General features: G+C 35.9%; 1 protein-coding gene across 1 annotated transcript; it reads left to right on the top strand.

The window, feature by feature from the left end:
- Positions 1–274,282: 274,282 nt before the first annotated feature.
- On the top strand, positions 274,283–274,510 carry LOC308258575 (cytochrome c oxidase subunit 6C-like; the record flags this gene model as incomplete). Its single annotated transcript, XM_080689252.1, has 1 exon — positions 274,283–274,510. One exon carries the CDS (start codon positions 274,283–274,285, stop codon positions 274,508–274,510), a length of 228 nt encoding a protein of 75 aa, XP_080545378.1.
- Between the last annotated feature and the right edge of the window lie 13,848 nt (positions 274,511–288,358).

Genomic DNA, 288,358 nt, shown 5'->3' with positions numbered 1-288,358 from the left:
TCCACCCTTCACCCGGTATGTCTTCAAGTTCATATGAAGTTGAATGCATTACTATTTTATGCTTTAATTTTCAGTCGTTTTCTAAGCAGTGACCACCTTCTTTCCTGGACTTGTGCTGTGCCCAATGCCTGGCTTAACAAGAGGGACTTACATGTTTGTGGAATCAAATTCAGAAATTTTTTTAACTCATAGTCTTGGTACAGCTTCCTCCCATCCTTCGTTTGGTGACCAATGTGATTATTATTGTCATGTTATTGTTTCCTTGGTTCTTATTTTCTTTTTTAGTTTTTGAGTGCAGGATTTTCATCTCTGATTCTCAATATCTTAGTATCTAGTACTTAGCAAAAGTCCTCAAAATGGTTTTGCTAAATAAAAGAGTCCTTCTTTGAGTGAATCCATCATTTTTTTTTTTTTTTCGGCAATGAAAACTAAAGGACTGTGCACTCTACTATACTTCTAGCATCTCTTTTGACCTGCACATTCATGCCGATGCTAAGGTGAGTAATGCTAAGGTATAGGTCAAAAGACTATATTCATGCGCACACACATACACACACACAACTTACTCTCAGAAAGCACTTCTGCTTTATATTGAGCATAAGTGTAAATATGAGCTCATCTCTTGATTTTCTTTATTTTATCTCTTCCACTTTACATACCATGTATACTTTGAGACTAATGGGAATGAAAATATACATGGGATCCTCGTAAAAGCTATTATAATTTGAGGGAGTATTAGGTCTTGTTCTCATAAACAAATAGAGGGCTTTAAAGTACTTCTTAAAAATGGATTGTTAGTAGTTGGGAAATTTCCTCTGTACTTTGGGGGAGTGGAAGAGGACTCTACAAAAACAAGAAAACTAGATATCCTAAATGACTTCCTGTAACAGAACATGAAACTTCAGTTAAGGTTCTTAAGAGAAAAGAATGATCAACTTTAATGATGCATCAAAATTAGTTCATTAATTGAAACAAACATACTATATTTATGTAAAATATTAGTAATATGGAAAGGTCAGTGCAGCATGTGGAAACTCTTGGTATTATCTTCTTAATTATTCTATAAATCTAAAATTTTCCTAAATTTGTTTAAAAGACTAAGGAATGGAAAAAGATAGCATGTAAACATTCATTTTAAAAAAAGCAAGAATGGCTATATTATATCACCTAAAGTATAAATTCAATTTGGGGGGACTTGATAACATTTATTAATAAAGCTCAAAAGACCAAAAACATCAAAAGAAGTCTTAAATGATATAAACACAAAAAGGTGTGCTATAGGACTTGGTTTGTCTATGGACATGACTCAATATCTGATTTCTGGTATTAGCTCAGTAACACACTCCCAATAAGTTTTGGGTTTTCTTGACTACAGGTCATTCCCTGGGTTTCACAGAATGACTTATAGCCTAGGAGATGGAGCTAGAGACTCACATTTAGGATCGTTGCCCACTTCTCTTCATAGATCAGGAACTGAAGTCTAAGAACAGCTTCGAAATGGGAAGAGATCAGAAAGAATTATGTTCTTCCTGCCCTTTCAGTTTAAGCATTTGGTAAAGCTGCCTGAAAACCTGGCTTCAAATACTAGGCATAATGCTGTGGGTTATGTTTCATTTATTCTCACTGAAATATGAAGGGCTTATTCCACTGTGAAAAAGTCAGAGATGCCAGCTCTCTCATATTCGTTCTTCTTGTTGTGCTGCTTTCCTAAAGGTATTTTTCTTAGTTTGCAAGATGCTGAGCAAAAGATAGAAGAAAATATCTCTCTTTCTTTAAAGAATTCATGTTCATAATAGAGATACAGAGATACAGAGAGAGAGAGAGAGAGAGAGAGAGAGAGAGAGAGAGAGAGAGAGAGAGAGAGAGAAAGAGAGAGAGAAAGAGAGAGGGAATGAATGGTGGGAGGGAAAGAAAGAGGAGAATGTTCTTTGCTGAATTCTCATGGAGAAAAAAAAGTGCCTTGTTTTTGAAGTTTTTGGCATTATATATTTTATTTCTTCTGAGTGGAGATGTAAAAACAGATTGTTCTGAAATCTCTGTACCATAAAAAGTGAAAGTATATCTACTAACACCGTACATAAAAGAAATCAGGATGATAACAATGACAGTAATTATTGATTGCTATTTATTGAGTGCCTTTGTAGTGCCTCTAACAACAAGTATATATATAAAAGAACAAGACAGAAATAGTTATCTTTAATTTAAGTAGAATAAAACTGAATCTTGGCATGATTGAATGACTGGCCAAAGGCTACACATATATGAGTTACTGTACTTCATTTACCCAGCATTTTAGAGAGAGAATATCAGAATTGAAAAGGCTGAATTGCTTGCCAATAATATTGGGAAATATGTTGTCAAGTTTACTGTATAATTTGAGAAAAATTGGGGAGGAGTCTAAAATTGTTGAAATATTCATAATTGCTTCTCTAAGTTTAAAATTGGCCCACTGGCTGTACAAGTCAGTATAGTTCTACCTCGTCATGAAGTATTCAAACGATGTTGACTGTGGCTCCTCAGCTTGAGAACAAGTACCCCATCCAGGTATGGTGATGCAAAAGCTCCAAGATACCAATTTGACCCTACAACTTTACTTTTATATAATAATAGATAAGAAATTAGAATCAGAAGTTGTCATCTCCACAGTCCAGATGTGCCAGGCTAGTGGAGCAGGTTGCTGAAAGGCCAAAGAAAGAATGCAGAGACAGCATTTAAGACATATGGTCAAAGTCTATAGGAGATCAGTGACTGCTCCGAGAAGAGTTCAGTGGTAAGAGGCTGACAGATGGCACCTCCATCCCTCATGGTGCTTTGCCAAGCAGCACCTTCTCTTCCTCACAGTATTTTGTCCACTGATGGCCTGATGAAAAATTGACACATGTCCTTTTCCACAGTGTTCTCAGTTCCATCCCCATCTCCTCTCAGAGGGAGATTTGATGTTAGGCTGTAGAAGCAGTGACATCATCAGCACTAGCTTGCCTAGTTTGCTTATATGACCAGCATCCCAAGGGGCAACTGTCGTGGCACACCTGCAGTAAAGTAGCTCTCTGTCTACAGATAGCACCAACTTGCCTTAGCTCCCAGTGCACATCAGAGAAGACTGTGTCCTTCAAGGTAATATGTATCTGGACTTTCCCACCCAGCCTTGCTCTCATTGTTGCCGTGACTTGGTGAGGTTTTGGAATAGAAAGGGAGCATTCAGAGGCATGGTGTTTTACTGTCCACCTTTTCTTTGGAAATAATACAGGCATTAAATGAAAGATGCTAAAAGTGAACAGGTTCAAAAGTATAGAATAGTTTAAAAGCACTGGAATGTGTTCTATGTGACTTCATACATACAACAACACTATTGTGTACTTGGGATCAAGAGGAAATTGAAATTAAATAGCTAAGCAACAGCCAGGCATGGTGGTGCATGCCTATAATCCCAGTGCTTGGGAGGCTGAGACAGGAGGATCGCACAGGTTCGAAGCCAGCCTCAGCTACTTAGTGAGGTTCTCAGCAACTTAGTAAGACCCTGTTTCCAAAATAGGTCTGAGAGTATATAGCCTAGAGGTAGAAAAGCCTCTGGGTTCTACCTCTAGTACCACCCCCCCCCCAAAAAAAAAATAGCTAAGCAACAAGACCATAGACAATTAACCTGGGACTAGATTTTATAATACCTTCTGATGTCTATTGTGTTGTTCAGATGACATGATGACTGTGAGTCATTCAAACAAATTGATCTAATGTTTCAGTTGTCTGTTATTCCTAAACATAGAACAATAGTAATCATTTATCTTCTCATTTGACTGTAACTTGGAAGGGCTGCAGGGTGTCTCCTCTTTGTTTAATAGGATATCAGCTGGCTCAGCTCAATTGGGCTGGAGAATCCTTTTATAAGGTGGTTCGCTCATACATCTGGTAATTTGGTTCTGGATATTGGCTGGAAACTCAACTGGGACTGTCAGCCAGGAACTTCAGATCTCCTCATCATGGGACAGCCTAGGAGGCTCAGGACATTTGGACTTTTTACAGAGAATCTGGCTTCCTCTAGAACACAAAGGCAGAAGCTGCCAGGTCTGAAGTCTGAAGCATAAAAGTGGCAACAGTGTCAAGTTCGCCGCATTCTATTGGTTAAATTCAGTCACGGGCCAATTCAGACACAAGGGAGGAAAGTATACAAGTAGATAAAAGAGGGTGTGGGTCATCGAAAACCATTGACACAACACACTAGTACATTACATTAATCTTAGAACATATAGATTAAGAAGTACATAGGCATATATTTTTAAATATTTCTAACAAGTCACATATATACAAAAATAAATTGTACCTAGTGATAGTATTAAACCTCCAGTAAGCCTGAACAAAGAACCAAAAGGATCCACTGTACTTTGAATTGGGCTCAAAAATAATACACTTACCTTTTTTTTTAAAATTCTTTTAGCAATGGAGAACAAATTGGGTAATGTGAGTTCCCCTAGATAATTTTCAGTGAAGCTATGACGGATTGCCTGTTGCTTAGCTTTGGATCTTCTTTGAAGAGTGTCCAATATCTTCATGCATTCTCTACTGGACAGAGATCCAAAAGAAGAGCCTTTCATTTGCATGGCTCTATTATCTTGGAGAAATTCACCATATTTCATAAAGGACACATTTTTTAAAAACTATTAGCTTATTAAGTTGCTAAAATGTCTTAAAATGCTATGAGATTTATGTGTTCTGTATTTAGCTCTATTCAGCAAGAGGAATCTAAAATCTGTTAAGAATGAGAAACCAACAGTTGTCATCAATTTTATGCATGGAGGAGATATAAAATATCTGGGAGAAGTTATTTTTCAGTGAAATATATAGACTGACTGGGGAAGAACATGATCAGGAATTTGAGCAATTACTTGCAAACTAAATAAATTAAAAAAAAACAGCATTTTCTCCCCTGAATAAGACTAGCCTCCTTCATGGGATATTTATCAAATGTTATATCTCCCTTGATAATATCCCCTTATGCTTGCCTAGTCTTCCTTAAATCATAAATAAAAATCTCTGTGGTGTTTCAAAGCATAGCAAATCAAATATAACAGGACTTCAAAAGCAAGAATTTTCCCATTTATTCTTCTACCAGTCTCATGAACAGGAAAGGGAATTTTACGTCAGTTAATACTAAACAGTGATACTCTACCATGAATGCTTTTTTCTTCAGCAGCCAGGCTAAAAGGCAAGAGAAGTAAATCGCTATAAGGGAGGCTTTCTTCCTAAGAACAAGAAAAGTATGACACCTTCATCTCAAATAATCTATAGACCAGAAAATGTGAAGATTCTGGAAGCAGTTAAATGGGAACCAAGAAGAAACTAATTTGAAAGAAAAATGGTCTTTCATAGCATGTGACTGGAGTACTCAAGTTCACACAAGTTTTATCCTTGGGTGCCTTGAATTTTTATCCCATTTTTTCTCTTTTATCACTTAACAACATAAGAGATGCGTCGTTTAAATCCACAAGCTAAGAAGAAAATGAAATTCTGTTGAGTCATTACTTGTGATGAGACATACATCCTACAGGTTATATTTAAATTCTGGAAGCTTTAAATCCCACTGACACCTACCTGCAATTTCCATGCATCTTGCTTGTCCTCATTTACTGTGCCAGGTACCCTACACAGCAGGAGAAGTCAAGATTACTGTGTGCACTTTATGGCAATACAAAGATGATGGAAGTAAAGTCAGATTCCCTGCCAGCATTGGCTGTGCAAGATCCAGCCTGTTCTTGTTTTGAAGTTCTGCATAGGATGGGTCTTTGGTTACAACTTTATACAGTTAATAGGGAAAAGTCATGCTCACCTAAAACATCTGATAGGGTCTGTTCAGTAAGACTTTACACCATTTACAATTACGTTTCTAAATTTAACCTTGTATATGTGTGAAAAGTGTTTTCCTTACTGTCTTTTCTGATCACTGATAGCACTGTAGTGAATCCCTGCTGTTTCGAATCTTAGGATCCCAGAACTTCCTCTGTCCCAGTAAAAAATGCTGCAGGATTTTAACATGCCCGTTAGTTACTTCTTAATCTATTAGTTAACCCCCCATCAATGGGGACTCTATGTCAGTATTCCTAAGATAATAGATGAGACATAAGAGCACTCAGTTTAAAATATAGAATTTAATGATTAAAATAATTATATATTAGGAGTTAGCTTGATTTTTTTTTCAGTATTGGGGATTGCTTCATCAGGGGCATTCTACCTCCAAACTACATCCCCAGCCATATATATATATTTTTATTGGCACACTATAGTTTCACATCATAATGCGGGTCATATTGACAACGGCATACATTCACACAGTGTTTGGCTCCCCCCCTTCCACTTTCCCCCTCCACAAAAATGAGTGTCCATGTTGACCATGCTACATTCACACTTATACACATATTTGAATGTAGCTCCTCCGTTAATCAACCTCAGCCTTCTTCCTCTCCTACCATTCCTTTCTACCTTTGCTGAGGTTTTCCTCCATTATCTGGCGTCCCTCTGCTATCCCTAATACTCCTAGTTCATATTTTTATTCTTTATTTTATTTTATTTTGCAATACCAAGGATGGAACCCAGGGACATTCTACCTCTGAGTGACACCCCAGCACTCTTGTTTTATTCTATTTTCGAAACAGGATCTCACTCATTTGCAAAGGGCCTCACTTAGTAGCTGAGGCTCTCCGCAAACCGCCATCCTCTGGTGTCAGCCTCCAGAATGCTGGGATTACAAGTGTGCCCCACCAAAACCAGCTTATTCTTTATTTTTGAGACAAGGTCTCACTAAGTTGCAGAGGGCCTCACTAAGCAGCAGAGGCTGGCCAAAAACCTGTGATTCTCCTGTCTTAGCCTCCCAAGTACTGGGATTATAAGCATGCACCACCACGCCTAGCTAGGAATTACCTTGACTTTTTAATAACAAATATTTACATCTTCAACCCAAACCATAAATATTTTTATAGTGAAAAGATACAACTCTAATTGGGTAGGGGTTAAATCAGTGATGTGTACATGTATGTACACACAAGTTTTTTACACCAATATAATGTATGAATATAATGCACCAATAAAAAATTTAAAAAATAAAAAAAATAAAAGATACAACTCATACCTTTGTGTGTGTGTGTGTTTGCACATGTGTGTGTTTGAGTGTCTTTGTATGTGTTATGTGTTCCATGTCTTTAATTAGAGAATAAATGGATCTACTTTATATGTGCCTGGCTTTGTACAGAGTGAAAACCTATTGCCAGATGCCTGATAGAATGTGATGAAGCCATTTTGAAGGCCTTGTCTTTTACTATCTCCATACGCAGAATAGTAAAAGAGACTTATAGAATCAGATTCTATGATTTTGACCCACACAGTGGGGAAATTAAAGCAAAACTTGCTAAGAATGATAGAGATTGCAATATTTTACATTTACTAGATATGGGAAAGATACAAGTTATTTTTTATAAAAAAAGTGTTGTAACCTAGATGCTTTATTTTGAATGATTACAGAAAAGATTAAAATTTGAAATATTGCACTGAATAAGCTAGGAATTAGAAATATTTTTACCAACTCACTACCAAATCAACCGAATTGTGAAATGGTTTAGTAAAAATGTACACCTTACACAGGTACTGATTGTAATACAGGGTTTTGTTTAAACCAGTCAAGCATAGATAGAAGTATATTAAGTAGAAAAAAATGAGGCTTAGGTGATTTTGTATTTCTGGAACAAGATTGTAGCTTCTACACAGTATGTGCAGCAGTCAACACAAAAAGGGATAAATGGTATTAAACACAATAGTGGTTATGATTAAATAAAGGCCAAGTTTTGGAGAGGATGTTATTAGAATCATACTGGACTAAGGAACAAAGTGAAATTCAGCATAGTGTAGCTTAAACAGATGCCCATTATGGCAGTCCTTTTATTTATTTTCAAAGCTGCTAAAGTTTCTTCCTTATTGTTTAGTTCAATTAAAAATATTTGGTCCCAGGCTTTGGCATCAAAATAAATTAATTAATAAACCAGAAGAGACTCAGTCCCATTACTGAGACTGGTTACCTCTTATTCATGTGTTTGGTTTTTTATTGTTTGTTTTTTAGTAATGGAAGCAGTGATGGTTGAAATTAACTGTACTTGAAAGTAAATGCAAGAAGTTCTTGTCAGGTTTTTTTAAGCCAAAGTTTCTATTGCTATACAAATGTTAGCACATTATCATTGCTTGTATTATGAGATTTTAATATACTTTACAATGAGTATGCAAATACTTTATTACTATATATACATAGGAGGTTAGTTCCGATTCCAGGTTCTTAAAAGGCCAAGACTGTGTCCACTTTTCTGCTGTGCCTATACACAAAACAGTTCATTTTGCTGGACTCATTTCTCATAGGGGCACATCGTTTACCTGATGGCAAGGTCTGCAAGGCCTGCATGACAGGCCAAGAGATCCCTTAATGATTTCACTCAGAAATTATTTGCTAAATACATACTAATTGGTATAGCTACAATGTTAGGCCATCTAGGAAGAAAAATGAGGTCGGAGCATTGCCCTCCAGTAGAGCAGACAGACCCAGGCTTCATTTTGGTGACTATTGATTGGAAAGATTAGTCTATATGGAGGAATTGGAGAGTTAAAGGATGGTCATCCAGCTGGGTATGGTGGCACATACCTGCAATCCCAGTACACGGGAGGCTGAAACAGGAAGGTGACAGGTTCAAGACCGGTTTCTATAACTTAGCAAGACTCTTAGCAACCTAGTAGGACCATGTTTCAAAAAAAAAAAATCAACCAGGAAACAGATAACTATGGATGGATATGGAGGTTACCTTAGAGGCAAATTGTCCCTGATTTTGATCCCTAGTACCAAAAAGCGAAGGAGAAGAAGGAGAAGAAGAAAGAAAGAGGAAAGAAAGAAGGAGGAGGAGGAGGAGGAGGAGGAGGAGGAGGAGGAGGAGGAGGAGGAGCACTCAACTGTTGACTTTTAAATACTTCATTTATTTATTTATACTGGGAATTGAACCCAGAGACATTCTAACTCTAAGCAACACCCCAGTTATTTTCTTTCTTTCCTTCCTTCCTTCTTTCTTTCTTTCCTTCTTTCTTTCTTTTTTTTTTGAAACAGAATCTTACTAGGTTGCTGAGAATCTTGCTAAGCTGCTGAGGCTGGTCTTGAACTTAAGATACTCTTGTCTTAGCTTTTCTAGTGCTAGAGTTTTAGATCTGTAACACCATGCCCGGCTAATACTTTTTTTTCCCCCAGTACAGGGGATTGAACTCAGGGGCAGTCTACCTCTGAACTATGCCCACAGCCATATTTTATATTATATTTTGAAATAGGGTCTTCTCACTAGTTGCAGCGGGCCTCACCAAGTTGCTGAGGCTCCATTCTTGAGTAAAGTCTTCAAGCCGTGGGTCCTAGATAAATTGTAAATATTTGAAAGATTTCTGACATTTTTAAATAAATCTTACACTTCTTCCTCTAGATTTCAAAAAACTATATGAAGTATACCAAATTTGCACTGCCAGAATTTGTGAAGATGTGTTGGGAATTTTACAACAGAGAGTTGTGGGAGCAAGTAACACTGGCTATTAACTGGAGATGGGCTGTTGTTACAAGAGTTATACTAATGCCTTCATAGTGTGGAGGCTGCAACATTGGCGACCATCATTTCACTTAAGGGTTTATTTACCTTCAGTTTTGATCACCTTATCTTTCTTACTTTGATGATATAGACACAAGGTCTTTTTAAAATTGGATAAAATATGTTGGTCATAACCTATTACCTCAGTACCCAGTGCTGCCTCCTGAGCTTTACTGGAGGTTGGTATGAGCCAATGGAAATTTGTTGTAATAACAAAACCAGAAATAAATTATTGGGCTTAAATTGTTTCTGTGCACTTTATGGTTACGGGATTTCATTTTCTTGTGTCTCCACTTACAGGTTCTTCAAGCCGTTGTTAAATTTAATTTTGTATAATGCCCATGATTCCACCATTAAATAACCTTCTTTCCCAGAGCAAAACTGCTGGTTTAGAATTGGTGATCCAATTATACCATTGGCATTAGGACTCTTCTCGTTTCTATTCTAACCTGCAGTATGAGACTTTTGTCCCTTCTTTGCTTCTTCTTTTCAGAAGTTTTTAACTCCCTCTTACCCTCTCCATTATTTCTGTTACTTTAACTCTAGTTAAGGATGTTGGTTATGGTTTAAATTTATATTTGGCTGGATTTCTGTCCTCCCTCCCTCCCTCCCTTCCTTTCTCTTCCCCTCCCTACCTCCCCTCTCCCTTTTCCTCCCTCCTTCATTCTCTCTTCTAATGTCTTCTTTCCCCCATCTCCATCCTTCTGTATATTTATTAAGCATCCCTCTATGCAAAATATTAAAAAAACAAATTGGGATTTTAACTTAAAATAGACATCAGTACTTTCAAATACAATTACTTAAGAAATATAACACTGTAGTAAATTATAAACTTGGTAATTAAATTTGGTGTTAAAAGTCTCGTTTCCCCCTATTTTATCTGTAGCTTTCACATATGAGAGAAAATATACAACCCTGGACATTCAGAGACTGGCTGGTTTCACACATTATAATATTCTCTAGTTCCATCCATTTTTCTGCAAATGCTATAATTTTGTCATTTAGGTCGGTTCCATAATTTGGCTGTTGTGAATTGTGCTGCTACAAACAGTAGAATAGTCAAAGGGTCTGGGAGAAGGAAAGGGTAAAGGGAAAAAAAGGCTTGAGGAAGGAAAAAGACCATTTAATATTATTTCCACATTTGAAATGATCACTAAAATCCTCATTGGTATACATAGAGAGTAAGAGGGCAAGGAAAGACAGTATGTGCATACTTAAATGTATCACTTTAATTTTCACTATATATATAATATATATATTTTACCAATAAAATTTTAAAAAGATAAAGAAAATATGCTTGGTTAATATGATATATAGAAATATGGCCAGCCTTCTTTGCAGGTGAAATGAAGGAAGTATTAAGGTAGTAGGGAAGATGGGCAGAGAAAGTTGTGCCTGATCTTTGGTGGTTACCAGATATTTCTTTTAATAAATAAATCAGGGCAGATTTTACCTACCTTAACCTTACAGCCTACCCCCTCTACCCTATTTGTAAATACCTCCTGTCTTCCTTATATGTTCACTAAAAGGATTGGATTCAATTCCTTTCTTTAGAACTTGACATTTCCATATGCAGTTCTTTATTTTCATTGGACTGCATTTAGTATCCTTTCACCAGTATTTTGCTGCCAGAGGCCAGAGGCAACTATGCTTCATTTCTGACTAATTTCTAATCACAAGAGAAATCACTATCCAAAAAAAAATCCCCAAAGTAGGTCAATCTAAGAGAAGGGGTCCAAATCAGAGTTCTTTCCTGGACCCAAAAGTTGGAAAAGAAAGGAAGCAGACCTTTACTGTTACATTGTTTAAAATATGCTTGCCCAGCTTTTGTCTTGGTTAGCTCCTACACAACCTCAGTCTAGGGATATCTACCTTCCTTCACTTTTTGGAACACCCTCCATCATAATAAGAAACGCATGGTATTATAACTTCTTGGGTACTTTTCTGATTTCTCTGCTGGGCTGGGATCAGGGATCTTATGTTTCAGCTCTGACATAACAGCATCTCAAAGTATGAACCATGTTGTGGATGCTGAAGGACTTTTTAAACTCTTTGGTGTCTAGGTATTCAGCCAGGCCGGAGGAACTGTCCATAAGTTGCTCTCACTGGGGGCTGCTTCAGTACTGGTGAGGCATGTGCTTCTTGTGCCCTTTGTACTATAACCTTTCAGTTATTGGCATTGTCGATGTTTTTCTCAGTATTTTCCTAATGGGCTTTATCTTAGGTTTCAAGTTTTGTGATTACAGTTTTATATTTTATGGCTAAAGTTTTGTTGTGCATTTTAGAATGGAAGATAGCATTAATATAGCACTTTATAAAGTAGATGCCACACTTTAAAATGCTAAATATTTTGATATACATCCCCATAAATGCTAAAATATAACTGAGACTGGAAGTAGTATAGACTGGAGTGAAGAGTATATACCCAGGTCTTTGGACTTGAGTTTTAAATAATGGGAATAAGCCGGGCGTGGTGGCGCACACTTGTAATCCCCGCGCTTGGGAGGCAGAGACAGGAGGATCGTACAGGTTTGAAGCCAGCCTCGCGCGCTGGCTTAGGAGACCCTGTTTCCAAATAAAAAAATGTAAAAATAGGTCTGGGAGTGTAGCCCGGATGTAGAGGGCTTCCAGGAACCCCAGTAACACCACACACACACACAAAAAAGAAATAATGGGAATAAAAGGTGATCCCTTTACTGGATGTATTATGTTACAGCTTTCATGGGATATGGATTTAGACAAGTTTGAAAACTAAAAAAATGACCCAGTGTTAACTATGAGTAAATTGGTGCTGTCTGATGATCATTTCTGACTCCTTGAAGATGCATAACTATAATGGAAACAATGCCTCCTCCCTGAATGGTTGAGAAGTGTGGTAGATAAACATTGCTGACTGACCCTGCACTGGTTCCTGAAGAAACTAACATATTAGATATTGAAAATCGGGTCTTCTCTCAAAATGCCCAGGAGATCCTGTGGGGCCCTTGAGCAGTTTGAATTCTAAATTGTAATTTTGAAAACAGTTCTCCTGAACCTATCTACTCGTTCCCTCCCACACTTCCTATATTCCCTGATAGTGTTTTGCTGTAATCATAAGTATCATCCATTTATGAAACCTCTTTCCCTTTCCTCCCCAATTCTCCTTTTAAGAAAATGTCCAAACTCCACCTGCCTTGTGAATTCATTTTTTAACAATTCTATCCCCACACTGAATTAGCTCCTTCCTAGTGGCACTTGAAGATATCTATATTTAAACTTATCATCCTATTTATAATTATTACCTACCTTCCTCTCTTAGGTTAAATTATATCTTACTCACCACCACCACTTTGTTGTTTTTGCTAATATCCAGCACTGAGTACCTGTTTCTTAGTTGGCATAAAATAATATTTACTGAGTTTACTGATCATATAAAAGCTTTCTCTCTGGTCTGGAAACTCAAATCTGGAGTAGAATGATTTGAATGGCAGGAACAATCACTAATATTAATAACTTGCTAATCAAAGAACTGAGTTGCTAAGAGATTGTGGAAGCCTCCAATGACCACATTGTTGGAAATAACAAAATTGGGATTCAAAATAAAATGGCACAATTCTAGAGATATTGCAGTATTATACAGATATTTTTTTTTTATCATATTGGTTACTTTGAGTTACATCATCAGCAAAGGTGTGGAAATTCGCCCAAGAGAGCCCTTTGGCTGCCACGTTGCTTCCCAGTTAGGTTTCTTGGGGGATGACTCTCAATGCATCTCCCAGTGTGCCAGCCTGTAAACATTAATGATGATAAGGAGGACTTTTTAGGCTTTTGTTTATATTTATGAAAAACATATTTCAAGTAAAGCAAATAATGCTAAGTAGCTTGGATCTCTTATTTCTTTTTTTTTTTTTTTTGTCTTGCAGGCTGCAGTAGTGAAATAAAATCAGGTTGAATCTCTAAGCATTTAGTGTTTTTTGCTAATTGACATAGACTAGACTTTAAATAGAGGCATGGTGGATTATTTTTCTCCAGCAGGAATCTAGTACAACTATTGCTCTCTACATGTTAATGAAGTTTAGCTAGGTGTTGAGAGCTCTTGGTGCACTCTTGGCCACTTTGTGTAAGATTGCTCACTCTTTATGAAAAAAGTATGAGTAAAACTAAGATTCTGCTTCCCAATTCTAGTTGGTAATATTACTGCAAATACTGACAATAGGTTGAATATCTCTTATCTTCAATGCTTTGGACCAGAAGTATTTTAGATTTTGAATTTTGGAATATTTGAATATATATAATGAGACATTTGGGGAATGGAACCCAAGTCTAAACATGAAATTAATTTTTGCTTTATATACATCTTATACACATAGCCTGAGGGAGTTTTATACATTTTTATGTGCCAGAATTGGGAGTGTGACCTGTCCTATGAGGTGAGGTCTAGTGGAGCTTTCCAGTTGTATCAGGTTGGTGCTCAGAAAGTTAGATTTTGGAGTGTTGATGATTTCAGATTTTTTGATTCAGCATGTTCAAGTTGTATTAATTTTATCATGGAAATCATACAGAAAACTAAGGAAATAGTGGCTCTTTAATAAGGAAGAGCAGCAAAATAACTTGAAAATATGTTTTCAAAATACCAACACAGTCATATTCCATTTCCTCAAATTCAGACACCTGAAATATTGCTGTGTTGAATTTTTCTCCAAAAGCTTTTCAAGTAATTATGATGTAATATATAGGATTGTAAATGGGAGTGAGAGTCTCAAACCATGTTACTAGCCATACACAGCCATCCTCTAACATTAACTATTTTTTGACATACAAATTTACCTCTGTCAACATGAAAATCTTGTATTCTAGTTATGTAAGTAGGGTCTGATTTTGACCTTGGCAGCTAACAGATGGCCTGCTTTAAAACCTGACATTTCCTTCTTCCCCTATTAACACATAATGGGATCTTATTAGTTTACTGACCAAAAGGAATGAAGACCTGAGAAAAAAGAGCCAACTCAAGAATGACTTAACATGAATTGTGTCTCTTATAAAAAGATACCAGATGACTGGGAAGAGCTAATGCTTAAAAGGGACAAAATTCTTTTCTTTGAGGAGAATCCAGGGCTTGTTCCTGAATACTTAAGTTTACTGATTTCTTTGATATTCTAGAAAATTAATAAATTTATTTTTCCTTTCTCCCAAAGACTTGTCCCAATTACTCAACTTGGCAAATTGGGCAGGTATAGGAATTCAGTTACAGTCAGAGATTTGGGACACATGACATAGGGGCTGAAATCCAATTGTGAAGTATATTTCCAATTCTGAAATCAGACAAGATAAGATCTTGACCAATCTTTATTCCAGTACTGTTTTAAATCAGTTTTAAAAAAACAACGCATCTGATTAGGATTGCAAATTAGTGAAACTACTTTAGAAAACTGTATGGAGGATCCTCAGAAGAATGGGAATGAACTTACCATGTGATCCAGCAATACCACTTCTGGGTATCTACCCAAAAGAATGGAAAACAAACTATCAAACTAATGCATGCATATCTGTGCTCATAGCTGCACAATTCACCATTGCCAAACTATGGAACCAGCCAAGATGCCCATAAAGAGATGAATGGATTACAAAAGTGTGCGATATGTACACAATGGAATTCTTTTTAGCCATAAAGAAAAACAAAATTACATCATTTACAGGGAAATGAATGGATCTGGAGAACATTATGCTAAGTGAGATTAGTCAGTCACAAAAATAAGAAATTAGATGCTCTCTCTAATATGCAGAATCTAGGGAGAAAATGGGTCATAGGCGGCACTCTGGACAAAGAAGGAGATACTATAGATGAGCAAATAAGGCTACCTAACTGAGGGGATGGGAGAGGAAGAGGGAAATCATCTAATGCACATGATGTACATTAACAAACATATCAATGTCAATCACTAAGCTAAACATGAGAAGGAGGGAAAGGGGAAAAAATGGGGTAGGAATTAGGTAAGGGCTGATTGGATGATGGGTGCATGTATGCCTCCACCATCTTGTACCCCATTAAGATGTATGACTATAGTACACCAACAAAAATTTTTAAGAAAGCTATCTATAACTATAAAAGAGATTTTTAAGTATCTATAACTATAAAAGAGATGAAGAGGAGTTGGATTCAATGAAGTGGAGACTACACAATGCTTCTTAGCTCCTCTGGTCCTTGAGCAGTCCCCTTTGGTTGTCTGAGGGCTCCAAAGGGTATCAAGTTAGTCATTGTCAGGTAGTCTGACCATCTCATTTCACAGATGAGGAAACTAAGGAACAATGAAGTGAATCCACTGGCCTCAAAAATTATTGTAAGAGAAACAAGAGTCCTCACTGCACCTAAAATATACTTGACATTATTGTATTTATTTATTTTTGCCAAGAAAGAATACTAAAATACAGAATGGGTAACCATTGCCCTCATTACATTTTGGTCAACAATATGCTGCTCTTAAACTTAGAATCATGATTGCTAAAATAAATGGAAAATATGTATAAAATTAAATTAGTTTTATTATCCCATTAAAGGAACCATTTGATTTTGTCAGTTGGGAAAAACCTAATAAAATCAGATGTTATGTTAATTAAGTAGAGTAATATAATGAAGCTTCAATTTTGTAAAATTGGATCTGGATAAGGCCCTGTGGAGAAGCAGAATGCTATCTCATCATGTAAAATCTCATAGGGGTTTCTTATACACATTTAATAGTAAAATATTGAAATTACTTGAGTTTCATACCCTTTATCCCCAAAAGTCTAAAGAGCATTACAAAAGGAAAGGATGGCAACAAAAATCAAGCCACTTGATTCAATGTTATCTCCGTACTTTAGTAACTTGACTTACCTTTCGAGCTTCCAAAGAGGAAGTTGAGTTTGGTTGTCACACATCCACAATCCCACTCACTTGAGAGTCAGAAAGACTGAAAGTTGGAAGCCAGCTTGGGCAATTTAAACAGATCCTGCTTCAGAATAAAAAAATAAATAAATAGATAAATAAATAAAGCCAGGTATTATGCAGCTCAGTGATAGAATGACCCTGTGTTCAGTTCTCAGTACCACATGCTCCTGGGTGTTCAATCCCCTGTAAAACACACACACACACACACACACACACACACACACACGCACACACACCATTTCAAAAAGGCTTGTCTTACTTAAAATACTTCAATTTAAGATGTTGCTAAACTTGCACATTTCATTTTAAATACACCTGCTAGCTAATTTAAGTCATGGGATGTGTTAATTGACATTCACTTAATTTAGTTTTTACAACTCTGAACCATGTAATACTGTGGATATATTTTGTTTGGAAAAGAGATAAATAGTTAATGTAAATCATTGCTGCCAACTCTCCCCCCAAAAAGATTAAAATGACTCATTTTCTGCAGCTGACAGAATGCAGAATATTGCATTGCAAAATCTGACTCTCTTTATTTCATACTAGCATTGAAGGATATCTGAAAAGAACATATGCAACCTAATGGGATGCCATTACATCACCAGTGGCATTTCCTAAAGAGCAAACCTTGAATAAAAATATAAAACAAATATTGAATATTTTTAAATAGCAGGTGGCATTGGGCAAAGAGGTAGATTTCCTGTCAGCAGCAACAAATATCATTTTAAAAGGAGCATTCTAGAAGGAGGAGACCTTGGGAGGCATTACAACAATAAATCCTGTGCTTATTGAAAAATGTAAAATAATGACACAAACAGATATTACAAAATAAAGGGAGCATACACCTGTGCTCTGCAATCTGCTGAGGAGAGTACAATAGGCTTTACTTGGTTAGGATCTAAGATTGCCTTTAAATCTACTCATGGCTTCTGTGCAGTATGAGGAAAGAATCTGGCCTTAAATCATCAAACAAGTTAAAAATAGCAAAATGTTTTGTTAAGACAAACCATCTGTTCTAAAGCATCAGAAGAAGAGAGACTGAGGAACTCTCCCAGGATAGCTCCTGGGGTTCAGAAGTAGAAAGATGGTCACACTGGAGTCAGGTTTGGTGGCACACACCTGTAATCCAGTACTTGGGAGGCCAAAAGAGGAGGATCACAGGTTATAGGCTGGCACAAGATAACTTATCAAGACCCAGTTTTAAAAAAGAATAAATAGGCCTGGGGGCATCTTCAACCCCAATACCACTACATTAACTATTATATGGGAGAAAGAAAGGAAGGAGGGAGGGAGGAAGTACTTTACATTGGAATGATGCTCTTAAATTTTATCATTTATTCAAACCTTGTTGGTCTTGAGGGAATACCTGAGAATTAGAAAGCAAAAACACCTGAGACCAATGCTCCATTCAGTTAACCAGGATTCTGGGATCAATAACAAGGAGAAAATGAAGTCAAACTGACCATATAGCTATAGTTCTCAATACAGGCTGCATAATAGAAACACCTGGAGAGCTCTGAAAAAAACCTTTTTCATGCCTGGCCCCCTCCTCAGATCAATTAAATCAGAGTCCCTAAGGGATGGCACATAGGCACTGGAAGGATTTGTTAAAACCTCAGCAGGTGATTTACTGTGCTGCCAGCCTTGAGAACTTCTGATCTGTAATAAGAATATGAAAGCAAGCTTCCTCTAGACACAAGAAGAGCCATGTTTTTAATAAAGTCATATACTGATATTTGACCAATTTGACTTCTATAAATGTAACTGAAGGATATGGAGAAGGTCCTGATCCCTGAGGGAAAACCCATCCGTTTCTTTTGTGGACAGAATAATTTCCTGGTGTGTATGTTATCTCTTTCTTTGCTTTTTACATTTTGGAAGAGACATTTCCAAGAATATATCAGGTTTTTGGCTGGTGGGAAGAAGTCACAATCTGGTGAGAGAGAGAGAGAGAGAGAGAGAGAGAGAGAGAAAGAGAAAGAGAGAGGGAGAGAGAGCGCCAATATATTATATAAGAAGAACATCTTGTCATGGAATGAATTCTGAGATTCTGGTGTGCCCATGAATATTTTTTTTTATTATTTCCCCCATAGTCAGAAGTGTAGATATAAGATTTTGCCCATATTCAGTTTCATAGTTATTCTCTTTGAAAGTCAGAGAAGAAATTCAAATGCATAGAAATCAGTATGTTCATTCAGCAGAAAGCAGGAAAAAAAATTGTCAATGAACCAACGAGGCGACTGTCATTGGTTTGGTGCCATTTTATTATGTCAGTGTCAGTCTGAGGAGCTGGAGTGCCAGTAGAAAACCACTGGCCTAAAAAGAGTGTCTGCATGCTGTGAAATAAGTTGAATTTCCCAGCTTGCTGAGGTTACTACCTCCAGAGAAGTCAGCCACATACTTGAAGGCTCCATAGAGGGCAATACAAGTACCAGAAAGATCCAATTCTTGAGCGGAGCTCAGAAGGGGAGATTCTAGGTGAACTTGAATTTCATGGGGGTTTTAGGAAAATTATTTATTCAACAAAGGACGGACCTTAGTCTTAGACCAGGGGTGTGAGAAGCAAAGTCCCCTTTTTCTTATAGGAAAATGCTGGTGAGTTACCAAGAGAACAACTTAATGAAGGGGGTTTCTGAAAATAGCCCCATTTTGAGAGAGGGATTAGCTGTATTGAGAAAGGCAGAAGCCTGAACTATACACTGGTCCATGGTGAAGGAAAGAGAAGATACTAGCTAGATAGGATTTTGGCTACACATCAGTGATAACCGCCAATTCCCAGTGGCAGGAGAGACTGATGCTGTTCAAATGCTTCATCTTTCAGCTAGATTTTATCCCAGAGGTTGGGGCTCTGCTGATGTGCAGATGGGGGCTAAAATGTTCTGGGGGTCAAGAAAGATACAGGAGAAATTAACCAAGAGCTGATGGAGGAGTTCCCAGTCTGCATTACACTGATCTTGCCACCTCCAGAAACTGCCAATGGTGCTCTACCACACTGCTTCAAAGAAAATGAGCTCATCCTTTTGTGCCAAAAGAATTTGCTTTTGTCTCGCCTATTCTGCCCATTGCTAATGAAGATGGAATATCTGGCATGTTGGCGGAAAACACTTTTTTTTTTAAAAGATGTCAATCTCTAACCCAGGCTATGCACAAAGTTTCTTTTATCTCCATATTTTCCGAGAAATTCTGATAGCTCCTTCTCTTCCATTACTTATTCTTCTACCCAGATACTAGGAAAAGTGAAGCAATCTTATTTTTTGTTATTTATTGTTGTACTGGGCCTTGAACCTAGGGGTATTCTGCCTCTGAGCTATACCATCCAGCACTATTTTACTTTGAAAAAGGCAATTGCTAAGCTGCCGAGGGGCTCACTCAGTACCCGAGGCTGGCCTTGAACCTGCAATCCTCCTTTCTCAAGTACTGGGAATACAGGTTTGCATAAACACACTCAGCAAAACTTCTTATTTTAGATCTTGCCTAAACATTATTCATGGTCCTTATAATGATTTATTTAGTGTATCTTCTGCTCGGGTATAAGTCAAGCTTCCAATTTCCATGAAGAAAAAGTCTGTGTCTGCAGGAAATGAAACATTCAATAAACATTTGAATCAACTAATCAGTCAACTCACCTATATATTTTAATCCAATACATTAATTTATACTTATTCATGACTTAATAATAACAACAAAGAACATTCCAATTTTTTAATTTATTTTTTTAACTTTTAAAATTAATGTATTGGTGCATTGTAGTCATACATCTTAATGAGATAAAAGACTTGTGGAAACACACATGCACACATCATCCAGTTAGCCCATATCCAATCCCCAAATCTTAACCATCATCCTCATTTTAAATTATTCCAGAGTAGGAAAAATGAACAGGTCTATATTAAGTCCAACCTCTAGTATGAAACCTGCTTTGAGATAAAATTTCTCACCTCCTTCACACTGAATTATTGAAGGAAACGGAATGTAGATAATAGTGAAGGGTTCTAGTATGTTGGCTTCCTAAAAATGGAGATTATAATCTTGGTCCTATCATCTATTGTCCTTGTCATGACTAGATACTTTTCTCATGTTATAGGATGTCTGTCACTCAGAACACAGCAGCCCTATGCTGAGATGGACAACAATATATTATGTGGCAGTTTTGATTACACTTCCATAGTTACTGTATCATGATAACTCCTTAACTGTGTGAGCTCCCTGGGGCTTATATTTTATTCCTTTATTATAGTTGATTTGTTATTCAGAAGCTTTTACATAACCATTTCCCTGCCTTGATAAAACTTAGAATTACTTAATAATATTGGAATGTAGGCCTAATAAATCCGTGATGAGGAATGCTTGTATGAATCATGAGAATAACTGATGAAGGCATAATGAATGCTCTCACACCCACTACTGGTTGCTTTAATGATAGCTCTCATTAGGTAGGTGTAATTTTGCTAAAGCTCAATCTAGATTAACCTAAAATAACAGGTTTTTTATGGCAAATGTGAGCCGTTAGAGTTTCCTGGGTTTAGAGGAGCAATACTATATAAGCATCCTCCTTTCACCTACCATCACAAAATCTTGTTGTTGCTCTTTGTCTATGAGAACTGTATCGCTGTTTTCCTTCCAGTGTGTTGGCTTTTTTCCCTCAGGATGTAAATGGATTGTAAGTGCAGTAAGGAGAGCAGGTTGCCTACTTTGACTCATCTTTCTACCTCCAGCACCCAAAGCAGAGCCTTGGACAGCGAGAGCACTCATTCACTGTCTCTTGAATCCTTAAATGATGTAGGCTTAACCACAGCCTACTTTGAACCGGAATAAGGTGAATCTGACTGGCAAATATACACATCTAGAAAGTGACTAAACTCTGAATCTACCTTGCCACGTTACTGGGCTTCCCCACCAGGCCTCTGGAGAAGTCTGCAGTCTCCCTCAGTTCCATGTGTCTTGTTCTCCAGTGACATTTGCATTGTCTAAGGAGGTAGAGCATTATTTTTATTATATAAATAAAATGTGAATGTGAATGTATTTCTCTCCTCTTTCTCTTGGGTCCTATGAGTACCTCAAATCACAAGTACCCCTTTCTTTCTATACTACAAACTCTTCCTTAAGTAACTTCTATAAGCTTTTAACAATTACCTAACTTGGGAAGTTTACTTTGAAGGACAAAACGTTGAGAATATGAAAGAATCTGAAAACAGTTCAACCAAAAAAAAAAAAAAATCCCAAAATAAGTTATTTTTTTCACTTTAGGGATGAAGACTATTAGCTTATTCATAAATCATTTATAAACCTTGTTTATTTGGGAAAATGAGTGTCACACATTATATCTTAACTTGTTTCAAGTAATTTAAAAATATTCATTATTCACTATTATGTTAGTTGTGTCTCCTGCTTCAGTGTTATCCATGGTAGGAAGGGTCTAAATCTCATCTTGTGATGTGCTGAACCATATCATGACTCTTTTAAAATTTAATTATTTTAATTTCAAGTAAGTATAGTTGAGCTTACTTGTTTAATAAATATTTTAAGTAGCTATTTGTCTCAGACATCTTCAGTTTTTCCCAAACAAAATAGCACAAAAGAATATTAAAAGCTTGAGACAGTAGTGGAGCCAGCCATGATGGTATACACGAGTAATCCAAGTACTTGGGAGGGTGAGACAGGAAGATTTCAGGTTCCAGGCCAACCTCAGCAACTTGGTGAGATTCTGTTTCAAAATAAAACTAAAACTTAGAAAAAGAGAGGATGTGTAGCTTTGAGATTGAATGACTCAGAACCAAAAAAGAAAGAAATATAATAAAACCCGTATTTTAATTCATTATTTAATAATAATGTATTGGCTTGATTATGATTTAATTCACATGAATCAGTCATGCCAAGAACAAAAATTATATTTTTTGTGTGTGATACTGGAAATTTAATCACCAGGGATATTCTGTTTCTGAGCTTCACCCTCAGCTCTTTTTTATTGCCTGTTTTTGGAACTCCCTAGTTTGCTATGAGTCTCACTATGTTGCTGAGGCCTCAGAAGAGTGGGAATGAACCTACCGTATGATAGAACAATACCACTTCTAGGTATCTACCCAAAATAATGAACCAAATACCAAACTAATGCGTGTGTATCTATCTTCATAGCCACACAATGCACAATTGCAAAACTATGGAATCATCCAAGATGTCCATCAACAGATGAATGGATTACAAAACTATGGGATATGTACACAGTGGAGTTTTACTCAGCCATAATGAACAAAATTACATCATTTACAGGGGATTGGATGGAACTGGAGAACATCATGTAAGTGAAATTGGTTAGTCATAAAAAGTAAGAAATCAGATACTCTCCCTAATATGTAGAAGCTAGGGAGAAAAAAGGGTCACAGGAGGAAAGGTAGACGAGGAAAAAACATAGATAAGCAAATGAGGAGACCTAACTTAGGGAAGAGAGAAATTCCCTAATGTACATGATTCACAAATATATCAAAGTCAACCACTAAACCAAACGTGAAAAGGAGAGAATAGGGAGAGAATGGAGTGGGAATTGTAAAAGGGCTAAATGAGTGATGTATGCATGTATATCTCTACCATCTTGTACTCGATTAAGATGTATGACTACAGTGCACCAATACAAAAATAAAATTTAACAATGCTGGGAAAATAAGATATAGGGTGTAGCCATGTGTGGTGTTGCATGTGTGCCTGTAATGAGAGAAAGAGAGAGAGAGAGAGAGAGAGAGAGAGAGAGAGAGAGAGAGAGAGAGAGAGAGAGAGAAAGAGAGAGAGAGAGAGAAAAGAAGAAGAAGAAGAAGAAGAAGAAGAAGAAGAAGAAGAAGAAGAAGAAGAGGAGGAGGAGGAGGAGGAGGAGGAGGAGGAGGAGGAGGAGGAGGAGGAGGGGGAGGAGGAGGAGGAAGAGAAGGAGGAGGAGGAGGAGAAGGAAAGGGAAAGGGAGGGCAATGAGAGAGAGAGAGGAGAGAAAGAAAAGAAGAAGAAGAAGAAGAAGAAGAAGAGGAGGAGGAGGAGGAGGAGGAGGAGGAGGAGGAGGAGGAGGAAAGGGAAAGGGAGGGCAATGAGAGAGAGAAAGAGGAGAGAAAGAAAAGAAGAAGAAGAAGAAGAAGAAGAAGAAGAAGAAGAAGAGGAGGAGGAGGAGGAGGAGGAGGAGGAGGAGGAGGAGGAGGAGGAAAGGGAAGGCAATGAGGAGAGAGAGAGAGAGAGAGAGAGAGAGAGAGAGAGAGAGAGAGAGAGAGAGAACGAGAGGGCAAGAGGAGAGACCTCTCAGTGAAAATGTTGTGATTTCAATGACACTCAGCTCTAGTATGTAACCTTTTGGAGGTCATCTCAACATAATCGTTCAACTTAATGTGGTAGTTTTTCAACTGAAATAGTATTCATGTCACCCACACTCATTACATAGGGCAGGAGGCAAAGGCAATAAAGACTCTCAATGAAGTTGTATAAAACACAAATATGGCATTCGGAAAAAAAAAACTTAAAGGTAACTGTTATGTCTGCTAATTTGAATATTCATAGTTTTAGGTCAAACATATGTATTCCATTTTCTATATGTAGAAGAATTTTGGCAGTTCTTCTAAATTATATCTGCCATTACAAAAGCCAGATTACCCCCAAAGTAATCATTGAATTTAGCTCAGAAATTAAAAAGCTCTGTCCAAAATTTTCATTGTGCAAAGTGTACTCTGCTATATTATAAATAATATAAATAACTGTAGCAATACATTTTTATACATCATTCCAATTGTATACACATTATTCTGATGATCCAGCTTTGATGTAGACCCAGTAAAACTAAGGTCTTTTTTATTGATATTGGGTATCCTTTAAAGTGCTTCTTTTGCTAGAAGCAATTTGATGTGAGGATATTTTTATACAATTTTTTAAAAACATTTTCAGCATTTCATTACTAAGTAATAGGCAAAATAGACACTTTCTTTCCATTTCTTATTCACACTGCACTCAATCTTCCCTACTTTCTTCCATTAAAACTGGGAAGGTATTTTATGGGTACAGTAAGGGCCTAGTGGAAAAGATGAAAACCCCAAGAGTTTTAAAACCTAATGGAGTTCTACCATTTGGATTTGAAGTTTCCTAGGACCCACCAATTCATTTATTATTTCCACTTTCCTCCTTCTGAATGAGAATGTCTGAAACTGTTATCCTGTGCTGCTTCACCATTGTATTTTGGGGGCAGTTCATTTAGTCTCTCTCTCTCTCTCTCTTTTTTTTTTTTTTGGTGGTACTGGGGTTCCTGGAAGCCCTTCTACCTCCAGGCTACACTCCCAGACCTATTTTATATTTTTTATTTTTGGAAACATGGTCTCTTAAGCCAGCGGGGCTGGCTTCGAACCAGCGTGATCCTCCTGTCTCTGCCTCCCAAGCGCAGAGATTACAAGCGTGCGCCACCATGCCCGGCTTGGTCTCTATTTTTACAGGTTGACAGATGGAGGGAAATTTTGCCTGAGGATGGCTCATACCCAGAGTCTCATCAATGCATATGATTTAGATGACATCTAGAACTTTTGAGCAGACACTATTGAGATGATATTTTAAATTTGAATTGATGCTGTTACGGATAGAGTCTTTTTTTTTAACTCCAATGGTTTATATATCTGCCTTTAGAATAGTACTACACTGTTTCAATTATTGTAGCTTTATATGGTTTGAAATCCTAAAATATATATCTTCTAGCTTTGTTCTTTTTCAAGATCATTTTGGGTATCTAGAGTCCATATTCCATATTAGGATAGATTTTTTTCTGAAAAATAAATATATAAATATATGATAGTTTCACCTAAAAAAATATAAAAAATATTCTCTGGTAAGAAAGAAAGCAAAAAGAAATATTGAAATGTTATCTTTAAGTCATCAAAAGCTTGGTATCAGACAAATGAAACTGTTATGTGAGATTATCATTTTTAATTTGGGATAAATTGCTATAATACTAGATGTCAACCACTAAGCCAAGCATGGGAAGGAGGGATGGGGAGAGAATGGGGTGGGGATCGGGTGGGGGCTGACTGGGCGATGTGTGCATGTATGTCTACAAAAGTTTGTATCCCACTATGATGTATGAATACAGTGCACCAATAAAAAAATAAATTAAAAAATAAATAAATACTTCTGCCAGGAAAAAAATAAAAAATAAAAATAAAAAAATAAAATATATCAGATGAGGTGTCTTCTGCCTGTGGGATGAATTCAAATCTTTGGAGGTCAGCCTGAAGCTGAGTAATGGCTCCTTAGAGATGGCCATGTCCTGGTCCCTAAAACTTGCAAAGTTTACTGTTAAAAGAACTTTTCAAAGTGATCGAGTTGGATATTATTCTTGGATTGTCTGGGCAGATCTGATACAATCATAGTAGTCCCTAAAAAGGAACAGGAAAAGTCAGACTTAGAGGAGAAAACAATGATGTGGGCAGAGTTTAGAGTAATATGTTTTGAAGATGCAGAAAGGAGCCACAGCCAAGGAATACAGTACACTTAGAGCTGGAAAAGGCAAGAAAAGCAATTCCTTTCTAGAACCTCCAAAAGGAACCCAGCCCTCTTGACACCTAAGCTTCAGCCCAGTAAAATTGATTTCAGTCTTCTGACCCCCAAAAGTCTAAGGAAACTGTGTTTTTTTTAAAGCTACTAGGTCACAATAATTTGTTACAACAGCAATGGGAAACTAATACAAGAGGTCCATGTGAAATGCTAATTTATAATGGTGGATTCTGGTAGAACATTGATGTTCATTTGGGTATCAACTCCTACATATTGGAAAAAAGCAAACAAATGAAACCTAAACCTCTTTGTAGTGGTAGTTAGAGATGAAGTAAAGGTCAGGAACATCTATGTACACAATGCTGGCTAAAAGCTAAGAGGTATTTTACAGTTGTACTAGGGTGTTTTAACTACATGTTGTTTAAAAAACTTTGTCAGAAAGCATGAGTGCACCCTTGTCCCTCCAGAGAATTTCAAGTTGGACCCGCAGAGACTCTTTTGAAGGTTAAATGAAGTTCAAGGGCTTCAATTCTTAGTCCCCCTGCTGATACAAAAGATACACTAATTAATGGCTTTTATGAAGACTTAGCTTTACTGGAAATAAAACCAAATAATTTCTCTGAAGAGCTTATAACTAATTGCTACTTAGCATAATTTGATTTGAAATTTTTTATGGAAAACAGCTGAATGAAAACAGAGTTGGCTATCATGAATCCAAACATTTCATCATCTTAAGATCAGTCATGCTATAAAAGTGATAGGCTGTTCATAATTTTGATCTTCAATGCATTTTCTGTTTTGCTGAATGCTATGTGTGGGAATGTTTATTAAATACATCAATCCTTTGGAGGAAAAGACATTAAGTAGACTAAAATTCTTATGACCTGGAACTCTTAGAAAAGCAATATTTTTCAAGATTAAAACATCTTCTAGATAGAAGTCTTTAGGTAAAAAAAAATCTCTGCAAATATATTTGAATATTTTAATTTTAAAATTTTTGTGGAAATGCTTACAACCTGTAACTCTTATTTATTATAAACAATACATGGAATAAAATTTAATCTACTTGCAGTGATAACATATCGGCAGTAATAAACAGAAGTATATATTACCCAGAGCCTGTGGTGAAATGTAAGACCTTTGAGTACATGAAGCATAAGATATACTCAAGAACCACAGTTATGGCTCTCATTCTTAAAAAAAAAATAGTGAAAAAAGCATTGTACCACATATACTGTATTAAAAAATGAAAAAAAAAACAAATTGTTTTGCTACTGCCAAGTGAAGAAGTTTCTTCAGAAGGTCCTCCAAAAAATGGTCTTCTCCAATATAGTGAACACATTTCTCTACAGCCTCCTTATAGCTATTACTATAATCATTTTACAAGACTTTTCAAATAAAAAGCACTCAGTGAATAAACAACCTTAATTAGAGTCTGCCGAGTTTTAAAATTCAAGTCTTCCCAAACATTTTGAAACTATAACTCTGTATATTCGTTTTTCCTCTTATTTATGTATACTTTTACTGGTGTATTGTAGTCTCACATCACAATACAGTACAGAGTGATTGGGACTTACATGCACATAGGTGATATGGGCTGTTAGAGTAAGATTTTGATTTTACCCCAATTTTAGATGATGCTTCTGTCGTTCATCTTTTATTTAGATTTTGATGCTTCCTTCAATCCTCTATTCCTTCCTTCTTTTTCTTCTTTCTTCTTTTCCTTCTTACTGTTTTCTCTTCTCTTCTCTCTCTCCCTCCCTCCCTCCCTCCCTCCCTCTTTTCCTTCCTTCATGCCTTTGTCCTTCTTCATTGTTTCTTTTTCTTACTCCTGTCTCTCCTCCCATCTCTCTCTTCTTTTTAGTTTTTTTTAATCTAAGTGCTGAGCTCATTTTTTCAGTAGTGAATATGATGAAAGTATTTCTAAATAATTACCCAGTCATCTGAAAGCCAAGAGAGAAACCTTCTCCCTCCTAACTCAGAAGGCACTGCATTGCAGTCATTAATATAGTTTAAAATCTCTTAAAATCTATTATTCTTATTGTCTACCTCATTGTACTGACCAGCCCTGATAACACCTGCACATTTGGACAGTTAAGAAAGAAACTGAAAGACAATCAAGTGGTAATGATCATTTTCTATCTAATGTGTCATATTGCACATGAAACAAGTGAGTTAGTAAGAAATTGGTTGGTTTTTTATATTATATTATCTAAAAAATGAAAGGTTGTTTCCCCCATATACTTTTATGTTCTCAGGTTCTAATTTTCTTGTCCTACTAGTAGATGGCATCAACTTTTATTGAATTAAATAATGTCTTCATCAGTTGATGATAAGAGATCAATGAGCAGAATACCCTCTCCTCTATTTCCTGGACTGTGTAATCCTAAAGGCACCTGCAAACTAAGAAATAAATAAATGGGCTGGGGATGCAGGTCTATGGACAAGCACTTGACAGAGTGTGCAAAGCTCTGGGTTTGATTCTCAACACAGGAAGGAAGGAAGGAAGGAAGGAAGGAAGGAAGGAAGGCAGGCAGGCAGGCAGGCAGGCAGGTAGGCAGGCAGGCAGGCAGGCAGGCAAGCAGGCAGGCAGGCAGGCAGGCAGGCAGGCAGGCAAGCAGGCCCAAACAGATCTTTTATTCAACCAAATATTAATCCTAAATTTATTTGTACAAAAGTAATGTGGCATTTCTTATACCTAGAATATTGTAGAGAGTGAATCTTTGTTACCCATAGTAACTAATGACAAGGAATAGTGTGTGTGTGTGTGTGTGTGTGTGTGTGTGTGTGTGTGTGTGTAGTGCTAAGGATGGAATTCAGAAACATTTAACTTTGAGATATACCTCTGGCCCTTAATTGTTTTATTTTATATTTTGAAACAGTGTCTTCTAGGTTTCTGCGCGTCTCATAAGTTGCTGAGGCTGGTCTTGAACCTGTACTGCTCCCATCTAAGCGTCCCACATACTAAGATAATAGCACTGTACCACCGTGCCCATCTACAAAGAACATTTTTATGTAGTTCCTCATTTTAAATCCTCTTCACTGGCTTATAATTTATTGCACATATCTTTTATTCTAAAATTTAAATAATATTTATGTTTCCATCTTTGAGGATATAATCAAGGTCACTGCATCAGTTAGTAGTTATGCAATTGAATGAGTCAGGATCCAAAGAAAGACCAAAATCCTGGCTTCTCACACTCTTGCATTAGTTTTGGTAATCAAAATTACATTAGGTAATAAGAGAAAACATTTGATTTTCTTTTGCCTCTACAATCTCTTCTTCCTTCCTCCTCCAGCTCTTTGTAGAAGTGCTATGCTTGAACCTCTGGCTCTTTCAGTCTCTATCACCAATCTCTATTATTCTAACTTTTAAAGAATGATAATAGCTCACAGGTAAGATTTATTTTGTGTTTGAAGCATGCCATTTATAAATCTTGCATTCATCGCTCTCATTTATATTTGGAAGAATGGTAAAATAAATATTAAAGAAATTGTTGGTACTTTCTGATGTAATAAAAGATAAACTTTAATAAACATTTTAAGCTGTTAACCATCCATGGGATGAATACACACCAAGGCTATTCATGGGAGAATATCATTTGTTCAAAGTACCATTTACTCAAATTCTCATTTATTTTATCCCTCCCTCCCTTCATTTGTCAAACATGCCTTAGGTGCCTATTTTACACGAGGTGTTACACCAATAGTTGTAGCTACAAAGCAAGGAAAACAGTTCTCATCCACTATTATCTGCCAGTGTCCACCAGAGTGCCTTGCATTTCCACCCTGGACCTTCATCTGCAGGGACCTGTCTTCTGACACCAGCACCTCTAATGCCCAGGTGATTTCTGTCAGCACAGACCTTTATATCCCAAGACCTTACCGCAAACAGCCAACAGTGTCCACATCTCTCAGCAGTTTGAGCAGCTCTAGATATGGCAAGTAGCCATGACCAAGCCTGGCAGAAACATTTTTATAGCCATAATAGGGAAGGCTGCTCATTTAACTGAGATACCTTGGATTGCAATGTTGCAGGTGGCTTTATTAGGTGTGTGACAGTAAGCCATCAGCCACAGCCCTCTAAAATTCTAGAAATGCAGGGCTACAAGTAATCGATCTGGAATCTCCCATTCCTCTACCAGAATCATTTTGTGTCAAATTTTCCTTAGAACCCATTCAATGGGTTTGCTTCTTTGAGCTCAAAATAGTTGTTCATTTGCAGGATGATTAGAAATGAATAGTATAAAGCAAAATTTAAATTTAAAATTTTTTGTAAAGCATCAAAGCATCCACTATAAATCTAACAATATCTTTGCTGCTAGATGATGCAATTGTAAATAGGATCAAAGTTTACATTCACCATTTTTATCTCTTCTTCATTTTTCTTTTAATTATATAAAATTATGATGCAGTTGCCAGACATGGTGGCACATGCTTGTAATCCCAGCATTTGGGAGACTGAGACAGGAGGATCGCACTTCACAGACACCCTCAGCTACTTAGTGAGGACCTTTGCAACTCAGTGAGACCCTATTTCAAAATAGAAAAAAAAATAAGGCTGTGGGTATAGCTTAGAGGTAGAATGCCCCTGGGTTCCATCCCTCGTACCACAAAAAATATATTATGTAATTCTTTCAATTTTAACACATATTGTGTTGTTTCCATTTTTTCTGAGATAATTTTCATTACTATTACTTTAGCTGGTTCTTAGAAAAAAGTATTTTCTTGACTTTCCAAATTAATAAATTTTTAGCTATGTTATTATGAGGAACCCCCTTTTATCTTAGTTAGATCCCTCCCATGGTACCTTATCTGTGATCACAGTATTTTTGTTTGTTTCTTTGTGGACGAGCTGCACAGTATGAGACTTTTAGCTGTACTTTTGTGTTAAAGACATTAATTTTTGCCCTCATTTTTCTAGAGTATATCCTCAAGTTACTTTTTCAGAAGCCACAATTGGACATTAAGAAAGTTAAAATTATGACAGTTGCAAGCCAAAACTTGTCTTTATTGTACTGATATACATTATAAATAACTACCTTGGACATAAAATTCTAAATTCAAAATTATCTTCTTTTAAAATATGAACATGCCACTCCAATATTATTTATTTTTGCTCATCAGAAGTCTGATTTCATATTCTGTAAAATTGTCTTTGGACTTAAAATTTTGTGTGTATATGTGGACACACTTTTTCTTGTCTATTCTGCTTGAAACTAGGTGAGCCATTTCAATTTAAGGACTTCTTTTCTTCAGTGATGTGTAATTTTTTTTGGTCACATGTTTGATAATATCTTTATTTCCTCTGCCCTCCTTTTCTAAAAAGTTTTAGTGAGATCTCTGATTTCCTGAAGGAACTCTATTTCTTTTTATATTTCTTTCACATTTTCTATCTCCTTTTACATTTTGACAGAAATTCTTCCATTACCTTTTATCCACCAGCACATCTCTATCCACTTGCAATATACTCTACTTGCAGAATCCTTTAGGCTTTTACACTTGGGAGGGTTATGGGTTCCTCTATTCTTACTAGGCCCTTGGAGGTATACTATCTTCCATAATTTTGTTGCAAACTTACTCTTTGAAAAGTTCCTTCTGTTCTGGTTTCTTCACTGTTATAGATTTTTATGTTTCTTTATATGTTACATCTTCACTATCAGTTCAGTGGACTTCAGAAAAGGCTACAGGGGAAACCTGTGTTACAATTTGGCCATACTGAACTGGATAGGATGTGTGTGTGTGTGTGTGTGTGTGTGTGTGTGTGTGTGTGTGTGTGTGTGTTACTGGGTATTGAACCCAGGGACATTCTACTTCCAAGATCTACAATGCCATCCCTATTTTATTTTCTTTTATTTTGAAACAGAGTCTCACTAAGTTGTGGAGGGCTTCACTAAACAGTTGAGGCTGGCAGCAAACCTATGATCCACCTGTCTCAGCCTCTCAAGTACTGGGATTACGAGCTCGCATCAACATGCCTAGCTTAGGATGTGCACTTTTAATAACTTAATTGGGTAAGAAGCTTACTTTAAAATCTGGCTTTGTGTAGGAAATCTATCCCAAAGGAATGCCATCACAGATAGAAAACAAACTAAACTTACATAGATATGAAATAACTGGAAAGTTCTCCTGCTTAATCCCATAGCTAGAACTTCTAGCTGACTCTTTTTGCTTCAGTTGTCTATTTTTTTTAGTTCTTTTTTCTTGCATAGATATGTAATTAGCTTAATTGAGTGTGCAGGTCTCATAGGATATAGTTAGAAATAATTGCTTATTTTGTCTGCCATTGCTTCCTTAAATCTGTTTGATAAGACACCGCACACCCCTGTTACTGAAAAAACCTAGACCAAACTAAGAATTACTTAAAGTTACCAAAGGATTTCAATTATATAATTAAAATGGCTTGGTCCAATCTAATATTATAAATTCAAATTTTTATTTAAAATTAGTCTTCCAGCTTCCTTTGTTGCTCTTTTCTTGGCAGGAAAACCTCAGTTTTCAGCTCAAATGAATTAATAGAGAACAAGGAAGAGATCGTCTTGCATTCTCTGAGTTTAGCAAATATTTAAAACTAGCTCTCTCCATGGAAACTCTGTTGCATTTTGTGAAGTCTCTCATTGGATCCTTGAGATAGGCTTCTCCTCTGCCAGATTTCTCCTAAGCTCTCCACAGTATAATAAACCATAATAAAGACATTACCCCTGGATTCTTCTTGCCCTGGGAGGCTGCCTTCTTTAGCCTGATCCCCAACTGCAAGGAATATATCAGGAGTTGTCTGAGTGATACCTTAGGATATTGTGTGACTCTCATTTTGAGTTTGAAGACAGCATCCCCTTGATCCTTTCTCCTTGGAGCATACATTCCCAGCCCAGTTCTCTTCTAAGAAATCTCCTGGGATTTCAGTAGTCATGGTGATCTATCTCAGAATTCGTCAGCCTCAGATCTGGCTCTGCATACCTGAGCCCACACTGGGAAGGATGAATCTTATTTTAACTGCACAGGTTAATACTTCTTTGGCCACAGTATCAAGGGCAAGTTTGAATTACTTTTGAGAAACTCTGAACTAAGCAAGTTTGCTTAGGCTTGAGTTCCATAGCTGGAATACAATCTCTTTAAAATCAAGGAATTAACTGGAAATTAAATGTCAATAAAACACTGAGACAAATATCACTAATTTGGAGGTAAAAAGTTCTGAGTAAAAGCTACAGATGGATTGGCTTTTAAGAAACTCAGACAGCTTAAACTTGAGAAAGAATTTGTTAGGGGGTTAAATAATAAAAATGTTATATAAATACTTTTATTGGGTAGCCTAATGAAAGGAGCTTTTACTATACTCACCAAACAATTTTATTATTAAAATTATAAGATAATTTCAATATCTAGAAACAAAATCATAGAGGGACCATGCTTTATTTTGACTTTGATGAATAAAAGCAAGTAATCAACTTAAAAAACTAGGTCTGTGTACTATGCTTTTTATTTTCATCTATTAATTTATTTGTTATTTAAAAAGCTCTGATTTTCAATTAAAGCCAGTTATATTTATTAAAAAATTTTATACTAAAATTTGTACATTGTAATTATACATCATATTGAGATTCAAAGTCATATAAGCAAACATCATACAGGTTTCTGTGTGTTTCTTTTCAAGTCCCACCCTGCTACCCACCCCTCCCTGTATAATAGTGCATTTGGACACAGCATGATTTGCACCTTTTCTTTCATCACTTCTTCCTTTTCCCCTCTCTACCTTCCTGCCTTCATCCCCTTCCATTATTCTTCCATGTTCACTTCCCTCAATTATCTGAAGTCCCTTTTGTTTCCTATTCCAAAGATCCAGTTGTACAAATATGTTTTTGGTTAACTCACTTGAGGCCAGATAATTATGCAGTTAATATTATGATGTGGCTAACATGGTCAGATGTACGGATGAGGAATGAGGAATGAGAGCTAGCTCTAATCTGTACTGACATCGTGGATGGATTAGTGTGCACAGTTACAGACACAATCACATTTTCATAAAAGAGAGAACCCTGAATGGAAATGGAAAGAACCTGAAATGAGGAGTAGATGACTACGATCTTGGAAAGAAAAGGGAAGTCCATGATCTCTCTCTCTCTCTCTCTCTCTCTCTCTCTCTCTCTCTCAACTCAAGGGTGCACTAGCTCTGAGCTATACCCCCAGTCCCATTTTATATTTTTAATTTGAGTCAGGGTATTTTAAGTTGCCTAGGCTTGCCTCAAATTTATGATACCCCCTGTCTCAGCTGGATTACAGGCATGTATCACCATATCCAGCTCTGATTATATATATAACATAATCTATTATATATAATCTATAATATATATACATAATCAGAGCTGATTATGCATATAATCTGAAGACTTGGTGAAAAAGTATTAGTGCTTTTTGTTTGTTTTCCTGTGTATTTGCTTTTTGTGTGATCCCAAGCGGCAGGGCCAGGTGGCTATAAATAAAAATGTTTCAGGGCAATATAAGGAAGAAATTTGTCACAGAGTTGACAAAATAAAATGGACAACTCCAGGATTAGAAAATGTTCAAGTATTAAGCCTGCAAAATTTTCAGTTAATTAACAGGCTGTTTTGTTTGGTTTCTTTAGTGTTCAATATAATTTGTTTGCCTGGTGCTTTGGGACTGATATGTTCAGTATGTTAATTATTGTGGGATTGTGACGATGTGTCACCTTCTGTATAAATATGTTTGCTATAATGCGAGTCCTCTTTTCATTGTGAAAATTGATGTGAGATGACACAGTCATTCTTCACTCAATCTGGTTTGCTCAAAGACATCTCCATTAACAAAGTGCCTTACCTTCACAGAGCTTTCCAAAGCTTTGGTGATTCGTACTGTGCTGAAATGAAGCCCATCCTGGCATGAAAATGAGTGAGTGCCTCCTGGCACTGCACGCTTGTATTCCTTGGAGTTTATGCTAATTAGGATGTTTCTTTAATTGCTGTCCTTTTATTCCTGCTTGGTTGTGGCAGCTAAAAAGCAGCTTTCAAACCAGGTGTGTTATGCACATAGGCAATTGATAAACTCCTTTTTGTTGTTGTGAGTAGAAGAAAAATATTCTAAATGCCAATAAGTCAGTGATTTAATAGTCATGTTCCTGTTATTTCAGCTGATGGTACATTTGTTCTGTTCTTTGGACTAGGGGGGCGGTGGCTCTTTCTGGTCAGTGCCAGTCAAGACTGTGTCATCTTAGCCATGATAAGTAAGCATGGATTACTCTAGTAGACTTCATACAAAAGCTCTTTAGACTTTGTTAGATTTACAAATGCACTTATTCAAATATTAAATAAGAGCATTATTTAAATAAGAACCTTCTTTCAATATTAAATAAGGTATGATGGCATAGGCCTATAATACCAATACTTGGGAGACTGAAACAGGAGGATCACATGTTCCAGGACAGCCTCAGCAACATAGCTAGACTCTTAGCAATCTAGAGAGACCCTATTTCCAAACAAAGGTTCGATGCCTTTTGGGTTCAATCCCTAGTACCCACACACACACATTAAGTAAGAATAAATTTGCTGCCAATCACATCAGAAACAATATTTTATTCTACATCAATATTATTACTATTATTTAGAAGGATTGTGTTTTAATAATGCATTTTAATAATCCTAAATAAATCCAACTTATTGTGTTAGGAATACCCAATGGATATTGTACTTCAGAGAATTGCTGTTAATTATTACAATGCAGTAAATATTTTCAAAATGCTATTTTTATTATTGCAATATTTTTTATTATGATGAGCCCAGTTTCCTGGGATGTTATTATTGGGAGGGTCAAGAGTTGAGGTAGTTTAATTCTTATAAGAAAATCATAGGCAAGTTTCTGTTAAAGGTAGGATGAGATGAGATCAAGACATACAGAATCTAGACATCTTAATTCCATTACCAAAGGATTTTATTTATACATTTGGAGCTATGGAAATATTTAATCACTATAACACTTGTACCTTTCCTTTTTTGTGAAATGTAAAATATTACATATATTGTGCATTTATATTTAATCCCATTTATCTTAAAGCTTATTTTGCTTTCAGCTATGATTTAAATTGAACTTCCCCAACAGAGTATCATGAAATAAACAAATCTGTTACCCAGAGCAGCAAAAAAAAGGCATAAACAATTATAGATTGTAAATACTCAAAGAGTGGAATTTTATTTAACAAAAATAGTTGAATAAATGAAGTATGTCAACATAGATGTATAGATAAGTAGAAGGAAAGGAAAGGACCAGTAAGAAACATAAGGGAATAAAGAAGCTACTGTATAAGGGTGGATGGTATTGGGAGAAAATGTTTTTTTTTTTTTCATTAAATTTTAGCATAATTAAAATAAGTAAAAGCAATTATTCCAATAGGTGTCTGGTATAATCCCTTGACTTCAAACACAATGGTTAAAAAGTATTCAATAAAGAAAAACATTAAAACTGGAAAAATAGGTCTTAGCAGAAACCTGAATAAAAAACAAACAAACGATTGTAACCTGGCATGGTGGCACACACCTGTATTGCCAATAGTTGGGAGGCTGAAACAGGAGGAATAAAGGTTTTAGGCCAGACCTAGCAACTTAGCAAGGTCCTCAGCAACTTAGGGAGACCCTATTTCAAAATCAAAAGTAAAATGGGCAGAGGGTATAATACCTCAGGGTACACCCTGGGTTCAATTCCCAGTACCAAAGCAATAAGCAAAACCTTATGTATCACAGCTAAGGAGACTGATGCCGAGGTTCTGCTTTGCTTCAGTGTTGACAGCTATAACATGCAGAGGATCACCTGATTTCCTGAATCAGTCTGATTCAAAGAACAACACCACTGGGCTGAGGATAAAGCTCTGTGGTAGAATACATTCCCAGTACACCTGAAGCCCTGGGTTCAAACCCAACACTGCACCCCCCCCAAAAAAAATAGAAATACTGATTTTTATAGGATCATTTATAGATTTAAACTATTTTTTGATGTTATATAAAATTGGTGATAATCATACATCATTATTTGCTTCAATCTTGTAGGTAATACCTGAAGCTATGACCTAATCTTTACAAATGATAGATAGACTTAGCAAGGCCTGTGTGTTCTGAATCATCTAGGATTCTCTGAATCTTTGACTCCTTTCCTTTGGGTACAGGGAGAGCAGCTCTTGAAACAGGGTTAATGACCTGCTTCTGGTACAAGTAAGAGGGGAAGAGGAGGATGGCCTTTCTGCATCTACTGTTTTCTCAAACCCTGATGCCACATGTGGGGGTATTTTATGCTGAGCCTCATCAATTTCTTTTTCCTAACCAAAAAAAAAAAAAAAAAAAAAAAACTGTTCAGTAGTTGGATGAAAGTATTGTTGATTTAATATTGATATATGTGTACTTTAGATTAAGATGTGAAATATATTTCTTATTTTGGCTGATGATCAGAAACATTGAAAGCCACAAGTCCAATCTACAGGGCCTTTTTGAATGTTTGCCATATTTTTTTAAGCCTTAAGTTTTTTTTTTTTTTTTTTTTTTTTTTGTCCCAGCACATTACCAAGACTTTTTATGTAGGCATTTACTGTGACACACATCTAGGAGGAAGTTGTTCTCAGAATGATTGAAGAGCATTCAGGCATAAAACTTATAGTAGAAATGTCTCACCAACCAACCAATCTGCTATATTTCTTTTACCAAGTTCTAGACACTCCAAGCATAAAGAAAAGTTATTCTAATCGTTATAAATGATTTTAAGGTACAAAGAAAAGCAAAAATTATTAAAGTTGTTTTACTTCATCTGTTTTGTTAAGGAAAACAATATTGGTACCAATGATTTGGTACAGTCAGAAAGTATAGCCAACCTCCTTACGTCTAATCAGTAATGGTTAATGGAAACAAAAGGTAATTTTTCAGGAGGTGATTTTAATAAAGAATGGCTGATGGAAATTTATTGTTGATTTTTAAGAATCCTACTTATATTTATTTCTCATTTTGCAGTATCATTTAAATATCATTTAAAAATCTTGTGTTGGGTCTGCAGAAATTGGGAATACTAATTAAAAATTGGAAAACTAAGTTCTTATTGATAGTACATTTGCTACTTTATGGTGCTTATCATATAAATCCAATATGTATTTTGATTGGTCAGATTTTCCATTCTATATGTTTTAAAAATACTTTCATTAGGCCAAATGTGGTGATGCACATCTGTAAACACAGTATTTGGGAGTTAGAGACAGGAAGGTTACAGGTTCAAGGCCAGTGCATGGTAACTTAGCAAGACTCTTGTTTCAAAATAATAAATAAAATATAGGCCTGGGGGTATAGCTCTAAGTGAGAACACTCCTGAGTTCAATCCCAATATCACCCATCACATACTCACACACCACACATGCACGCGTGTGTGCACACACACACACACACACGCACACATGCATTCATTAGGGCTGAGAATATTGTTTAGTGATAGTATACTTGGGTAAAATGTGTGAGACTCTGGGTTAAATCCCTACTACTACCAAAAACTTTAAAAGTGAAAAAGAGAAAGATAGGAGGGAGGAAGGGAATGAAGAAAGATAGAAAGGAGCCTTCATGAACCTGAATAGATTTAAAGTTGGCTCTAAATAGGTAATTTTCATAATATTCCATGATGCATATCAAGTATAAAACTGGGAAAAATTAATGAAATAAAAAGATTCAAATATTTAAAGAATCGCTTTATTTTTCCTATAAATAAAACAAATAGGGAAGCCAGTTCTTTCTTGCCCAAAGCTGGGTCAATGAGTTCTAACCATGTCTGTGAAAACTCTAAGCACTAGTTTCCTCTACTTCTTAAGAGAGCACAACTAATGGGACAAATGTTAAATTTTGAATCAAAAAGACTTGAGTATGTATCTTGACTTGCAATGACTGACCTTGTAATTCTGGCCAAGTCACATAGCCACTTTGAGATACAAAAATTTCATTTTTGCTAATTAGCTCTAATTTATAAGGCACAAGTAACCAATTAGGTTATAATGTTCACTTTATGGCAGTCATTTTTGTTCACTGTGTGTTACATTACTCCTAATGTATCCTATCATTAACCATTTGCCCCCTTCCTGGTTGAGAGCTTTTTATAAGATTCACAAAATTTAAAGATAATAAATTCTAAATGTCAGTACAAAAAAAAAATGAAAATGGGATTTCTCCACAAAAACCATTTAAATATGAGATTTTTTTCCTGGTGCAAGAAATTGGACCCAAGGCTTTGTGCATGCTAAGAATGTGAACTGTGGAATCTTAAAAATATAAGTTATGTTAAATATTCATTGCACTAGAATTGAATGCAGATTCAATCTGCTGCATACTGTAAACACTATTGGAAACCATCAATCAACAACTCTTTTTAATATCCCCAGTAAGTTGGAAGTTATGGATTCATTTAAAATGCTTCCATTTTTCACTGGGACTTCAAAGGTATTGTATTATCAATCTTGGTAGCCATAGGAATGGTGAATATTAGGTATATTTCTTTACAGTACACAAATAGCCTAAACTTCTATTTTAATCATTGACCAAAATTTAATTGTTTACCAACATTTTTTCAAAGTTAATATACATTAATGCTTGTTAAGTGAGAAGGAACCTCATTTGCTGTTTATTAGATGTCGTACTTGCATTATCTCATTGGATGTTGTAGTAACTCATTGAGCTTGAGCTAAATATATACTAGCCTTCCTTTGACCCATAAGAAACTTTGTCTTAGAGTGGTTATGTAATTTGTCCAGATTTATATGGCCAATCAATTGCCAAGTCAAGATCTGTGATCTCTTAAGAAGTAGTTAAAGGAAACTAGTGTTATTTAGTAAGTTTTCATGGAAATTTGTAGGTCTAATCGATCTGCCATTTAGAAATGACTTCAGAAATAATGGTTAGTCTATGAAGTGAATAATTTCATAATTTTACTTAACCCATTAGGACCAATGAATTGCAAACTCACATTCAGGACCATTGAAAATATTAATTTCTCAAATAAATACTATGTACTCTAACAAAATGAATTTTGATTAGTGGTGACTTGAGTACTTTAATGAGTATTGTGCAGATCATTATCCAGTAATTGCCCCATATGAATTTTATAGCACAATCAGTTCAATGTATGAAAATAGTAGCTTTTAACATTCAATACTCTTTATTGTGTTCCAAAACTTGCATTGTATTCTGAATCTTAAATTTTTCTGAGCTCTTGAAAATGACAGACTTTGATCATAGTGTCAATATTCACTTAGCATTCGCCTGTGACTTATTTCCATCTTAGACCTCCATCTTGTGGACACTTTGTGTTCCATTGGTTGAAAGCAATTTTAGGAATCACTTATATTTATTGTTTTAATCAAGCCACTAATTCACAAAATTTCACGCAGTTCACATTCCCCGTGCTTTTCCAACACTTCTGGAAAGTTCAGATTTCTGAAATTTTGTGAATTAATATTCTGACTTCTGGTTTATTTTACTTTCTCCTCTTAGATGTGGATATAAAAGCAGTGACTTGACTAGGAAAAAGTGTGATGCAAAGCTTACTGTTGTCCCTCTTGCTAGGTGGAAGCAGATGCAGGCGTGTGAGGCATGAGGGTGGGGGAGGTATGGTGAAAACAAAAACCTGTATTTGCTCATGATATTTGAAGCATCATGTCAGGAGAGAAGGCAACTGTCCCTGTGCCATAGAAAACCCAATTCTCGGCTGTCTTAATTGTTATTGCAGAGCTTCCATAGACCTCAACAATCCCAAAGCAGTCATAAAATTGAGTTTGTACTCAGCAGTAGGACCCCCAACCTTCTCTCATAAATAAGACGGTAAATTTATCAAAAGATGTAGCTAAAGTCACCTTTCTATTTCTTCCTTTTCTTCTTCTTCTCTCTTTTCTACCTGAGCAGAGAGATAAAAGGGGCTTGCTATGGAACTCTACCAGAGAATGCAGTGTGTTTGCCTTGCTAAGTGCACACAGTGGCCCAGGCACCATCCATCCCTGGGGTACTGAGTTATAGCCATTAGTGCCCTGCTGCCGAAATGAGACTATTCTCTGTGTTAAATGATTTTCCTACTGCCAGAGAAAAATCATTAGAAAAATGATTCTGCACTCTCTGGTTTAGGGATACTACATGGAAATAAAAACAGCTTGACCACAGATGAGAAAGATATGACCAGATGAAAAGAAGATCCTTAGTCTTATCAAATGAAATAATAAATAAGCCTCAGAATTTAACATGAGAGGTACTGCTCTGTTTTCAAATATGTCACCAAAAAGGCAAATGCAAAGTAATTTAAAGAATAGAGCACCTTACCATCAATAAGTGGGGTGTTCTTGTTTAATTGTTGCTCATAAAATATAATGCCTTTTAAACTTTAGTTTTTCTTTCCTATGGATGTTTGCCCTTAAACATACTATGGATACACAGGTATTTATTAGATGTCTTCTGTTTGCCTAGCACCATTCTTGGCAATTTTTCATATTTTCTGTGAAAAATATAGAAGCCAGGAATGGTGGCACACACTTGTAATCCCAGCATTTGGGAGGCTGAGACAGGAGGATCGTGGTTTGCAGCCAGCCTCAGCTACTTAGTGAGGCCTTTTGCAACTCAGTGAGATCCTGCTTCAAAATAAAGAATAAAAAATAGGACTGGGGGTATTGTTTGGAGGTAGAATGCCCCTGGGTTTCATCCCCAGTCCTGTCAAAAATAAAGAAAAAATGTAGGAAATATATGAGACATGCCCCGTGTTCATAAACAGTATGCATATAAAAGGCAACTAAAAAGGTATAAATTGCCAAATTGAGTAATAGAAACAAGTGCACACCTAGGAATTTAGAAAATACAAAAGACTGATACGAGGGAAAGAAAATGGAATGGTTTTCAAAAAGAAGTTGGGACAGAATCTCTTTATTCCTATCATCATTCATACTCAAAGAAGGAGAATTTTAAATCATACCCAAATTGATGTGTTTTGATGCATTAAGATGTATCCGATAGCCTCTTCCACTCAAAAACTGCATAAAGAAAATTGTGCTTTCTATTTTCAGTAGGTGTACACTTTGTTTACTACCTGTACTAAGAATCTGTCCCCTGTGCCTGATTGAATCAAAAACCAGTGGTTCTGATAATAATGTTATTTCCCAGGAGATTTCGAAAATACTACATCACGTGAAGTTATCAGACTGCACTAAAGCCACTGCTATAGTCACAGTAGCTGGTGTTAAAGAAAAGATTTTTTTTTTCCTTTTGAATTTGTTCTGAGTATTTAAAATGCAATTAAATATCAACCTGATGGGATACCTCTTAGGATTCTCAGCAAACTGGTATCTGGCTTCCTTCCATCACTTAAAGCATGGCTTCTAAGTGAAGCTCTAGAATGAACTGAAGCTTTTTGCAACCATATAAAATGGTATACATATTGCAGACTTAAAAATGTTTCAAAAATTTACAGGAGACTACTGTGCATTGACATGAGTATTTCATCTGTGCCTTCAATACATTTTTGGGGGGGTGGTACTGGGGTTCCTGGAAGCCCTTCTACCTCCGGGATACACTCCCACAGGCTACACTCCCAGACCTATTTTTTTAGCTTTTTATGTGGAAACGGGGTCTCTTAAGCCAGCAAGGCTGGCTCCGAACCAGCTCGATCCTCCTGTCTCTACCTCCCAAGCGCGGGGATTACAAGCATGCACCACCACGCCCGGCACTTTCAATAATTTCAAATGGCAGTATTAATAGCCAACAAAATTCCCAAGTGTGCCCATAATATACCCAATCCCAATAACACTTAACATGAGCTGAGTTTGTATCTCAGTAGTAGAGTGTTTGCCTAGCATGCATGAGGCCATAGCTTTGATTCCCTTGTACTGTAACAACAGCTACCAAACTACTCAATGGCATTTCACTTAAACTGGTGAAAAATGGATAGCAGCTGGATGGTTTGGCAAATTAATTAATGGTAACCACAGAAAAATAACAAGAAGCAGGAGTACTGTGAATTTGTTGTAGGAACTAAACATGATGTGGGAGCTTCTAGTGAGCCTCAAAATAGTTCAACAGTCATCAGAGATAGTGTGATTTTGTTTGTGTAAAGTCATTGTGTGTTTCAAGAAGCAAGAATGGATTTATGAACCAGAAAAACTGACTTTACATTCAGTCTACCCAAGAATAGACTAGCAAGCATTGCCTGACATAAACATGCCCTTTGCATCTCTGAAGTGTTTTGAAATATGTCTACATTACTCCATGTCCAACATGTAATACATATCTTCTGTGATGATTGACCTTGGAAAGTATACAAATTATTTCATCCTCTCCATTCTATCAACTACACATAGACTAGACTCAGTCTCCAAGAACATATCATCAGTGCCCTAAATGTTCTTTCAAGATTAGATGATGCATCACTTTACTATGGTAGTCTGCTTTCAATTATTTTGAGTAGATAACCAGAGGTGCTATTGCTGAGTTATATGGTAGGCTCACTCTCATTCTTTGAAGGACCCTCTACACTGTTTTCCAAAGAGGTTGTACTAATTTGCAATCCCACCGACAATGTAGCAGAATTCCTACTTTTCCACATCCTTACCAGCATTTATTATTGTTTGTGTTTTTAATATTTTTTATTCTAATTGGAGATTGGTGAAATTTCAGGGGAATTTAGATTTGCATCTTTATGATTGCCAATGATGTTGAGAGTTCTTTATATATTTATTGGCCATTTGTATTTCTTCTTTTGTGCAGTATCTATTGAGTTCACTTTCCCATTTTTAGATTGGGTTCAGTCACAAAAAGTGAAAGATCAGAGATGTTTTTCCTCATATAAGGGAGCTAGGAAAAAATTGGGACACAGAAAGGAATTCAGAAAAAGGAGGAAAAACCTTAGTGGAGTGAAGGAGGTCCTACTCGGGGAGATGAGATGCTTGAAAAGGGTAACACCTCAATAAACATGAGGGACATAGACCAGCATGAGAAGGTGGTGAAGGAGAGGAAGTAGGGTGGGAATTAGGACAGGGCTCACCAAGCTCTGTATACATGTATGCCTCTATCACTCTGATCTTCATCAAGATACATGATTATCATGCATCAAGAAAAATTGATTTTTATTTTTCAAATTATGTTAAGTTACATTTTCTAAACTTAATTTATTGTGGAGAGTAGGATAAGGATGTAGACATAGTTGTAACATCAAGGAGAAGGAGATATCACTTGGCACTGGAGTATTATCAAAAGTAAGTGGCTAAAGCAGGTGTGGAAGCTCATGCCTATAATTCTTGGGCTGGGGAGGCCAAGACAGGAGAATTTCAGATTCACATATAGCTTGGATCTGTTTCAAAATAAAATTTACAATATAGGGCTGTTATAACTTAGAGAGAGATAGAATGTCCCTGTATTCAATCCCAGTATCACCCCCCCCAAACACACACACACACACACACACACACACACACACACACACACACACAGCTCAAGCTGGGTATGGTGAGCTACACTAATAATATCAGTACTTAGGAGTCTGAGGCTGGAGGGTTGCAGGTTTGAGGCCAACCCCAGCAACTTAGTGAGGCCCTTGGCAACTTAATGAGACATGGTTTCAAAACAAAAAATAAAATAGGACCGTAGTTAGATTCTTGGTCTCCCCAGCCCAAAAATTATAGGCATGAGCTTCCACACCTGTTTTAGCCACTTACTTTTGATAATACTCCAGTGCCAAGTGATATCTCCTTCTCCTTGATGTTACAACTATGTCCACATCTTTATTCCACTCTATACTCTACAGAGGTGGAATACCCCTAGGTTCAATCCCAAGTAAAAAAAAGAAAGAAAGAAAGAAAAAGACTAAAAGAAAAAGGGAAGGAGGAAAGGAGGGAAGGAGGAAGAAAGGAAGGAGGGAGGGAGGAAGGAGAAAGAAAAAAGAAAGTATAAGTGGCTTTAAGCTGAGCATTGTGGCAAACACCTGTAATCCCAGTACATGGGAAGCTGAAATGAGAGGATCAGAGGTTCAAGGCCAGCTTCAGCAACTTAGCAAGACCCTCAGCAACTTAGTGAAACTCTCATTATAAAGAGGACTGAGTGTAGCTCAGAGGTAGAATGCATCCGGGTTCAATCTCCACTGCCAAAATAATAAAAATAACAAGTGGACCTGAAAAAAAGAAGTGGTAGATACCAATTTTGTCAGATATATATATATATATATATTTGGTGGTACTGGGGATGGAACCCTTCTACCTCCAGGCTACACTCCCAGACCTATTTTATATTTTTATTTTGAAACAGGGTCTCTTAAACCAGTGAGGCTGGCTTCGAACCTGTCTCCGCCTCCCAAGGGCAGGGATTATAAGTGTGTGCCACCACACTCGGCGTCAGCTATATGTATTTAAGTGCTGCTATTTGCTGAATAAACACCATGAATTAGTCATTAGTCAATATTTACTGAATAGTTTAGCATAATATGCTCCCAGTAAAACATCATCCTGGGTATTGTGAAAAGGAAAAGAATTTGAGATCAAGAGCCTAAAAATGTTGGTGCCCCACTATCTGATATGGTAGAAATGACCACTTAGAGCTATTCAAATTTTATTAACTTCCTAATTTAAATGAACTAATTAGAAATTATGATTTTTTTTGCCAAATCACAAATACTCGATAGCTAAGGTTGAATGTGTGTGTGTGTGTGTTTGTGTGTGTGTGTGTGTGTGTGTGTGTGTGTGTGTGTGGTATGCCTGTGGGTGTGTGGGTGGTATTAGGGATTGAACTAGGGGAGGTTACTTCTAAGTTACACCTCAGCCCTATTTTATTTTTAAACAAGGTCTCACTAAGTTACTGTAGTCTTGCCTTGAACCTGAGTTCTTCTGTCAAGTCTGCGCCTCACAAACACTGAGATAACAAGCATGTACCACAGTGCACCTGGCTCCAGTGTTCAATAGTGACTATCATTTTGGACAGGGAACTCAAAGTCCTATTGGCCAAGTGGTTGAGCCCAGGGAAAAATGGTTTTTATATACATGAAGAAAGAGAAAACATAAAACAGTCAAGCAAATAAAAGCAGTTCATATGATAACAGAAAATATTAGTAATCTTTTAGACTCTCTTGAGTTTAATTTAATTATTCTTTCTTTATATGTAGAGTTTGTCTTCAAAGATTTCATGGAGAAACACTTGAACACTGGGATTTTAAAAGTAAGGAAAATTTCTGCAAATATAAATAAGTTTACTTTTTAAGTATTCCCACATATAAACATACATTCCAGTACTCTTCTCCCATCTCAGAATTTCAATTAAGTTCATAGAGCTTATACAAGGGGTCATATGTATCCCCACCAAAAAGGAAATTCCAGAATTTCCCATGAAGTTCTTCTAAATGTGTAGCCAAAAGATTTTTTTTATGAGTGTTGGCTGATCAACCTCTACCATGAATTGAATTTTATCACCCAAAATTCAGATATTAATTCCTTAGCACCCAGAGTAATGGTATTTGAGATGGGACCTTTGGGAGATAATTAGTTCTAAAGGATAGTATCCTGAGGGTGAAATTATGGTCCTTATAAGAAGAGGCTTAAGGGAATACTTAGTCTTTCTTTTAGCTGTGTGAGGATATAGCAAGAAGACAGCCATCTGCAGGCCAGAAAGAGAGCCCTCACTGGGGAATTGAATCTGTTTGATTTTTCTCCTTTATTTAAAAATGTTTTTAATTTTAATATTTATCAATTTTTATTGGTGCACTATAATTGTAGATCATGATGATATTCACAGTAATATATTCTTATATGAAGACAGAGACAGTTGTTCTGCTTCCCTCCTAATACCTATCACCTCCTTCCCCCTCTTCCTCCCCTCACCTGACAGGCTCATACTGATCATTCAGAACTATCTATTGGATCTTTGATATTGGACTTTCCAGCTTCCAGAATTGTGAGAAATAAATGTCTGTCCTTTAAGCCACAGTCTATTATATGCTGTAACAGCAGCTTGAACTGAGTAAAACAAGTTTTCACTTTACAAGTTGATGAAGCATAGTGGGAGAGATGGGATTTCTTCAGAAAAAAAAAAAAGCAGATTATAATTCTGCGGAGTTTCCTATCACTCAGTGTGGAATTTATCTCTTCACTGTTTGCCAATGAGAGGCAATTGCAGAAGCATGCTTGACTTGAGTCTTCTGAGGAAATGGTTACGAATAACTGACTCATGCCTATAAAAGTGTCAGCTGGACAGGGTAACCTGACAGCTGAGCCAAAACTGCTGCTCTGGAAATTTCCTCCACTTTTAGAGATTAGAAAGGCAAAGGTACCTTTCCCCCATGAACCTCACATGGATTCTACAGAAGACAGCCCGGCTGAGGTCAGCCCGAAGTGGATGCTAGCCAGGAATCATTGTCTGGGTCACTTCTGAGGATAAGGCGATCTTACTGAGGAAGTCATGTAGAGTGAAATACAGGAAAGCAGAGCTGAGGAGCAATATAGACACATCAGGAAAAAAGAATCACCATGTCAAAGAACTGAGGGTGGGAGATCCCCAGGAATCTACTCCAAGCGACCTTGGACGAGGAAAAGCTAGCAATAGGTCATCTGAATCCACAGGGCACCAATATCGGGTTATACCTCTATCAGTCAAGTGAAGTCTATCTGCTTTTTACTTCTTTGTCTACTCACTCCAATCTGAGGGATGGAGAGGCACATTGTCTAAGGTAGAGAAAAAGACTAGAGAAATTAGGAGTTGGCAGGAGAAGAGATTATTATACATTCTGTCCATATAGGTTACTGCGCTTGGGTCAGGCCTCAAAGGGGGAAGGGAGAAAATTTCAATTGGACTTGTCATTCCATTAAACCACACTGATCTTTGAAATACCAGAAAGTTATTTTAGAAGGCAGAGGGTAGGAAGAAAGATGTTGTAGAGATCATGTGAAGGGGTATTGTGAAAAAGAATCTGTTTTCTTTCTACCAGGACTAGGCTATCTATCATCTATCTATCTATCTATCTATCTATCTATCTATCATATATATATATATATATATATATATATATATAGCATTTTCCCCAATAAAAATAAAAATAAATGATAGGTTTTCAAGTGCATGCTAAGGATTTCCATTCAAGTACCAAATCCATTTGTTTTCAGATGCATGACCATTAGTGTTTGCAGCAGGTAGTACACATCCAGAGGGTTGTTGAATAACCCAGGAGCCAGGGTCAGGAGCCATAAGATTTGACTACTGAATGTGTTCCTGTCACTGATTACTAGACACCAAACTTGATTCTTAGTACTTTTGTTTCAACATTTGAAGTCTGACAATTAGATTTTCTAAAATATAACCCCTCCCCTCTCCAATAAAGCAGGAAGATTGCTCTTATTTATCTTTCTGTTCCTATAGCCAGGAATAGTACAGTTCTTAGCGCATAGAAGATAATAAATATCAAATAGATGCCTTTGCTACCTGGCTCCCAGGAATCCTGTGCAGATAAGATGAGGTGGTAGACATGACAACATGTTCTAAGGATGACATCAAAGCTAGAGCATGCACAAAGTATCATTACACAGGGTGAAACTGATTTCAAATAAATGTCCAGATGTCTTTTCCAGGCAGATTTGACACCTCTAATCATTCACCTACAATTTGTTAAACGCCTGACATATTGTTTGTTTGAGGTGCTCATTCCAGTCTGTCTCAGTCACTCCACATGCCATAAGAGGGTCCTAAAAGAAACCAAAGAGATGATGAAAAAGAAATTTGGTGACACAAATAAGTCTCCTTAAGAATAAGCTGGAAGAGACTGCAGGATAAGTGTCATGCTACAAAATGAGGGGAGGTGCCAGAAAACCTGGCTTTTGTAGGAATCTATAAAAAATGGTGACAATAATGTGATTCTAGATCATTGAACTGGCAACTAGCATAATATACAGGGATACGCAGATGCTGGGGCTTCATTGATCATTGAAATGCCACCTGCTAAAATGCCAGAAGGAAGACATAATTAAAATTATATAATCCAAGGAAGATCTTTTTATTCGCCCAACTTGAAACTTTCAGAAGTGTTCTTTGCAGTAATTCGTGCATGCATGCTCATGTATGCCGTGTATGCCGTGTGTGTGTGTGTGTGTAGTGGTTTCCAAAAGGATGAAGAAAAACTAGTATGTGAGCCATATTTAGATTGAGACAAGTCCGTAAGTCTTAGAGTTCTTTCTACTCCTCTCATTTTTTATAACTGACAAGGAGGATATATGCATTTGTAACAGCCATTACTTTTTATAGCCAAAGGGGTTGTTTTGAGGGATTGTGGAGTTATAGCAATAAGAGACGACTTACATATACTACACCTGATTTCTAGCAGCAGACAGACAATGAAATTTAAAAGTATCCTGTTTAAATTCTGTGCCTTGGGCTGAGCATAGGGAGGAGAAAGAGAATGCTTTCTCCATCATTTTGAAGTCAACATTGCATTTTAACCAAATGCACACACATATGCCTACACTTCTTTCCCCAGCTGCTCCTTCTGGTTAATCTGTTTACTTCTATAAGCTACATCTCGCCAGTGGTTTTATCAGCCTCTCCTGCTACTATAAATCTACCCTATTACCTAATATGTAGCAATAAATAGTTGGTATTTGTGACTGAGAACAGTGCTGGCAGCCTCTGTGGGTGATGGGCACTTGGCAAAGCCTGCAGTCTTGCTTCACCACAGCAGACAGAAGCCTGCTGTTTGTGTCCTGCATTGAGTGCAAATCCAAAAATGGGAGCTTCATGCATTCCTTTGGCAGTTGCCCATTTACTGCCTTAGATTTGAAGAGCACAGCTTCTTCTTCGGTTGCTATTTTGCAGGTGACTCATGCTTTTCTCATATTTTTCATTGACAAGTAGCACAAAATAATCAAAATTTCTGTACCGTGGAATATGAAACATTAAATTCCATCAACAGAGGAAATCAAATCTATTTAAAAACATATCTCAAATAATATGAGTTTAATGCATTAAGACTATTTTGATAATACAGTTGACTTTAAAAAAAACTCGCTTTTTCATCTATTTCCCGATGATGTATAATTCTCCAATTGCCTGTTGTGCAGACCACTGTCAATCGTGAGTTACTGGGATTAACTTCTCTGGCACACTGGTATGGGAAAAGGAGAATTGTTATGCTCCACAGTCTTTTGAGGTTCAGTACCAGATTTTCTCAGGTTCTTTTGTATTTCCTTTTATTCTGCACTTATGTAAATAAAGGTGTATTTGTTTCTGAGTACTGGTGCTTTATAAATTATTTACATGTACTAATTTTATCATTATGAGCACAGAATAGGCATGTACAACAACAGAGACCCTCAGAAAATAGTAGATAGTATTGTAGTCCTTGTACTCATTATTGTGTTCACTGTGCCTTGGACATAGACAGTCACAATAATTACTGAATGGATGAGTGGGTGGATGGATGAATGGATGGATGGATGGATGGATGGATGAGAGAATAAGAGTAGTTGTCTAAGTAACCTAATAAATTTATAAAGGTAAATAGCAACAAACATTTCAGGGATTCTCATGCACTTCTGGTGAGTATAAAAACGCTCTAAATCTAAAGTGATACATCATTATCTAGTTAAGCTGAAGATACGCACACTCTGTGACTTTGCATTTGACTCCTAGAGTCCTGGAGAAATGCATGCTTATATTCTGTAGAATACTTGAGCACATTTTTTTGAGTTCACTATGCTCATGTTGGATTCAACCTAAATGTTTTCCTATAGTGGAATAGGTGAACACATTTGGATGTTATAGATTAGCATTCTATATAGCAACTGAAATTAAAGAACAACTTTGTCTCTACTTTCTAAACATTATCTTCAGAAAAGGACACAAAATATTATTCCATTCATATAAAGCTCAAAACTAAGCAAAAACACCCTATATTAATTAGGCAAATTACACAAAGGCAACATGATTACTATAACAAGGAAATTAGTCAAAGTCTAAATGGTTTTATCCATGGGAAAGAAAAACATTGAGACTGGGGAGGATACATGCATGGGACACGGAGAAGACCTGGATGTTACTGATGTTCTCACTTCAACCAGATTGGTTTTATAGTAGTAACCACTCTAATTTTTTTGATCAAACTTTCTCTGAAGGTTTTATATACTCTTCTATAAATAAAGCATATACCACATAATAAAAAGGTAAAACAAGTAGAACATTCAATCTAATCATATTTAATAGAATTCATATATAGCAGTTATAAAGTATATTTGTGATGAACTGCTTCAGCAAGGAATTGTGCAAAAAAGTAGCAGCTTGCTACTTTTTTCTGTGGATAATTTTGATTATACTTATCAAGAGTTCATGATCAAACCAGGCATGGTGGCACACGCTTGGAATCCCAGCATTTGGGAGGCTGAGACTGGAGAATTGTGGTTTGCAGACAGCCTCAGCGCTACTTAGGGAGGCCCTCTGCAGCTTAGTGAGACCCTGTTTCAAAATAAAGAATAAAAAATAGGGCAGGGGGTGTAGCTCGGAGGTTGAATGCCCCTGGGTTCCATCCTCAGACCCGCAAAATTAAAAAAAAAGAAAATTAATTTAGATGATTTTAATCATTATTATTCGATTTTCTGCATGCTATCACTGACTGCAAAATAAAAGAAAGAAAAAAACAACAACAACACAACAAAAGAAAACAAAAATCGAGTGAAGGAAAATGATGCCCAAAGATAATGTTTCAGAATTCAGAGTACAGAAATGAAAACACACAATTAAAAGAGTAACAACTATTTAGGTTAATAAAGTACTTTGCATTAAATTATTGGCTCTTTCTCACAACTCCATTAAAATATATTTTCCAGGAAAGAGAAATTTGATAGTGTTGATTTTAAGTCTGCCTTCAGAGTACTCAATAAATATCATATAAAGATTATATTTCAACCCTTCACCATAATATTATTTCAACCCCAAATTCCACATCTTCGATTCAGATCTATTTATTTGTATGTTTTCTTCTCTCTCTTTCCAAACTAAGATTTGCACGTGTGTGTGTGTGTGTGTGTGTGTGTGTGTGTGTGTGTGTGTGAGTTTGGATTCTGCTGGCTTTAAAACAAACTTGAATCCAGGCGTGGTGGCCTAAGCTTGTAATCCCAGCATTCAGGAGGCTGTGACCAAAGGATCGCGGTTTGTGAACAGCCTCAGCTCCTTAGTGAGGCACTCCGCAACTTAGACCCTTTTTCAAGATAAAAAATAAAAATAGGGCAAGGGATGTAGCTTGGAGGGAAAACGCTCCTGGTTTCCATCTCCAGACCCACAAAACAACCAAAAAACAAAACAAAACAAAAACAAACTTGAAGCAGCTTATAGATGCATGTAGAGATATGAATCTCAGACCACAAAGTCAGGACTGCAAAATGTCACTTTTCAAAAATGTTCTTCTGTGACTCAACTCTGTTTCTGACCCAGGAGCCTCAGAACCTGGTAAAATGAACTCCAGTCCTTCCGGCACTCTTCCTCTTCCAGCTCCTGTTTCTTTCAAAGTGCCATGCTCATTGTTTGTAGGTCATCATCTTGAAATATGGCTGTAAAAATGCTCCATTAACCCTGGCTGCCTGACCATCAGCTCTCTAGCACTTCAGAGCTAACCTGGGGATTCCGGGGTTTCTGTTAGGCCAGTGTGGTCCAGCCTGCCTACATCCCGCACAGAGCCTCTCTGAGTTGCCACTGCCTCTCTTTGGTGTGGCCAGAGGTCGGCACATCTCTGTTTTTCTAGGTCTCATCAGCCATTCTTCTATTTCTTTCATCCTTCCTTTACCATGTTTCTCAATAACTTACCCACTAATATTCTTATTCCCTTTTATCTTTTTCCCACAAAACTTTTTTTTAGTCTTTTAAATCTATAGGCATCTGAAAACAAAATTAATTTTTTTTTTTTTTTTGCAGTACTGGGAATGGAACCCAGGGGCATTCTAACTCTGAGCTACACCCCCTGCCCTATTTTTTTTATTTTTTTATTCTTTATTTTGAAACAGGGTCTCACTAAGTTGCAGATGGCCTCACTAAGTAGCTGAGGCTGTCCGGAAACCACAATTCTTAGGTCTCAGCCTCCCAAATGTTGGGATTAAAAGCGTGCACGACCACACCCGGCAGAAAACTAAATTAAGAAATATTTACGAGCTATTTATTTTCCCTGATTTGTCCCGTGCCTCCCCAGAGGCCATGAAGTGTAGTCTCTTACCTATTAGGAGAAAAGGGGAAACAGAAAAGATTGGGAGGAGAAAAGGTGAGTGTTTGCCATTAAATATAATCTGACAACACATATATACATGTAATACTCTAGGGTATAGAAAAGAAAATGAATAAATGATCGACATCATGGTATAAGTACAGGCAAAGAATATGATAAAAGAAGTAAAGTTGGTGCTTTTAATGAGATCTCACAGAACCATTAGAATTGGACAGAAACAGGGCTTTGAATAAGAGCAAAACACAGCTAGGAATGCTCATGAGATAAAAGTGTATATCACTCATTGGAATGCCTGCATCATGCCGGAACTTTACGGTCATTCTTCAGTCAATGAAGACAGGACCCTAGACAACATTCCCTATGTGTATCGCATATGCACAGAGGTGTATGTTGTTGTTGCGATAATTCTACTTATTTTCATTTTCTAGCTGCTCCTCTGATACTTCACACACAACACAAGCTGAGAATGTAACTGAAATGACAGTGGAGGAAAAGGAAATTTTATAAGAGGTCAGAATAACTTGCTACAAGAACACAACTCAAGAACACAGATGGAAACAAAAACTTGAGTACTTTATACTGTTCAAAAGATAAAAATAAAGGATCTAGAGAAGTATAACTTGAGAGTGGAGAAACTTTTCTCCTTGAGTCTCAGTGGAAGAGAAAGTTTTTCAAGTAACAAAGAAAAAAAAAAACTCTACTAAAAAATATAAACAAAGCCAGGCATGATGGGACACACTTGAGATCCCAGCTTTTAGGAGGCTGAGACAGGAGGATGTCAGGTTTGCAGACAGCCTCAGCTACTTAGTGAGTCCCTGTGCAACTCACTGAGACCCTGTTTCAAAATAAAGAATAAAAAGTAGGACTGAGTGTGTAGCTTGAAGATAGATTATTCTTGGCTTCCATCCCAAGTAACTATATATAATGCCTTATGAATTTATGATGAAAGAAAGTACAATATTGTGATTAAGTGAACACAAGCTTTGAGGATGAAGAGATTGGGTTTGGATTTCAGCTGTGCCCTCTCTGTGACCTCAGATAAGTTCCTTCAATGAAGGGCCTCAGATTCTTCCTATTGAAAATAAAAGCACCAAGCCCAACATGGTGACGCATGCTTATAATTTAATACTTAGGAGGCTGAGGGAGGAGGATCATGAGTTTGAGACCAGCTTCAGCAATTTAGCAAGACCCTGTTTAAAAACAGAAAATAGCCGGGTGTGGTGGTGCACGCTTGTAATCCCCTTGCTTGAGAGGCGGAGACAGGAGGATCATGCAGGTTCAAAGCCAGCCACGCTGGATTAAAAGACCCTGTTTCCAAATAAAAATATAAAATAGTTCTGGGAGTGTAGACCAGAGGTAGAAGGGCTTCCAGGAACCCCAGTACCAACAACAATAACAAAAAAAACCAGAAAATAAAATATGAGAAAAATGTAAATAAGCAACACCAAAGGAGGGTGGTAATTTTTTTCTTTCTTCCTTTTTTCCTTTCCTTTCTTCCTTTCCCTTCCTTCCTTCCATTTTCACAGTGTTGGGAATGGAACCCAAGAGGCTTTCTACCTCTAAGCTACACCCCAGGCCTATCTTGAAACAGGGTCTCACTAAGTTGTGGATGGCCTCACTTAAATAGCTGAGGCTGGCCACAAACCTCCTACAATCCTCCTATTTTAGCCTCCCAAGTACTGGGATTACAAGGATGTGCCACTACACCTGGCTGATTTCAACTTTAAATAGAGTATCTGGTTCTCCCAGCACCATTTGTTGAAAAGGCTGTCTTTTCTCCAGTGTATGAATTTGTTCCCTTTGTCAAAGATCAATTGACATCAATTGACTATTAGTGTGACTATTATTATTTCTGTATTTTCTATTCTGTTCCACTGCCCTATGTACCTGTTATTGGGACAATACCATGGTATTTTGCCCCTTTTATTTATATTTTGTAATTTTTTATTTCTTAATTTTTTATGTGGATCATATAGAGAATGGCATACATTCAGAATCTGCTTGATGCTCTCTCTCCCCTGCAATTTCCCCTCCCCTCCTCCCAACAATGAGTGTCCAAGTAAACCATTACTGTCGTTCTGCAGTACAATTTGAAGTCAGGAATTGTTTTGCTTCCTGCATGGTTCTTATTGTTGAGAATTGCTTTGGCTATTCTGGGGGAGGGCACCAAGTACTGTGTATAAGCAATGTACTATGTATATGCCATGTATATGTGGCATGTACTGTGTGTATGCCATTGTCAACATGATCCACATTTTGATGTAAGACTATAGTGCACCAATAAAAAAAATAGAATAAAATAAAAATAGAGTAGCTGGGGAGAGGTTCTCCTGAGGAAGTAAGAGAGCCGGCATAAGAATATTTAGATGGAGGCATTCCCAACAAAGGGAGAAGGAAGTGCTCATGAATGCTTGAAGAACAGCATGGAGACAAGATTAGCTGAAGCAAGAAATTGAGGAGAGAGACAGAGGAGGCCAGGGAGCTAACTAGGGCTGGGCTCTGTAGGACACTATAAACCACTATAGCCTTCTGAATGAGATAGGAGCCAGTGGGGAATTTCAGCAGAGTGATATGATCTGACTTATATGTTAATGGGTTCATCTTATTTCTCTGTTAAGAGCTGGCCCTGAAGGAGAGGGAAAGAGAGATAGAGGGGGAAAAAATCAACAGTCTTTGGATGTATCCAAATAAGTATGGTAGTAGGTTGCCATTGTGGTAGCAGTAGAAGTAGTAAAAATATTCAGAATCAGACTCTAGATTTTTTTTTAAAGTTAGATACAATAAGCTGTGATGCAGCATTACATGTGGATATCAGGAAAGAAGAAGGCAGAGATGGCCCCAAAGCTTCAGTCTGAGCAACTGGAAGAATAGAGTTGATACCAACTGGATGAGGTCAGAGAAGTACTAGGGTAAGATAATGAGAGGAGCCAGTTTAGACATGGGGAATATCTGTTTCAGTATTATCATTATTCCTTGTTTCCTCAGAGCAAAGGGATGGCACACTCCTGAAGTGTAATTTAAAGAATAAAGTATAAAGACAGACATGGTGGTACACATCTGTAAGCCCAGTACTTAGGAGGCCAAGACAAGCGGATTGCAGGTTCAAAGCCAACCTCATCTACTAGGTGAGATCTTGTTTCAAGACAAAAATATAAAATAGAGCTGAGAGTGTGGCTAAGAGGTAGAATGTCCCTGACGTTCATAATTTCTAGTGGAAGGAAGACAGAAAAGAAGAAAGGAAGGAAGGAAGGAAGGAAGGAAGGAAGGAAGGAAGGAAGGAAAGAAGGAAGGAAGGAAGGAAGGAAGGAAGGAAGGAAGGAAGATATATGACTTATTAATAGTCTATTTAAAAATACATTACTAATGTCTCCAATACTACCTTCTGGAGGGATGCTGGGAAGGTCCAGGGGCAAATGTAATATGCTCATGTACAACTGTGGCCCTGAATAAAAATGAAAGGGACCAGAGGGACCCTGAGTAATTTCTTTCATAAAGGAGGTATAAATTAGCTTGGGAATCTATGAAAGCAAGGATAAAATTTAGAAGATTAGGAGACATGAATGTACTGTTTACCCTTCAGGCAGCCTTTCTATTATTTCTTGCAGCTGCAATTTTGATGATATTTGGGTAATGGAGATTTGTTTGGCATGAAATTGTTGTCTTTCATGCTACTGCCTGGGGAAAATCCATGCGCACTGATACTCAATTGAGTGGACAGTACAATTAATTATCTCCAATAATTTTTAAAGAGTCTCTGTTGAATAGATAATCACCTCACCTTTACGTAGAGGAAAGTGAGGGAATAAATGGTCAAGAGTAAATATTTTTCTCAGGGAACAACTCTTAGCAAATGGGAAAATTAAGGCCCTGCAATTGTTCTCCATGGAGGATTGCTCTAATAACATTAGCCTGACAAAATTTCAAAACAATTTTACCAATCACCCGTCATAGAAAAATTTTAGTAATGGGCCCATGAGAGTTTTAATTTTAAAGTAACATAACTTCTTGATGAATTCTTCAGGACTAATTAAATGCAAAAATTGCATCTCTGAATAACTAAGTGGGTTAACCTTCTATAAGATGTTGTGATTACATGACAATTTAGTGTTGAAAGATGCCTCCTCCAAGTAGATTATTTTGCTTTTCAAATATTAGTCATCAAGTCATTTTTATAATAATTGGACATCTCATCCAGTTGTCTATTGAGACCTCTTTGTAATAGTAAATGTAGATTATTTACAGCCTTATATTTACTGTGGTAGAAGTACATGGGCAAAGCATACTTCTCTTTCAAACCACTTAAAATTATCATCTGGAATTTGGTAAATATTCCTGAAAAAGAAGATGACCTGAAAATTTTAGGGGGTTCAACCCCTTTCATTCTAAAAAAAAAGAACTACTTAAAATGCTTTCTATAGAAATCAATGTAGATAAGGCATTAATAAAAGAAGGATAAGTATCTTGAAAAATATAAACCTTCCTGGTCTAGGGGGAGCGAACTCTGAGACCGAGGACAGGAACCCTAGACAGGACACTACTGAGTCACAAATTGGAAGATTCTTTACTCTGTAGGGCACTTGAGCTAGAAACTCACATGAGCAAAAGGAGCAGAAAACCTGTAGTAATGCTGACTGCAGTGAGTTGGCTCAATACTCTAGTGACTTACAAAATGATACTGAATGGGGGCAACAGTAGCTGTTAATCTGAAATGGTGGCATTCTGGTAGTGAGTGGGAGGTTTATTCGAAATTAGTGAGATTGATCTAAAGAAATAAAGTTAATGATGCACCTGGAAGAAGGCGGAGTCTCACCAAGTCTAGCCACTGATCCAGGGGTGTCTCCAGAGTCAGAGAGGAAAGCATGCAGAGATGAAATTGACCTGTTGGGATCATTCATTGCCATAGCAACTCTATTCCCCCTAAATGTCATGCAAAACGTTAGAAAAAACCCCTCTGGTTTGGGCCTTAAAATAATTTCTCTAATACCATGGAAGTTGTGGAAAAATATTAAGCATAGACATGCTTGCCACCCACCTTTGAAATAAAAAAAAAAGCAGAACGGAACCTATGAAAAAGATTTTACAATAAAACAGATCATTAATATATTTAAGAGGTAGATAGAAACACTTTTTAAAATACATTTTTAGAGAAGTTTTAGGTTCAATGAACAATTCAGCAAAAGAATTACAGAGTTCCTATATATTCTTGTTCCCAACATACATATCCTTCCCCATTATTAACATCTACACACAACAGAGTGGTACATAAATTACAGTTGATCAACCTACCACTGTCTATCATTAACACCCAAAGTCCATAGTTTATATCAGGGTTGACTCTTGGCACAGTAAGTTCAACGTGTGGAAAAATTTCGAATGTCACATATTCATCATTATAGTATCATACAGAGCACTATCACTTCCCTAAATATCCTCTCTGCTCCTCTTATTTATCCCTCCTTCCCACAACTTCTGCCAACCCCCGGTGGCTTTAGCGTCTCCATAGTTTTGCCTTTGCCAGAATGTCATAAAGTTAGAGTCACACACTGAGTCTTTCAGTGTCTCCTTTCAGTTATAATTTGTATTTAAGTTTCCTGCATGTTTTTTCATGGCTTGTCAGCTCATTATTTTTTGTGCTGAATAATATTTCATTGTCCTAATACACTATAGTTATTCATCTATCAACTTAAGAACATCTTGGTTGCTTTAACATTTTGGCAATTTGGAACAAAGCTCTTTAAAACATCTGAAAAATATATTTTTTAAAATTAATGTGTATATATTCTATTTGTACATATAAATATAAATATATGTACACATACATATGGCAATAAATTTTACCTCTGCTTTGTCCTTTTAACAAAGAAGGAAACAGACTAAACAGGAAAAGATAAAATAAGAGATTATTAAAATGAAAGGCAAACAAAAGTTTTAAAAGAGATCAATAATAAAAACAATAAATTATGTAAATTCTGAAGTTATGAAAGAATCTTAAGTTTTTGAAAAATAATTAAAAACAGAAACTAACATAAAATTGAATGTTAGTCTCTGAATGCAGATAATAATAAACATTTAACTGAGCAGAAAAAAAGATGTGATACAGAGAACAACATAGAATTCCTGAATAAATCAGAACAAATTAAAATGATATTAAAACATGTAATAGAAGAAAACATTTCAAAGCTAAAGATGTAATTGGACATATAACAAAATGTATAGCATTAATTTTATAAAACCAAGGCATGGACATAGTGAAGATATTGAAATTTAAGCAAAAGGGATCCAGCAAGCCTTCTAGCTAGAAATAGTGAATAAATAACACTTTTCTGGCCAAGGATACTTTATTTTTAGCTCCTTCTCTTCCACAGTTATAAAAAATAAGTAAATAGCATTTCTTCAATTTTATTTAATTATGACAATGTTTAAATCTGCACAAAACTAGAGAGACTTATGGATAAACTGAAGTATACTGATTCCTAGTTTCAACATTTATTAACTTATTGCTGCCTTGTGACCTCTATTTCCATCCGCTCTCCCAAACCCAGCCTTGTAAGATATTCTAAGACATTGCATGACTACATTTGTGAACACTTCAATATACATCTTTAAAATGTATAAAAAAACTGTATCTTTAACATACCTAAAATAAATACCTCTGCTAAATAAATAATTTAATAGCCAACAAGAGCTTAAGTATTTGCTAGATTATGAGCTTACTTTTGGTTTATTCAAATCAGAACACCAAAAATATTTAAAAATTGTGTAGATGACATGTCTCTAAAACATAATCTATGAATTTTTCCTCCCGTTATATTTTCTGTACAGTGTATTTGTTAAAAAGATAGTTATTCCTACATGATTTGAGAGAACATACTATTTTTTAATTTCAATGATTAATCAACTACTCATTTTTTCCATGAAATTAGAAAATGTATTACCCATATAACTCTCTTCTGTAAAGCAAAAATGTGATAAAATGTATTAAAATAAACTACACTTGTTTATGTGAAGTGTCTATTTACTAAGTATATATTTTAAAAGGAAACTTTAAGAACTAAAATCAAAATTTCTTGAGCTTTTGAGAATTGAACCCAAGGCTTGGACATACTAAGTAACTACTGTGTCACTGCACTTCAATCCCAGCTTGAAAGTAGACTTAAAGATATAAAGATATAGATATTGAGAAATATTCTCTTTTATATTTTTCACAATAATATATTTAGGTATGTTATTAAATATATCTAATTATGCATTGTTTATGATCAAATTCTGGATTTAATATTTTCAAAAATACTACATCTTTATCTTAGTTTATTTTCAATAGTAAAGCTTTCAACAAAGGTTTGAATTTTTTGCTCAATTGGGTACTAAATGGTTTCTTGTAAAATGTCATCCTGATATGAATATTTTCATGTGAACTCCAGCTTTTTTTTTTCATTTAAACTTTAGGATTGGTATATTCTCAGTGTGAGACCAAGGAATGAATGAGTCCTTGAATGCATTCCTTATTCAGTCCATTCAGAGTATTTTATAAAATCTGAACCCTCAATGTCCACAAGTGCTGCTCCATGAGTAATGGATTTCCAATATTCATGGAAATTGTTCTCCAGAATGAATTATAAGGCATTTTGCAAGAGGATCACCTCTCCTTTCAGAGAGAATTCACATAGGAGAGAAGGCCTATGTCTGTAATGAGTGTAGCCATTTTTTTAGTAATCATCTTTCAAACAGAAGTGAATCCACATTGGAAAGAAAGCATATGAGTGTCATCTATGTAGGAAGGCCTTTAGAAAACATGGGTAAACGTTCTGAATATGGAAGACCCTTCAACCCCAATGGTAACCTTTGTTCAGGCTAGAGAACTCAGATGGAGTAGTCTCTGTAGAAGTCACAATCACCCATCGTTTGTCGTTTAAAGTACAAGAGCAAAATTATATTGGGTTTAAACCATATGAACATCACTCATGTGGAAAAGACTATAATGTATATTCTGTCCTTAGACAAGATTAGAGACTCTACACGGAAAAGAACCCCATAAAGGTAATGACTATGAAAGACCATTCATCGAAAATGTGTACCTATATTGATATTAGCTAATTTACATGGTTGGGGGAATTATTTAAATAAAATAGATGTGTGAAAGATGTCAGGCAGAGAATAAGGGAATGTGAATATTATAGACACCTAAAGTAGAAAAGAGGGCAGGAAAGGCTTACCAATAGATAGATACTTTAAAAATATAGTGTATATCCTATGCCCTCTTCAAGGAACCTCAAAATCTTTGGTCTAATTTCCAAGTCTTTGACCCCTCTTGAATTGACGCTTGTACAGATTGAGAAAGTACAATTTATTTCCATTTTCTGTATATGGTTAACCAGTTTTGCCAACACCATTTGTTGAACAGGCTATCTTTTTTTCAGTGTATATTTTGGGCCACTTTTTCAAAAATCAATTAGCTGTAAGTGTGCAGATTTTTGAGTCTTCTATTCTGCTCCATTGGTCTATGTAACTGTTTTTTGCCATACCATGCTGTTTTTATTACTGTGGCTTTGTGATATACTTTAAAGTCAGGTATTGTGATTGCTCCTCCATGGTTTTTCTTCTATCTGGTGTGGTGACGCACGCTTGTAATGCCAGTACTTGGGAGGCTGAGACAAGAGGATCACAGGTTTGTGGCAAGCCTCAGCTACTCTCTGAAACTTATTGAGACCTTGTTTCAAAATAAGGAATAAAAAATAGGCTAAGAGATAGAATGTCTCTGGGTTCAATCCCCAGTACCACAAAAATAAATAAATAAATAAACAAATAAATAAATAAATAAATATCCAGAGTTTGCTGGGCATGGTGGCACTTGGCTGGTTGAGACAGGAGGATTGCAGTTTTGAGGACAGCCTCAGCAACTTAGAACCTATTTAAAAAATGAAAAGAGCTGATGATATAGCTCAAAAGAAGAATGCCCTTAGGGTTGATCCCCAGTAACCCGACCACCCAAAAAAGCAGAAATTATAACAACACCTAGACTCAGAAAAAAGTCTTTGTTTTTAGACATGTATCTGAAAAATTTAAACTTCTTGGTTTTGCAGTCATGCCAAATTCTCTGTATCTGGGAAAATAATAGGACCGGCCACATGGGTCCTAGTTTGATAAGGGCTGTCAAGTAGTAAGCTCAAAGTTATACAGAAAACATTAAAATTTTTTTAGTGGGTTAAATTTTTATGCAGTCTAACATTGTTAATTTTGAGGGGTTTTTTAAAAATTGAGACTGAAGATTGTTGCCTATATCCATTTTCCTTTTTAAAATTAATGGAGTTTAATGAAATTCCTAGTAAGTGATTCATTTTATAAATATCTCATAATTGCTTCGGAAAGGAAATATAGTCTGTTTGATGGGTGTGAATTGTTCTTTCTGTCTTTCTTTCTGTCTCCATTTCTAAAACACACACATACACACACACACACACACACACACACACACACACACACAGAAACACACACTAGACCAAGTAACTCACCATTCTCTCCCATCTTGAGTACTTCAACTGATTTCAAGCAATCTCCATTCCTACCATATGACCACTTGTAATCTACAAAGTCAAAATAATGCTTTAGAAAGTTAATGTCATATCACTTTTCTGTGCAAATCCTTCATCTCATAATAAAATCTGTTATGCTCACCAAGGCCTAGTAGGACTTAACCCATCTGGCCCTTGACCACCCTTCTGACTTCGACTTCTCTCTCCCTTTCCCTGATGGCTACATGCAAACTGCCTGACCTCACTGATCTACCTTCAACTTGCCAAAAGAGACTCAAACAGGTCTCCAGAAATTACCTCTCCTTCTCTGCCACAGTCCTCCTAGATATGGGTCTGACTTACTCCCTCTGTACTCTCAGGTCTTTACTAATTCTTTTCTTTGTTAGGGATGGCTCCTTGACCAACCAATCAAAAATAACTCAAACACTATATATAAATTAATTCATTATTAAATAGCATACACTAGCTGCCTCCGTCCATTGAATGAAATTACACCCTCGTTCCTAGAACAATGCATTTACTCCTTGGGTATATAGTTGGGAGATGACCCACTCTCATGTCTCACTTGGCCTACAGGTGGCCTCAATACGAGTGCAGTGTAGCTGTCAGTAGGTACGGCAGCAGGCTGGCCCTGAAGTGCCCCAGCTCAGGAACAGTGCTGGCGCTCACTCAAGCTGGGCACCTGGCTACTGTGAGATTTAGCACTATTATTCCTGAAGTTGGCCCCAGGTTTATTCTCATGCTGGATTTATTTATTTATTTTTATTTATTATTTATTTTTGATGGTACTGGAGGTGGAACCCAGAGGGTTACTACCTCAGGGTATACTACCAGACCTATTTCATATTTTATCTGGTAACAGGGTCTAACTTGCTGAGAGCCTCACTAAGTAGCTGAGGCTGGCTTGGAACCTGTGCAATCTTCCTGTCTCAGCCTCCCAAGCGTGGGGATTACAAGAGTGCATCACCATGCCTGCCTCATGCTCATTTTGGGATATAAAATCTCAATCATTCACATTATATGGAGATATATGCATAGCTGAGATGAGCATTTTCTCAGAATGAAACTGGAGGGGAGTGGTAATTTTATGTAGTTTTTTTGGCATTTTGGAAGAACCCTCTATACCCTCATTTTTCTTATGTTTCTTCCTTTTGTGGAGTATTTGTCTGATTAGTAGTAAATAATAATTGCACATATTGATGGGTTTGATTATCATATTTGTACATATAAATATAAATAGATCATGTTTTTTTTTCATGTGTTGGGATTCAAACCCAGGGCCTCACACATGGTAGGCAAGTTCTCTACCACTGAACTACACCCCTAGCCCCATATATCAGGCTTGATCATTATCTTATGCTTGATCATATCTACCTTCTCTGTTACCTTTCTTTGCCCTCCCCTCTCCTCCCATTCCCCCTTCTTAGTAGTCTCTCTTCTACTTACAGGACATCTTTTTTTAAAATTTCCACATATGGGAGAAATATGCAATTTCTTTCTGTGTCTGATTTATTTTATTGCAGCACTGAGCCCCAGTTCTATCCATTTTAGTGGAAATTACATGATTTTATTCTTTGTTATGACTGAATAATAGTCTATTGTGATATATACCATTTTTTTGTTGTTTTCATTGATGTTCATTTGGTGACAAGTGCCTAGGTGGAATCTGTTACTTGGCTATCATGAATAGTGCTACAGTAGGAATGGGCTTGCAAGTGTCTGGTGTGTGTGTGTGTGTGTGTGTGTGTGTGTGTGTGTGTGTGTGTGTGCGTGTGTGTGTGTTCACGCGTGTGTGTGCTAACTTCATCACTTCTTTTGGGTATATACTCAGGAGTGGAAGAACTGCATCATATGGTAGTTCTATTTTTATTTATTTTTTGAGATCTTCCATACTGTTTTTAATAGCAGCTGTACCAATGTACATTCCTGCCAACAATGTAATTGAGTTCCTTTCTCCCCACATCCTCTCCATTTGGGATGAACATTACATACCCATTTTTGTGGAACATATACCAAAGGTGCTTAATATGTTTTCATTAAAGTCCGACCTTCCTTCCTTCCTTCCTTCCTTCCTTCCTTCCTTCCTTCCTTCCTTCCTTCCTTTGTACTGGAAGGAACTTAGGGGCATTCTACCTTCAAGCTACACCCCCAGCCCTATTTTTAATTCTTTATTTTGAAACAAAGTCTCACTAAGTTGCAGAGGGCCTCACTAAGTAGCTGAGGCTGACTGTGAACCTGTAATACTCCTGTCTCAGCCACCCAAATTAAATTTCTTTTATTTAGAGTCCTTCTGGAACTGGAAGCTATAGTTCTAAACTGCGGAACTTCCACTAGGTGGAGCACTTTCTTTGCCACGGGGCTTTGGAGATCCTGCAGGTAGGCTGGTAGAGTAAGTGAGCATTGATTTATGCCTACTGATCTTGTGTAGGATAAGCTTGGGCCTAAAGAATATATGCACCTGTTTATCCACTGTGCATATATCCTCTGTGTTTTGGCTACCCTATCTCAAGGACAAAGGTCTATTCCCATTTATCCAATTCTCTTTGAATTGTCCTCAAATGAAGCCTCTTGTGTGGACAGAACATTCTCCTAGAAAGAGCAGGCTCAAGGTTTCTGTTTGGGCCTGATAATTTCTGCAAATCTGATAGAGGCAGAAGTCACTGGATAAATTAGTTTGACATTTGTCTCTATTCACAAATCCAAATCATACTGTAATATTCTAAAAATCAAGGAGATGTTCATGAAGTAAGGCCAAGTGTACCTTCTGACCTTGAATTAAAAAGACCAACCTTTATTTGTGAACTCACTATCTAAATTACCTAAGAGACAACTCATATTTTTTCCAGTGCTTTACATTCGTAGGCCATACTTAAACCCTCAGATGCTCAGCCACCCCTTGTCTTCAGGAGTGTCGCCTGCTCCCATTGAATTCCAGGTTGCCTTGACTTTGATAGAAAACAGTTCTCATAACGAGAATTGGTGGTATTCACATCTCCACCACTAATTGTGACCTATAATGGACACTGAAAAATTAAAGTCCATTGATGTGGACGTTGGTCCCCAAATCAATTCATTGTCTACCGGAATGTTGAAATGGGACTTTAGTCTTAATTTTTTTAAATTTATTAGTGCATTATATTCATACATCATATTGGAGTAAAAAACTTGTGTATACAGACATGTACACATCACTGATTTAACCCCTACCCAATTTCCACCTCATTCCCTCCCTGTCATTTCCTCCCTTTCTCGGCTTAGTGGTTGACTTCGATATGTTTAAGTACATTGTGTGTTTTAGAGATTTTCCTCTTCCCCCCTCCTTTCTTCTCCTTTAGGTTGTCTTGTTTGCTCCTCCATAGGATTTCTTTTTTCATCTAGAGTTCCTCCTATGACCCATTTCTCTCTAACTCTCACATATTAGGGAAAGCATCTGCTTTCTTATTTTTTGTAACTGTCTAATCTCATTTAGCATAATGTCCTCCAGTTCCATCCATTTCCTTGAAAATGATGTAATTGAGTGTTTTTTTAATGGCTGAGTAAAATTCCATTGTGTACATATCCCACAGTTTTGTAATCCATTCATCTGTCGATGGACATCTTGGCTGGTTCCATAGTTTGACTATGGTGAATTGTGCAGCTATGAATATAGATACACATGCATTAGTTTTGTAGTTTGGTTTCTTTTCTTTTGGGTAGATACCCAGAAGTGGTACTGCTGGATCAAATGGTAGATTTGTTCCCATTCTTCTGAGGATTTTCATACTGTTTTCCAAAGTGGTTGCACTAATTTGCAATCCCACCAACAATGTCTTAGAGTTCCCACTTCTCCACATCCTCACCAGCATCTGTTGTTGTTTGTGTTTTGAATGATTGCCATTCTATTTGGAGTTAGGTGAAATCTCAGGGTAGTTTTGATTTGCATCTCTCTGATTGCCAGTGATGTTGAGCATGTTTTCATGCATTTATTGGCCATTTGAATTTCTTCTTTTGTGAAGTGTCTATTTAGTTCACTTGCCCATTTTGTTGTTGGATGCTTTGTTTTCTTAGTAATGGGACTTTAGTCTTAATTTTTAATGAGGCCAAAAGGAATAGAAAACAATAGAAGACAGCTTCTCTTGTGTTCCAAAGGAGCAGTAAGCATTACCTACACTTGCCTTGCAAAATAAAATTGTAACTTCTACCTTACTGGCCACAGGTAAAGGAAGATAGAAAGGACAAAAGGGAATTAGAAGTAGGAGAAACAACTTCCTTGTAAATATTGGTAGACTATCACATGCCCACATAGGCAAAGAGAAAATGAGGGCTTTTTGTGCTCTCACCTCAAGCATGTTGAGAAAAGTTCCCTGGAGAGACCCAGAAAACATGACGTTCTCCCAGGAAGTGGAGCGGCACACTTCTGATTGGTGCCTGGCGTGCCTGGGAGAGGCAAAGCATCTGTAACTGAAGTTGCTTGCAGCAGCCCAGAAGAAGGCTGTGACCAGAGAATAACTGCTGTCTCAAAGGTTGTCAGAATCACATATATTTGTGGTTATAAGCAGAGAAAAAACTACGTGAGGTTGTCACACTGGAATTCTGGAATTTTACCCAAGGGCAGAACCTGGATATTTGATGGAATTTGAGAAAGGGAATTTTTGGATGGGTATAGTTTGTTGACAACTAAAATCCTAAACTGTTGATAGTAGTCGCTATAAATTAGAAAGTGCAGCAAAGAATTTTGGTGAGAGATCATCAGCAAAAAATGTTCTTCCTAGAACTCACAAAACACAATGAGGCTGGCATGCTGAGTGAGCACTGACATACCAAGTCAAAAGAGTCCTCATGCCAGCTCAGGACTCTATCAGTTTAGGAAGCTTTCTCTGTTCTTTACTTCTCTCTACCGTTTTTACAATTTCTAAATGCATTGGCAGATTACTCGATGCATTCTGCTACCAATAAAATAATTGAGCCTTTATGTATAGCTGGCAGGGCATGGTGGCATATGCCAGTAATCCCAGTAAGTGGTTAGGCTGAGACAGTAGGATCACAGCTTGAAGGTTCAAAGACAGTTTCAACAATGTAGAGAGACCCTCAAGAACCTATTGAGAATCTGTTTCAAAACAAAACAAAAAATAAACAAAAAAAGGTCTTGGGATATAGTTCATAGATAGAATGCCCCTGAGTTCAATCAGTGGCAACACACACACACACACACACACACACACACACACACACGCGTGCGCACACAAATTTCCTATCCCTCTCTAGTGAATAAAAGACATTTAACAAAATTGTATTCATTTTTCTTCTCTATTTTCTTTTCATATTTTGTAGTAGTTGTTTATAATTTTAGTCCCAATATGTTATATGTCATTTTCCCATTATTCCTCTTTCAAGAATCCTCATGTAATAAAAGCAGCATAATTCATAGCTACACTATAAACAAGTGTTTTGAGTAAAATAGGTATTTTCCTGAGCTCTTGAATACTTTTCTTTTATCTCTTATCTTGCTATATATTGGATTTTTGTTTTTGTCTGTTATTTTGACACATATGAGAAAGTTTTAAAGGCTGATAAATCATAACATTATGAAAGTTTTGATACATGAGAAAATGAATTTGAATTCAAAATACTGACTTACCTAGTACAAGAATTGAAGGTTGAATGAGTGCCATGTCCTTTTGCCTTATAGTTACTGTATTGTGCTTTACCTAAAATTTAATGTTTCAGATTAAAAGTGATGCAAGAGTAATTTTTGATCAGATGGAAATAACATTTTCTATTTATGTGTGGTTTTATAATTTTTCTTTAGTCTCTTTTTGATACTGGGGACTGAATCCGCAGACATTCTGCTACTGATCCACACTGCTGGCCCTATTTTATTTGTTTTGAAACAGGGTTTCACTAAGTTGCTGAGGGTCTTTGCTGAGTTGCAGAGGTTGTCCTCTAACCATTGATCTCCTGTCTCAGCCTCCCAAGTAATGGGATTACAGGTTACCGCCATTACACCTAGCTTTATTTAGGCTTTAAATTAATTTATGCAAGTGTTTTCCTGCATGTGTCCCCTCCTTCTCCTCTTCCTTCACCTCTTCTTTCTCCTTTTCCTCTTCCTCCTCTACTTCTTCCTCTTTTTGTGGTGCCAGGGATGGAACCCAGGGGCATCCTATCTCTAAGCTACACCCCCAGCCCTATTTTATTCTGTATTTTGAGACAAGGTCTCAGTAAGTTGCTGAGGGCCTTGCTAAGTTGCTGAGGCTGGCCATGAAGCTGTGATCTTTCTGTCTCATCCTCCCAACTACTAGGATTACAAGCATGTACCACCATGACTGGATTTGCAGGACTTTTTTTGTTTGTTTCCATGTTGCTTTTTACTTATTCTTTCATTATTTATTCCTCCTATCTGTTCCATTTTCTCCTTCTGGAATAATCATTTGCTAGTGATTAGCTCCCATAAACTCATCTTTCATATCTCATAGCTTCCTTTTTATATGTTTCTTTTCCCTTTCTCTATATATTCTATTTTGAGACAATTTATTCTTTTGACTTTCCAGATCCATAATTTGATCTTGTTGCTTTTAAAAACATTTTTCTCTCAAGCTTTGACATTTATTCTAAAATTCCTCTTGTTGATTCTTCAAAATTATGAAGATGTTTAATTTTTGAGACTTCTAATTAAACTGGATTGTTGATTAACATGGTGGAGTCTTTGTTGATCTGTTCTTATTGCTAGATTGGATATATTTCTTTCTAATGACCTTCAAGGGCCGTGAATTGAGGTTCTGATTATAACTTTGTTGGACTGGGCATATGTTTGGCAGAGTGAATTTTAGTATTATATACACAAGTAGTAGAATGGCAAGTTTCATGAAGAGATCCAGAAGTTGCCTGGCATCATGACTCCACTGCTGGCTTTGGTCCCAGTACCCACAGGACGAATCTCTGATGGAAAATTGCTTTCTTTGTAGAGCTGTTCTTTCATCATTTGTTGGAGCAAACTCTGGAGCCATCAATTTTCAGAGCAGGGGAATTAAACAGGTGTTTGCAGTCTTTTTATTATTGGAAAGCCACTGGTTGCTTTGCCCTTCAGTCTTTTCCTTATTCTTGCTTCCTCAGGTCTTGTGTTTACTGCAAAGACTTTCTGTGAAAACTCACTTTTTGGCCTTTCTACCTTTACACAATGGCAAATTCTGAAATTTTGCATATTTTCTATGAATCACATAGTATACATGTGTTAACTTCCATAAACATTTAAAATTGATTTCACAGCAGAAACCTTGTTAATCATTATTCTATTATATTTTTTATTCTTACATTCATTTATTTTTTAACACCCCAGTGAAGTTTGAGAAAAATAATATATTCCATTGCCCTGTGATTTTAGTGACCTGGATTATTGCATTTAGGTATATGATAATTTAAAAAGAGAATGCACCTTTCTAATGTAGTGTGTTACAATATTCAAAAAAAAAAAAAAACAAACTTGGAGCCCTTGGAATTCGGACAGATAATTATCTGAACTGTTTGAATTATAATTAATGCAGAGTATTTAGCCAATTTTGGCTTCTACTTCTCATACTTTTTTAACTTTGACAAAAGATATATATTGAAAATCTGCCAAGATAATGCATCCAGAGGCAGAGATGCCCAGGAAGAATATCAGCTCCCTTTGCCTCTGCTTCCCAAATTCAGATCACAGCTCTGAGCCTTCCCAAACAAGGGATATTGACAAGGTGTGTGAGGGAGAAAAGTCATTCTTCTTTAGATACCGTTTTCTAAAAATGGCAGTTGACCCCACCTCATGTCTGCATTTTGTAATTCATTAAATTGAGCAAATATTAAAGATATTATTAGAGGCGAGAACTGTACTGGAAAAAGAGCATGTCATGGCATTCTAAATGCAATTATTGTTACCCGGAAGTGGTGTTTGGGGAATCGTATTGGCGAGGTTTGCACTGAAATTGTCCTCCAGTGAGAGCGCTTTCTTTCTTAGGCACCTCATGCCAGGAGCCTGGGCTCTTATTGATGATCAGCTGTTTTCAACCATTTTCCTAAAGTGATGGAGGGGTTTTTCCTTCTCTGGCTGTACAAGAGCATGAGCATTTAGGGACTTGCTATTTTCCAAAAAAGAAAGAGAAATGAATATGCACTTGGCAGTTTCAGAGCACTTTTTCCTTTTCCTGTGAGAGCCTTCCAGCCATGTAACCTTCAGAATGTAAACAAAAATGAGTGAATGATTTAGCAGTGATATTGTTTTCATTTGTGATGTGAATTAAAAAGTGAAGGTTATTTAGAGAATCCTTTCATTGGAATTCATCTTTCCTGGGTCCCTCATACATTATTCCAATCTCTGTAGTGGAATGACCAATTCTGTATAAATACTATGTGGTTCGTTTTCTTTTGAATGGAGCTTATGGCAGCTGCACAATAACCATAACCTGATGGTAGTTTTTTGTTTTTTTTTTTTTTTCGATACTGGAAATAGAACCCAGGGGCACTATATCTCTGAGCTATACCCCCAGGCCTATTTTTTATTTTTTATTTTGAAACAGGGTCTCACTGAGTAGCAAAAGGCCTCACCAAGTAGCTGAGGCTGGCTGCGAACTGTGATCCTACTGTTTAAGCCTCCCAAGTGCTGGGATTATAAGCATGTGCCACCACACTTGGCTGATGGTAGATTTTAATACATTTTTAAAATATTTTAATTTTTTCTATTCCTTCTTTTACTAACTACTTTTATTGCCACACGAGTATCTTCACAGCTCAATACCACCAAAGACTCATTAAAGAGAGAATTACCACTTCGCTGATGTTTTTGAACAAGATAATTAATTTGAAAAGATTTCATATTTTGTAAGCAATTCACAATCATTGTTATCTGTGTATCTCAGGAGTATTAATAATATTTGTTGATGATAAAAGAGAAAGATGTGGCAGAGTGGTCCCAATAGGAAGCAGCCTGGCCGCATTCTCAGGGTCTCATTGTTTTGAGTCTAGATGAAGTCTAGATATATATATATTTGTAACATCACTCAGATATGTAGGCACAAGAACTATACTCTGAGACATATAAAGTACAGTGCTTCTCAAACTTTAATGGGCAAATGAATGAAAAACTTTTTAAAATATAGCGCCTATTTAATAAAATACAGATTTTTGAGTCTGTCCTGATATTTTGTGTGTTTCTAAACCCCCTTCATATAATGCTAATGATACTGATCCAGAGACCCAAACTTCAAATAGAAAAATGTCTGAAGATTAGTCTTCAGCTTTGCAAATGAAAAAATAAATCTAAATTTTACAGATTCATGTATAATTTATAATTTGGTCATTCAAGAGATGGCACACTGCAACCAATTGCTCTGAAATAATGTCCACCATCAGTAGTTGTTAAAATTTCCTAGGTCATGCCGGGCGTGATGGTGCACACTTGTAATCCCCTTGCTTGGGAGGCAGAGACAGGAGGATCGCGCAGGTTCGAAGCCGGCCGCGCTGGCTTAAGAGACCCTGTTTCCAAAAATTAAAAAATAAAGTATAAAATAGGTCTGGGAGTGTAGCCCAAGGCAGAAGGGCTTCCAGGAACCCCAGTACCACACACACACACACACACACACACACACACACACACACATTTCCTAGGTAATTATATGATACACAATCATATTGAGGATCACTAACTTAATTTGAGAAATATAATGCCAAGTAAATTAAATACCACTGTTAGCTAATCAACACATGCCTTTATTGAAGAGATAGCTACATAGGGAGTCAATATAAAGTTAGTGCATTGCCTAAGAAATATAGAATCACAGAAAAGGGTTTAAATAACCTGAGGAACCAGCCTAACTGAGCATGAGTCTTACACTCACACCATAAAATATGCTTTCTATGAAGGCCGGTGTTCAAATGAGCCTAAGAGGGCACATTCCAGGTCATTTATTTTTGCATTCTGAGCTCCTATCTTCTACAACAAGTTGGCATTCCCACCTCTATTGCTTTTCTATTTTTATAGTGTGTGTGTGTGTGTGTGTGTGTGTGTGTGTGTGTGTGTACATTTTACTAGGGATTGAAGCCAGGGGTTTTATACTCCCAAGCCATACCACCGGCCTCTTGTTTTTTGTTTGTTTGTTTGTTTGTTTATTTTGTTTTTTGAAACAGGGTCTCCCTAGGTTGTTTGAAAGTACACTTTAAGTTGCTGAGGTTGGTTTCAAACCTGAAATCCTATCTCAACCTCCCAAGTACTAGGATTACAGGCATGCCCCACCATGCCTAACATAAATATTTGTAGAATAAATGAAGTTTTGTTTTTTTTATTTGGTGCTGAGAATCAATCCCAGGGCCTCACACATGCAAAGCATATACTATGTTACTGAGCTACTTCTCAGCCCTTCAACATTACCTCACACAAAATTTATAGTTCACTTTATTCCTGTTTACTTTATTTCTTTACAGCTTGCTACAATTTTGGCTCCCAGATGGAAATATCTGATGTTCCAAAAATCTCTTCTATCACTTATTTCATAGGTCAGATTTTAGGGTAGGCTTTTTTCTTCTTTCTTTCTTTCTTTTTTTTTTTAACCCATGTGTAGCATTTCCTGATTTTAAAATTTTCTCTTACTAGCCGGGCTTGATGGCACAGGCTTGTTATCCAAACATTCAGGAGGCTGAGACGTGAAGATCCCAATTTACAAACAGCCTCAGCTACTTAGTGAAGCCCTCAGAAACTTAGTGAGACCCTGTTTCAAAATGAAGAATAAAAAATAGGGCAGGAGGTGTAGCTTGGATGTAGAATGTCCCTGGGTTCCATCCCCAGACCTGCAAAATAAATAAATAAATAAATAAATAAATAAATAAATAAATAACATTTTCTCTTAGTAATTTTATTTCTAATTTGTTAGGCCTACTGATTTTATACTTCCTAAATTATTTTCACTATCAATTAGCTAAGAATATGAAACTAACATACATTCTGTTCATTTTGGGGAGGTTAAGGCAAGAGCTGTAGTATTTGAAGGAAAAGCTGAAACATGGTTGTGAACAATATCTTGGAAAAAATGTTTGATATAAGATAGAAATGTTATGCGCAAACACATATTATTACAAAGACACTTCAACCTGAAATCTAGACAAGTGCCAATGGAGTGCTTCATTGACTTTTTATTTGAAGTGGAAAAATGTTTGGCCAAATTTCTCTTTATTCTTTTTCAAACTTTTACTGTCGCTAAACTGAGTTAAAATTTTAACAACAATTTATTTAGAAAACATGTAAAAGGAAGAAACTTGAAATTAGGATTACTTTGTGAATTTCTGTCAGCTAACTGAATTTTCTTCTCTGTCAGGATGATAGGACTGATGTACAGTTAAAGTAACGTCTATAATTTACCTTGACTTTAAATGAGTTTCGCTGTTTACATTTGGCATTCAAATTACAGATTTTTAGGACTAGAATCTCTCATGGTTAGAGTTTTATTTTTCCATACCAGAGATTTATCCAAATATTTCCAAGATTTTGGCATCTATACACTGAGGGATTTTTTAAAATTACAACCACATCCTGATTATATTTGTATATTCTTTTTACAACAGAAGATTAATGAGTTATCAGATATATAAAAGGCAAGAAATTGTGTGTGTGTGTGTGTGTGTGTGTGTGAGAGAGAGAGAGAGAGAGAGAGAGAGAGAGAGAGAGAGAGAAATAGAAATATTTACAAACATAATATCAGCTTGGTTTGGGAATATTCCAGAGAAACCAAAACACATAGCAGGGATTGGATAGCCAAATCTACCTTAATAGTTTCCAAATGCCATTCTACTTCATTACCTACTGGCCCTGGAAGGAAAAAAGAAAAAATCTGCAGAGCTATGTGGTAGGATCAATAATTTGATGGTTCACATTCAAATTTTTCAAAAACAGTTGATACAGCAGGAGAGGTGTGGTTCAGATCATGCGTAATATAAAGCTCATCTGCTGATATGAGTGTCAACCTTGTTTTCCTAGAAAACTGAATATATTGAAAGAAGAAAGTTATCTTGGGAATAATAACCTTTTTGAATAGGATTTCATAGTAATAACAAAAACAAAACTCCCATCTGTTACCTCATTCACAGCTCAGAACATTGCTCTGAGTTAAGATGGCAGTTTTTACTGCAATACCATGTTTTCATATGAGAAAATTATAGTTCATAAATGTGACTCTTTCCCATGTTGCCATCAACTTAACATATATGCATTGAATCCATAGATCACTTTTGGAAGAATGGCCATTTTGATGATATTTATTCTGCCTATCCAAGAACATGGAAGATCTTTTCATCTTGTCTTCTTTGATTTATTTTTCAATATTTTATAATTTTTGTAGAGGTCTTTTGGTTAGTTTATTCCTAAGTATTTTATTTTGTGTGTGTGTGGGGGGTATCCTGAGTGTACATGTTTTCTGGATTTCTTTTTTAGTGGATTTATGGTTGACATACAGGAAAGCTTCTAATTTTTTAAGATTGATTTTGTATCCAGACACTTTGCTGAATTTGTTTATCATTTCTATAAGCTTTTTGATTGAGCTTATTGGGTCTTCTTAGTATCATGTCATGAACAGATAGTGATAGTTTTAGTTCTTCTTTCTATTTGTACTCCTTTGATTTCCATCTCTTTCCTTATTGCTCTGGCTAGAGTGTCAAGTACTATATTGAAAAGAAGTGGTGACAATGGACATCCTTGTCTTGTTTCTGTTTTTAGAGGGAACCCCTTTCCATTATTGTACTTCTGTTTTCTTCATTTATTTAAGATCCCCTTTTTTTCCTATTTTTCTCTCTATCTTCTGCATACGAGAGAAAACATATGGCCTTTGACTTTCTGAGACTGGTGACCTCAATATTTTCTAGTTCCACCCATTTTCCTGCAAATGACATAATTTTGTACTTCTATGTGGCTGAATAAAATGCTTTCTGTGTATGGATCAATTAACTACAGCACCACAGCCTTCCTCTGGAAGTTGTAAGCCTTCAACAGACGTCACGACTCTAAATGAGTTACATGACACATTCTGCCAATGCATTCACTCTCTAGGTGGGAGACAGATCTAAGGTACTTCCTACTTCGCCATTTTTTTAGAGTAACTTTTCTTCTGTGTTCACTAAATTTTGAGAAAAATTGGTTTTGATTAATCAGAATCTGTATCTGGTGCTGGAATTTCTAGACTCAAACTCTCGAACTATAGAGTAGCAACTAATCATTATAAAAGGTTGTAATATACTATAGCTGTAAACATAAAGTCAACCATAAAGTATATAAAATAATTTTATTTGATAGTGAAAAGTTTTCAAAGGCATTGTTTTTAGTTGAATGAACTTATAAAATGTCATTTCCTAGAATATGATAAAAAATAAATAAATTCTTTTATTTGGACTGTTTTATATAATTATTATTTTCATTTGGAGTTGTGATCCTTTTAGGTGATTACATTGCTTCTTTAATCGAATAAAATATGGCATAGACTAGGGCTGTAGCTCAGTGGTAGATCACTTGCCTAGAATGTGTCAGGCCCTGGCTTCAATTAGAATGAAGGAAGGAAAGAAGATAATATTGTCACATTTTATTTCAAATACATATCTACATGTATAAATACACATATTTTACTAAAATGTAAATGCTAAATGTTTTATGATTATCTATCTGGGGGGAAGTACTCTGGATTATAAAGTCTTCCAATTTCCATGGAGTTAATAGTTCCGTATGAACCTTCCCCTCATATGAAATATCAAGCTTCCAAAGTCTTCACCATCAAAGAGGGAGCTGGACTAGATGCAAAAGGCACACCATTGTAAAATGTTTCATCAATAAACATGTAAATATAAAATAAATGCAAATATTGTCAAGATCATTTAGTAAAGTGTAGATATAATATGATGTTTTGGGTATTTACTAACTTTGCTTTTAATATCATTTATTTAATTTGAAGGCATATAATTTAATGCTTAATAATGGCTATGTTTAACAATAATCTCATAACATTTCTGAGAATTTAGTGATCATCTCTCAGGAACTGGTTTGAGTCAGCTCAAGCACACTATTGAACTATACCATAAAACTTGAAAGTGATTTAGGCCATTCCCCATGCTCCTTACTGTCCACTCAAAATTTATGAGAGACAATGACATACTTAATAAAGTATTTGAAGCCCTTTTTCCTTTCTGTGGATTACCTAAGCTTCTCGATTAAAAGAAGAGAATTTGAGCACTGGCGATATAGCTCAGTCAGTGGTAGAGGTCTTACCTAGAATGCACATGAATGTGGGTTTGATCCTTAGTAATTTAAGGGGGGAAAAAGACAAAATAAATGATAGAAAAGAGAAAATCTGATTTCTATCCACTCATCTTTCCTATAACCAGATTATTTCCCCATAAGAATTGCCAACTATACCTATCTTTGTCATTGTACACCTAATGAATTTAATTTGGGCACTGAAAGGAAGAGAAGTGTTGAAAACTATTTGATAGTCAAAGATTAGTGTAATTTTATCTCATTACCCTCAGTGAGGAAACAGGAATAATAAATTAAATGCAGTTGGCTTCCATCAGCTGGTTCACTTTCACCATCATAAGGGCTCCTTGAATATAAATTCTTCTGATAGCAGTCTTTAGCTCACTAGAGTATATTATATATTTTTTAAAATTTAATGCTAATTATACACATTCTATCTACATAATGTCTCTAATATTGCACATAAAGGACATAGGAGGAAGCACTTTAATCAGGGAATTAAATTTCAAATATGGCAGTTGGATAAGTGCCATATAAGTTTGTTCAGTGGCACTTTTCCTCAGAGGTTTTTGAGCATGTTAATAATTAAACAAATGTGAATTTATTTGTGAATGAAATTCAATTTTCACATAAGCTTCTGAAAAACATCACAAGGCTTTCTCTCAGGGCACAACTTATGTCCCCTCTCCTTTGCAAAATCTTTCCTAATGACCTGCCCTATTATATTTACTTTTTATTTTTCTGATATCTAGTGCACTTATTTTCTTTGTAGCAAAATTAGAATTATATTGTCCTCTCACTACTTCTCACCTGAGCTAAATTTTGAGATCCATTAAAGCAAAATCTTTTACTTTGCTTGTGCCTCCCCCATAACTCCTAGTAGTATCAGGAACATAATACCATGAAATGATTTTTTAAATTTATTAGAAAGAATATCTAGATGAAGAAGAAGAAATCATAGGTAAGCAAATAGGGTGACCTAACTGAGAGAGATAAGAAGGGGCAAAAGGGAAACTCCCTAATGTACATGATGTACATTCACAAACATATCAAAGTCAATCACTAAGCCAAACATGAGAAGGAGGGAGGAAAGGGGTGGGAATAAAGGAAGGGCTAAATGAGTGATGTGTGCATGTATCCCTCTACCATCTTGTATACCATTAATATGAATGACATATATATATATGCTGGATGTGGTGGTGCATGCTTGTTATCTCAATACTTGGGAGGCTGAGACAGGAGGATCACAGGTTTGCAGCCAGCCTCAGCTACTTAGTGAGGCCCTCTACAACTTAGTGAGACCCTGTTTTAAAATAAAAAGTTGAAAAATAAGGCCTGAGGGTGTAGCTCAGAGGTATAAAGCCTCTGGGTTCAATCCCCAGTACCACCAAAATTAATATTAATAGTAATAATAATAATAATAAATATATATATAAAAATTTTTAAAGTAAAAGCTTATACATCAGAAATAAGAAAAGGAAAAGGAAAAGTATAAGGTTTTGTGCATAAGTCTACAAAATCATTTTCCCCAGTAACATTAGTAAAATTATCAGTCTATTTTGTTTAGCGCTTACTAAATACTGAGCACTATTCTAAGTATTTTACCTGGATTATTCATATATATATCATGACAAACCTTAGTAACAGGAAAAAATCCTATGATCACTAGCTTAAATATTGGCACCCAGAAAGTTTGACTCTAAAATGTGGGCCTATAACCACTTGCCCTACCATTTCACAGACAGATAAAATTAAACGTTAGAGGATATTTCAAATGTCTGTCAACAAATTCCTAACATTTTTTAATTTCAAGGTTATTAAGATTATGTAAAAATGGAATTTAATGGAATTTAAAGCTTCTGAAGTGATTTGAGAATAGCCAGGCAAAAGATATGAAAATGAGAAGGAAAGGGCCAATGCAAGCAAAGATATGAGTATCAATTCTGAAAAATATAGACACTTGATATGAGCTTCTTAGAAAGTGGGAAACAAGAGATGCATGGTTACTATTAAGTCAGGAGGCCTTTGTAAGATCAGACATGGCATTTAGGAGCTACGGTCCATGTGTTTGAAAAGGCCTCTCTATCCCCACATGACCTGAGCAGGAGCTAAGAGAAGCTATGCTCTGGGCTGGGCCAACTTTCAAACTTCTACCTTACTCGGACTGAGACACTAAACTATTCCATCTTTAATTTAATTTACAGGAAAAGGAAATGTGAAAAATACTTTTTGAGGCACAGATCATTTAAATAATTTTTATGAGGAATTGATTACTAGAAACAGAGTCCTGTGTGATAAATTTTTAAAGGATCCATTTTTATTTAAAATAATGATTAAGGGAATGAGTAGCTCAGTAGTGGTCTACTGCATAGCATGTGCATGGCTCTGGGATCCATCCTCAGCATTAGGAAGAAAAAAAAAAGAAGAATTAAAGTAAAGAAAGCAAACATCCAATACATTAAGCATATAATCATATAATGTTCATATTGCACGGTTCCTGGCATTTCTTAAAGAGGGTCAACTGCAAATTAAACAATAAAGAGGCAAGATTTTAGTCTATATGAAATAATTATTTCTATTTTCAGACAAGAATAGAGTTTATACTATTATAAATTGATGTTTTTCTTGTGAACTTAATTTGATTCTTTCTTGCATCAGATTTTATTTTTACCATACTCCTGACCACTCTTACAACACCTGCGCATGTGTGTGTGTTTGCATGTGTATGTGTGTGTGCTGTGTGTGTTTTGAATGTTAATAGTGGTTATTCCTTACCTATTGGATAAATAGAGTCAGGTTCATTCAGTGTGAAATAAAGCAAGGCAACATAATAGAGCGGCTATGAGTATGGGTACTGAAGTCAGATGATGTGAAATTAGAGCTCAGCTTTTCTATTATTAGTTGAATGACCTTCAGTAACCTAAAATGTCCTAACTTTGTCTTCCAAATCTCGGATGTGGGTATAAATGGAAATATTGACTCAAGAATCCTTGTGGGGAGTGGATGGTCTAATAGAGACGAGATGTTGAGTGCTAGGTGGAAGTCACAGTGCTGCAAACTCAACGCTCTGCTTTACATTCATGTCTTATTCACCGCACCATTGATCATAGGAACATTTTTCAAATGTGTATTGGCATTGTGGTTTATTCTGCTTAATTCTCCAAGGGTTAACATAAATAAGATATTAGTTTAACATATCCAAAAGAGTCTTGAAAGAGGGGATCTTTCAATCATAACTAAATAAGTAAATGAATGCGTTGTTTTTCCAAACAAGGCCTACCCACAAATTATTCTAGAAGTGCCTACAAAATGCTCTCTTTTAGTCCTTTTTATGTATCTAAGAATATTTTTCATTCCCTAATGTAAAAGAAAAGTATTTGAGTATGAAGAAAGAATAAAGTATTTAAGAAAAAAGAAACTCAGCACATTAAAATTATTTTAAATATCGCTTAAAGTGTACATTAAAAAGTTCAAATATGTTGTTGCTATCTGTTACTGCTGCTATAATAAAATATATCTTTGACTGGATAATTTTTAAATACAAGAATTTTATTTCTCATATTTCTGGGAGCTAAAAAGTCCAAGATCAAGGTTCTAGTATATTTGGTGTCTGCTTCATAGATACTGCATAGATGGTGACTTCATGCTGTATCCTCACATGATGAGAGGCTGTGAGGGGTGAATAGCTCCCTCACAATTTTTATAAGGCCATTAATCCCTTTCATAAAGGTTGTATCTACATGAATTAATCACCTTTTAAAGGGCCTAATTTTTACTACTATCACTTTGGTATTGAAGTTTCAACATGTGAATTTCAGGGAGCACATTTGTAGCAAATATATATATAGAGAGAGATGCATACTGAAGTGGTTTTCAAAAAGAACCTCAAGAAGCCATTGTGCATTATTTATAATTACTTAAAACTTTGTCCAGTAATTGAGATTAAGCTATAAAACACCAAGTGATAAAATATAACTTCTTATCCCCTAAAGGGAAGGTGGACAATTTAATAAAAATGTGACTTGAATTTTTTTTCTTCCCTTCAATAAGGTTATTTCTTTTCATCTCCAAGGGCAATTCTCACAGTGACCATTGTAAAAGAAGAGTCCAATGACATTGCCTGCGGAATCATCTGCTTCTAAGTCAGTCGTAGGTTTTGCTTCAAGGCAAGAAAACACATTGCTCCCAATCAGACCCCAATGTGCTGTCTTCAGAGGCTAACTCTATTATAAATGCAACTCTACCTTTTACCGTGGGTTTTTTATAAAGAAAAGAAATAAAATACAAAAATACCCAAAAAGGGAAGCAATAAATTTGATGATTAAGTATGGATATACTCAGCAAGCATTAAGAAATTTGCATGCTATTTATGAGCACCTTAAGCAGGGCAGTCTTGAAAAGTCATTAATCTGTTCTCAGCAAGCTTGTTTATATAATTATTAACTATTATATTACTTTTAAAAAAGAATTATTGTACTATTCTGCAGCAGTAGGTTTATGGATGGGTGTAAATTCACCCACAGTTTCTTTAGTTAGTCTAATGGGCAAGAAAAGGAAACATTACATTTAGAGATCAAAAACAAATTCAAAGGAAGAGCAGGGAGCGTTCTTACAGGGAAGAAGGCAGGAGTGAAGGGCCCATTCCGCACCTCTCTAACACCAGGCAGAGTTACCCTCTAATTATTCTCTACTCTCTCAGGAAATATAAAAAGAAAGCACAGGAACTCAAGTATCCCTTTGGTTTATTACATAATTTTCAGCCGTCCCCAAACATTAGTTTAGATAACTCAAATACTTCTCAGCAACTTAGTTGAGTCAAAATAACACCTAGTAGAACAAACAGTAAAAGACAAGGATGTTACATGAAGATGTTCAAAAGAAGACTGCCTTACTTCCTTGAATTATCAGTCCCTGTATTCAAAGGCTCTCTCTCAGGAATTTCCAGCTGACGATTCTTTGTTTTATCCTGTCAGATTTCTGACATGATGACAAATGGCTGGCAGGGTTGTGTCCCTGGTAGAGGACAGACGCAGAAGGCCATTCTCTTGTAAAGATAATGAGGAGATTAATACGTTGGCTTTTAAGCCAAATGCCATTTTGTGTGTTTTATTTGCTAAAAATATGTTTTCCACAATGGAAAAAAATCAAATAAACAAGTTACTTCAATTTGTGCTTTATGAACATGATACAATATACATACATAGATAATATCTAGTGTATATAGTGTGGGATTAACATATTCATTCATTCAAAATATATATTAAATATTCAGTATTTGACCAGTGCTGTTTCAGGTATTGAACTAAAGACCCCATGATGGAGTTTATAGTCTAATACAGAAAAGTAGAACAAACATCCAAATACATATACATAATATTTTATTTAGCAACAGGTTCTTGGAAGAAGTATAAAACATAAAAGGGGGTAGATAGAAACAGTAGTGATGCATTTATTTTTCAAAAGGAGACTCTGCAAGGCTCATAAAATTGTAAAAAATTATAACTTCCTGAAATGATGTCAATTTGGGTAAAACCCTGTAGACTACTGATTTGTTCCATCTGAAACACTGTAGTGTTATAGAACAGGATCTTCTTATGACTCAAGGTCTATGAGAAACCATTTTTCAAGAAAGTTACACTTGAGAGAGGGCTTTAAACTTCTTTTGAAAATCAAATTTAATCATATTTTACATGGACATTACAAGAAAAGATAATTATAGATTCTTCTTCACTAAGAATAAATGCAGCCAGGCGTGGTGGCGCACGCTTGTAATCCCCGCGCTTGGGAGGCAGAGACAGGAGGATTGTGCTGGTTCGGAGCCAGCCTCGCTGACTTAAGAGACCCTGTTTCCACATAAAAAAGTAAAAAATAGGTCTGGGAGTGTAGCCCAGAGGTAGAAGGGCTTCCAGGAACCCCAGTACCACCAAAAAATAAAAATAAAAATAAATGCAAAAATCTTACCCAAAATATTACAAATCAAATTCAAATTGATATATGAACATGTTAGTACACAGTGATAGAAATGTTTATTCCAATGACAAAAGATTAAAAATCAATATAATTTCCCATATTTGCAAAACAAAAGAAAAAATGGATTCTCATCTAAAGAAATATAGCAAAGAGATTTGTTCTAACAACATTTTTTTCATCATTTAAAAATCACTCTTAAGGCTAGGCTTGGTGGTGCACGCTTGTAATCCCTGCACTTGGGAGGTGGAGACAGGAACATCATGCAGGTTCGAAGCCAGCCTCGCTGGCTTAAGAGACCCTGTTTCCAAATAAAAATATAAAAATAGGTCTGGGATTGTAGCCTGGAGATAGAAGGGTTTCCAGGAACCCCAGTAACACCAAAAAAATAAATAAATAAAAAGAGAGAGAGACTCTTAAACTAGTAATATGAGTGAATTTTCTGTCTGGCAGTTTCTGATATTATACTTAATTATGAATTACAAAATGTAATCCATAAGATCAAGAATAAGACCAGGATATTATTATAGGCACTTTTTTTTTTGTAAGTCTGGGGATGGAACCCAGAGGCATTTGGCCTCCAAGCTACACCCCTGCCCTATTTTTTATTCTTTATTTTGAAACAGGGTCTCACTGAGTTGTGGAGGGCCTTACTAAGTATCTGAGGCTGTCTGCGAACCATGATCCTCCAGTCTCTGCCTCCCAAATGCTGGGATTTCAAGCATGCACCACCAGGACCGGCTTATTATAGGCACTTTTATCAAACATTATAGTTCCATTGACATTATGTACATAAGTGAGACTACTAATGCCAATCTCAATATCCTATATGGGGAAGAGGACTCAGGAGAAAGCCAGGGAAAAGATCTTCAAGTGCCATGTACATATATGCACATTTTGATGTGAGACTATAGCGAACCAATGAAAGTATTTAAAAACATTATATTAAGGGACCTAGTTGATGAGTAAAATTAAAATAAATGTTAAAGGATTAGAAAAATAATTGGTTATATATGAAAAAGAATCAAAGTAATCTATAGAAAAATCTATTCGATTATTAAATATATTTAGCAAGTTTTCTGAACCATAAGTCAACATTAAAATAAAAAAAGGCCCAGCATGGAGATAAATGGCTGGAATTCTAGTAATTGGGAGGCTGAGACAGGATGATTGCAGGTTCAAAGATAGTCTCAGAAATTTAGGAAGGCTCTTAACAACTTAGTGAGACACTGTCTTCAAATTAAAAAAATAGGACGGGGAGTAGGTATAGCTTGAGTGTACAATGCCCTGGGTATAATTCCCAGCACCAAAAAAAAACTGTATTTTTATATAATGCCATGGTGAATTATCTAGAAAAGATGACCACCAACCATATATGTTAGAAGACATGCACAATAATTTTCTACAATAATATGAGTTGAATTATATCTCCAAAAACATGAAATGTTGAACTTCTAACTTCCTGTACTTCATAATGAGAACTTACTTGTAATATAGTCTTACATAGACAATAATATCAAAATGAGGTGATTCTAGTAGGCCTAACATGATAAAACTGGTGTACTTATATAAAGGAAAGACTTGGAACTAGCAACAGATAGACATGGAGAGGAGACAGTGCACATACACCAGAGAGAAGAAGCCACGTGGCTGGAGTGATGTATCTCCTAGCCAAGAAAAGATTTCCAGCAAACCACCAGATGTCAGGAGGGACAAGATGGTTTCTTACAGGTGTCACAAGATTTGGGGCCCTGCTGACACCTTAATTTCTGATTTAGCACCTCCAGAACTGTAATGTACTTTCTCTTTAATCCATCTACTTTTTAGTGCTGTTGTTATAGCAGCATTAGGAAACTAATATAGTTCCTATTGATATTATTTGTTACAACTAAACTGTAAATAGCCCAAATATTCATTAATTATAGCATGGATTTTCAATTGTGGTATATTCAAATATTGACAGATGTATTTATGTACTACAATAGGAATAAAATGAATAAAAACATATTACAGTAGATACAAATATGTGATAAGTAAACAGATTCATTTATATGAAATTTAAAAACAAACTAATATTGCATTTTTGAAGTCAAAATGAAAGAAAGTTTTTGTGGTACTGCAGTTCCTGAAATAGCCCAACATGTTTATTTTAAAACTAAGACTATTGTAGAAGCCAAATATCTAAAATGAACTGCTTAGTTTTATCTTGAGAGACAACATAGTGAAATGGATAAAAGTGTGCCCTCTAGAGCCAACATTTTGAAGTGTCAAAATTTCAAGTTGGCTGGAATTCTGCCCACCATGCTTAATGCCCTGAGTTCCATCCCCAGTACCATAGACACACACTAACTTAAACCAATGAAGTGTATTCCTGTCATTTACTGGCTAAGTAACTTTAGGAATGCTGCTCCTCTCAGTTTCTCTTGTGTGAAGTGAGACTAATTTAGGTACTTTATAAGATTATTATGAAGACAAACAGATTAGTGGTGATAAAATATTTTAAATTATGCCTGACAGTTAGTATGCATGTATTTAATAAGTTATACATTGGAAAAGGAAACAAAATTTAAAATGTGGAATTTTGAGATGTTAAGTATTAAAATGTTTTTTTTATTTATACTGTCTATGCATGCTATGTCAGTATTACATAGGTGCGCTTAAGCAGTACATGTGTAAAATCTGTACAAAGAATAACACATTCTAAATATTAATAAGATATATGTTACATCACTAGGAATAGTACTGAAAATGTGATCTAACAAATACTTATCATAGTGAAATAAGAATTTTAAAAGTACCTTTGTGAAGTTATATAATATAGATAATATACTGTTGAATAATAATTGACATCCTAGAAACATGAAACTACATTGGAAACAGCTTCTAATGAGTATTCATATTGTATATATTAAGATGTAATTTAATTAATAAATGAGATTAAACATTCATAGAAGGTAAGAAAAGACTATTGTTAGTATTAAAAATAACTAGCCTTTTAAACTTCTAAATGTGCAAATTGTCAAGTATTTATTTTCTTAATAATAGTAAATTATGTAGTTATTTAATGAGGTCTGTAACAAAAAGATTCTTTCCCATGACATTTTAGAACACATATTTTGACGACTTTCAAAACTTTCATTATAATAGCTGTCCATGGAACTACAATCCTGATATATATTCATAAATTCCAGTAACAAGGGCTCAGCAGTACATCTCACCAACTTCAAACCCCATGTCTCTCAACTTGATTCATGCTGTATCTCAAAGGGAGTGCATTTGATGTCATTAATTTAATAATTCCAAGACGGCTAAGTTCACTGATATAATCATCCCTGAGAATGGTCCCATTAATCGTTCTGCTGTCACATTATTTTAGGAAACCTAAAAATCTGTTAACTCATTCTGTGGGCTTGTAATGGTTTGGATTTAGAACGGTCTCCTAGCCTTCAATGTAGTAATGTTGGAAGCAAGGCTTGGTTACTACAGAGGGGTTCCTATGTTATATGGCTTTGGGGATTATGTGATTCCTCCTCCCCCTGCTTCCTCTCTGCTTCTGGTCTCCAAGATATGAGAGTGGGCCCTTGCTCCTATTCCCTCTCCAATTCCTATCTCCATGCTTTGAACTCTGCAGACCTGGCCTGACATAGATTGAACTCTGGAATCTTCAAAAACTGTAAGCAATTAAATCTCTCTCCCTCTAAGCTGTAGGGTCATTTGTTTGATGGTAGTGAGAATGTTGACCGAGACAGGTCCTAGCAATTGAAAATTAAAAAGAAATAGAAGTCTGTATATGTACTATGTTACCCTTGTTGAATTATGAAATAGATTTTAGGCTCAGCATCCAAAACTCTAAATTTCAGGAATAATGTGTAGATCTATTTGTCATTCAGTGCAGCTTATTGGGATATTATAAAGGTTTGGATTTTAATGATACTTTAAGAGTTCTGTTAGATTATTTCAGTAACTATAATAGATATTGTATTTAATGTCAAAGCCGGGCGTACAACATTCGGGAGGCTGAGACCTGAGGATGGCGGTTCTCGGACATCCTCAGCTACTTAGTGAGGCCCTCCGCAACTTAGTGAGACCCTGTTTCAAAGTAAAGAATAAAAAACAGGGCAGGAGGTGTAGATCGGAGGTTGATTGCCCCTGGGTTCCATTCCCAGATCCACAAAAAATAAAAATAAAAATAAAAATAAAAATAAAAATAAAAATAAATTAATGTCAAAATTGCAGATGTAAATATAAATTTCTATCTAAGACAGAAAGGGGGGCTGTAATTCATCTTTTACCAGCTGAGATTTTTCTCATCCTATAATATTTATAGTCTATTCCTACTACCATGCAGCACCACAATCCATGTTGAACACTACAGAATATTTTAGATTAGGCTCACCAGTCACATAGGTTTACTTTGAAAGGTAGATTAAACCAGTTTCTTGGGGTTTATTTCTATTTAAAGAACTTTGAAAAGCATTGAGGAAATGAAATTAAAAATAAGACATTACCTACTTTTCCACCTAGCTTCATCAATTTCTATCACTATTCGAATGGAGAATTCATAGCTGCTATCCACAGGATTCATTATTCTACCTAGGAAATAGGCTTTGTGTCTTTTGGCAGCTTGGTGCTTTGTTATCCTTCATGCAGGTGGGAAGAAGAGTGGGCTGATTGAAAAGATTCATTATAATGTAGTTTCAGCTCCTTGATCCTGTGCAATGAGGAAAAGTGAAGAATCTGCTAAAAATAGAGAATTCTGGATAAACAAAATGAGGAGACCCTTTCTTCTTTAGGATTCTTTCCTGAAAGGTCTGTGAGAAGTGTTATTTCTGTGCAGTTAATTAGCACATATTAAATATGTGTGCATTTTGAAAACAAAAATTAACATTTGTTTCATTTATGTCACATAAATAGAGCTGAAAATTGTTAAGAAGACATATTCTTATACACAAGCTATTCTTTAATAGATGGAATAGTTTTATCCTTTCAAACTTTGCTGAAAAGAAAAAAGAAGTGTCTCTATGCCAGAACCCATCTTCTAAATTACTCTCATTGAAAATGAAAAAGGGGTTTTGAAGATGAGATTTTAAGAGAGCAGATAAAAACTGAGATTTTGTCAGCATCTTCCAGAAACTAATGAGCTTTTGGAAAACATAGCTGATACAGAATTTGGGTAGATTACTATCAAAGCTACATGGTGTCTAACACCTAGAGTCAACATAGCACATGGAAACTGACCAAGATAGCCGTTCCACATTATTCATAAGATTATTCAATATTAGTACTACTTAACTACTTAATGCAGTATTACTATACCTGGAATTAACTTCACTGCTAATACATACATCAAGCACACATTATTTCCTTGAAGTACGTGTTCACAGTACCTTAAATTTTTATTGAATGACTTCCATCGTTCATTGGTTTATAAAACTCGGGGTGACCTTTCTTTTTTGATCATTACATAGGGCAAGCCAGTGGACAGTAACATGCAATTCAAGAACTCTCAGTGAGAGACCCAGAGCCTTTAACCAGGTGGTAAGAGGAGGATTGCATAAACTGCTGTAGTAGGAGAAAATGATAGCAAGCCATAAAAATGTAGGTTTCTTATACTATGTAGTAAGAGCTCCCTTTATGTGATTGGATCCTTGATGGTTTTGAAGTTTCCTTCCTTGCCATGAATGGCTACATACCAGCTAGCTAATTTCAGTGTGTTGATCCTAAATATAATTAGTACATATTTTGCTCTGCTATTCCTGCACATCTGGAATTAAGTTTTACCGGGATATACAAATTAGGCAATCTCTCTATATATGTTGATGGTGATAAGATGCTGTTATGGGACTTCAAGTCAGAATTCATACATAAACATTTTCAGTTGCTCATTTCTGCTATTGCAATGTGTATATTTGGAAGGCTATGAAATGAAACTGGATAAAGGAAATGTTAACAAAAATGAGTAGGAAAGCCTGTGCCAAAGACTGTATCTTTATAGTTTATTTGACCTTTATAAACTATCTTATCATTCTATAGGTACCTTCCCAAGCAAAAGTCTAGCATAGTGTTTCCCATAAAATCTGATTATACTGTAGACTTCATCCCTTGATCCAAAAATCCATATTGAAAATTTACAATCTGCTGACCCCTCAATGATATCCATTATGTTTTAGAATGAAGCTCTAAAGAATGATTGCTAATCATAGTGTAAAAATCCTACGAAGTTCATCCCTATCCACCAAATCTTCCCCACTGTGTAGAAAACACTCAGATACCCTTTCCCTATTCTGAGCATTCCAAGCTCCTCTTGTCTCAGGCTTTATCACTGTTCTTTCCTTCTTCCCTCTGCGTGCTGAGCTTTTCCTCACTCTTAAGTTTTTATAACTGAAGAATATCGTCTTTATTTGGTAGCATCAAAGGAGCAGAACTGTCAAATGTTAAGTGAAACATGGCACAAGATGGCAACCACCTGTAGTGATAGCAGTATTTTCATTTCTTTGATATTCTTTATGACAAATTGTCACATATGTGGGAGCAATCTAAATGTTCTTTTTCTACTTCTTTGTGGGTAAAAAAGTAAAGGAATATTAAATCATTTTCCCTGTGGAATATCAAAGCTGCCCAAAGCAAATTTGGTCTGGATTTGTCTACTTAATTGTATAATTAATTATGAAATTTGTATTAAGCATATCTGTAGTTAGATATCTGCAATAAGTTCTGCTTAGGGTCTTAAATTATATTTGCATAGGTCAATGACTCAAAAAGTCCAAACCTTGTGAATTCATTATTTCAGTCAATAAATATTTATTTATTGGAGCCATATATGACATAAGACATATGTCTTTTTAACGTTAGCATGTCAATTTCCCAATTATTATGTAGATTATTTTTTAAAAAATAAGACCTCAAAAAACAGACACATTGGAAATAACCTGTGAAGATATTTTTCACTGTCTTTTAGACATTATCTGAGAATGTATTGTGTACCCATTCCTTCATTAGACACAGAGCGAATATATAGAGGCCTCCATTTCAAAGAACACATTCTTCTGCTGAAAAATAATTTCAGTATATTATTATGAGAAAAATAACATAGACAAGTTAAACATATGAACTAATCAACTAATGGTGAAAGAGGTGGCAACAGTTTATTAAGGGAGATTTTCCTGGTATCTCTGAGGATTTGAGTTTTGGAAAGACTAGAAGCACATACTATCAACAAGAGGCTAGGTGTCCTCCGCCTTTCCCAGGCATCTGGAGCTGCAGGCAGTTTCCTTAGCTTTTTTTTTTTTTTTCTCTCCATTACCTTCCTAGAAAAATTGTGATTTTGGTTCATCAGTTCCTTGATTATGAAAATCATGAAAAGAAAGAAAGGGACTGAGAGTAAAATAGGAGCTTGGGGGTAAGTTAAAAGAAAGATGAATAAGAAATGTTATTGTATGTGAGGAAAAATAAGCAGAAGAGAGAGATGGAGAGTTACAGAGCCGTTCCTCTAGACTTTGTATCTAAGAAGCTTAATGTTGACAACTGCACAAGAGAAAGGGATTCTCTTTCCGTGCAATTGAGATGTTAGTAGATGGAGGAATGTCTGCAGAATACCACATTGGAATGTGGAAGATTTTCAATCAATCAATGAGTTTCTAATTTCTATAGCTATTTTGGCTTAATATCTGAATTAAATTGCCAGGCTGTCCAACTAGTTGACTTGACTTCTTACTCATTTTCTTGTAGAAAAATGCTAATATGAGAATAGGCTAGATTAATCCACCTAGAACATTCATGCTATGTTTTTCTTATCCTCATCTATCTTTCCTTTTGTACTCCCACTTCTTTTTATTTCAGACTTATAGTTGACCAAAATGCTATTGATATAAGAATCCCTTCATCTCTGTGAAACTAGTTGTTTTATCTTCAGGCTATATTATCATTGTCTTCTCTCCAAAATTAGATTTAAGTTATAACTAATGGAAACTAATCTTCAGGACCCTTCACTCACACAGGCTCATTCTATATGAGTCTATTTTTGACATATAATTTTGTTGTATGTTTTTAAGTATAAATCTCAAAGTTATATAATATTCAGGCTCTATAAAATCTGGTTCTGTCCCTGTATTTACCTCTGATACAAAATATGCAGTACAAACTGAAACAGTTGTCAACAGTCCTTGAAGCCACACTGTAGGTTCTTATTAAACCATTTGGCAGACTCCTAAAATTTGACCTGACTTTGACCTAGATATTAAAATAAAAATTATTTAAAGTATAATTTGCATTCTAAAGGTAGTACATAAATATGACTCACAATTCAGAAATCTTTGAATTGCTAATTCAGGTATAATTATTAGATGATTAAAGATTCTTGCCTTCTCATAATAACCAATACATAACCTATACAAAATAACCATCTACATGTCATGCATTGTAAATGTTATACCTGTTCATATATCTCCAAAGTAAACAATGATATTAGTTCAATAGACCTGCCATAACAAAGTACTAAGAAGTAGGTTACTCAAACAACAGAAATGGATTATCTTACAGTTCTTGGATAGAAAAGTCTAAGAATGGGGGAATGGCTGAATTGACTCCTTTTAAAGGCTGAAGGAGAATCAGTCCCAAGCCACTTTCCTGGTCTCTGGTGGGATTTTTGGTATTCTTTGGTATTCCGTGATTGCTGCCTTGTCCTTTAATTTCTGCCTTTTTTTTTTTTTTTTTTTTTTTTTTTTTTTTTTTTGGTGGTACTGGGGGTGGAACCCAGAGGCTTTCACCTCTGGGCTATACTCCCATACCTTTTTTATATTTTATTTGGAAACAGGGTCTCACTAAGTTGCTGAAAGCCTCACTAAGTAGCTGAGGCTGGCTTCGAACCCGTGCGATCCTCCTGTCTCAGCCTCCCAAGCACGGGGATTATAAGCGTGCACCTCCACGCCCGTCTAATTTCTGCCTGCCTTTCACAAGACATTCTTGCTGAGTGTATATATGTGTCCACTTTTTCCATTTTTACAAAAATTCTGATCATATTGGATTAAGGCCCCATCATACTCCAGTGCCAAGGCATCTTAACTAGTTATATTGACAAGAGTCTTATTTCTAGAGACAGTCACATTCTGCATTACCAGGGTTAGGCTTTCAACATATGAAGTTGGGATGGGGAAAACAATGCATCCAATAAAAACTCATGATAAGAAACGACTCAGAAAGAACATTTACTATTCCTATAGTTGGCTTGCTCCTGCTGGTCAGTGCTTAGCATTCAAGCAAGCAACCCCTGGCATTTTTCTTCAGTAGCCACAGCCAGATTCGGAACAGCTGAATGTATTGGGCATTTCTAGAATGTCACTGGACAACGTTGTGAGCATTCATTATTTTTATGGCCTGGAATTCAGGAGATATCATATCTTGCCCATGGGACTGTGGCCTTCAGTCACTTCAATTTTGGTGCTTGCAACTGAAAATTTTTCAAAAGTACTTGCTCTTGAAAGATTCAAATCATGTCCTATTAAAATTTCAGATTATTGTTTTTTTTTTCTTTCAGAAGAGAATGCTTTTGATAGTTGTGAAATCCTGTGAAATGTTTCAGGATGTGTATTTTATAAGAAAACATTTTATGTGGGTGTCTACTTCCCTAATGAAAATCATGATACCCTAATACAAATAACACGTGAAATTTTTATCTCTACACTTCTCACTGTGATAGACACTTTCTTGAAATTCAGCAAAGTGAAGCCATTCATTTCATCACCGATAAACCATACTTAATTTGAATTGATGAAATGAAATCATTAAAAATAAGGAAATTTGTTGTGGCCTATTCTGGCTTTTGTAATAATGATATTTTTAAGGCAATGAAGATAAAAATGAGAAATTGGATGCTCTCCCTAGTATGTGGAAGCTAAGGAGTAAGTGGGTCATGGGGAAACTCTAGACAAGAAAAGGAGATACTATAGATGAGCAAATAAGGCAACCTAACTGAGAGGATGGGAGGGGGGAAGAAGGAAATTCTCTAATGCATTGTGTACATTAACAAACATATCAATGTCAATCACTAAGCCAGACATGAGAAGGAAAGAGGGGGAGGAATGGGGCAGGAATTGGTAAGGGCTAATTGGGTGATATATGCATGTATGCCTCCACCATCTTGTATCCCATTAAGATGTATGACTACAATGCACCAATAATAAATTTTATTCATTTTAAAAAAGAATGAAAATAAGGAGAGGAAAGGGAAAATAAAGGGATCATCAAATATAAAGAAAAGAAAGAAAGACTCTTCTGAATTTTCAGAAAGCTTCTCTTAAATTAGTATTGTAGTTCCATAAATAATTCTGTCTGCAGAGGATAAAAGGAGGAGATTGGCCAATTACTTTCAAACTGTTTGATCATATCTATGTTTTCATTAATTATTCAGACTTCAGAAGTCATCAAAGAATCCTAATGTACAACTCAAAATGAGGAGCAAAAGCTAATGCCTTCTGTTTAAGATTCCTCCCACTTAGGAGTACATGTGCTCTCTTGAGTGTCGAGCTAAATTAAATCCTTGCACAAAAGAGGAAGGTTGACAGATTAACCTTTTGGACAAAGGGTAAGAAGGACATAAATTTAAAGTGGTTTAAAAGTCATGTTTGCTATAAGACGACCTGGCAAGAAGGTGTCACCTGTGAACCGGAAAGTCTCCATCAGACACTGAAGTTGCTAAGCCTTGATCTTGAACTTCCAGCCCTCCAGAGAGAGAGAGAGAGAGAGAGAGAGAGAGAGAGAGATCGATCCTCTGGGCAATGTGCCCAGCTCATAGGACCTAATTCATTGTTTCCATATCCCAGACCTAGATGCCTATTTGTTGCATCCGAACAATGTCACAGTTGAACACATAGAACAACTGTATGTAAGACTTTAAACCAAAACTAGCTATAAGAACAATTTAAGAATTATTAAGAGTCAAATTGAAGGATTACATGAAAGAAATAAAAAGGAGAATGCAGAGAAGTTCTGTAATCATGTGCAAGTAAGTTCCAAAGAAACATTTTACTAAGTCTGTAATATATTTCTTGAGTTTCATTCTGACTGTAAGTTACCAGACCATTTTATGTGCACTATAATGTCACTAGAAGTGCATGTCTAACAAAATAATAGAGTGCATTACCAATTCCTCTGTGATGACCACTGCAGAGAAACTATTAGACCCATCTGTCAATGTAGTTGGTGTCTAATAGTTTTAAAGAATGGGTAGTTATAAAAACTATTCAACATTTTTAAAGATATTATTTCTCCTTGGACACATTCTGTTGAACCATCAGTTTTGGATGCATTTTTTGTCCACACATACCTCTCCAGTAAGATAATTGAAAATAACAAAAATATATTTTTAATGATACAATAGAAAATAGCAATGTTTGAATGATATTGGAAAGGCTTATTTATTATTTCAAACAGAACTGATATTTTATTACATTTTGAATATTGTACAAGTTAGAACAGAAAACTAAGATAAAATATATACTAAATAGATCTTCCTAAATAATGCAAACCTGCTTTGCAATGAAATAGTTTGGAGATGAGAAATAGTATACATGTCATTATGAAGAATTCCCCCACTGTAGACACATTTGCCAAGCTTTTCTTTTTTTCTTTTCCTTTTTTTTATTCATATGAAAGATCAAACTGAAGGGCATTCTACCTCTAAGCTACACTCCCAGTACATTTATTTGTTTGTTTGCTTTTTATTTAAAATTTGAAAAGGGATTTACCTAAGTTGTTGTGAATTTCACTAGGTTATTGAAGTTTACCTCGAACCATAAAACCTCCGGTCTAAGCCTACCAAGTACTGGGGATATAGGCATACACCACTAGCTAAGAGGTTAATGGTAGTATATTTATATAACTCTACCCTGAACCTTCATTCACTGATTTTATGTTTCTAATATTTTATATTTCTAAACACCAGTACTTGTCCTTCTATAGCTCTTTTAACTATTATTAAAATAAATAGAGAAATAAGAAAAAACTGAAAAGAGGAAAATGTGAAGTAAGATTGCTTATTTGTTAGTTTTGATGAAGCAAAAACTATCAGGTAACTCTATGCCCTTCAAAATGTCAGTCCCATCAATTGTTAAAAGTGGGGACTGAAGCTGGGTGTGGTGGTGCACGCTTATAATCCTAGCATTTGGGAGGCTGAGACCGGAGGATCATGGTTCGCAGACAGCCTCAGCTACTTAGTGAAGTCCTCCACAACTTAGCAAGACCCTGTTTAAAAATAAAGAATAAAAAACAAATAGGGCAGAGGATGTAGAGGTCAAATGCCCCTGGGTTCTATCCCCAGACCCACACACACAAAAAAAATGGGGACTGTACCAGATAATCTACAAAGACCCTCCTACATCTACCAAGCTGTTATGCTAAGAAAGAATGCTGAAATAAAGACAGTAAAAAACAAATGGCACTGAAGAACCTACTCTCCAAATTTCCTCAAATATTCAAACATAATATTTTAAAATAAGATTCAGCATTTTAAGCTGGGCACCATGGCACATGTCTGGAATCCCAGTATTTGGGAAGGTAAAACAGAAATCTTGATTAAAGGTTCCAGGGTACCCACAGCAATTTACCAATATTCTTAACAACTTAGGTAGGGTCCATTTCAAAATAAAAAAATAGGGCTGCAAATATAGCTTGGAGGTAGAATATGGGTTTAATCTCTATTATCCACCCCCCCAAAAAATCAGTATTTCAATATTTCGGATAGAGCATTTTCAACCTCATAATTTCTTGAGCAGATCACTTAGCTCCTATCAACCACATTTCCCCATGCTTCAAAATAAGAATAATAAGATGATTGTATAGACAAGTTAAAATTAAATGAGGTAGTATAGACAAGGCTTTAGTACCAACAAAATGTTCAATAGTGCTATCATTTATTATCTAGATAATGATTATTTTCATCAGTCATTCAAAAATGTCCATGTATATTTTTCATCAACCATTGCACTAAATGTTGGGGGTAGAGCAGCTACGGAACAATCTCTTTTGCTGTTTACTATTTGATAATTTAAATTGAACTATGTCTATGCAAGACTATATATTCCTTATGAGCTTTTGTTTTAAAACTGTGTATAACTGATAGATGTAAAAAGTCACAAATTAAAATGAGTAAAACACCTCTTATTTTCTACTCAGTACAAATCAACTGTCTGTTCCTATTTGGATTGGTAACAAAAATTTAATCTTGCAAGTAGAAGTAACTTAGTCACCCCCTATCTCAAACTGACTTTTTGGGTTCAATTTACTATTTTCCACCACCACTTTTTTCTACCCTGTGCCTTCTTCCTCCTGTTGAATTCACATGTATGACCTTAGAATCAGGACGTGTGATCTGCAGTTGCATCTCTGTCTTCTGCCAACATGGTTTCCTTTGACATACATCCTGTAGAAATGTCTCCATGGAGATTTCTCTGAGGGACGAGAGTGACCATCACTACAGACCTGTCTTCTGCTTGGCTCACACAGATGCTGAGGTTCTCAATGGTTTAGTAGCATTCAAGGTTGGGCTGGCCATTCTGCATGTATTTGACTTTGGGATATCAAGTTCAGGTTTCATATCAAGTTTGAGTGATTCTTTAGGTATGTGGATTCTCAGATTTAAACTCCCTTTTGTCCTTCAGTCATGGTCTTGAGAACTTCTCCATCCCTCCACATTTTCAAGAGCTGACATACACTTGGGTCAAAGATGGGAGCCTGTCTCTATCCATCTCCTTGCCTACTCCCATCTGGCTGGTGTTATACCTCCCTTAGCTGTCTAGCTTGATGGAGAGCAATTAACAAGATTATCTACTTCTCAAGTACCAGAGGAGCTGCCATATGAGTCCTCAGTACAAGATCTATTTAATGTTTTAGAAGGTTTCTGTCACAGAACTCTCCAGATTTTCAACCCCCCAGAAGATTGAGAGAATAGAGCCACCCTTACTATCTATATCTATTCTCCTTTTCCTATTTCTTTTCCTTTTGTATTATAGAAAAACTGTTTCTATGGCAAGATTATTTTTTTCCATTTTTTGCTGTGGATTAGACCCTTTGCTCCAAGTCCTCTAGGATTTGGCTCTTGATATTTAAATCTAAGCATTTGGAATATTTTTTCTTTCCAGCAGCTGGTACTTGGAATTTAAAGTCTTGGTTTAAAGACTGTTTTCTGCACTGTTGACTTACAAAGGTCAAATTAATTGCTCAAAGGCCAAAAATGCGGTTCCTTATTTTTTCTGAATCAACCTTCCCTGAGGCATAGAGAAAGTTCTTCTCACTACTTAAATGCAATAGAAAAACAGAACTAAAAGAAACGGAAAAATCAGCATGTTCTTTAAACTTGAAATATCCCACTGTGACACAAAATCCACAGTGGAATAAAATGATAGGTGTTCTGCGTATTCCTCTATCCATATACTAAAATAAAAACAAAATAACAAATGTGCTACTTCTAGTCATCTGTACTCTAACTTAAATAGCATGTCCCAATTACAACACAAATAATGCCAAAATATTTTTTTTCTGTTGCATATACTCTCACTGAGTTTGATTTTCAAAAGGTCCTTCCACATGCGCACACTGTCATAGTCTAGTCCTCTTAGCTGTCAGTGTAATTGATTCTTTTATTGGGTGTCTACCTTGTGCCAAGCAATAGTGATAAATGAAAGGGAACAATGGTTGAATTTCATAGGGACCAAAGGAACTCATCTCCCACAGTAGCGGGCCTTCCTGAACTTTCCTTCACAAGAAGTTCACATCCAAAATCTTTACTCATTCTGTCTGGTAGTTAACTCTGTATTTTCTCCAACACTAGAGAGAACACTATGTTAAGTATTAAAGAAAATATTTTTGAATTTTTAAAAAAGTGCAAGGCAGGTACATGCCTATAATCTCAGTACTTGAGAGGCAGTAGGATTGCAGGTTCAAGGCCAACCCATGGTGACTTAGTAAGAGCCTGCTTAAAAATAAAAACGAGCTGGGGATGTAGCACAGAAGTAGAATGTCCTTGGGTTCAATCAATAGTACCACATTAATTAATTTATTTATTAATAAAATGTGTTAAGGGTATAACTCTTGGTGGGTGGGAATAGGGCAAAATAAGATATCTTGAATGAGATCTATTACTGAAAATTAGGACAGCATAAAGACTGGTGTAGATGATACATTTTATTGTTCCAGTTAATACTTGTTAAATTTGTTCTAGTCACTTTTATTTAATCTGGGAAATTTAGTGTCCAGCCAATACTTTTCGTAGCCCTGTGTATACGTGGTTGTCATAGCACTTACCAGTAGCATCAAACTGTCCTCGTCTCCATATCATCATTGGCTAAGATATGAGTTACTTCAGAGGAAGGGTCCTGCATCTTGCAGGAAAGATGACATATAGTCAAAACTGAATAGAAACTTTTGAATTTATCTGAAATGTCCATATCTAGTAAAGTCAATCCCTAAAATTTGAAACTCTAGAAAAATACAGTCTCATGTTCTAAAGATTTTTTTTCTCTTAATTGTTGCAGTTCTCTTAGACAGGTTTTAGTGTTCAATAAATTCATTAAGTTAAAGCTATTTAAAATGCGTTTGAAGAACATCTGGGAAAAGGGTTTTCTGACTGACTATAAGCTCTGCAGACTGAAGGTCACACTCTGCTTTTTCTTAAAGGCACTGGAGGAGAAATTTGTAACTATGCAAAAATTATTCAAAATCACCCAGAATTTTATCCACAATTATATAAGTGGGTTGAAATTGAAAAAGTCCTAAGTATGAGTATATATGAGATTCTTCAAATCTTGTGATCTCAATACCTATTATCTTTAAATTGCTTTCTAAAATACCACCTACATGAGAAAGTGAGTATCAGAGAATGACCAGGCAACACAGAGAGCTAATCCTCACATTTTCAGAAAAAAAAAATGGATACCAAAAATTAAAGTCGAATTGAATGGTAGAGACTGGAAAGTAGAAGGAAAAATTATGTGAGCATGCTAAGAAAATGTTCCATTGTGTTAACTCTTCAAACCATCAACTATGAGATTGTAAAAGACAAATGAAACAGGACTTTTTTTTAAAGTGCTACTTGCCCAAATTATATATTTTTTCTTCAATATGTGAAACCCACACAAATAGCAACTCAAATTCCTATTCAAAAGCAGAATTACTTAGTTTGTCATAAGAAAGAACAAAAAAGTAAAAAGTCATTCTGCAGTTTGGACTGAAACTTGACAACATTTACTCAAAGTCTGTGATAGCTTTCACATCTGAAACAGTTTTCTAGAGTCCCAGTTACTTTGAAGTTTAAATGGCTGTTTCAGTATAAACTATCTGGTCAGAAACTTGGAAGATGCTTAGTGAGATTATAATTTCATGGATATTTGGCTAAATATATAAAATGTATTACTCATTATATTATTTAAAGTAGGTTTCTCATGTCAAAGCTAATCTTTGAACTTTCTAGGTTACCGGCATATTCCTTCTTAGAACATTCTGTTTTTTTTTTTTTTTTCCTTCATGATTCTGAGGATTGAACTCAAGACCTTGGGTGAGCACTATACTACATCTCCAGCCCTTTTTGTTTTGTTTTTATTTTGAAACAGGGTCTGGCTAAATTTTCCAGGCTGGCTGTGAACATGCTGTCTTTCTGCCTCAGTCTCTCAAGTACCTAGAACTACAGGCATGTGCCATGGTGCAGACTTAGAGCATTCTTTAACATATCCTTCTGTTTCCCTACAGATAGCTTGACAAACCAAACTCCTAGCATTATCTCCTTAGGATGATTGGGAATTGACTTAAATATGTAGTTCATATTTTATTTACTTTTTCTTTCATTACATTCCTTCATTTTCTAGGTTAATGACTACTTCCATTTGGAAAAGAATTAAACAAATCGATTAGAACATAAAAGGATGAAGCAAATAATAGATTAGAACAAAAAAAGGATAAAGCAAATTTGTGATACTAGTTATGCTATGGCAAATTTCTATATGCTTTGAAAATGGGATTGTCTACAAGGGATTTCATTTAAGAGTGTGGATAAGGGTAGTGGTGAAGAGGACATATTTACCTGAAAGTATCTTCTACTAGACACTAGTATTTTTGTGGTTATACTATCTATATAAAATCCTGCACTCATTAAAAGCTTGTATTTATAGGAAGTATGCATAATGCTTGTTGTTAGGGAGCCTGAAAATCCCACATTGGCAGCAGAGTGGCCAGAAGTAGATGCACCTGTCTTCCCAGCTGGGACTTGTTCATGGGAAATAAGGTCACTTAACACCAGTGCATCCTCATGGACAGCTGTGTGTATCAACTGCCTTAGGGGATAAAAGACCTACATTCTTTAGGGGAAAAATCACCAATGGCTGCATAAAGTTTGATTTTAAAAATATTTTGATGTTTTGATTCAGTGGATTTGTAGAATATACAGGCTTGTATGAATACACATATAGTTTTGGGGTTACTTTGATACTATGACTCAGTGAAAATCAATATTTTCAGCTCAGATTGGCTTGGAATTTAGTATAATCTGTTTGGTTTTGATGCAAGCCCTTGATTGAAATGTAGGCCTTTTCTCAACACCTCAACCATAACTCTGGTTTTTCCCAGTTTAATAGACTACTTTATCCAAACATATACTAAGCTCTCTAACAGTGGAGCTATTTCTGTTTTTTAACCAGCACTTTAACATTGCCACTCTGCTGAATATATTTATGCTTAACAAATCTTTCTTAAGTGGCTGAATAAATGAAAAAGTGAAGTACTGGTTTTCACCAGTTAAGAAGGATGTACTGACTTAAAGTCTGGGAAGTACCCTTGAGTCTCATTGCTTGTTTTTTTTTTTAATGGAGGAGCAAGGTAATTTGACAAAATGTACAAATTTTAAAGGCATAGTTTCATAAATTTTGTCAAATATTGCATATACCCATTTAACCAGTGTCCTAACTAAGATATAGATTTTCTTCCATCATTATAGAAAGATTTCTTTCTGCTTTGGCTCCATTAATCTCTTCCAGTCATTTCTCTAATTAACATTATAGTTCATGTTTGCCTTTTCTATAACTTTATATAAATATAACTATAAAATATATATATATGTATTAATGTGCCTGGCTTATTTCAGAAACTTTAAGGGTTTCTGGATCTCTGCATACTTTTACAGATATTTAATTAAATTAATAAGAACCAAAAATTATCCATGTTAACAATAATATGATTAATAATGAAGGGCTGTGCTATTTATATTTAAAGAATGGACTGTATGCCTCTCTTCAGAGGATTTATCTCACCTCTCCCAGTCTCCAATAATTTGATCTTAATTATTGCCAAAATAAACAAAATGGTCCTTAAAAGTAGAGATTGGAAAGGCCATCAAATTCACATCATTGTCCTGATAATTGGACAAACCATGTTGGTCAGGAGCTGTGCATCTTAGAGCAGGTGACAGGCAGCACTTCCTGACCTCTCTAGCTTTATACAACACTATCATTGTGGTCCCTCTTCTTCTAGATCATTCCTGAATGATAATGTATATGTAACAGGTTGTAGATCAAGGGAGAGCTCCAAAATCAGATACTCTTTTGAAATTCTTCTTTAAAACATATTTTCAGTAGCATATAATTCTTTGGAGATAGGTGTATGGTATTTGGGAAGAATTGCTAAGGATGTTTACAAAGAAACCTTGTTTATAGGCAGTGGAAAAGAGCTTTGCCAAGGAAAGCCTGTAGAAAATGGATTCATGGAATTAGAGCAGTCTGTGATGGACTGCCAAAGCCAGCTTATTTCCTTTGCTAGCTCCAAAAAAAAGAATGCCTTGGACTTTGTGTTGATGGAAGGCTATCTTATAGAACAAGCTGGCCGAGCACACTTTTTCGCTAGCTCAGGTCAGTTTTATTATAGACTTGATCGGGAACTTAGGGCTCTGGTAGAAATTTTTAGGTCAGAAAAAATAAGAATAGGAGATTAGAGACTAAAATGTGTTATTTCATAGCAGAGTAAAGCAATAAAAGTCTTGAGGAAGCCACAGACAAGGACTACATAAGCCTAATAATATTTTACTTCTCCTGCAAAAATCTCTTACTATCATTAAAGAGAACAAAGAATAATTATTTCTGGAATAAGTAAGCAAATAATTGTGGGAAATAGTTAAAATGGCTGTAATAGGTAAAGACGATATTCACTCAGAGGTGTGTATAAGAGAGATCATTATGATGTAGAGGGAAAAAATTCTCCTTTAAATTAAATGTTCTCCAAATACTAATTATTTTGTGTAAGATAGTTTGATGCAAGCTAATATGAAAATTTTGTGAAATGAAAAAAGATAATCTAAACAAAATGCAAAGAATTGAAATATTCTCTGAAGCTCTTGAAGGTTACTTATAATATTTTTTTTTTCATTCCCTTTAGATGTGTTAGAGACATTTCAAGAATTGCTGGGCCCAGGAGTAGAAGGCTTCTATGGAAATTTGGGTGCTTTATCCTGAGAGGAGTACAGAGGTTTTCAGCACATGGTAAGAGCCAATTCTTACCTTTAGTTTTAATAAAACTGTGATATAAAATAGATACTATTATCCTAAATATTAAGTGCATTTGTAATGTGTTAATAGCCTTGTAGTCTTCCATGATTTCCATCTTTTCTATGAATTATGTTCAGAGATACTTGCTCAGCAAATATCATCAATTCCTTTGAAGTAGGATGTTATCTAGAAGCAAGGGGAATTGCAAGGTACCAATCCAGCCACATTGGAATCAAAACATCATTCTCAGAGATTAAGATAATATTGCTATGATATAATGAATAGTGTATCATAGGAATGCTCACTAACAGGGGCAACTGGATTGCTTCCAAATTTGATAACTATTCTTAAAGGCACTAAAAACATTTGTTTGCTAACTTTTGTATGGACCTAAGTTTTCATCTAATTTGGGCATATATATACCAAGGGCCATATAGTAATAATATATAGTTTTGTAAGAAACTACCAAATACATTTAAAGTAACTGTAATATTTTGACTTCCCACCAATAATAAATGGAAATTCCTGTTGTTCTTCATCCTCACAAACATTTGTTGTTGTAGGTATTTTCTTTTCAGCTATTCTAATAGATGTATAATGGTTTTTCATTGCCTTTTAAAAAATTACTTATTTTTAAGTTATTATTATTAGTAGTAATAGTAGTAGTAGTAGTAGTAGTAGTAGTAGTAGTAATGCTAATAATTAAACACGGGCATGCTGTAATCAAGGACTTTCCTTCTGAACCATATCTCTAGCCCTGTCTTATATTTCTATATAATTAATTAAACTAGTGATATTGACAAAAAGATTGTGACCACCTTGAAGACTCTGGATTCTTAGCTACAAGCATCTAGTTGAATAATTTTTGGTAGTAGCATTGACTAAATACTGAACTTTTCCTTCATAATACCCACTATTATAATGTAGTTTTGTGAAATAAGTTTATTTTATACCAGTTTGTATGTACCTATATACTATTTGTATGTACCTATATACTATTTACTGTATCAATAGGCAAAAACTTTTCTAATAATACACCACTGAAATTTATAGTTTATGTCAATTTTTAGTTTGTTTCTAAAACAGAAATGTACATATTTAATAGCTCTTAATATTAAAATAAATCCCATTTGATGCTTTTTTCCAATGAACAGTAGTGTTAAACCACATCAAATTAGGCATCTCTAATGTGTGTGTGTGTGTGTGTGTGTGTGTGTGTGTGTGTGTGTGTATGATACTAAGGGTTGAACTGAGAGGCGTTCTACCTCTGAGCTATGCCCTCAACCTTATTTGTCCTTACTAAATTAATGCAGACAGCCCTATACCTTTCTCAGCCAGCTAAGTACTGCGATTACTGGCTTGGGTTGCCGTACCTGGCTAGGAATCCCTAAGTTTTGTACAGATGGTCCATTAATTGCAATGGCTTAATTTATGAGTTCTGCATTTATGATAGATTAAGTGATATGCATAGTTTGTACATACCCAGTTATTTGGATTTTGTACTTTTATCTGAACTATTTGCATATCTTTGAGACTAGAAGTGTTGAGAAAGTAAGATCTTGAAATACTTAGAGATGATGAAAAAGGGTAATGCCATTTGAAAATGCCAGTTTCTTTCCAGTCCAAAGTATAAGTCCTGTACGCTTTTCTCTAGAGGCCCAGGTCCCTTCCCTCCAAGTTGGATTCTGCTTCCCAGCAATGGTTGCTAATGGGAAAAGATGCCACTCACAATTTTTAGATGGGAAGGCATATGTAATATACTAATCAGTATTTCTTACAGTGAGAGGAAGAAAGATGATAAAAGGCATATAGAATATGTGTGGAAAGACAAAACATTGTTATTGTTTTGTTTTGGTGGTACTGGGGTTCCTGGAAACACTTCTACCTCCGGGCTACACTCCTAGACCTATTTCATATATACATATTGGTAATACTGGGGTTCCTGGAAACCCTTCTACCTCCGGGCTACACTTCCAGACAGACGATTTTTATATTTTTATTTGGAAACAGGGTCTCTTAAACCAGGGAGTCTGACTTCGAACCTGTGTAATTCTCATGTCTCTGCCTCCCAAGCATGGGATTACAAGCGTGCACCACCACGCCCGGCAAAACATTGTTATTTGTGACTATTAAAAGAAAATATGCTTTGCTGAACATGGTGGTGAATGCCTGTAATCCCAGTATTTGGGAGGCAGACACAGGAGGATCACAGGTTTCAGGCAACATAGCAAAACCTTCAGCGATTTAGCAAGACTCTTTTTCTATTTTTTTTTTTTTTTTTTTTTTGTGGTACTGGGGTTCCTGGAAGCCTATTTACCTCTGGGCTAGACTCACAGACCTATTTTATACTTTTTCTATTTTTGGAAACAGGGTCTCTTAAACCAGCGCCGCTGGCTATGAACCTGCGGGATCCTCCTGTCTTCGCCTCCCAAGCATGGGGATTACAAGCGTGTGCCACCACACCTGGTGAAAGACTGTTTCAAAATAAAAATTAAAAAGGTTGAGAGTATAGTTCAGAAGCATAATGGCCCTAGATTCAGTTGCCAGTATCAAAGGGAGGGGGGAGATTATGCCTTTTAAAATGCATAGAATTGGTCATAGTGTAAAGTAAACTTTAGCCTTGAAGTATAGATGGGAATATCCCAAAGTGGCCGGGCATGGTGGCACAGGCTTGTAATCCCCACACTTGGGAGGTGGAGACAGGAGGATCAGGCAGGTTTGAAGGCAGCCACTCTGACTTAAGAGACCCTGTTTCCAAATAAAAAAAAGTCTAAAAAATAGGTCTGGGAGTGTAGCCAGGAGATAGAAGGGTTTCCAGGAACCCCAGTACCACCAAATAAATAAATAAATAAATAAATAAATAAATAAATAAATAAATAAATAAATAAACAAACCCAAAGTGGAGGTAAGAGGCATTTCATTATTTTGGCTGTCAGCTACAGGGGTCTGAGGAAGTCTCCAGGAGCTGAGGGACCTCTTCTAAGGCCTTCCAACTTCCTCACTCTGTTGAAAAGAATTTAAGGATGCATCAGATAGGAGTAGCAGGGTGAGGTTTATTGTAAAGTGAGAAAGTACACACTCAAGATGGGAGCTCAGACAGTCACAAAGTGATAGAATGAGAATGAGTATGAATCTCTAGCTTGTTCTGAGGTTGTGATATTTATAGAGTATCTAAGAGGCTGAGCTGGTGCAGAACCAGGTATGATGATTAGGTAATGTTACACCAGTTTTTGTAAAGTTTGCAGGTTGCCTTTATGTGTTCTAATCCTGCTACTTCCTACAGGGCCTATTTTATTAGGGATTAAACCTCCACCCAGGGTGTGTGCCTTACTATTAGAATGAGGTAGGGGAGGGAGGGTCATTTCTTACTCCTCAAAGGAATGGCTATGCCAGATGCCTTATTGCTTTGATGCTTTTTCAGCCAATTAGCATGGTACAGGTAAATGAGTAAGTACAAGGACATAGACTGGTCCCTCTGAGTTGCTTGATCTGTATTCCAATTATTCAACCATCAACTTTTCCTGTACACCAGTGATTCATAGTATTTCTCTTTTGAGACTCAGCGTTTTCTCTATAACCTAAATTTCTATCTCAAGACCACACATACTTGAGTAAATCAGCCAAGTGTTTTTAAGTATGAAGTCCTGGTTAAAAGTTTCATTTTTCCAGTTCATGTTGCCTACATTGACAGTGAATTATATTTATCACACATAGGACCTAGGACTTGGAGATCAACAAATATTTCTTTAATGAAAAAAAGCCAATGCCAGCTTGTTAGAATTGACTGAGGACTGGACAGATGAGGCTGAGTGTGATTGGTAGCCATGTGGAGCAGAGCCTTCAATTCTGGAATAATGAATTTTGACTTAGCCTTATAAGGAAGGTTTCTAAGGAGGATAATAAGAAGATAAATTTGGATTTTGAAGAAAAAAAAGTCAGCCAACAGTAAAGGAGACAGATTAAAGAGACAGAGAGCAGGAAGTACAATTAGCATGCTAATTAGCTAATTATCATAAGAAGAAACCTGGATTAGGCTTTTGGCAGTGTAAAGGAAAAGGAGGTAGTAAAGTACAGAAGGTTTTTTTTTTTTTTTCTTTACTCAATTACAGAAATATCCTTGATCACCTTCTAAGTGCCAGTCCTCATTCTTGGCCCTCTGACCAACAGAGAGAGTGCATTCCCTCCGGGGGCTATGAACTGAATGTTGGGGTCTTCCCTAGAGTTCTTATGTGAAATTGGTATTGTGATTCAGGAGGTCAGGTTTTGGGAAAGTGTTAGTTCTCTTGTAAAATGAGGTGGTCAGAAAGCTAGTTCTTTCCATTTCTGCCATGGGAAGGTACAAGAAGCTCATAGCATTATCTCAGACTTCCAACCTCCAGAATGATCAGAAATAAATTTCTATTATTTGAAATCTATTGATCTCAATCATAATAAAAATATAACTAATAAACATAATTGAAATTTGAAAATATTATATAAAAGGCAAATTTGACAAGAGGAGAGGGAATGGGTAACAGGTTAGGGTATATCAAAGAGGACAATGGGAAGAAGCCTAAAAAGGAGAGATCTGGGCAAACATTTGAAAAATTGAGCAAGTGAGCCAGGACCCTGAGGGAGAACAGGCTTGCAGAGAGCAAAGGAAGTACCAAGGTGCTGATGTGGATCATGTCCCATGAACAGACACAGTTTGAAGCTAGAATCTATCAAGGCAAGGCATACAGGCATGCCAGTCATCAGATGCTGATATGAAGTCATTTCCTACTGGAAAGAAAGCTCTTCTTTGAAGTTCAATTCCGGGACACAGTCACTCAATTTCTTTTTTTCTTTAATCTTTTATTGGTGTATTGCAATTGTACGCCATAGTGACATTCATAGTGATATATTGATATATGCACACAAGTTCACTTGGTCTGTTCCCTCCTTACACCTTCTTTCTAAGCCTCTCCTTCCTCCTCAAACAGGATAGTGAAGCTCATAGTGGTACTTTCATATAGGCACATACCCCACTAGCCCTCCTTCCCTCCCTCCTTCATTCCCCTTCCACCAACCTACTTGGTCTTTCTCCTCCTTTTCAGAACTCAGACTCATTTAATTTCCAAAGGACAAAAAAGATAGAAGAAGAGTGAGTTAAAAAGTCAGCCCTGGGGCTTGCCTAGAGATAAAGTCTATTAGGGAATGTGAGGGAGATTGGAGAATTGGGAAAAGAACAGGATTCATGCCTGCCATTGAAGTTATCTTAAGACTGCTTGACCAAAAAAAAAAAAATCTCCAAGGTGTCAAATGCAGCAAAATATTAAGGGGAATGAAGAATAAAAATGGGGAAATTAAAAACCCAGTGGAGTTAGAAGAAGGAGCACTGGAGTTATGAAGGCCATGAGGACCCAAGAGAGAGGTATTTCAGTGGATTAAGAGGATAGAATTTCAAAATATCCAGCAGACCATGTTTTCTATAGTAGACAGAGTGAAAAACCTGAACTGTGAATCTCAGACAAGAATTATATTAGTTTTCATTCTAGGTTAAAGATATTTTAATAATGTTTTAAATCTGTCTTTGGTTTAAAAAAAGTGTACAAAGTTTGAAAGACTAAAATTAAATGTGTTAGGCTTCAAAATGAAGCTGTGTGCACCTTCTGCCCCTCTGCTCCTTCTCGTCGGCTCTGATTTCATAGCAAGGCACAGTATTGACATGCTGAGGAGCTGAGGTCTGTGTGTGCTTTGGTGCAGTGATGTTGCAGTATTACTCAATTTGCAGAACCCCTTGGCCTGGAGTACAGCTGTCTTCAGTTCATCACCAAAGCTTGTATTTTATTAATGCATAAAGGCTTTTTATGGGGAATGTTGATTTGCTTTTCAAAAAGCCTGAAGAAACACATAGCTCTAATAGGATTAAAAGTTTAGCCTGTCAATATTTGATAGTCTCCTTGATAGCTTCTTAATGGATATTTTTTAAAAGTTTGTGGGAATAAAAACCGCAATAAGTAATGACTCAATACATTTCTGTGAGAATGTTAATAGAAACGTATATGGAAATCAGGGATTTATAAAATTGGTACAGTCAGCTCTGGTTTCTGCTCTCTATGACCTAGAATTCATTTTAGAAAAATACCTATGCTGTTTAGCAAGTCTACCAGAAAAAGGGCTTTGAAGGAAGTAGGAGTTTAGATACATAACAAAAATGGGAACAAATCTCAACATAACAAAATGATGGGCTTGTTTTCCTAGAAAACAAGTCGAGAATGTGTGTTAAAAAGTCGATGTGATAGTTGGTAGGCATTATTCAGAATTCCAGGATTGATTCTAAGGAACTTTCTGGAGGAAATCAAATTCACATCCCAGGTCAACATCTTGCTCCTTCTCCTCTTTCTTCATCCTTCAGATCCCATCAAAGAAAACCCTCCAAGAAAGGATCCATTCTCAGTCTTTGATAATTTTGTAAGAAGTTAAGTCAGTGTGTTACTTTGCTAAAGAGTATATACAATTTAAACAGGCGGGGTGAACACTATCTCCATTTAAAATAACTACAAAACATCCTGCAAGACTGGAGAATTTTACTGGTCATTTTTTTTTTATTTGCTAGCTGCACTTTTATATTTTTTTGCTTCAATTTTACATTAACCGAATGGGATAGTTTCTATAATTACAACATAATGGGATTCTTGTTGCTTTTAATTAACCTGATTTTTCCTTTCTCAACTCCACAATTAAATTGTTTAAATTTGTTAGCAAATGAAAATTTCTAGCTGCACTAGTTACATGTTGCTTCTACTACCATTGGCGAATTCCATTAATATTTTTAATACAAAAACTAACATCTAGACTTTTATATTTTGTGATAAAAATGACCATTTTATTCTTGAAGATATTCTCAGAAATCATTTTTTAAAAGCGAGTACTATTACTTTTGTTCATCAGAAGGGGGAAAATGTCAGTCAGATAAGAATGAAATTTATTATATTTGATATTATGAGTCTCAGGAGTATGGCAGTAAATAAATCTTCACTGAAGAAATATTGGCATATTATATTGAGGGAGAGAGCTGAATTATTGTATTTGGCAGGAAATCTGGCAACATTAGGAATGGTTACTTAAAATAAAGACTTTTAAATGCTTTTATTGCAATTACTTGTAATTACATCAGAAACAGAATTTTTAATTCTTATGAGCACAAAATTATGTGTTTTTTCCTTCAGTATTACAAAATACTTAAGACCTAGGCTTTATAGAAGCAAGGTGAGAGAGAAAAATTATCAGTATCTTAAAGCCCTTACATTAAAGGCTGAAATAAATTATGTTTTCCCTTCCCCAGCAAAGAGCAACAAAGAAAAACTTGGGTGGAGGAAATAAGTGAATTAAATGAGCATGTGTGACTGGTCTGCAGTCTGGAGATACCATAGAGGTATCCCCCTAACCCGATTATCTGCTCTAGCAGGAGAATAATTTAAGAAAAATTCTGGAGGTGGGGGTGCACTCAAGTGCGCAAGCATGTGTGAGTTTATGCATGGGAGAGACGGCCCGAGAGATAGGCAAAATGGCTTTTGTTGCTTTGGAAACATCATTTCACTTTCTCTCATCTGAATTTTTTTTCTGAGAAAAATATGCACTTAATGTCACAATAGCCTCACAGAAACAATTTAGTAGTTCCTGCTAAAAGCCCATAAGGACTGTGAGGATAGAGGATGCAGAATTCTCCACAAAGACCTTCTCAGTCTCTGCCAATCTTAATTTAAGGACGTGAAAAACCCGATGGGGTATTTACTAAGCCACTAGTTACACAGAACAGAAACCAAGAATAAATCTTTAGAAATTGTGAAAATGTTAGTCAAGCAGTGTCCAGGTAATTGCAGTTTGTCTTTGTTCAGTGGTAATTCCAAAGTAATGGGTTCAACAGGAGCACTTTTACTTCACAACTATAAGTGACAATTAATGAGGGAAAATTTCTTTCAGGTGTCATTGAAATAATCTTTAGAGCAAATTCTTTTCCTCTGTATCTGTTGTGAGATATTGGACTGTAACTTGCATGCTCGTCTTAGTTTGGCCATTGCTGGATTTCTGGCTGGTTCCTTCACTAGTAGAGTACCTGTAAGCATCTAAGAGGCTTTTGGCTACAACAGGGTCTTGGATAGAGCTTGACTTGGGAGAAGAATTTGCTCATTGTGTGCTTGTTATTAAGGCAAAAGAATATTCATATTGACTTATTTTTATTAGCTTCAGCAATTATTGAATATATTTCTAGTATGTAGATAAAAAATAAATATAGTGAGCCAGCTTTTTCCTAATAATACTAGAAATTGCTGACTCTACCTCACTCCTGAGGAATGTAACAAAATTTCTTTAGAAAATAATTAATGGGAAGAAGTTGATCCTACTAAGCTAATTAATCAAAAGATCTTTTCTTTTTCTTCTTTTTTTACTGACTTTGTAAATATGAAATAAAACCCAGGGGTGTTTTATCTTCCAAGCTACGTCCTCAGCACTATTTTATTTTTTGTTTTGAAAGAGGGTCTCACTAGGTTGCTGAGAGTCTCACTAAGTTGCTGAGGCTGGCATCCAACCTACAGTCCTCCTGTTTCAACCTCCAAGTACTGGGATTATAAGCATGTACCACTGCTCTCAGATTTAGAGGAAATCTTTCATTCTCTCTTGGATAGTGAGACAATTCACATTAATTTGAATAACTGAGATTTTGTCATTGTTTGCTCTTACATTCAAACAATAGGATACCTGTTAAAATTGGCATTTAAGGAGCCAACTTTATATATACCCTATCCTTTTAATTACTATATAAGAAGTTGCATAGTAGAAATAAGTGGAAATGGGCATGAATTCATAAAACTAGAAACCTTGTTAAGGTGGATGTTTCAAATTCCTAATTGATGTGCATTGCTATGATTGATACTTAATGTTTTTCTTTCTTTCTTTCTACTTTGCAATTCTCAAGTTTTCCAGTTTTTTCCACCTAAGGCTTTGAATGTGTTTTTACAAATATTTCCTAATTTTAGTTGAAATATAAAAGATAGCAACAAAACCAACATTAGAAAACACTAATGCATTTATTTACATAAAGATAAAGGACTTAATATGAAGCAGTTTATATCTGCCTTTTATTTGTAAATATGAAATCAATTTGATCTTTTCCAATTTTGAACCCTTTTTGTTCCTGAAAACAGCTTGCAGACATTTTAATTTATATATCTGCAGCAGCAAAAAAGAATGTCAATGAGACTGAGCTACCAGTGAATAGCTCTTGTAGTAATTAAATACCTTGGACTTTACCTTGAAGTGCCTACTTGCTTTTTGACATTAAGCCTTCAAAGTAGTATTGAATTTGAAACAAGTACATGAATGAATTGCATATGACATTTATGGCAAGACTCTAGAGTATCATTTCTGTCCTAAACTCTTAATGTGTTAATTTTTTGAAGTTTTAAGCATGCTAGTGAAATAAGTGCAAATAAAGTCTCACTTCTTCATTCAATTTAAGAAAATGATAAAAGACCATGAATAGTTTATACATTCCTAGTAGTCCCTTGCATGCTAAGCACAGGACAAGAAAGTAAAGGCTTATGTTTTACTAGATAACATATATAGTAAAGAAAAAGTTTAACCAATCCTTTCATAGTTAAAGTTACAAGTAATGCTACGAATAAGAGAACAAGGTGAAGCCAGGCGTGGTGGTGCACGCTTGTAATCCCAGCATTTGGGAGGCTGAGACCAGAGGATTGTGGTTCGTGGACAGCCTCACTACTTAGAGAGGCCCTCTGCAACTCAATGAGACCCGGTTTCAGAACAAAGAATAAAAAATAGGGGCAGGGGTATAGCTCGGAGGTAGAATGCCCTTGGGTTCCATCCCCAGACCCGCAAAAAAAAAAAAAAAAAAAAAAAAAAAAAAAAAAAAAGAGAACAAGGTGAGATGAGCAGGTATAACAGAGTACCTTGGTATAATCAGAGGAATCCCCAGAAGAAACTGACATGAAGCTAAGGGAATCATCCAAGGAAAAACAACCGGTATGTTCTTCTAGGAATGTATTCATGAGAATGTTTTCTAAACAAAATTGTAAGGCCGCAAATGCGATTGTATATGATTTTGACTAATTTTTTACATAAACTATTTCATGATACTTTTAATGTTAAGGTTTTTGACACACTGCCTGTTAAAACTTTTTAAATGTTCTTTTAATCTTTTTTTCTACCCAAGCAGACACTGATTCCATTATGACAAAAAGATATTCCAAGCATAAACTGGAACTGGTATGTATTTAGGGGTAGTTATTTGTGAAATGTGCAAGGATATGCTTACTTCAGATAAAGACCTCAAGAGTATCTATTTCTTTTCACCTGATTACCAATGAGGTTCCCACCAGTTCCTCAACACTTGCAAAAGAGCAAAACAACATCAAAATCTAACTGTTAAGGTTTTTTTTTTATCATGTTAGAATTTTTTTATAATTGTATTAGTGTACTGCAATTATACATCATAGTGAGGTTCAATGTGATCTAAAAATCCATGCTGTAGCTTTGGTATATTTCCCTATACATCCCATACCACAAATCCCTCCTGGTACATGCTAGTGAGACTGGTAGTAATACATTGATCAACTGTCAAAACATTATCTCCTTTCTCAATCTTCTTTCCTCCCCTCCCATCTCTGTCCCCTAATGTCCTTCTACAATTCTACCTGTCTCTCTTAACATTTTTTCATAGTCTCTTATGTTTCCTATTTTCTCTCTAGCTTCTATGTACAAAAGAAAACACATAACCCTTGACTTTCTGAGACTGGATAATCTCATATAGCATAGTATCCTCTAGGGCCACTCATTTCCCTGCAAATGGCATAATTTTGGTTTTCTATGGCTGAGTAAATTCTATTGTATGTCCATTCTATATTTTATTGATTCATCTGTTGACAGACACCTGGGTTGGTTCCATAATTTGGCTATTGTAAATTGTGCTGCTATAAACACAGTGTATATGCATCACTATAGTACTCTAGTGATGTTATATTTGATAAGATAATGTAAAATAATAGTAGCTCGGCACTATATGTTCTGTAGCATCATCTCTAATGTACATTTTTAGTAGCATCACCACCACCTCCAATTCAACTTCTATTCTTTATCCAATCTAGTTAATTTACACTTTCCCTAATGTACTTTAATTACCTATTATTTTAGCTTCCCACCTAAAATGTCTACTCAATTCTTCTTCTTCAAAAGCCTGTTTTGGTATTAAGGATGTCATCACTGACCGCTTTATTCCAGAGGGTAATTTTTTTTCTGAATTCTACTCTTAAAAATTACACAACACTCTCTAGTGCCATTTGATATTCTTGGGTGCCTGTCCTTTTTGTAAGACACTTGGGAAATTGTGGTCACCTCCCCTGTATTTTAATTTCACTGTATTTTAATATCCTTATTATATACAGAGGTTCTATTTGCACAACAGATCCATATAGTTTTTTATATTCTAGGCGCCCTGTTTATGCTTCAAATTCATCTTTCTACCTTGTCCTTAAATACACTGCTTAACCCATATTTAGTGCTGAATGAATACATGTTTTCCAGTTGAAAGAAAATAGACTTAACAATAAAAACTGTGAAGTAACAGACCTGCCGCATCATTACCAAAACCTTCCTAGCTCCTTGGGTTAATATGAAGTGGGTACAATTCCACAACAAATTAATTGCTACCAATCATGAAGTTAAAATGCTCTCATCGTGTAGAAGCTATGGTTGAATCACAATGAAGTCTTATTTTTAATTCTGTGCCAAGTCTGTAGATTGAGTGTCTACTATTATTTAGCTCGCCTTATTTGTTTGCTGGTAATCATTTCCTGAGACTGTGCAGAACATTGAATTTGGAATGGATACAATTCTAGTTTAGAGACCACATCCTAGAATTAATTACAACTGGCTAAAGATTAGATATTATATGTAATTATATGCCAACGATGAAAATAAGTATTAGCCATCTTTCAGGATCTCAAATCATCTCAGAGGTATTGCTTTTATCTGTTTTCATTGTGATTTGTTTACATAAAAAGGCAGATTATAAGATTGTTTGGCACATAAAGATGCCTCTTTTTCTTAGTTATTAAAATAGAAAGAAAATAGCTCATCAGAATGAAATTATTTCATTCAATTTCTGTTAATTACTGATGAATTACATTTCTGTGCAACATAACACATATAACCATAGGATACTAAATACATATTTCTTTATATACTGATATTATATATATATTATCAAAATATATTATAAAATATATTATGTAAACAAAGCAAGGTGCATATCAGCATGTCTGTCATGCTACCATCTATATAGCCATAAGTAGACATGACTATAGGGGACCCTGTATGTGCACAGAATGTATTGGGGAGAACATACAATAGACTGGTGATGCTGGATGCCTTTTTAAGGAAGGGAGATGATTCAAATGAAGGTATGCAAGGGAAGCTTTTCACCAACTATACTTTGTACACTTTGTATCTTCTAAATTTTCTAGGATATGAATATATTAAGTTTTAAAAATATCTTTCAAAACAAGAGGAGGAACAAAAGAAAGGAATCATTTTGTTAAATCTGATAGAACCAGTGAAAAGTTTGCAAAAAATAATAGACTTGTATTAAGCCTGTAAGAATCTGAACACACCTTCAAAGCTCTTCTCTTGATCTTATTTATACTCACAAATCTGTCAATGTTCTAGTGTGATTACACATATCAAAAAGAAGGCAAATGGATAAAAATATCATGATTTTCTTTGAAAAAGCATGGGAGTAGATATACATATCCACAAAACAGATCTACTTGATCATGAGCTATTCCTCCTATATGGAATCTGAGTACATATTTAAGACAAGATGGGGAGCTCTACCCAGTGCTAGGTAGAAAGGCTCTTGGTTCTATCCCTAGTAGCACACACAAAAAAAAATGTATTACTACAGTCTTCTGACTTTAATTCTTTTGGAAAGATACCAAGGGGTTGGTATGGCCATGTCATTTGGTGGTTCTCTTTATAGCCTTCTGAGGAACCTCCATACTGATCTCCATAGTGGTTATACTAATTTACAATTCTACCAACAATATATAAGCATTTGCTTTTTCCCACATTGTAGCAAGCATTTATTATTGTTGGTGTTCTTGATTGTTGTCATTCTAAATCAATAATTCAACCAAAAAAGGGACAATTGAGCTAAATATAAATTTCTCGAAATAAGAAATAAAAATAGCCAGCAAAAGTATGAAAAAAAATAACATCTCTAGCAATCAGGAAAATACTAAACTTAAGTCTACACTGAGATTTCATGACGTGTCGTATGTTTCTTAAAGAAAAATAATACATGATTAAAAGAATACAGTTCTGCCTTGAGAACGAAAGAGAAAATCCAGTAACAGATCTTGGTAAATATAAAATGTAGAATGACAAATTGAAAGAAATTGTATTCGCAAGGACTGTTACTGGCCTATTTACATAGAAATTTAATGAGGCTATCTCTTTCTTTCCCATGTGACTTAAGGGAGAAAACAAATTAAGGTTTACTACTAATGCTTTTGTTCCCAAGAAGTCAAAGATGAGTTTTAGGGTTTTTTCTTAACAACTGGAAGGATGAAATGAGATGGGGAATACAGTAAGAAAATCAGTCCTTTTGGAGTAAAAATGCACTGCAACTTAAAGATTTAATAACATTCATATGCAGAGAGTTGTTACAAATCAATAGTAAAAAAGATCAACACTTGGGAAGAAATATGAGCTAAATCATAAGTAATTAGAACAAATAAAAATGGCTAACAGGCATATAAATATTAGAGATGGCCAAAATTTATTAAAATGGCCAAAGAAGACCTTTCTGAGAAAGAGGACATTGAATTAAAGTTCTAAATTTAAAAAGACAGTAAATTACATGCAGAAACCTAGCTGAAAGCATTAGCAAGGGTAAAAGACATTAATAAAAGAAAATGCTGCCGGGTGTGGTGGCGCACTCTTGTAATCCCAGCGCTTGGGAGGCAGAGACAGGAGAATCGCGCTGGTTCGGAGCCAGCCGCGCTGGTTTAGGAGACCCTGTTTCCACATAAAAAAAGTTAAAAAATAGGTCTGGGAGTGTAGCCCGTGGGAGTGTATCCCTGAGGTAGAAGGGCTTCCAGAAACCCCAGTACCACCACCAAAAAAAAAAAAAAAATGCTGGGTGTGGTCAGGGTACTCTTCCAATGTGGCCAGATCAGTGTGTGTTAGGGAAAAGGAATAGAGGACGAGGTCAGAAGAGCTAAGAGGGAGGGACCACAAACCACCTAGACTTAGCAACTTGGCTTTGGGTTCATTTTTATTTATTTATTTTACTTTATTTTTTCTTTTGAACAAAGGATTGAATCCCGGAGTATTCTACCTCTGAGTTCCATCTCCAGCACCCCCCCCCCTTTTTTAAACAGGGTATCACTGTTTCTGAGGACTGGCCTGGAACCTGTGATCCTCTTGTCTCAGCCTTCCAAGAACTGGGATTGCAGGTAGATGCTACTTCACTTGGATGCAAGTTGGCTTTTACTCAGAGAGATGAGGAAAATTGGGCAGGTTTAGAACAAAGAGTTGACATTATCCTCTGACATTTTGTAAGGATTAATTACTGTGATATACAATTAATAGAGAATCAAATGGTGGAGGTAAGGAGCAGAAGTAGCAATGTCACTTGGAAAACAAATGGAATATTCCAATAAAGAGATGGTGGTGGTGTGCTGGGAAGGGTAGAGAAGTAGAAGAACAGTGGACATATTTTGAAGATAGCTGGACTTACTATCATAATAAAGTAAGATAAAATGAAAGGTCAGGTTATTAAAACAGACTAAAGATGAATTATAAATTTTGCCTGATTTTTTTTTTTTTGGTACAGGGAGTGGAATCCAGTCTACCTCTGAGCTATATCCCCAGCCCCATTTATTATTTATTTATTTTTTTATTTAATTTTATTTTTTTGCAGGTCTGGGGGTGAAACCCAAGGGCATTCAACCTCAGAGCCACACCTCCTGCCCATTTTTTTATTTTTTTATTTTGAAACAGGGTCTCACTAAGTTGCAAAAGGCCTCACTAAGTAGCTGAGGCTGTCCACAAAATGCCATCCTTCGGTTTCAGCCTCCCAAATGCTGGGATTACAAGCATGAGCCACCATACCTGGAAAATCTTGCCTAATATTAACTTTGCCAAAAAATAATAGATACAACTAGAAGCCAAACACAAGCTAAGCATTTGACCTGTGGAAAGGTGTGCAACTGTCAGAGGTTCACTGCTCTATAATGTGTCCTTTTCTTATCTGAGGGCCGATTCTGGTTTAGGTTGAGACATTTAAATAATATATTGTTGCACAGAAAAATTATTTTAGATATAAAATATATCCTTTCTATATCTCTTTAATTACATAACTTATATGATCTTTTTCATGGAACCATGCCTTATAAGCCCATAAGCATGTATTTTATTTCTGGTTTGGGGATATTTTTCAATTTAATCTATTCTAGGCAAACCAGATTCGTCCCACTAAAAGCATTCCATAAATAAAGACTTCTCCCTAATAAACTCCATTTGTGTTTTTACTAGGATCATCACTGATGTCTACAAAAAAAAAATCTAACTGGATCATCTCTTTTCTTCATTAGATAGGTTACAGGGACAAATAGATTTGAAGCAAGTTGCAAACCATCGTTTTTCCAGAGTCAATTATTCTAAAAAATACTCACCTAGCAACTAGAAGGATGAAGTTGCCATTAACTGGGATGAGGAAGACAAAGACCAGTTTCTGTGAAGTAAATGTAGAGGAGTTCATTTTTGCACAGTCTAAATTTTGGATGCAAATTAGGCATTTGGATAGAAATGTCAGTTAGAGCATTGGCTATATGAATCTGGAATTCAGGGCCATATCTGGAATTTAGATATAAATTTGGGAATCATTAGCATATAAATAGCATTTAAAGCCATGAGATTGGATGTGATAATAAGGACAATGAGAATAGATTTAAAAGTTAATGTTAAAATAGTAACACTGAAAAAAATAAGAAAGAAAGGGTAAAATATTAATCATGAGGCTTAAATATAAATGCTATTTCATTTAGAAACTTTATATAGGTTTCCCTATGGAATAATCATAGAAATGCAGAAGGATTTTATTGTAGTATGTGCTATCTTAATTTAATTATCAAACATTAGATGATTGTCAACAAGCAACTACAGTATAGTGCAATTAAATGGGTAAAGAGATGTACTTTCTTTTCCCCCCTTTCTTCCAGTCTCTCCTTAATAACTCCTATCAATGACTACAGTTCACCAATAAAAAAAGAAGCTCATTGGAAGCCAAATGGCAAAGGGCAAATGAGGTTTACAGAGTAAGAGCACCACAGAGTCAAGTATAAATGAGTACATTTGAAGATTAGGCATAATCACTTAAAAATTGCTAAGTTAAATATCTGATCTTATGCAATAAATTAAAATCAAGTTTAAATTTTTGTTTATAATCAAATAATGTAAACCCTATAGAATAATGATAAATAATGTTGGCTTCAGAATCAAGGCAGCTCATCTTGGATGCTAACTATGAAAATATGAAAAGTTACTGAAACTCTCCAAGACACAATCTTCATTCAAATCATGGAATAATAATCAGATTTGATATATGAGTTTCATCTGAAGAGAAGGTGAAATGTAATATGAGTAATGTAGTACTTGGTTAATAAATTATAAACCACTATAATTTTTCTTATAATCCTTATCTTTCTATCATTGTTATAATAACTTGTATATTTTACTTAAAAGTAAAATATTGTATATTTTACTAAAAGTTTAGTAAAAACTAATATTAATATTTTGATAACTTAGAAAATAATTTAATTACTGTTATTATTTCTATGCTTATTTTATACATTATCACCTATTATATTATCAAAATAACATTGAGCAACAAAAATAATTAATGCATTTACCCAGAACTAACATTAATAGCTTGAAAAATCTTGAAATATACATTTTTTTCTTAGAGATAAGAAAGCAAATATATTTCATCTAAATACTTCCAGAATTGATGTACATATCTCCTTCAAATGGCTTAAAGCCAATCAAGCATCTTTTAAAAACCAAACACTTAAAATGGGAAGGTGTTTACTTCAAATTGTCCTCATATGTACATTGGAGTTTACAAAAGAAATCTTAAATATGAGCCACTGAATAGTGTTAGGTAACATAACCCTACTGATTAAGCATCAACTCTTGAACCATAAAATTATAGTGAAGCATTAAATCAAAATGCTGAAAAGTACCTCTGTGAATAGATTACTACCTCAAAAGAAATGTGCAGCTATTTATAGTTTTGCTTTTAGACTGAGTATAAAGTCAGCTCTAGTATTGTTTATTAGGATGGAATATTTATATTGGCTTTGTCTTCATTTTAAACTGCCATCAATGGCTTTACTTTACTAGGGAAATTAAATGCATCATAATGCAAGTTCAACTATAATTTTTATTCTAAAATGTGTGATTTGATGGGTGCCGGGGTCCATCCCTAGCAAGAGTTGGGGGTCCGCGAGCGGTGGAGTGAGGAGTCGGCGAAGTTCAGTGGAGAAACAGCACACAGACCCAATGGAGAGTGAAGCTGTTCTCTTTATTTTACATTTTTGCTCTTTCTAATTTTGGTTTTGGCAAGAATTTTACACTTTCTATTTTGGCTACATTCTACTCTTACAATTTTTTCCAGAATTAATACATCAGTAAGTATACAAAGAACTAATACATCAAGGCAAGGTGACAGACGGACAGTTTCTTTTTAAGGGAATATTTCCTCTTACAAGAAACCAAGGAAAAGATCAGAAGTTTATTATTAACTACTAATGTAATATCATAACAATATCCTATACTAAGCATTAAATTTTGGCTGATATACATCACTTTTTTAATCAATAGGCACTACTAAGGAGAGGAACGTTTCATACTTTCCCACGTCCCAAGGCTGTGCTTGGGTACCCATCTATTCTGCTGCTGTCCACGTACCCAGTGTACGACCAAGGGGGTAGGGTTACTGTGGGGTCAGTAGCCACTCTACCATAGCCTACCTCTGATTACATATGCTGGCTTTTTAGAACTCATGACGGTGGGAGCAACTTGTCTTGGCTCTGTTTTAGGTGTATTGTTAATATTTGCTTGGGAAAAGCCTGGGGAGGATCGGTTGCCTTTAAGGCTTTTTCTGCTTGTTATTGTGTGAGTCTTCATAGAATTCTTGTTAGATCGGTCATTTGGAAATTGAGGTGCAACTCATACATAAATGTTACAGCTTCAGAGAGTAAATCTTGAATTGTTTTAAACAATTTGGGGCCATTAATAACATAAGTCTCAGGTATCTTTTTTGTAACAAAGCCAATTTCAAAAAATCCCCAAATCCCCATGCCTAATACTATTTCCCAGAAGGAGATGCGCCCTTTCCAGGGAATGTCCGCTGTGCAACGTTCCTGCTGAAATGAGCCTTGCTCAGTTTTAGACTGGGAAGAAGGCACGGCACATGGGCATGGTGGTAACCCTGTAACCTGTAACCCCAGTACTTGGGAGGCCAAGACAGAAGGATTGCAGGTTCAAGGGCAGCCTCAGCAACTTAAGGAGACCTTGTTTCAAAATAAAAAATAAAGTAGGGCTGGGGGTGTAGCTTGGAGATATAATGTTTCTTGTTTCAATCCCTGGTACCAAAAAACAAAATAAGTAAAATAAAATACTTGATGTAAAGACTTAACTTTTAGACTCTCTTTAGGACACGTTTACCCAGTAAATCTCCTCAACTTTTCTAAGCAATCAGCATGTTTTATTATAAAATAAACTTTTTTTCTATGCGGTTAAAGAATATTCTAAACAATCACTTTCTAAAACCAATTTTATTAGGTTATAAGTATAAAACCTATCAACTCAAAGTATAATAGCAATGCTATTCTGAAAGAGATTAATCATATATATTAATTTCTTTTAATCATCATCTTAATTTATATTTATTAGTTTGTAGTTTTTCCATTTTGTCCTACTTTCTAGACCCTTTACTTGCCTGTGCATAGCTAGAAGATTTTGTCAGATATGCGGAACTATCCAACAGGGTATTGATTGATTAACAGCCTTTTATGAAAACATACAAGTATCCAGGCTTGGTGGCACATGATGCAGGTTTGTAATCCCAGAATGTGAGAGGCTGAGACAGAAAGATCTCAAGTTCAAGACCTACCCTAGCAATTTAGTGAGATTTTAGCAACCTAGTGAGGCCCTGTTTGAAAATAAAAAGTACCAAAGGCGCTGGGAGCACAATTGGAGGTAGAAAGCCTCTAGGTCCAACCCTAGTTCCATCCTATACACACAAGATACAAGTAGCCATCACTTCCTACCTGCCATGGTATTGCTGATAGCTTTTTTCCCCTATGCCATTAAAAGGAAACCCAGAAAATACAGAATCTGCCTTTCACTTTAATAGATTAGTAGCATTAACCCTTAGCCACTTATAAAGGAAGATTTTTGTGTCTTCTGATAGCTATTTGTTTATAGGAGTTATACGAAAATTGTCTAAAGCAAAATTGTTTTCGATCAGAAGAGAGTTAAAAATATGGCAAATACAACTGCTGGAGTGATTTCTACTGTTAACCAATCCTAGCCAGTTAGTAAACTGCCCATGTAATCAAAACTGGTTTTCGGAATTTTTAATGCATTTCTTATTTTCTGTTTTATAAGTAGCCTTTTACTTTTTCATTGATTTCCATTAGAGTGAGAAGAGTGATGGTCCAGAAACAACCCATGAATTGCATTATCTAATTTAATTAAGGTGAAGTGGATGTTTCTCTAAAGATTCAATAGTCAGTAAACAAATAAAGATGAAACTTTAAACTGCCTTTGTAGCATAGCAAGCCTTCTGCCATTTGCTGTGACTACCCACTCTTAGGTTGTTTGATAGAGGCTTAGGAATAATTTCAGATTCGAGGCTGGATGCCCATGAGCAAAGCAGTTGTTCCCATAGGTTAATCTAGCGCTCAGTCCTAAACAATCCTGGGATACATCCTTATCTTTACTTTTATGAGCCATACCTCTGATTGTGTGCCACTCAAGTCTGTAAAAACTATTGTATTAGATTGATGTCATCTCATTTTATTCCAATATCTGTGAACTCTCCTGACCATGGATCCAGTGTGCGTGCCATCAGTAGAACTTTGATCCTAAGTGGCTTTAAGGAGGAAGATGAGTCCTGGGTCAAGAGGAAAGGTTAAAAACCTGGAAGAAAAGAGAATAGGCACTGTTTTTTTTTAAGTTGACATACCCTGGAAAAGAGAAGTTGACAGATGGAATCAAATCACAAGATTGTGTTTAGCTTTCCATCTAATTATAGCAGACACTCATCTTTCAGAGATAAAACATTGTGAGAAGTTGCCAAGATGATGTTAGGATCAGATACTGAGTGCTGACTGACCAAGCCATTTTTGTTTTACTCTCTCACATTTCAGCTTAACAACCCAAAGATTTAGTTTTTCTTATCCAATCTCTCTCTCCTCTCTCTCTCTCTTTCTCTCTCTTTCTCCTCCCTACCTCCCTCCCTCTCTCCCTCCCTCTTTCTCTCCCTCTCTCTCTCCTTCTTTCTCTCTCTCTCCCTCTCTCCCTCTCTCCTCTTGGGGATTGAACCTAAGAACATTCTAACACTGAGATACACCCCTAAACCTCCTTCCATCCTTTTTGTTTTGGTACTTGAGACTAAACTCAGGAGCATTTTACCTTCAAACTACATCCTCAGCCATATATTTTGAAACAAGGTTTCACTAAGTTACTGAGGCTGGCCTCAAACCCGGAATCCTCTAGCCTCTGCCTCCCAAGTAACTGCGATTATAGGCATGTACCACCACCGCTTCAGTTACCCTTTAAATCAATCTTACATTTCTTATCAGACTCAAACTATTCATGTAAAGTTTTAGTAACTTCAGTGTCTCTCATTACTATAAGCTTTTTGCTGGAAAGAATAAAACAAGAAGTGTTTTTTATGTTAAGTGTAAGAAAATAATTTCTATTTGATGATTTTTGAATAGTAAAAAAGACTCCAAATAAGGTAAGAATACGGTGCTAATGAGATTGAAATTATAGGCTCAATTCCTAGGCAGGGTAGTCATATGTGGATGAAAATTATTGAAATACTAAATTTGGATTCCCAATAGAAATTCTTAGGGAAGAAGATGAGATGCCTTATAAAGATCCTGTAGCATAATAAACTTTACTTCTTGAGTAAAAGAAACGTAAATACATTTTTTATTAAGTATGTAGTTTTTTAACTGGCCAATGCTAGCATCATCATTTTATATGAGCATACACATCATCATTAAAATGGGCACTTCATTGGAGTGTGCACTCGGCTCATTTCTCCTTTAGCTCCACACCATTGGAAATCACTTAGAACCAGTGTGCGTACTGAGAATAGATCAGCTCTACAGAATGCAGAGGATTATTGAGAAATGCTCCCCCCGATAAAACAGTTATTATGAATTAGCCCTTAATTGCTATGAATGTTATATCACACTGAGGAAATACCAACTTGAAAATAGTTATATTTTATGAGATACATATAATAAGATAATGAAATTAAGTATAATTTTGCTCTCTTTGTTTCTGATGTGGCAAATCTTAGAAATAATATATATTGTTGAGTATATTTTATATATGCTATATATTTTTCTGCATATTAGCAACTTATCAGTATATTTAGTATAAAGATGAAAAACAGCCTCATTTTCAGCTTTTTGAATATATTAAATTACTTTTTGAGTACTTGAATTTTTAAGTGTAAAAGGTCTGTAGTATTTTTTAACAGAAATATAAGGTCATTGCAGGAAATTTGAAAAACATGTAAAAGTGCAAACAAAATGTCAATATGAAGTATGGTCCTTATCAGTAACATAATTGTGTCATAATTATTTATATGTGTCTTCTTTTTATAAGAAAATATATTAAAATGAAAAATAGAATCAAAGATATATGCAAAACTGAGGCCTTCTTTTTTCCCATTTAATGATTAATTTTTGTTAGCTATTCTTCAAAAGCTACACACTTATGATCCAAGCTACTGAGAAGGCTAAGGCAGGTGGATCAAAAGTTCAAGGCCAGCCTAGGCAATGTACCGAGACTGTCTCAAAGTAAACTATAAAAAGGGCTGGGGATGTAGCTCATTGGTAGAGTGACCCTGGGTTCAATTCCCAGTACCAAAAAAGACATACTAAGGTATGTATACCATAATTTGTTATTTGCTATTATCCAAATCTTAAAATTACAGTTGTTTTTAGTTTTTCATCATTAGAAATATGCTGTAGTAAATATCTTTATATCTATGAATATGGCCAAATTTTTCATTGATTCTTTAGTCTGAGGATTGAAGTTATTTAGTTAAATGATTTAAATATTGTTCAATCTCTTATTACAAATTGCCAAATTTCTTCTTTTCTTTTGAAATTGTCCAAACTTAACCTACCACCATCACGACACAAGGGCAGTTGCTTCTTCACAGTCTCACTATTTCTATAATGACTATTTTATAATCATAAAGTAGTTAAATTTTATGTATTTACTGTTTTTCATAACTCCTTTTATTTCTATCCAAATTTATGTTATAAGGATATAATTTCATTCCTGTGATCTCTGGGAGGCTGAGACAGGAGGACTGCAGATTTGAAGACAGCATCAGCAACATAACGAGACTCTTAGCATCCTAGAAAGACCTTGTTTCAAAACAAAAATAAAAAGGGTTCAAAGTGCCCCTGGGTTCAATCCCCAGTACTACTACTACTACTACTACTACTACTACTACTACTACTACTACAACACACACACACACACACACACACACACACACACACACAGAAGGAATTCCATTTATTATTTCACTATAGTAAAATATTATTTAAAAGTTCTCTTCCAGTCACAACATAATGTCAATTTTTTGTCAGTCAACAAAGTCCTACACCAATATAAAGTACCTATATTTGTAATGATTAGAAGGTAAAATTATTTAAGTACTGCCCCAAATATATTGTTATTAATATAACCATTATACCACCAATAAACACTATGATGTAACAGCAGCCATAAAATTTCTAGAAAGAAAATAACCTGACTTTTATGAGACTTTTTTTGTTATTTTTAATAAAGCATTAAATCATTACATACTCAGACCAAGAGAAAACAGTCTGATAAATCTCTTAGGATTTTGTGAGGACAAACTAAATGTACAGATTCCTTTCTCTCCTCAGTTATCCACGTGCTCCTTGGGTTTGCCTTTTTCCCCACCTTTTTTTTTAACTTATCATTTTTATTACAGCTATTATACACATTCTATGAAATGTATCACTTATAACCAAAATAATATTCCATTAAAATGCTTAGATATTACTTTTCGAGAGTTTTATTTATTTATTTATTTTGGTGGTACTGGGGTTCCTGGAAGCCCTTCTACCTCCGGGCTACACTCCCAGACCTATTTTTACATTTTTATTTGGAAACAGGGTCTCCTAAGCCAGCGCGCGCGGCTGGCTTAGAACCTGCGCGATCCTCCTGTCTCTGCCTCCCAAGCGCGGGGATTACAAGCGTGCACCACCACACCTGGCCCTAGAGTTTTATATAGCCAGATTTTAAGATAAATTTCCCTGATTCATTGTTGAACTTTCCAAAAACATAGTTAATTAGGCAAAAGAAAGATCCTCAATAATATATTTTCCATTATTGGTTATAGATTTAGTCCCAAATTAAAACACACTGCTAATGAACACTTTTAAGTATCTTTCAAATGAAACCTGAACAGTGCTTTAGAATACAAAGTACAAAAATATCATTCCACATTGAAGAGAGCAGATTAAGTTCCTATTTAAGCCACTTGAGTTTAATCTGGGTTCATGGGATTTTTTTCTTAAATTGTTATTTTTATGAACTTTTGAATGATTTCCAATGTTTTTTAATTAAAGGGGTTGTTGTTTCCTTTACCAAAAGTAGAGTTTCCTGGAGTCTTTCACCTGGACCTATGCATCCCACTGGATGTATAAAAAGTCCTCTAAAGCATGAGAGCGTGTGTGTGTGTGTGTGTGTGTGTGTGTGTGTGTGTGTGTGTGTGTGTGTGTGTGGTGTGTGTGTGTGTGTGTGTGTATATATATATATATATATATATATATATATATATATATATATAATTAGTTTTTTGTGGTACTGGGAATGGAACCCTTCTACCTCTGGGCTCTGGGCTACAATCCCAGACCTATTTTATATTTTATTTGGAAACAGGGTCTCTTAAACCAGCAAGGCTGGCTTAGAACCTGTGTGAACCTCCTGTTTCCTCCTCCCAAGTGTGGGAATTACAAGCTTCCTTTTAGAACTTTAGAGAAACTTTCGGTATAGGATTTGCCTGGAACATAGTGGTAACCAGGAAAGTACACACTCTGTGATCTCTTGTCTCTTTGTTTTTAGAAGCCACTGAACATCCACAAGTCCCAAGTAAAGCACCATCTCATGAGCACTCACCCTCCAACCTGTTCTACTTATGCCCAGCCATAATCCTAGTTCCACTGTAATCTCATTCATAATTTCATGCTTATAAAATTGATATTGCTTACCTCAGATTTTCAGAAAGAACATCTTTACTCTCAAAAATGACTTTTTTGGCCGGGCATGACGGCACACACTTATAATTCCCGCGCTTGGGAGACAGAGACAGGAGGATCGGACAGGTTCGTAGTAAACCTTGCTGGCTTAAGAGACCCTGTTTCCAAATAAATAAAAATATATAAAATAAGTCTGGGAGTGTAACCCAGAGATAGAAGGGCTTCCAGGAACCCCAGTACCACAAAAAATGTCTTTTTTGATGAAAATTTGACCAGCTTTTCAAATCATTTTTTTTTCCAGTACTGAGGATGGAACCCAGTAACATTCTATCTCCAAGCTACACTTTCAGCCCAATTTTTTTTTATTTTTTATTTTGAAACAGGGTCTCAATGAGTTGCAAAGGACCTCACTAAGTAGATGAGACTGTCTGCAAATCATCATCCTCCTGTCTCAGCCTCCCAAATGCTGGGACTACAAGTGCGTGCCACCACACCTGGCCAAATATTATCATTTAACATTGGAATATTACAAAATTCCAGAGTAGAAAAGGGTATATAAATGGAAAGGAATTTCCTCTCCCACTTTTGGCCCCTGGCAATGCTATTTCCCTTCTCAAGAGCAACCTGTTAAAAGATTCTCATACATTGCTCCAGAGGGATCCTGCTCATCTCTAAACATGTACTTGAATTTCTTCTAATTTTTATAGAAATGAAAACAATATGCACACAGCGCTCTCGAGTTTGGTCTTTACAGTGTAACAGTATCACTAATTTTATTTTTGGAGACACAGAGCTGCCTCATTATTTGTACTAGAATACAGTCCATTGGATGGATACTGCCTTGTCTATTTAAGTCTTATATAAACCTACTTATTTTATAAATTTATTGGTTCATTATAATCTCATATCATAAAGCACTTCATAGTGATAGTGACATTCATGCACACAGTACTTGAAGACCTTTCCCCGGCTCCCTCCTCGCTCCCCTCTGCCCATACAGGGTATTGAGGTTGACATTAGTGTTCTCACATATTCACACACTGTCAATGGAAGTGCTCCCTTCATTAATTCTCCTTCTCTGCCACCCTCCCTCCCTTAGACCTCCCTTGCTCCACTGGGGCTTCTCCTCTATGACCTAAAGTTACTCTTTTACCCACATTACTCCCTAGCTTCTGCATATGAAAGAAACATTGGAGCCTTCACTTCCCGTGACTGGTTAATCTCATTTAGTATGTTCTCCAGGTCCATTCTCCTGCAAATGATGTAATTTTATTCTTGTTTTTATTGCTATGTAGAATTTCACTGTTTATCCCATAATTTTGTAACCCATTCTTCTTTTGATAGATACCTTTGTTGTTTCCATAATTCGTTTACCACGAGTTCTGCTGCTATAAACACATATATTTATGTATTACTATAGTATTCTGATTTTAGTTCCTTTTGATAGAAACACAGGAGTGGTATAGCTGGATCATGTGGTGCATCTGTTCCCAGTCTTCTGAGGAATCTCCACACTAATCTACATAGCAGCCGCACTAAGTTTGTAGTCCCACAAACAGTTTAGAAGATTTTCTGTTTCCCTCCATCCTTACCAGTATTTATTGTTATTGGACTTCTAGATGACATTTTAATTAGGTTTAGATTGAAGCTCACTTTTGGTTGGCATTTATCTGATTGCTTATGATGTTGAGCTTTTTTTCATAGATTCATTGGCCATTTGTATTTCTTCTTTTCTGAAATGCCTATTTAGTTTGCCTATTTCATGATAGATTATTTTTATTAATCTTAAGTCTTTTAAGTACATTGTATATACTAGATATTAGTCTTCTGTCAAAGGAATAACTGGCAAAGATCTTTTCTGTAAGCCCTCTCTTCAGATTCTTGATGGTTTCTATTGATGAACAAAACTTTTTAGTTTAGTGTAATCCCACTTATTCTCATTTTAATTTCTTGTGAAGTGGGACTCTTATTGAGGAAATGTCTATCTGTGCCTCTGTGTTGGACCTATACCCTCCTCTAATAATTTCAACATATCTGATCTAATTCCCAGGTCTCTGATCCATCTTGAGTTGACTCTTATGCAGGGTGAGAGGTGAGAATTCAATTGTTTATTGTTTTTGTTTTGGTTTCTTTTGTTTACAGTGGATAACCAGATTTCCCAATAGCATTTATTGAAAAGGCTATTTTTTTCCAGCATATGTTTTTGGCAACTTTACCAAAAATCAATTGACTCTAAGTACGTGAATTTGTTTTTGTATCTTTTGTTCTGTTCCTTTGGTCTATGTGTCTGTTTTCATGCCAATGCCATACTATTTTATTACAATAGCTCTGTAATATAATTTTAAATCAGATGTTGTGTTGCCTCCTGCATTACTGAGAATTTCTTTAGCTATTTTGATCTTTTTTTAATTAGAAATTTAAATCTGATTTTTCTAACTCTGTGAAGAATGACTTTGGTATTTTGAATATTTTCAGACTTTTAATCTTGGAAACTATTATAGCTGTTCTTGAATATACAAAATATTTTTTGATCAGAGAATGTGAATATTTTGTAAACTTTTAATATAGAATACCAAATTTCCCTCTACAGAAATATTACCAAGAGTTCACCAAAGTTTGTCTTCAACTTCACCAGAAAAATATATCCAATGCTTTGATTTTTTGCAAAGATAAGCAAAAATTATATTTTGTGATTAAGTATAAATTTAAATGAGATGTTTACAAGGTTTTATCATGAATATTCCTTCAACTAACACCTTTTAATACCATTATCTATTAATGTATGCAATTATGTGTGTATGCATTATCTGTATGCCCATAGGAAGAAAATTTCATGGCCCTTTTTTGGAATACAAGCCAAACATTAACCACTACAGAGGAAAACATTGCAAATCTAATGTGCCTACCAACTTAGCTACTATCTGGTGAATGAATTCTTTTTAATATGAAAACACTCTCAACATTTATTTCTCTATTGAAAATAATTTCTTTCTTAATGGCTACAAAATGATAAATCAATCTATCTCATAACTAATTAATTAACTAAAGCTATTAAGTGCTCCAAATGATTTATAAAACTTCGTACTAAATTTTTAAATTGTTAACAGAATACAATAAAAATTATGTTTGCTTCATCAAATATATTGTATTTCTGGAGAGATTAGGTTGAATTTTATAGTTTTTGAAACACATAATCCAAGTACATTGTACAAAATTAAAGTTCAAAGTATTGTCCTATGAAATAACTCATCTATACAATGTACCAAAAAATTTAAAAAGTGAAATAACTCATCCATGCTCCCTTGATCCCCACCAGTCAGTTTTTCTTCCAGATGACATTTTTTCACCAATTCCCTGTAGAAGATTGTGTGTGTGTGTGTGTGTGTGTGTGTGTGTGTGTGTGTGTGTGTGTGTTTAAAAGTGTATTCTATCATCAAGCTAAATATTCACACTATCAGTATCTTACTTTTGTTTTCCTGGATAATATGTTTTAGACAAATTTTATATCCTTTTTTCAGAGACATGTGGCATTCTATAGGGTAAATTCCACTAGTGCATAAGAGTGGACACTTAGGTTGTTTGCTACATAAATTACCAAAATGCTGTGGTGAATTTTCACGTGAATGTGCCATCTTCTCTGCACACAAGAACATCTGTAGGGCAAGCCAGTAGGGGAACTCTTGGGTAGATCAGTAGCTACTTTTCTCCTGGATGCATATTCTTAGATTGCCCTCTGTAAAACTTTCTGCCAACCATACATCCACTTCCACATATCCCTATGTCTGAATGCCTGTTTCTCCACATGCTGAACTACCCAGTGTACTACCAGTATTTCCATCTGTGTCAGTCTTTGAGAAAAAAAAAATTGTGATTTACTATAGTTTTTGTTGTTGTTGTTCTTTAAATATACTTCCCTTGTTACTACTTATTTTTTATACTTTTATTAATAAATGAGATTCACTATTTACTATTTTTCTAAAACTAAATAATGTAAAAGAATTATTTTACAATCTTTTACACCCAATCTTGTATTTTTAAATATACGTCCATAAATTTCAACTACATGACATTTGTTGTTAATCCAATTATCATTTCTATTTGCATTGACTCTATTCCTAGGGAAAAAATTGGCCTAGTATATTTGTGAGTTGCTACAAAGCTGTGTAAAACAAAATTTAGAGAACAGTATATAGTTATAGGCACACGCAAAGCCAGTAGCGAGATAGTTCCATCTCCAAAGGGAAAATATATGACATTTGTGAAGTTTTATTCTACATGTAATTACAGTCATCTCTTAATTTACAAGCGACTGGTTCTAGACCCCCAAGAATACCAAAATGTATGGATAGTATATAAAGTCCCTTATGTATAATAGTATAGTATTTGTGTATAACCTATGCTTGTATTCTTTTTTTTTTATGATAGTGGGGATTGAACCCAGATATGCTCTAACACTGAGCTATACCTCTTGCCTCTCTTTCAAAATTTTGAAAAAGAGTCTCTCTGAGTTGCTGAGGATAGCCTTAAATGTGAGACCCTCCTTAGCAGTCTCAGGCTGCTATGTACCAGGATTATAGATATGCACCACTCTGCCCATGTCCCATATTCTTGAATCATCTCTAGCTTACTTATTTTATCTAGTACAATGTAAATCTTATGTGTGTAGTTATTATACTGTTTTGTTTATGAAAAGATAACAGAAAAAATACACATGTTCATACAGACATAATTTTTTCTTACTGAATGTTTTCAGTCTTTAGTTGGTTGGATCTATGGTTGTAGAACACACAGATACTAAAGCTGACTGTAATTTCAAACATAAGTATGTTCATCCAAAACTTTATTTGACCTCGTATTAAGGAATTCTTTACAGCATAACAAAAGTATAATTGTATGTTTTCATATAATTTTTAAATACTTTTTTCATTTATAATCATACAATTATTTTATCACCTTATGTTTTATTAAAAGTCAAGTGACTAGCTGCCTGTGTAATATCAATATCAGGTTTAATTCTACCCATTCTAACTAGAAAAAGAATGTTTAAAAATTACTTAAAGCCAGGAATAATGGCTCAGGCCTGTAATCTCAGCACTCGGGCGGCTGAGGTTTAAGGACAGGCTGAGCTCAGCAACATCTAGCGATTTAGTGAGACTGCAGGCCCGAGAAGAGCCTCAGCAACTTAACTTGCTGAAACTCTCAGTAACCTAGCAAGACCCTGTTTTCAAATAAAAAGTGGGGGGGGGGGTCTGGGGTATATATCTCAGAGGTAGAATGCCCCTGTTTTTAATCCCAATAAACACACACACACACACACACACACACACACACACACACACACACACACTCAATTGATTGCATTAAGTTATTCCCAGAATTATTATTTCTAAGGAAACAAATAGTTCTTTTGGGATCGATTAGGAAAGAAACTGAAAAAAAAAAAAGAGTATGAAAGATAAAATATAGTTAGAACTGAGGAGAGAATAGGAAACGTATGTTGCAGTGTACCATCTAGAGACAGGCCCTACATTTTCTTTTCATTTTTTTTAGCAGCCAGGACAAAGAAGCAATCATTCAGGTGCACTTAGGGCAAAGGCTGCACTGCTCACCGTGGCTCACAAGGCAGACAGGCTCTGCCCTTCCTCTCCCTGTGACAGCATTTATTCAGTGCTTCTACTCTCAGTCTTCTGAGCCTTCTACATTGGTCTCTGCTCTGTTCCAAGACGATGGCAGCTTTCGCTTTCGTCCTTTGCATTTTGTTTTTCTTCCTGGAAAATGCTGCTCTCCAGGCCCTACATATCTGGTGTTTTTTAATTATTGATTATTGTGCACCCCTGGAGTCTCTGGGCTTTCTACTTAAGGGAGCCTCTCCTTCTCATTTATCCTCTAGCAGACTGTCTTATTTCCTTCACAGAGTTTCTCAGCATCAGTTGAGGAGAGACTATGTTTGCTCTTTAAGGTAGATTAAATTATTCCCAAGTGTGTACACTCTGTGGCTAAACTCTGCTCCTTAATGTAGTAGCACAACAGACAAGCCACATAGCCTTTTTGTGCCTCCTTTTGCTTATATTAAATCATCCTTAGTTATATACTCTGACTTGAAATAGAACTATGTGCTTTCTTGATACAGGCAAGTTGTCAATTCTTCTATCAATTAGTTCAGAATAATGGTAGAATAAAAAAGGGAACTTGTACTCCTACATGTAATAAGGTAGTATTTATCAAAACCACTTTTACTTTGTTTTGTTTTCTAAACAGAAATCTTAGAATTATTAGTATTTCTAAGAGATCTCCTGTTTTCCAGCTTTCTGCTCTTGAACCTTGATCTGCTCCTCTTTCTCTGACCCTTTTACAATAGAATTTCTTCAGTGGTCATTGCACTCCCTGCCATCTACAGATATGTTCTGATGCCATTTCTGTTTTCTTTTCTACCCCTGCATCAAGACTCCAATACTCAATGTCTTCCACGGTTTCCACATCAGTGAAATCCATGTTGCATACAAATTTAGATCTTGCTTGCCCTATCAGGAGAATTTGACACACTGATCACTTGGTCCTTTTTAAAGAAATTATTCACCTACCTTTTAGGACACATGCCTTCCTGGTTTTCCTCCTATTTCTCGTTATTTATTTACTTATTTATTTGCATATGTACATATGTACTTATTTCTACCCTTGTTCACTACTTCTTCTCTTTTTTTCTATTTTTGCAGTACTTTCTATTTTTGCAGTACTGGGGATGGAACCCAGGTGCATTCTAACTCTGAGCTACAACCCCAGCACTATTTTTTATTCTTTATGTTGAAACAGAGTCTCACTGAATTACAAAGGGCCTAAGTAGCTGAGGCTGTTGGCAAACCATGAATCTCTTGTCTCAGCCTTCCGAATTGTTGGGATTACAAACATGCACCACCACTCTGGCTTTGTTCACTATTTCTTCCCTGTCCTTCCTCCGCAATCATTTCCCTTCTCCCTGAATTACATATCACAAAAGTTCTCCTAGTAAGGACTTTTGTGATAGAATTGCCTATTTTATATTTGTTTGCAAATTTAATAAATCTCTCCAGATTGTTTAGACTGGTAGACAATTCAAAATTATTTTTCTTCTTAATATTTTAAGGATGATAATCCACTGTTTTCTAAATTCTATCACTGAGAGAGTAAGAAGAAAGACATTGAAGCTTTTAGAAATTCAAGAGTAGAAAATAACCAGGCATAGTAATATATGCGTGAAATTCCAGTACTTGGGAAGCGGAGACAGAAGAATTGCAAGTTCAAGACCAGCCTCAGCAAGGTAACAAGACTCTCAGAGATTCAACAAGATCATATTTTAACCAAAAATTAAAAAGGGCCTAGGATGTAGCTTGGGGTAGAATGCATCAGTATTGAAGCCCCAGTATCACATACACACAAAAGGAGAAAATAAATTGTTCAGGATTTGCCTTTCTTTATGTAAAATATATTATTTAGAAAAATCTATGGGTGTGTAAGCATTTTAATGGAAAAGCTTTGTAAGCTATGGAAAACAAAAGATCATGCTGTAAATTGAGAAGTTAAAAATTCAGTTAGTATTATAGGGAATGAATCAAAAGAACCAAAGATAGTCATTGAGCTAACTCATGAGATGCTGGAAGGACCTTTAATTTCTCTGCTAAGCAACCTATGGACATAAATATACAGAGAAAATAATATGTGCAGACTATTATATTGGAAGAGACCCAGCTACAGTTGAGTATGGTGATCTTTGACAGAGTTGTGAAGTGTTATTAGTTTCTCTTTTCCTACAATTATGGACAGGTAAATGTAAAGGAGAAGAAAATGAATATTTATTAAGCATTTATGATATTCTGTATTAAACATTATATATGCCTTTTGTCGTGGGGATGCTGAATCTGAGGGAAAATGACGTTGGGCAAACTGGCATAGTTAATCAGTGCTCCAACTTCTTACTGGCAGGCTGCTCATTTTATTGCAGAAAGAGTCAGCTTAATCCTTTAAATATTTTTAAGTCTAGAAATCACACACACACACACAAAAAAAAAGAAATAAAATACTTAAGTATATGATGGGGAGCCATACCTTGGCACCTTCCCAAATTTAACAAGTGGCATGTAAATTCCTAGGAATAAGTGACTGACACTATGTTTTTAAAGTAATTAGATTACAGCCATGTAAAGTGGTGCACACCTGTTATCCTAGTACTTGGGAGACTGAGACAGAAGGATTGCAGGTTCAAAAATGTCCTCCTCAGTGTAGAGAGACCCTCAGAAACCTAGCAAGACCCTGTTTCAAAGAAAAAATAAAAAAGGGTCGAGGGTGTAGCTTGGAGGTAGACTGCCCCTTGGGTTCAATCACTGGTGCCAAAAACAAACAAAAAAGTAGATTAGGACATTTTTATCCTGTATTAAAAAGACTGATCATATATTTCTATTGAATAAATATTATTATAGAGAACATAATAAGAGCCATTATGAGTCAAAGTTACAGACTTAATTAGTATATAAGGTTAAAAGGTTCAGGTTTTAAAGTGTCATATTCAACAAAATATGTCTAGTGTATCATTACAATTAGATACTGCAACTCATGCTATATATGCAGTTTCTTAAATATCAGGAAAAAAGAAAATGAGAAAGTAAAATGAATAAGAATGGGATAGAACAAAGAGAAAGAGATAGGGAGAGACTGAAAAAAGAAATTAAGTGAAGTGGTAATAATAAAGAATTCTTAAGTGACAACAAAGTAACTCAGGCATAAAAAAGATGTAATTTATTTGGTAATGAAGATTGAAAACAAATTTATTTGTCCTAAAATGATGTGTTCAAAAAAAGAAAGAGAAACAATCTTAGTTATTTCCATCCTATAATATCCTCCAACTTGTATTTGAAAGTTTTTGAAGGTAGCTCTCTGCCCTTGCCTTTCTGCCTCTGTCTCTAGAACCTTAATGGAAGCAATTTTATCACTGTTTCCTGGAGCATTATAATTATACATGATAGAGGAATTCATTGTGAAATATTCATTGGGAAATATTCACACAGCAAAGTGTGGTCTCCTTTCATGCCCTGTACCTCCCCCCTTCCCCTCCACTTTTTCCTCCCCATCCCCCTTTCACTATTTTACTGGTCTTTCTTCTGTTTTCAGGAGGCCCCTTTTCCTTTCGTTTTTTTATATATTCAACATAGGAGAGAAAACATAAGCCCTTGACTTTCTAACTCTGACTTATTTTACTCAGCATGATGTTCTCCAGTTCTATCCATTTACCAGAAAATAGCATGAATTTATTCTTCTTATAAGTTTTTTATGGTTGAATAAAAGCACCTGGTATACATAAACCACATTTTCTTTCTCCATTAATCTGTTGATGGACACCTAGGCTGGTTCCATAATTGGCTATTGTGATTTGTGCTGCTGTAAACATTGGTACACATGTATCACTGTAGTATGCTGATTTTAATTTTCATATGGTCCTGAGGATTGAAACCAAGAATGTTCTGTCATTAAGTTATATCTCAGCCTCTTTTACTCTTTATTTTTAATTCTTTTTTTCTTTTTTTTTTTTTTTTTTTTTTTTGCGGTACTGGGAGTGGAACCCAGGGGCATTGTATCTCAGAGCCCCAGCCCTAGTTTTTAGTCTTTTTATTTTTTTATTTTTTTATTTTATTTATTTTTAAATTGGTGTATTGCAATCATATATCACATTGGAATACAAGACTTGAGAGGATATACAAGCACACATCATCCAATTAGCTCTCATCCAGCCCCCATCCCATTCCCTCCCCGTCCCTGGATCCCATGCTTGTTTGGTGATTAACTTTGATACATTTGTTTATGTACCTCCTGCGTTTTAAAGAGCCTCCATCCTCCCCAATAGAGGGTATGGAATAGTCTTTTTATTTTTGATACAGAGTTTCACCGAGTTACAAAGGGCCTCACTAAGTAGCTGAGGCTCTCCGAGAACAGCCAGCCTCGGCTCAGCCTCCTGAATGCTGGTATTACAAGCATGCACCACCACACCCAGCACTTTTTATTTTGAGAGTCTCTCTAAGCTGCTGAGGCTGGCCTCTAAACTGTGATCCTTCTGTCTTGTCCTCCCAAGTACTAGGATTGTAGACATGTGCCACTGTACCAGGCTTGACTTTAATTGTTTTACCAAAGCAATTCTCACATATGAGATTAGGAGTGTGTGTGTGTGTGTGTGTGTGTGTGTGTGTGTGTGTGTGTGTTTGGGGGGAAGGAGCGGTTAAGAAGAGAAAAGAGAATGAGACAGAAGAAGAGAAAACATGTTTGGGCATTTTATATTCAATTAGTGCCCCCTGTGAATTCCAGATGAGGTAAGAGTCCTTAAGGAACAGATAAACTCAAGCCCTTCTGCTCTGCTACTGAAACTCCATGAAATAGGTTGTAGTAATGGAGAAAGAAAAGCAGCTCATGCAGTTGTGAGAGAATAGACTACGAGATCTGGAAACTGACCCAGTGAATCTGAGCAGGGAAAAATTTAGCTGCCTTTCAATTCAACACTGACACCCTATTTTGGGTGGTAGACATGATCTGCCTATCTTTTTTCAAATTTGAGTGTCTGAAAGCCGGCCAGCTCTCCCAGATTTCTGGCTGAAGTAACTCTGATGCCACATGGAGATTAAGTAAATAGGGGAAAGAGGGAAATTCCATAGTGGACATGATGTACATTCATAAACATATGAATGTACATGATGTACATTCATAAACATATCCATGCCAATCACTAAGCCAAACATGAGAGGAGGGAAGGGGAGGGGGTTGGAATTGGGGAAGAGCTAAATGGGTGATATGTGCATGTATACCTCCACCATCATGTACCCCATTAAGATGTATGACTACAATGCACAAATTAAAACAATACAATAAAAAAGATAGGGGTAAAATTACAATGCCTATAACAGGTAGCATGTCTCTGACAGAATCAGATGAAGACAGTGTTGGAAGAAAATAATCGAGAAAAATATTTAATGTCTAGACAGATGATGATTTTGTATTTTTCTTTTAATTCCTCCCTCCCTATTTCTAAAAATATAACAATGATCTACACAGTTGCTGAAGCCAACACATAAAAGTCATTTTTTTTTATACTGTGGATTAAACCCAGGGGAATTCTACCTCGAGCTTCACCCCAATAATTTTTTGTTTTGTTTTTTTAATTTTAAAACAAATTAGGGTCTCACTAAATTGCTTAGGCTAACTGGGAACATGTGATCCTTCTATCAGCCTCAAGTACTGGGGGGTTACAGGCATGTGCCATCATGCTCAGTAATTATTTTTCATTCTGCTTCCAAGCCCTTCTTCAACCCCATTAGAAAATTTTCTAAACGCTTCAAAACCTGTCTCCTTACCATCTAAAGTTTTTTATGATTCTGTTCGTATTGTGGTCCAAAGTAATCCATAACCTGTGATCTCTGCAGGTGTGTGTGTGTGTGTGTGTGTGTGTGTGTGTGTGTGTGTGTGTGTTACTGGGGATTGAAACAGAGGTGTTCTACACCCCCAACTCTATTTTTTTTTATTCTTTATTTTGAAACAAGGTCTCACTAAGTTGCAGAGGCCTCACTAAGTAGCTGTAGATGTCAATGAACTTGTGATCCTCCTGTCTCAGCTTCTCAAGTACTGGGATTACAAGTGTACACCACCACACCCATCTCTACAGCTATTTCTAAAATTAGTCTCCAAATTTCTGGATACTGATTCTGAAGTCACTTGTGTGCCCAGCTTTTTACCTTTGTGAATGTTTTCTCTGATCCACATCATATTAATTTAGATATACTAAGATTTATGCTATACCATATACTAGAGAATTAATAAATTAAAAATTTCAAAACTACACATAACATAGTTTAACTGAGTAGATATTACCCTCACATACACACAAATACAAACAAACATGTATAATCTTTTAAAAGTGTGCGTGTTCGCCGGGCATGGTGGCGCATGGAGACAAGCGAATCTCGCAGGTTCGAAGCCAGCTGTGCTCGCTTAAGAGACCCTGTTTCCAAAATTAAAAAAGTATAAAATATGTCTGGGAGTGTATCCCGGAGGTAGAAGGACTTCCAGGAACCCCAGTACTATAAAAAAAAGTGTGCGTGTTCATATAAATGCCAATGTACATAGAGCAGCAAGTGTATATATATATACTTGTCTTTGCATATATGTATATTGTCTTTGAAGTTCTGAGGTATGAGCTTACTGGTATAAGCATCCTTTGACTATTTTGCTAGTCTCTAGCATTTTGGACTACAGTAAAATTTAACATGCCACCTTTGAGTGACCTTGGTAGGACAGTTTATAGCCACTGTTCATAGCAGACAGCCTGTGTTACTCTCCAAACTAGGTTCACCTTGCCCATCAAAATGAAAAAAAAGAAAGTAAAATTTTGTTCATCCTTGGATAACCCAAATAGTTTTTAGAAAATTATGTAAATCATAGAAACTGCTGAATCAAAACTATAGATTTTTAGGAGGAATTCCTTTGAAATACTCAACTGAGGTGTTTTAGTTTTCACATTAAAAAACCAATCTATAACTCCTTCCAGAGCATTAATTGATTATACAGTTGACATGAGACTAAAGTGTGTGGTAAAATATAACTTGTCTATTAGTTGTGGTTGTACCTCAACATCTTTGTGAAAGCAGTTTCTTGTACTACCAATTATTGTCTTATTACTTGTAAAGAATGCAAAGGAAACAGATCCAATTGCATTGATAATGCAATAACATACAAATGGAAAAAAGGTATACCGTTTATCTATTAATTATTATTTGTAAAATTAATGACAAAATAAAAGCAATGCAGCAAGACCAAAAAACATAGGTTAATCTTCTTAAGCTCATATAAATTATGTCATCCTCTGTTCTTTTCCCAGGACTATAACATCATTAGAATTCACAAAAAAAAAGAGCCTATGTGGAATAAAGTCGTTTCTTTTTGTAACTGAAAAAGATTTGGACAAGCATGGAGTTAGCTTTATCAATGAAAAATCTTTGTAACTGTGCAAAGACAAATGAGACCTCTAAGAACAAAAGATACACTGAAAATACAAATATTTATAATTTCTCAAAGGGATAAAAGTATATAAGTCAAGTAAAGATTAGACAAAATTTTTTTGTTATCCTAAAGAAACCCACAACAATGCAATTGCTTTGCAAACTCAGGTTGTCCTTTTAAAACAAAGAAATACTTATTTTGAACATCAGCCTCATATGATTTATATTCCTAATAATTTGGGGAGAAGCCAGGATAGTTCTGATTGTTCCTTGACATTAAAGCATAAACTGGGGTCATACAGGCATGCAGAATAGAATCACAGTGAAAGCACTTGGAGAGCAACACCCAATCTCTTATAGCTCCATTTATAGTTAACAACTAAAAATAGCCTCCATTCTATTTTTACAGCTTCACTTTTGAGATTATTATAAGGTAAAATGAAGTGAAAATAATATAATTTGGTTTACACAAAGTATTAGCCAAAACAGGAAATAACTAGATATAATTTTAATTTTAATTAAATAAAGATGGCTTTTTTGGATGCCTTTAATTTTTATTCTGTAAATTTTGGTTAATACTCAAATCAAGAATGATTTTTTTCCTCCAACCATCAAAAATACCTATATCATTTACAGGAAAAAAGGGCACATAGAATATGATTCAAATTTTGTCTATAAAGAACAATTAGTATCTATTAAAAATTAGTTTAAAATCATTACAAAATAAACTTTTCCCATCTTGTGCTTGGTAGATTATTAGCCATCTTTCTTTTCCCCAAAAAGTGCTGCTGTCTTTATTTTGCCTCTCTCTGAGTGGCCCAGTCACAACAGGATGGTCTCAGAAGGTGTCCAGCCTCAACCTCAGGTCAGTTCATTCAACTCAGGCATCAGAAAAGTACCTGCACTTGTTTTTACTTCATGTAGAATACCTGGCTAATCAAAAAGTGTCTCAAAGATCAGCAGCAACCTTGTGTCTTGGGAGCTTATGATAGACACGAAAATCAGAATTTCTATCCAGGGATGAATTATGTGCACATTAAGGTATGGGAGGTGCCACCCTAGACTACTGTGTTTTCTCTTCCTGGTAATATTGCTAATGCTCATTGGTATCTTGTAAGTAATAAAAACCATGTATCATGCTTCTTTGGTTTAATTTATGCCAAAAATAAAATGCTTACTTTCTGCTTCCTTGGATATATCAATTGGTATGAAATAAGTTGTCTGGTTTTTTTTCAAAATTATTATTTTGCTATCTTTGTGCCATTGGTTCAATCTAATAGGCAGAAGTATTTTAGCTCACATATTTTTAATGTGGGTAATTAAATCTACTTTTATATTTTATCTCATTCCCCATAAAATCCAGTTCTAAAGAATTAAATTATTCTATCAAGCCTTGAGAAAGAGGAGGTCAGAATAATGGGATCATAAAGATGACCTCATTCAAAGAAGTTACCAACCAAAGGGCAGCAATGATTATTAACATTAAATAGCTGAAATTGTCAGTTTACAATCTTGACACAGAAAAATATGTCATCAAAACAATCCAAAATAAAAGCAGACTTTGTTTCCATAAAATTCTGAAATTACTTTAAAGCAGAATTATTTGTTCTATTCAACTGGCAGCATTTTTGTAATTAATGATTCATTCCTCTCTTATTTTAGTCTCTCCATGCCTATGCTTTTTACCTGAAGAGTAACTTCTAAGCCTTTGTTTAAAATATGCTACTCATTTTGCTTTCTTACCACTGTACTCTTCCCTTAAGGCAGAAAACACTTTATTACTCTAATTTTACTGATTATTCATGATCAAGAGGATTGAAGGTCAATTTTAGTTTTTCCTACTCACTTTGATTAAAGATAGGCCTTGCCCTACCCATATTTCTATCATATCTAATTCTCCCCTTCCCTCTTTACTAATTCATTTTAGAGAAACCAACCTTCACATAAGCAAAATCAGAGGAAAATTAAAGATCTTTTCAGGTGTACTGAAGTTATAAAATTATTGTGAGTGGTCTTTTCTCTGTGTTAAGGACTTAAACTACCACAAAACTATGAAGTAGTGGAAATTTGAAGTGAGTCAAGCTTTTCTGGAATAGTCTCAATCTTCAATTCTGACTTTTTACAGAAGTCTAAAATATTTAAAAATTATCTAAATTCTCTACTTCTCTTTCCTCCAAACAGACTGATTTTTCTAGGCTCACTTCAGTAGTGCTAGTGAGCACCGACTTAGAGTCTTCCTATTAGATTGTAATATGTGTTGATATTGTTCCCTATGCATGTCTCCCAGCCCAGCCGACGCCCAGTTGTGGCTGCACAGGCCAGTTATTTAACTCATCATTCTTAGTTTATTTGAATTTCTGTAGCTGTTAATTTCTTTAACATAACCCTGTAAAAGCACCCACTGGAAACAGAATTGGATTCAAAAGTTACAGTGTGGGGTGGGGGGTTGATCCTGAAGCTATTTACTAGCAATGGCTCAGTGTCCTAAACAAGCTGCCTGAGCCCATTTTTATGGCAGTATTAATACTGACATCGAATTTGGATATGTTGAAAACATTAAATGTTTTTATAAGTTCTTCTGAACCAATGCTTAAATAAATCCAAACGATTAACTGCGTTGTTGGATCTTTTTACATTTTCCTATATAGCCTTTTAAATGTTTCTGTAGCTCTCATATAAATGATGTAAGATTACTTTTCTGCCTGCTCTGATAAAAGAGAAAGGAAAAAATCCACCCTTCACAATTTATCTTCATATTGTATTTTAAAATTTTTACTCAGTTTTATTCAATTTTCTTTTCCAAGATGTTTTCAGGTTAGGCTTAAGAAGTGAATCTCCTGTCAGATATCCCACAAAGTGCATCACTCTTTGTAACCAGTGATGGCTTCTACTGTGCACCAGTTCTATGTTTAAAGTGTGGTCATGCAAGAGTCTATCATTTCTTCCTGAAAATTTCCATAATTGGGATAGAGAGAAAAATATAGACATAGTTCCTAACTACAGACAAAATTAGGAAATATGATTTAGAAGTTTTTACATGTTTATGTACCATAAAATCAGATATACATATGGCAGAGTGCTTTTACAAAGAAAATAATGTTTGAAATGACACTGATCTAGCTGTCTAAAAGGTGCTTTATTCTCAATGGTAGATAATACATACAAGATGTTGATGGAAAAGCCAGTCTACAAATGAAAATCTGCTTCTTCTATCTGGTTTTTCAAAAGTATAGGTTGCATTGGATGGATAAAACATTTTAAATTTTATAATGTCCTTTAGATCTTTGTATTATTTTTTGTTAAGGCTTTCCCACATATATTGTTAATTTTTATATGTTAAAAATACTTTACAGTAGAGCATTTTGAAATGTGACTATTAAACTCTTGATATGTAAACATAGCTGTAAATTTGTCATAGGAGGTTTCCTAAGTAAACATTAATAATAAGAATTTAGACTGAAAGGTGATTGATTTATAAGTTGATATGTAGATCAGACATTTTGGAATAAAAATATATACTAATTATTCTCTCAGCTGGATCAATAGTAGGAAATCATAACTTATGGGCTCTCTCCCATAAAACTGTGGAATTTATCCTCTAAAACAAGGATGCCTGTTTTTTAAGTAAACAGATTATGAAATATATTTAATAATTGCTCAAGAATATAGTCAATTTAATGTATATTCTAAATCAAATAAAAAATAAATTTATTTTGAACAAGGACTACATGGATGCTTTCAGGCAGCTGAGGTCAGATTGATACATATTTTAAAATTCTTTTAAAGTATTAATGCTCTGGTAAATGGAATAAAGTATATTCAGGATAAATGCACATGACAAGATTAGGTATATGGATATTTACGGTATGTTGGAATGAGTGTTGTCAAGAAAAATAGATATATTAAAGTATAAAAAATACAAATTATTTAAAGAGATAAATTGATTATTCAACCTAAATTGTTGTTTTGAGGTTCTGGCAATAGAACACTGAGCTATTTATAACTTATATAAAGCTTCTGTAATTTGAAGGTTATTTGGTTAACTCTGAAGGAGAGTATATAGGGCATTATTCATATGATCATTCATAAGATAAAGGATAGGACAAAACAAAGCATTGCACAAGTATTGAGGTGGGAGTCAAGAGACAAGCACATAGTCCTGATGCACCCCATAACCTTGAATATGGTACCTCACTTCTTTATACCTTCTGTGAGGACTTGTTCCTCTTATTTATGAATTTGGCTACTTACATAACAGAGAACCAAACACAGCTTAGTTTATGTAAACACATGCAGGTTTATTTTTCTTACATAACAGAAAGTTTTGAAATACGTAGCCCAAGGCCAAAAGAGTCTCTGAAAAATGTCACTAATGTCCCAGGCTCCATCCAGCTCCCCTCAGCACATCAGCTTGTAGCCTCATGGTCTGCCCTCCAGGCATCATGTCTCATTCAAGGCCAGCAAACGAGCAACATAAGAAACATGACATGTATCTCATCAGGAAGGTAAAAACCTCCCCGGAAAACATGTACTCTCAGGAGAAATCCGTGTAGGGCTCAATGGCCAAACTTGGGTCACAAGGAGACTCGTGGATTAAAATGAGAGCAAAAAAAGAATTGTCATCATTGACTTTGGCCAAACTTGATCCAACTCCTGCCCCAGTTGCACAGTGGTGCCAAGGAACAGCCAATGGGGAGATTGAGCTTCAAGGATTGAGCTGCCCCTAAAAAGGAAGGCGAGTTTTAATATGGGGTGCCCAGAGTTAAATTCAAAGTTGAAGGCACTCTTACCAAGTCTGCCAAATGTGTCTGAAGCCAACTGTGATAGGTGTGAGAAGCAGTATGTTTGAGGATACACACTTCAACGAGACTGCCTAATTCCAGATGTGGGCCACAAGTTCAGGGGAATCCAGGGAACCCACACTTCAGGCCATCTGGCTCCACAGTCGGATTCCCTACAGAAGTCCCCCCGTTCAACAATTTGCTAGAACAACTTACAGAACTCAAAAAAGTGCTTTAGTTTAGAGTTCTGTCATAATAAATGGAAACAAATTAGGACCAGCCCAAGAATGAGACAAGTAGGACACAGGGTCCAAATGCAGAGTTTACATCCCCTTCTCCATATGGAGCCCTGAATGGCCATTTCTTCCTCCTCGCTGTGATGCAGGAAAACAAGTGAGGGAGCACTGCCAGCTCAGGAAACTTGCCTTAGCCTTGGCGTTCAAAGTTACTGGAGCTCAGTCACAAGCTGCCCACGTGCTGACAGTTACTTTCCACCTTTTCCCAGACGTTCAGGATTTAGTATCTATGATCTGGAGAGGTAAAAAATTTTTATCAAGTATCCCTAAGCTCCTGTTCTATATCACATAGCTAGTGACTAATGGACACTCCTATTGGGCAAGGCATTACAGAGGCTTAGATATTACCCATCCTACACACACACACACACACACACACACACACACACCACCACCACCAACAACAACAACAACAACAACCACAACCACTATTCCTCTTTGGGTTAAGCTGTCTTTGGGTAAAGCTAATTCTTTACTACACAAAAGGAAATTAAAAGACCTAATTGATGCAGCTCTCTCATGATTTTGGCATCCAAATGTGCCACCCACCAATTCATAGTGTGAGGTTCCTGCTTACCCCAGAAGAATCTCTCTCTCCATATTCGCCCTAGAATTTTTTTTTTTTTTTTTTTTTTTTTTAGCTTTGAACTTTTCTTCCCACTCACAACTTCCCCGGTTGTGAAATCAAACATCTTTCTACTACTGCCAGACCAGAGGAGTAAGAAGCATCCCTAGTATCAGAAAATAAATGGCATTTCATCAGTGTTTCTGCACTGAGCCAAACCCACTCAAGGTCAAAGTGAATCCTCACCCTTTACCCTCCTTTGCCCCACCACACCCCTGTCCACTCTTCAGCTTAGCATCACATCCTAGGTTCTGCTGCTCTGGCCCCATGAGCTGGGTGTGCAGGCTGCTGGAGCTAGCCTGTGCTGGCTCCCACCCACCATCACAGCATATCCCTGATATTCTCAATGCCACAAAGAGTTTCCCTGCAGCTGATGCCATGCTGCTGTTGCTGCTACTAATAGAACCTTTCACCTTGGAAACAGCCATATATTCCATCAACTCAGTAGCCATTTTATTTCTCACATGGTTACCCTGCCTGTGTAGTGCACACCTTCACATTAAAATCCTAGTAAAGGTCTTTAGTGAGAAGCATGAAGACCTATTGTTAGGATATCTACCAAAACCAGTTATGTTTAATAAAGCTGAGACCCAAAGAAGGTCAATAGTCACTTGATAAAAGTCACTGAATCTAAAAGTCATTGAGTAGCCAAACCAGGACAGAGATGCTGACTTCTTTGCCTGTACTGCCTAGGCTGCCTGCCAGAAAGAATTGGATCTAGCAGACTTTCCTGCATGAAATTTTCTGTGTGCAGGTGCTTGTGAAGTATCATATCAACAATCTCTAAAGGACAATTTCCCTTGGCTTTGTGTAAACCAGAACCAGGAAGGAAAGAGACCTCTCACTTTATGGCTCTGGTTCTCTAAACCTTTCTCTACCTCAGTGACCTAGTCATTTCATCTTTTAAAGGTTAAGTTCTTGAACCATTTCCATTTTATAAAGTCATTGGGTCTAGCTTCATCAGTCTGATTTCACTTGTGGTAGAATTGTAGAGTTTCAAATCAGTTAAAGAACCGAAGCCTCATTTTATAGATGAGAAAAGGAAGTGGAGACCTTAACAATTTAGTGACAGAGCCTGAATGAGAGCCCAGATCTGATTTCTCCTTGCCCACTACCTTCTATGGGCAAATTTTAGTTTTCTACTTTGAGAAAGAAATAAAAAATAAAAATCAAGTTTGCTGAAAGCTCTCTATTCCCCTTCTTCATCCCCATCAAATACCCACTCACTATCTGCTCTAATAAACACAGACTACAGTTTCCAGAGGCCTTATATCTTGTTATAGCCAAATAACTAAGTTCTGAAAATGAAAACTCAAAATATAATTTACTATTTCTAGAATATCTTAAAAGAGAGAGTGAGTTCTTCCTGTCATCTGGAATGCAGATATATTACTGAAGCTCTAGCAGCCATCATGAACAATAAGGTTAAAAACAACAGGTTAAAAAGAACCTGAGGTTTGAAACCAAGAAGATACTATTTCATCCCTGGCTAGCCTCCATCTGGTGTGTTTATGTGTAAGAAATACATTTTTGTCTTAAATCTAAATTGATAATGCTTTATTTGTGTGTTCTGACCCATGCAGCCAACCCTATCCAACCAATTTCTTAGAAGTGATATAAATCTAAAAGGATTTGAGTATTCACTTTTATTATTTTTTACTTTCTTCTTCACTGATAGGAATATATTGATCTGGTTCAAGTCCTATCTCTCATTTTTAATTATTCACCACCTACAACCCTCATTTACTCTTACTAACATACAATTTTATGTGATTATTTATTATGTTCTGAGTATGTCTTGACTCTCCAAATACTATCATTCATTGCTTAACATTGGGGACATGTTCTGAGAAATGTGTCATCAGGGAATTTTATCACTGTGTAAACATCATAGAATACACTTGTACAAACTATGATTATGATGTTACTAGGTAATATTCTTTTATGGTGTAATTGAAAAACAGGTATCTCTGGAAGAAGGTCCTGGGGAGTCCTCAGAAAGAAGAGGGAACTTGACTCAGGACTAGTGGGGTTCTTGGCATATGTGATGGAAAATAATTTCATATAATGTCAATAAAAGAAAAGAGATTTATTCAGGAAAGCAAGAAATACAGACTCAAGGGAAGATGCAGGTCATCTCCAGAGTGAGAGATTCTTTTTTATAAGGAGAGGGGGAGCCCCCATCTCCTCTTAAAGAAGTTTGTTGAGTAAATATGGAAATGTATATGAAAATGGCATCTATCCAGAGATCACAAAATGGTTTGTGATGATCTCAGCATTTTCTGGATCTTTGAAGTGCTCTTCATTGTTTGTTCTATAGATAGTTCTGGAAAGTTCCTATTATAGGTTCCTCAAGGTATCTTATCTCAGAAATAAAAGTGTAGCTAAGTGGTAGTGCACTTCCTAGCATGCATAAAGCCCTGGATATGATAAGCTTTAGCACTACAAAAAAAAGATATTGTATCTCTTTGGTTGAAAGTATTTATTGAAGAAGTTCATTAATAGTGTACAAGATAATAATCATAAGTGAGTAAATTTTTGGTTAACTTTAGGATTTACAGATTTTCTAGGTAATTGGGAGTGACAGGCTGAGGGACTCGCTTAGGGAGTGACAGGCTTTGAGAAGTGTGGGAACTTCTGCATTAAGATTTTCTTGTATGGCACCAGCACTGTGAACTGTATTATGATGTGAGACAATAATGTACCAATAAAAGTATTTAAAATTTATTTTCTTTTTTATGTCTCCTTTATATATATTCTTTCATCTTGTTTCAATAGAGCCCACATTGATATGTAATCTGTTATTTGTTAAAGTATTATTGGGCATACTACCATAGGTTATAATCTTTTAGGGACCAAGGTGCAACTACTTCTTAAAATAACATAACTTTCCATTATCGATAACACATAAACCTCTCACTAAACACATAGAGAATTGTATCAAATGAATTAGTGTTTGTTACCAGTGAAAGTGCTTTCTGCCAATTAAAACTAGGAATGCATGTATCTCACAATTTTGTGAGCTAGGTATTTTTTGAGGAAAGAACCAGAATTAAAGAGGTTTGTGCTTGCATTCTAAACTTCTTAAGATGTTCACCTCAAGAAAGACAGTACCAGAAACCATCCCCAGCTTTAGTCGGAGCACCTGAGAGTGCCTGCTACCAATCCAAAAACTGCCCCAATCCAAAAACTGCTCTGCTCTCTTCTTCATTCTACAATCTGTGTGGTGGACAGTGAGTACATCAATATGGCAATTGTTTCCTATTATCACATAATCATCACTGGTCCCTGCTATTTTCTACTCTTAGCCCCATCCCTAGAAAGAGACAGGAGAGGCCAAGCTGTGCACAGTGACCTGCTCCTCTTCCCTTTTGTGGGGTCCTCTGTGGGAGGTGACAGCCAGCTTCTCTGCCTGCCTGCACGTCACCTAACCAGAGAGTTCCATCTAGTGCTAGGGCTCTATTCAGTGGACCTCACAGCAGCAGATATGGGTGACACACAGTATTTTGTGTATTCAGGGAATCTGAGTCTGTATGATTTGCAAAGTTTACAGAAACCACTTTCTCCCAACCTAATTTTAGCCTTCAATATTATTACCACTAAAGGATTATAATTTTATTTTCCCTTTTAACATTTGTATTACATTATTCTGAAATGAAAGTGTATCCAAGGTTAAATAAACTGAAAATATTCTTTACTGTGGCTCTTAAATCAGATGAACACTGCACTGTATCTACATTTCAGTCTGATATTCCCTCCTAATAATTTGAAAGGTTTTGGTTTTCATTTCTCAATTTCCAACTCTTAAGTTTTTGATTATCAATAATAGTTTTTCCTTCCATTTTCTATTTTGTTGTGAACCTAGTTATTTTACCACCAACTCAAAATTAATCACAAAGGTGGTTCTAATCTCAGAAGTAAATATCCTTCCCATCTCTCTACATTACTCTTCACTACAGCAGCGGGAAAAAAATGGCTGGAACATACAAGTTATTCTCAGATAGTGAGGTAATGTTGTGCAGTGCATGCATTCTAAAAAAAATTAACTATTTATTCTTTTGGAGATAAAAGTCTGAGCACTTGTGAAGAAAGCAGTGAAGTTTAAAGCATACACACTAGATTTTTTGACCTAAGATGAGAACAAGCCTCTGGAACTTATTTTTAAGAATAGCCTGTGGCATGACAAGTAAGATAAAATAAACTTTATGTTTTCCAGTCATAAAGAAGGTATCTAAGGTCAGAAAAATGAGTCTGGTTTCTGATAGCAACGTGAGAAATTTGATGATGATTTGACAAGCTGGAGCTACATTTCCTTTTCCGATAACCTTAATGTCTTTGGAAGTAGAAAAAAATGATGTGGTATCACTGAATTTTCTGCACTACACACTAAACGGTGGTCTCTAGTGGTTGCCCCACCCCTCAGCAGAGCCTTGCAAATGGAAAGAGGTGCATTTTGCAGTGGACTTTGGTGATACCTCTTCTCCCCTCTGATTGACATATATTTAAAATTTTATTGATATGTATTAATTATACAGAATGGTTGGTTTCATTGTGGCATATTTTTACATGCATAAAACATAATTTGATCCATTTTCCTTCTTACAAGCCCTGCCCTTTTCTTTCCTTATTACCTCCCTCTGGGCCATATGGATCTCCCTTGATGATGATGACCATTCTTTATTTTTCCATTCTTTATTTTTGTTGTTCTTGTTGGTGGTGTGTTTGTTGTTTGTTGTTTGTATGTTTGTTTGTTTTGGAGACTCCTTTTAAAGAAGTTTATCTGAGAAAGGGATGAGATAAAGAAAGTGGCATCTGAAGGATGGAGATGAAGTGACATCTACACACAAGGTGTTTACTTATTAATTTTAAAATATCAGAGATTTGACCCTGTGGATTACATAAGGATGGCCACTTGCTATAATAACCACCATATCGTAGTGTCTTAACCCCAAAATGTTCTTACTTCCAGTTGGGGTTGGCATGAATGGCCAGCTCTGCCTCTGTCCAGAGACCAAGTTTCCATCAATCTGGTGACCCTAACTTCCTACAAGGTCTACAGAGCTTTATTGGCTCTTGGACACACTAGAACAAGAGACAATGGAGGATCGCACAAGAAGTCTTAGGGGCTAGACCTACATGTCCACTTGTCCAGTTTTCAGATCTTAGTCTGTTAAGTACACCTAACTAAAAAGAAGCCTGGAAAATGGGAAATGTGATCTAGCTGAATGCCAGGTACAAAAGCAGAAAGTTTTAATAAACAGCTAGCCAGCCTCTGCCACAGAATACTTACTTATAAGCTATATCAAAAAAGAAAGATGAAGAAAATAAGCAAAAAGGTATTGTTTGAGCTGACAGGCAAGAAGATAGAAGATATTGGTGGAAATGTTGCCATTGGTCAAGGTCTAGAAAAGTTTATTCTCTAAGACTAGAGAGTAAGTACTGCAAGGGCTGATAGGTACACCATAGGGACCCAAATAAGGTCTGCAAAACCACAACATTGCATTCTGATCACCAGGGGAAGGCGGAAGACAACAAATTCAAAATAGGTCACCTTGTAGAGTTGTGCTATTTGTTCAAAGTTCTCTGCCAGAAATCAAGAAGCCAAAAATCAACCAACACTCTGCCTCTAAACTGTACCCTCTGGGAGTTGTGTGTATCCTCTACCTGAGTGAGGTCCTGAGTGAGGACTACACTTTCTTTTTGTGGTACTAGTGATGGGACTCAGAAGCATTCTACCTCCGAGTTACAGCCCCGGCTCAATTTTTTAATCTTTATTGTGAAACAGGGTCTCACTGAGTTAAAAAGGGCCTCACTAAAGTAGCTGAGGCTGTCCACAAATTGTGATCCTCCTGTCTCAGCCCTAAAATGCTGGGATTACAACCACATGCCACCACGCCCACACCTGGCTAGGACTGTACTTTCTTCACACAAAATCACCTCCTGCAAATTTCCTGGTTGAGGTGCCTTTTTCTAATTCAACCACTTAAAGGGAAAACCTTATCCTAAATTTTCACAAAGATATTACCTGGGCTCACAGCTGGACCAAACTAAAGCAGATATATGAGGAGTAGTACTGTGCATCTATCTCCTTGGAGGCTGTCTAGGAGACACTCAAAGGGAAGAGAGACTCTAGTGTCCCAAAATTGTACCATTACATTACAACTTTGTGTTTTTATTTGAAATAATTCTTCTAGGCATATTAGACTATGAAACATTTAATTCCTATTCTAGAGCTTAAAAGACTTAGTGTAAGGAGATTGCTTGTTCTTCTTAGACACTTAGCGTCATTGCTAGTTTGCTAAGAGCTCAGACTACATAGATTTTTTGCTTGCAATGGGAAATCCTTAGGATTGAAAACAAGGAGAGATAGGTCTAACTTTACCCTTGAATAGCTAGATAGTGTTGAGAGTCTTTTCACATCTGTGACTCTACATTTTCTCAGCTTCAAAATGCTTTATTTTGTTCATACTGATGATTCCTTGAGTACTTGACTTAACAGTTTCCTTTTCAGCTCTGACATTTCTGGAATCTAGGGTCCATAGCAAACATAGAAGTTTATTTATTTATTATTTTCTTTTTTTATTGGTGCATTATATTAATACATAATATTGGGGTAAAAAACTTGTGTGTACATATAAATCACCGATTTAACCCCTAAACAATTCCCACCTCATTCCATACCCATCCTCCTTCCCTTGCTTGGCTTAGTGGTTGATTTCGATATGTTTAAGTAATGTTGCATGTTTTATAGAATTTCATTCTTCCTCCCTCCCATTCCCTCACTTAGGTTGTCTTGTTTGCTCCTCTACAGGATTTCCTTTTTCATCTAGAGTTCCTCCTATGACCCATTTATCCTTGGCTTTCACATATTAGGGAAAGCATCTGATTTCTTATTTTTTGTGACTGACTAACCTAACTTAGCATAATGTCCTCCAGTTCCATCCATTTCCCTGAAAATGATGTAACTGAGTTTTTTTTTTAATGGCTGAGTAAAATTCCATTGTGTACATATCCCACAGTTTTGTAATCCATTCATCTGTTGATGGAAACCTTGGCTGGTTCCATACTTTGGCTATGGTGAATTGTGCAGCTATGAACATAGATACACATGCATTAGTTTGGAAGTTTGGTTTACTTTCTTTTGGGTAGATACCCAGAAGTGGTATTGTTGGATCAAATGGTAGATTTGTTCCCGTTCTTCTGAGGATTCTCCATATTGTTTTCCAAAGTGGTTGGACTAATTTGCAATCCCACCAGCAATATTTTAGAGTTCCCAATTCTCTACATCCTTGCTAGCATTTTTTGTTGTTAGTATTTTGAATGATTGCCATTCTAGTTGGAGTTAGGAGAAATCTCAGGGTAGTTTTGATTTGCATCTCTCTGATTGCCAATGATGTTGAGCATTTCTTCATGCATTTACTGGCCATTTGAATTTCTTCTTTCGTGAAGTATCTATTTAGTTCACTTCCCCATTTTTTATTGGATAATTTGTTTTTTTAGTGTTGAGTTTCTTGAGTTCTCTGTATATTCTAGAGATTAGTCCTCTATCGGAGGGGTAGGTAACAATAATCTTCTCCCATTCTGTTGGCTCTCAGTTGAGGTTCTTGACAGTTTCCTTTGCTGAACAGAAGCTCTTCAGTTTCATGCAATCCCACATATTGATTCGCCTTTTAATTTATTGTGCCTTTGGGGTCTTGTTGAGAAAGTATTTATCTGTGCCTATGTGTTGCAGTGTTGGACCTATGCCCTCTGTAAGAAGTTTCAAGGTTTCCTGTTTGATTTCCAAAGTCTTTGATCCATCTTGAATTGACTCTTGTACAGGGTGAGAAAGTGGGATTAATTTCCAATTTTCTGCATATGGTTAACCAGTTTTGCCATTTGTTGTTTAACCATTTCAACCATTTGTTGAACAGGCTATCTTTTTTCCAGTGTATGTTTTTGGTCTCTTCGTCCAAAATCAATTGGATGAAAGTGTGTGGACTTGTTTCTGGGTCTTCTATTCTGCTCCATTGGTCTATGTATCTGTTTTTGTGCCAGTACCATGCTGTTTTTACTACAATGGCTTTGTAGTATAATTTAAAGTCAGGTATTGTGATTCATCCTGCATGGTTTTCATTGCTGAGAACTACCTTGGCTATTCTAGGCTTTTTGTTATTCCAGATAAATTTAAGGACTGATTTTTCTATGTCTGTGAGGAATGATCTTGGTAGTTTAATGGGCATTGTGTTAAATCTGTAGATCACTTTTGGAAGGATGGCCATTTTAATGATATTTATTCTTCCAATTCATGAACATGGAAGATCCTTCCATCTTCTAAGATCTTCTTCGATTTATTTTTTCAGTGTTTTATAATTTTCTTTGTAGAGATCTTTTATCCCCTTGGTCAAGTTTATTCCTAAGTATTTTATTTTTTTGTGGGAGATCCTGAGTGGAAGTGTTTTCTGATTTTCTTTTTCAGTGGATTTATGGTTGGTGTACAGGAAAGCTTCTGATTTTTTGAGATTGATTTTGTATCCAGACACTTTGCTGAATTTGTTGATCAGTTCTATAAGCCTTTTGGTTGAGTTTGTTGGGTTTTCTAAATATAGTATCATGTCATCTGCAAATAGTGAAAGTTTGAGTTCTTCTTTTCCTATTTGTACTCCTTTGATTTCCTTTTCTTGCCTTTTTGCTCTGGCTAGAGTCTCTAGTACTATATTGAAGAGAAGTGATTCTCTTTATATGATGATTCTGTTTATATGATGAATTACATGGATTAATTTTTGTATGTTGATCCAGCCTTGTATCCCTGAGATGAACCTTACCTGGTTGTGGTGTATGATTTTCTTGATGTGGTTTTTTATGCGGATTGCTAGTTTTTTGTTTATTAGTTTAGCGTCCAAGTTCATCAGAGATACAGGCCTGTAGTTTTCCTTCCTTGAACTGTCTTTATTTGGTTTGAGTATTAGTGTGATGTTGGCTTCATAGAATGTATTTGGGAGAGTACCACTTTTTTTTTATTTCACAAAATAGTTTGAGGGTTATTGGGTTAGCTCTTCTATAAAGGTTTTATAGAATTCACTTGGGAAACCATCTCTTCCTGGGCTTTTCTTTGATGGTAAGCTCTTTATTGCTGTTTCAAACTCTTTGATTGTTATTGGTTGGTTTAAGTGTTCTATATCTTCTTGACTAAGTTTAGGAAGGTTGTATTTATCTAGGAAGTTGTCAATTTCCTTCAGATTTTCCATTTTGTTGGAGTATAGTTTTTCAAAGTAGTTTCTGATAATCTTCTGGATTTCTACACTGTCAGTAGTAATGTTTCCTTTTTCATCTCTTATTTTCATAATTTGGGTTGATTCTGTCTTTTTTTTTAGTTAGGTTGGCTAGTGGTTTATCTATTTTGTTAATTTTTTCAAGAAACCAGCTTTTGGTTTTGTTGACTTTATATATTGTTTTTTTTATTCTCTATTTCATTAATTTCTGCTCTAGTTTTAATAATTTCCTGTCTTCTACTGGATTTGGGTTTCAATTGTTCCTGCTTTTCAAGGGTTTTGAGGTGTGTCATTAGGTTATTTATTTGAAGATTTTCTGTTTTTCTTATATAAGCACTCAGTGCTATAAATTTTCTTCTTAACACTGCCTTCAAAGTCTCCAAGAGGTTTTGATATGTTGTATCTTTATTTTTATTTGTCTCTAGAAATGTTTTTATTACACCTCTTACATCTTCTATGACCCATTCTTCATTCAGAAGTGTGGTGTTCAGTCTCCACATGTTTATGTTGTTTCTCTGGGTCTTCTTACAGTTGATTTCTAGTTTCATTCCATTATGCTCTGAAATGACACAGGGAATATGTAATATTTTTTAATTTTCCAGTGCCCATTTTGTGTCCCAGGATGTGATCTATTTTGGAGAAGTTTCCATGAGCAGCTGAGAAAAATGTAAACTCTGCTGCTGTTGTTGGGTTAAATATTCTATATGTATCCAACAGGTCCATTTGATTAATGGTGTTCTTTAGTTTTGAGGCATCTTTACTGATATTTTGTCTGGAAGATTGGTCTAATGTTGTGAGAGGTGTGTTGAAGTCTCCCAGTATTATTGTATTGGGATTTATGTGTGACTTCATGTCACAAAGAGTTTGATTTATGAAAGTAACTGCACCTATGTTTGGGGCATATATGTTGATTATTGTTATTTCCTCTTGCTGGATTATTCCTTTTACCAGTAAAATATATCCTTCTTTGTTTCTTCTAATAAGTTTGGGTTTGAAGTATAACTTGTCTGATATCATAGTTGTTACGCCTTCTTGTCTTCGAGTTCTGTTAGCATGGATTACCTTATTCCAGCCCTTTACCTTGAGTTTGTTCCTATCCTTACTTGTCAAGTGTGTTTCTTGTAAGCAGCAGATGGATGGATTCTGTTTTTTAATTCATTTTGCCACTTTATGTCTTTTTATTGGGGACTTGAGGCCATTTACATTCAGTGTGATTATTGAGAGATAATTTTTAATTTTTATTTCCTAACATGTTAAGATTTTATTTCTGTTTGAGATACTGTTTATTCTTCTTTGCTTAATTGTCTGCTGGATGGGAAATCTTGTTTCTTTGGTTCTGGCGTGTATTACCTATTTCTTCTTTGTAGTTAATCTCCTTGAGTATTTTCTCTAGCACTGGTTTTGAAGACATAAATTCCTTCAGTTGCTGTTTGTCATGGAAGCTTCTTATTTCCCCATCTAATTTAATAGATAGTTTTACTGAGTAGAAAATTTTGGCTGGAAATTGTTTCTTTCAGTGTTTAGAATATGTTATTCCAAGCCCTTCTGGCTTTCATGACTTGGTTTGGGAAGTCTGGAGTAATTCTAACTGGTTTGCCTCTGAATGGCCTTTTGTTTTTGTTGCCTTTAAGATTCTCTTCTTGGCTTCCACGTTGGTCATTTTGACAATTATATGGCATGGAGAACCTCTTCTCTGATCCTGTCTAAAGAGAGTTCTATAAGTTTCCTGGACCTGTGTATCTACCTCTTGCTCTTTGTTTGGAACGTTTTCTGCTATTACTTCCTTGAAGAGAGTATTGATCCCTTTGGTTTCACCTTCTTTTCCTTCCTCTATTCCAATTATTCTTAGGTTAGCTCTCTTAAAATGGGCCCATATTTCTTCAATGTCAAATTTCTGCTGTAGGATTTTTTTTTTCTATATTAGAGACTATGCGTTTGTTTTTGGAGTGATCATCTTCTAGGAGCGAGATTCTATTCTCCATGTGGTCTAATTGACTGTTTATACTTTGAATTGAGGCCTTTACTTCAGTTATTGCAGCCTTTATTTCTTTTAAACTCTCTCTAAATTATTTCTAAGGTCCTGTATTATTTCTACAGTTTTATTTCTGATTTGATCTTCTTGAGATCTCTGAATTTCTGTGTTATCAGGTTCTGATGTTGTGGTATTGTGGGCGTTCATTGCTCCATTGTTATTCCTCTTTCCCACAATTTCAGAAGTTTGTGCCTTCTCTGCATTCTTCCCTGGGTCACTATGACTTCATTTAGGGTGCTCTGGATCTCGGGTCTTTGGTAATCTCAGTCACCACTACTCCTTTACTAGGTTGTACCACAAAGTCTCAGACCCAGGGAGTTAATCGAGGCTGCGCAAGACCATTGGGGTTCCAAACTGGGTGTTTTCCTACGGGAAGCTGCAACTAGGGTGTGGTATCTCTGCCACCGCTACTCCTTCACTGGGTTGGACTGCAAATTCTCAGAGCCAGGGAGATCATCAAAGCTGTGCAAGTCCTTGGGGGTGCTGTGCTGGGATTTCTTTTCTAGGGGCCTCAATTTCACTTACAGTTATTGTGCATGCTGATCTCGAGCTGTCACGGGCACAGTGAACTCGCCAAAACCAGTGGCAGTATGGTGCTGCTGCCACGCCCTTGGCCGTGAGGTTGGCGTACTTATTTTCTGGTTTTGAGCTCCATTCTGAGTCCCTGGAGGGCGTGATGACTTTGGCTACTGGGTGTTTTAGATGTTCTTTGCGCTGAAAAAACTGCTGAAATACACCCAAATTATCCGCAGCTGCTCACTTCAACTCATTGTTTATCTTTCTTCTCTGGAGCCTGGTGGTATATTGAGTATGCTGATCTGGATCTATCGTGGGCACAGTGAACTCACTGCTATTGCTGTCAATATGATGGCGCTGCTGCTGCGCCCTCCACCATGAGGCTGGCGTATTTATTTTCTGGTTTAGAGCTCCATTCTGAGTCCCTTTCTTCTCTGGAGCCTGGTGCTGCAAGGCAAGATGGCACCGGCATGGCTCTGCTGCCACAATGCGGCCTGGTTTCTTTTCTGGTCGCTGATTGTTCTTCTAGTCTTCTTTTTCTCTGTCCTTTGTATTTACAGTTTTTATTTCTCTGCTGATGGTGTTTTCTGACTATGAAAAGCACTGATTTTGTGGCAATAGAGATCAACTGTTAGCTGGACTCATAAACGCTGCTTTTCTCGGTCGTCATCTTCCTGGAACAACAAAGCAGTTTAGATGAAGATATTTTTGTGTAAAAATATATTGAGACATAGAGACGTTTCCACATCTACCAATTTTTATGGAAACAAACTTTGCATTTAGAGTAAAAAAATAAGATATCTTTTAAAAGTTGTATTAACTACTCTGGAGCACTAATATAAAGCACATCAAAGAAAAATCAGTTTTTTGTGGTACTGGGGATTGAAACTAAGGTCATTTTACCTCCAAGCTACACTCTAAGCCCTATTTTTATTCTTTATTTTAAAACAGGATCTTTTCAGTTGCAAAGGGCCTCACTAAGTAGCTGAGGCTGTCCATAAACTGTGATCCTCCCGTCTCAGCTTCCCAAAAGCTAGGATTACAAGCATGTGCCACCACGTTCAGATTTAGAAAAATTACACAATTTAAATGTGCTTATATATATTTTAGAGCCATGCTTTTTACATAGCAACATTGTAGGTATGTGTTACCATTATTATAATTATTACTGTTATGAGTCCTATTTTCTCACTGGGATAAGTATTATATAGAAAATACCTAGCTGCAATAAAAAGTATTTCAAAGTTGAGGTTGCATTCTAGCTAAGTTTGAAATGAGTTTCTAGATGCCTTCATTCTGACATGACTTTGACTTCCTCTCAGGATACCAGTAAGCCTTTAAATATTTTTGTTTTCTTTGAGAAAGTCAATTAGAATGACTAAGCATCATAAAATGGCATAGATTTATAAGCAATATATTATCTTTACATCTTAATTTCATGGTGTATCACATTTTGTTGTTTTGTCAAGCTTGTTTCTAATCCTTGAATTTCAAAATTAGTCACCTTTATTTTCTCATTTTCTATTCCCTAACAGCAGTCTTCATCAAGTCTTCAATACTCAAATGTGTTATTAAATATCTTCAGGCAGGTACCATTTTATCCTTGATTATATGATCAAAACATATCATCAAATATTTATTGTGTCATCATTATTAAAATACTTAATCCCTATGCAAAGAAGAATTATTCAAGGTACATTAGATTTAGATAAGAATATCTGATTTTTAAAAAGGTTTCAAGGATAACTGAATCCAAAGTAACACTTAGATGCTGGCCTGAAAGCTCTTCATAACATAAAGGCAGATGAAGGAAGAGTTCTTAAAGGCAATGGTAGTATGCTTACACAGGCATGAATAATAGCACTGTCTACCTGACATAACCTAATCGAGCATAATAAAATGAAACTGGTTGATAGGTGTTACAACTCAAAATAAACTAAGAGATCAAATAGTAAGAAGTTCCTTTCACATGAGGAAATCAAAGGAGGCTTGATAACTTCCCACAAAAGCATAGCTATCCCATACTGCAGTTGACACATGGGACCCTAGTCAGGATCTCCTCCTTTCTTATGTGTCTCCACGAAAACATGCAGAATCCTACAAACCTTTCTGGGCCTTCAACCTATTTGTAAAATTATACACCTGGACCAGACAGGGGCTTAGAACTTTCTCAGACCTAAATTGCTCTGATTGCCTGGCATCATTCACTTTTCTCAGTAATAGAAACCAGATCTTTTTCTAGTGTACAATTTAAAACATGTAATTTTGGGCCTATAATCCTGAATATGAGGCTCTTAATCATCAAGGCATTTTTTCTAAACACTTAAGCTGATGTAATTTTCAGAAATTCAGAAAACAAATTTTGCAATCATTTTTCTGAGTGATTGAAAAGAAGGTAAGAGGACAGATCAAAGGAGGCATAATTATATGGTTCATTTAGTCGACAACCATACAGGGCAAAATGTCAAAAACAAGGATATCCATCAGGTGTTTCAGCTGTCCCATGAGTCACGAGCTATGGATTTGCCTCCAGAGCTTCTATGTTTATTAGGAGAATAATAGCATAACCCAGTTAGGAGCATGACCTCTGGTGAATGGCCTAGATTCTAATTCTAGCTCTTCTACCTGCAAACTGTATGGGTTTAAACAAATAATTTCTTTAAACTTCATTTTTCTCATATGCAAAGTAGGATTAAGACTAGTACTTACCTCATGGTCATTAAGAAGATAAACAGTAATAATGTAGTTAGAGACGTTTACTGGCATGCTTTACATGTAGTTAACACTGTGGAAATGTACTTTCTGAACAGTTAGTCACTGTGCTGTAGAAATGTTTACATACTTTGAACCTCTCCCTCTTTCCAGAAGAGTGATTGGTAAGGACAACATTACCAAGCAGAGAAGCACCTTGCCCAAGTGCCAGTCACTGAGAGAAAGCACCGCTGGATGAACAATGGTTGGATGGCCAGTTAGATCAAGATATCACTAAGGATTGTCTCAAAATCACTACTCTTTCAGAGAATCAGCCTGTTGCAGTTTTCTGTAACATGCATGTTCATGTCCATAGTTTTCTCCTTTTCCCTCCCCTTCTATCACAGGGCTGGTATAAAGAAACACAAGTATACTCATTGAGACCTTCTACTTGATTTTCATTGCCAATCCATAGAACTTGAGACACATCTTCTCATCACAAAAGTTTTGGCTTACTTGCCTGTAAATTACTTTAAGCCTGTCCTTTATTTTCTCCTTATCAAAAGGGATTATATTACCAGTCTATTTGTCTCTTGAATGACCTGCAAGGGAATTAATGCCTTTAGTTTAAAAAGTTGATAATATTTACTTAGATGTCTTTCCATTTGGTCACCAGAGAAAAATCATACATCATATAACTTTTATTTATCACATATGTGATATGAGCAGTGGAGCATTAAGTAAGAAGCATGGTTCTGCCTTCTGGATCTTCTACCTAAAATGGCACAGGACTACAGGACTGACATAATATGCTGACTGATATACAAATTCAAATTTGGTGATAGACATATATTTCAACAAAGCAACCTACGTCAAAACAATACATAAACTATGTAGACCAGAGGAACTCCAGATAATGGAGGAGAAACCTCAGCAAAGCTGCAATGGAAGAGTAGGAGAGGAAGAAGGCTGAGCTTGATTAATGGAGGAGCTACATCTGAGTATGGGTAAAAGTATGAATGTAGCATGGTCAACCTGGACACTCATTGTTGGGGGTGGGAGCAGAGGGGCACCAAGCACTGTCTGAATGTATGCCATTTTCAATATGATCCACATAAAAATTAATATATATATATATGGTTTCAGTTTTTAACGTCACACTTTTCATCCACTCTATTAGGGAAATCTCGGGAAAGCATAGAAGATAGAGAATAATAGGTCTGGATAGTTATTGAACATATTTTTGTGTATGGCATCAGACTCCGGGAATTTTGCACATATTATACATAAACCTCACCAGAGTCTCATGCAGTGCCATTATCTCTCTGAGTTCAGAAGTAGCTTTCCCCCAGGTCACATAACTAGTCAGAAGCTGTGCTAGAACTGCAAAGACCCAGTTGTTTCCACTAGACCATGTTTCTAGGATAAAGTAAAATCCAATCTTAGATAGGGATTTTCTTCCAGCCACTATATAGCTCAACTACTTGCCAATGAATTACCACATCTGGAGCTATTTCAGCTTTTTTGCTTACATTTTGCTTTTATATACTGTTACAAAGCTGCGTTCCAAGAAGAAAAAAATTACAGGCTTTTATTCAGACATAAAAATAGGCTAATGACGATGACAGAGATAGCTGCAAAGGGGGAAGAAAAGCAAGTTACATTGCCAAGTCTATATTAGGAGTTACAGTCTTCATTAGAAAAGAACTCAAGCATGTCATATTGTGAAATAGCATATGATAGAAGATACAATGCAGAGCTGTGATGGATTCCATTTACCATATGGTGTGTTAATATATCCTTTTTCCTTGGGGAATGCAGTAAGGATGAAAGGACAATAGAACTCTTCAAAAATGTATTGAATAATCATCTCAGTCTGAATGAATTTTGATTATACCAACATGCACAATGACTCAACAAGGATAATGAAATACCAGACTCTGAAGGCACAGTACCATTCTCCAGCTAGGACTTCAGTGGCACATGCATTCTTTCAATAGGATAGGCTCTCCAACGATTAGTCTATGGATCCCAGGGAAAGCTTAAAAGAAACCATTGCCAAATGATACTTGTTTGCAATTCGCTATCTTTAACAGTTGCAATACATAAAGCTTCATTTTTACTGCTAATCAGGACAGTGGTGGAAAGAAAACGCTCTATGTGCAAGGATGCAGCAACATTATCTAGAATATATGAAAATCATAATTATGGAGCACACACCTAGTCAGGGGTTAGAGAGAGGGATTAAATCATGATGCGTAAAGCAGCACAAATGAAACATTGAATTGAAGAGGCGAAACACTCTTGGAAGTACTAAGCAAAGCACTCAACAATATTTTAATATAGGGAAGCTCTTCTTATCTTCTATGTGTCATGCACAGTAATGAGAATGTACACTTTTGGGAAACAGTCACTGTCGAGCACAGAAGCTGAAGCGTTAAAATATAATACAAGGAAATCAGGAAGAAATTAAAGTAACATGAGGAAGACTTTAGAATAATAAATTTCTGTTTTAATAACAGTTTTTAAAAGTATTTTTGGTAAAGATATTTAGACTCAAGAACTGTTTCATTCAAATGTAAAGCTAACACAGTGAAGAAATGTTCACCTAAGAGTTGCAAAACACGACATAGTTAGGTATGCTATCCATCCTTCACTTCCCCATCAACAATGCCTTTTGTTGGGAAATGTCTCTTAACAGAAACTTCATGGAGGAATGAGCGCGTGGCATATGCTTGTTTACTCAGGATGCTGTTTAGTGATAATTGTCCTCTTGTGGAAAAACTGATTTACTCTTTACTATGTGGCAGCTTCCTGCCAAGTGCTATTTTATTTAATTGTCTTAATAACCCTAGGATGTATGTAATGTTACATCTGTTTTATAGTTGAAAATTAGGGAGTTGAAAAGGCTTGGAGAAATAGGAAAATGTGCCTGTTGGTCCAGCCAGTGTTAATTGAGGATCTCTACAATTCTAGACATGTCCCTTAAAACTAACCAGTTGGCTAAATATTGTGGTTTACTCTATACTGTAGAATAATATTATATACCTACTGCCTTGCTGACTGCACCAGCTAGATATCTATATAAAAATACACACTTTTTTAAAAATTCTGTTTGTATACCTCAAAGTAAATTTTAAAGTAAGCTTGGAGATAGGTTATGTGATCAATGACATTTTCATTTAAACATTTTAGTTTGTAAGTTATTAAGAATTGCAAACATTGGCTAACCAAATATTCTTTGTTGCCAAGATACCTTCTTTTCTAATAAAACTTTATAGATATTTAATTTGTTTATTTAGCTTTGGATACTAGGAATTAAACCCAGGTGCATTCTACCTCTGAGCTATACCCCCAGCTGTTTTTAGTTTTATTTTGAAACAGGTTTTATAAGTTTCTAAGGGTCTGCCTAAATTGCAGAGGCTAGTCTCAAACTTGTGATCACTCTGTTTCACCCTCCTAAGTACTGGACTTACAGAAGTGGACCACCAATCCAGGTCAATTAATGAATATTTTTTACCTTCTCAACTAAAACTATATCATTGTGATTCAAAGTAATAAAATATTTGGCCACAGAATTATTTTACCTGATTGAAGTTGTATACTTGTTATATATTATTATGTATCTAAATTGTTTGACTTCAAAAGTTTCAGCAGAACAGTATACATTAGTTCTTGGATTTCAACAATAAACAAGTAATTGCTGAGATACTGGAAAAAACTCTTGAAACCCTTGTTTTTCCTTCCTTTTTCTTTTTTCTTTTTTCTTTCTTCTTTCTTCCTTCTTCCTTCCCCATTCCTCCTCCTCCTCCTCCTCCTCCTCCTCCTCCTCCTCCTCCTCCTCCTCCTCCTCCTCCTCCTCCTCCTCCTCCTCCTCCTCCACCTCCTTCTTCTACTCTGTGTGTGTGTCACCAAGGATTGAACCCAGGGGCATTCTAGCACTGAGCTACATCCCCAGCCCTATTTTTTTGTTGTTGTTCTTTATTTTGAAACAGGATCTCACTAAGTTGTAGAGGGCCTCACTAAGTAGCTGAGGCTGGCTGCAAACCTAGATCCTCCTGTCTCAGCCTCCCAAATACTGGGATTACAAGTGTGCGCCACCACCCAGCTGTCCCTCCTTTTTCTTTTCCTTCTTTCCTCCCTTTTTTCCTTGGCAGAATGGATGATCAGAGAGCTCTGTGCTCCAGCCTCCCCTCCCCATACTTACCAAAGTGATCACAGACCTTGAGCCCACCATAGCCCTGGGATGTCTGTCATTTTTGCTTGGTAGCTGGTATGAGAGTCAAAGGGCATATGTTGGTCTCTTTAACTCACCAAAACAGTTGCATATTATGTACTTTTCTGTTCTGCAAAAATAGCATAATTTGCTTGGCTCATTCTAAGTGTGTTTATTGGAATTTTATGCTGGCAAGGAAGAATCAGACCTATTTGCTGGCCTCTCTTTCACAGTAGCTTTATATTTATTTGAAACCATTGCTGCCTAGGAGATTGCACCTACATTCCAACAGCTTTCACTGTTCAAGGAAATGGGAGAAAATGCCATAGTTCATTGCTTTCCTTTATTTGTATTTTTTCTTCCTTCACTTCAGAATATAAACCTTTCTTCTGGACTGCTGGGCTTATGGAGCCATTCACAAATCCACCTGCAGTCAAGAGGAATGACTTTGAGTTCTGATTAAACTTATGATTTTTTTCATTGTTTATCTTTTCTCTGAAAAATAATGGAAATGTGGTATATTGAAAAAAAAAACAAGCCTTAGATTATCAAGTAAATTTGTTTACACTCTATTTTGAAAACATATGGTGAAATTAAAATAACATAGAGATCAAATGAAAAAGAAATCAAGTTGATACCATACTACACAAATTTAAACTAATAAATTTAGAAGCAAAGTGCTCTTATTCAATCTCCATATTTAAATAACATGAGGTTTAGTGAAGTCCTGGGGTTTGCTAATTAGGTCATATAACTAGTTAATTCCATTGCTGGAACTATAACCCACACTTCCAGGCTTAACAAAGCATGCTTTGAGCACAGATGAAATGGGAGGAAAGGACTTAGGAAGTAAAGAAGAGGGGCATTTCTACATTGTATGGAGAGACCCCAAGATTTTTCCTCAGGCAGTGCTGGTGGCTGGCCATGTCCTTGAGGAGTGGTGGGAAATAGAATTTACATAAAACTAACCTCTCTCTCCTCATCTCATGCTCTTCAACAGCAATTTTTTAATATTAAATCATGAACCACCTTCTGAGTCACCTGGGTACTTTATTAAAGTTGGAGATTCTAGTATTTTATGAAGGCTTACTGCATCAGCGTCTCTGGGAAATAGCCCCAAAAACCTGCATTTTTAACAAATGACTCATATGTTCACGGGTTAGGTGATGCACTTCTGAAAAAACTGAATTTTAAAGGGATATGACAATCTTTTTTCCAGCATAGCTTATATATTTTTTTCTTTTTTTTAAGAGAATGTAGCTAAATTCAATTGATATTAGAACAGTAACTTTTGTGACTAGGAAACTTTCAAACTTTTCTTAAAATAAGAAATAGAATTAATCTACAAGACTATGGATAATAATACTTGATTAATTTTTTCAAAGAGTGCTTAAATAAATGCAATCATTTGATTTAAATATAGGAATTATCTTTTATTATGCATGGAATTTTTATTTGTTTTTTATAATCCAAGGCCAACTCAAGGATATGTTAAATTGTCTGTATCATTTGAATACAGGGATCATCCTTGATTTTTTAAGTAATGTGAGATGATGTGTCAGTGATGAATAAATTTATTTTTAAAAACATGTCTACTGCTATTATGCATGTTTTGGTTAACATTATAGTACTTTGTTACAACTGTTTTCATCATTTTAAACTATGGTTCACTTGCTGGAGCAGTTATAGGCATACAGCAAAATTGAAATGAAGGTACATGACTTCTCATGTCTTCTCTAGCCTATACATGCCCAGCCTCCCCTGCACGAACACCCCCCACCCTAGTGATGCACTGGGTACAATTGATGGACCTACACTGACACATCATAATCAACTTCATTATCCACACATGGTGGCACAAGCCTGTAACCTCAGTACTTGGGATACTTAGACAGGAGGACTGCAGGTTTGAGGACAACTTCATCAACCTAGTGAGACCTTGTTTTAAAAGCAAAAATAAAATAGGGCTGTGGGTGTAGCTCAGAGTATCATGTCCCTGGGTTCAATCCCCAGTACCAAAAAGGATAATAATAATCACTCTCAGTCCATAGAGTTTGCACTCAATCAGTTGGAACAAATGTATAATGACATGTATCCACTAATATTGTATCAAACAAAACATTTTCACTGCCCTGAAATATAATGTGTCTTCCTCCTATCCATTCAACAACTGCCAACCACTGATCTCCTATCTCCATAGTTTTGCTTTTTTTTAAACTATCATATCATGGGACTCATCCACTATGCAAACTTTCTCAGATTGGTTTACTTTAGTAATATGCATTTGAGTTTTCACTTAGATTTTCATGGCTTGGCACTCATATATATTTTTTTTAATTTATTGATGCATTGTCTTACTGAGGTACAGGATGGTAGAGGCATACATGCACACATCACTCATTTAGCCCTTCCCCATTCCCTCCCCACTTCCTCCTTGTGTTCAGATTACTGATTGATTTTGATAATTTTGTGAATGTACATCATGTGCATTAGGGTGTCTAATGCATGTATATCTATGTTTAGAGCTTCACAATTCACAATTGCCAAACTATGAAACCAGACAAGATACTCATCAACAGATGAATGGATTACAAAACTATGGGATATGGAATTTCCCACAACACAATGGAATTTTACTCAACCATAAAGAAGAACAAAATTAGGTCATTTGCAGAGAAGTGGATGGAACTGGGGAACATTATGCTAAGCAAGATTAGTCAGTCACAGAACATGAAAAGTCAGATGTTCTTCCTAATATGCAGAAGCTAGAGAGAAAATGAGACATAGGAGGAGCTCCAGATAAAGGAAAAATCTTAGATGAGTAAATAAGGTAACACATATCTCTTTAGTACCTAACAGTATTCCAGTTGCTGATTTACAATGGTTTATTTACATGTTGACTTACTGAGGGACATTGGGCAGCTTTCAAGTTTTAGTAATTGTGAGAAAAGTTGCTATAAACATCTATGTGCAGGTTTTCATGTACATAAATTTTTAACTTCTTTGAGTAATTATCCAGGATTATGACTGTTGGTAAATACCAGAGCAATATCGTCTATATGGTGAGCACATGTTTAGTTTTGTATGAAATTGTGAAATTGTCTTCAAATGTGCCTATACTATTTTGCATCTCACCAGCAAAGAATGAGACTATGTTGTCCTACATCTTGCAGCATTTGATGTTGTAAGTGTTGTAGATTTTGGCCATGCTAGTTGTTGTGCAGTGATATCTTATTTTAATTTGCATTTCCTTTTCTTTTCACATGTTTATTTTCTATTGAATGTCTCCTTTGGTGAGATGTCTGTTAAGGTCCTTGGCCTATTTTTAAATTGGGTTGTTTGTTTTCTTTTTACTGAGTTTTAAGACCTCTTTTCATATATTGGATAATAATCTTTTAACAGATGGTTGTTTTGCAAATATTTTCTCAGGACATATGACTTACCTTGACATTGCCTATCATAGAACAGAAGTTACTATGTTTCATAAAGCCTAGCTTATCAGTTATTGTTTTCATGGATTATGCTTTTGTTGTTATATGTAAAAATTTTTATATCCAAGATCATCTATGTTTTCCCCTCTTTTGCCGTCTAGGATTTTTGTAGTTTTGTGTTTCATATTTAGGCCTATAAGCTGTCTTTTTTTTCCTTTCAATCATTTTTTGGTGGTGGTGGTGGTGGGGTGTGTGTGTGTGTGTGTGTGTGTGTGTGTGTGTGTGTGATTTACTTGGAATTAGACCCAGGGGTATCTACCTCCAAGCTATATCCTCAGCCCTTTTTATTTTTGTTTTGAAACCTGGTCTCACAAAGTTACTGAGAGTCTACCTACATAGCTGAGTCTGGCCTTGAACCCACAATCCTATCACCTCAGCCATCCTCCTGCGATTAAAAGTGTGTGTAATCTTGTGAAAGCAGCCTGGAATGGTGGTACATACATGTAATCCTAGCATTTGGGAGAATGAGACAGGAGGACTGCAGTTTGCGGACAGCCTCAGCTACTTAGTGAGGCCTTTTGCAACTCAGTGAGACCCTGTTTCAAATTAAAGATAAAAATTATAGGACTTGGGGTGTCGCTCAGGGGTCATCCCCAATACTAGGGAAAAAATATTGTGAAAGGTACAAGGTCTATATCTAGATGCTTTTTTGTGTTGTTTGTTTGTTTAGTATGCTTACCCTTTGTTGAAAAAATATATATCCTTACTTCATTATATTGCCTGTGCTTTATGGGAGACTTTTTCTGGGCTCTCTATTCTGTATCATTGATCTATTTGTCAATTCTTTTGTCAATATAGTCTTGATTACTGTAGCTTTAAAGTAAATCTTGAAGTCAGGTTGTGTTAGTCCTCCAGCTCTGTTCTTCAGTATTATGTTGGCTATTTTGAGTGATTTATCTCCCCATGTAAACTTTAGAATCAATTTGTCGATATATACAGAATTACTGGCTGAGATTTTGGTTAAGATTGAATTGAAACGTTAAAGCAAGTGGAGAATACCTGAAATTTTGAGAATAAAATTCTTTTCTATTAACATGGTATATCTCTCCATTCATTGTTGTTTTTTTATCACCCAAAGTTTATAGATTTCACATATATTTTTTACATTTTGTTACATACACAAAAACATACACACACATGCATATATATGGGTATATATAATGTGCATGTGTGAATAATATATATGCATAAATAAAATTTGGGGGTGCTAATTTTAATGCCATTCTATTTACTTACTTACTTACTTACTCACTCATTGTGGTACTAGGGATTGAACCCAACCTGACTTTATTTTTTATTTTGAAATAGGTTTCACTAAGTTGTGTAGGGCCTCAGTAAATTACAGAGGCTTTCTGTGAACTTGCGATCCTCTTATCTCAGCCTCCAAAATACTGAGATTACAAGTGAACATCACCACCTCTGGCTCTCAATGTGTTTTAATTTTTTAAATTCCTCTTACTCATTAATGGTATATTGGACAGGAATTGACTCAACACCCTGTCCTGTAGCTGTGTTATAATTGCTTATAAGCTCTAAAATTTTTTGTCAATTTTTTTGAATTTTCAACATAAATGGTCATGTCAACTGGCAACAGACTCAGTTTTATTTTATTCCAATCTTTGCATTTTTATCTTTTTTGTTTTATTAAATTAGTTAAGAATTCTTGTATGAACTTAAAACATAATGATGATATATTTTTGCCTTGTTTCTAATCTAACTGAGAAAGCTTTTTCACCATTAATTATTAAGGTATTAAATTTTTGTAGATATTTTTCAGCAGGGGAATTTCTCTATTCCTAGTTTACTGAGAGAGATTTTTAATTTTGTCATAAATATATACTGGATTTTGCCAAATTCTTTTCTATATCTTTAGAGATGGTCATGTGATTTTTAGCCTGTTTCTGTGATAGATTAAATGAATTGATTTTTAAGTTTTGAAACATGCTTTCATACCTGAGATAAACCCTATTCTGTCACAGTGCAATTCTTTTATACATAATTAGACTTGTAATTGTAATTAGACTAGTAATTTGTGAGGATTTTAGCATTTCTGTTCATGAGAAATATTAGTATGTAGTCTTATTTTCTTGTAATATCTTTTGTCTGATTTTTGTATTAAAGAAATGCTGACTTCACAGAATGAATTAGGAATTATTTACTTTGTTTCTATATTTTCAAAGAGGCTATAGATAATTGGTTTAATTTCTTCCTTAAATGTTAGAATTCATGAGTGAATTCACCTACAGTTGGTGTTTTCTGTTTGGGAGACTTATTGGTTATTTATGTAATTTCATATATATATATTCTATTTCTTCTTCTGTACATTTTGTCAGATTATCTGGCAAGAAATGGGACCACTGAATCTAGGTTATCAATTTGTGGACAATAAGTTTTTTATAGTATGTAGTGTTTCCAATAATGCTATAAGATATTTTTCAACCTTGTTTGTATAGTATTTTCTTCTTGAATTATTATAGCGAATAATTTAATTATAATTTTAACAAACAGGAGAATATATTCTATTAACTAAAGAGGTATTTTGAATGTACTCCGAAATATATTGAAATCTGTCCTTCTTAGCAGTTAAGTTATAAAAGGAATGCAAAAATAGTACATATCAGTGTTCAAAACTATGCTATTTAGAATTTTTTAGTTCTTTATCATGATTTTAATTAGTATTTTAAAAGCAAATTACTATATCCCATCATACAGCAAGACTGGTAAAGTTGGCTGCTGAATCTCCTTCATGGATACTTTCAATTTATGTTAGAAATTTTTCTTGAGGAATTCCTATAATGCAAAAGAAATCTGTTCAACTTTTGAATCTTGATTCAACTACTGAATTTAGTGTCATGGGCATAGATACTCTTACTTTTTTCCAATAACATCTCTCACACTAATTTTAAGACTATTTTGGAAACTGTTACATTCCATAACTGTCATCTCAGTGAAAAGAAACAATCTCTCTTTAGGAGATATTTCTCCCAAGTAGTACTCATGAAAGAAATCCACCACAGGACCTTCTGCAACTGTTATTGAACAACTTAAAAGGGACTTCAACAGAAAACACAGAATTACTTATACAATGATGCTTTGAATCTACCTTCAATGAATGTTTCTGCATTTGCATCAAGAGGTTCTTGTATAGATGCTTCTCTAGTGGAGAATCTGCTATAGTTCAGATGTGCACCTCAACAATCATGTACTTTGACATAGGACTGGAACTCAGCCCTGTGAGAACATTTTTCTCAACTCTTTTTTATCAAATATTGCTATGGCAGCCAGATGTTTGATAGGTCTGGAGAGAGATAATAAAGGATTGTAAGCTTCAAGTTTTCTTTTTTCTGATTGATGGGCAATATGCAGACTAAGGCCAGATTGACATTTAATAAGGAAAAAAAAGAGAAATTTGTCTTGGAACTAACCCAGAGCCTCTAAGACAAAGGCATGTTGCAAAGCACAATGCTCTGATCAGATGCCTGGATAATGGTTGAAGTTATGAACCAAAGTACAAAGCATTGGAACATGATTTTATTTTAAACATGAACTTCTCAAAGGACAGTACTATTCTATTCAGCAGTATGAATTTTACCACTATTCGTATGGCGTATCTGAATTTAAGTAAGTTTTCTTTGCCATATACATTGCTGACATGCCAAAACATGCAACTCCAGAAAACTGAAAATAATTGACTTGAAAATATGAATAGACAGTTGAAATTTTAACTATGGAAAAATTAGAAGAAAAAAAGAGAATAATCCAAAATCAGTGTGAAAAATATACAAATTTTAACATGCCACAGTCTAGACGTATCAAAACCATAAGTAATTAGAAAGCAAATGTCTTTTTATACTGAGGCAATTTAAAAATAGTGTGGAATATAAATCCTGACCATTATTTCCACATGATACTGGAAGTTCGTAGTGAGTGTAAATGCCATTAGTACAAACAGAGTTAAAAGGAAAAGTAGCATAATTAAGATGAAGGTCAATCTGTTTACATTATTAATAAGCACAGCCAATTAGTACAATTTTTACCTTCTTTAAATGTCTGATTGCTAGTAAGCACCTCATCTTTAATAACATCCCATGAAAAATATATAAATGCTATGTGTCCAGGAATATTTCTAAATAAGTATCTCTGCTAGTAACTATTCTGGTTTTTAATAGAATGACATAAAACATCCCTTTTTAAAGTTATTGACATTTTCAATTTTATGTGAATGTTTCTTCCAAGAATATTCATTCAGATTTTGAATGTAGAATGGACAGATGCTATATTTCTTAGTGTGTTGAGGATTAAATATTCAACTGTATTAAACTTAGCACAAACTCTAAGCATATAAAATGAAATTGGACTTTGTCTTTTCAGCCAAGTCTCACCCACCACAGATGAGAATTCATGAATATTAAAGTAAAGCCTGTCTGCTTACATATCTGATGCACATTGTCTATTGAGGTCATTACTTCCACTTTAAAACAGAGTGTTTCAGTTGCCTGGGACTGGATCTTTTGCTATTAGTACTTCCCTATCAGTTAGATGGCTGGGCTCAGTTTACATCAAACACATTTCATAGTTTTATTTCTAAGATCACAGCCTGAGTGCAAAACGGAGCCCACCAGTGACTCTTGAAGAGGCCCAGTGGACTGAAAAAAGATGCTGGTATATGCATGCCATAGGTTACAGGAACAGAACATTGCTAGTTGCCCTGTTAATTAGAGATATAAGAAAAAGTAAATTAAATCTAGCTGTCTCCTTGCCCTGATTCAAAATGACATTGATCAATTGAAGTGTTTAAGAGGTCCCTCTCAAATTGTTCCAAGTCCAGTGATACTCAAGTCCCGGCTCCCAGGAGTTCCTTCTGCATGTACAATTTCTGCTATGTCAGAAGGTTACCTGTGAGTCAAAAGGATGCATGCTAAGATAAAGCAGGGGAGACAAGAAGAGGAGCTTTTGCTACTCTGCAAAGAGATAAGTTCATCCTTAAATTCAGAAGAAAATCAAAAGCCCTTTTTAACTAAAATAAATATAATATTTATATTTACAGGAATAAACTTTGATTATACCTGGAGACTACTTTGATTCCCACTAAGTGAGTTGAAATATAAAAATTTATAAACTTTTATAAACTAGGAGATTATTGAATTTTGTTTGACACTAGAGTTGACAGCAAATGTGATTAATTGCCACTCATAATTGCAGTTTTATTCCAGTGGTTATTGCTTGTCAGTATCAATTAATAGCTCAACGAAAACTCCATTCATCCCAGAATATTAAAGAATGATAGCTTGTGGGAATTATGCTAAACTAGCACTTTCAATTAGATTTTGAATTTTATAGGGTACTGAATAATAGTTTATGAGTTTATAATAGTAAGTACTAGTGAGTTATTGTTGAATTGTAATTACTATAATTATGTATGTTTATCTAGAGAGTTGTAATTAGTATTGTCTTCATGTTTAAAAATAGACCATTGTACTCAATTTTCACTTAATGTATAGGTTCTGAAATTCATTATATAAGAAAATGGGCTACATGGCGTATTACAATAACCTAGAATAGGTATAGAGAGAGTGACTACTGTCTTATTAGGGGAAAAAAGATTAAAGAATAAACAATCGGACACAGTGCAAATTAAAACCTAAAACTTTTGTGCATTTTGTGCTTAGCCTGACTTCTATGTTTTACTTCTTTTTTATTGTATCAATAATTTGCCATATGCATCCAGAAGAGTAGGTAGATATAAAAGATCAAAATGGAATGCAAGTACAACTTCCTCACTGAAAAGATTGAAATCTGAATTTGGTCTGCTTCCAGAATCTTTTTGAATTTGCTTCTGAAATTAATTTGTTTATAGAATTCAACTTTCCATCAATCCTTAGAAGATGAGAAAGCATATAAATTTCAAGTTCAGTGCCATAAAATTCAAACTTTGCATTTAGTGAATACCGCATAAAGAAAACAGTCTCTATAAGAGCATTGTGTTGTTCAAATAGCATCTTCAAAAAGTATAAGAAAATCCATTAATCCAATCTTGAATTTAAAATTCAAAACTAAAATCTGGTAATACTGTTAATCCTGAAAATTCAGGGTAAATTGAAGTCTACTACATCAAAGTCCAATTCCTTTTTGCTTAGCATAGTTGTATACCAGTAGCATACAGCTACAAAGAAGAAAAATAGAAACTATTTTATCACATTAAATGAATGCTAAAAGAAGGCTTGGCAATTGGGAAACAGGAAGACCACACAGTTGATTTGGTTGACAATGTAATAATTGTACTTAATATGTTGGAAAAAGAAATGAAATTATCTACTCATGGGCTGCAGTTTCACTCTATCTAGATTGTTGTCTTCCTCAACTGGATTTATAAATTGCTCAAATTTTCTCATAATTTTATTTACTGAGCTAAAATTATGCCATGTTTTATTTTGTAATTATTTCTTCATTAACAAATTAAGAAGCTATATCAATTTCAGTGTAAGTACACAAAATGTAGAGGACATAAAATTAGAGTATAAATGAATTGGATGCACAGGACACCATATAGAAACAAAGGATGTTATATTTCTTGTTCTAGATAAATTCTACTTGAGATACCATGAACCATTTTGGTAACACTGAGCCCTAATCTGCCTGAAGGCTGTTAAACCATGTCTCTACAGACAACCTGTGTTTACATGTTTTGTTTTTAAAATCTAAAGATATAATTTATGGTCTAGTAACCTGTAGAATTAAATGTCTTATACTCTGCTCACAACTCCTCTTTTCTTACTGGCTCTATGACTTATAGGGAGGAGCCTGAGGTCTCTTTGCCTTGATCTTCTCATCTGTTAAGTGGGAATAATAGGCTATCATTGTATTGCCCTTTTTAAGCACTAAATAAGTAATAACTATCCTCCTGAACTGCTTTTATTCTTTTTATGCAAATAATTGGCTTGTCAAATGCTAACTTCACAGTCTTGGCTCAAGCCTGGATGTGAACATTCTCTGGCCACAGATACATTTCCATTGATTCCAGCCCATCATTCTAGCCTGTCAATTTGCTTTAGGACCCCAATGCTATGTCATTGTTTTTTAGCTCTATGGGATCTGCAGATATAACAGGAGTGTCTTATACATCTTCGTGTATAAGACATCTTATACATATTCATAATAATGTTCATCAAGACATGGCTGAGTACAGAGCTCCTTGGCACACAAGCAGGAGTCTCCTTTCCAGAGTGAGACTGATCACTAATCTCAGCCTCTTTGCACAGTGCATCCAGCTCTACATGTGCATAACCAGATTATCATGCAGCTCACATACATCTGTCTTGCACAAGAGGATATTATGACAGATAATTTAAAATGGCCTTCTTAAATACATTCTATAAAACTAACAATGTCGCCAAATCACCTCTTAATTAAAGTTTTAAATAGGCTACCTGCAGCACAATTTGTAATAGCCAAAATATGGATCCAACCCAGATCACCATCAACAGATGAATGGATAGCAAAACTGTGGGAAATACACACAATGGAATTCTATTCAGCCATAAAGAAGAACAAAATTTTATCATTTGCAAGAAGATGGAAAGCCCTGGAAAGCATCATGTTAAGTGAGATCAGCCAAGCACAGAAGGAGAAGATACACATGTTTCCTCTAATATGCCCAAACTAGAAAACACAAAGGATACCAGTAGGACCCCAGATATTAGAGGGGAAATACTAGCTAAGTTTTAATGGAAAGATAGGAGAGGAGAAAGGCCGATCTTGATTAAGGAGCATCTTCACCTGAACATGTGTAAAATTATGAATAAGACATGGTTAACCTGGCCAACCATTGGTGGGGGGGGGGAGAAAACGGGGGCGGGGGGAGAGGGCACCAAATATAGTGTAAATGTATACTATTTATGTTCAATAAAAAAATTGTTAAAAAAAATAAAAAAATAAATAAAATAAAATAAAATTAAAAAAAAAAAAATAAAAAAAAAAATAAATAGGCTACCTGTAGGCTAACTCAATTGGGAATAGCTAACACTGTATCTTCCACAAACAGTCATTGTTATCATGATTTTAACCTGAATTTCATGCAAATATTTTAAAAAGATAGCAGTTTATATTTTCTATTTGCAATGTACATATGACATATGCCTGTTTAGGGAATATTTCTTTGGTTTGTACTTGCTCCTTCAACCATGCATAATCGTTTCTAAATAATCCTGTATCTTTAGTAATTCTCATAAATAAAAATTGTACATGTAGCACATAATAAAATAAGTTATGACTGTAGTTCTTAAATTTCTAATATGGTAAGTTCTGTCTGACACTGCCCAGGGATCTAGTTTTTATTCTAGGTGATTTTACAAACAATCCACAAGCCTCCTTATTTAGGTATTGAATTAAGGACTTTATTGACATTCAATAAAATTCTTCCCTTTCCACAAATGAGTCGTTACAGAGCCCTGAAATAAACATGCTTTTCTATTACTTTAAGAATTAATATGTCAAAATTTATCATATAAACAATTCCCTGATCACATAAATATTGTATACAGAGAAATATGTCTCTATAATCAAAACAGTACACTTTGAAGCTTTAATTAGACTGCTCTGATTGACTTAACTAGATAATTGCTGATCTCAATCATAAACTGAAATGCACAGGGGAAGAAGAACTTTGTAGGGAGGACAAGCTTAGTAGGCTTACTGGAATAGTAACCTCCACCCACTCCCAGTTTTCTGAGTAATATTTGATAAAATCCAGGGCAGAGGTTTTAGCAAAGGGTTTCAGATCCAATCACAGTGACTTGCATAAGACAGCCACTAAATATCTGGAATGAATTAGGGATTGAGAAAGGGCATCACTTGTTGGGGAGCAGTGTTTGGTGGCAATTGACTCTAGATCCTGACTCTATTTCCCCTATGCCTCTCTAAAGGTGTGTGACCCCCACTAGCAATAAAATCATTTGCTCCATGTCTGTCTATCCAAAATTGAGAGGCAAAGGAAATTAATACCATAGTCACCACATCACACTGCCTTGATCCCTTGTCACCCTTGTAAGATGGAACCTATCCCCATACTCCACATCTCATGATTTTTAAGGAGAAAATCCTGGGGAGAATAAAAAGTTCTGCCTGAGAGTTATCCCACCCGCCATCATCCCAAGTCCCTAGGAACACCAGGCTTACTGTATTCAGACTCTCATCATGTTGCTGTCCCCTCTTTTCCCCCTTTCTCACTGTTTTCTTATGCAGGCAACCACTTGGTCACATAAACAGCTTGTGAAGTGGATGCCTTCTTAGTACAAGCAAACATGAAGTCTTAGTAACCTCAAGGAGCAACTATGAAATCTCCTCCTCTGTCTAGGTGGCGTCTGATGTGTGTGTACCCTACTCAGTGCAGCACAATAGTTACAAAGTGCCTGGTACAGAGAGGATTGCGTGATGGTAAGATAATGAACTTGAAACGAGGTGACTGGAATTCTAATGCTAACAATAACATTCAAAAAGCCCTTCTTTATGCCTCAAGATACTCATTTATAAAGCAGAAAGATGGGACTAGATTAATAATGACATACAGATCAATTAAAATGAGCACCTTCATTGTTATTGTCTGGACAAAGTGGCAGAGCAATATGCTTAAGAATGGTGCAATTTTTAATTATTTTCAAATAATTAAACCTAGATGCACTAATTGAACACTTAATCAATGCGGCAAATGCCTTTCATAATGAATACAAGTTTTTCTGACTCTATCCTTCCTCAAACTCAGTTATATTTCTGGTTTCCCTATAACATTGTAGCATATGTGTGTATATGTGTAAGTGTGTGTGTGTGTGTGTGTGTGTGTGTGTGTGTGTGTGTGTGTGTGCATAATATGACTTCTAGGATTACAAACATTAAATGAATTCCCTACTGGTCATGCAATGTTTTGGAAGAAACAGCAGGCAACATTCTAAAGGATATTTCATTCAGGAACCTTCTTAATTAGTACAATTAACTTAGCTTCCCCATAGTAATTTATTGAAAAATGCTGAGAGAAGTCAAGCAAGATGATTCCTAGAGAACACATAAAATTTACCCCTATTAGACACTTAACGTGTCCTCTGAAAATTATATTAAAAGTGTTGTGTAAATGAAACTTCCCTACCCAACATAATTCTATTCAGAGATTTATTATCTACCATAAACCTTGAGCAACAGAAATATTAATGAATAAGTTTCATTATTTTTTCTCTGTATGAGTGCTCAACATTGTACGAGCACATGAGCAATTCTCTTGTATGCTTGTAAAGCTCAGCATTGAGTGAGTCCTGGAAGAGGCCATTCAAATGTTACCTAGCCTCATTTTCTGGTAGGTAGCAAATACTAAAATCATCTCAATGGGATAAGAGGAATTATAGATGCAAAAACTTGCTAATAAAAAGTTCTAAGAATCCCAGGAATAAGCCAAAAGGCAAAAAGTGGCAATAGGTTGTGTCAGGGCAGTGTATCCTCCAGACCCAAGTTGTGCCCATTAGCATTACTTCTCCAATCAGAAATTGGATTTTAAACAACCCTGGAATCATATCTATATTAGGCCAGCCTTTTCACCATTTATATCAATATATTCAAATTAAATTCCCTTGAAGTTTTTTGGGGAAGAAAGACTCACTTCTGAAAATCAAGTATAAATAGCTTCAACAGCTATAACAAATGTATTTTCTCCAGGGAACGGAGCAACTGAAATCAGATATTATAATAGACGTTCTCTAAAGATCCTAACAGATGACTGAACATGGAGGTGCATGCCAGTAATTCCAGGTACACAGGAGCTGAGGCAGGAAGATGGCAGGTTCAAGGCCAGCCTGGGCAACTTAACAAGACCCTGTCTCAAAATTAAAAATAAAAAACAACAACTTTTTCCTACCAGGTTATAGCTTAGTGGTAGAGAAAGCAGCCTTGGTTTGGTCCCTAGTACTACCTAAAACTACAATAAAGTAACAAAATAATAATTTTAAAAATGGTACTAGAAGGATATAGCTCAGTGTTTGAGGACCCAGGTTCAATCCTAGTACTGAGAAAAAAATAAGTTTCTTCCTGTGCTAGCGTGTGACTCAGTGATAGAGCACTTCACAGCATGTATGAAACTCTGGGTTCAATTTCCCAGCACCATGCACACTCTCACACACAAATCCTATCATGTGACCTGATAGAGGAGAAGAAAAAAATAGCCTAGGTGGGAAAAAAGTTGTGCTTGTGAACTTTGACATAATCTTTTTCCTCATTTAAACATATTTTTGATTCAACAAGTAAAGCTTATAGGTTGATATCAGATTCTGCATGTTATGACTTGGCAGTGGACTGTCCCTCTAGTGTTCATGTGTTCACAATGCAGACGTATTCAAAGGTGAACTACCTGAATCAGGGCTCTCATGTAAGTGTAAGTAGGCAGAGTATGGTCCTAGGAGGTAAGTCACTTCTGGTATGGCCTGGGGAACTGTATCTTCCTCTGGTCCCTTCCTCTCTCTTCACTTCTGTTGTTTAAGTACCTTTACTGGTGCACTGTGATTTCATATCATAGTAAGCGTCAAAGTCCTATATATTTCAGGGAAGGATCAGATGTTGAGTCAGAAGTAACTTGGAAGGTAAGAAGTACTGAGAATTCAGGAACGTTTGAAGGGTAAATATTCTTCTTTTTCCTTGCAAAATTCCAATATTCAAACCACAGAATAGAGTGTGCATAATAGGAAACTTAATAATATAGTGGGAAGTTTTTCCTTTCATCAGAAAAAGAGGAAGATACAAAGAGAACAGATGGTGATAAGTTTGTGGGAATAGAGAGAAGCACTAAATTGTCTTAGACAGAGCCTGCCCCCAGATAGAATGGCAGTAGCAGGGCTTAAATCATTTTTTTACGTTGCTCGTTGACTTTCTTTGACTACTAATAAGTCTTTGGAGGCTGAATTTAGTTCTCAACTTGACTTTGCCTTTCTCTGCTAATGTGTCGTGTCCTATGCTGAATTAGTTTAACCCTATGGCCCCAATTTTGGTTTCCATACTCTTTTTAAATCCTTTTTCTCTCCTTATATGAAATTTTATAGATAGCAACCATTGCCCTCAACCGTTACTATTTTCTTTTAAAATTTTGCATAATAACCAGAGAAACCTGGAAAAGCAAGTGGTTCTTAACTTTAACTATACATCAGATTCCAATGGGGGAATGTTTGGGGTTGTTTTGCTTTGTTTCCCTTTTTAATTTTGATACCCTATTCCACATAAGAACAAATTCATAGAAATCTCTAGCCTGAGCCTACTAGACAGAGATATCTTTTCAAAATGACCTCAAAGGGACTAGTATTCAATGAGGTTTGATAACTGCTAGGTTAACATCCAAAAATAGAAGCGCCTCTACACTGTAAATGCCAGTGAGCAAGATTGCTGAGAAAATTAGTTTAATGGAATTAAAAGCCACGCTTCCTTGATAATATGTTTTTTCTTACAATACACTTATTTTATCTTCAGTGCTATTTGTTTGTCCTACTCTTAGAGGGTAGGAATTAGATTTTATTAATATTTCTGTTATTCAAGTTTCTAGCCTTTACATAGTAGGTTGTTGAAAACTGACTTCTAGATAGTAGGACTAGTTTTGTGTTGTTTGCTTTTAAGTTCATGGACTTTACATAGGCAATTGATAGTAAGTGGGTGAAGTTAAGCTCTTGCTAGTGACGAATTACATCACTGCTTCCCAAACACCAGTCATTCTTATTTCATCTTCACAATATTAGGAGATGGATCTTTTTGGGTAAAATAAAGATATTTTGGGAAAGTTCCTAAGTATTGTACTGCATCTTCTATGGCCATATTAGTCCTACTATAGGCTCCAAATGGGTTCATGAAAGGATGACTTTTAAAACATGCTTATGATTTTATTTAGATTAAGTAGGGCACTAAAATTTATAATCTCTGAAGATGATAAAATTGAAACAAAAATACTTGTAAAAATCATATTTTGCATTAGTCCCTCTAATAAAACCTGATTGATGTAAGTACTTCATTAATTTAACATTCTATCCTTCCCTTGACTTCTCTTATCTAACTGGCCGTTTAGCAGCATCATTCTTCTTTTTATCCGTTTTAAGAACAAAGACCAAGCTCCACTCTTCCCTTTTATTACACCATTTTCTAGCCTTGAGATTCTGAGGAGAAAGTCATTTTAGCCCCAGTGAGAAACTGCATCTAGCTTGACAATAAGACAGAAGCCCCTGTATCCCCCACACAATCATCCTGTGCAAATACAAACCATTGATGTTGAGCCTGTTTATATGCCAGTATATTTAAAGGTTTTTCAAATTTCACTGCTTTTCAATTATATTAGTTTCATTTCAACTAATTTTCTTTTTCACTTTTTCACATGGGGAATAGTTGATGGGAGTCTGGCTTTTGTTCATCAAATCTCTATAGTCAGGCTGTCATGGTGGTACACGCTTAAAATCCCAGCATTTGGGAGTAGGAGACTGGGGTATTGCGGTCTGCGGACAGCCTCAGCTACTTAGCAAGGCCCTTCGCAACTCAGTGAGACCCTGTTTCAAAAATAAAAAAAAAACTAAAAAATAGGGATAGGGGTGTAGCTCGGAGGTACAATGCACCTGGGTTCCATCCCCAGTACTGCAAAAACAAAATACAACAAAACAAATCTCTAGTATATTTGGAGGATATGCAGATGGTCCCAGGTGAAGATAGAGTAAAGGATCTTCCTAGGAGACTTCTACACTTGCAGTGGTAGGGTGCTATGAGGGAGAAACCTTCAAGAGATTAAAAAATAGGTCTGTAAAGGCACTGTTATAGCCAGATGTGGTGATGCACACCTATAATCCCGGTACTTAGAATGCTGAGTCAGAAGGATTACAGTTTTGAGGTAGGCCTCACTAATTTAGTGAGACCCTATTTCAAAATAGGAAAGAGCTGGGATTATAGCTAGTGGTAGAACCCTTCTGGATTCAATCTGTAGTATCACAAAAATGACGCATTCTACTACACATTCTACTATTATTATCTGATTAAAACCTTCACTGGGAGAGAATCAGAATGGCTTATTAAGACTTATTATACAAACTGTGTTCTCCTCTTCCAACCACTCCATTCTAGAATCAGTAAAGAAATACTATACTATATGTATTGCAAAATATTTCTTACTAATAAATATCTAACGTTATTTTATGGTTTTCCATTTAATTGACATTAAATGGTTTCCTTTCCTACAGAGTAAGGAATAATGTGTTATTATTCAACAAAATTGAATGCCAGCATCATTATAAGATCTTAAAATTGTTTGTGTCCAAAACATGATCACATTTAACTGTAGAAACATATATATGTCTATATGTTATTTGAATATAATATATTATGTGCTATAATGGAGATGCATACAAAATGTTAAAGGATATTACATCTTAGAAAATCTAAAGTCAATTTTAATAATCATTAGCCTCACACTTTTCCGACTGAACTATTATTTTCATCAATAATTTATAATAATTTCCTTACATTTCATGTCATATTTAATACACTGAAAAATATACTAGACTTGGATACAACTAAAATAGACTAAATATATCTGCTGGCTTGTCTCTTGCTTTAAAACATTTCTTAAACAAATACATCTGGCCATCACTAGATCTACTCCAGTTCTTAAGAACGGAATGTTTTCTGATTCCAGCCTTGGCAAGCCTGTTGCACCATTCATCCAATTTTATCAAGTGAAAATAATGAATAACAAAGTAATGACAGAGAACTGTATTGCACATTCAACACAATGTCCATCATTTCAGAACATTAATTTCAGGAACACAGAGGCTTTTGAAAAACCATAAGGTGCTTTGCAAATTATTTGATAAACCACACTCCAAATATTTCTAGAAGGTAGCTATCCATCCTATTTATACATTTGTCTATTGGGAGTCACATGGACTGGGAAAATTAGAGTGCTCAGAAATAATTTCTTAGGTCTGTATTGTTTGTCTTTGTTAATGATGGTCTGGCGGGGTGTGCTCTGTCTCTTGCACACATGTGTCATGGTGACACTGCAATGTTCCTTCTCTGCCACAGGTTATCAGCAGCTTGCAGAGTGACAGCAGATAGAAGGATAGCTCTTCTCCAGTGAACTGATTTACAATGAAAGGAAAACTAAGCCCATGTTTTTTGGTTGATCTCTCAGATTATAGAAACTGACTATCTCATTAGTGATTAAAACACCAGATATTAATATCTTGGATCTGGTCGACCAGATTAATTATCCTGGAATCTGGCTACATTCCTCTTCTTTTTGCAGACATGAGTATTTCATTCCTTCTAAACTCACCCTAAAGCAAAACATTTCAAATGGTCTTCAAAAGAGAGGGTCAGTGCCTGCCATGGATTTGCAGAGTTGGTGGGCTCTTTGTGTTAGCAACAGTAATAAGCTTAATGCAACTGGCTCTGTGGTTAATACTACAGTTATGTCATACATTTTCTCACATTATACTCAGATAATCCAAGAATATAGTGTCTTCATTCTCTAGAATTGCCCTGATCTCCTTCACTAGTCTCCACAGTCTTAAGAAACAGCACTAAAACATGAAATAAACTCCAAACATAGCGTGAGGCCAGTAACTTAATCTCTCTCAATTTAAGTGTTTGCTTAAAAGTAATTTACTTTAGTGTTTACTTAAAAATAATTTACTTTCACTGTATTTTTCTTTACTTATTTTGATCTTTCCTAAGATAGTGTGCGTGGGCTCTAGGGCAGGGCTTAGGTGATCTAGGATACCAACAAGGAGGAATCCCCCAAGTCCTCTGCTGACCCCTGTGCTGCCAGTAGTCTACAAATAAACGAATCATCCAGGCCCATCCCTGGGCATTCTGCAGGGACATGCTGCTGAATTTAGAGTATAATCCATGGCTGAACCTCTCAAGTCCATATCAAGGCCCAGGGCTAATCCTTGTCCTGCTCCGTCTCGCCTTCATGTTATGTTTTCAGTGTTCTCCAAGGCAACCCCTAGCTCTCAATTTAGCCTTCCTGCCCTGACGTCACTGAACTATCCATGGGTCTACAGATTGGACTCTGTGCTTGGCCGTTCTATCCCACCCTATGGAACTGGTCAGGGCAGCCTCCTGTTCGTAAGAATCTTCCCTATGCTTCCATCTCTGCTTAGAGCCCCATGAGGGAGAAGCACAAGATCTCTGCTCTCAGTATTACCTTAACTGTCTTTAACACAGCTACACATTCAGCCCAAAGTGTGTGTGTGGGGGGGGGGGGGTGGCTCATGAGTCTGGCTCTGTGTTATGTGCACAGTTGAGTTGAACCAGGATGAAGGAGAAGGTTGAAAAAAGGCCAAATCATGTAAGAAGTGATTTATTGGGGAAAACTTACAAGTCATCACAGAATGCTCCAAGAAGAGTTCAGTGGTGACAGGCTGACAGATAGACCTCCTCCCTCAAGGCGCTTTGCCAAGCAGTTTTCCTCTGGGTCATGGTGCTTTGTCCAGTGCAGTCTGGCTGGAGGAGTGTCAGTATCCTCTCTATGTGTCCTCAGTTCTGCTCCCATCCCCACTCTGAGAGGGGCTTTATAGGTTAGGCCACAGACGCAGAGATGTCCACCAGCTTGCTTAGTTTGCTATATGCACAGCATCTCAAGGAACTACTGTCTTGACACACATGCATTAAAGTAGCTTTCTATGGATAGCACCAACTTGCCCTCGATCCCAGTGTGCAGGGGAGGAAGCCAGTGTCCTTCAAGGTAATGTCTATCTGGGCTTCCTGCCAAATCTTCCTCCCATTGTCTCCTTGACTTGGTAGGATTTGGGGAGCAGAAAGGGGGCATTTAGGGACATGACATTTACTGACCATCTTTTCTCTAGAGAAGATGCACTCTCTCACCCTTATCCCTGTGTTTTTTTTTTCTTTTCTTTTCTTTTCTTTTCTTTTCTTTTCTTTTCTTTTTCTTTTTCTTTTTCTTTTCTTATCACTATCACTTTGATGGCAAGGGGAAGAGTTTTCTTTTCGTGCCCTGTGTCTTCTCTTCTTTCTTTATTAGGACTCAAGCTTCATGGTGTAGTAGCAGAAAAGAACATCTTTATCTTATGGGGAAAAAATTCTTGATCTGTCATTTTCCTGATGGAAGGTTCTTGCTCATATGTTAAAGTAGAATTATTTACTTTCTTCAACCTTTCTTTCCTTCCCTCCTTCTCCCTCTTCAAGGCTGCTTCTCAAAGTGTTTCTTCTCCCAGTGGTTAAAAGCATGGAACACCTGACCCTTCTCTGGGATCTTAGAAGACTAAAGAAGTATCTTTTAAAAGAAAACAAAGAAAATTTATGAGCCTTCACTTTCTGTGACTGGCTTAATCTCACTGAACATAGTATTCTTCAGGTCGATCCATATTCCTGCAAATGACGTAATTTTGTTCTTCTTTATTGCTATGTGGAATTTCATTGTGTATATAACTCATGATTTTGTAATCCATTCATATGTTGATGGATACCAAAGTTGGTTTCATAATTTGTCTATTGTGAATTTTGCTACTTTAAACATTCATGTATTACTATAATATTCTAACTTCAATCCCTTTGGAAAGCTACCCAGTAGTGATACTCATTGGGGTGCAAGCTAGACTTTAGATAATGGAGGAAAAACTCCAGTGGAGCCAGGGAGGTCTTGGGAAGGGTGAGGGTAAGCAGAAATTAACGAAGGAAACACTTCCATTGCATTATGTCCCTATGGGAGAACACCAATGCCAATCTCCTATAGGGAAGGGGGTGTGGGGAGAGAGCTGGGGAAAACTTACCAACTTCTATGGGCATGTATGTCACTATCACTCTGAGCAGCATTATGATTTGAGACTATAATACACCAATAAAAGTATAAAATTTTTAAAAAGTAAAAGGGAACATACAATATTGTCATTTATATTAATAACAAATATAATGTTATTTTAATTGAGTTTCAGTATCTGTCTTCAGATATCAATACCTCAAACTAATGAGTATTTTTCCAGATAATATGGACATCATCTGGAACACTTAAACTTTTTGTTTTTGTTTTGTTTTGATTTATATAATTTTATTGGCACATTATAGTCTCACATCATAATGTATTTCAGAGTGATGGTGACATACATGCACACAGCACTTGGTGAGCTTTGCTTGGCTTCCTCCTCATTCCTGCACTTTCTCCATACATGATTTTGAGATTGGCATTGGTGTTACCACATATTTGATGCTGTGTACTTTAATAATATAAAACTTGGTATCAGCCAGTCTTGGTGGCACATGCTTGTGATTCCAGCATTTGGGAGGCTGAGACAGGAGGATCATGGTTTGTGGATAGCCTCATCTACTTAGGCCCTTTGAAACTCAGTGAGACCCTGTTTCAAAATAAAGTATAAAAAAAATTAGGATGGGGGTTTGGCTTGGAGGTATAATGGCCCTAGGTTCCATCCCCAGTATTCCAAAAAAAAAAAATGGTATGGGTATGCTTGAGACAGTATGTATGATATTGATTATATATACTTAATATGTATGGTCTTCCTGAGTCACTTTAAATATTGAGAGCACTAATACATAAATTAAAAAAATATTAGTTTTCTAAATCTGGAAACAATTATGGAATCTCTACCTCCAAATACTTTTACATTCCAAAATTCTTCTTCATTCTAGATATAATGCAAGGTTATGATTCCATGTCTAGTCAGTCAGCTCCTAGGCATTACAAAAAATAGCTTATATACTATAGGCCTGATTAATCAATTTATAGACTTTTATTGGTACATATAGTACATTAAGTCATTGGCCCTTAAAGATCTGATCAATTTAAAGTTTCTCTTCCCTCCCCAGAGATTGTGGGGGTAAGACTGAAAGTCCAAGCCCTCTCTTATGTTTTGATCTTTCCAGTGGCCAGCCCCCATGCCCATTTTGAAACCTTGCTTCTAGCCATCTTTAGCATATGAAAATATACTTTTTTCACTTTGGATATTCCAAGGGTTTTGGAGCTGTGTGTCAGAAAACAGGGGTTCAAAGACCAATACACACACACACACACACACACACACACACACACACACACATCAAAACCTCATTTAAACTAAAAGCAAGATTCTTGGTAGTGTTATGGTTCTAAGCAAACCCAAATTAAGGTTCAATGTCCATATTTAGGACAGAAAATTCATGTCCAAATTCTGTAAGAAGATCTTACAAATCAATTAAAGAGGGACAACAGTAAACACCTTTAGTAATTGGGTCATTAATTTGTCCAGGAGCTTCACAAAAGAGGCTATCCAAATGGTCAATAGACCTAGAGAAAGATGCTCATCCTCATTGGTCATTGGAGGCTTCTAATTAAATCCAAGTGAAATACAACTGCATGCTCACCAGACTATCTAACATTTAAGAAAATGAAGAATCCAAGGACTTGGGCAAGTTGAACACTCACACACTTCTGGAGAGAATGTTAATTTGTATATCCACTTTGGAAAACTGTTTTGCCAAGTCCACCCAATAGAAATAATATGTGTGCTCCAAAAGACAGTCATAAGAAGTTCAAAAGAGCAATATTCAGATTAAAAATCGGAAACAACTCAAATATCTATCAATAGAGCAACTAAATTTGAAATACTACTTGGAAGAATTTGAAATAGATAACTATAGAATAGATAATTATAGAATAGATAACTATATGCAACAACAACAAAACATAACATAGATGCTTGCCAGATGCACGCCACATCAATCTATATTTATGATTTCAAAACAGAATTGGTCTAGAGTGAGAGACCAGAATAGTAGTCACACTTTTTGGGGGGGTATGCAAGACAACACAGGGAAGGACCTGGGTAATGTGTCATTTGGGGGGAGTGGCTGATAGTTACACAGACATATTCAGTTGTTAGAGACTATATTTTTAAAGTTTACTTAAAAAGAGTTATTCAATTTATCGGAGACTATTTGTTTTGACAAAATTCTTTTTAAAACTTTCCTTATATTAGAAAATAGTCTGATCAAAATCCACAAAGTCCCTTTGGGGTATTTTGCACCAATAATGCAAAATGTCTTATTTTCATAGATGTTCTAAACTACAGTTGATCATAACAAAGAGCTATGTTGGAAGTCATATGCTAGTCAACATGTCACATGAAATGACAATGGTAGAATATTTATATCCAATTTTAAAGTGAGTTAAGGAATGCAGAGATTCATTATAGTATTAACCACTTACATACGTTTTTAATTTTTTAATTTTTTCAGTACCAGGGATTGAACACAGGGTGCTGTACCTCTGAAATGAATCCCCAGCTCTTTTTTATTTTAAAACAGGATATCCCTAAGTTCCTGTGTGCTGGTCTTGAACCTATTATTTTCCTGTCTCAGCCTCCCCAAGTACTGGGATTGTAGATGTACCCCACCACACCCAGCTTTTCATAAGTCTCTTTTAAAAAATAAAACACAAGCATCTTCTCAGACAAAAGAAACTAAAACTGAAAACTAACACAAACTTGGATCACAAATTGATTCTCAAAAGGGAGAAGAAAGAATAGTTCGAAAATAATACACTAAAATTAGAAGATAAAATTTGGTTTGCTTCGACTGCAAATTTCAGTTAAACATTTATATTCCTACTTTCTTTCCAGAAAACTGAATCTTATTCTAATTCCTATGTCTTATTTTTACTCCTCTTTTCTAAAAAGCCTTAATTACTACTCTATTCTCTAAAGTCCAGTTACTCTATTATTTGTTATCACTTAATTGATCCTCATTATGTTATATGCTGTGCTGGACCAGTTATGTATTTATAAAGCATGTTATTGTCCTTTGAAATATTTTACAATATGCCTAGGAACCTTGTCCTGTCATAGAAACATTTTTATTTGTAATTAATTTAATAATTTATTTTATTGACTATTTATCAAACAATCATTAATTAGCATCAGGATTTTTCAGGCATGATTTGTTCTTAATTCCACACATTAACTTACTTAGTGCTTATAAAATCCAATGAACTTTTTCCTATTACCCTTATTTTATTAATCAGTGGGGGAAGTCACAGAGAAAGTATAGCTCCATACATAAATTAAGTCCTTGATATGTTTATTTTTATTATTTTTAAGCCCAATATGGAAAAGTGGGAAAGGAACCTTCTGAGGTGCTTAAGAACCTAAAGTTTTTTTTTTAAAGAGTATTGCCTATTTCTTAATTGTAGCAACATTTTCTTTACTTCAAAAGCAACGGGAGATACAGTTCATTCTTACTAAATACTGAATTTTTATTGTCTTCATAAGAATATTTGAATTATAAGATCAAATTTGGATATCAGTTTCTGCAATTAATGGTGAGGTACTCATGACAAATTATTCTATTTGCAAATTCCCAGCCTAGTACTTCAGTATATTCATGCTATCTCAGAAAAAATTCTGCATAAATGTCAATATAACTGCGGAGAGAATCTTCACCAATTATTTTACTATCATTTGGAAATAAAATCCAAGTCTTATAGTTTGTGGAATCAGAGAAAATCGCTTTGATGTGTATCACAGGGGCTCTTTAGGTTGAAGGTTAAATATTTGAGGACTAGAAACTGATGTTAGAAAGAATGTGTTCACTGGTCCTGATGAAATTACTGCACTTGTTTAAAAATGCTTTGCCCTTGTTGGCTGCTAGGAAACCCATGTGCCTCTGAAATAGCCATCTCAGTACTTTGCCATGAGATGTGTGCCTCTTGATTTCAGGGTTTCTGGACAAAATATATGGGCACAAAAATAGAAAACTGATTTAAATCACCTACAATTTCAAACATCCATATTGTCATTCTTATTTTCTTTTTCTAAACAGATTAAACCTTTTTTTAACTAAAGCAAAAGAAAAAAGAACATAGGTTCCACATCTGTTTGCATAATTAGAAAATTATTTATGTAAATACTGAAAGACTTGCTGTAACTAATGTACTTTTTAGACTTTTTTTTTTTTTTTTTTTTTTGCGGGTCTGGGGATGGAACTCAGGGGCATTCTACTCCGAGCTACATCCCCTGCCCTATTTTTTATTCTTTATTTTGAAACCGGGTCTCACTGAGTTGCAGAGGGCCTCACTATGTAGCTGAGGCTGTCTGCGAACCGCGATCCTCCAGTCTCAGCCTCCCGAATGCTGGGATTACAAGCGTGCACCACCACGCCCGGCTCTCAATTGCATTTTTTAAATTTTGAACTAATAGCACATAGTACTCACAATAGCATATGACAGCACCAGTTTCTTACAACCACACCAACAATACTTGTTATTTTTATTTTTTTATTTTTTATTTATTATTTATTTTTATTTTTATCACTACCATCTTAATATTGTGCTTTGCTTTATTTGATTGCCAAGAGAGTCAATGTTTTTTCATATATTTGATATTTGAATTTATTTTGAGAAGAATTTTTCTTTAAGCCATTTATTTTTTCTTTAATCTATTCAGATTCTTCTTAAAAACTTAGATCTCTCTCCATAAATATAAACATGTATATTTTTATCCTTCTATTTTATTCTTATATATGTGTTACATATACCTATAAACATTTTCCACATATATTATTCCTTTCTGCATTTTTCTTTTTTATGTTTTTGACATATAGATTTTTGATTTGTGTGTTGGGGGGTACTACGAATTACAAGATTTTTGAATTTGTAAGTGGTTGAACCCATAAGTCTTTTCTTTTCATCTTTTTCACAGTATTACACGTAGCAGAGCCTTCTATACACTAAGTTCTAGTAAATGTTCACACCACTTCTAATTGCATTATGATTTGATATGTACTTAAAAATTTAATCAAGCTAACGCTTATTTTATTACAAGGTAAAAGGCAAGGCTTAAAAAGTTTTGGTTTTGGAAATAACTTTCTAAATATTCTACTATCATTTATTAAATAATCTACACTTTGCTTATGAATTTAATTCACATTATTTTTTATTTAACTTGATGCATTTCTGAACTTTTAGTTATTCCTACTAATTTACCTTTCTATTATGACAGTAATACATTTGTTGATTTTTTATTAGGCTATATTAAAATTATGCATTATTTTAAAAATAATATATAATGTACTACAATCTACTTTATAATTTTATTATGAATGTAATAAAACACTGGCATTTTTATAATAGCACAAAATAGAAAAATTTACATATTCTTATTTCATTAGTATTGAAATCCATAATGCTCAGAAAAATTAGAAGCTTAGCAGTGCAACTTGAGTCCATCTCCAAGGATTTTGGAAAGCTTTGAGGTGCACATTTTGTATATTGACCATAATCTTAGCTACAAATTTTTCTCCCATTTCCTTTTTAATTTTCTCTTGGACTCCTTTGCTTAATTTTACCTTTTTTTATTTTTTGAGGTACTGGGAATGGAAACCAGGGCCATACTATCTCTGAGCTACACCCCAGTCCTATTTTTTATTCTATTTTATTTTTTGAAACAGGGTCTCACTGAGTTGTGAAGGGCCTCGCTGAGTAGCTGAGGCTGTCCAAGAATCATGATCCTCCAGTCTCTGCCTCCCAAATGCTAAGATTACAAGCAGGCACCACCATGCCAAATATTTTGTACTATGATTACATCTGCTAACCACATTACATACTGTTTCTACATGACATGGAAATATATATAAAAGCTCTCAACATATTCTCAAAATAATTCATGGCAGTAAGGATTAAGGCCTGCTCCAGCCCACTTAAAGTGGCTCATTAGTGATAATACGTGAATGCAGTTTCACAAATTTCCTAACAGCAACTTTAAACACTCACACGATTCAAGTTGCTCTGCCACTATTTGAAGACATATATTTAAAATTAAAATGTCTAAAGTACCACCCTCAAAATCTATAGCATATTTCTTGTTTTCAGAATAACTACACTAAAAATTCCCATTTTGAAAAAGAATACATAAAACAACAAAGATTATCTAGATCACATGCTATAACCTGATTGCCAGAAATTCACTCATTCATTCATCTTTACAGGAACTTGTAAAATGTACTGATCTCCTTAAGCACTGGGCACCATAATAAGAACTAATAAGAACTGGATTTATGGCAATGAATGAAAGACAACAAATTTTGTTTCCATGGAGCCCATTTTCCAACAATGGAATTTTACTCAGCCATAAAGAAAACACAGTTACATCATTTATAGGGGAATGAATGGAACATTATGGTAAGTGAGATTAGTCAGTCACAAAAAATAAGAAATCAGATGCTCTCCCTAATCTGCAGAAGCTAAGGAGAAATGGGTCATAGGAGACAAAGAAGGAGAAACCATAGATAAGCAAATAAGGCCACCTAACTGAGGGTATGGGAGGGGGAAGAGGGAAATTTCCTAATGTACATGATATATATTCACAAACATACCAAAGTCAATCACCAAACCAAACATGAGAAAGAGGAAAGGGGGAGGAAATGCGGTGGGAATTGAGTAAGGGCTAATTGACTGATGTGTGCATGTATGCCTCCACCATCTTGTACTCCAATAAGACATATGGCTACAGTGCACCAATAAAATATATTTTAAAAAACAAGAAAATATAAAAAAATAGTGCCAGAAGTAATGGCACTTGCCTGTAATCCCAGTAATTGAGAGGCTGAGCTAGAGGGATCACAGGTTAGTGAGCCTCTCAGCAATTTAGCAAGACTGTTTCAAAATAAAAAATAAAACAGGGATGGGAATGTAGCTTGGAAGAAGAATGCCCCTGGGTTTAATCTCCGATGCCAAAAAGAAAAAAAAATACTTTAGAAAGGTAAACAGTTCAATGTAAGTTTAAATTGTTAAGTAGAGTGGAGAATTGGGGAGTTGACGGGGTATGTTACTGCAAAGGTAGAAATTTTTAGACAGAGTGGCTGGGAAAGCCTCTCTGTACAAATGATGTCTGAGCAGAGACTTGCTGTCCAAAAATTCTGATCTGAAGGCATGTCAGGCCATAGGCAGAATTCATGGAGTAAGTGAGGTGGAAGGGAGAATGGTAGTGAGCGAGGATAGACAGACAGTGAGGGGGCTTGTACACCTTAGGAACCCTCTGTCTCTTACAGAGGTGCAGGAAGATGAAGAGGAGAGGAGTGACCAGATCTGACCCTGGGTTTATCTGGCTCCTTGCAGCTGCTGTGTTGAGAGTAAATAAATAGGCCAGGGTAGAGGGACCAGTAAGGAGACTACTTCAGCAACCTAAAGGAGATGGTTTTTAGAACAATAGTAGAAGAGGTAGTGAAAGGTGATCAGAATCTGAATATATGTTGAAAGTAGAGCCAATGGGACTCGGCAGCGGGTAAGTTATAAAGTTTGAAAAAGTGAGAAACTAATAATAGGAACAAGACTCTGGTCTGAGATAGACATGTGCCCAAATTTCTTGAGATGGGAAGTCTATGAGAGGTACAGGTTTGAAGGAGAAAAATTATGAGCACCAAATGTACAGATCAATGAATATACACATCTAGTATTCAAGGTAGAGACCTGAGTTGAAGATGCCAATTTTGTGGATTTCAGTATAGTTACAATAAAGTCATGAGGTGAATCTCATTCCTGTGACTCCTTGCCTTGACCGTAGAATGAGTTCCACATTTAGACAACTTCTGGCCCTTAATCTAAAATAATTTACGTTATCCATCACCCTCATCCAAGAACTATAAAAGATAGTACTGGGAAGAGTAGAGAGGCCCAACATTTCCTAAATTCCTGTGGCTGCAGGTTGGGGAAGTGGAAATTTGATTGAGTATGCAGTAGAAGACCCACTGGTTCAACAGACTTAGTGATTTTCTGCAATTACAGCTCTCCTAATTGCTTAATGATCTTTCAGTCTCTTTACATTCACTGAATTCTATGGGCTAGTTATCAAAGCCAGAGATGTCGCACAGTCCTGTCTTTGCAGGCTAGAACCATTTGTGAGAATTTCTGCTCACAGCAAAAAGCCCTTTGTTCTATCAACATTCCAGCCGTCATTTTAATGATCTCCATCTTGGCTTTTGCTTCCACCCTAATTTCTGACTCCAGACAAGTTAAACACTAGCCTTGTGGAGGGATATGATTAATCTTCCCCTGGGAAAACCATTTGAAACTTGTACTATAGGCAAAAAATTAATAATTTTTAACTTACATAGAGAATACTACAAAGAAGCAGAACAAGGAGTACACAGCAAAAAGAAAAAAAAAAAGCAGAAAAAGAAAATGTCCATCAACATAATGCCTAATAAAGTAGATGTAAAGAATGACCATGGGGTGCCATTTTACCTATCAAAACAACAGAAGTGTGAGGGGGGGTATTAAGGTATAGGAAAATGGTCAATAAGATACAAATAACACACAGTTAGCATAACCTGTTTGTAGAGAATGTGAAAAGTGAAAACATCCATACCATACAGTCTAGCATTTCTTCCTAGAAAATCCAAATATTTAAGTATAAGATAATCATGCAAGGATATTTCTGGCATTATTTATAATAAAAAGATAGCAAATATATATATATATATATATATATATATATATATATATATATATAGGCAAATTTGAAAGAAAGCTTTCAGAAATGATGGATTTTATTAGTAAAGAAAAATGGGTTGAGTGAAGGCAGAGGTAGAAAGTGTCAAAGATATAAATTGGGACGTTATCAGAATGAGATCAGCTGAAACCATGAGAACAGAAAATCTGTTCAAGAAATAGAATTTAAAACAAACACACATCAGAACAGAAGTCTAAATATTTACAAATTTTCCATGTTTTGTTTTTACCATGTCTCTATATTCTTAAGATAAACATTAGTTTTGTTATATAACTGATTCATAAAAATAGCTATTGAATTACACGTGTACAATAAAAAATGGAAGGACAGAATGCAATATGTTAGTGGCTATCTCAGTTTGAAATAGTATTTGCTGTGGAGTCTACATAATAGATGTCAAGGTCACAGACTTTGCTAGTTCATACCTGTGTGGTGATAGACAAATGGAGGCATAGCAATTCCCGTCCACATAGTGCTAGGTAAATGCTAGCTTCCTCTTGATATATTATGTGGTTCCACAAATTTCTTTTCAGAGTCAGGTGGTATCAGGGTAAAAAATAAATAAATGATATTCTAGATCAGCTGGCTACAATATTATGTGAGTGCCTCCTGTCATGTGCCTTGACTATACTATTATTTAATGCATAGTATACAAATCAAATTTCTCTGTCATACCAAGAAAAGATTTTCCAGAGTGGTTTTCCAACTTTCTAAAACCAAGAAGCCACTTAGTCATTGATGGTTTACCACCATGTATTACAAATAAAACTTGGATAAAGGACAAAGATAAAGGTATCTGTTTACTCTGAACTTTATTAAAGAATCAGGAATTCATCTCTAATATTACTTTGACAAAATGTACATATTTATTGAGAAAACAAAAATTTACTTCCAAAGGAGGAGAGAGCTCTAGAGTGAAAGGTATTTGGCCCAAACATTTGACAAGAAACTAAAGGGAACTGGAAACTGAGCACACAGGGGAAGATGCAAAGGTTTATTACTGGGCAATAATCCCTAGAAATAAATTGTTATAGGGCAGTATTTTCTCTTCTTTTGTTCTTGTTTTCCAAAAGATTTAAAACCAAAAGAACAAATAGGGGAATACAAGAGGTTTATTTAGAAAAGCAGGGGCGTAATGATAAAGGAGTTGCATTCTAAAGAAAGAGTAATATTTGGGGAAAAATCTGGAAGGGCCTTCTTGCACAGGTAGAAAACAGCGTGAAACAAAATGTTATGCTCCAGAAATAGGGTCTAGAGAAGTCCGTTTCTCTAAGTGGAAAGCAGCATGAAGTCTTCGGCAAGGGGAACTTCATTCAGTCTGGAAGCCTTGTCCCCTCAAGCAGATGCATTCCAGGAGACCCTTATCTCTTTTTGTACCACACCTCAATATGTCTTCAGTGTTTTGCCGTGTTGGAAACTTCCCCATGGGCATTTAAGTGGAACCCTGCTATTCTCTAGCTTCACCCAGACACAGAGTCTTATGTTTCTATTCAGGAAGGTCTTTCTCTCAGGTCTATCAGGTTCATCCCAGTCTTGCCCAACTGCTCATTTCTAGCCAGCTCCCTAACCAGTTGGGAGTGAGATAAAAAGCAGAAACAGGTGCCATGTTGAAGGGGACTGGGGGTCATGATAGTGACCACAATAAGGAAGATCAAGGGTTGTGAAGTTCTCTGGGGCCTAAAAGGCAAAAAATTTACAAAATCAAGTCATTTCATCTGACTGCTCTAGACCATATACCCACACCATGTGTTGAATCATTATGTTTAGCTATTGTAATTTTCATGGAATAAAACACTGCTTAAGGACAATCCTTAAACTGTAGGCAAACCAAGCCCTCAGATTGTCCAAAAATATTTTAAAATGGTATACCTTCATCACGTCCAAATGTATGCAGGGAAAATGTATTACAAATATTCTACTTTGTTTTGTTTTACATGTTAAGAAGTAAAACGGAAAATCACTGAGTGCTAAATTTAAAATTCCATAGAAACCTCTTGCAATGACCAGCGTTCTATGTTGAATTCATCATGGGGACTAAGGAGGGTTAAATTATTCACTTGAGAAATTTAACTTTCAACATGAATCACAATAAGATGTGACTACAACACAGTTTAGTACTTGTGAGAATAAAAATAGAAGCTTATGTACTCTGGTGTAATAAAAAAAATGAAAGTTGTTTTTCTGTTTAAATCTCAAAGACCCACGTGAGAGAGATTAAGAGGGCTGTTTTGTCTCTTTTTGTGTTGGTATATGCATGTAATGGTTATTCTCATTCACTCCAAAGGGATTTAGGCTTTTCAGTTCTTCTGACTTTATCTTCTTACCTTCTAATGCTGCTGTTTTGTAAGAGAATGGAAACAGTCCCGGGAGCCTTCCTAGTGGAGTTAATTGTGCAACACTCCCTAGTCCCCTTCCTCAACTGGTAATGGTTAGTGTGTGCACTTGGAGTTTGGTCTCCTGAAGACAGAAATTTAATTTCTTCCTCTTAGCCTGAAAGAGCATAGATACTGTTTGAATGTTTTCATTTTATGGAGACTTTAGGGCAATACTTTGAGCATCATTTGAGGGGAATGAGATGAGCACAACATAAGCTTAGAGAATAACAAGTCCTTTGCTGGATACAACAGCCATAAGAAAACGTACCTAAGGCATCAGGTACCTTATTAACTTCTGTGTGCTAGCTGACTCTACCCTGGACTCTAGGCATAGTTGCATCTTTACATACTTGTCCATTTGATTAAAAAAAAGAGTGGCAGGATGCTATTTATTTTTTTAAGAAAATGCTGGTTTTGTAGTCATTTTTGTCTACATCCTAACCGTGGTTCTGATAATTACTGGTTGTACAACCTTTGAAGATGTATTGAAATTCCAAGCCACATTGTCCTAATCTGCAAAACAAGGAGAAATATTAGTACAGATAAAAGGATAGCCTAATTAACAATAAAGTCTATGTAACAGTAGAGTACATGCTGTGTGATAAATTTTCAGCAGTATAATTTTGTTGTTATTATTGAGATTCACATAATTTCTCAGCCCCTTTCTTTGCCCCCTGTAATAAAAAGTAAACAATATTGTAAAATACCTAAATATACTTAAGTAATAAAACAAGCGATAAGATAACAACTTTAGTACCCATAGAATTTAAGTAATTTAAAAAGAAACATCATATTTACTACAGGCTTCTCTTAGGGGAGCCCTCAATATAATTGTTTGTAAAATAAAAATAGGATAAGTAACAAATAGAACCATGTGAGTTAAGTGATGTTAATAGAAATCTCTCACAAGCTCTAAAAGGCTGATCCTGGAGTGCATAATTGTCCAACTGTTGTACAGTTGAATGAGTCCATCCAACTGTCTTGTGTTAAAGTGAGGACAGTGCGAGAGCCTGTGGCTGATCCAAGGGTACATAATTAGGGTGCAGCAGAGCAAAACCCTACATTCAGAGACTGATGTCGCTGAGCATCATCCACCACAGTTGCTAATGTGTGACCACTGCCATGTTTTAATGGGCCGTTTTATATCCTTCTAGTTCTCTAATACCCCATTGCCGTAGCTATCATTCAGGGGCAGAATGTGTAAAATCAGGATGAAGTAGTGCTGCCAGTAGACATTGCAGAATGTCTGGTTCTTTCTTAGAGAAAATGAGGAAACCATGGAATTTTCCTATCTGGCCATACCACCTGTCTTACCTGAATTAGCTCCAGTTTGCAAAGCCATCACCATAGGTTGCCCGTCACATACAAAAGGATAAAGTATCAATGAAGCAGAAGCCTTAGGCTCTATAGTTTTATTCAGGAAAAACACAATGTGATTCCATATCTAGGGAACGATTATGTAGATATTTGTTTGAGATCATTGTTTGCTCTTTGGGAAAATCATACAAAATGAAACTTCAATAATATAATAATTCAATAATGCCATCTTTGAATATACACAACAGTGTTGCCTCTCCTAAATAATCAGCATCCCAAAGATTGGTTAGTTAGTTTGTTTGTTTGTTTGGGGTTTGGGGGATTTTTTGTTTGTTACTAAAGGTTGAACCCAGAGACACTCTAGCCCTGAGATATACCCCCAGCCCTATTTTATTTTTTTTTACTCTGGAATAGGGTCTCTCTAAATTGCTTAGTCTGGCCTCAAACCTGCAATTTTCCTGTCTCAGCCACCCATTCCTGGGATTATGAGCATGTGTTGCCAAGCTATCTTCAGAAACTTAAATCTCATTGGGTTCCTAGGTGTTTATATGGATAAAAAGTAAATAGTAGTGAGAGGTAGAATATGAATTAAACAATAGGACTGTTTGCTGAGAGCTGCTTACATACTAAAGAAATGGAAATTAACTCCACCAATTTGTACTACCCAATCAAAGGATAGCCTTGATATTTAGTTAATCTGTATCTTTCTAGTGTGGAGCTCACTTGTATTTGTTTAACTAAACAATCCTAATAGATACTATTGGGATCTAGACTGACAGATTTCATTATTGGGGAAACTGAAACTGACAGCCTAATGAATTAGATAATGTAAGTCTCCATTCTGATTGTCTATTTGTAATATGTATGTATCTATACACACACATATATATACTCTTCATCAAGTATATATTTAGTTTTTGTACATAGTACTTATTATCAGATATATTTCTTTCACTATCCCAAAGTGCTCTCTAAATAAATAAATAAAGTTCATCAAAGCCAGGGAGGCATAGCTATTGTGAATCCAAAAAGATTTATTGTGAATTGCTTTAGATATTAAGTGTTATGTAGAATTTAGGTTTTGTCACTGATGAGAAGTATTAATAAAATAGAAAGAGAAAAATATTTCAAAATATACCCTTAAAATAATATTTAGAAAATAGTTGTATGACAGACTAGGATATACATTCAAGTATTATTAACATGAGTGTAACCTAAAGAACTGGAGCTAACTGTTTTTCTCTAAAACATTTTTAGGTGATGTGTCCAGTACTATTGTCTTATGGAATAAGGCTTCCTTTATTAGATCCAGGTGTTTATTACACACATTGCAATATCTGAAATTGCTTCAATTATTTCATGTTCATTGGATTAAAATCATAATGTTTAAGACTGTTAGCAGATTAACTTATAAAGGAGGCTTAATTAAAAAGTGCTAGAAAGGGATGTGCATTCTATACTTTTTCTTAATACTGTAGACTATCCTGTGTAATATTACAGAATTACACTTCCAGAGCTTAAAAGTCAGTGTTCCAAAGAGACCTCATCTGGTCCAACAACTCTTCCCTATAAATGAGAAGACTGGGGCTCCAAAAGTGTTTGCTTGCTCAAAGTGAGCCAACAAGTAGAATTAGGGCTCCCCAGCTCACAGTTCTTACTTTTACACCAAACTGCTTCTGTCTGTATTTGTTTCAGCCCTGGCTACTAGCTGCAAAACATGCAGTCCTTTCTAATTCAGAAGTTACTATAACTAATAATGTTTTATGATTAACAGGAATTCATTCTTTTTCATTATGTTTTTGGTGAATTTAGTGTCTGGAGTACAATTTATTATAGGATAAAATAATCAAAGAAGTGACAAATAATGAGATTCCACTTTATGATGATAACAAATCCAAAACCAGAGAGATCACATTTCTTATTTTGGTTTCTAATGATATCAAAATCTCCATCTGTATATCACATTTAAGAGCCCATTATGAGCCTTGTTATAAATTAGACTTCACATTGCATAGATAGCAAAATAGGCAATTTTTCATGATGTGTGTTAAAGAAAACTGTGGATTTTATGGATATTTCCCCCTAAATGTCATAATATGCTCAAATGAAATATTTTCTTATGCGTCAACAAGCTCTGTGTCAGTTTGTGTCAGTGGTAGGATGCTTTATTTTACATCTTATATAATCCTAACTTTAGATAAATAGAATCTAAAGTCATATTCTTTATCACATTGTGTACCGCCTTATTACCAGAATTTTTATTGCCATAGGATTAAACAGTTGGGACTCCCAACTGTAGATGAGTTTTTCCCACTTCTGACTGGTTATATCTGTGGGAAAGTTAGTTGTATGCAGGGCACTAAACATTTGGTTGTTGATCATTAATTATAGTTATGGGAGAAGACACAATGAGCAAAAATGGTACATTTATCTCATTTTTTATCTGTACTGCAGTACAAATGTGTCTTTCATATGCAGCATGCTTTTATAAGCATTTGCTATTAAACACTATCAATCTACTTTTGTGATACTTGATGCATTATTTATTTCTGTTCTGAATGGAAAGAACAAATTCAGAATGATAAAAATCCCTAAGAGGAGGACAATTCTACAATTATGATCAAGGGTGAAGTAATCTTAAAAATGAAATTAGGAAAAATATTCAGCAAAAATCTAAAAAGTAACTATAATGACAACATTCTAGAATCAATCCTTAACTTCTTTTACAACTCCAAGGCCACCATATTATCCAAAGGAGCCAAGAGCCCAGGATAGTATTAAAGGTCCATTGCTGAGAATTGCTTTGGCTATTCTAGGTCTTTTCTTTCTCCATATGAAAAGTTTCTTCTCATCAAAGGAAACTATCAATAACCTAAAGAGGAAGCCTACAGAATGGGAAAGGATCTTTACCAGCCACCATTCTGATAGGGGGCTAATATCCAGAGTATACAAAGAGCTCAAAAGACTCTACACTAGCAAAACAAACAACCCAATCAAGAAATGGGCAAATGAACTAAATAGACACTTCACAAAAGAAGAGATACAAAGGGCCAATAGATACATGAAAAGATGTTCTTCATCACTGGCCATCAGGGAGATGCAAATCAAAACTACACAGATTCCATCTAACCCCAGTCAGAGTAGCAAGCATAAAGAAATCAAACAACAACAAATGCTGGTGAGGATGTGGGGAAAGAGGAACTCTTTTACACTGTTGGTGGGAATGCAAACTAGTTCAACCACTATGGAGATCTGTGTGGAGATTCCTAAGAAAGGTGGGAATAGATCCACCATATGATCCAGCTATACCACTCCTGGGTATCTTTCCAAAGGGGTTGAATTCAGAGAAATACAGCAACATATGCATACCTATGTTCATAGCAGCACAATATGTAATAGCCAAAATATGGAACCAACCCAGATCACCATCAACAGATGAATGGATAGCAAAACTGTGGGAAATACACACAATGGAATTCTATTCAGTCATAAAGAAGAACAAAATTATATCATTTGCAAGAAGATGGAAAGCCCTGGAGAACATTATGTTAAGTGAGATCAGCCAAGCACAGAAGGAGAAGGTACATATGTTTCCTCTAATATGCCCAAACTAGGAAACACAAAGGATACCAGTGGGACTCCAGATAATGGAGGGGAAATACCAGCAAAGTTTGAATGGAAAGATAGGAGAGGGGGAAGGCTGATCTTGATTAATGAGGGTCTACATCTGAACATGTGTAAAATTATGAATAAGACATGGTTAACCTGGACAACCATTGGTGGGAGGGGGGAAGGGAAAACGGGGGTGGGGGGGAGAGGGCACCAAATATAGTTTAAATGTATACTATTTATGTTCAATAAAAAATTGTTAAAAGAAAAAAAATTAACTATTGAAAACTTAAAAAAAGATCCATTGCTTTTTTTAGCCCTTTCCAATGTTTAGCCACTATTGTTTATAAATATCATATACCATCCAAGTCACCAACTCAAAGGATACATGCAATGATTTATGTGCACAGTTATACAGCCACCATCACAATCAATTTTAGAAAAGTTTCATCACCTCAGAAAGAAAACTATACTCTTTTACTGTCATTATTGACCCTTCCTCCTCCTTATCTCCCAGACCTAAGCAACCACTAATCTATGTTCTGTCTATACCGTCTTCTATAGGCTTACCTTCCCTTTCCAGTTAAGAGACACACATGCCGGTATATGTACTATTATACAGTACTGCACCATAGTACAGATAAAAGAAGATAAATGTACCCTTACATTTTATATAATTGAATCATATGATATTTTTTTTCTGGCTTTACCATTTAGCATACTGGTTTCAAAGTCTATCTGGGTTGTCATATATAACAGTATTTCATCCCCTTTTTAATGGCTAAAATATTTCATTGTATGAATATATATTTTTATCCATTTACTACTTAAAAGATATTTGGATTGTTCCCACCTTTGGGTTATTTTAATATAAATATACTTCCATTTCTCTTGACTATCTACTGAGGAGTGGAATTTCTTAAGTCTTTAGGCACTTTTAAATTTTAAAATAACATTGTTTTTATGCCTAACTAGATTCTAGTATTTTGTTTTTAAACTTTTGTAATTTTTAATTTTTAGACTTATTGGTTCATTATAGTTATTTCACATCATAATGTAGTCAATAGTGATAGTGACACACATGCACATGGCTGCTGGTGGGCTTTTCCCGACTCCCTCCCCACACCTCCTTCCCTGTACATGATTGTTAGATTGGCATGGTTACTCTCACTGAAGTACATAATGTCCATGGAAGTCTTTCCTTCACTGATTCTCCCTCTCCTCCACCTCCTTCAATCCACTGGGGTTTCTTATCCATCATTCAAGGTCCCTCTTGTTTCTCCATTATTCCCTAGCTTTTACATATGAGAGACAACATATCATCCTTTACTTTTGCGACTGGTTAATTTCACTTAACATAATGTTCTCCAGGTTCATCCATTTTCCTGCAAATGAGATATTTTTGTTCTTCTTTATTGCTGAGTAGAATTCTATTGTGCGAATCTCTATAATTTTGTAATTCATTCATTTGTTGATGGACACTTAGGTTGGTTCCATGATTTTGCTATTGTGTATGGTGCTGATATAATTATACTTCTGATGAAACAATTTTCCACTGAGATAATCATAGTTTTCATCTACTGACTATTTTATGTGTGCAAGTATTATGCTTAGTATCCTACCTGCATTTTCCTTAATTCCTAAAGCAAAATATATGAGATATATAGTGATAATTATTCCAGGATTACAGGTGACAGAACTGAGCCTCAAAAAAACTGAGTGACTTTCCCACAGCATCCAGGGTTATACAAATGATAAAAGATTAAACACTGAAGATCGGCCTCAGTTCTTGTGACAGGCTCTTCCATATTGGGAAGTACTAGCCAATTATACCAAAAATATATGTTTTCTCAATAACCTATAGAATATCATCAGTGTCTCATTCAACACAGAAATAATAAACAGCGAGCATGAAAATCTTAAAAATAAACTCTTAAATATTTGCCAGTAGTTGAATACTTAGCTTTATATATTAAAGAGCATAAATAAATAACTTTCAAAATCATTTTTGTTTCAAAATAAGAAATATATTTCATATTAATAACCCAAAGCACAACTTATAAACAAAATTCCCAATAATGAATACACATTCCATGCAGATTTTAGGGCTCATACATCTCTAAGTATGATTTGTATTTTATTTTATTTTGGTACTGGGGACTGAACTAAGAGACTTCCTACCTCAGTGATATACACCAGCCCTTTTGATTTTTTAAAATTTGAGACAGGATTTCACTAAGTTACTGAGATTCTTAATAATTTTCTGAGGCTATCATTGAATCTGTGATCCTCCTTTCTCAGCCTCCCGAGTACTGGGGTTACTGGCATGTACCACCACACCTGGTTTAACTACAATTTTTAAAACATTAGAATACCTGCAATCAGAAAGGGCATTTTTTATCCCAGATTGAACTGAAAATTTCTCTTTATGAAAATAACCAAAAACAATGAAAATCCTTCCCAGTGCCGTAAGAGGATGAAGCATTTAGGTAAAACATAGGCAGCAGATTAGAGAAATGGAATTGTGCAGACGGCTGCTAGCATTTTTCACTGCTAAATGAGCTCCCAGCAAAGAGCATATCAAGAGACAGAAAACTGCAGTGCCACACAATGGAGAATTCTAGAGGAATTAACAACTCATAAGGGCAACATATATAGCATATTAAAGGGAATTAAGACCATGTAGAAACCAGACACATGGCGCACATACAGAAACAGAGCTAAGACAAAAAGGAAATAGCTGCAGACTTAGAAACAACAAAATAAAAATTGCAGGTTATTGCAGGGTTTACAACAAAATAAAAATCTTCAATTTTTATTAAAGGCTTTGATATGATGAAATGGCCTTGGAACATTGTTCTGGCTCTGGAGAACCAGAGCAAGCACAAAGTAGATCAGTAGTTAAGAATGACGGACCAGCCAGGCACTTACCATCAAGCATATACTTACTTACAAGCATACACTTATAATCCAAGTACTTGGGAGGCTGAGAAAGGAAGATTGCCGTTTCAAGGCCAAGCCTCAGCTACTTAGTGAATCCCTTTGCAACTAAATGGGACTTTGTTTCAAAATAAAACAGAATAAAATAGGACTGAGGGTGTAGCTTAGAGGTAGAATGCCCCTAGCTTCCATCCCTAGTGCCACAAAAAAAGGAAAAAAAAAAGTAATGAAGGCCTAATGCTAATTCCAGACTTGATTAAAAAATATTTCTATTAATCACATTTGTTTAATTTCCTTACCCTAATCTTTCTGTTGTCTTCATAAAACCCTAATTTTTGACAAAAAATGTACTTTTAAAGATGGCTATTTAGACGGAGGGCCCAAATGACAGTTGCCACAAAATAGTGCATATGAGATAAACAGCACCTCTGAGTATTTCTTTAGCAAGATTTATTCTTAATTGGCTGTGCTACATCCACATGAATGAAAACACCACATTGCTCACTAATGATGTGATCAAATAAAATTGTACTATGATCAATCTCCCATCTAAAGGGCTTCTGTTTCCTTCCTGACAACAAACAGGGATTCCCTGCAAGTAAAGTTTTCGGTGCCTGTGTCCTCAAGATTTTAATGAAGAAGCATTCCATGAAGCATAATACTTCCTATTAAGATAACCAATTCTAGTTCTTCCTTAGTATGAGGCAAATGGGATTTTTCATGTGATTTCTTTAAACTTTCTCCACCCCCATTCATACTTTAGATACCTCAGAATTAGATGGAACTCAGGAAAGACCTAAGCCCAATAATAAGAAAAAATCAAGCCAGCTCCATCTTACTACCTATGTCTTGGATTTTCTTCTAATGAACTGAATAGCATTGGGAAGTCAGAAATTTTTTGGAGTCTTGGTTTTTTCATATGTGAAAGGGGAAATCATTGCTATTCCTGCCTCAGTCATGATGTGATAAAGGATGGGGAAGTTCTGTGTCTGTCAGCCATCACTACACCATGTAAAGACGGAGGGAACCTCATTAAGCAGCCTCTTACTTTGCACCCAAGATCCTTGCACGCTGGTCACCTAAATATTGCTACCACAGATAATGACAAGGTGTTAGAACAGAAGGCTTCACCTCCTTGTTCAAGTCTGTGTAGGACAGCCAGTTGCCTCTGAATGTGATCCTTATCTCTTTGCTGTTCTGGCTCACAGGTCCAGTCTCCTTTCCCTTGAAGTCTGACTTGTCCTCACTGTGAGATTTTGCTTTTGCAAAATGCAAGAAACTTCCACCATGTAGATGTGGGCAGCCAAGAAACATGAAGCAGAGGATGAAGCATGTGTAACATTTTTCAAACCAATGTCTTTAAAAGAAAAAAAATCAAATCAAATTCACATAAGACAAAAAGTACTGCAAGTTTGAAAAACTTGTTATTTTCATGATTAATTGAGTTATCTCAATGAAAAGGACACAATGAAAAATTTCTGTGGGAAAACTGCCAGAGGAAAAAATAATTAAAATAATTACTATGTCTAAGAGGAAATTTCTTAAACTAAATGTATTTTGTACTAATAATCTTAAATCATTATAATCTATAGTGATCATTTTCTTCACAGCATAAATCCCACAGTAAGTGTTCTTTTAAAATTAAATGTGACCTCTCTGATTAAAGGAAAGGTAGCTCCCCAATGCAGAGAAACTTTAGTACAGATTCCAAGCATGGCATAATAATTGCTCAGTTGCCCCTGTGTTATTATATTCAATTACAAAACCACCAAAGATGGCAAGAATTTCTCCCCTGGAAGTAGGAATTTTTAGAGGACTCAGAGGTTTGGCTAAATATCAAAAACAAAGGGTATGATTAGTTACTGAATATATAATTGTATATTTTTTACTATCAACTTTATTAGCAAATTTACATTGTATCACCTAACCATTTTGGTTTATAGATTACTGTAATTTCTGTTCATTTGTGTCCATTTGTGTTGTAATCTTATATACCTGCCATTAAGGTAATAGCATATCTAGTAAAGCTCTGGGAAAAGCAGCAGTGATTCAGGATAGAGAAAGGAAGGCCAAGACTGGAAGCCTAAAAGGGCATTTACTCGATGTCTGATTTTGGGAGATGACTAGTCAAAGCCAAGGTGAAGGAGGGAAATAGCAAGCACAGAGAGTTTAAAAACTAACAGGAAGAAGCCAGGCATGGGAACACACTACTTGGGAGGTTGAGACAAGATCACAGGTTCAAGGACAGCCTAAAGAATTTAGTGTGACCCTTAACAACTTACAGTGACCCTGTTTCAAAATAATATATATATATATATATATGTGTATATATGTATATATATGATATATGTATACATATACATATAGATATATTTATATATATGGACTAGCAGGTATATCTCAGTGGTAGTACACCCCTGGGTGCAATCCCCAGAACCAAATACATTACAGAAACATACAGAAAGTATATAAAGGTAGGAAATGGGGACATATAGGCTTTTTGGTTCCAGTCTATGATGTCCACAGAGATGCACAGGGAAAGGATGCAAACAGCAGGACTCCGCGAAGGTCATAAGGAAGAATAAGTGGGCTGGGAAGAATGACTCAAGCCTGTGATCTCAGTATTTGAGAGACAGAGACAAGATGAATACGTGTGAAGCCAGCCTCAGCAACACAGCGAGACCCTCAGTAGTAACTTAGCAAGACCCTTTTATATTTCAAAAAAATAAAAGGGCTGGGGGTATAGGTTGGAGGTATAATGCCCTTGGGTTCAATGCTCAATAAGAAAGAAGAAGACGATGGGGGAAGGAGAGGAGGAGGAGAAAGAGGAGGTAGAGGACGAGGAGGAAATGAAAGGATGCCCTCTATAGTGGAGATTACAAAGGAAAGAAAGCACTAATTCATCTAGAAGTCTTCAAGTTTTCCTTTGTCTGAGGGCAGGGTGGAAAGATTCACCTACTCTCCCCCAAATGCATGAAAACTAAGGAGCATTAGAGAACATACTGACCCTAAGTCTTACAGTAGAGCAAAGAAATCAGCACCAATGTATTGATGATTTTCCTCATCACTAGGAAAAGCAGTAACAATTCCTCCATTGATTGAACAGTATTTTGATTATCCACTGCTCTCTAACAAAACAAATTACCCCAAACTTAATGGCTTCAGAAAACAAAACTATCATTATCCTCTGTGAATCTGTGAGTGGATTCAGCACCACTTATTCTTTTTTTTTTTTTTCATGTGTTGTTGATTAAGGTTCTAATCTCAGGAGGTCTTGCAGGCCTGGTGTGTCCAAGCTGGCTCTCTCTCATTATTCGTAGTTGGTACTGACTGTTAGTTATCTAAGCACAAGGATGGGGTTGTCAACTGAATACCTTGTGTCAATTTCAATGGCCTTTAGATGTGGCATCAGTTTCTCCTGGCTCAATTACTTGGTTCAAAATTGGGGTACTCCCAATATGAGAGTAGAAGCTGCAGATCTCTTTATAACCTACTGACTTTGGAATTTACAGTGACATTTCTCCCTTATTCTTTTGATTAAGTAAAGTCTAAAGAGAGTCTCAGATTCAAACTGGGTTGTGGTTGACTCTAATATGCAAACAGTCGCAAGACACTTCAAATATCTTTCCACAACTTCCTGCCTTTCTATTCCAAGTACTATGATAGGCATTTTCTCCATAGTGTCTTTTATAAACCTCAGAATCACAGAGCAGGTTATATATTGTATCCTTGGTTCATCAATTTAGAATTTTAATGCTTAGGGATATTAAATTTTGGAGTTAAAAATGAATTAGATAGCCGGGCGTGGTGGCGCATGCTTGTAATCCCCGCGCTTGGGAGGTGGAGACAGGAGGATCGCACAGGTTCGAAGCCAGCCTTGCTGGCTTTAAGAGACCCTGTTTCCAAATAAAAATATAAAATAGGTCTGGGAGTACAGCCTGGAGATAGAAGGGTTCCATCCCTAGTACCAAACACAAAAAAATTAATTAGGTAAGATTTAGATCTGACTTGATCTCCATAACCCAAATAAGCCATAGAGACAAGGGCATAGGGATGATGATGTCTTACACATTTTTAGGTAAATTGTATGGCTCTGTTAGTTGCATGAAGGCTGTGAGCTGGTTCCCTTCTTTCACTCCTATAATCTTAAAATATCATTCCTTGAGCCTAAAGGGCTAACTTGATTAAATTGTCAGAGAGTAGAGAGTTGCATTAGTGTAATTTTCTGTAATAGGTATTTTTGTGTGTGTTGAGTTCTGGTCATGCATGGAATTACAAAAATGTTAGGGGAAAACATAAGCCTCTAAGTTTCTCAATCATGTCCATTTCTGGCCTGATCAAATACATTTAATTGAAAGAAACCTATGGGGAATGTGCCTAGTTGAATTGAAAGTTACTAGTATCATTACTAAATTAAATCCAAACAAGTTCTACTATAAATATGCGCAGGCATCTACCACTTTAAATCCATTTAAAAAATCATTTCCTTAAACTCTTTCATTACAATTTTCCTTGAATACTCTGTTCCAGTTTTTGTTCTTTAAGGCTATAAAAACTGTGTAAGAAAAAAGAATTGAAAGTAGTTTTGGCATCTGAACATCTGTTTGTAAGGATTTCTTTTCTGTTTCAATTTACTTTTCTACCAAATAGATCTACTATATCACTACGTCTTATGAAAGAGACATACAGAAAAGTTGAAACTGTTTAAAGTTTTGAAATTTATTCATAATGAAAGATTAAAAAGCTGGTATGATTTTGGATCATCCTAAAGGAAAAAATCCAGAAAGTTAAAGCTTCTCACCAATAGGAAGAACTTGAATGTTCTTTTGAAAGGAAGATGAGTGGGAATTGATGAAATGAAAATTGTGAACTGTGTAGACTTTCTTACAGGTACATTTAAAACAATATTGTAAATAGTAGATTTCAAGTAAAGATGTAGAATCTTTGACCATAAGTTCACTTAAAACTTAAAACCACGTAAGTTCACTTAAAACCATGTAGAGGGACAGATTCTATGTAAAAAACATGGAGATGAAGAGTTAGCCTACAAAAGGTTCTGTGGATTATGAGCTTAAGAAATCAGATATAAATCCTTGGGTTAATGACTTGGAATATGAAGCCCAACAAAGCTAATTACTTAATCAAGATTATTGAATCAAAGATAGAATAGGGCATGAGAAAGTGGAGTCAGGCATGGTGGCACATGCCTGGAATCCCGTATGTGGGAGGATGAGACAGGAAGATTACAGGTTCAAGACCTGCCTCCACAATTTATTGAGACTCAACAATTTAGTGAAACTCTGTTTCAAAATTGTAAAAACGGGCCCTGGAGGTGCAATTTGGAATTAGAAGCCCAGTACTACTAAAAAAAGTGAAGGTAAAAATTTTTCATTCAAACTTCAATAGATAGGTTCTACTTAAAATAGTAGAAGGAAAGGAGAAAGTAAAAATTAAAAAAAACAAATAAAATGAATTCAGGTAATCTCACTATATTTAATTGAATCCTACATGATAAAAAATGTAACACTATCATTTTCCTTTTTTAAGCACTAGGTTTGGCAGACCTCTCATGGCTCTTCTGTTTCATGCAGAGAGAATATAGAATGGTGGGGCAGGTTTTTCTCAGTGATGACTTCTGCTCAACCCTAATTAGTCAGAACTCAGTCTATAACCCTACCTGATTTACTTCTTTACTACTAGCATAGGTAACACACATGCCCAGGAGTAGCATGTATGTGTGTCTGTGTGTTCGGGCAGGGGAAGGAGTAACAAAGGTCAGAATAGATCCAAACAGACCTTCTTTCAAGATTGGAACTGTGGCACCACAAGTGGAATACTAAAATACATTAGTGCCTCAAGCAAAGAGCCATTTGTAATTTTTTTTAAAAAATACACTTTGAGAATAAATGTTGATTTTTTTTTTCATGTGGACTCCTTCTACTATAATTTCATTTCAAAATCAAACTTGCTGTGAATTCCACTAGAAATTTGCAGGGCTGAGCAATGAAATAGTGTAATTTTTAGCAAGTGCCAACAATTTCCATGTGAATGGGGTCTTTATTAAACATATTTTAACACTCCTGTGGATTAATAATGTGTTAGCAGAAAAAGACATGTTGAGCCTAGTGCAATTATCCTTCCATCCCAATTATACTGTGACATTAAATCTTGTGACATTTAATAAGAAAGGCCATTTCACCCATGGCTACCTCTAGTGCAGACAATTTATGCAACAGTGTTCCCCTAGACAAAATTATGAAAAGCAGGCATTCCAACAGGCTGACATGTCTAACTGCCCATGTAAATTAAATAAGGTGTATCCAAATATATAAATTGTTAATATTATGATTGCCTGGTACCTGAGACAAAAGAAAGATGAATTAAGAACCTTGGCATTTAATCCATTATAAAATAAAACAAATAGAAATGGATAAATAATAGGATAGAAATTTTCTTAGTAGCTAGGGATTCAGGAAGTTATTTTCCTTCCATAGGAGGCATTAAAGCTTTTTTCCATTTAGTATGTTCATCTGGCATATTTTGCCTCTAATATAATATTTGTTGAGACTTCCATAAAACTGGCATTAGAGTTATAAAATGCCTTGGTTAACTTAGAGAGTTGACACTCTTGTATCTGAGATTGAATTCCCAATCTCTCTGAAAGTGTTTTGATATGTTATACATCTAAACTATGTATATGTGTGTGTGTACTTAAATCCATCAATGGTTATGTAACATGTTCCCTTTCAGAAAGATGTAATATCTAACAATAATTCTGAATTTATTAGAATTTTAGTGGTAAGCTCTTTTTAGGCACCTAGTAATAAACAAGAGGAAAGTATATAAAGTGTTTATCAAATCCTCATAAGGTCCATACTTACTTTGATTTCTGATCTTCATACTGTTGACATGATGTCATCAACTATGACAGAAAACAAATGAGCAAGATAAAACACTTGGAGGCTTACATTAAAACTCAACTGACAAAAATGAATTTTTAGTCATATAAGTAAATTCCCCAGCTATTTTATGTTTTAAATAAAGGATTAAAGTTCTTAATAGAAACTGCTAGATTACCTAAAAATCCATTTTGGTGATAAACTGAGAGGTTTGTATTATGATACCATGTCCTCCAGACTGATATAAACTCATGTGGCCGGTAAAAGTCCCTCTTGTGATGGGATTGTCTCCTAAGGATCCTGGACTAGCTCATTGTTTGATAACCAAATAGATTTATTGATGTTTCTGTTGCTCATTCCCATAAAAAATATTCCTACCTGAATATAGGAACTATGACTTATTATCTTTACAAATTCATAGCTACTACCTGGTTTATCACTGTTAGTATAACCTGAGGGTTACCAACTATCAAGATCATATAGATATTTTTGGATGTTCAAGCTGTTTAAAAACAGAGGCCAATAATAATCCATTGTCTTCTTTGTTCTCCTGACTTGGATCTAAAGAGTAACCATAAATAAATAAAACCCTAACTCCCATTGGGAGTCTTCACCATGTGACTGACTGTGGTATTACAACCAATAATACCTGAAGGAAATCAAATCTGTTTGAGTTCTTTGGTTGCAAAGAATACAAAAACAAGCCAGGCTTATTTAAGCAATATGGAAGCACAGCATAAGTTAGGGTGAATGCAGTGGTTCCATGTTTTCAAAGACCTAGAGCTTTTCTTTTTCTTTGCTCTACCCTCCAGAGGAATATCTTCGTCCTAAATCTGGCTCCCACTCATTTAAGAAAACTTCAAGTGGCTGTTTCATATTCTCTTGTTCAAGTCAAGAGGGAGATGGAAAACATAGCTCTAACTGTTTTCTCCTAATAGCTAGAGAGAACAATACAGGTTACCAGAAAATATATCCTATGTCTCATTGACTCTCATTTCGTCACATAAGATTATTTGACTGCTACCAAAAAAATATGGAATTCTGAAAGGTCAGTTACAATCAGCTTAATTTCTCTAATTAGATGTTTGCTTTTCCATGAAAAGGAACTAGAATGGGTGTTATGACACCAACCGTATGCTTACTATGATGGGAAAAATGTGAAGAAACTAAGCAAGAAGAGAGTGGAGAAATAGATGTGGAATGAAGGTGTGAGGGAGGAAATGGAACACGCTTTTGTCAGAGAGAAAGAGGTAAATACAAATCTAGCTAAAAAGTAGAACTAAAATAAGAAGAAAAATGATAAATCAAGGACAGATAAGATCTATCTCTTTAAAAAAGTAGAGTGCAGATGTGTTTGTTTGTATGGAAATCCTCAAACACATTAAGTGTTGATATATTGGATGATTTCTTACAAGTAATCAGAGCATAAGTAATGAGATAGTCAACTACACTTAAAACCAGTGGGCTTGTCTCGGTGATTGGCTGTAATGAGCCTTCCATGCACATTGGAAAACACACAGGTTTTGTAAGACACCTATCTCCACACCTCATTTTGGATGTCTGTTTCTAGAGGGAAATTTATCATTTTGTAATTAAAAATGTGTGCAGATACCATTTGAAAAAAGTTCACTATTTATATGTATTTTTGTGGGGGGGGGGTCTGGGGATGGAACCCAGGGGCATTTGACCTCTGAGCTACATCCCCTCCCCTATGTTTTTCTTTATTTTGAAGCAGGGTCTCACTAAGTTGCTGAGGGCCTCACTAAGTAGCTGAGGCTGTCCAGAAACTGCAATCCTCTGGTCTCAGCCTCCCGAATGCTGTGATTACAAGTGTGTACCATCACACCTGGCTACTATTCATATTTAAACATATCATTGTACAGATCTAGTAGACTAACAATTTTCTCTGCTCAAAGGAAGAGTTGTTAGCCATGGTTGTGGTATATTTTTGTAATCGTAGTACTTGGGAGGCTGTGACAGGAGGATTGCAGGTTTGAAACCAGCCTCAGCAACTTAGCAAGAGCCTTAGAAACCTAATAAAACTCTGTTTCAAAACAAAAATTTTAAAAAGGGATAGGGGTGTAGCTTAGAGGCAAAAAATGTCAGTAATTCACGCACACGCATGCACGTGTACACACACACACACACACACACACACACACACACACACACACAGGAAAAGCTGTATATGTGTGTAAGAAGTCTTAGAGCCACAATTGCTCATGACAATCTTTCCAAAATGCCTTCATCTTTACAAAGTTTAGTCCTGAACCAAAACAAACCACAAAATCATAAAATAAAGGAAAGAGACTGATATCTTGGTTTGGAACAAGTGACTTTGGCTAGTCAGAGGACCAAAGGGGACCGAGGTCAATGTCACAAGCCAAGCAAACTGTCAGATATCAAGTGTCACAGAACCAACCAGAGGGCAGAAGTTATTTATAAAATAATTCAGGAAATTCTTTCTCTGTTTTTTTTTATTTTTGGAAAAAATAAAGGAAAAGCCTACTATTATGAACACAATTATATGATTAGTTTTTACATTAACTGAGTTTGATATATAAATATTTCACCTATCATCTTGTCTGTGTAGCACAGTTCTTGGTATATGTACACATTTTCAAAGGAGGCTTACTTTGAAATAGCTGGGATTTTTGTAATATAATATTTTATATTTGTTAAAGTGCAGCAAGCTGCCCTTTCTGGAGGTTACCTGGAGCCCTACATAATATTCTTTCATTTTCTCAAAATTCTCCTTCTGGACAAATCTAGGCTGCATGTTGGAATTTCACTTACAAAGATGTTGAAAAAGCAGAGTCATTTTTTGCATTGAACACCTGGCAAGTTAGCTAGTTTCTGTAGAAATAGTCACAGGAGGATTATTTATGGCATAAACAGACATGTCCATGGAGTTACAGTTAAGAAATAGCTTGCTGCTCAGCAGGCTCCAATCCCGGCCTCCCAGGCCCTGGCACCAGCCTCCCCACTCAGCAGGCTCTGATCCTGGCCTCACAGGGAGGCTGGGACCAGGGCCTGCTGCACAGCAAAGAGCCAACGAGTCCCTGCAATTGTGGGGTCAGGAAGCACTCGAAGGTGCCATTCTTGGTGGGATTGCAAATTAATGCAACCACTTTGAAAAACAGCATGAAAGATCCTCAAGAATGAAAACGAACTTACCATGTGACCCAGCAATACCACCTATGGGTATCTACCCCAAAAAATGAAAACCAAACTACCAAAGCAATGCACGAGTATCTGTACTCATAGAGGCACAATTCATCATTCCCTAACTATGCAACCAGCCAAGATGTCCATCAACAGATGAGTGGATTACAATACTATGGGATATATACACAACGGAATTTTACCCAGACATAAAGGAGAACAAAATTATGGCATCTACAGGGACATGTCAAAAAATAAGAAATCAGTTGCTTTTTCTAATATGTGAAAACTAGAGAAAAATGGGTAATAGCTCTGGTTGAAGAAGGGGCGCTATAGAGAAGCAATTAAGGTGACCTATCTGAGGGGATGGGAGGGGGGAAGATGGAAACTCTTTAAAGCACATGATGTACTTACACAAACATATCAAAGTCAATCACTAAATCAAACATGGGAACAAGGCAGGAAGAGGGAGTAAGATGGGGAATGGATAAAGGCTAATTGGGTGATGTGTGCATGTGTATCTCCACAAGATTTTATTCTATTAAGATGTTTGACTACAATGCACCAATAAAAATATATTTTAAAAAATTGTTTGCTTGCAGTGCCCAGGGAAAGAGTGATACCCAAAAGTATTTCTGTGTGCCAAGCAAATTGTGGGTAGGAGTGAGTGTCTTGGGGCCATGGTGTTCTCTCTTGGCCAAACAAGCTAAAGCTTTTCAGAAATGAATGAACAATACTATCACAGTCCTTCAATGTGCCATTAGATGATTTGCTTTACCAAGGAAAGCCTAACATTTTTGTCTTTGAAGTCTATGGCTTCTAAAATGAGCATCTAATATCCACTTTTTATTCTATTCTATTGCTGTGATGCTAAAATTGGGTCAGTGCACCTGGAACACATTAGTTTAACCTTAAGGATGACTTTGCATTGTGAAAGCTTTTCTTCCCCCTTATGGAGTTGAAGCAGAAACATTTCAGACATGGAAACTAAAAAATCGTTTACAGTCTGAAAAATAAAATCCATCATATTTCCTCTCTGGAAAAAAACGAATATCTAACACATTGTTTAATTTGAAAAAGAGAACAAGTGGCTGTTGATGGATTGCTTTAGTTCCTAACATTACTGGGAGACAGCTGATAAAAATGTCTCCATATATAATCATTAACAGTAGGACTTTTTAGAGGGCTAGTGATGGACTGTGGATAAACAAAAGGATTATTCATTCTAAAGCAGCATGCAGATCCATCTTCCATTGTTAAAGGGCAGTTAAGAAAATTACCAGTTTCTTTGACTGATCTAGTTAGTGGTTTTTATTGTTAGATGATTAATTTATGAATAGTGAACCTAAAATACACAATATTTTCTCCCCCGTGGTAATATGTTTGCAAGAAGTAAGACATTAACCTTTTAAAAGCTTTTGCCTGAAACCAAGAGTCATATGGTTTTAGGAGATATTAATAGGACTTTTATTATTTTTATTTTTGTAGTTGTGAAATGTGCTTCCTACACCTTGATTACTGTGGTTTTGCATGAGGTGTCGTCTTAAAATATAATGAAAATGCATTGGTTTTCTAATAATTCTTTATGCTGTAATTCTCACTACAACACTGGATATGCTGGGCTCTATACCTGGTTTGCAAAGGGTAAGGAATCTAGATCCCTTTGTCTCTTGAAGTACGACATTCAAACTCCCAACGTACTATATGTTCTTTTTTAAAATATTGTTTATTTTTTCTCAATTATCTTGTAATATATGTGTATGTTTTATAATAAAAATGTTTGGGTGCGTGTGTGTGTGTGTGTGTGTGTGTGTGTGTGTGTGTTTTACTGGAGATAGAACCCAGGGGTCCTCTACCTCTGAGCCACACCTCCAGACCTATTTTATATTTTATGTGAAAACAGGGTCTCACTAAGCTGCAGTTACTGGGGCTGGCTTCAAACCTGCGCTCCTCCTGCTCAGTCTCCCAAGTACTGGGGTGACAGACATGAGCCACAATGTCCAGCTAATGAAAATGTTTTAAAGTACTTTTAGAATTGAAGAACAATTCATTTGTATTGATAACAATGTCAGGCTAAAAGTGAATCTTGGGACAAATGATCAAGAATCTCAATGCCTAGTAGAGGGAAGGGAAGGAATAGGGGAGGGAGCTGTGTGGAAGCTCGCCACACACGGAATATCCTCATCACTTCAAACTAGGTAATAATGTAAGAGTGCGGTGCGCCAATAGAAATATTTCCAAAAAAGAAAAATTGGAAACCTTCATTTTACACTCTCTACAATTCTTCCCATATTTCCATCTTATTTGAAAAGCACAGGAGGGAGAGGGAGTGTAGTAACATCGGAGGGAAACACCGAGTGTTGTGTGCCTGTGTGTTTCTTATCACTCTGAACCTTGTTATGATGGCACCAATAGAAAATAAAAAACAATATTTAAATGTTTTATCTTACTGCAGGAGTCTCTTCTTGTATTATTAGAATTTATATTTTATGCAGAAATAATTGTAATATTTTAATTGGTATACCTTATTCTATACTTATTTCTGAAAACGGCTAACAGTCAGAAGGTAGTTGCAGGATATAACTCAACCATCAGCCTTGGAAAAGTCCTGTGCTATCAACACATAACATGGGAAGGGAAAGTATGAAATTACTGACAGGAATCAAGAGGCTCATGAGAGAACAAGAGTACAATATCATATATAAAAATGGAGACTTGATTATCCAATATTTTCCCCAAAAGTAATGGGAAAAGTTAAAGGGAAAAAAAAAAGAGCCTATGTGTTAGCACCCTACACAAGTCTTAAAAATGCCTGCATTCCTCTGCACTGCAATTTAAGTTCTGGGAATTTTATCCCAAGTAAATACTTTCTTTAAAAGTTAATGTTCATTGGGCATGGTGGCATACACTTGTGATCCCAGCTCTTGGGAGGCTGAGACAGGAGGAATACGCAGGTTCGAAGCCAGCCTCGGCTACTTAGTGAGACTCTCAGCAACTTAGTGAGACCCTGTTTCCAAATAAAATATAAAATAGGTCTGGGAGTATACCCCGGAGGTAGAAAAGCCCTTGGGTTCCACCCCCAGGGCCACACACACAAAAAAACATTAAGCAATAATAATTATCAAAGAACAAAAGTAAAAGAATTAAATATCTAATTTTTCAGATCAGTAATGATTACATTTTGGGTTGAGTCTCCTAAGTAGTGAGTTGCGGTAAAACAGAAACTCTTGTGTTATGTTGGAAAATGTGTACGGCATTTTCTACAGGCCAATTTTGCAAACTATATGAAAAATATTCTTTGTGTCAGCCACTGAACTAGGCACCAAGATAATAGAGTGGAATAAAAAAAAGAAACCCTATTTTGTTCTCATTTATTTAGTCTATTGAAGAGAAATAGGGAAGAAATAATTAATGAACAAGTAACCAACTACAATTTTAATAGCTTAGGTGCCCATCAACAAATGAATGTATTACAAAACTGTGACATATTCATACAGTGGAATTTTGTTCAGCCATAAAGAACAAAATGATGACAATTGCAGCAAAATGGAGGGAACAAGAGAATATTATGCTAAGTGAGATCAGTCTCTGAAAGTCAAGAGCTGTATTTTTCTCTTATATGTAGAAGCTAGATAAATATTGGGAAACATAAGGGACTTTAGGCAAAGGAGGAGAGATAACCACAAGAATAGAGGACACTGGCTACATTCTCACTACAGCTGAAAAATAACCCATTATGCTCTCCTCATCTGTACCAAAACAGGATTCTATCCAGGCCTGGTGCCACATACCTGTAATCCCAATACTTGGGGGCCTGAGACAGGAGAATATATATATATAATATATATATATATATTATATATATATTAATATATATATATATATATGAAAGGATGAAGGCTATTAGGAATTTTGAAGAAGTGTCTGCCACAAAACCCAAATGTTCATGTTAACATAGTAGAACAAAACACAACAGAACCTTTGTAAGACTTTTGCTGGTGAAATAGGCTACCCCACATGTCAAGTTTACCACTTTCTTTCATCATTTTTAATTTGGAAGATACAGGGCCATACAAATTTGGAACCATAGGGGACATGAAAAAATCACCCAGCCTAATTCACTTAATTAATTAATGAAGAACATGGGGTCCAGGTAGGCTATAATCTACTCCACAACAGATGGCTCTAATAGAGAGCAGGCCAGACTCCTGCCTCCTCTTCAGTACAAGGCCTCCCCTGTTTTTGCATCCAGCAAGATGGTTGAACCTAGATAACTGGAAGCAATATTATAAGGGGATTCTCTCCATTTATTGTTCAGTCAGAATGTTTTGCTGCTAGATTAAGATTTCTTATTTAACATTCCCTGCAGAATTTTTCTATGGAATTTTTCATTCTCCAGTCCTTATTCAATCTCAATGAAAACACCATTGTTATACCGGGATTCTCCTCATTTCTTGTTCAGTCAGACTGTTTTGCTGCTATATTAAGATTTTTTATTTAAAATTCCTACAGAATTTCTCTATGGAATTTTTCTCTGTACAATTCTTATTCAATCCAAAAGAAAACTTATCATATTTTACCTTGGTAAAAAATAAATAAATAAAAAATATCCAGAAGCAACACTATAAAAAACTTTGAAGCTTTTTTTTTCCTTCAGATTGCATGTCCCACTATAAAAAAATCTCTTCTTTGAACCTCAGCTCAATTTCCTTGCTTGAAATGGATCTTCAGTTTTAAATTCTTAATAGTCAATGGATGATTCAATAATGTCTTACAGAAAACTTCTGTAAATATATTAGATCATGAAATACTTTCTTAACTCCATAATGAATTTGAATTTAGAGAAAGATTGCAAAATAGGACAGGGAATTCCCATGTAAACTTAACTGAATTATCCAAATATTAAGTTTTATCATGTTTACTATATTATATTGGCATGTATAAATTTTTCTTAACATCTTGACAGCCCTTTAAAAACCTTCACTATGTATTTCCTACAACAAAGACATTTTCTTGCATAATCACAAAGTACAAAATTATATAAATAAAAAAGTAATCATGTACATTACTAATCGACAAATTTTATGTTATTAATTCACCCACTAATATTCTTTAAGATGACAACAGAATATTTTCTCTAGTATAAATCAACTCAGTAACATATATTGTCTTCGATTTTATATCTTTTTAAGCTCCTATTACCCAAACATTTCTTAGTCTTTGTTAGAGTACAGGTCATTCATTTTGTAGGATCTTTTCCTAAGTTAGTTTGTCTATATTACTTTTGATTACATTCAAATTAGGCATTGTTTGTAGAAATGAAGTTGCATCAGAATACAAATGATGCCAATTTCTTTTTACTTTATGGGTGATACTAATGTTGACCATTTGATTACAAAAGTGTCTTGCCAGATATCTGTCAACCTTTTTCTTCTTTGTGTATAAAAAGTATCTTCTAGAGAAATAGTATGAGACAATGCAAATGTTTTGTTCTACTCTATCACATCCATTTCTTTAATCATATGGTGCACTAAAAGTAATTTCCTAACTTTATTATCCCCAGCACATTTATTAGTTGTCATTCTATGGTAAGAGACAGCTTTCCCTTCTCTCCAATTGATTTGTTTATTTTCATCATTATTAATTTCTAGAGTTTTGTTTTATTCTGTATTTTATACTAATAATTCTTTCTTTTTTTCTTTTTGGAAATTAAACTTAGAAGCATTCTACCTTCAAGATACACCCTCAGCCCTATTTTACTTCTTATTTTTAAAGAGGGTCTTATTACATTTCTGAGGCTGGCCTCAAGCTTGTTATTCCTTCCTCAGTCTATCAAGTACTTAAATTACAATTTTAATTTTGACACACAAATTGTCCTGGGATTTGCCAGTAGAAACCTCTTTCATCTGGCTTCTGTGTCCATGCCAGCTTTCTTGATAAAGGCTGTCTGACCTCAGGGTTAGTTGCTTAGCTTTTCTAAATTCCAGAGTCCTCACCCAAATGGTAAAATGCTTTGATGTGATGCAGATGTGTATTAGTACTTTTATCTTAAAATATCACTCTCAAACAGCATGACTACATGAGATAAAGATGTAGCCCCAACCCTGACTCACTGCAGCTATTCAATAGTCTTCATGGATTTTTATGATTTATCCAGGATATTTATGTAGAAATCAGACTGGGGTAAGTGATAGCTCTCCTACAGGTGGGAAGATATATTTCTTTCTCCCTTAATATGTGCTGCATGTATTCAAAAAGTTTTAGAAGATGGAAAGCCCTGGAAAACATTATGTTAAGTTAGATCAGCCAAGCACAGAAGGAGAAGGAACATATGTTTTCTCTAATATGCCCAGACTTGGGAGTATTAGGGATACCAGAGGGACTCCTGATAATGGAGGGGAAACCTCAGCAAAGCTAGAAAGGAAAGATAGGAGAGGAAGAAGGCTGAGGTCGATTAATAGAGGGGCTACATTCGAAATGTGTGTAAGTGTGAATGTAGCATGGTCAACCTGGACACTCATTGCTGGGAGGGGAGAAAGGGGAAGAAGGGGGAGCACCAAGCACTGTGTGAATATATGCGATTTTCAGTATGATCCTCATAAAAATGAAAAAAAAGGTGTAGAACAAGGCAGTAATTCAAACACTGCAATCCAGTTGCTAGATGTTTTACAACAGCTCTCTTATTGGCAAAAAGATTTTGTTTTTATTCTCCTTTTTTTTTTTTTTTTTGGTGGTGGTGGTACTGGTGTTCCTGGAAGCCCTTTTACCTCTGGGCTACACTCCCAGACCTATTTTTTATATTTTTATTTGGAAACAGGGTCTCTTAAGCCAGCGCAGCTGGCTTCGAACCTGCATGATCCTTCTGTCTCCGCCTCCCAAGCACAGGGATTACAAGCGTGCACCACCACACCTGGCGCTTATTCTACTCTCTTCTAAATATGTTTATTAAGAACTCATCCTCTCTGGTGGCTTTAAAATATACCTAGATTCTGATGACTTTCACAAATACACCTCCAACTCAGAGACATCTTTGGTTTCCCCTGCCCCACAAGTGCCCTCTTAGCACTTCCCCATCTGGCATTTATCACAATTAGATAATTATGTGTAGTTTCTTGTAATTATGCAAAATCACCCTCCTACTGCAGGACACTAGATGGTAAGGCACATGAGGCTATGAAATCCATGAGGGTGGGTACCAGGTCTATCTAAGTCATTCAACATTGGTAGAGTTCCTGGCCATAACATCTACTTTTTGGAAGAACACTTTTGTCTTTGAAAAAATGTTAAGGATTTAAAACTGCATGTACATTGCACTGTCCCACCCCCTTCCCATGTCAGGCATTATCACCATCATGAAAAGATAAAATTAGCATGGCGGACAAATAGAACAAATGAAGACGTAATTTTAACCATGAAAAGGCATCTCTCCGAATTTTTTTTTTTTTGGTACTAGGGTTGGAACCCAGAGGCTTTCCACCTCCGGCTAGACTCCCAGACCTATTTTATATTTTATTTGGAAGAAGGGTCTCACTAAGTTGCAGAGAGCCTCACTAAGTAGCTGAAGCTGGCTTCGAACCTGTGCAATCCTCCTGTCTCAGCCTCCCAAGCCCGGGGATTACAAGCGTGTGCCACCACGCCCGGCTCTCTCTCAGATATTTGATGACAATTCTGCCATACATGCTTATGAGTGGATGACCTAATAGGTAGACATAAGAACATTGAAATGAGCATGGAGGCACATGCCTTTAATTTCAAGATACTGGCACATGGGGTTTATTGATAAGGGCCTCTGCCTGCCTGGGAAAGAATAGTGTTCTATATTCTCACATGGTAGAGAGCACACTGGTGTTCCCTCCACAGATGAGATTCTAGCTGAGATTTCATGGACCAGAAGGAGGAAGAGAGAAAGATTGTAGAATGGAAACATACACATAATCATATATATGAGAACCTCGGGATGCCCACAGAACAGAGAGGAACTAACCTACATTGTGCACAGGGGAAGTGGCTGGAGAAAAGGCAGAGAGGCTGGAGTTGAGTTATGCAGATCTTTGTAGACTGTGTTAAGAATTGGTATTATACCTATTTTTCCAAGGGAAATGGAAAATCATTAATTATTTTAAGTAGGGGTGTCATATTTTCAAAGTACAGTTAATTCAGCACAATGTGATAATCATAGTACTTTGAGAGCCTGAGACAGTAGGATTTCAGGTTTGAGGCCAGCCTCAGCAACTTAGCAAGGCTCTCAGTAACTTACTGAGACCCTATTTCAAAATAAAATAGGGCTGGGGATGTAGCTCAGAGGCAGAATGCTCCTTGGGTTCAGTCTCTAGCATCCTCCCTACCCACACACACACAAAAACACTAGCTAATTCTTGTTTTCATATTTCATTCATAAATTTGCCTACTTACTAAAATTACTTGTAACCCCCAAATCAATCATGTAAACTTTTATGGTTACAGAGCCCTAAAAATTTGAGTAGAACAAAGCAACACTGTTTCTTCTTATTTCAGCTCTCATGTTACCCTTTATTTAGTGCCATGATTTATAATTTTTTGTGCTTCTCTTGGTATGTTATCTGTTGAAATGACCCCAAGCACATTGATGAAACGCTCTCTTAGTGTTCCTAAGTGTCAAAAGGATGTGATATTCTTTACAGAGAAAATACATATGTTCATAAGCCTTATTTGGGCATGGATTTATAGTGCTATAAACCATGAGTTCAATATTAATGAAATTAGATAGATAGATAGATAGATAGATAGATAGATAGATAGATAGATATAGCCTTTAAACAGAAATAAACATAAAAAGGTTGTGAATTGATTGGTTGATGAATTCATTGTGACCGAAGGCTCACAGGAAAATGACCCCCATTTCCTCTAGAGCCAATGCATAACCATTTACTATTTTTCTATGCTTTATAGTGATTATATAAAAGAGCTACTGGGAATAATTAGAATCACCTATACATGTTTGAAAGCTCACCCTGACTGCAGTATAGAATCAATCAGAAGCTAGAAGCCCTAGTAAGAAACATCTCTGCAGCCAAGGTACAAGCCTAAATTTGTTTAAGAGTACAGTAGAAATAGATACAAACAGACAAATTTGAGAGAGAAAGATTGACTGAAAATAATGACCCAGAACAATGTTCTTTCAGGCCTTGTTATGGTTTGGATACAGAATGTCCCCAGGAAAAGGTTATGTATTAGCAATTCAAAAATGTTCATAGGTAAAATAATTGAATCACTGCTATAATTTAAGCATCAGATAAATCCACTAATGGATTAATAATTTGAATGCTCACTGGGGGTGTGGATTTAGGGACTGTATCTGTCCTGAGTCCTTTCTGTAGCTGTCTCTTCTTTCCAGCTACCATGACATGGTAGCCATGCCATCATGATTTGTCTGGCTTGGAGCTGTCCAACCATAGACTGAACCTCTGGAACTGTGAGCCCAATGAACCTTTGACCCTTTAACTTGTTCCTGTTGGGCATTTTGGTCACAGTGATGAAATGAGCAACTAAAATGGGTTCCTTGTTGGGTTTTTGGTTTCAGATGTTCAGAGCCCATTACCAAAGAAGTTCACCTTGTGTAACTGTTACAAGAGAATCAGATAATTTAGCTATTCAACTTAATGTATAACTATGCCTTCTTAAAGTCCTTAAAAGATAATATTGATACTGACCATTTCGTATAGATTATTGTTGCCATTATTTAGTTAGTGTGGTCTTAATTTATTTTTCTTTTGACATCTGTTCAATTGGCTTTCAATGGCTATGAAATCATCCTTTGTCAGAAAATGTCTTCTTCATCAACTTGTAATACCACTACTATTCAGCTTATAAAATGTTTTTGTTTGTTTGTTTTTGCCTTATCTCACCTAGAGAGCCTCAGAAACACAGATTCCCCTCCCCCATCAAGTTGAAGTATGCTTTCCTTTTTATAGTATAGTTAAAATATTAACCAAAATAGTTAATGCTGGCTGCAATTCTGGAGTTTATGAAATATCTCTCTTATATTTTTAATCAGTCTAATTAAGGCTATATTCCTTTATCAGAGAGTTTCTGAAAAGAAAGCAGACATTGATTAATCTTTAAATAAAACAAAAGAGCTTTCAAGTCACAAAGCAGTGTAGTTAAAACTTATTACTTAGCAGAGAACTGGCTTTTGAAATGCATGTGTAAGCAAAGATAGGAATAAACATATAGCAGACACACTGGATACCTTTTCTAATTGATACTCCTTTGCTGTTAACAGCATTGCCAGAGGTTTAGAACTTGAGCCACATTAGCCAATGACAATTAGTTCATCACTCCTATAAGAGATTGACTTGGAAGGAGTCATATGAACCAACTCTGTCTAAAAACACATGAGGAAGTCTGTTGGGGTAATTTTTTTTTTTTTTTTTTTTTTTTTTTTTGCGGGTCTGGGGATAAAACCCAGGGGAATTTGACCTCCGAGCTACACCCCCTGCCCTATTTTTTATTCTTTATTTTGAAACTGGGTCTGACTAAATTGCAGAGGGCCTCACTAAGTAGCTGAGGCTGTCCGCGAACCACGATCCTCCAGGTCTCAGCCTCCCGAATGCTGGGATTACAAGCGTGTGCCACCACGCCCGGCGTTGTTGGGGTAATTTTTAAAAAAGATTGCCCAGTGATGAGAGAGAGAGAGAGAGAGAGGGGGGGGGAGAGGAGAAAGAAAAGAAGAAGAAGAAGAAGAAGAAGAAGAAGAAGAAGAAGAAGAGGAGGAGGAGGAGGAGGAGGAGGAGGAGGAGGAGGAGGAGGAGGAGGAGGAGGAGGAGGAGGGCGTGTGTGTGTGTGTGTGTGTGTGTGTGTGTGTGTGTGTGTGCGTGTGTGTAAAAAACTGCATTTCTGAATGGAAGGCCACCTGGGCTAGTGGCTACAGAAGTATAAACCATTTTACCGCCCTCACATTTCTAGCATGAGGACCACAACTCGTGCCTTGAGGAAACATGAAAATGCTGACATTGATGGCACTTCTGAGTCATTAATTAAACACATCTACAGAAGAAATACTGTCATCTTCAGTTTATTGTTATTAGTACTGAAGTAATTTTGACAGCCTGGAACATCCTAATATGGGTCATCTTTTATGATTTTACTATTTCATATTTTATAATAGCAAGATGCAAATATGTGTACAGTCTAACATATCTGAAAAGGAGATTCACCTTACAATTGGGATTATCTGTGATTCAGTGAACTTAAAGCGTTTTTTCCTTGCTATGTTTAGTGTTCAGTAATACATACATACAACTTTATGTTAAACAAAGGTATCTTAATGACATGCTAAGATATTTATTCATTGGTAGATCCTAGGGCAATCAATATTCACTGTATTTCATTTGATAAAAAGGTAATGCACCATATATTTGGTTATAGAAAATATCTATAAAGGATAAACTGTGATCTTAGACACTAAATGAAATAATAAAGCTTATATTATTCTCCCCAAATATATATTTAAATAAAGCTAGCATTTTTCTCACTATTATATATATATATATATATGGTATATATACACTCTGCAAATACAGTCATATCTGATTAATTAAACATAAATTGTTGAATGTCAACTGTGAATTTTGTGCAGCAGGAAGTTTTTTCACTGGGCATAAAAGACGTAATGTGCTAACTCATTATACTTTAGAAAAGATGAGACATGAAAACAAGTGACTATAATGTCCAGCAGCTTTTTAATCATAGTATTAATGATTAATTGCTACCAAAACACTAAGGAAGTAAAAACTTTTTAGGGATATTAATAAATCTTCAAGGAAAATTATCATTCAAGCTCAGTTTTGAAATACATATATATATATATATATATATATATATATATATATATATAGAGAGAGAGAGAGAGAGAGAGAGAGAGAGAGAGAAAGAGAGAGAGAGAGAGAGAGTTTAGTAGATTGAGTTTCAGTAGACAGGGTTAGTGGGCAGGTTCAGTAGATTGAGGGCATACAAACAAAGATGCCTGTCCAACAAAATGAAAACCTACAGCAGCCAGAGGATGTCCCCATACAGTGAGTACTCAATCAAGGATAAAATCATGGATAAGATAATAAGAGGTGCTTAGCAGGTAAACTGGGGGTAAATCTAAACATAACACCAAGGTTTTTTTTTCTCCCATGTTTCCAGAAAGACCGTAATTGAATTATAATCTTTGAGTCCTGCTGATTATTACCTTTCCACTCTCTTTTTTTGAGAAAACTGAGTTGTAGTTTCTTGCCTACCATCTAACAACTAGTAAATACGGGCCAGAATTTGACTCTAAGTCTAACCTCCAAATTTAAATTTATATCCATCAGGTTATACTGCCTCTCAATCTCTTGAAATATGGCTTTAATTAAATGAGATTAGTAAGATTCACCCTTTTTTTCATGTTGGAAAGAGATTAGGGAGGTATTTTTCTTTATTTTAGTTTGTTCTTTTTGCAAAGTCCTGTTTCTTTTGTTGTGCTATCTGCATTAAACCATATAAAGAATGTTTATGAGAAACTCCTAATATTTATTAGTAGGAAATAACCTATAATTACCTATTTTATTTTTTAAAAATTACTAAATAGTTCTCTAACATTGTTCCATCACAACTGATCAACCGGCTAGTGATTTTCTATCAGTTTAAAGTATTTACTGTTCCCTTGAGCCAAATTTTATTTCATAAGAAGGCTAGGCCTAATTGAGGAATAAATCTCAGGCATACATCATGAGAAATATGGATTTTATTTTCTGCAAATAACTTGTCTTGGATGTGCCTTGAACTTCAAAAAATTTTAGAGTTCTAAAGACTAAAAGCAAGTAACAGAAAAGTATGAATCCTTCCATCTTTTCCTTGCAAATAATTTAAAAACCAAGTCATGTACTTTTTTATTTTTTTAAATGTAGACCAGTCTTCAACTCCAAAGGCCACAAAATGCCACAGAAATAAGCGATGTCTAACCTTTGAGGCCGTGCTAACCTGGCTCCACTCTCTCTGACCTTCACCAGTTCAATTCATTTATAACAATTGTATTATTCTTTTCTTTGAAGTACTTTTAAATATTATATAATGGGCTCAATCATTTGTCTTAACCAAATACAGGCCTTTACCGGAGCAGTGCAAAACAGATCTCTGCTGATAAAAAATGATTATTTGATCAGTGAGATAAAAATTTTAGAAAGCTAAATATCAGAGGACAAACTTGGATATTGAACACTAAATCAGAGCAACCCAAAACTGATTTGTATTTTCACATTCAAATGGAAAAATCCACTAAAGACCACTATTTTCCATGTCAAGGGAGAGCTTCAGATTTGTGTTGTAATTAACATCATGGCATGATTCTTGGTAAACTGCAATTTGCTTGTGATTTTTTTAATCTTTGGAAACTGGATTTTATTGCCTTCTCCCATTTAATGTATAAAATAATTGTCCATTGACTTCAAAATTCTCTCTGGGTGTGGCATATTAAAGTGAGACTGTAAAGCCAGGCATGGTGGCCCATGCTTATAATCCCAGCTTTTGGGAGGCTGACACAGGAGAATCGCACATGTTCAAACCCAGCCTCAGCAACTTAGTGAGACCCTGTTTCCAAATAAAGTATAAAATAGGTTTGGGAATATAAGCCCGGAGATAAAAAAAAAAAAAAGCCCCTGGGTTCCACCCCTAGTATCACCAAAACATAAGCAAATAAAGTGAGGCTGTAGACATTGGTGTGTATAGAGATATTTGTGATATTTACTTTCTTCTTGAAGACAGATTATATCAATTAGAAACCACAAGGGATGAAAGAAAAAATCAACACCTAGGCGTGTGTGTGTGTGTGTGTGTGTGTGTGTGTGTGTGTGTGTTTTCACATCAGGAATTTCAACATCTAAACCATGGCAATATTTGCTGAAAACTCCGAAATAATTTCACTTTGAAGAGAACAATTTTCAGCTCAACTGAAAGTACAATAAAGGGGTTAGGAAAAAGAAAACAAGAAGATCTGAAAAAAAAAGCACAAGGTTGGTCATGAGAAGAATAAAAAACATTTTAGTAAATGCTATATTTTTTCTTCTTCTTTTTTTTCTTCCTTTTTTTTTGGGGGGGGGGTTAAAGTGACAGTGAGTCCTAACCATCTCAAAATATTTTTAAACTACATAGTAAATCTATAAATAATTGATCCATAATAGTAGCTCTAATTCAAATTCTAAGCCAACCCCCCATGGATCTTCTCTGTTCCCTTCATTATACTCATTCTTGTTTCTTCCATCCTTCAATAACCACAACAGACCTATTAAGTAAAAGTCAAGATCTTTTAATGATTCTGCATCATTAATTTTTGTGTCTGGACAAAAACCACATCTGGATAGAAACGCAGCTTCTTTCAGTTCCTGATTCATGCTCTTACTCTAAGTCCAGAAACCAAGAAAGTATGATATAAAGCAGTATTTTTACCCCTTTCTCAGTGATGTTGGCTTTCTATACACCTTTCCAATCATATCAAGTTAAAATTGTTGAAACACGCATATCTATGTTCATAGCTCCACAATTCACAATTGCCAAATTATGGAACCAGCCAAGATGTCCATCAGTAGATGAATGGGTTACAAAACTGTGGGATATGTACACAATGGAATTTCACTCAGCCATAAAGAAAACAAAATTATGTAATTTACAGGGAAATTAATGAAACTGGAGGACATTATACTAAAAGATTAGTCAGTCACAAAAAGTAAAAAATTGAATGTTCTCCCTAATATACAGAAGCTAGGGAGAAAATGCTAACAGGAAAATAATTTCACAGCTAAATACATTTAGTAAATATTTGATTAAATGCACTCATAGTCAACATGGAAACTCCTAGAGAATTAGTATGTTAACATGCTAATGGACATATAATTATCACCTTCTTAGCAAATGTTAACATGCTCAAGAAGTGGGGAGGGGATCAGAAGGAGTAGATGCCATGTGCAAGGCCTTCAAGACTTATGTGACCACAAAACACTTTACTCAAGCCCAGTGTGGTGGCCCACACTTGTAATCCGAGCATTCAGAGGCTGAGAATGGAGGATTGTGGCTAGCAGACAGCCTCAGCTACTTATGAGGCATTCCGCAACTTGTGAGACTCTGTTTCAAAATAAAGACTAAAAAATAGGGCAGGGGGTGTAGCTTGGAGGTCAAATTCCCCCAGGTTCCGTACCAAGACCCGCAAAAGAAAAAAAAAACCCACTTATATAGTTTTCTTCAAAACATAAAGCAATTATTGTAATATGTGGTTTCATATTTGTGCTGTGGTTTAATTAACATTTTTACTATATTAATTATTCAGGAAGACAGAGACTATGTCTATTTTTCCTTATCATTTTATTTCCAGTGCCAACCATAGGATAAAGCACATAGAAGCGTTTGTAGGCTATTGGCTTAATTATGGGGTTTGTAAGGCTCAGGTCTCAATAATGCCAAGTCTGTCCATTTATGATGAGGTATGTGTGTGTGTGTGTGTGTGTGTGTGTGTGTGTGTGTGTACATACATCAGTTTTAGGTCTTATTTATATTAGATAATATTTGCCGTGCTAAATATTTTATTCTGTGAACTTGAACAAACCTGTACACTTGTGTACTATTCACTACAATCAAAATATAGAATATTTCTATGAATCTGGAAAGTTTCCTCATTCTACATTTTAACTATTCTCCTCACCTACTCTTCACTGTTCTCTCCAGTTAATCAGTAATTACTGTCTGCCCCCATCATCTTGGCCTTTCTCAATTGACAAATCTATGCACTCATACAGTATGTAGCCATATATATATATATATATATATATATATATATATATATATATATATATATATATATTGCGGTACTGGGGATGGAACCCATGAGCATTCTACCTCCAAGCTACACTCCCAGTCCTATTTTTTTATTTTTTATTTTGAAACAGTGTCTCACTGAGTTGCAAAGGGCCTCACTAAGTAGCTGAGGCTGTCCACGAACTGTGATCCTCCTGTCTCAGCCTCCCAAATTCTGGGATTGCAAGTGTGCACCACCACACCCAGCTTAGTATGTAGCCTTTAGACTCTGGCTTGTTTCTTCTAGAACAATGCATTTAAGATTTAACCATGTTGCTTCATGTGTCAAAGTTTATTTCATTAAATTGTACCACTGCATGAATGTACCACAACTTATCTCTTCACTGTGTAATAACATTTGAATTAGTTCTAGGTCTTGGAAGTTGTGAATATAAGTATTTGTGTTTAGGTTTATGTGGACTGATGTCTTTGTCTCTCATGGATAAACATCTATGAAAGGGATGTCTGGGTAATTTGGTAAGAAAATGTTTAAAAATAAACTAACAAGCCACTTTCTGATGTGTCCAGGACATTTTTTATTTTCTGCAATCGTGCATTAAAGTTCTAGTCGTGCTGGCACGGTGACACATGCCTGTAATCTCATTACTTGGGAAGCTGAGCCATGAGGATCACAAGTTTAAGGCAAGACTCAGCAACTTAATACGGCCCTGATTCACAACAAGAAATAAAATAAAAAGAGCTAGTGATGTAGCTAAGTAGTAGAATGCTCCTGAGTTAAACCTTGGAGGAATGGGGAAAAAATAAAAAAAGAAGAGGAGGAGGAACAGGAGGAGAAGGCAGGGAAGGAGAAGAAAGAAGGGGAGGAGGAGGATGGGGATGAAGAGAAAGGGGGAAGAAGAAGAGGAAGGGGAGGAAAAGGAGAAAGGGGAGGAGAAGGAAAAAGGGGAGGAAGAGGAGAAAGAGAAAGGGGAGGAAGAGGAAGAGGAGGAAGGGGAAGAGGAGGAGGAGAAATGGGGCCATTTTACTTTTATCTAGAAGAGTAAAAATTAGAGACAAATTGACTAGTGGATTTAACAATTCTCATTTTTATATCCATTGTATCTCTAATATCACTGAAATAATTAAATGTAACAAAAATGTGGAGGACAGAAAGAGGAGGAAGGGGAAGAGGAAGAAAGGAGAGGAGGAGAAAGAAGAAACGGGGAGAAAGAGGAGGAGGAGGAGGAGGAGGAGGAGGAGGAGGAGGAGGAAGAAGAAAAGAAGACACTACATCCTTGCCAGCATTTGAAATTGTCAGATTTTTGTTTAGACTTTCAAATAGGTATGTTTGGTATTTCAATGTGCTGAGTTTGGATTCATCTAATGACTGATAATTTTGAATAACTCTAATTCACTTATTTTTCATCTGCATCATTTCTGAGAAAGTGTTTGGGTGTTATGTTTTTGGGTTTTGGGGGGAGGGTTGATGGGGTTTTTTGCTCATTAAAAATGTTAAGATAATTCTTGCTCATTTAAAAATATTGGGATGATTGTTGCTCATTTAAAAATATTGGGATGATTGTTTCATATTCTTGATATGTGAAAGTTCTTTACATATTCTGGTAAACAGTTATTTATCAAACATGTGTTCTGTATATTTTTCCAAGTCTATCACTTGGTTTTTCATACTCTTACCAATGAGTATTTTGTTTTTTACCTCAGCTGACTTTTCTAACCTAGCATTCTGTTGGGATTTGGAAAGGATCAACTAATACTTCTGTAGTAACGGTGGCCCTTTATATTTCAATATATATACTGATCCCACCTTAACTCCATTGAAGTCTGTGAAAGTAAACTCTTAGGGGACACAGCTGAGACAGTTGCCTCTACAAGCAGTCCCATGAGAGGGGAACTTGACTTGTACCATTTAATGAAAAGCTCGTATGTACCTAACCCCCACCTTAAACATACTTGGCCATGCAGCCGATCTTTGAAGATACTCAAACTCTGCCTGAGTTTCATCTTGATTCACATCCAGTAGCCATTTTACTCTTATCTAGAAGAGTAAAAATTAGAGGCAAACTGAACAGTGGATTTAACAATTCTCATTTTTAGACCCACTGTATCTCTAATATCACTGAACTAGTTAAATGTAACAAAAAATGTGGAGCACAGAGGGATAAATTATTTAAACCCTATTAGACTTTGGTGGCAGTTTAACCTTACTTCCATCTTCATTGAATTAATTGTGAACATAAGGGCCTACATTTTAATTATGTACAAAGGACGAGGTGGTAATCTGTCAAATCAGGAATTTTATAGGTTTGGATCCCTCAGTGTTTGGAATTTTATTTTTTTCTGAGATAAGGACTTGTATTCTGTATAAATGGTATGAAAGAAAATGCATAAGGTGAGGAGGCAAAAAACCCAGAAATTTAGGTGAAATTACTAGCAAGAAGTGTTAGTTATTTGGAGCCTACCATGAATTGTACATAAGACAAGTGAAAATAACTTCTCTGAGTTACATATCCAGCAGATGAGGGGTTGGAGCAGAGATAGGTGATAAATCTTTAAAGAGATAAAATATCTTCTCAGACATGACTTTCCAGTGGCCATAATGAATGTGAGCATGACTATTCAGCCAGAAATCTCAGTCATCAATAATAGGAGAGTGTGGAAGCTTTGGTGTAAAGTTCCTGTTGGTTGGCAAAGCCGGTGCTGTTCTCAAGATGAATGAACTGTACACAGTTGGCCTGAGTTATTAAACCTTAACAATTGTTTAAATAACTTCCCTTGTTTTAATTTCAAGGTCTGCCTACAGGCAGATAATTTGCTCATCACACAGAGGAAAGTGCCAGTACACACAACTGCTCTTATTTCTCATCATGGATTAATAAATTTATGCTCTAGTTTGTTTCATGCATGAATTATGTTAACAAGAGCTCACCCTAAAAGACAGAGCTCCTCTAGGGAATCATTCTCTTCTATTATTGTGATTTTCCCCTAACTACATTTCCTCTGTGTCATCATTTTCTTAATGTTTTTACTTTAAATTAATTTTATATTAGCTAACCTTTGTTTTTAACTGAACCTCAAAATAAAGAATAAGATCTAAGGTTATTTTACTAGTTATATCATTTCACTAAGATGTATAAAAATAACTCTGACAATGCATGTTTTGCATGAGCCTAATATTGGCTTACATACTATACTTTATAAATTCTGGTCTGGACGTTGGCAGGTTTGCAAATGTAACACTCACCTATGAGAAACCAGTTGACATTCCCTATTGACGTGACGTCATTATGTGCTTTCTACATTTGGGAATTATTTTTTAAATAATTTCATAAGTAGGTATATCACACAACTGGTTTAGAGATCAGTCTCTTTTTCTTCAAATTTAAAATGTAATATTTTCTAACTCAATTTTAAACAAATGATAGACAAAAGTATACCTGCAATACATATGACATGTGGCCTTAGAGTGTTGAGTTAACCTGTCTAACTTCTATTTCTTGTGGGTAAAACTGATGTAGTAACATCAATAATAAATATTACTGGATTGTTGTAGGGAATTAAAAGAAATTATAGACATAAAATGCACTTACCACAACTCATGAAATATAGGATTTTTGGTTAGTAATGCGGGACATGAGGAAATAGAGAATCAAGTTAATACTCTGAGGAAGCAAGCCAAGTAATTTAATTTCTTCACAAAGTCCATGTAATTTTTAAAAAGTGTAAAAGGAATCATTATTCTAAATTATGAAATTTCAAAGTCTTGACATCCAAATTCATGATGTGTTCATTAATTAAAAACGAGTTCCAAAAAATTGATTAATGACAATTGAGAAATATTTGGAGATGTTTTAGTAGTCACTGGATGTTAGATTATACCTGGCAATTATTAATTTTGTTAGGTACAAAATGCTTACACGGGATAATATTCTTGGTTTTGAGTAATAGGTACTAAAATATATAAGAATTAGGTGCCATAATATATGCAATTCATTTTGAAAAGTTTCAGCCAAAAAAAAAAAAAAATAGGGATAACTGAAGGATAGAATAGAAAAAAGCAAAACATTAACAACTTTACTCTAGATAAAGATATATATATATAGGTTCTTAATGTATCAAATTTTCTGTAAAATTTAAATTCTCACAATAAAAACATTTTAATATTATCTAAATGATTGCTAGGGAAAGAGTTCCAAGAAAACTATAGAGAAAATAAAGCAAAATAACAAGAAATATACAGAATAATTTATTTTTCCCTCCATCTCTTCCTTCCTCCATTTTTTTCATTCTTATTCTGGAAGAATAAAGAGAAAAATCTCAATCCTAGTTTATTAGGCTTATTTTTCAGAACAGTGCCTTGCATTAGGGGACAAAGAAGATATGATTTTACTTTTATTTTAGTTTTATAAAAATTGACTTTTTTATATTTATATGTTGCTTTAAGTTTAATTTTAAAAGTTACAGTCCCAAATCATTTAATTATGATTAGCTAATTGTTAGTGTTTCTCTTAATTTTCCCTTGAGTAGGAGAAGGCACATATTTGGAAATCAATGCTCTCATCAAAATGCTAGCTAGAGACACTTGACCATAAAAAAAGCACAAAGAGCTGGAGAAGAGACAGTGTTCTCAACACACTTCTCATTCATCTAAATATAAGAAATATCCAACCGAGAGGTCCACCAAGTGTTTGTGTGTGTAGGTCACTATCACTATGAGTGTCATTATAATGTGAAACTATAATGTACTAAGGAAGGAAGGAAGGAAGGAAGGAAGGAAGGAAGGAAGGAAGGAAGGAAAAAAGGAAGGAGATAGGAGGGGAGGGAAGGGATGGAGGGAGGGAGGAAGGAAGGAAGGAAGGAGATAGGAGGGGAGGGAAGGGATGGAGGGAGGAAGGAAGGGAGGAAGGAAGGAAGGAGATAGGAGGGGAGGGAAGGGATGGAGGGAGGGAGGAAGGAAGGAAGGAAGGAAGGAGATAGGAGGGGAGGGAAGGGATGGAGGGAGGAAGGAAGGAAGGGAGGAAGGAAGGAAGGAAGGGAGGGAGGAAGGAAGGAAGGAAGGAAGGAAGGAAGGAAGGAAGGAAGGAAGGAAGGAAGGAAACTCAAATACTTGTTCCTTAATTTCTGCAGTTTGTCTTTTTAAAAAATATGAGATTGTTTAAATGGTCTTTTTCACTGTTATAATTTTAACATTTCGGTTGGGCTCTATTCTTCAGGGCTCTCTGAGTTTCAGGGCAGTCTTTTAGAGAAGGATAGCTACAAGTATTCTCAAGCTTTCTTTTCCTTCTCTCTTACCTACTGCTCTCTTCCTGAAGAGATTAAAAAAGAAATTGAACTGAACTAAGAAGTAATGGGTAAACTAAAAGCAACTTTGTCAGCAGCCAAGGAGATTAAGACTCTCAAGGCAATATTAACTTTCCATCACCAGTCCTTCTGTTGCTCTGAGCATGGCTGACAGGAGTAGAGCCCCTTCATGAAACAGTGAAATGCAGAGGCTTAGTCCAACCCCACCGAGGACTCAGGGAAGACCCCTCTTCACCAGGCTGTGACAAGGTGGACCCCTGTGGCTGTTCCCACCACTTTGATTCATGACTGCCTGGGCTATTCCAGTTTGTTTGGTTAATTTGGTCTTTCATCCATCTGCAGGAATACTCATCAGGAATATAATCAGACACTACTCACATATGAAGCAGGATGGATTTCTGTGACTTATATTTGTTTGTGTTATAAATGGTGCTTGAGTGGAACAGGAGGGTCTGAAATCACTCCATTCTGTGACTAGAGATTGAACAAAGGGGCATTCTGCCTCTGTGCTATACTCCTGGCCATATTTTATTTTTTTTATTATGGAACAGGTTTTTGCAAATTTTAAGATACACTGCTCTTACACTTGTGATCCTCCTGTCTCAGCCTCCCAAGTACTGGGATTACAGGCATGTACCACCATGCTAGTCTCACTCTGCTATTCTTTAGGAAACAAAAACTTTACACAGGAATTCTTCTATCCACCAAAGTCCTCAATTTCCCAGCACCACCACTGCCACACTGATGCAGGAGCCACAGGATGCCTCCACCTTGATTCATTACTGCTTTGCATGCCTATATTGTCTATACTTTCCTTTTCTGAAATCCCTGCCCACAGTCACTGGGCAAATAATGCAAGTAAATTAGATGATAAATCAATAATAGTGGCAACGGTCAACAAGACAGGAAGTCAGAATCAGGCAAGCTGTTTCCTTTATCGACCTGTAACAGGTACTTATCATGCATAGAAAACTATATAATACTTCTTTGGATTCAGAAAAAGAGTGCTAAGTAGCATGTCTGGAAATTCCAGGCCTGTGGATATGCTGGCAGAGTGGGTATGAGGGTAGGATAACCTACTGAAGTTTATCAAATAAATTTCAAGATCAAGTTTGGAAAGCCATAATTTCATAAATATTTCAACAAAATATAGCTATAATATATTTTGTGCTATTTTATGATGAAGATATATTTTATGTTTTCATTGCTAAAATAAGGTAGCATGGGCATGGTAATCATATTTGATAAATAAAAATACAGTTTAATGAAATGACACTTCATGGACTAAAAGCAGAAAGAAATTGGGTTGTTTAAAGCAAGCTGTCATGCTCTTTGGCTTTCTATAGTCAGTAAGCTGCTTTGTTTTGTGTTTCACTACGCCACACAATGAGATTTATATTTGAAGCCTCAGAAGTGAGAGAGAAGGAAAGACAAAAGAGACAAATTCATGAGTGCCCCACAGGCATGAAATGAATGTTAATGCGCAGCATAGAATAATTTAGCCATCATCCAAATGATAGTGATGCGGGATCCTAAACTTTTGACTTTTTTACCAATAATTTTAAAATTAACACTGGATCCACCAAGTTCTATGACTTTATTGTTTTTTTGCTCCTCCAGTAAACAGAAAAATTGGATTCATATCCAAAGCTAATAAAAATTTCTAATTAAAATATTTTATAAAATATTTAAGTCTTTCTTGAATATCATGTTTTTTCATTTTAAAACAGTCTGTTAATGTGGTAAGAAAAAAAGAATATTAATCTAGGATTCTAGTGGTAGCCCTGCCATTGATTAACTGCAAATTTGAGCAAGTGCTTTGCTGACCCTTGGTTTTCTGCTCTAATAATCCAGTTCTAACATTCTATGGTTACATGTAATTTTAATTCCACAGGCATGACTATAATAAGAGCAAGAAGCTATGCTTAGTTAATATTTTCACATGTTTAAGCTTACAAATTAAAATATGTTTTACTTAAGCTTAAAAATGCTAGGAGAAAAGGGTATTCCTCTTTTTTGAGGGGGAAATATTAGTTAATATTTTGACATGTTTAGTAGGTTAATATTTTCACATGTTTAAACTTACAAATTAAAATACATTTTATTTAAGTTTAAAAATGATAGGAGAAAAGAGGTATTCCCCTTATATAAGGACCTCAAATAAGACATTATATGTATTCTCCCAGAAGAGAGAAAGGTAGAAAATTACATATTGTAAAGCCATGCTGGATCACTGAGACATAAAAGTTAGGTATTATAAACCCCAATGGGTCAGTATTTTTAGGACTTCTGAAATGTCATGTTGCAAACTCGATTATTTTCACAGTATCACAGTATAGATATTGAACCCCTGATTTACCTATGCTTAGAAAAAATATCTTAGTAATGAGTTTGTGTTCTTAATCTGAACATTGAAGCTTATTAAAAGTATTGATTTTTAATATCAAGTAGCAAACCTACAATGATTTTTCAATCAAAGCAGAAACACATTAAGGAATGAAAGCCTATTTTTTGAGTAAGTTCATCACATTGTTCCTTTATAGTAAATTTTTGAGTCAATTAAAATTCCATGTGATTTTTGTGTGTATACAATTATTATTTTAATCCAGGAACTAGATATTAAATGGTCGCTATAGGTGTAGACAGATTATAGACAGAGAGAAAGTGGGACAAAGGTATGGAAAATCTGCTTCTCTCTCATGTATATGCAAGCAAATAAGGTAACCCCTCAGCACCTATACATTAAAGACCCCGGATTGCCTTTATGAGGTTTTTTTTTAGGTACATAAACTTCTTTCATCTATCCATGTGAAAATAATGTACTATTCCACAGATCCAGACCACAAAAAGTATTTTGCTGCCACTGTTGATCAAAAGAAATAATTTAGATGATTTTCGAATCATTGAAGAAGTAGCTGGCCCCTGCATGCAGTTAACACCTCGGTTCCACACTCCCTTGATGTCAAATCCCAAAGACCCTCCCAGAATAAAGGGCCATGTAAAAGTTGATGAAAGAGAACTTTGATAGAGGTTGTCCAACAGACCAAAAATCTCATTTTAAAATTAAATGACAGATTAGAATATTATTTGTCAGCCCGGCAACAGGCAAGAGTTTGGTATAAAGTGATGTTCTAAGCATCTCTGCAGATAGATTCTTTTGATCTACACAGGATGCCATTATATGTGCCAAGTAGTGATAAAATATTTACCTGGCTGTAGAACATTCTTTTTTCCTTAGAAAAAGTTGATATCATATTCTCCAACCTCTGTGAATGCTACTTAAAGCTGTCACCTTAATCGTTGGCTTAGACTGGGGACAGTCACCTTATAATGGTCTTCAGAGCCATCCGTGCATTGGGCTCATTTTGGACTATGCAGATTTTCAGGCAGCTCTGTTTTAAATACTAGGGATGGCAGGTTATCTGTTGGGGTTTTTGTATTACTTAGTTTTTTTCTACTGTCATTGAAGGCCTTGAAATAAGTACTTTTTCCAGTGGCTTTTACAGTTTCACTGTTACATGCTTTTCTAAAACTCTGATAAACTAGCCGGGCGTGGTGGTGCACGCTTGTTATCCCTGAGCTTGGGAGGCGGAGACAGGAGGATTGCGCATGTTCAGAGCCAGCCTCACTGGTTAAGAGACCCTGTTTCCAAATAAAAAATATAAATAATAGGTCTGGGAGTGTAGCCCGGAGGTAGATGGGTTCCATCCCCAGTGCCACACAAAAAAAAAAAATCTGATAAACTCTGTCAAAAGTCTTTAGTTCACTTGTTTTACTGTAATTTTGATCTTTCCCACAGAATCAACTCCTTTTATTAGGAAAATTGACATTATATGGATGAAAAGTCATAAACTATTATCTGTAGATTATATCCCACAGATACTTTCTTCTTATATTGAACAGCTTCATCAAAACAACAAAATTAGATAAAAGCATTTAAAAGTGGGGGGAGACCTTACTTAGATATTTTCTAACTTCTGGTTTTTCTCAAGTATGTACCAATCTTCTCATTCCAAAGCATTTTCCCTTCTATTGCAGCCGGGTCTCTGAAAGTTTTTGAGCTTTAGACCTCAAATTTAGACAGATAGAGCCATCATAACATCAATGAACATTTTGGACAAATTACTGACCTAACACTTCATGAAATTCTATGTATCGATCTCAGCAATGGTCTAAAGATTTTTGAAATATTGTACTTGGTCTTGTATATATCCAAACCTTAGATATCTATAAGGCATCTCCAAATAAACTTCTTTCATTAACTTCTTTCTAATTTTATTCTTAAGAAACATTAGTGCAGAAATTTGGGCAAGAGCTGAAATACAAAAATTAAAATATATAAAATATACCCTCAGAGTGCTGATAGCTCAGCAGGAAAGATATTGCATACTTTTTTGTGGAGTCATTTGTCATAGCAATTATTGTTTGGCTTCTTATTGTCATCTGTCTCTTTTCAATAACATAAGTTCTTCAAGAAGACAGGCTTCATATTTTGTATTTCCAGCATGTAAAACATTGACTAAAATTAAGCATCCAATAACCAGGTAAAAAGGTATAAATTAATGAATATTATTAATAAGTACCAAAATGTACTGAATGAGTGCCTTCAGAAAGCTCATCCTGCATCATAATAACACATAAGAATTTAAGACCATAGTTAATAGTATAAGGATGTAAAGAAATCCACATGATTAAAACTATGAACAAATTACATTGAACCTAATATAAGAAGGATCATAACCCAACATAAGAAGATAATTTTTCAAATAAACAAGGTTAAGTTTTGTGTGCGGAGCATTTGTGGAATTCTTATTTACAAAGAAAGGATAAGGCTGGGCATGGTGGTATATGCCTATAATCCCAGTATTTGGGAAGCTGAGACAGAAGATTGTAGGTTTGAGGCCAGCCTCAGAAATTTAGAGAGGCCCTCAGATATTTCAAAATAAAAATTAAAAAGGGCTAGGGGTATAGCTTGGTATTAGATCACTTCTGGGTTTAGTCCTCAGTACCACAAAAAAAAAAAGATGAATATACTTTAAATTTGAGTTTTGCACAATTACATCATTTATAAGGAAATGGATGGAATTGGAGAACATTATGCTAAGTAAGATTAGTCAGTCACAAAAAATAATAAATCAGATGCGCTCCCTAATATGCAAAAGCTAGGGAGAAAATGGGTCATAGGAGGAACTCTAGATGAAAAAGGAGATACTGTAGATGAGCAAATAAGGAGACCTAACTGAGGGGAATGGAAGGGGGAAAGGGAAATTCCCTAATGTACATGATGTACTTTAACAAACATATCAAAGTCAATCATAAGCCAAACATGAGAAGAAGGAAGGGAGGAGAAAATGGGGGGCAGAAATTGGGTAAGGGCCAAATTGGTGATGTGTACATGTATGATTCTACCATCTTATACTCCATGAAGATGTATGATTACAGTGCACCAATAAAAAATAAAAAAAGTCACTCCAAGCCTTCTCACTTTAGCCCTCCAGTCTCAAATAGTATCCATCCCTTATTATTTTAATTCTGCAAATTAACCTATAAAACAAGTAAGAAAATGAATTTTATCTGCTTATTCACTTACATATCAGTGTAAAAACCTATTTCATGTATGTACTTTGTTTAACATCCTTTCTGTTTTATGAAAATTATAAAGATAAATATTGCTTAAATCAAATAACAAGAGATTCTGGTTCCTGAAAAAAAAATTGAGTTTTAGACAAAAATGATTTATCTACACTAAGAATGAGCAGTTCAACCAGGTGTGGCACAAACTTGTCCTAGTACTTGAGAATCTGAGACAGGAGGATCACAGGTCTGTGGCCAGACTTAGCAATTAGTGAGGCCCTTTGCAACTTAGCAAGACCCTGTTTCCAAATACAAATTAAATAGCTTTGGAGGTGTAACCTAGAGGTAAAAGGGCCCTGGGTTTCATCTCCAGTACCACATAGAAAAAGAAAAGAAAATTTAAAAATGAATAATTTAAAACTTATCCCTACTTTTTTGTTAAAGATTCAAATATTTTAAGAATTATGTCTCCTTTTTCACTTTTTTGGTACTGATATGCCTATAATATGCCTATAATTTCAGTACTTGGGAGGCAGAGTTAGAAAGATTTAAGGTTTGAGGCCAGGATCAAAAATTTTTATAAAACCTTTTCAAAATAAAAAAATAAAAAGGACTGGGTATAGACATAGCTCAAATGCATAATGCCCTTGGAGACGATCCTTAACAACACACACACACACACACACACACACACACACACACACAGAGTAGGTATAAAAGGATCATAACTCAACATAGTAAAGGTGTTATAAGCCTATAGATAACATCATACTGATTGGGGGAAAGCTGAAAGAGTTTCCTCTAAAATCTCAAATGAGACAAGAGTGTCTGCTCTCACTGTTCTTATTTAATATAGTACTGGAACTTTTTTTTGTGTGTGTGGTACTGGGGAGGTAGAACCCAGGGGGTTTTCTACCTCTGGGCTATACTCCCAGACCTATTTTATACCTTATTTGGAAACAGAGTCTCACTAAGTTTCTGAGAGCCTCACTAAGGAGCTGGGGCTGGGTTCAAACCTATGTGATCCTCCTGTCTCAGCCTCCTGAGCCCTGGAATTACAAGTGTGTGTCACCACCCCCGGCTCAGTACTGGAAACTTTTCCACAGCAATTAGGCAAGAGAAAGAAATAAAAGGCATACAAAAAGAAGAGAAGAAATTATCTCATTTTTGAAAATGATATTTTTCTATAAAAAGAAAAACTGGAATGGCAATCATTCAAAACACAAACAACAACACATGCTGGTGAGGATAAGGAGAAGTGAAAACTCTAATACAATTGTTGGTGGGATTGCAAATTAGTGCAACCACTTTGGAAAAGAGTATGGAGGATCCTAAGAAAAATGGGAATGAATTTACCATATGATCCAGCAAATACTTCTGGGTATCTACCCAAAAGAATGGAAACCAAACTACCAAACTTTAATGCATGTGTGTCTATGTTCATAGCTGCACAATTCATAATTGCCAAACTAAGGATCCAGTCAAGATGTCTATCAACAGATGAATGGATTACAAAATTATGGGATATGTACACAATGGAATTCTACTTAGCCATAAAGAAAATCAGAATTACATCATTTACAGGGAAATGGATGGAACTGAAGAAGATTATACTGAGATTAGTCAGTCACAAAAAATAAGAAATCAGATGCTCTCCCTAATATGCAAAAGCTAGGGAGAAAATGGGTCATCAGAGGAGCTCTAGATGAAAAAGGAGATACTATATATAACCAAAGAAGGCAACCTAACTGAGGGGGATGGAAGGGGGAAAAGGAAATTCCCTAATGTACATGATGTACATTTACAAATATGTCAAAGTCAATCATAAGCCAAACATGAGAAGAAGGAAGGGAGGAGAAAATGGGGTGGGAATTGGGTAAGGGCTAAATGGGTAATGTGTACATGTATGCCTCTACCATCTTGTACCCTATTACAATGTATGGCTACAATACACCAATAAAAAAAATTTTAAATAAATTAAAAAAAACAAAAAACAAAAACTGAAAGATTGCACCAAATGACCAATAAAACTGATGAATGAATTTAGTAGTGTTGCAGGGAAAAATAAACATATAAAAACCAGTAGCATTTTCATATACTGATAACAATCTTACCGATAAAGAAATCATGAAAGTAATCCCATTAGCAATCGTTATAGCCGGGTGTGGTTGCATATGCATTCGGGAGGCTGAGACTGGAGGATCGCAGTTCGTGGAGAGCCTCAGCTACTTAGGGAGGCCCTCTGCAATCTTGTAAGACTCTGCTTCAAAAATAAAGGATAAAAAAAAATAATAGGGCAGGGCATGTACCTTGGAGGTTGAATGCCCTTGGGTTCCATCTCCAGACCCCCCAAAAAAAGAAAAAAAAAGCCATAAGAAAAATAACTAGGAATAAATTTAACCAAGGAATTAAAAGACTTCTGCAATAAAAATTACAAAACTCTGGTAAAAAAGTGAAGAAGATGCAAAAAAATAAAAAACTCTCCTATGTTTATGGATTGGAACAATAAAGATTAAAATAACCATAGTACCCAGAGCTACTTGAAATCTCCATCAAAATACCAGTAATATTTTTATATAACTAGAAAAAACCCTAACGTTTATATGGAAGCACAAAAGACCCCAAATATCCAAAACAAATCTTGAGCAAAGACAACAAAGTTGGGAATTACATATAATAATGTCATATTTTACAATATGTTTTACAGCATAATATATCATAAAGTATAATTCCAAGATGTGCTTCAGGAACATAGTAACTAAAACAACATGATCCTAGCATAAAGAGATATATAGAACAAAGGAACAGAATAAGGATTCCAGAAATTCACCCAGACAGCTACCGCCAACTTAGTCCAAACATAGGTGCTGAAAATGTACTTTTAAAAAAGGACAGAGCCAGCCGGGCGTGGTGGCGCACGCTTGTAATTCCCGCGCTTGGGAGGTGGAGACAGGAGGATTGCACAGGTTCGAAGCCAGCCGTGCTGGCTTAGGAGACCCTGTTTCCAAATAAAATAGGTCTGGGAGTGTAGCCCGGAGGTAGAAGGGCTTCCAGAAACCCCAGTACCACCAAAAAAAAAAAAAAAAAAAAAAAAAGGACAGAGCCTGGTGTGTGGCACATGCTTGTAATTCCAGCAATTGGAAGCCTAAGACAGGAGGATTGCTTGCGGTGCATGGACAAGCCTCAGCTAATTAGTGAGGCCCTCTGCAATTTAGTGAGACTCTGTTTCAAAATAAATAATAAAAAATAGGGCAGGGGGTATAGCTTGGAGGATGTCGAATGCCCCTGGGTTCCATCCCCAGACCCACAAAAAAAAAAAAAAGAGAGAAGAAAAAGAACAGCTTCTTCAATTTAATTATGCTGGAAACACTGGATATGCATACACAGAAGAATAAAAGTAAACCCCTATCTCTCATCAATAATAATCATTAACTCAAAATGGATCAAAGACCTAAATGGGCCGAGTGTTATGGCACACACTTGTAATCCCAGCATTTGGGAGTCTTCGACAAGAGGATCTTGGATCATGGACAATCTCAGCTACTACTCAAGTGAGACCCTATTTCAAAAAAATAATAAAAATTTTGGCTGGGAGCATAGCTCGGAGGTAGAATGCCCCTGGATTCCATTCCCAGTAACACACACATACACACACACACACACACACACACACACACACACACACACCTAAATGTAAGACCTGAACTCTGAAACCACTAAAAGAAAGTATAGAGGAAATAATTTAAGATATTGGTGTAGACAATTATTTCCTTTCTTCCTTCCTCCTTTTACTATATATATATATATATATATATATATATATATATATATATATATATATTATACAGATTATTTACAAAACTATATCTACATATATAGATTATTTATAGAACTAGAAAAATCCTAAAATTTAGATAGAAGCACAAAAGACCCCAAATGTCCAAACAAATCATGAGCAAAGATAAAGTCAGGAATTATATATAATAATATATCACATATCACAATATGTTTTATAGCATAATAGATAAAAATACATCATAAAGTATAATTCCAAGACGTGCTTCAGGGACATAGTAACTAAAATAGCATGATCCTAGCATAAATATATATATATATATATATATATATATATATATGTGTGTGTGTGTGTGTGTGTGTGTGTGTGCGTGCGCACGCGTGTGTGTGTATGCACACACATGCACACACACACACACACACACACACACACACACACATATACATATAGCAAAAGCACAGGAAACCAAAGCAATAATAGACAAATGGGATGTTATCCCTGGTGCTACTGAACACATTTTAAGTAGCATGTCACATACATTGGGACTGGACCAAAATCTATGACATCCATGGTTTACAGCATTGCTGGCCATGGATGTACACTGGCATGACTTGGGATCTCAGGCCCCTTCTCATGTGAAGTGGTAGAAGAAGCCAGAAACAAAAAGTGTGAAAACAGCAGTCAGTGAAGCATTGGAGTGATCATTCTGAAACCTGCGTTCTGGACGCTGACCCAGGCCTTTGAGGATAGAAGAAAAGGCAAAAAAACAGGTAAAGATATTACACAAGATGCCAGAACCTCTTCCCTTATACTCATCCTGATATATGGGAAAGATCCACACACATGCTTAACTCCTCTAGATATAACATAATCTTCCTAAAACTTCTTCTCCCATGAGGCTCATTTAAACTGAACCTTATCTGTTTTCAAATGTAGAAAATATGGTGACTCTACTGCCAGTTCGATTTTGAGAATCTCAGGAACCATATGCACACCGGGCTGTGGGAGCAGTGCTACTCCTGGTTGTTATCATACAGACCATCTGTGGTTGCTGCTCTTAGTGCAAAGTGAACTAGGGGCCTGGAGCAGTTGTTCTGAATTGTTTTGTAATTACATCCACCTCTCTTTCATAGATACTGTCAATATCTGTAAATTGGCTGGGATTAGCAATGCTGAAAAAAGAGAAACAAAATACAGCCTAAAATAAAAAAAGTAAAGATAAAATAGCACAAAATAACTCCCAGAGTCTAAAGCTAACAGTTCTGAGAAAGAAGTTTAGAATTGTTAGCAATAATTGCTTTTCCTATCATGGTGATGCTTTTTGATACTGGAAGCCAATAGAATGTCAATTTTAGAGTCTAAAGGCAGAGAATTGCATCCATAGCAATAACATATATGAACAAGTTTAACTGGGATGTTTCAAATGAGAGAGGACATGTTCTTACCAGTAGAAAATAAACAAAAAGCCTTATCATATTGTTTGTTTGTTTGTTTGTTTGGCTGGTTTATTTATTTATATATTTATTTATTTTTGGTGGTACTTGAAGTAGAACCCAGTGGCCCCCAGACCTATTTTATACTTTATTTGGAAACAGGGTCTAAGTTGCTGAGAGCCTCACTAAGTAGCTGAGGCTGGCTTTGAACCTGTGTGTTTTAGTTTCCCAAGCGCTGGGATTACAAGCATACGCCACTATGCCTGGCTCATCTTGTTTTTTTTTTAAAAAAATTGGGAGGACCATCTCCTGTAAGCCTTGAAATGAGTGCTGCCATTGATTTGACTTAAACCATTCTCCAATAAAAAGCCCTGAAACATTGTACCTGGAGACGTTTAAAGAAACATATTTCGAGCTCACGTATTGAATTGATCTTAAAAACATGTTACCAGCTTTTATTCTGACTAATATATTCCTAACAGATTTCCTTTTGCACTTCCAAATAGGAGCGTTCTTTCCAAAATATTCTGTATTGGGTTTGTTATCTAAGCTTTAGTACCATTCAGAGGCACAGCTATGTTGACCTACAGTGCTTAATTGCAACTGAATATTTACTAAGGAAAGTTTGAATTCACTTTCAGAATACTTTCCAAATATGTTTCCTATTTGTTGTGAGTATAGCACCACAAGAGAATACCAGGCCAAGGGCTTTCTTTATCTCTACCATAATCCGCTCCTCTTGTTATCTTTTTAAGAAAAACTCCTATTGAGGAGAAAGGCTTAGGGGGTGGAATTTTGAATTGGACTCGGCCATCCACTGCTGTTCAGGAAAGGCTGCCTGCGGAAATGACCGCCATATGCTCACCAACCTGATTTATTTTTCACGGCACTTCCAGATCTGTGCTAGCAATACAAAAGAATTACTATAATGAAACATAATGTTTAAAATTCTTGGCAATATTAAATTCCTCTCTAAAAAGTCACTAACAGCATTTTTGGCAAAGCAAGGTAGTGCAGACAAGATATAATGGTTAATCATCAAATTATGAACTCAGAAGGGAAAGTCATGGACATTATCAGAAATAACAAACACCGGTACACTGAAGACTAAGTTGTCACACATCTCAGGATGCTTCAGTGGTTTTAAAAGCATTTACACTTGTTTTACCCTCTTTGGACAAAACCTCACAATTGGGATGTGGCTGGGAGCCTTGGAGCTATAGTGAAATGTCCATGCAAGTTTTCCACTGTGAGAATGGCTTCGAAAAGTATGAATGAAAATGGAGCAGAGACTTGTGGGTAGATTGTCTCCACCTGAATGCCATTTCCTAGTGAACCATTTTCTGAAATCATGGCATGTTCAGTTGGAAGGAAACTTAGGGATTATCTTTTTTGACCCTTCCTTTCATTGAAAGGTACCTGAGGCTTGGTACAAAGAAATCATCTGGTACAAATACTGAATTACATTTCCTGAAGATTAACAGCAAAAGGCTTCCAAAACCTCAGTAATTGTCACCACAGCTCAGCAAAGATGTGAGAGCCTTCCAAGGGAACCAGGCAAGCTGGAGAAAGAAACAGACATCCTTCTGGATCTAATGGGTTGGCCCTGAGGTTTCTGCCAGACACGCCTCAATCTCAGTTGTGTTGGTTAGAAAGGAGTTCTTTCCTGGGGTGAAGGACACAGGAGGGAACAATGTGATTTTTGTCCCATTCCTCCCCTTCTGCCTCTCCTCATCCCTGTTGATCTCACAGATTCTTTACCTAACCCACAGCATAGCTGAGGACACAGTGGAAGGAATATAACTTTTTATGAGTTTATAGTTTCCTTTTTTTTTTTTTTTTTTTTTTTTTTTTTGCTCTGTTTGCCACCCTGGGCTCAGCCACCATCACATAATCGAATTAGACTCCTAGTCACAGCAGTGGAAAATCAGATACTTGTAACCACGCATCCAATGAGCAAGCTCTGAAGCCATCCATTTAGTGAGGGGTGAGGACCCTCATTCACTCTGTATCATTTATTGTGAGAATGTTGGCCTTGTGAGAAGAAAAAATGTAAAAATGGCAAGGACAGAAAATAATAACATTGGTTACTCAGTGGTCATTTGTAAGCCACATGTAATAGTTCTCTGACAATGGATTTTGAAAGCAGGTGGACATTAACAGGTTTGTATGCATTTTGCACAGAATTTGTAAGATCTTCATATGAAAGCATGCATTTTTTTCTTCTCTTGGAAAAAAATTATCTTGTGCCACTGGGTTCTCAGAAGTGTTCCAGAGAGCTTCTGTTTGAAAGTAGGTGCCAATTTATTTGGTTTAGTTGAGTTTGTTTTGTCTTATTTGCTCTTCACACTCAGTTCTCAACTCCCCTTCCATGCTAGAAAACTGTGTCCATTAGGATAGATTTTTCTCAAGATACCTGCTGGAAACAATAGCTTATGCATGGACGTGAAACTTCCCAAGAAAGTGACTATCTTCCGCTTGAAAGATTCCCCACACAGCTTACATGATGGGTGAGTAGGGACTCCAGACACATGTAGGTACAAGCTTTTCTAAAAATCCATCCAGGTTTATATTTTGTACTTGGCTTATATTTCTTATAACACTAAGCACCATCTCACTCAAATGATCTGGCCCAGGTCTTCGGAACTGAGCTGAGAATGAATAAGAAAGGAATGAGCCCAGAAAGGGGATTTTTATGTAGAGAAAGCAGCCTGCTACTAGGTAGTACCCCACAGCAGCCTCCTCACCATCATCATCCCAGTTGACAAATGACATCCCATTTAGACAAATGCAAGAGAAAAGGAAAGGAGTCCTTCCATAAAATAAAGATGCAATATACTACCTATAGGATTTATTGGGTATCTTTGATATTCAAAACCCCTTAAGATTTCCATCTCCTTGCAAATGACATAATTTTGTTCTTCTTTATGGCTGAATAGAATTCCATTGTGTGTATTTCCCACAGTTTTGCTATCCATTCATCTGTTGATGGTGATCTGGGTTGGTTCTATATTTTGGCTATTACATATTGTGCTGCTATGAACATAGGTATGCATATGTTGCTGTATTTCTCTGAATTCAACCCCTTTGGAAAGATACCCAGGAGTGGTAGAGCTGGATCATATGGTGGATCTATTCCCACCTTTCTTAGGAATCTCCACACAGATCTCCATAGTGGTTGAACTAGTTTGCATTCCCACCAACAGTGTAAGAGAGTTCCTCTTTCCCCACATCCTCGCCAGCATTTGTTGTTTGATTTCTTTATGCTTGCTACTCTGACTGGGGTTAGATGGAATCTCAGTGTAGTTTTGATTTGCATCTCCCTGATGGCCAGTGATGAAGAAAAATATTGTTTAAATAAAAAAAACCCTTAAGAGAGTATTAGAGATGGGCAAACAATGAATCTAAAATATATATTTCCTGACCTAGATTTACTGTTTATTTCTTGTCTCAGATGCCAGTCTTAGATGAAATCTTCCTTCTAAAATGTTCCTGGGAGCTCAAACTCAGAATATCCAATCAGACTCACGCTTCATGCCCCAAATCTAGTCTTTCGTCCCAGGCACTCCGTCTTTGATTGTAGTCTCAGTGTCCTATTTTCTCATCTTAACAAATTTTGGAATCATTATGGATCTTTCAGCTTTAACTCATCCCTTATAGTTGACCTGTCACTAAATTGCATATCCATACAACCTTTTCTTTATTCTCTGTGCAACCATACTTGCCTAATTTGGGCTGGGTTAGCATTGAAATGCAACTCCCTATTATGATTGCTCATGTTTTCAATTCATCCTAAATAAGATTAATTGATCTGCTTTTTCCATATTACAGCCTTAATCAAAACCTTCTAATGGGTTTTGTCTGCATGTAGGATAATTTCTAAGCTCTTCACATCTGAAGACTTCTTTTGGTCCTATGCTACATACTCAAAGTTCATGTCTTTTCCTGTGTAACATAAATTATTACTCTAAGCAAAGTCTTAACTGTCTCCTGTATCATCTGTTTCTATTTCCATCTCATTCTTCCCATTATTTGAAATGAGTATCTCTATATACCTCATCAGTGGCTAATTCCTGCCTACTCATTAGGATACAATATAAATCCCATTTACCATAAAAAATATGCTCACCTATCTTTACCTGACTCTTATCTATTAATACCTCTTATAGTTACAGGAAAGTATGGACAATTTAACATCAAACTTTCTACTTGGTGCTTATTTCTTGTTCAAGTTAAGTGGGTGCCCTGAGTGGCACCTTCTTCAGCCATCAAAGTCCATAGTTGCTAAGTGTTTTTAATTACCTTATCTATATTTTCCCATATGCTACTAACTCATCTTTTTCAGAAACTCTCCATTCACCTGATTATCCAATTAAATTGCTTTGACTCATACTTTTGCATTACCTCCTTTAGGTTAACTACAACTGGATGCTTCTCTTGGCTTTTGTTTGTTTATCCCCTGTATTATTTTTCTCAACTCTCATGATCACCCCCCACCTGCCTGAGTTGGACTCAGAAGACTCTCCCATGGCCAACTGTATTGGCTCCTGCTTATCTAGGAGAGGTTTCAGACATATATAGTCAGCTCTTTAGCCAAACTAGCAACTACAGAGGGGGAAAATAGATTTTATAGGCTTTCAGTTGCTCTGACAACATAGTGCAATGCTATTTTTTTCAAGCTCACAGATATTTTTTTAGTCTCAAAGGAAACATAATATCCATTAAATAGTTACTCTCAATTTATTTATTTCCCCAGCCTCTGACAAATAATAATCTTATTTCTATTTTCATGAATTTATAGATTCTAAATATTTCATATAAATTGAATCTAGAGTACATGGCCTTTGTTTCTGAATTCTTTCACTTAACATTATGTTTTCAAGGACTACCCATATCGTGACGTGTATCAGTACTTCTTTTCTTTATGTGACTGATTAGCCACCTATTGTATAGAAATGCCACATTGGTATAGCTTTTATTTCATCATTGCTTTGACCGTTGATCTTATATGGAAATACAGTTGTTTTTCTGTGTTGATCATATGTACCACAACTTTATTAAGTTTTATATTGGTTCTAAAAGCTTTTGTTTATTTTTATAAATTCTTTAGGATTTCCCATAGATGAGATCGTTTCATTAACAAAGTTTTAATATACTTTATTGGTGCACTGTAGTCTCACATCATAATGTACTTCAGAGTGACGGAGACACAGTACTTGGTGAGCCTCCCCACCCCACTGACCCTCTCCCCATTCCCTCCCCTCCTTATATGTGGCACTGAGAATGACGTTGACAATTTTCTTGTATGTGCATAGCATCAGTGGAAGTATTTCTGTTACTATTCTCCCTCCTTTTCCTCCCTCCCCTAAATTCTCTCCATCTTCCCACTGGGGTCTTTCTTCCTTTATCTAAAGTTCCTCAAGTCTCTCCTGCATCCTGATTACCAGCTTTCACATAAGAGATAAAATATATAGCCTTTCAAGTAGTTTTGTTTCTTCCTCTTCAGTTTGGATAGTTTAGATGTCTTTTTCTTGCCTGATTTACTAGGATAGACCTTACAGTGCAGTATTAAACAGAACTGATGAATGAAGGCATCCTTGTCTTCTTTCTAATCTTAGGGCCAAAGTTTTTAATCTTTTACCATGATATAAATGTCGTTCATCAGCTTGAAGAAGTTCCTTTCTGTATAAATTTAAGTATTTTTGTTGTGAATCAATATTGGATTTTGTCACATACATTTTCTGTATAATTTAAGATGATTGCCAGGTTTGATGGTGCATTCATGTAGTCCCAGTACTTGGGAGGTTGTGACAGGAGGATCCCAGGATTGAGACCAGCCTCAGCAAATTACTGAAACCCTCAGAAACTTAGTAAGACCCTGTTTCAAAATTTAAAAATAAATAAAATAGGACTGGGGGTATATGTAGGAGATAGAATACCCATTTGTTCAAACCCCAGCACACACACGCAAAAAAAAAATTAATATAATCCTAAATTTCCCCTTCATCATATTAATGTGTTGTACTGTACTGATTGATTCTCATGTTAATCCACACTTGCATTTTAGGGATAAATTTGTCTTGCTCGTGACATATAATCATTTTAATATGTATCTGGATTCAAGTTTCTACTATTTAGATATTTTCATCCTTATATTCAAAAGAAGTATTGTCTGCAGTTTTCCTTTCTTTATCTGGCTTTGGCATCAAGGTAATGCTATCCTCATAGGATAAGTTGGAAATTTTTCTTTTTACTCTTCTTTGGAAAAGTTTGATAAAGATTGTTTACTCTCCTTTAAATATTTTGTAGAATCCAAATTTCAGCTACCCTGGAGGCTGAGGCAGGAGCATTGCAGGTTCAAGGCCAGCCTGGGAAACCTAATGAAACCCTATCTCAAAATAAAATGTTTAAAAGGCCTAGAGAGATCAGTGTGGAGATGCCTCAGATGTCTGTATGGTGGGAAGAGATCCATCATATGATCCAGCATTATCGCTCCTGAGTATCTTTCCAAAGGGACTGAAATCAGATATTATAGTAATATATGTACATCTGTGTTTTTGGCAGCACAATAGCCAAATCAAGGAACCCACCCAGGTGTCTATCAACAGATGAATGGATTATTATATGGATATATGCAGAATGGAATTCTACTTATCAATAAAAAAATTGTCATTTGCAGAAAAATGAATGGACTGGACAACATGTTAAGTGAGATTAGCTAATCACAGAAAATGAAGGGTCATATGTTTTCTCATATGTGAAAGCTAGGGGCTAATCAGGATATAAGTGGTATTTTATATAATGGAGGAAAACCTCCAGTAGAGCAAAGGAGGTGGTCTAGGGGAGAGGGGGAGGAATAATTAATAAAGAAAACATTCCCACCAAGTGTCATGTGCATGTATGCCCCTGTCACACTGAACTACATTATGATGTGAGACTACAATGTATCAATAAAAATAGATTAAAATATATGAAGAGTAAATAAATACAAATAAAAAGGCCTGGGATCAGTTCTGCAAAAAGAAGAAGGGAAGGAGGAGGAGGGAAAGGAGGAGGAGGAGGAGGAGGAGGAGGAGGAGGAAGATGAGGAGGAGGAGGAGGAGGAGGAGGAGGAGGAGGAGGAGGAGGAGGAGGAGGAGGAGGAGGAGAAAGAGGACTTCCCAGCAAATCCATTAGCCATGAGCTTTTCTTTGTTGGAAGGTTTTTGATTATTCATTCATTCAGTCTCTTTTCTTGTTCTAAGTCTGTTCAGATTTTCTATTTCTCCTTAGGAAGTCTGGTAGCTTCTATGCTTCTAGGATCCCTTACTTTTCTTCATCACAGTTTTTTCCTTCCATCTTCAAAGGTTAAATAAAGCTGAAGGTCAAAGGAACTGTGTTCCTTCTTGAAAGTAAACCTAAATGCAAATGTGTTAAAAAAAAAAAGCTAACCCAGTTTTATCACCAATACAAACCAAATGAGACAACAAAGTATCTCTACCATTCATGGAATAAAGGTTAACTGAATGTTCCTCATGCCATGTAACAAAATTCCTAAGGAAAATAGATATTAGGTTTTTCTTCTCAAAGCCTTTTATAGACTTTTTTTTCTAAAAGGGTAGATTTTTCAGAGATTCCAGGTGAAAAAAAGAATTCTGTATTTATGAAATGAACTTTTGCTAAGGAATTCATAAGACAATTCTAAAGTCATTCTCTGGTCATGGCCCCTCTCCCAGAAATTTTGTAGCAGCTTTATATATGTATCTAGACCTTTAAAAGCAAAAAAGATATAGGGAGGGAGGTGAGAGGAAGAAAGAGAAAAATAGAAAAAAGGTAGAGTTTAATTAGGACAATAATACACCCCAAAGTTCATCTGTTCTCTGACCCCCATCTTCATTACTTTCCCTATCTATCCATTACCTCTTATAATCTAGAGTCAACTAGATTATCTTTTAGCCTATACATAGAAAATTATGCCTTTTCATTCAGAGGAAAAAAAGGAGATGAGTTCTAAAACACACACAGTCCAGCTGCTTCTGAGTCTATCAAGTCAATAAAATTTTTCAAGTACCTACAATGTGTCATGAATGCATTAGGTTGAACTTTGAGTACACAATGGTAATCAAACCAGACATGTTTTGTCCAAGATTCAGTTCATGATTCCTTTTGTCAAAAGCTCAGTTCATGAGAATCATGAGTTTCATCACGTGTAGAGTTCAATAGTGCAGTCGAACAAAACAGTTGAAGGCTCACATACTCATGGAAGTTAAAGGGTAATTCAACAATGACCCTGGGGCTTCTGCTGCCTGGAAAACAGTTAATGGTGCTACCCAGGAAGTATCATGACACCATACAAAGAGGCATGTGTTTGCAACTCTAACCCTGACAAAGAAACCATTCTTCCTGCCAAAGAGAGTAGAATAAATCCGTTCCCTTTCCCCTAGCACATTTCCACACCATGCACTGCTGATCCACAGAGAATGCAGGAGGCTCACAATAGGCAGAAGGCTGCAGGGTCAACCAAACCAACAAGAGCCACACCAGGGGTTAACAAGGAAAGCAGGAAGCCAACATTGTGCTGAACATATTGGAGGGGAAGCAGACCTTGGAGCCATCGACAGAGGCTGCACCCAGCATAATCTCCACAGCCAAGAGTGAAATAATCCACCAACAGCTAAGAGGCAGGAATGAGAAAGCAGCCAGTCTCAGAACAGGCAGCCTGGGAAGAGTTTCCCTGGCCACAGAAAAGAAGAACTACAGAGCCAAAGCCCAACAAGCTGGCTCTTGTTGAAGAGGCAAAGGAACTGTGGCCAGCTCTGCCACTCTCCCGCTGCGACATTGTGCGAACCACTGAACCTCTCTGAGGCTTAGAGGTTTTGTCTGTAAAACAAGCTTACAAGATGGTGAGAACTGGAGAAGATGAATGTAAAGCAGGCATTCAATATGTGGCAGCTACCTTTATCTGGAAGGCATATTCAGTCATTGCACGTGAATCCCTCGGTAGGCTTCATGGAGTCTCAGACTCTTTCTTGCTATTCAGACACCTTCCAAATCATGATACCTGCCTTACAGATGGTTTTTAAATGGTTTATTCCTGCCCCAGCGTGGTATCCTTCATGATGCCCTTGTTACACATTAGTTATATATTTATCTGTTTCACACATATCTCCTACCTCCTGCTCCTCCAGTCTGAGGTACTCCTTAGGACCAGAAGCATGCTCATTCTTTTTTTAAACACAAGCAACTGTAATCGTTTTGATACATAGTGGCTACTCAACAAGAACTCAATATTCTATATGCCTGTCCTTCCTCCCAATTGTTCATATGTGTAGACGCATAGCTCATCACCATTAGCAGCAGCAGCAGTAGTAGTAGTAGTAGTAGTAGTAATATTCGTAATAGTAGTAGTAGTAGTAATAGTATTTTGTAGTAAGTACTGGGGATTGAAGTCAGGGGCATTTAACCTGTAAATTACACTTCCAGCCCAAGTGGCAGGGGCTCACTAAGTTCCTGCGGGACTCACTAAGTTGCTGTGGGCCTCACTAAGTTTCTGAGGCTGGCTGCAAACCTGTGGCCCTCCTGTCTCAGTATTTCAATTAGAGATTACAAGTGTGTGCTACCGTGCCTGGCTCACATTTCTCTTTTTTACCGCCTTCTTCTCCAATGGTAAGCTACCACCCTGGCTGTTCAGGCTGAATGCTGAGCTAGCCCTTTGAATCTTTTTCATTTTTTTAAACCTAATTTTAGACTCTCCTTCTTGACTCCCAGGTTCTGTAACCATACCTCTCATATCTCTCCTGCTCCAGGTAACTTCCCACTACTTCAGAAGTTAATTCCTCTGTCTACTGGTCCAGGGAGGACAGACAAGTCCCCTGGGGTAGATGAATCAACAAATTACTTCCGTTTTTTAAAAAAAAAAAGCATAGGAAATTTGATTCTAATTCTTTGAAACAGTATCCCACCACATAAATTTAAAATAGCACCTTTTAACTAGCAATTTATACAAATATCTTTTTCAAACCTACTTAATCCTAAAGGAAAAAAATGACCACACTCATTAAGATACACAAATCACATCTGGTGAAAATTATTGACTATACATATTTTTAAGTTGGATCTTAACACAAGTAAGAAGATTAAGAAAAAGACTGCTTACCTCTGTAATCTAGAATCTCAAACAACGTTCAAGCCTAGGGCAGACTGGTGTTTATTACAGTTCCATAAAATAGCTTAAAAGAACAGGAATTAACTCAATAGGAAGAGTTCAGACAAAAAGAAAACTGAATAAAAAGCCCACACATTTAATCTAATAATCCAAATCACTGCTTTTTGTTCCTCAACCACAAATAACAGTGACTAAATTTGATTTTGTGCTCTTAAAACATAATGTAAGGCCCTAAAGTCAGCATATTGGGACACACATATGAAAATTAAAGAATCACATGGAAATTAAATACCATCCCTAGTAAGGGAGCTCAGAAAACATATTTTGGGCATTGGAAATTTATTTTGGGATGAAAATTCATTTAAAATTGTTTATTGACAGGTGGTAAATCATTTTTTCCCCATTTTTCTGTGTGGTACAGATGGAAGGCTAACATCTTCCAAATTCATTTCTCAGTTATACATATGTGTAAATTAGCCTGTGCAAATTACAAGTTTTCTTTGTGTGCTTTATTAAATCCTGTCAAGGCTGTTATTAGGACTGATTTTATATTGCCCGTGGTTGTGAAAATTGACAATGTAGGCCTAGGAGTGAGTTCATCCAAAAGATGTTTCAATGCTTGATCAGATGTCAACAAACTAATGAAGATGCCTGAGCATATAAATGGCCTCGCCGCCTGGCCCAGCTCACTAGCCACTAACGTTTTCATTTGCATAAATACAGTGCTTAGTGTAGGAAGTGTCAGAGCTGTCCCTATATTGGGCCAGCTGCTGGGGAGCTCCCCTCCTCCTGAGGACAGACAGTGAGTCTCACTATCAGCGTAGATATTAGATGGTCTGGAGGACACAGGCAACATTACTGTTCTCCTCTTCCAATATCATGGACATCTTCCAGATTTATGTGGGGGCAGAATGTCAAGCTTTCTAAGACAGTGGAGGCCTTTAATCTGAAAACCACTTCATAATCTCCCTCCTGCCCATAAATTCTGTATGTATGTATGTATGTATATTTTGTGTATGGTACTGGGGATTGAACTCTGGGCCCTTCTACTTCTGAACTATACCCTCAGCCCTATTTTATTTATTATTTGAAAAAGTGTCTCACTAGGTTGATGAGAGTCTCACTACTTGCTGAAGCTGTTCTCAAAAGCCATGATCCACTAGTCTCGGCCTCCCAATTAATAGGATTATAGATATGTACCACCACGTGACTTATACGAGACCTGGTTTAATTTCTCTATTTAAATGATGCCTTGTAGCTGGGCATGGTGGCACACGCTTGTAATCCCCACGCTTGGGAGGCAGAGACAGGAGAGAATCGCACAGGTTTGAAGCCAGCCACGCTGGCGTAAGAGACCCTGTTTCAAAAATATAAAATAGGTCTGGGAGTGTAGCCCACAGGTAGAAGGGCTTCCAGGAACCCCAGTACCACGAAAGAAAGAAAGAAAGAAAGAAAGAAAGAAAGAAAGAAAGAAAGAAAGAAAGAAAGAAAGAAAGAAAGAAAGAAAGAAAGAAAGAGAAAGGAGAAAGAAAGAAAGTCTTGCCATCCTCCTCAAATCTAATAGGGCCCAGTTTTACTTTTAAGTAACAAATTATTCTTGTGTTTTTCCCATAGATCACTGCTTGGGTCTAATCACAATAGATTCATAGAGATTTTTTTTAAGACAAAGAGAAAAAAGCAAGCTAAGTAACCACAGCAAATATAAGTATAAATCTGGAGTGGTCGCACAGTACTTGTAATCCCAGTACTTGGGAAGTAGACAGGAAGATCTTAGTGAAGCCTCTGAAACTTAGTAAGACCTTGTTTCAAAAATAAAAAAAATGAATAAAGATGTAGTCATAAACTTTACTGTTGAGAAGAGAAATTTGGGTAGGTCTAACTTTTCCTTCTGGAATTGTACTCAGAAGAATTCAATTTTGTTAGTTTTTCAGTCCTCCTCTATAAGCATTTCTCTTAAATAATCTAAGAAACTTAAATTTAAACCATTATGATATTAAAAATTGTATTTCAATGTTTTGTGCTTCAAGCACACAATTGGAAAGAAAAAGGAATAAAAAACAAGAATGATGGCAAGGCACTCAGGCAATGCAGCGGCATGTTTGAAAGTCATGACTTATACTGGATTAGCTGTCCTAAAGCTTATTGTTGGAGAAGCAAAGGGAAGACTGATTATACTGAAAAATTTGTACCAAATTTGAATATATTCAATTAATAAATACTCAATTTTGACACTTTCCTAATAGATGAAGCATCTGATTTTTGGAGAGGAATAGAAATTTATAAAGATCCATAGGCCTTTCCTCTAATATATTAGAGAAAGAGCAGTGTGCAAACAAATGCTAGGAACTTGGATTTGTTACACAGAATGCTGCAGAATAGAGATACCAGAGTGAAAAAGACAGCGCTCACCTTCCAGGGAGGGAGAGAAACAGGGAAAGAAGCAACTCAGAGTCAACATGAGGAAGGACTGTCAAAGGGGAGACATGGTTTTCTTTTTGGTACTGTGGGTTAAACCCAGGGGTATTATACCTTCAAGCTACACCCCCAGTCCTGTTTTGCTTTTTATTTTGAAACAGGTATCACTAAGTTGTTGAGGCTGGCTGCAATCTGTGATCCTCCTATACCGGGAGCCTCCCAAGTGCTGGGGTTACAGGCGTGTACCACCTGGTCCAGCTGAGATATGGTTTTTCAACTGGATAGAGGGTAGTACCATTCATTCTCTGAAATAGGGAAAGTTGGAAATATAAACGTGAGTTTTATAGTATGGAGGAAGATATATTCACTTTTACCTGTTTCTTTGAGATACGTATAGGATATTCATATAGAGATCTCTGGTGAGATCTTAGTTGGAAAATAAGATCTGGCAAATTTTCAGCTTTTGGACATGGAAACCTCAGGATTGACTAAGAACCATACAGAGAGTAGTCAGAGTGAAGAAAAGCAGAGTGCCCAGGAGAAAAAAGAGGTCACTGATACCTAAGGGATGGACCAGGAAGGGAAGCCCGTACAACAGCCTGAGAGTGGATAAAATGGACAATGGAAATAACACAGCAGCATATCTCCAGATCCAGAAGGAAGCAAGGATCAATGTGACAAGTTATATACACGTCTAATGCCACCATGTTTAAGGACAGCCATCTACTTGGAATTCAGATAACAATTTTACTGGTTAGATTTAGATCTAGTGCCAAACATATAATTTGTATCATAATTATATATCTAGTGTGATATATGATATATCATATATTGGAATGATATTTAATAATTCATTTGCAAATAGTTGTAAACAACAAAACAAGCAATATGGCTATTTGAATCCTTCCTGAATATTTACAATAAACATTGACTTAACTTAATGTTGATTTATAACATTACATCATGCATCAAATATATGCCATATTTTATAAGATGTATAATATAAAATTATACATTATAATTATAAGATATTTAATATTAAAATTATTACTCACATTATTTATTTCCCTTAAGTAACTGGTTAAAATATTTTTAAATATTTTATTAGTACACTGAAATTATACAAGTACTGGTATTATAGGTGTTCATCTCCATTGCTGGCTATTTCTATCTACACTTTTGAGAACTTCACTTTAATCAAAGTTGACAGGATGTGAGTAAAATTAAAAATTTAAACAGACAGGAAAAATTACCAAGGAGTAATAGTAATGTTAAGAGAATAGAAACAAATGCTGTGATCATACATGTCATATAAAATACTCATGGGTGAAAGCCTCCAAGAAATGGAAGAAATTGATGATGTAACAGACAGGAAGTTGAACTATAGGACAAAAGTTTTTAGAAAAGAAGGAATGGGATCTAAATCTCACGTTGAGCCATTGGTCTTGACAGATGACCCTATCATAGTATCTAAAGGGAGAAATTATTTTCAAAATGAGAAAGATTAAAAAATTATGTACAATTCTTCCCAATTCTGCTTTCAGAAGCTTCACATTGATGGTATAAAATCAGTATTTACATTATAATTTGCAAATGATACAAAGCAGAGCATTTCTTTTTCTTTATTAATATTTATTTATTTACTTATTATGGTACTGGAGATTGAATCCAAGGATATTCAAACACCTCTAAGCTATACCTCCAGCCCAATTTATTATTTTTTTAAACTTATTTCTATAAAGTGTGAAACAAGGTGATCAACAAAGTAGTGTATAGGAGACTAAAGACATATAAGTAAAATCTGGATAGACATTGGATACCTTGTACACGCCACATAGATTTATGTGTACAGTAAAAGTTTGAACTAGCTGAACCTAGAAGTTCTACCCAACTCTGAAAACACATTATTATATAATGAAGATGATTGCTAAGAAGCAACAAATTATAGTTCACTTTTTGTCTTTTTAAATTACTTTCCAAAAATTTTTCCAGAGTTGTAAAAATAAATATGAGTCACATAATTTTTCCTATTTTTGTTTTTATCACTATTATTCAATTGCTCATAAAGTTTCATTTTTAAAAGTCTATAATTCTAAGAGATAGAATTCTACTGCAATTTGGAAGAACAAAAGAAACAAGTCAAAGATACAATAAGATGTATCTGAACAGTTGAAAGAACGAAACTGGTATAAAAGCTTTCATGAGAAAACCTGAGCTAATTTTATATATCTTTTTGTTTGTAGTTTACTTAAAAAAAATCAAGTTAGACAGTTGGCGTTTGCCAGCAGTTGTTCTGAAATGTTTCTTTTGCTTAGAGTTGTAATATGAGTGCTGCAGGGAAGTTGGGTAAGTGTAATTAGATGGGAGACTTTGGCAAGTGAGTAGTCAGATAAAATTTTCAATATTAAAACTTACTAGATAAAAGCACTGAAACTTTACCAAAGGAAGCATAAGGGAATTTTTAAAAGTTGACATTATGCTTATTAGAAACTTTTTTCTACTCTTCTACTCTCTGTGGAATATGCATTTCACTTATTGTTTCTTCAACACTGTCTAGATGACCTTGATTTCTCAGACATACATATCAATTGTACAGAGACAGGAGGAAAAAATATAAAGCAAAATGATGTTTCCCATGGATTGTGACAATAGGTAGAAATACTGAAAAGTCCACCTGTACTGGGCTTTCTTTTCTTGCTCATGGTAAAGCCAGAAACATTTCTAAAGAGTTCATTTTATTCCGGCATATTGCCACATGCCTGCAATTCCTGGGTTCAATCCTAGTACCAAAAAATAAAAAAAAAGAAAACAGAGTTTATTATAACAGAGTTTATTATAACCACTCCAGTTGTACAACATCTCTGCAGTCTTGGAAAGCTTGTTAATGCAAAGGGTCTTTTAAGGGAATCACTGAAAGAACCTTCAGATGAGCTTAGGGCATTTCAAAGACAGAATCTTCTCCAATTTTCTTTTGGAGGAAAAGAAAAATGACTCCTCTTCTGCCTCCAAAGCCCCAGCTGCTCTTGCTAGTGAACCAGGATGTCCATGATGGCTCCCCAATGCCAGAACTGACCAACACCCAATGCCAGTTTTACCCAAGTTTGTTTTTGGTTTTGGTTTTAATTTTTTGCGGGTCTGAGAATGGAACCCAGGGGCATTTGACCTCCAAGCTACAGCCCCTGCCCTGTTTTTTATTCTTTCTCACTAAGTTGCAAAGGGCCTCACTAAGTAGCTGAGGCTGTCTGCCTCCCAAATGCTGGGATTACAAACATGCACCACCCAGCCCGGCTTTTACCCAAGTTTTAAAAGGCCTTTTTGCATTTTTGTATCCATCTGAATCTGGTCTATGTATATATGTATATATATAAATGAATATATACATATATTAAAATTTTTATACATATATATGTATGTATCAAAGTATATATAATATATATATATACACAGACATATATTTTTTATTTTCTGAAGAAAGCCCTGCCATAAAAACTGTCCTCCAGGACTTGCCCAACTCCAGGTAGAAGAGGTGCCTACTTGGAAACTAAGTGACGTTTCCCAACATGGCAGCATTCCTTGTCAGGGACAGGTGAAGTTATGCAGCATGCCAAGGAAGTGAATTTTGTCACCTGAGCATTCAGAGCTCTCTCTTGCCATAGCTGTTCCTAAGTCACAGATGCAACCCTGGCAGTTATTGCAGGAAGCTTCCCCTACTTATGTCGCACCCTCTCCTGCTCATCTAACTCCCCACTGTACGGAAATGTGAATAGTGACAGCTACTGCAGTGTGGATTTGGCCTGCGTCGTGCCCACAAACATTCTGGCATACCAGAGAGGACCGTGAATGTAGTTAATCTAAGTTCAAGGGAGATTCTGCAGAAGGAACAAGTTAGCTGTTTTCTAAGATTGAAAAGGTATCTTGAGAGAAGATTCTATTACTGTGATTTGGCTTTACAGGTCTCAGGAGCCTAAGCATTTTCCATATCCTAATTGCTTGCCTAGAATAATTCATGAAGGGACTGCATGAATTAATATCTGTGAAAATCTTTCAAAATGCAATTTATGAGGGCCTGAATCTCCCTTTCAGTGTGTATGTGAGCCTCATTGTGGTTAGAGGGTGTTGGTTACACCCTTGTGGACAGACTTGTAGGTAACCATCCTCATATTGTTGAATGTAGAACACCATTGCAGCCATTTTCTTTATCTTATCAGATGGGTTTCACATAGGTACAGCATGGCTGCTACTGGGCTGACTGTGATTGGAGGGTGTCTTTGCATTACAAGATAAACCTTATTTCAGAAAAGTTAAAAAGTGACAATATGCTCCAACAAAAAAATAAAAAAATAAAAAGTCAATGAAATAAGGAAATGAGAGAGAATTTCCGAGACTGCCCAATCGCATTTACAAATTTGATAAATAGCCTTTGAAGAATTGTTCCTGATAGCTTGTCACTGTTAATGGAATTTGCAGCCTTCAGATGTATATTTGATCAACTGGAATTTTTCAAAAAAGGACATGGTATAATTTCTGGGTTTTCTTCATAGTTGAGTGGAGTTTAATCCTCAGTGCAGAGTGGACAGTCACTCCCCTCAGACAGCCTACAAAAGAAACTAATTGAATAAGTGGGAATATATTCCTTTAAATCTGGAAAGCAATGTTGTCGCCCTCTTATCCCTCAATTACAAAGTGTGAAATCTTGTTAGTATTTTATTGAAGATGCTTTTATAGCTCTTTGTGTTTCATTAAACCCCAAAGCAATTTCTGTAATATACTATGGCAAGTGCTGAACCTCTGCTTGAGTTCCTCTATGGGAAAGCCAATTAGGGAGCAGCATTAACTCTCTCTAGCCCCAGAAAGACCAATCTATACAGACTGATTTCTTCAAACTGATGGAAGATCTTTCTGTTTGGAATATCTGAACCCCATTCAAGCCCTTCTAAGCTGTTGTTCTAGAACAGGTGTTCTCAAACCCACTTCTCTTGACACTTGAGACTAAATAATCCTATTTTGATGGGAGCTATCCCATGCACCATAGACGTTTAGCAGCATTCTTGACCCTTAGGTGTCACAAGCACCCCCCTCCACAAATGTGACTATCGAAAATGTCACCACGTATTGCCTAATATCTCCTGAGGCACAACATTTCTCCTGGTTGGGGGCCACCAGTCTGAAGTGTTCTTTGTCAACCTGGAGAATCCCTGGGAAGAAAAGATAAGATACTTTGATAATCTGTTCTCATCGATGTAGTTGTGGATGAGAACACATTATCAAATGTGAAGACAGAGGATGAATTAACACAAGCTTAAATAAAAGCCATAAAAGCAATACAACAGATGTTTCTAAGTTCTGCATTCAACAGCATGAAGCTGACTGTAAGATACAGTAGTGTCAGGACTGAGTTTAAGGAAAAGATGGCATCTCCTTCTCTTCCCCTCACTTATTTGCTATAAAAAAAATCTCCAAAAGTGTGAAGAATCTTCCCAAAGTACCCAAAGTCAGCCTTATTTATTGTTCACTGTGTCTTGGCACCATTTGTATTTTACAGATGGTTAAAAAAAAAAAACTGCAAGGTTTTCATCAAGGTAGATAATTTAAAAATAAATATAAGGAAAACAAACACTGTGGTATAATTCCTAAGAAAATATTATGGTAATAAGATTATCTCTACCCCTTTAGTGATTTATCCATTCACATAAAAATATTTGTCACCTAGGAGCTTGCCCACACATACTTTGTTTTGTATATAAATGGCCCATTCTTTAGTGATTCAATAGTTAAACCATCACTAGTAATGGTTTCTCTTTTTCTAATACTTTATTTTTTAGAACAGTTTTAAGTTCACATAAAAACTGAGAGGATGGTAGAGATATACCATATGTCTCCTGCCCCTACAAAAGCATAGCCACCCATTACTAAGAGCCCACTCTCCTGAAAAATTAAGCATGTCATTCACTCCAACAATCAATCCTCACTTGATACCAGTCTAGAATGTATCATCTCGCACAGCTATTGTAATGGCCCATTTATTGTGTCCCTGATTCCATCTTTCTCCTTAAACTCTGTTCACACTGTAACAACAAAGAAATGCTGTTGAACATCACAGGATTATATAACTCCTCTGCTCAAATCTCTTCAAGAGTTCCCCATCAAATGAAGAGTAAAAGCTAAAAACCATGCAAGACTCTACAAGACACCTACTCTCTGGTTTCAGCTTTATCACTTTGCCTTTGCTCACTCCACTCCAGTTACATTGGCATCCTCGGCATCTGTAGAACATATCCGTTCTGCTTCAAAAATTTTGCAACAGCTATTTCTTCTAAGGACATACACATACATCACCCCTTTGTCTCTGCCATGTCTACTTTAATGTCACTTTTTTTTGGCACTGAGAATTGAACCCAGGGGTATTCTAACTCTGGGATATACCCCCACACTCCAGCCCTTTTATTTTTATTTTATTTTGAATAAAGGTCTTATTTAGTTTCTGAGGCTAGTCTTGAACCTGCATTCTTCCTGCCTCAGCTTCTCAAGTGATGTAACCTTTTTAATGAGACCTCCTTTGAGAATATATCTAAGGTGGCTATCCTATCCCCTTCCTCCACAAGTGTCTCTCTTCTTATCCTCCTATTTTTTCCCTATCATGTCTCTTCTAATATAATTCCTTTCTGTTTTGGTTGGTATATATCCTGCACTCCTAAGAACACAATAACAAAGACAGATTTTTCACTGTTGTTTCTACCTACTACATTATAAGATCTTCATAAGAATGTGTATGTATATGTAGTGGTTCTATAATAATAAGTTTCAAGGTAGTCTTCTGACCTTATTTGAAATTCATGAAAATAAGTAATGGATATTATAAATAAAATTTGTTTTCCAAACATCAAAGTCAAAGAAGTTCATGAAGTTTCCAGGTATTCTGACATTCAATTTTTTGAAGAATGTAGTTTCAAATTATATTGGATATGGTCTGTTTGGTATTCCTATTGCCTTAAGACACAAAGCAATCAGATATAGAGAGGAATAGTAGACAACTCAAAAAATTTCTCATTTTGAAATATGAAATATGGAGTTTCTCAGATATTTGAAAATCATGATTTTAAAGCACATGTACAATTTGTTGGGAAATATCAATCAATGGATTGTTCTCATTTGGCTTTTAACTAAGGTTAGGAAAAAGGAATGTGTCTAAAATGCATTGCATTAATTATTTTATAGTTTGCAAAACACATTATAAGAGAATCACCAATTTATTTTATATATGGACTCTGTATGCACATGTACCTATATATGAGATCCTCTTGGCTCCACGGGAGAAAATGAAAATGTATTGATTTAGTGCTTAGTTTCCTCAGCCATGGAGAATACTAAAGACCACTTCTCACATGCCCCACCTAGACACTTGAGAAGTAGGCATGGATAATAGTCTTCAGGAAGCCAGAAGCAGAGAAAATGGACATTAGCTCTCAGAAATCAAAGTGCAGCCCTCAAAAGACGGCCACAGATTCTACTACCTCCTTGTCTCCATAGAGAGACTCACCCAAACAGCTCAAAGTCACACCCATTGCACATCTTCCCAGGGAGTCCAAGAATGTTCTCAACATTCGCCATACATCTCCCTCCCATATAACTGGTAGTTTGTGTCTTATTTTTTACAGAAATATGAAAGTTTATTTTAAGTTAGAGAAAGATAGAAGACAAAGCAACCCCCCCCAAGGGGGGTCCTGGAAAGAGAGTGACTGTAAAGTCATTGGGGATTGGGCTTTTAAACTTTTTTGAGGTGTTCTATCTATTCTTTTATGATTGGTCAAAACTAGGTTTGGGAGACCATGACTTTTACAAAGTTTCAATTGTTAATTTGAATGATTACCTGTGGGCTGTTCAGACCCCTGATTCCAGGGTACCCATCAGTCTCTCGCCTTCCGTCTCACCTCCTCAACCTCACAGAAAGGAGGATGCAGATGGCTGCTTTAATTTTTTCTGTTCTCAGGTCCTCTGCACTGCTTCATGCCCCCCCTCCGCTGATGTGATTCTAACTGACTTTACATAAATGGAGCAATGACCACTCTAACTGCTTGGAGCTGATACGGGGCTCTGTCAGAGTATTGCAGTTTAGGGTCTCAGGGGATGAATGAACTAGAGGACTGTGGAGGAAGAAATTCTTCATATGATGTTTTGAGCTAGAAGACTAAAGGAGACTGGTGATCTTGGATCAAAGTCATTCATAGTTCAGTGATTATCTACATGAAAAACAGATACATTAGTATGATATATAATAATCAAGATATCTCACCATAGCTGGGCATGGTGATACAGGCTTGTAATCCCAGTACTTGGGAGGTTGAGAACAGAAGATCATGGTTTGTGGCCATCCTCAGCTACTTAGTGAGGCCCTCTATAATTTAGTGAGACCCTCTTTCAAAATAAAGAATAAAAATTAGGGCCAAGGATATATCTCAGAGGTAGAATTCCCTTGGTTCCATCTTCAGTACTGCAAAACAAAAACAAAAACAAAAAAAAAGCTATTTCATCATAATGTTTTTTTTTTTTATTACCCTTTACCTTGGGCCATCCATCCACATGTTAACATTTTAAACTGTAGATCAGGTAGCCAACCCTATTGCAAAAAAATTTTGTGGCACAAAACCTGAAAAAAACATGTTTTGTTTGGGTTTTTTTTTTTTTTTTTTTTTTTTTTTTTGTCTTTTGGTACTGGGGATGGAACCCAGGGACATTTTACCTCCAAACTATGCATCAGCCCTCATTTTCAGTCTCTTTGTTTTTAAAACAGGGTCTCACTGAGTTGTAAAGGGCCTCACTAAGTAGCTGAGGCTTTTCACGAAACCACAATCCTCCGGTCTCAGCCTCCCAAGTGCTGGGATTACAAGCATGCACTACCACACTTGGCTAGCATGTTGTTTTTAATTTAACTGTGAAACACGTTTTCTCTTCATAGGAGTCTGAACAGGACTCAGGTTCCCCAGAAGCTTACAGAAATAGGAATCTCAACTTTTTGTAGTCTTATCATCCTGGACCTATAAAATCTTAAGAATGACAAGTTTAATTTACAGCATCTTATAAATGTTTAACTGAAGGAAAGTTATGGATAGTTGGTGTCATATATTATTTTTTTGTGAGCATAAAAGCAGAAGTATCATTATAATTTATAATGTACAAAATAAAGGGGATCGAAAGTCAGAAGGTAGGTTTATTATGTGGGTGGTCTTTTTAATGGGCCCATGAATATGACTCTGTGTCTTAACTGATAGTGCTCAAGTCAGATTGAGTCAACAGATTGTGTATGAATTCATATTGAAACTTGACCTAACTCTGTTGTATTGGAAAAAGACATTGTAACCTTGAACACCACACCTCAGAGAAATGCCCTAGGAAAAATAGGTGTTTCTTAGCACTTAGCACCACCGGGGATTTGCAGGATTGAGAGAAGGCATAAATTTTTAAGGCATCCCCTAAAAGCATGAACAAGAGGCATGGAGCAGGTGCAATCCATAGAAATTCTAAAAATCTCTAGCCAGGCTGACCACTAAATGTCATTCTCAATTTTACCAATTAGTAAAGACTGGAAAAAGTTACTGTTTCTTCAAACACAAACATATAGATGTAATATTCAAAAAAATAATAATCAAAAGTCAAGAAAATGTGATACCAACACAGGAACAAAATACTTCTCTAGTAACAGACTGCAAAGAAATTGAATCACAAACAAAGAATTCAAATATTTTAAGGAAGCTCAGTGAGCTACAAGTGAACAGAGATAAACATTAGAATTATATAAGTAAAACATTACACAAACAAAATGAAAACTTTAACAAGGAGATAAAAATCATTAAAAAGAACCAAGCAAAATTTCTGCAACTGAAGAAAACAATGAATGAAATGAAAAACATAATTGATTGCTTCAACAGAAGCCTTAATTAAGCAGAAGAATCTGAACTTGAAAGTAAGCCATTTGAAGACATTCAAAGATAAAGTAGAAAAAATAATCAGCAAAGCCTATTGGATTTTAGGGTATCATGAAATCAACTCATCTTCAAATTATGAGTTTCAAAAGGAAAAGAGGGAGAGAAAGAATGTACATTAACTGAAAATGAAGGGATAATGAGAAGAAAAGAAGAGGTGGCTATACTTATATCAAAAAAATAAACTTTAATTTAAAACTCTAACAAGACTGAGGTCATTATGTAATAAAAAAAGGATATAATAATTTCAAATATATATATACCCAATATCAGAACACCTCAGGACACAAAGCAAATATTAATAGAACTAAAAGAAGGCATAGACCACAATATAATAATAGTATAAGACTTCAGTGTTCCACATTTAATAAAGGGTAGATCATCCAGGCAGAAAACCAATAAGGAAACAATCAGCTCAAATAACTCTATTGAACTCGAATAACACTATAGACCAAATGAAGCTGACAGATAAATATAGAACATTTAATCCCATACCAGAAGAATATAAATTCTTCTCAAGTACACAGGGAATATTGCCCGAGATATATGTTAGATGATAAAAAATTTTAATAATTTTAAGGAGGATGAAATCATATCAAGTATATTTTCAACCACAATTATATAAAAATAAAAATCAATAACAGAAATAAAATATATGTGGAAATTCAACAATAGTCAATGGACAAAAGAATAAGTAAAAAACAAAATAAAAATGTCTTGAAAAAATGAAAATAGAAATATAATATACAAAGTCTATGGGATACAACTAAAGAACTTTGACACGGAAGGTCTTAAAAAAAAGAATCTGAGCTGAGCATGGTGGAGCATATCTTAAATCCCAGTGCTTGTGAAGTTGAGACAGGAGTAACACAGGTTCAAAGCTAGCCTCAGCAACTCACTGGGGCTCTCAACAAAGTAGCAAGACCTTGTTTAAAAATAAAAAATAAAGCCGGGCGTGGTGGCGCACGCTTGTAATCTCCGCGCTTGGGAGGCAGAGACAGGAGGATCGCGCAGGTTCGAAGCCAGCCGCGCTGGCGTAAGAGACCCTGTTTCAAAAATATAGAATAGGTTTGGGAGTGTAGCCCGGAGGTAGAAGGGCTTCCAGGAACCCCAGTACCACAAAAAATAAATAAATAAATAATAAAAATAAAAAATAAAATATAGTGGGAGGTATATCTCTGAGGTAGAATATACCTGATTAAATCCTCAGTACTACCGGGTGTTATGGCACTTGGGAGGCTGAGACAGGAGGATCATGCAGGTTCGAAGCCAGCCTCCACTGGCTTAAGAGACCCTGTTTCCAAATAAAAAATATAAAATAGGTCTGGGAGTGTAGCCCGGAGGTAGAAGGCCCCTGGGTTCCATCCCTAGTACCACCAAAGAAAAAGAAAAAAAAAATCCTCAGTACTACCACAAAACAAAAAATAAAACAAAACAAAAAACCCTAACTTTATTATTATTTTTATTTTATTTATTTTTTTTTCTTTTTTGTGGTACTGGGGGTGGAACCCAGAGGCTTTCTACCTCCGGGCTGTACTCCCAGACCTTTTTTATATTTTATTTGGAAACAGGGTCTCACTAAGTTGCTGAGAGTCTCACTAAGTAGCTGAGGCTGGCTTCGAACTTGTGCGATCCTCCTGTCTCAGCCTCCCAAGAGTGGGGATTACAAGTGTGCACCACCACGACTGGCAAAACCCTAACTTTAAAAGGAAGGAAATAAGAAAAACTAAAGAACAATAATGAGTTAGACTAGAAAAGCAGTAGAAATAATAAAAATTTTTTGAAGAGATAAGAGGATTTACAAATATCTATCTATACTTTTTTTTTTTTTGGTGGTACTGGGGTTCCTGGAAACCCTTCTACCTCAGGGTGTATGTTTTTGTTTTTGTTTTTGTTTTTGCTGTTGTTGTTGTTGTTGTTGTTGTTGTTGTTGTTGTTGTTGTTGTTTTTTATGGAAACAGAGAGGCTGGCTTCGAACCTGTGCAATCCTCCTGTCTCTGCCTCCCAAGCGCGGGGATTACAAGCCTGAGCCACCATTACCAGCTACGTATACTTTTTTAAGAAAAAGAAGGAAGATTCAAATAAATAAAAACACACACTTTAAGAAGAGACATCACAACTAATACAAAAGAAATATAAAAGATAATAAGAGACTACTATGAACTTTCATATGTCAACAAATTGGATAACCTAGAAAAAATGAATAAACATACAACCTGGCAAGACAGAATCATGAAGAAACAGAAATTTTGAACAGGCCTACAACAAGTGATTAAAGAAGTAACAAAAGCCTCCTTCCAAAAAAGTTCAGGATCAAAATTCTTCATTGGTGTCATATAACAATCATTTAAGGAAGAATTAAGGCAAATTCCTCTCACATACTTTCAAAAATTTGAAAAGGAGAGAATGCTTCCAAAATTACTTGATGAAACCAACATTATTATGATCCCAAATCTAAACAAGGTCATTATAAGAAAATTAGTGGCCAGTATACCCAAGGTACATAAATATGAAAATTTTCAACAGTTGCAAACCAAATTCAACAGCATGTTAAAAGGATCATATACTATGGTCAAGTAGGCGTTATGCCTGATATGTAAGGATGGTTTACCATATGCAAATCAATAAATGTGATATAGCTTAATAACAAACTAAAAGATAAAAATTATATGGTCTAAATAGATGCAGAAAAGGAATTTGACAAATCCCATTACCTTTTAATGATTAAAAAAAATGGCAACAAATTGATGCACAAGGTCTACGGCAAGCACGGCTCTACTGATTTTAAGAGGGTGCACCACGCCAGACATGGTGGCACACACCTGTAATCCAAGGATTTGGGAGGTGAGGAATGAAAGGATCGAAGGTTTGAGGATAGTTTCAGCAACTTAATGATATCCTGTTTGTTTCAAAATTTAAAAATAAATAAAATTGGGCTAGGGTATAATTCCGTGGTAGAATGCCCCTGGAATGATCCCAAATACCACAAAAAAAGGAGTACAATATAGCGACTAAGAACCAGACATTCTGGTAGTAGAATCAATTTTTCCATGTACTCCTTCCAAATTATAATGTCCCAGTGCCTAAATTCCCTTATATATAAAATGGGGATAATTGTAACTACATGTTTTTACACATAGTGAGTACTGTACAAAGATTTCTACATAAATAATTCTTCCAATGTGATGGAGAAGTTAATTTTACCAACTGAGAAATGACTGCAAGATGCTAAAAGCCCTAATTTATTAATATAGATAGGGGAATGTATCCATCAGCATTCTTACAGCTACAGTCTAAAAGACTAACCATGTAATTTACATGAAAGAAGATTTATTTTCTCATGGCTTCATATTCAGTCCTTATGGGGCTGGGACCACAAACTCAGTGCAGGGTAACGAGAGCATCTCGGCCGTGCTCCCAACAGCATGGAGGTTGGAAGAAAGAGAGAGTGAGGGGAGGAGGAACTATGTATCATCCCCAAGGCTGTACCCTCAGGGACCCATTTTCTTCAGCCATATCCTACGAACCTAGGATACAACCGAGATAATCAATTACAATGGTATTCACTGTGGGAATTACAACCCTCATGACTCAACTATATCAAACCTGAATATTAATAAATAAGCTCTTTAGGGGACATTTTATATCTAACTATAAGAGGATGTTAGATTGTCTAAATAATTTTAAACTACCTCATTATAAACCTATTCGTTTCATTTTAGTAATCTTCAAGTGTCATTTAAGGCCTGTAATGTACCAATATGTTTGTGTGTGTGTGGTACTGGGGATGGAAACCTGGGTCATTCTACCTCCGAGCTATACCTTCAGCCCTATTTTGTGTGTGTGTGTGTGTGTGTGTGTGTGTGTGTGTGTGTGTGGTACTGGGGATGGAACCCAGGGGCCTTCTACCTCTGGGCTATACTCCCAGACCTATTTTGTATTTTATTTGGAAACGGGGTCTCTTAAACCAGCTGAGGCTGGCTTCAAACCTGTATGACCCTCCTGTCTCAGCCTCCCAAGCTTGTGCCACCACACCCAGCTCTCTTTTTATTTTTTTGAAACAGGGTCTCACTGAGTAGCAAAGGTCTTTGCTAAGTAGCTGAGGCTGACTACAAACCATGATCCTCCAGTCTCTGCCTCCCAAATGCTGGGATTACAAACATGTGCTACCATGCCCAGCCGTACCAATATATTCTAATTTGAATGGGTTGAGTGTGTATGTTTGTCTGTGTTGGGGTATTTGATAGGTGAGTGTCTGATAATTGTATACAATAAGAGAAGTTCAATCCTCAGAAAGCTAACAGAGTCTGGAGATGGGAAATTCACATATGGAAAGAATTTGCAAACTTTACAACACGTGGTAAGGTATGAGAGAGGCATGGGAGAATTTTATGGAGTAGGGAGGAGGAAAGATCCCTTCCTACTAGAAGATCTCTGAGAAGTAGAGGTGATAGCATAGAGCATGAGAGGGAAGTGGAAAATGAGTGAAAAAGAAAGTTTCCAGCCATCTTGTTATGAACCATAAATGGTAAACTAAGACACTGTACTAGTTAATGTGGATCTTAGAAACAATTGGGAGAACAAATATTTTCCATGGAAGGAAATAACTAGGTCTTAAAAATAATAGAAACTAGGCCGAACATGATGGCGCAAGCTTGTAATCTCAGCATTCGGGAGGCAGAGACCAGAGGATCAAGGTTCATGGACAGCCTCAGTTATTTAGCGAGGCCCTTTGCAACTCAGTAAGACCTTGTTTCAAAAATTATAAAGACTAAAAAATAGGACCAGAGGTGTAACTCGGACATAGAATGCCCTTGGGTTCCATCCCCGTTACAATAATAATAATAATAATAATAATAATAATAATAATAAATAATATAAAAACTAGGAAACTAATTCTAACTCTTGACAGATGAGAATGATACTTATTAAATTCTGAGACCTTGGAAAGAGTCATTGCTGTTGATCAGTTTAAAACATCCTGTTCGAGCCTGGAAGGACGTTTTGCGGAGAACAATAACTACCATGGCTTCTGATGTGTTGGCAAAACCCCGGATGCGCGGTCTTTTGTCCAGGCGTCTGCGGATTCATATTGTGGGAGCATTCATTGTCTCTCTGGGGGTTGCAAATCTCTATAAGGTTGGTGTGGCTGAACCAAGAAAGAAGGCATATGCAGATTTCTACAGAAATTATGATTCCATGAAAGATTTTGAGGAGATGAAGAAGGCTAGTATCTTTCAGAGTGTAAAGTGATGTTGGAATATAAAGAATTTCCTTGGATTGGGTTCCATAGAAATTGTCACTGACTTCTGTTCCTGAACTATGAAACATGAATATGTGCTATAAAGAAGAGTTTCTCTACCTGGGCGTGGTGGCGCACGCTTGTTATCCCCGTGCTTGGGAGGCAGAGACAGGAGGATCCCGCAGGTTCGAAGCCAGCCGCGTGCGCTGGTTTAGGAGACCCTGTTTCCAAATAAAAATGTAAAAATAGGTCTGGGAGTTTAGCCTGGAGGTAGAAGGGCTTCCAGGAACCCCAGTACCACACACAAAAGAAATAAATAAATAAGTAAATAAATAAATAAATTATCCTGTTCTACGCATTTGCTTCCAGTGATCCATACTTAGGTATGAACTTGATACAGCAGGTGAAGTATGTATGTATGAATGTATTGCCTTTTTTCTCACAATTATATATAATAACAATGCACTAGTAAAGGTATAAAGAAAAATTTTAAGAAGATAGCATCTTTGCCAGTTCCTTGGCCTTCGTGAATAAATAACTACTAAATATATATTTATAAAATTAACATCAAAATTCTTATGTTGAGAGCCCCCCAAAAAATATCTAACAAATATTTATTCTCGAGAAAGTATTAACATCTAGAACTAAGTCGTACACACCTATAATCTCAGTGACTCAGAACACTGAGACAAGAGAATTGCAAGTTTGAGGCCAGCCTGGACCACTTAATGAGACTTCATCTCAAAATGAAAAATAAAAGAGCTGGGGATAGCCAGGCTTGGTGGCGCACACTTGTAATCCCCGCGCTTGGGAGGCAGAGACAGGAGGATCACACTGGTTCGAAGCCAGCCCTGTTGGCTTAAGAGACCCTGTTTCCAAAAATAAAAAAGTATAAAATAGGTCTGGGAGTGTAGCCTGGAAGTAGAAGGGCTTCCAGGAACCCCAGTACCACCAAAAAAAAAAAAAAAAAAAAAAAAAAGAGCTGGGGATATAGCTCAGTGGTAGAGCACCCTTAGGCTGAATCCTCAGTAATGAAAAAACAAAACAAAACACAGAAAAGAAGATTTTAACCTACCAAATTGTCAAGTTAGCAATTTTAACAGTTATGAGAATTGCCCACTTCAGAATTATCTAATTAGATATTTAGAGTACATTTAGAATATAGTTAAATGTTATTATCTAGTTTGTTATCTGGAAAAACCTTGTGGGGTGAACTATGTCTAAGGCTCTCTTAATAATCAGGAAATTCGTCCCCCTCATTATATTGCCAAACAAAGATGACAAGTAATCTCTGATTACTATTACATTAGTTAGGCATGATTAACCCTAATAGTTAGACTAATAGATAAATTAGAAAATATATACAACCTAGTTCTGAGTTAAGTTTTGCTATTTTTTTCACCATGGAAATTATTGTTTTAATTAAAGATAGAATCATAGAAAATAGCAATAAGTGGTCTCAAGCTAAGCTATACATGAGCTACCAATTACCAGGATTTAGTATATACTAGTTATAACTAATATTGGTATTAAAAGAGGAAGGAAATTTGTGTTCATATTCAAGGACTCATAACTGTGAGTCAACTATTTTCACTTGTTATTAAGATGGTCCTTGCCAACAATCTGTTCAGAAATGCTCATTAGGACCATAAAGCAAGAATTGATCTTAGTTTATTAGTGGAAAGTTAACGAGTTGAAAGCACAGTCTCTGATTCTCCCTCCCTCTTTCCTACTCCACTGCAGATGTACATCTTTCCTTTATTTTCTCGGGCAAAAACAGCTTAGTAAGTGTTCCAGTTTATTTCATGTGAGCCAAAGATTAACACTTAGAAACACTTGTAAGATAAAATGGCCAGTTTGTGGGCATATAGCCACATCTGAACTTAACATTTTTATGCAGCCCCCAAAGGCTTTGTCAAGGATGACAAGTCTATGAATCAACCAAAGAGTTCATTTGGAGTTTAATTTGCTCAGAGTGGGATAGAATTAGGTTGTCTCGAAGGAGTCAACATCTTGCTTTGGACATATGTAAATGAGATCCTGGCAGTGCATTATTGATAAACTGGGCACAACTTGATGATAATATTGAGCCAAAGGAATTAAAGAACAGAGAAGAAAATCAAAGATGTGTTATTTTTTTAAGAAATACAATTTTTGTAGCGATCATTTAGATTTTGACTATTTTAAAATACTGGACAATTTGACATTAGATATAATGAATAGTTGCATATTTGTGATTAATTATATGTAAAATATTTTGCCAAATTCTTTAAAAATCATTTTTCTCCAATAAATAAGGCAAAGCTCTGATCTATCACTTCCTGAAATTACTTTTGACTGGGTTTCAAGACAAGCAGCTGGCATGGGACCTGATGTTGGAAGTATATTTTCCAAAATTGCAGATACATAACAGCCTCAAGCATCTTGCCCAGGACTGTGGTCTGTGCCTGCCAGATGAACCCCTCTGCACCTTGATGGCTGGGCCCTTGTGTAGGCATGTGCATAAGGGTCTTCCTGCTGTTGGCATGCTTTATCGTCTTCTGTTCTCTGCAGTATGTGAATAAAAATAGTCTCTGCTTGGAAATGTTAAAGTCAAATCAAGAAATGAGATTGACTCCCAATTCACCACAGCATAAGAGAAGCTGAATGGTTTGAAAACGGTTTTATGTTACTTTGACACATTGGCTCTCAACCTTGTCATACTCCAAGTCCCATTTTATAGCAAATGTTTTATGAGACATCTTTATTCTCTTTGAATAAATTCAAAGTTAAACTACCTGCACAGACTATTTTAGAAAAATAAATACAGTGCCCTATATACAATCTAAAGGAGAAGCATATAAATGCCCTGCGGCATGGCTACAGTAGGTGACATAGGAAATAATTAGACACATACATCTATGCAGAGGTGGACTCACTGGGGGTTAACGGAGGAGGAGACAAGTGCAAAGGCAGCTGATTTAAATGGTTGTATTAGGTTTCAGTGCCAGGAGCTGCTTTACTACCCTATGGTGTTCTTCTCCAAAACAGTGAAGAACTCCTAACAAAAACAACAAAGAATCAAACAGAAACCCTGAACAAAATGTACTCTTCTCTCCATTTACACAATAGCTCCATTCCTAAGAAATTCAGTGTATATTAAAGCCAGGCCACATGGTTAGGCAAAATAGTTGGTTATTCTCTTTGGTGGTTATATCCAGTTTTTCTTGTTTGTGCCTATGGGAAATCCATGCAAGGTGGAGCACTACTCTTTGCACTGTAGAGTGTCCAGCATCTCTGACCTCCACCCACCCACAAACTGCCAGTGGCACATACTCTATTGTTACATCAACCAAAACCACCTTCAGAAAGTTCCAAAACAGCCCCCAAGAAACCAAACCCAGGCTCTTGAGTGTCATGCCTGGTTCTCAGCATGACACAGGATCACCCATCACTTTACTCTGCCCCACCTCAGTCCTGGCATAGCCTAGACCATGGCCCTACTCACACCCTGCACAGTAAACTGTGCCTTCTTTACACAGGCCTTGCTGAGCCACACTGCTTTGACCTATACAGTTGGACAAACAGTACTTTCTACTCCATACACTTCTCTCCTGAACTCCTCCATTCTCTTTTTACAAATAATTCCAGCCAAGTACAACACGCAAAATAGAAAAAAAAACAGCATTCCAAAAGTTATTATTATAAATCTGTAAAACAAATTTTAGAATTTTATTCTCACAAGTATATGGAGGAAACTTACATTTTCAAAGAACCAGAAACTACTGATAGTGAAGGGTTTATTTTTTTTTAAGTACAAAAAGACTTTCAGAAGTAAAGATACAGCCATGGACAATGGATGAGTTGTTGGGGAAACTGCTCATCTTATTTCATCACCTCCTCTCATCCAACTTACATTAATTAATATTCATGAAATGTTTAGAATAGTTTCTTGCACATTCTATATAATCTTTTCAAAATAATAAGTACTTAAAATTACTCTAGAATTAAAATTTCATCATTTCTTCCTTGATCAGAAGCTTCACTGAATACTTATTTTAAATTCAAAGAATTTTTAAGAAAGTTCAGTGTACAGAGATAGAGGATAAAATAGTGGTTCCCAGGGACACAGTATGTGGGACACTGTCTGTGGCCTGGGAGCAATTGGCTATACCATGCAACCTGGGTTTACAGTAGGCCATACCAGTTAAGTTTGCCTAAGTATACTCTGGAATAAGTATCCTCTGTGATTTTAATGACGAAATAGGCTAACATGACATCTCCCAGAAAAGTATCCCCATCATTCAAAAAATGCTTGGATGTATATGAAATAAATAAAAGTATGTCAGCTCTGGTTAAAAGTAGAGTAAGACCTGGTACCACCCTTACCTAGGAGTTTCCTCAAGGGGATGAGGTTCTTTCACAGAACTTTCTATTAGAGAAGGAACCGATCCTCAGGATCGGTTCCAAATTTCATATAACCCATTACAGCCTCCAGGATCTGGCCCCTCCCTCAAGTAAAGAGTGCAGAGCCCAACTATATGTTGCTCAGGCACATTCATAAGTGCCTCCGGATGTTCTCACTGGCCTCTCTCCCCTAGACACAGCTGATTACCAATCACAAAGGAAACACCTGCCATCTTCCATTCTATCTGGGATGCTTTTCTTCACCCTCTGTATAACCAGCTCCTGTTGCCCACCGTGGTTTTGTCATGGCGGTGGCATTGTCTGAGTTCTTCATGTGCCAAGGACCACTGTAACTCGATTCCTGTTTTAATCCAAATCTTCAAAATGACCTAATAATAGGTATTAATAGTGTCTTCATTTTCTAGATATGGAAATTGAAGTCCAGTAAAGCTAAACAATTTCCCCAAGGTGATTAACAACCAGAAAATAGAAACACAATAATGTAAGAACTTAGGTAGCCTGCCTGATGAGACCACTGTGCTCTTTTAAAAGTTTTTTTTAACACCTGCTGACTTCAATACTGTGACCTCCTTGAAGCACCAATCACACCTTATCCATTTTCCTCTACTCAGTACACAATATGTCTCAAGTGCTGTCAAAACAAAATTAGTACTTTCTTCACAAGCTCAATCCAATGAGGAACTTTAACTTAAAAATTCACAAAACGTCTATTGATTTTATCATAACAGTTTCTCATTTTTCAGTTTCCACTACCTTCTTATAAACTGATAAAAATCTAAATGCAAGATCACTTTACAGCAGCTTACAACTCAGAAAGGGAAAATACTTTAAAATAAATTTAAGGCATAAATATACCATTGTTTTCTGAAAAACTTTATATTTATATATTAAACATGCTTATTTGATAGGGAATTTGTTCATATATATTGCCTGTGTTTTGTTATAGTTATGGGCTTTTTTCCTATAAAATATCTTAAAATAAGGAGTGATTAGTTTCTATTTAAATTTTCCCAAAGATTTGCTTATTATTGACTACATATAATTTCAACTTTTCCAATATTTTTATAGCTATTCTTTGTACCTATGAACTCATGGAATACATTACTTTTTTATCAGCAAATCTTCATGTGTGTCAGAGCGCTGGGGAGGGAAGGGGGGATTACTAAGGATTGGACCCAGGGGCATGTACTTCTGAGCTACACCACAGCTCTTATTTTTATTTTTTATTTATTTGTCTATTTACTTTGAAATATTATGTTTTTTTTACTTTGAAATAGGTTGCTGAAATAAGTTGCTGAAAATCTTTCTAAGTTGGTGAGGCTGACCATGAACCTACAATCCTCTTGTTTCAGCCTCCCAAGTACTGGGATTACAGGATAGACCACCACACTCAGCTCAGCATACCTTCTTAATTCAGTATATTATAAATAATTCTAGAAATTTTTCAGATTTTGAAATTTTAGAGATCTTAGGAGTTAAAATTTAGGGTCAGTCTCTAGCTCTGCCTTTTTTAGCTAGATAACACTGATCAAAGTTACATGATATCTTTAAGCATCAGTTTTCTCAACTGTAAATGTGGGTATAATTGTGTGTACTTCAGTGTCCTCAAAATGCTTAAATCAATGTGTGGCTCAATAAGTAGTATATGGTCAATAAATGTTTCGATGTGTGTGTGTGTGTGTGTGTGTGTGTGTGTGTGTGTGTGTGTGTGTGGTACTGGGGATGGAACCCGGGGCATTTGACCTCTGAGCTACACCCCTTTTTATTTTGAAACTGGGTCTCACTGAGTAGCAAAGGGCCTCACTAAGTAGCTGAGGCTGTCCACAAACCACAATCCTTTGGGTCTCAGCCTCCCAAATGCTGGGATTACAAGCATGCGCCACCATGCCCAGCTTTGGTCAATAAGTGTTAGTTACTTTTAAATTCCATGTTTATCTTTGGTACAGAGGCTGCTTTTTAAAACTAAATGTCCCAGTTTTCTATTAGATATGAAAGTGACTAAGCATCCTTTGTCATCTTCTTGTAGCATCTATTTATTTCTTTGTTTCATTGTGATAGAATGTGTTATCTGGTATTAGTCTAATTCATAAACATATGTGTCTTTCTACATAATAAACTATATCAATGTCTAAATTACTTTTTTATGCTGATCTTTGGTGAAACCTGGAAGCTTGGCATTTTTCAATGCAAATTGCTTTCTTTTCTCACTCTTGTAATTCATTCCAAACACACATTTTTGGTGTAGGATTAGTTCTACATAAATATTTTGTGACAAGAAAATATCACGTAAGAAGTTAATCCTTTGTTTTAGATGCAAAGAACAGATTATAAATATGTATCAGTGATTTAGAATCTTCCTGCTGCCAAAAGCTCAGGACAGTAGTATATGTTTCATTTCATTTAATTGATTATTATTAACTAATATTAATTGTACAAGTAATGTAATTCACTGTGGTATTTTCATACATGAATACAGTGTGCACTGACCATGTCAATCCACATTTTCCTACACTTCTACACTACTTCTCTCCTTCTTTCCCTACTAACCCTTCCTCTACTTTCAGGTCAGCTCTTATTTTCTTTTTCTCTTTCTCTTTCTTTACTGTTTTTCTCCTTCCTTTCTTTCCTTCTCTATTTCTTCTTGTGTGTGTGTGCTTCCACATACAAGAGAGAATATCTGCCTCTTGTCTTTCTGTGTTTATTTCACATAACATGATGCCCTCCAATTGTATGCATTTTGCAGCAAATGAAAAGATTTAATATTCTTTATGGTTGGGTAATACACACACACAAACATACACACATATGAGTAATGCACACACACACACACATATATATACATATATACACACATAAATATATATGCTATTTTCTTTATCCATTCATCGTTGGCAGGCACTTAGGACGGTCCAGACCTTAGCTATTGTGGATAGTGCTGCAATAAATGTGTCCATGCCATGATCTCTTTTGTATACTGACTTCATTTCTTTGGATATAAAACCTAGGACTGTGATAGCTGGATCACATGATAGTTGTACCTTTAGTTTCTTAATATACTTTCATTGGTGCATTTTAACCATGCATCATGTTGAGGTTTAGCGTGATAGAAGCATAGTGCACACAACACCTGGTGCGTTTCCTTCGGATCTCATTCTTCTCCTCATTCCCCCATCCATAATATTGAATTAATAATATTAATATAATAATATTAATGTTAATTATATAATTAATATTTTATTAATAAATTCACAAATATACATAAAATTGTTTCAACTGATCCTTCACAAGTCTCCTCTCTCCCCAAATCTCCTTTTACTGTTTTATTGCTATCTCTCCTCATTTATTTGAAGTCTGTTTTCCAGCGTGATACTAATTTACATTCCCACCAACAGTGTATAAGAGTTCCTTTTTCTCTACATTCTAACCAACATTCATTATTATTTTATATTAGGATGATATATATCTCTCTGTATCATATCACTGATATGATAGTATCATTTCCATGATGACTAACAGTGATGAAAACCTTTTCATATATTTTTTGACCATTTGTTTTTCTTCTTTTGAGAATTGTCTATTCAGATCACTTGCCTGTTTTTACCTTTATTTTTCACTTGCCCATATTTAATTGGATTGCTTGATTTCTTTTGTCATTGTTTTGTTGAAATCCTTATATATTTTGGATACTAACCTTCTGGTAGATGAATAGCCAGCAAACATCTTCTCCCATTTCATAGGTTGTCTCTTCACTATATTGATTTTTTTTCTTTATCATTCAGCAGCTTTTTAGATCAATGTAATAGCACTTGTAAAAAAAATCTTTTTGATTCCTCTACTTTTGGAATCATATCTGGAAAATTATTGCCTGTACCAATATTTTAAGGTGTCTTCCTTATGTTTTCCTCTAGTAATTTTACGGGTTGAAGTCTTACATTTAGGGTTTTTTTTTTATCCATTTTTGGTTGATTTTTGTTCAGGGTGAGAGGGGCCAAGTTCTAGTCTTCTGCATGTGGATATCTGTTTTCCTGGCACCACATGTTTAAGAGGATTTTCTTCTCCAATGCATGTTTTTGGCACATTTCTCGAGAATCAGTTGGCTGTAGATGTGTGGGTTTATTTCTGGGATCTATCTTCTGTTCTATCAGCCTATGTGTCTGTTGTCATGGCAGTACCATGCTGTTTTTGTTACTATGGTTCTGTAGTATGTCTTGAAATCAAGTGTTATGATGCTTCCAGCTTTGCTCTTTTTTTCTCATGATTGTTTTATCTATTTGGAGTCTTTCATGCTCCCATATGAATTTAAGCATTGCTTTTTCTAGTTCTGTAAAGAATTTCATTGGTACTTGGATGGGTAGTACATAGAATCTACAGATCATTTTAAGTAGCACAAACATTTTTAAAATGCTAATTATTCCAATCAATGGACACGGGAAGTCATTCCCTCTTTTCTTCAATTTCTTTCTTTAGATATTCCAAGACATTAAGGAGTTATTCTAATTCAAGGCCACAGGAAATGTCAGAGAAGGGCTAGAATGAGGAATAGAAGACATTTTCATATTTCCCATGATTACTGATGCAAAATTTACTTATTTTAAAGAAATAAAAAAATTAAGAATTTTTTTCTCATTATATGTCTGATAAAATAAAATATATAAAATAAAGTGAGATATAGTATAAAGTAAGTTGCATGTAGTTGCAGGAATCTGATCTAATATAGAGAAATAGAAATTGGTTACTTTTATTTTTCTGTGAATGTTTTCCAGTCCTTTTAAAGATTCTAAAGCTAAGTAATTTGTTTATTTTTATTTATAATTGCAAAGTTTCTCTAATTGCCATTACTGTTTAACCAGAAGGCATAAAACATGACAACAAAGGCGATGACAAGGAGCCCTGTGTAACCCAAGAGGAGACGGGGGAGGGGATAGAATGGTAATGAGAAGAGGTCACATGCACTTCACTGTTGGCAGGCACACAGTGTGCAAAAAAGAAATATTAACCCCTATCATAGCATTTTGCTTCCAAGGAATGAAGCTTCAGCCATCAAATATTGTTTTCTATCCATCTCCCAAATCTGTTGTTAACTGGCATTTTCTTTTCATTTTATTTCAGTGTTTACTAATGTTTTAAATATAATCATGTAAAAAACCAAACATTTCAAAATTGCAAAATATTAGAAAGTTAATCAGTGCTATTCTTTCCATAAAAACAATCATTCACTGAGATAAGCTATATTAATGTTGCAGCTAGGAATATGTACACGATGATACTATATTGGAGTTTAAAAACAGTCTTGGCCAAGGGATTGCACATGACACAAATGAAGCACTGAAAATAACATATGACTAATAAAGGATTTCAGTCAAGCTTATTACCTTGTGTAATATATACTGCCGTGATAAGATCACAGGTGGATGGATGAGATAGAAAAGTCTTTGCAGTTGATTGTAGGCTGGATAAAGTAGTTTGATTCAAGTTAGTTTTTCCCTGTCTCTGCTTTAATGAGCTTGACAGTCTGTGAAACCAACTCCATTGTGAATCTATCCCACCATCTCAACCCTATGACTCTCACTGAGCCTCCAAGGGAAGGCATCATGGTAGCCAGGGGGCCCCTAAGAAGAACCATGATGTTCCCCTAAGAAGAACCATGATGTTCCTTTTTTACATTAGTGTTGACAGAAGTGGAGAGGGGCAGAACCTACAAAATCACACAGGTCTGGGTTCCAGACCATCTTCCATGCTCTGGGACTTTTTAATGGTATGATCTAAACAATTTTTCATATCGAGTCTCCATTCATAAAGATAATATTACATTACATGTTCCCCATAATGATTAAATACAATGATATTGCGAAAGGCTTAGCACAGTGCTAACATTTATAAAATTTAAACCGTAGCAATAAATGCTTTTGTCACCAACACAAGTTCACACACACTGAGTTATTATTTTCATTTGACCATAGAAGTATCTTTCTTGATTTTACTATGTTACATGGAAATAACTGGTTTGCATAGAAATTGATTTGATATTCACCAAAAATAAAAAATAAAAATATTTGCTAGTTTATATTAGAGTACATCCATTAGACAAACCTTTATTAATCACAAATCGAGGAAAAGATTAAGAAAGATGAACACCAAAGAAATGAAAGGAAATTAAAAAGAAATAGGTGCTAGGTATAGTGAGAGAGTATAATAAAACCTTGATCAAAATAAACCTGAAATAAAATCTACCTACATTGGATGAACTGCAACAGAAACTGGGTTCTAAACCAGTTCTGCTCTGCCAAGCCATGGACCTCACACATCACCTGATTCGTATGAGTCTGAGTTCCCTCATGTGTAAGATACATGCTAGATAAAATCATCTTCAAGGTACCATTCAATTCTATATTCTAAAATAGTCTTTAAATGAGAGAATATTAGTGACTAAAGTTTTGCAAACAACTCCAAAGTCTTAAAATTTTCTGTTCCATTTTTTTAAATTCTATTAGGCAAATATAGCTGCTGTCTTTATAAATAGCACCCTTTTACTCTTTTCATGCTAAGGCTTTGCAAAATCTAATCGGAGAGACCACGGGCAAACCCAGGTCATTTCTTCAAAGTCAAACTGACAGCTGATACAACCATAAAAAACATCTGGACAGCCATCTGCTACAGTTCACGCAGAGGCGCTCATCTTCAAACTGCTCCCTGCTATGACATAAATGTCCTAAGTGTCCCTGTGACTGGCTGGATCTCCTTGCATTTGGGTTTTCAGTGTCAACACACTGCCAGAGGACAACTGATTTCCAAGGGGAGGGAGTAGGTATGACTTTTTTGGGGTTTTGTTTGGTGGTACTATACATGGAACCCAAGGACATTCTACCTCCTAGCTACACCCCCAGCCCTATTTTATTCTTTTACTTTGAAACAGGGACTCATTAAGTTGCAAAGGGCCTCACTAAGTTGCTGAGACTGGCTATGAACCTTCATTTCTCCTGTCTCGCCTCCCAAGTACTCGGATTTCAAGCTTAAGCCACCATGCCCAGCTGATATGACCTTATTTTGAAAGCAGAGGCATGCATTAAGAATTCTCTGGGAGTTTTTTAAACCAGAAAGTGCTCCTTCCAATGAGAACCACAACTAATGAATCCTTTTGTAGCTTCTAAACTAGGCATGGAGGACCTACTATGTGCAAGTCACGGTAGCAATAGGAGAAGGTGGGTACTACAGCTGGGGTGCTAGTAGCACAGGGCAAGAGACCGGTGAAGCATACAATTGAACACAGCATGGTGAGGCCACAACAGAAGAGCAAGCCTAAGTCCAAAGATGATGTGCGAAGTCCTTGTCATTTATGCGGCTTGTTTTGGGAAAAGTGAAAAATTATACTGAGCTGTACTTTTTCCTTTTGGAATGCTTTGCATTGAACCATTTCTGTAATGTGATCTCATTAAGATAGATCATACTGAATCAGTTCTAAGTTCCAGTAATTCCAAAACAATGAAATTTTACTTTTAAAAGAAGGTCACAGCTATTTTTGCTTCTCATCTTTCCCATTTAATTGAAGACCAAATCCTTCCATCGTCCCCTTAGTGCTCTGTGGTGCCTTCTCACCATCCTGCTGTACTACCACACAATTTCTGTCTCTATTCTTGACTAGTTCTAATTAGTTGTTTAAAAAACTTTTGTGTGTATGATATTAAAGATGGAACCCAAAGCATTTTACCTCTGAGCTGTACTCCCTAGCCCCATTTTTATTTTGAAAAAAGGTCTCACTAAGTTGTTGAAGGTCTCTCTAAATTGCTAAGGCTAGCTTCAAGTCAGTGATCCTACTGTCTCAACCTGCCCTGCCAAGTACTGGGATTAGAGGAATAGGCCACCACACACAGCCTATTTTCCTTTTTGTTTGCTGATACTTGTTGGTCCACTGGAATTAATTTGTACAGAAACATAAAATATTAAACTTTCAACTATTAAAATATCAGATGAGGTATGACACTAATTCTTCATACAAATCCTAGTTATGGCCGGGCGTGGTGGCGCACGCTTGTAATCCCTGTGCTTGGGAGGCAGAAACAGGAGGATCGCACAGGTTTGAAGCCAGCCGCGCTGGATTAAGAGACCCTGTTTCCAATTAAAAAATATAAAATGGGTCTGGGAGTGTAGCCTGGAGGTAGAAGGGTTTCCAGGAGCCCCAGTACCACCAAAAAAAAAAAAAAAATCCTAGTTATGATTTCTTCTCTTCGCCTAGCCTCACTTTTTTCCTCTAGTCAATGTTGTTGTGTTATCAGATTGGTCTAGTTCACTCACATGGCAAAGTTAAAATGCCTAACTCCCCCCACATGGCTAGCAGAGTTCTCCTAAAACAGTCCCTCACTCTCTTCTCGGGCCTAATAGTCTTCACTTACCCTTCATTGACAAAGCAAAGCTTCTCCAACTTGACCCTGTGTGAAAATAATCTGAGTGGCTGATTAAAAATCTAAATTCTCAAAGCCAGACCCTCCTGAGACTGATTCTGATCAGTGGATCTGTAGTGAAGAGCGGAAGGGACCCAGCCCCATCTCTGCCTCTCCCCTGTGCTCTTCCTGCTGTCCCCTCTACTTCTGCCCTGTCCCTGCCTCCCCCTCTTTCCCCTTGCTGGCATTTTCTGGCAGAAAGGAATCTCTATTCACAGCATCTAGCAGAACCCTTGGGAAATGGTGACTCTCCATCATTACTTTTGAATGAAAGAAGGAAGAATTACACAAAGTTATTCTATCTGATTTGGTAAAACTGAAAACTTACAGAGCTTTAATGACTATCTGAAAGGAGTGCACCAATTATTCAAAGACTGAAAGAAAACAAACAGCATTCAGCGTGGTAATGTTATTAACATCTATTTCTGGTTATCCTTGGGGGAGGAAATTCCAATTTGTGTCCATAATTTTTGGTATTTATTCATTTATTTATTTTAGTACTTGGGATTGAACCCAGAAGCAGTCTACCCCTGAGCTACAAACCCAGCATTTTTTACTAAATTTGAGCCAGGATCTCATTAAGTTGCTGAAGGGTCTCACTAAATTACTGAGACCTGGAAGCTATGATCCTCCTGTCTTATAGTCCCAAGTATTAGGATTGTAGGCTTGAGCTACTCCATCCAGTAAAGACTGAAAGAAAATGTACAAAACATTCAGCTTCAGTTGTGATTAACATCTCTGGTTATCCTTAGGGAAGAAATTCTAATTTATAACTAGTATGATTATCATGAAGATGATTCATACTCATGTAGATTTTTAGAAAAACAATCCACTTGCTTTTAATTTTCAGAATTGTTAATTTACAAAGGCACAGATTCCCTAAATGCTTTAAGCACTTACAGCAAGAATAGAATTATGTTGCTCATTTATAAGAGCATGTTGGTCTTGCTTCTTTAATGTCTTCAGTTTAAATGATACGTGGCTGTAGGGACCAAACACTTTCCAAACAAGGTGTGG

This window comes from Muscardinus avellanarius, assembly GCF_963383645.1.
Source record: "Muscardinus avellanarius genome assembly, chromosome: 2".
Classification (NCBI taxonomy): Eukaryota; Metazoa; Chordata; class Mammalia; order Rodentia; family Gliridae; genus Muscardinus; species Muscardinus avellanarius.
This window is presented reverse-complemented; position numbering and strand designations above follow the sequence as displayed.